General features: G+C 40.0%; 2 protein-coding genes and 1 non-coding gene across 14 annotated transcripts; all 3 read right to left on the bottom strand.

Moving 5' to 3' along the window:
* Positions 1–81432: 81432 nt before the first annotated feature.
* LEPROT lies at positions 81433–94164 on the bottom strand. Of its 3 annotated transcripts, XM_033225182.1 has the most exons (5): positions 91942–93868; positions 89779–89867; positions 89304–89379; positions 84331–84517; positions 81433–82593 (listed from the first exon to the last, which is right to left on the bottom strand). In XM_033225182.1, the coding sequence occupies exons 1-5, from the start codon at positions 92049–92051 to the stop codon at positions 82477–82479; spliced, it is 579 nt and encodes a 192-aa protein (XP_033081073.1). In that variant the 5' UTR covers positions 92052–93868; the 3' UTR covers positions 81433–82476. The 3 variants fall into 3 exon arrangements, with proteins under 3 accessions (XP_033081073.1, XP_033081074.1, XP_033081075.1); XM_033225183.1 differs by lacking the exons at positions 89779–89867; positions 91942–93868 and adding an exon at positions 93937–94137; XM_033225184.1 differs by lacking the exons at positions 81433–82593; positions 84331–84517; positions 89779–89867; positions 91942–93868 and adding exons at positions 86352–86547; positions 86845–86879; positions 93937–94164.
* Positions 94165–98686: 4522 nt separating this feature from the next.
* On the bottom strand, positions 98687–98878 carry LOC117094117. The gene has a single exon (XR_004441433.1). It is a non-coding gene; the product is annotated as a U2 spliceosomal RNA (small nuclear RNA).
* Positions 98879–99402: 524 nt separating this feature from the next.
* On the bottom strand, positions 99403–261762 carry DNAJC6 (DnaJ heat shock protein family (Hsp40) member C6). 10 transcript variants are annotated; one of them, XM_033225177.1, is made up of 20 exons: positions 261537–261661; positions 174191–174303; positions 155289–155439; positions 153828–153877; positions 153566–153714; positions 138777–138899; positions 133990–134123; positions 131764–131958; positions 130737–130854; positions 129250–129329; positions 125893–126086; positions 125716–125796; positions 122463–122897; positions 120609–120743; positions 116424–116492; positions 113435–113554; positions 108864–109127; positions 105882–106024; positions 103257–103433; positions 99403–101753 (listed from the first exon to the last, which is right to left on the bottom strand). In XM_033225177.1, exons 3-20 carry the CDS (start codon positions 155420–155422, stop codon positions 101652–101654), a joined length of 2703 nt encoding a protein of 900 aa, XP_033081068.1. In that variant the 5' UTR covers positions 155423–155439; positions 174191–174303; positions 261537–261661; the 3' UTR covers positions 99403–101651. The 10 variants fall into 10 exon arrangements, with proteins under 10 accessions (XP_033081068.1, XP_033081067.1, XP_033081069.1 ...); XM_033225176.1 differs by lacking the exon at positions 261537–261661 and adding an exon at positions 251198–251436; XM_033225178.1 differs by lacking the exon at positions 261537–261661 and adding an exon at positions 205000–205019.
* Positions 261763–264731: the final 2969 nt, after the last annotated feature.

Raw genomic sequence — 264731 nt, 5'->3', positions numbered from 1 at the left:
TCGCCCAGGCTGGAGTGCACTGGCCAGATCTCAGCTCACTGCAAGCTCCGCCTCCTGGGTTCACGCCATTCTCCTGCCTCAGCCTCCCGAGTAGCTGGGACTACAGGCGCCCGCCACCTCGCCCGGCTAGTTTTTTGTATTTTTTAGTAGAGACGGGGTTTCACCGTGTTAGCCAGGATGGTCTCGATCTCCTGACCTTGTGATCCGCCCGCCTCGGCCTCCCAAAGTGCTGGGATTACAGGCTTGAGCCACCGCGCCCGGCCGGGATAGCTCTCTTAATCTTGAGAGACTGAATTCAATCCTAGTCTGTGCTTTTGAGATTCAAAACACAGTGTGCTGTAACATCTCCTTCTGTGGCAATGCACATAAAAATGCCAATGAGTAGATGAGGGTTACAGGGTAAATAAACGAAAGTACTGGTGGAATCACGTAAGGTAATCAAAGTATTCCTCTGCAGAGGGCACAGGGTCCAGAAAGAAAAGTAGCAAAGGCTACATGAGGGAAGTGTGCTGCAGCAGCACCTAAGTCTTGGCCCTAAGTTCTGAGTCCCTTCTAGAGTGCCTGCTTCTGCCTTGCTAAAGCTCAGTTGATCAACTATTCATTTAATTCTGTGAGTTACCGAAGGATCTCTCCTCAATTCCCTCTTTTTACTTAAGCTAATTGTAGCTACATTTTTGCCACTTGCACCTTACAGAATCCCACCCAAAATAATAGCTTTGCCAAAAAGGAGAATTTTTATTTCCTGGAATCAGAAAAATTTCAACAGTCAAGCAACAGGAATAGGAGACATGTAGATGGTCTTCGGGAACCCTAAAATCACCAGTAATCTTCTCCATCTCTTGTCCCTTCCTCTCCATATAAGTCAGTTTCATTTCCCGTTACTTCCACATAGTGGAAAATATAGTGCTGACCATTCCCAGGTTTTCCATAGAGTGGTTTCCATCACCAGATAAAGGAAGAAATAAATCAGTTTCTATTATTTTGTTTAAGTAGTAGAAATGTAAAGAGAAAGAAAATTATTGGGTTCTCTGATTATTCCATGCCATGTGGACAACAGTTTGTGTTTGGATTGTAATGGTAAAGAAAATCTCCTCTTTATGACCAAGTTATCCAGCCCTTTTAAAACTCCCTTTTAAACTTCCTTTGTATACAAAGGAAAAAAAAATTTGAAAAGATTGCTCTGTGTTTTTCTTAAGCTAAATTCAGAAAACAGAAAGTAATGAGAATAAAAACAAAGCAAGTTTTTAAACAGATAAAAATTTTAAAAACAATCATGCATTAATGCCTTTGCACTCAATATTAAATATAACATAACAAAGAAGAATCTCATATTCCTAACAGAGAAGAATTTTAAAGTCAAGGAGACTAAACTGTGATAACATATGCCCTGTTTCTTGTACCTTGTCCAAGCATAAGATACTGTAAAAATTTTCTTTCAGTTCTAAATTTGATGTACTTGACATTATAAAACACATTCAATTGAAAACATCAATAAACAAAAATGCCCACAGAATGAAGGACAAAAACGTATGATCATCATAAGAGATGCAGAAAAGGCACTGACAGAATTAAACATCCTTTCATAATGAAAATGCTCAACAAATTCAGAGTAGAAAGAATGTTCCTCAACACAATAAAGGCCATACACAGCAAACTCATAGCTAATGTCACAATCAATTGTGAAAGTTGAAGGCTTTTCTCTAAGATCAGAAACAGGGCAAGGATATCCACTCTCACCACTCCTATGCAACATAGTACGGGAAGTCCTAGCCAGAGCAACTAGGCAAGAGAAAGAAGTAAAAGGCATCCAAATTGGAAAGAAGTAAAATTATCTCTTTTTGCTGATGACATGATCTTATAGATGGAAAATCCTAAAGACTTAACCAAAAAAATTGATAAAACTCATAAACTAACTCAGTAAAGTTGCAAGATACAAAATTAACCTACAAAAATCAGTAGAATTCCTACACACAAATCATAAACTAACTGAAAAAGAAACTAGGAAAACAATCCAATTTACATTAGTACCAAAAATAAAATAAAATACTTAGGAGTAATTTAACCAAGGAAGTGGAAGATCTGTATACCAAAAACTATAAAACATTGATGAAATAAATTGAAAATTATACAAATAAATGGAAAGATATTGTGTGTTCATGGAGTGGAATAATTTATATTTTGTAAACATTCATATTACCCAAAGCAATCTACAGAGTCATTGCAATCCCTACCAAAATTCTAATGTCATTCTTCACAGAAATTTTTTAAAATTCTAAAATTTGTATGAAGTCACAAAGACCCCAAATAGCCAAAGCAATCTTGACCAGAAAGAACAAAGTCAAAGCCAGAGGCATCACACTACCAGATTTCAAAATATATTATAAAATTACAGTAATCAAAACAACATGGTACTGGCATACAAACAGACACATAGACCAACAGAATAGGACAGAGAACTCAGGAATAAACCGATACATCTATAGTCAATTGATTTTTGACAAAGATACCAAGCACACACAATGGGGAAAGGACATCTCTTCAATAAATCATAGTGTGAAAACTGGATATCCACATGAAGAAGAATCAAAACGGACCATTACCTTATCCCTTATAGAAGAATCAACTCAAAATGGATTAAAGACTTAAACATAGGACCTGAAACTATAAAACTACTAGAAGAAACCTAGGGAAAATTTCACAACATTGATCTGGGGAATGATTTCTTGGCTATGATCCCAAAAACACAGGCAATAAAAGCAAAAATAGACAGATGGGATTGCATCAAACTGAAAAGCTCTGCACAACAAAAGAAAATCTCAACAGAGTAAAGAAACAACCCACAAACTGGGGAAAAGTATTTGTAAATCATACATTGGATAAGAGGCTAATATCTAAAATATACAAGAAACTCAAACTACTCAATAACAAGAAAACAAATAACCCAGTGAAAAAACTGGCAAAGAATTTCAATAGACATTTCTCAGGAGAAGGCATACGATGGCCAACACATACATTTACTAAAATGCTCAACATTTCTAATTATCAGAGAAATGCATGTTAAAACTACAATTGGATATCACCTCACGCCTGTTAGATCGGCTATTATCAAAAATATGAAAGATAACTATTAGCAAGTATGTGGAGAAGGAACTCTTGTACACTGTTGGTGGTATTACAATTAAGTGCAGCCATTTTGAAAAACAGTATGAAGCTTTAAAAAAATGAAAAATAAAAATAGATTTACCATATGATCTAGCAATTCTACTTCTGGGTATATGCAAAAGAATTGAAATCATATGTTGAAGAGATGTCTGCACTCCCATGCTCATTGCAGCATTATTCACAGTAGCCAAGATGTGGAAACAACCTAAGTGTTCATCAACAAATGAATGGATTTTTTTAAATGTTGTGTATATCTGTGTGTATATATATATATGTTATATATATTTATATATATGCACTCACACAATGGAATACTATTCAGCATTAAAAAAAAAAAATCTGTCATTTGGGACAATATGAATGAACCTAGAGGGCATTATGTTAAGTGAAATAAGCGGTCAGGCATGGTGGCTCACACCTGTAATCCCAGCATTTTGGGAGGCTGAGGCGGACAGATCACTTGACGTCAGGAGTTCGAGACTAGCCTGGCCAAGTTGGTGAAATCCTGTCTCTACTAAAAATACAAAAATTAACCAGGTGTGGTGGCGGGCACCTGTAATCCCAGCTATTTGGGAGGCTGAAGCAGGAACATCGCTTGAACCCAGGAGGCAGAGGTTGCAGTGAGCCGAGATTGCGCCACTGCACTCCAGCCTGAGTGATAGAGCAAGACTCAGTCTCAAAAAAAAAAAAAAAGAAAGAAAGAAACCAGGCATGGCTAGACAAATACCCTACTTTTATGTGGAATCTTAAAAAGTCAAACTCATAGTAAGAGAGAGTAAAAAGGTGGTTACCAAAGGCTAGCAGTGAGTGAGAGTGTGGACAGGGAAAGGAGAGATGTTCAACTGATACGAAGTGTCAGTTAGGAATAAGTTCTAGTGTTCTATTGGACAGCATACTGACTGTAATAATAATATATTGTATATTTCAAAATCTCTAAGAGAGGATTTTAAGTGTTCTCACCACAAAGAAATGATACATATTTGAAACGATTGATAATGCTAATTAGCCTGATTTGATCATTCCACAGAGTATACATGTGTCAGAATATCATATTGTACCCCATAAATTTATACAATTACTATTTGTCAATTAAAAATAAACTAGAATTTGGAGGCAAAAAAAAAAAAAAAAAACACACACACACACAAGTGCCCAGGCTGTGTTGCTTAATGAGCTTTTGTAATTTTTAAGAAAAAAAGACCTAGACTAGTATAAGTGTTAACAGTTCTGGATATGAGAACATGGAAGTTCTAAGTCACAGTCACACTGCATCCATACTTCATTGAAGAGTCCTTTCAACTTCTTGCTAAAACTTTCAGATGCACTCTTTTCCTCTTCTCCATCCCTTCCCCCACCAGCTCTCCAGTGAAATGCAATACTCGTGTGTTTTTGAGACTCAAAACAGTGTGCTGTAAAATCTCCTTCTGTGTCAGTGGATACAAAAATAACCACTTTAATTTTTATCGATCCTCCTATTTTCCCCAGATATTATTTCCCTCTTCACCAGGAGTGGGACAATATGTTATGCAAACAACTGAACCCTGGTAACTTGAGTGTCTGCTGTGACAGCCATTGGCAACTTTCATCAGATTTGTAAGATTCTTGTGGTGAAGTGAATTATAGCTGAATTCCCTTAATGTTTCAAAGTTGAATTCTCACTTAAGTCAATGGTTCCCAGACTCCAGATTTTGAAAATGAAATTTCAAAAATATGTGGGGAACCAGCATGTTTGCCAGCTCTTACTTTTGCCAAGTAAGGACTTAGGGAAAATAACGTTTGCTACTATCAACATTGTTTCACAAAACAAAGAACTTTTTAAGGACAAAAAAAGTAGGCAAGATGTTATCTTGGCTTAAAAAGGGGTGGGGGAGAAAGGGTCATTGTCTCCAGAGAATTGACAATAATAGACTAATTGCATCAGTCAGAAAGTCTATCAGGAAACAGATGACACCCTCAAAAAGTTAAAATATTTCAGTAAAGAGACAATTTACAGAGATATGAGCAACAGCAAGAAACCATTACTCCCTCTTAGTTTGAAGGGGTGAGAAAAGGCAACTGTGTTTCCAGAGCCAAGTATGAGCCAGAAAGGATGGGAGCTGGAGTTGCAAGAAACTCAGCCACTGTCAGAACCACCATGAAGAAGGGAAAGACTTGGGTTAAAACTACGATACCTGTCTCCTCCATCTTGCCTAAACCTAACTGGAAATCAGAGCAAGGAGGTCTGAGGATTACAGTCCATAAAGTCAGCTTCCTGGAGCACAAACCAGGTCAAAAATGGCAGAAACATTGAATCGTGGTGGAATCCACCAAAGCATGTTAATGTGGGATCAGACAGCATAGGGTCAGTCAGAGGAAAGGGTATGCGTGTCATATCCTTTTTTTCTTTTTTTCATTTCAATTGGAGGAAAATTACAAGAGACATTTTAAGATGTAATATTGCTTGTAATTATATGCTTGATACATTTGTCAGTTAGGAGCTCAATATCCAATATTGTAACATCAAGTGGTGCTCAAATGGGCAACATGTTCCAGTACTTTATTTTTATCATGCTCATAATTAAAATGTTGACTTCACATAGGTACAAAATGGAGGCAACACGCAACACTTTCATTTAGCTCAGGACATTTTGTATGAATTAAGGAGTACCAAAATATAACAGCCACCACAGGTCAGGGACTTCTACTGCAGAGGTTTCCAGTGCTGCACATAGACAGCACTTGAGATGTTTAAAAAATACTGATCCCTTCTCACACCTTAGAAATTCTGATTTAATTGGAATGGGGTAAAACTTGGAATGGAATTTTTTAAAATAAACTTTTTATTTATTTTAAAAGATTTAGATGTTCAGAAAAGTGATAAAGATAATAGAATTCCCATATACTTCATACCCAATCTCCCCTATGTAAGTAAGGCGCAGTGGTCATAATCAGTGAACCAATATTGGTACTTAATTTTTAATTGATGTCCATACTTTATTCTTATTTTATTAGTTATTAACCTCACACTGTTTTTCTGTTCCAGTATCCCAACCAGGATGCTGCATTACTTGCAGTCAGCATGTTGCCTTAGACTGCTCTTGGCTATGACAACTTCTCAGACTTTTCTTGTTTTTGATGGCCTTGACAGTTTTAAGAAGTACTAGTATTTTTTGGGAGGCCGAGACGGGCGGATCACGAGGTCAGGAGATCGAGACCATCCTGGCTAACACGGTGAAACCCCGTCTCTACTAAAAATACAAAAAAATTAGCCGGGCGAGGTGGCGGGCGCCTGTAGTCCCAGCTACTCGGGAGGCTGAGGCAGGAGAATGGCGTAAACCCGGGAGGCGGAGCTTGCAGTGAGCTGAGATCCGGCCACTGCACTCCAGTCCGGGCGACAGAGCGAGACTCCGCCTCAAAAAAAAAAAAAAAAAAAAAAAGAAGTACTGGTATTTTGTACAATGCCCCTCAATTGTGATTTGCTTAATGCTTTTCTCAGGATTACAGTGTGGATGTTTGTTACATGCAAAGGAAGACCACAGGAGTGTAATTTCTATTACATCATACAAGACTACATACTATCAACATGACTATTTTAATATTGACCTTGATCACCTGGCTGAGGTAGTGTTTATCAGGTTTCACCCTTTAAAGTTACTCTTTTTTCTGCTTTCCATATGGTACTCTTTGGAAGGAAATCACTACGCACAATCCATGCTTACGGAGTAGGAGTTATGTCCCACCTCCTTGAAGATGGAAGAGCTTCACAAATTAGTTGAAATTCTCCTGCACAGGAGATGTATCTTCTTCCCTATTTGTTTACTTACTCAACCGTTTATTTATGTCAGTGTAGACAGGAATATTTATTGTATATATACCTGAATTATAATCCATTGCTACCTTATTTATCTTATTGCTCAAATAGTTCTAGCTTAAGCCATTACGAACTGCTTATATTGGCTCTAGTCTCCCTTTGATGTGCTCCATCATTGTGGGTAATAAGTACTTCTTTCTTTTAAGAAGCTACAACATGCTCCAGACTCATATTGTATGTTTCCTGAGAATCAGCCATCTCTCCAAGGATCCCTGGTTCCTTTTATTGGAACAAATAGTATTAGAAACAAAGATCTGACTTGTTAGGTGTATCCCTGTATCTTGACCTCTTCAGCAGACAGAGCAAAATGTGTGTATGTGTGTGTATGTGTGTGTGTGTGTGTAGCTAACTCCTGTATATATACCTATCTATAAATATTTCTATATGTAAATGTCTGTACCTATAATAATGTAAGCATGAGTTCATACTGATGTCTCTAACTCTAATCCATAACCATATGAATAATTATTGCCTTCTCCCCATGCTTTCCTGTAAGCTCCCACTTCAACAGTGAGAAACCTGGCTTCTGCTAACCACATTCCATTTACTTAATTCTTCAGTTCCAGATTAGATGTATGATGGTTTCAGAATTGTTAACCTGTTCCCCCATGGGAAACTATCAACTAGATTACCGTGCTTACATACAGTTCTTTTTCCCTTTAGTCTTACAATCTCTGCTCATTTCCAAAGTTATTCAGGCTAGCAACTTTTTCTGCCAGTCCCTTCAGTGAGGTTTTATCATACATTTGTAACATTGTTAATTGTTTAGTCATGTTCTACATTTTACCCTGTGACCCTCTGACCTCAGAAATAATTTTTTTTACAATTTTCATACATTAAGGTTCACTCTGTACTGTGAAGTTCTATGGGTTTTGATAAATGCATGGCGTTGAGTACCCACCATTATGGTATCATGCGGAACGGTTTTATCACTTACAAAGAATATCCTTTGTGCTTCGCCTGTTCAACCTTCCTCTCTCCCCAAACCCAGTAATGTCTGATTTATTTGTTGCCTCCATAGTTTTGCCTTTCCAGAATGTCCTATAAATAGTGAAATCATACAGTGTGTAGCCTTTTCAGACTGGCTTCTTTCTCTCTGTCTCTCTCTCTTTCTCTCTCCCTCCTTCATCCACACCCTCCCCCATTTTGCCTGCTCACCCTTCTCTTTGTATTAACTTCACTCTGGGGACTGGCTTTCTCTACAAGTTAGTCCCCAGTAGCTCCATAGCTCCTCCACTCCATTCTCTCTGACATGTTACTCTCCCCTCAGGCTCTATAAATTTCAGCCCCACTGGCTTTTTGATGTCTCTTGAACATGTCAGGCACAATCCCAAATCAGAATCTTTGAACTTGCTACTTCCTTAACCTGGGATCCTCTGCCTCTCCTCATCTTATTCAGATGTTTGCTAAAATTTCAGCCTCACAATGAAGCCTTCATAACTATAAAATTGCAACTTTCTATATGATTTCTCTGACTTTTTTTCTCTGTAGCACTTAGTCTGATCTGACATATATTTTACTTATTTATTGTTATTCCCTTTCTCCATCCCCTAGAACATCAGCTCCACAGGGAACCTATATCCTCAGCACCCAGAATAGCATCTGGACCACACTACTCACTAAATCAGTAACTAAAAATTGCTGTATTCATTTTCTAAACTGCCATAAAAAATGCCACAGTCTGAGTGGCTTAGACAGCAGAAATGTATTTTTTCACAGTTCTGGAGGCTGAAAGTCCAAGATCAAGGTGCCAGCAGGTTTGGTTCCTCCTAAAACCTCTCCCCTTGGTTTACAGATGGTCATTTTCTCAAATGGTCTTTGCTCTGGGTGCACACATACCTGGAGTCTCTTGGTATGTCCAAATTTCCCTGTCTTATGATGATATCATAAGACATATTGCATTAGGGTTCACCTTAATAGCCGAATTTCAATTTAATTGTCTCTTTCAAGGCCCTACCTCCAAATACAGCTACATTCTGATGTACTAGGGGTTGGGGTTTCAACACAGAAATTTTGGGAATGTACAATTCAGCCCACAAAAATTACCCTTCCAGTGGGCAATCATTTCCTCTTGTTTTCTGTAAGACGGAAACAAAGATGAGGACCACTGATTATCTCATATAACGTTCACATTGCTAATGTTACCTTATTAAATACTCTTACTCTCTTCTTCAAAAGTAACATTTGTTAAATATTTTTGAAGGCTCCACCACCTCTAGTATGGTTCTAAAGGAAAAGCTAAGGGAATATAGTCACATTCAAGGAGAATACATCAGACCGTATCTCGAATATCCTCCTTGGACTCTTGTATTACCCCTGTTTTATGATTCACATATTTGACACTGCCAAATTTTAGTTTTCCTCATTATTTAAATAATTGCTGAGAGAAGGGAGCCTGAAGAAACCTAATATTTAAGGGAGAGGCAAGAAATGGGAATGCTACTGTTTTGGGTTGGATTGTATCCCCCCAAAAGACGTGTTCAAGTCCTAACCCCTAGTACCTGTGAATGTGACCTTATTTGAAAATAGGCTCTATGCAGATGTAATCAAATTAGGATGAGTGATCATTGTTGATTAGGATGAGACCTAGTCCAATATGACCAGTGTCCTTATAAGGTTTTCCTCCTTGTGTCTGTTTCTCTTCTTGTAAGGACACCAGTGACAGAGGGAAGACAGCCACGTGAAAATGGAGGCAGAGATTAGAGTTATGCTGCCACAGAACAAGGAATGCCTAAGGCTACCAAAAGCTAAAAGAGGCAAGGGATATTCTCCCCTAAAGGCTTCAGAGGGAGTATGGCCCTCCCAACACCTTGATTTTTAACTTCTAGCCTCCAGAATTCTGAGATAATAAATTCTTGTTTTTTTTGTGTTTTTTTTTTTAATAGTAAAAACCCATTTATTTATAGCTTACTGATAATGAGTATTTTTTTCTTTTTTTTTCTTTTTTTATTATACTTTAAGTTCTAGGGTACATGTGCATAACGTGCAGGTTTGTTACATATGTATACTCGTGCCATGTTGGTGTGCTGCACCCGTTAACTCATCAGCACCCATCAATTCGTCATTTATATCAGGTATAACTCCCAATGCAATCCTTCCCCCCTCCCCCCTCCCCATGATAGGCCCCAATGTGTGATGTTCCCCTTCCCGAGTCCAAGTGATCTCATTGTTCAGTTCCCACCTATGAGTGAGAACATGTGGTGTTTGGTTTTCTGTTCTTGTGATAGTTTGCTAAGAATGATGGTTTCCAGCTGCATCCATGTCCCTACAAAGGACTCAAACTCATCCTTTTTTATGGCCACATAATATTCCATGGTGTATATGTGCCACATTTTCTTAATCCAGTCTGTCACAGATGGACATTTGGGTTGATTCCAAGTCTTTGCTATTGTGGATAGTGCCGCAATAAACATACGTGTGCATGTGTCTTTATAGCAGCATGATTTATAATCCTTTGGGTATATACCCAGTAGTGGGATGGCTGGGTCATATGGTACATCTAGTTCTAGATCCTTGAAGAATCGCCATACTGTTTTCCATAATGGTTGAACTAGTTTACAATCCCACCAACAGTGTAAAAGTGTTCCTATTTCTCCACATCCTCTCCAGCACCTGTCGTTTCCTGACTTTTTAATGATTGCCATTCTAACTGGTGTGAGATGGTATCTCATTGTGGTTTTGATTTGCATTTCTCTGATGGCGAGTGATGATGAGCATTTTTTCATGTGTCTGTTGGCTGTATGAATGTCTTCTTTTGAGAAATGTCTGTTCATATCCTTTGCCCACTTTTTGATGGGGTTGTTTGTTTTTTCTTGTAAATTTGTTTGAGTTCTTTGTAGATTCTGGATATTAGCCCTTTGTCAGATGAGTAGATTGCAAAAATTTTCTCCCATTCTGTAGGTTGCCTGTTCACTCTAATGGTAGTTTCTTTTGCTGTGCAGAAGCTCTTTAGTTTAATTAGAACCCATTTGTCAATTTTGGCTTTTGCTGCCGTTGCTTTTGGTGTTTTAGACATGAAGTCCTTGCCCATGCCTATGTCCTGAATGGTATTACCTAGGTTTTCTTCTAGGGTTCTTATGGTATTAGGTCTAACATTTAAGTCTCTAATCCCTCTTGAATTAATTTTCGCATAAGGAGTAAGGAAAGGATCCAGTTTCAGCTTTCTACTTATGGCTAGCCAATTTTCCCAGCACCATTTATTAAATAGGGAATCTTTTCCCTATTTCTTGTTTCTCTCAGGTTTGTCAAAGATCAGATGGCTGTAGATGTGTGGTATTATTTCTGAGGAATCTGTTCTGTTCCATTGGTCTATGTCTCTGTTTTGGTACCAGTACCATGCTGTTTTGGTTACTGGAGCCTTGTAGTATAGTTTGAAGTCAGGTAGCGTGATGCCTCCAGCTTTGTTCTTTTGACTTAGGATTGTCTTGGTAATGTGGGCTCTTTTTTGGTTCCATATGAACTTTAAAGCAGTTTTTTCCAATTCTGTGAAGAAACTCATTGGTAGCTTGATGGGGATGGCATTGAATCTATAAATAACCTTGGGCAGTATGGCCATTTTCACGATATTGATTCTTCCTATCCATGAGCATGGTATGTTCTTCCATTTGTTTGTGTCCTCTTTTATTTCACTGAGCAGTGATTCCTTGTTGTTTTAAGTCACCCAGTTTGTAGTATGTTTTAAAGGCAGCCCTAGGAAATGAATACATTCACTGAGAAGACTGAGAAAGAGAAGCCATATAGGTAGTACGCAAACCAGAATGTTTCAGAAGTCAGAGGAGGAAAATGGATGGAAAGTTGCTTGTATTATCAGCTATTCTATGTGGGTTAAATAATACCTAAATCAGGAAGTGTCCACTGATTTGAGCATTATACAAATGTACAGAAGTTTATTATTAATATTATAAAGAATTATTAGGCAATTCCAGAAGAAGAGAAATCACTTCTGTCTGAAGAATTCAGGAAGACTTCATAGAGGGCATGACATTGATGCTGGAATTTAAAGAATAACATGTCAAAGTGCAGAAATGGAAGGTATAGTTGAACAACATGGGGGTTGGGGTGACACCTCATGCAGTAGAAAATTGTATATAACTTTCGACTCCCCAAGCACTTAATTACTAATTACCTACTGTTAACCAAAAGCCTTACTAATGATGTAGTCAATTAACATGTATTTTGTATGCTATATTTATTATATACTATATTCTTACAATAAGTTAAACCAGAGAAAAGAAAATGTTATTCAGAAAATCATAAATTAGAGAAAATATACTTACTATTCATTAAGTGGAAATGGATCATCATAAAGGTCTTATCCTTGTTGTCTTCATGTTGAGTAGGCTGAGGGGGAAGAGGAAAAGGTAGGGTTAATCTTATCCTCTCCGGATGACAGAAGCAGAGGAAAATCTGTGTATAAGTGAAACTGGACTGTTCAAACCCATGTTGTTTAAGGGTCGACTGTATTATAGTTAGAGGGGAAAAGTGAATGAAATTATGGAAGAAAAATACTTCAGAACATATTGAGGAAATGGCCAGTAAAAAGGAGATGTTATTTGGAGCAGTCTGTATTAGTCTGTTTTCACACTGCTATAAAGAACTACCTGAGACTGGGTTATTTATAAAGAAAAGAGGTTTAATTGACTCACAGTTCCACATGGCTGAGGAGGCCTCAGGAAACTTACAATCATGGCAGAAGGTGAAGGGGAAGCAAGGCGTGTCTCACATGGCAGCAGAAAAGGGAGAGCAATGGGGGAAGTGCCATACTTTTAAGCCATCAGATCTCTTGAGAACTCACTCACTATTATGAGAACAGCATGCAGGAAATCCACCCCCATGATCCAGTCCCCTCCCGCAAGCTCCCTCCCCTGACGTGTGGGGATTACAATTTAACATGAGAGTTGGGTGGGGACACAGAGTCAAACTATGTCAGGGTCAGATCATGGATGTCCTTAAATTCTATGATAAGGAATCTGAACTCTTCTAGAAAATCAGAAATGGCACCGTCTTAAATGTAAGTTAGGAAAGTTGTGTATAAAATTTTATACAAATACTGGGGGTAAACAAACATTGATGAGCTGTAGACAAGGAAGACTGGGAGGTATTAACTGCCTAAAGAAGATGTCTGCAGATTTGATCCCACGTGACAGTGGGAATGGAAATGTGGTTCCTCTTTTTGAAGCCCTAACACATGCCAGGCCCACTACTGATTGCATTATATATGTTATTATACTAAACCTGACAACATTTTTCCGTAGTGGAATTTATCCTCCTAATTGTATACTTGTGAAGGCTGGGACTCAAAGATATTAAGTATCTTACCTGATTTCACATATCTAATAATGGTGGGGCTGATATTTATATACAGAAATTTGGTATAATTTTAGGCTCCAGCCTCATCAATTTGCCCTAACCCAACCCAACCTATAGCTCATGTTGAAAATTTTGGGTTATTCAGAAAATGTATTAAATGAGGCTTTACATATTTTTCCATTTTATGCCACCCACCCCCACACCCCTAAAAAGAAAGAATATTTTGAAAACTCAGGAATTCTCTTTGGGAAACCTGCTGTATTCTTGACTTACAATTAGTTTGCCATCTATTTCCCCCCATCTTTCCTATTTCCTAAAATACAGTGTCTCACTATTATAAGCATTTAATAGCTTTCCTTTTCCTACTGGCACCAGAGAACATAAAGGGCATTTTGACATAGTAAAGTGCCCTTTGAACTCTCCGTAAAGTGAGTGCTGCTACTCAAGTGTACATTGGCTTTCCTTTTAAAGTAGGATCACTTAGTATTTCTCTGTCAGAGACTCACTGATGGCCACTTACACTTGAGACATACATGAATGAACCAGGCAATGTTCTAATGATACTGAATTGGAAAGAAAACTGTGCCTTGATTCCTGCTTGTAAGGTTATTGACTCAAGATAAAGATGCAAACTTTTAAAAAGAGCATTCTTCTGTGTTTGATAAAAGAGGAATCAAGCTATTCTTCAATCAGCTTTTAAAGAAAACATTCATTTATTTATTTTTAAACAGTAAAATATTATAGAGTCAAGCATATACCTGGGGTATTTAAATAAATGATCAATGTCATTGCAAGGTAACTGGCTTCCAGCTTTTGAGAATTTAAACTAAACTAAAAACAGGAGAAACTGAGAATTAGGAGGGAAAAGGAACAAGGACCAAATAAATGCCTTTCCTTCTTCTCTTTATATAATAAATGCACTTATTGTTGCCATGGCAAAAGAGCTAGTCTATTTTTTCCATTCCTCTGTCTCTACCCATTATAATATCCAACACCAGAAAATGTCATATTTTGCCATCGTCATTCTTGGGTCATTATGCTTATCCATCTACTCTGCATTTACCACTCTCCTTTACAGTTTTTTTCATAATAGTATTTACAGAAAAAAAAAAGTGATTTCAGGTGAGGGAAGTGGCTTCCAATGCAGTTAGAGAAAGAAGGAAGCAAAGAATGATGGAAAGAAAAGGGGGAAAGCCCTCAGCAGTTATTTAGCCAGCGGGAAACCTTCCTAATCTTGTAAAGCTCTTCAGCTCCTCAAGAAAAATCTCAAAAATGCCATTTAAAGCAAATTCTACCTTACTGATAAGTTAAGTCAACGTTGTAGGGGTCCATTTTGGCCTTCTAAACACAGACAGGCATAATGATGGGGGTCATATACTCCTTCATCTTTATTGGGCTGAACTCATCGAAAAGTAAATTCTAAATCAGGGAAATTAATAATACAACTATCCTACAATATGCATACACCATATGGAGTATTCTGCTCAATTCATGATGCCACATTTTATCAGGGACAGTAACATACTAACATGTTTTCAAAAGATGGTAAGCAAGGTCTTACAATCACATTGCCCCATTCATTAATTCATCTGTGTATTCACAAAACATTTCTTAAGAACATATGATGTGCTAAGCACTGATTTAACTTGAATTTTTTATAGTAAGACTTTATCCCTACTCTCAAAAATTTCACATTCCAGTCCTGCCATGCAAAAGGCAGTTGAATAAACAGGTTAGTTTTTGTTCAGAAAAGAGAAGACTAAGTTTAATGAGCTGTCCCTGAGAGAAGAGCAAATGCAGGAAAATGCCACAATCTGTAGAAAACAGTCAGTAAGGGTGAGATAAGTGGTTTCATCCTGTTTATATGTCCTGAGGCTTTAGTGCATAAACAACCCACTCATAATGTTCTTTCTCTCTCATTCTGATTCCCATTCCACCTACGATTAGGGCAAAGGGATGAGGCAGCCTGCCTTCCCTTTCATAAATCCTTCAGTTGCAGACCCTGACATTCATGTAAAAGCAATCCTGCAGGACAAAGTTACTGTTGGACAGCTCAGGACAGGAAGGGTGTCTAGCCTTGAACAATCTAGGAAGAATCCAGCCAAGTAAAAACTTGGATTCTGCCTTCGATTATCTGAACAGCTGTCATGTGGAATAAGAAACAGACTAGATGGACACAAAGTTAAAAGAAAACAAGTTGAGACCAAAGAATGGATATTATAAAGAATAAGCTTTTTCCTGAATATGCTTTTCTTGCAGGGTCAGCTCTTCAAATTTAGTCCTCTCTTTTCTGAACAAAAATTACCCTATTCATTCAACTACCTTTTGCATGACAGGATTGGTATGTGAAAATTTTTAGCGTAGGGATAAATTTTTCTTAAAAAATATCAAGTTAAATCACATAATGTGCTCTTAATAAATGTTTTGTGAATACATAGCTGAATTAATGAATGGGGCAATGTGATTGCAAGGCCTTGGTTGCCAACTTTTGGGGAAAAAAGAAAATTATATATATATATATATATATATATGTATATACTATATATATAAACTCTAGAGCAATACTTTTCAAATTTGGATGTGCACGTGAATCACCTGGAGATCCTGCCGAATGTAGATTCTGATTCAGGTCTGAAATGAGGTCTGAGACTCTTCACTTCTAAGCAGCTCCCAGGCTGTGTGGATGATGCTGCTGGTCCTAGGACTACATCTCAAGTCACACTACTCTAGAGTTATCTGGCAATGGGGCTCATTAAGACATACTGGGTTGCCATTTAAGCAGATGTTACTATTTCTCAGGAATGTGATAGAAAGGGTATAGATTGTTAATAATAGAGAAAACTGAGTGTACAGTACACATGAACTTTCTTGTAATCTTTGCAATTTTTCTTTAGATCTAAAACAATTCTAAAGTAAACGTGTTTTTTGTTTTTGTTTTCTGAGAGAGGGTCTCACTCTTGCCAAGGCTAGAATGCAGTGGTGTGATCTCAGCTCACTGCAGCCTCAACCTCCCGAGCTCAAGACATCCTCCCACCTCAGCCTCCCAACTAGCAGGGACTACAGGCACGTGCCACCACACCTGGCTATTGTTTCTGGTTTTCTTTTGTAAAAACAGGGTTTCGCCAACTTGCCCAGGCTGGTCTCAAACTCCTCAGTTCAAACCATCCCACTGCTTTGGCCTCCCAAAGTCCTGGGATTATAAGCATGTGCCACTATACCTGGCCCTAAAATAAAAGTTTTTATTAAAACAAGTTTTCTCTTAAGCATATAATTATCTTTGGGGGAAAGTATTTATTGTGGCTTTTTTAAAAAATTGATTGACACATAATGATTGTATATATTTATGAGACACATCTGATATTTTGATACATGTATATACAACGTGTAATGATCATATCAGGGTAATTATGATATCCATCATCTCATTTATCATTTCTTTATATTTGGAACATTCAAAATTCTCTGTTCTAGCTGTTTTGAAATACACGATAAATTGTTGTTAACTATAGTCTTCATACTGTGCTATAGAACACTTGAACTTATTCTTCCTAATTAACCATAATTCTGTACTTGTTAACCAATGTCTCCCTATCCTCCACTCCCCTACCCATCCCAGGCTCTGATAACCACTATTCTACTCTCTAATTCTATGAGATCAACTTTTTTAGCTACCACATATGAGTGAGATCTTGTAGTGTGTGTCGTTCTGTGCTTGGCTTATTCCACTTAACATATATCCTCCAAGCTCATTCATGTTGCCACAAATGACATGATTTCTTTCTTTTTTATGGTTGAATAATAGTCCATCATATATACATACACCACATTTTCTTTATCAATTCATCTGTTGATGGACACTTAGGTTGATTCCATATCTTATCTATTGTGAGTAGCACTGCAATAAACATGGGAGTGCAGATATATTTTCAACATACTAATTTCCTTTCCTTTGGATAAATACCCAGTAGTGAGATCGCTGGATCATATAGTAGTTCCACTTTTAATATTTTAAGACACCTCCATACTGTTTTCTATAATGGCTGCACTAATTTAAATTCCTGCCAACAGTGTGTTAAGGGTTCTCTTTTCTTCACATAGTCACCAAACTTTGTTGCCTTTTGTCTTTTTGACAATAGTCATTCTAACAGGAGTGAGGTAATAAGTTATTGTGGTTTTGATTTGCATTTCCCTGATGATTAGAGATATTAGCATTTTTCTTCCATCTGTTTGCCATCTGTACATCTTCTTTTGAGAAATGTCTATTTAGGTCTTTTGGGTTATTGGCTTTTTTTGCTATTGAGTTGTTTCAGCTCCTTGTATATTTTGGATATTGACCCCTTATCAGATGTATAGGTTGCAAACATCTTCTCCCATTCTGTAGATTGTCTCTTCACTGTGTGGATCATTTCCTTTGCTGTACAGAAGCTTTTTCACTTGATACAATCCTCCAATTTGTATGTTTTTCCTTTTATTACTTGTGTTTTTAAGGTCTTACTCATAAAATCTTTGCCCAGACCAACATCCTAAAGCATTTCCCTTGTGTTTTCTTCTCATAGCTTCATAGTTTCAGATCTTACATTTAAGTCTTCGAATCATTTTGAGATAATTATCTTTTTAGTGAAAAAAATGCCATGAGGATTATGGAATCATAGCCCCAAGTCATGATAGATAGAGACTAGAGAAAGATTAAGTTTGGAAAGATTGTGATATTTCCAGAACAACCTAGCAGGAGATTAGGAGCCAAAGATGAGCAATAAGGGAATGGAAAGAAATCAGTGATTGGCAGGAGACCCTAGAAATTGAAGAGAGAAGTCAGTCTCTGAAATATTTCCAGTGGCTAAGAAAGTTTAAGAACTCATGCCTAAGTCCAATTTAAGTTTTTCTGTAGCATTATGATATAAAGTAAACCTTTGTGATAGCCTTTTCTCCATTGAATATCTTATACAGACAACTGTCTTAAGTGATAATTTGAGAAACCAAGGAAAATTTGATGCTTTGGGGTACATACTAGTGGAGGACAGAGAACAGCCAAAAGAAGCAAAATGCAGGTGAGGAAAATAACTTTGAGAAGCCAGAAGTCAGAACAAGAGGTGACTATGAGACATAAGCCCTTAGAGAACATTTGGAGATTATAGAAGGAGGGGAGATAACGAATTTCCCGTAATGCTCTAAGGCTATGATGTAAAGGGACACATTACTAGTAGTGTGTAAGTATATAGGCCTATTTTTAAATAGCAATTGTGAAAGTATTTGCCATGTGCAATTTTATGAGTGTACAAGATTAAACTCTAGTTCATATTGACCACTTCAAAAAAAAGGAAGTTGCAAATTATTTATTGCCATCTTTGTTGAAAAAATAATATGCCAGTACAGAAATTTCCTTTCAATTATGTGTTCCTGGCTTGCTGCCTTCTTAAAATAAACAAAGCAGCACTGTCCCACCTCCCAGAACAAAAACAATAGCACCATGTAACAGTTAAGTCAAAAAGCAAAACCTCCAAAGCGGATGAAATCAACTCCTTGTGCCAATTTCTTACTCTGTTGACTTTCATCTTTCTGTTTACGTAAGTGGAAATGTTTTCAAGATGTGCACTATTTCATTGATATCAGAATCCAGGTCTGTTGACAGAATAGGGTTCCTGTGGCATGCACATTAGATTAGAACCATCAGGGAATCCAGGGTCAATTCAAATTCATGAAACAATTATTAATTGATTATGTCAGGTAGTTTTATTAAAAGATACAAAAGTCAGTAACACAGCCTTGTCCTCAAGAAACTTTTGGTCTGATATACAAGAGAAAACAAGTAAATAAATGACTGCCTAAAAATGTAAAGAAAGATCGCAAGATGAAAAAAGTTCTGGAGATTGGTTGTACAACAATGTGAATATACTTAACACTATTGAACTATATGGTTAAGATGGTAGGCTTTATGTTATGGATCTTTAGCCACAATTAAGAATTTTTTAATTTTAATGAAAAAAATCAATAAAGATAATTGACTGACCACCCCATCCCCTTGGGAGAAAAAAGAGGGAAAGGCTGGCATGGGTTTGGCCCCAGGCAAGATTGGATTCTGGAGTATGGAGCAAAAGCAAGACCTTACCCTATAATAACTACTTTAGAAAAAAGCTGGCCGGGCGCGGTGGCTCACGCCTGTACTCCCAGCACTTTGGGAGGCCGAGACGGGTGGATCATGAGGTCAGGAGATCGAGACCATCCTGGCTAACACGGTGAAACCCCGTCTCTACTAAAAATACAAAAATTAGCCAGACGCGGTGGTGAGCGCCTGTAGTCCCAGCTACTCGGGAGGCTGAGGCAGGAGAATGGCGTGAACCCGGGAGGCGGAGCCTGCAGTGAGCCGAGATGGTGCCACTGCACTCCAGCCTGGGCGACAGAGAGAGACTCTGTCTCAAAAAAAAAAGAAAAGAAAAAAGCTGAGAAGTTATTTCAAAATCTGTTGTGGAGAATCAGTTATGAAATGCTAAGAGAACAGGTAGGAAAACCAAAGAAGCAAAGAAAATAGAATAGAGATGGGCAAAAAACTGGCAGGATCCGTGAAGAATTGACAAAATACACAAACGTGCCCGAAATAAGAGAAAAAGCAAGGAGCAATGGCCAGCAGCAATCTCTAGCTCCCTCTCTAAGTTGTTGGAAAGCAATTCAAAAAGTGTAGGGACAAAGTAGGGATAGCTAGACACTAGGTGTGATGCTGCAGAACAAACTGCAAGGATCTGCCAGGATGGAAGGAGGAGGAAGATCAGGAAAAGCTTCATGGAAAAGTAGCAGTTAAAGTGAGCTTTAAAAGTTGGACGATTAATACTTAGCTGATGGGTTGATAGGTGCATCAATCCATCATGGCACACATTTACCTATATAACAAAACTGCACGTCCTGCACATGTATCCCAGAACTTAAAATAAAACTAAATTTAAAATAAATAAATAAATATTCACTCTTTTGAAAAAAAAGATGGATGAATTTTAACATATGAGATGGAGAGAAAAGCATTTCCATATGACAAGAACAACATAACTACTGAAGCTATAGGAAAGGCCAGGAATCATGGTAATGTATACCTAGCACATGCATTTATCTAAAATGAAGGAAAATTAAGAAAATAATACGAAGTAACCCTAGAAAGAAGACTATGGCCATACTATTAGGATATCTCAGGCCATACTGAAGGATTAAATAAAAATAGTTTTGCAATTATGTTTTTCATGTTTTGGAGTAGAGAGAGAAAATACATAAAGGGCCTATTTAAAGGTTTTTCAGTGACTTGGGTAAGAAGATTGTAGCCAACATAAGGTTTTGTCTTGATTATTGCTGGTATTCCCACCTATTAATACCTAGTACCTAGTAGGTGAATAATAAAGGCTTGTTGAATTAGTAACTTAATGCATAATAAGGGAAAGGTTAATTAATGAAAAAAGAGAGCCTAAGCTAAGATAATGACAATGGTAATGAAAAATAAAAAACAGACAGAAAAAATATTGTTGAGACAAAAATCAGTATGATTTAACATTAGATTGGAAGTGGAGAAAGAATATATGATTTTGGAGTTTGGAGCCTGGGTGCATTGGGGGTAAAGTAGGGAAGATGAGTCTTTTACCCCCACTTGTGCATAGAAAAGATTTTCTATTGTTGATCTTTCTCATATGAGGTATAAGCTATGGTTGAACTTAATAAATACCCGCAGCACAGAAAGGAGCACAAGAAATTGATTATAATTAACATGAAATTGAATTTACAAATTATCTAGCTATACTTTTTGGAATGCGTAGAAGCAGTATTCTTAGCTACCTTCTAAAAGGATTCTAAGCAACTTGGATGCTGCAGTGAACAGATAGCTTAGGTCCTACTCAGCTTTTCTCAACAGAAGCACAAAATAAAAAAAGCTAATTAAGTAGAAAAGCTGCCCTATAGCTCATCTCACAATTTTAGAAACAATCCATTTTACTTTAAGTACTCCTAACAGATACCTTCTAAAAGGCAAGGATACTGGTAAAAATGAAACTCAATGTTCCCAGCTCACGATGTTTCCATCTCTGCCCTGATGGTTGGTAAAATAATCAACATGATCTACATACTCCCCACTGTAATATCTGGCTATTTGCTAAAACAGATGTTTGGCTTTTATACCATAGATACCTTGAGGTTCCCCTAGGCGGAAAATCAGAGGAAAAAGTGTTCTCCCTTAAAAGACAAAATCTTCAACAGTGAACACGTTGATAAATCTGACCACACCTCTATTTGAAATTTTAAACTAAAGCATAGGTAAAGGATGATATTTGGCTACCTTAATAGTCACTTAGCAATAGTGGGTATTACTAGGAAATCTCATTTCTTGTTCAGGGTAACATAAGTGCATTAGATTTTCCTGAAGTTTTACAATCTAAACCCAAATAGACTCAGACCTGTTAGCTGGAAATGGGGCCTCTGGTTAGAGTTTTTTTGATCTTCCTGATACATTCTGTGTACGTAGGAAAATAACTGCCTGTGTCATTTATCATAAAGAGATTTTAAGTATATGGCAAACATTAATCACTTCCCATCTGAACTAGCAGAAGCAGATTCTTAAGGCCAGGTTGATCTCCCTGCCAGCAACAAAGACTTCGTGAGGGTGTAGTAAGGAAATGGAAGCACATTATACAACCACATATATAATTGAATATTGTTCAGCCCACAGTTTTTATTTTAGAGTTGGAGTCTTGTGTTCAAGATCCAATCCAAGATCCATTCAATCCTCTGATTTCCAAATAGCATTCTCTCCCGTTATAAAAATCCATGAGCATTCAGATTCCTCAGCATCCCCTGTGAGAGTTATCCAGTGTTCCACAAACATTGTAAGCTGTTTACACTTCTGAAATCATCTATACAGTCACAGTTCTTTCTCCTTTCTCAGTTGAAATCCAGGGAAACGCAATCAGGAAGGAGCTTGGAAGATACTTCCGCGAGTCATCCAAGAGGGTGGAGACCAAAATACAAGCACTGCAGCTTCAAAGGCCTAGCTGCTGGCTGACAAGAACTTGTTTTTAGGCCCAAGGATAAAAATACTCAAGATGGGCCATTTTCTGTAAAATGCTTAAGAAGAAATGAAAAATTATAACAGAATTATTTGGAATCTTAAGGCATCTTTTTCATCTGGAAGACCTGCCATTTCTAATATCCCTTTCCTCTAAAAGCCATTCTTACAACAGCCCAGATTGAAACCACTAGGATTGAAAGGGGAAAAGTTCAGAAAACCCACAGTGAATTAGGGAAAACAGACTCTATACCAAGAAAATAGAAATTTAAGAAGTGCAAGGGAATTTGCTCTCACAGGAAAAGAAGCCTGGTATGTATAATCCTCCTAGGAAAATTCTTATTATCCCCAAGACAAGGCTCTAAATAAACTGTGTTACCACTGTCGAATTTTTAAGATTTTTTAAACTAACATTGGGACTACCAGAAAATGTAATGTGCTCTTACACATTACAATGCTTCTCTTCATTCTCTTACTTTGCAAGCTGTTTTTTACAGTTCTCTTTGGGTACATGGACAGCAGCATCCCTCAGTAATAAAAACAACACTGGAAGCGATGACCTGTTGGGTATTTACTAGGTGCCAGGGACTGTGCTGAGTATTTTATAGTCATTAAGTCTTTTAGCCCTCACAGTAATCACTATAATCTGGTAGTATTAATTATTTTTTAGAAACAAGAAACTGAGGCTTAAAGAAATGAAGAGAATTTCTGAAAGATTGCATACCTGAAAGGTAGCAGAGCCAGGGTTCAAATCCCTGACCTTAGTAGTACTATACTGTTTCCGTTGCTTATGAAAATGGAGGATGCATTAAGTATAAACTTGGCTTATTGCCCTGGCATTTGGGTATGAAAAAAAAAAATGTGCCTTCTTCATCATGTCCCCTCTCACCCGTAAAACTGAACTCACAAGTGATGGGGCCAGGGAAATCCCAACAAATCGGAATTACAGAAAAGCAGCTTGAAAATGAGTGTTTAAATATCGGTTGTTAGGCTGGAGTAAAGAGTGGGATGGAGGAGATTAACGAAAAGCCCAATGAATATGGGGAAATTCTCCATTACATTGGTCTTGGCAACTGTTTCTTGGGTAATACCTCAAAAGATCAGGCAACCAAAGCAAAAACGGAAACTAAAAAATTCCGTTCAAGCTAAAAATTCACATCAAGCTAAAAAATTCTGTGTGGCAAGGGAAACAGCAAAGTGACGCGACAACCCACAGAATGGGAGAAAATATTTGCAAACTATCCATCTGACAAAGGATTAATACGTGAATATATAAGGAACTCAAACAACTCTACAGGAGAAAAATCAAATAATTCCATTTAAAAATGGGTAAAACATCTGTAATAGACACTTCCCAAATGAAGACATACAAATGGCCAATAGGTATGTAAAAAATATTCAACAACATTAATCATCAGAGTAATACAAATCAAAACTGCAATTAGATACCATTCCATTGTAGTTAAAAAGGTTTTTATCCAAAAGACAGACAATAACAAACGCTGGTGAGGATGTGGCGAAAGGGGAGTCCCTACACACTGTTGATGGGAATGTAAATTAGTACAGCCACTATGGCAAACAATATGAAAGTTCTTTGGAAAACTATATAACTACCACATGATCTAGCATTCCTACTGCTGAGTAAATATCCAAAAGAAAGGAAATCAGTGTATCGAGGAGATATCCGCACCCACATGCTTATTGGAGCACTATTCATAGTAGCCAAGATTTGGTATCAATCTAAGTGTCTATGAACAGATGAATGAATAAGGAAAAGGTGGTACATATACACAATGAAGTATTCAGCAATAAAAAGGAACAAAATACTGTCATTTGCAACAACATAGTTGGAACTGGAAGACATTATATTCAGTGAAATAAGCCAGGCACAGAAAGACAAACTTCTCATGTTCTCACTCACATGTGGGAGCTAAAAGTTAAAGCAATTGAACCCATTGAGATAGAGAGTAGAAGGATAATTAGCAGAGGCTGGGAAGGGTAGCAGGGTGGGAGTGGTGGGGGCGGGGAAATGAGTAATAGGTACAAAAATAAACTTAGATAGAATGAGTAAGATCTAGCATTTGGTAGCACAACAGGTGACTATAGTCAACAATGATTAATTGTATATTTTTTAATAACTAGGCTGGGCATGATAGCTCACACCTGTAATCCTAGCACTTTGAGAGGCTGAAGCAAGCAGATTGCTTGAGCTCAGGAGTTTGAGACCAACCTGGGCAACATAAGAAAACCCTGTCTCAAAAAATACAAAAATTACCCTGGCATAGTGGTGTGCACCTGTAGTCCCAGCTGCTTGGGAGGCTGAGATGGGAGGATTGCTCCAGCCAAGGGGGTTGATTCAATGCTGTAGTGAGCCATAATCATGCCACTGTACTCCAGCCTGGGTGATGGAGTGAGATCCTGTCAAAACAAAAAAAAAAGAAGAAGAAAGAAAAGATAAAGAAAGAGACGAAGGAAGGAAGAAGAAGGAAGAAGAGAAGGAAGGAAGGAAGAAGAAGGAAGAAGAGAAGGAAGGAAGGAAGGAAGAAGAAGGAAGAAGAGAAGGAAGAAGAGAAGGAAGGAAGGAGGAAAGAAAGAAGGAAAGAAAGAAAAGAAGAAAGAAGAAGGAAAGAAAGAAAAGAAAGAAAGGAAGGAGAAAGAAGAAAAGAAAGAAAGAAGAAGAAAGAGAAAGAAGAAAGAGAAAGAAAGAAAGAAAAGAAAGAAAGAAAGAAAGAAAGAAAGAAAGAAAGAAAGAAAGAAGAAGGAAAAACTACAAGAGTGGAATTGGAATATTTCTGACACAAAGAAATAATAAATGCTTGAAGTGATGGATACCCCAATTACCCTTATGTGATTATACTTTGTAGCCTGTATCAAAACATCACCAGTGCCCATAAATATATATACCTATTATATACCTAAGATAATTTTTAAGATATTTTTTAGTTTAAAGCCCAATGAAGGGACAAGTTTAACCTTCAGTTTTATTCAAGATACACGGAGGTGACAGTCCCAAGTACATCTGCTGGTCTGTAAATGTAATCTCATTTATTTATTTAAATATGGTCAACTTTTCTTTACTCTGGTAAAACCTTACTTTGTTTTCTCCTAGCTATGTTTATATATTTAGATTTAAATTTATATAAGATATATGCATATATATGTATATATGAACCCACACATAACAATTCAAGTATCCAATATTTATTTACTACTATACCTACAACAACCCAGAATCTAAGAGAGAAACAGACAGTAGGCAAAATGTTCTTTCCACACTCAAAATAGATATGATAAACATCACGTACTTACAGCACAGCATCATCCTCTCTGGTGCCCACATTCAGAGCTTACAAGCTTTTATTTTACTCATCATTACTCAATTCCACTGCTAATAAGTAAATAGAAAGAAAAGATTGTTAGAGACAACATCCTTGGCAGCAGCAAAAAGTGACAACTGACAGACAAATAGTAAAACTATTAAAAAGTCCATTCATATACAGTAGTTGCTTAATATATTGTTGTTGAATGAATGGGTGAATGAGCAAACTTTCCAAAAAGTCTATTATACAATTGGTCAAACTGCAGTTTGTGTGAAAAGTTTTAGTTATCTGTGTGCAGAATATGAGTCAAGAATTAGTGTTATATTAGATTGAATAAACTGTTTTAGAGAGTGGTAGGAACAGAACTAACATAGGCAACCTTCAATAAAGGCAGATGTGTGTGTTTTTCTGTTTGTCTGTCAGGGTGGGACAGTGATTGTTGTAAGGATTCAGAGATCTCAAAGAAGTGAAGAACAGCTGACCCTCATGGAAACTGGAGCCATGGGCTGGGAAACCATCAGGTATCTGGACAGCCATATGGCCCACCTCATGTTCTCCCTGGGGTCATGTGTCTCTCATCTGTGTTACTCTTGGTTCTCCTAGAAACTTTAATATCCATGAGGCTTTAACTAGTCCTCACTTTCAGCCTCAGTGTTGGAACTTTCAGCTCATCTACCCAGAGATAGGTCTTAATTCCAAATACCCAGGAGAGGAATTTGATTGGCCCAGATTAAATCAGATATTTACCTTTTCTCCAACAAGTCATGGCCAAGTGTGGCAAGGTAAAACATTACAACCACTACTAGAGCAGCATTCAGGATTTATTCACTCAATCATGAATTTACCTCCTTACATATAATATGTGGTCCTTCACCACATGGAACTCACATTTGAGAAGAGTTAATGGTCACATTTTATGCTTCACATGTCAAAGAAACATAATACTTTGTTTCAGTCACTCTAGTGGAGAAAAGAGAAAACTCATTTAGTCATTCATTAAAGAAATTTAATGAGTACCAACTATATTTCCTACACGGTGCTAGGTGCTGTGGTTCTAATGGAGCACAAAATGAAACCCAGTCCCTGCCTCATGAGTGAAATTTGACTGTTACCATCAAATTTTAAAGTTTTTCATGTATAAAACACATATCTATTCTGTCCTGCTTTCAAAGGCAGAAGTCACATCAGAGAATGAAAGTTACATAAAGGAAAACAGCTGAATGAACTATCTCACTGTTAATAGATTCCAGAAATAAAGTTAAAATTCCCAGAAGACTATGCTTCCCTCTCCAACTACAACAAGTGGAGATAACTATGAAGAATATTATCAAAGTAATTCAGCATGAGAGAAAAGGTTTACGGCGTTTGCTAAAGTGCCTTTAAAGCTAAGTTTCCAAAATGGAGCTTCGGGGAATGGTGTTCAGAAGCATAGTAACTCCATCTGACACTCCAGTTCACCTTAGAGAGAGGGCTTCCCAACAGGCTTAATTACGTCATTCCCCATCCTCATTCTTCTTGGATGTACTGTCTGTACAGACAACATTGCAGAAACGTTCAAAGAGACCCACAATGGCTCCAAAAGAACATTTTTATAAGCAATATTGTAGACTGACTGTACAAACTGGTAATGGAAGCACTATAGGATCTATTGTGACTGATCTGTTTTTAGAACAATACTGAAAATGGCACAACTTGTAGCAGACAGGAAAATAGGCTGACCTCTCAGAGAGAGAGAGAGTGTGTGTGTCTGCATGTGACAACAAGAAAGGATTTATGTAAGCAACCTTGAAGATCATCTGAACCCCACCTCCTGTATGAAATGTGATGGTGATGCTCTCTATGGCAACAGAAAGATACAAGAAAGCCAAGAATTTCAAATGCAGACTTTTGGACCCACCACAGGGCAGAGGGTTTGAGTCCTGACTCCCTCATCTCCGCCTTTTATTTCATTTGTAAAAAGGATATAATCACAACACCTACTGCACATAACGAATAAAAAAGAAAAAAATATACATGAGGCACTTAGCCCAGTCAGTGCCTGGCCCATGGTGAGCATTCAAGATACGTTAGTTGTAAATTAACATAATTATGAACGTGTGCTGACTGCTTTATCTGAATTTTCTCATTACTCTTCCCTGTTTTACAGATGAAGAAATGCTTTATGGATGAAGAGATTGAGACTTAGAAGAGTTAGCTAAATTGATCAATGTCAAACAGTGAGTGGCATGGATGGAATTTGAATCCAAGTAGATTTCAACCAATAGTTTAAACCCAAGTAGTTTTCAACTACTTCAGGTGTATTCTCTGCCTGGCATCTTTACTACCTGACTTCTGTCTGCATTTCTGGTCACATGAAACGAACATGAATTTAGTTGTCTGAAAGACAGTTCCTCTCACTGACCAGATAGCAGATTTCTTTATAAACATATACAATATTGTGATGAATTTCAGAACAAAAATCATAGCAGTATCTTGACCATCCTTTTCTTCAAAAGAAGCATGCAATTTTCAGATTCTAGTAAACCATACTGAAGGATGCGTCTGATAACCTAATGTTTGCTCTGAAATTGACCTAAACAAATCTTGATCTCGCTGGTTTGTTACAAAATATGATCTATTTGGGTGTGGAAGAACCTTCCTTCCCCATGAGTTATTATTGAAGCCAGAGGCTTTTCTGTTGCACGGAATGCTCAAGATTCTGATCTAATGGCACTATGCCTCATCCAGAGTCCTCCTGTACCTTCGGTGTTCTTTATCATCGTTCTTTCCTAGTTCATACTGACAAGTCTCAGTGTTAAAAGAACCACTGATGACGCTCTCTTTGTACAGTCCACAATAGAATAAATATTGACCAGAATGTAGGAAAACCTTGGACGTGTGACAACACTGACTTGAAAGCAAATCGTTAGTTTAAAAAACAAGTGTGTGATAAGCAAATTCTTAAAAAAAAAAAAGTGTGGGAGACAGGTATATGTAACAAAACTCCCAAATGATGTTAGTAAATTAGATTTTAAAATCTAGAAGTAAAATATTCTATCAATTATATCAAATAAGAGTTTATAAGGAATTTCATGTCCCTTGATTACACAAATATTAAGCTCCTACTATGGGCCAAGTAATCTAGGAATGAGGGGTATCGCAATAGTAGTCTAGTGGAGGGATACAAAACATACAATAAAAAAGTTTAAAGGCCAGGCACAGTGACTGGTACCTTTAATCCCAGCACTTTGGAAGGCCGAGGCAAGAGGATCTCTTGAAGGTAGGGATTTGAGACCAGCCTGGGCAATGTAGCAAGACCCTACCTCTACAAAAAATTTAAAATTACCCTGTAGTGATCTATGACTGTGCCACTGCACTCCAGCCTAGATGACAGAGCAAGACTTTACCTCAAAAAAAAAAAAAAAAGGAGAGAGAGAGAGGAAAAATTTAAAATGTAAAATGTAAAGTCGTGATGAAGGTTCTAAAGAAAAATAAAACAAGGAAGAAGATAGACAGGTAGGATGGGTGGTCACTTTTCCGATAAAATTATCAGAGAAATCATCTTAAAAAGTTGACAGTTAAGCAGGCACTAGAATGAACGGAGAGACAGAGCCATGTGGATATCTGGAGAATGGATATTCCAGTAAGAGGGAATGGCAAATATAAAGGAATAATTGAGAAATACTTCAAAGGACTGAGGATGGCAAGAGCGACAGGAAATTAGAAAGAGGTGAGGTTAGAAAGGGAAGGGAGACCCAGATCATACATACATACCAGGTCCTGGTAGGGCATTTTAAGGACTTTGATTTTATAGCAGGTGGCCTTGATAGAAGTTAATATTCACAGGCTGATGTCACACAAGCGTAAGGTTGTTGTGATATCATAACTCCCTCAAAAACTTAGGAGACAGGCCTTATTCCTTTAGGTAATTCCATGTTGAATCTATCATTGTATAAGGGTTCTCATTGTCCTACAACATCACCAGTTTTTTGTAATATCAGGTTGTATTTTTCCAATCTGAAAGGTAGGAAATTGTGGTACATTGTGATTTTAATTTTCATTTCCAAGATTACTAATGAGTTTGAGAAGATTTCCATGGTATTATTTGTCTTTTTCTTATTGATTTGTAGAAAAATCAATATTGATTTGTATATCCTGAATACTAATTATTTGTTAGATACACACGCACGCATGCACACACACACACACACACACACACACACACACAACGTTCACCAAGTCTGCTTTCTGCTGTCCTTACAGTGTCTCCTGATGAACAGAAGTTCTTAATGTACTCAAACTTACCAATCTTTTTCTTTATGGTTTGTGCTCTTTGTGTTTTGTTTAAGCAATATTCCCTCCCCCAAGTCACAGATACTCCCTTTGTAGACTTTTACCTTCCACATTTACTTTTTTTTTTCTTTTGAGACAGAGTCTCACTTTGTCACCCAGGCTGGAGTGCAGTGGCAAAATCTCGGCTCACTGCAACCTCCACCTCCCGGGTTCAAGTAATTCTCATGCCTCAGCCTCCCAAGTAGCTGGGATTACAGGTGTGCACCACCACATCTGGCTAATTTTTTTGTATCTTTAGTAGAGACAGGGTTTCATCATATTGGCCGAGCTTGTCTCGAACTGCTGACCTTGTGATCCACCCGCCTTGGCGTCCCAAAGTGCTGGGATTACAGGCTTGAGCCATCGTGCCTGGCCTCACATTTACATTTTTAATAGACATGGAATTGATACCTGTGTTCGTGGTAAAGTGAACATCCAGTTCCACTTTTTCCATGTAAGTAATCAATTATTTCAACCCCATATGTTGACCAGTTCCCTCATTTCACTGGTTTTCAGCAATGCCATCTCTGTCACGTACCAAATTTGTTATATTCCATTCCTCCCTTGGTCCCTTAGTCCTCATACCAGTCACTCACTTCTTATTTAATAAGCTTGATAATAAAATTTGCTTCATCTTTTTCAGGACAATTTGGGTCATTCTTGGACCCTCAAGTCATCTATATAAATTTTAGAACCAGCTTTAAAGCTTTGTCATTTCAAGCTTTTAAGTACAACACAGATTGCCTTCAGATACATATTTTAATCCCATTGAATTTATTGTTCCATTTGAGTAGATACAGCATCTCAAGATATTTTGTCTACAAATTCATATATATGGTATATCTTCTATTAATTCTGGTATTTTTAATATCTTTTAATAAATTTAATAATTGTCTCCATTAAGGTCTTTATTTTTTCAGATCATTCCCTGGAGCGCGTGTGTGTGTGTGTGTGTGTGTGTGTGTGTGTGTAAAACTGCTATTGTAAATTAAATTGTAAGTTTTAATTTCAGCTCTTTTTGAGCTTTGTTGCTCTTGTATAGAAATACAATGTATTTGTATATTGATTTTTATCCAACAACTTATCTAAACTTTTTAATCAATTTTAGTAATGTATCTGTAGCTTGTTGTAGGCATTCCATATTAAATCATCATATAAAATTTTTAATAATGCTAATTTCCTCTTTTTTCTTCTAATTCTTACACTCTTCTTTTTCTTGTTTTTGTTTAGGGTTTTATTTAACTTTTCTTCTGGGGTGGTTTTTTTTTTAGTAACATTAGCAAATTACCTGAAAGATAATGTGCCTGAAGTTGTACCAAACTTGCACCAAAGTTGAAGTATATTTACATATCTGAAATAAATTGAACTTGATAATGATGTATTAATTCCTATACACATTGCTGGAATTACTTTTAAATAATGTAAAGTATGGGATTTTTGTACCTATGTCTTAAACATTGGTCTATAATTTACTTTTACTTATTATACCTATTCAATTCACTTTTAGAATGAAATGAGTTGGGCAACTTTTTCTTATCTTTTATTTTCTGATACAACTAAAGTAATATAGGGATTTTCTGTTCCTTGGAAATTGTATTTGGACTCACTAGTAAGGAATATGGTAGTAAAAGGAAAGGATTGATAATTATATTATATTATTGATGTATTTAATTTTCTATTTCACATTTATGCTGGGAGGTTGTGGGGGCTTTTTTCCCCGAAATCCACTTTTCTAGACTGTTACGGGCTGAATCATGTTCCTAGAAAATTCGTATAAAGTCTTAATCCACGATTCCTCCAACTGTGACTGTATTTAGAGATAGGGCCTTCAGAGAGGTGATTATGTTAAAATGAGACTGTTAGGGTGGGCCCAAATCTAACCTGCCTATTGTTGTTATAAGTAGATACATGTGACAGCAGGCATGCCTGCACACAGAAGAAAGACCACGTGAGGATACAGTGAGAAGGCAGTCAGTCATCTGCAAGCCAAGGAGAGAGGCCTCAGGGGAAACCAAACCTGCCAACACCTTGCTCTTAGACTTCCAGCCTCCAAAGCTGTGAGAAAATGAATTTCTGTTGCTTAAGCCGCTCAGTCTATGGTATTTTGTTATAATAGCTCTAGCAAACTAATATATACATATCTATTGGAGTGTAAGCTAGTTGTTCAAAACATTTTTTTCCTTCTCTTTTTATCCTGTATTTTGCTTATTCATATCTTTTCTTTTTTTCTTAGCCTTGCTGGAGATTTTTCTGTCTTATTAATAGTGAACCAGACCTCCTGGTTCAGATCCTGGCTCTGCTGTTATTAGTAGTGTGAACTTTGACAAGCTACTCAGCTTCTCTTAGCTTCTTTTCCCTCTGTTGTAAAATGGGGATAAATATCCTCATGTATATATCTTTAACAAATAAATAAATAAATAGGAAAAAAAGAAAATCTGCTCAAACCTATAAATTTCCTCTGCCTTAGCGACTTCCAGTAAATTTTGATATGAGAAGCTTTTGTTATCATTCACCTGTAGGTATTTTGTATTTTCCTTTTAAATTATCATTTACTGCAAGGGTTAACTGGCACCCGTATTCCATTTTATTCTGTTTCCAGAGATAGGAGGTGTTTTGTCTCCCTTCCATTGCATTTTAGCTTCACTCTAGTCCTTCCTGGATACATCTGTCTCCATGCAGTTCCTGGTTCATAGACACCATATCTTCTTGTACTTTTATGAGGATGCCAAAGTATTTCTTAAATATTTTTCTGGATCCCAGACTAGCTGGTTTTCACATGTGTATTCTTCCTCGGAAACCATCTTGATACGGTTTCTTTCCTTTGTTGCACAGTATCTTTTATTTTCTACCATATGAACTTTTTTATTTTTCTTCTCTACTTCTTGAACAAAGCAAGACCTATTAAAGCTCCAGGTTTTCAATAGGTAGGGTGGATGGAGTTTCTGTTGGTCCTGCTCATTGTCCATTGGTATGGTGGTTGACTGCTTTTCTCAAATCTAGAACTGAAGGGTAGATTGAAAGGCACTGCTCTCATTCTAAACCCTAGATTCTAGCTGGCTTCCTTCTAGCCTGCTTCTATTTTTCATGGGTTAACACGTTCCTTCCACCTAACGGAGCTTTTTTTTTTTTTTTTTAATGAGCTAAACTGATTAAATACCTACTGAGATCAGGTTTCTTTTTCAACTTAAACCTTCAGGACTGTATTGCTGGGAATTGCCTTCTTAGAAAGCAGTGAATGCTGTTGATTGTCTTCTACTTTCTGCCCAGGTGTTTTGGGGGATTTGTTGTTTAGTATCTACCTGACATTAAGAAGATGACAGTTGAGTTTGATGATGGATATACAGAAGATCAGGAAATATGTACTCTGTCTTAGAAAGCACTTTTAAAAAGGCATAGAGGGCTTCCTCAAAACCCATTTTCTTTATTTGTCTGAACAAGTGAAGAAGTGTAAACTACTGCTCTACCTCTGGTCAGGTAGATGTCTCTGGAAGTGAAGTTGGTATATGCCAGATACACTTTGGAAATTGCTTCATGATATGCCCTATCTCTATAATTTTCTTACACATAACTCTGGGGACAAGTTTATTAACCTCTCTGCCTCTCTCAGTTTCCTCACCTATACAAAGGGGAAATGTACCTCTATGAGGCATAAAAGGCATAATCCATATAGAATGCTTAGAACTATGCCTGGATATCATAAATATTCCATTATCATTATTTAATAATGATGCTGCTGCTATTGTAAAAAAAAAAAAAAATGTCCTGTACTAAGAGCTATGAGACTTAGGTGCATTTCTATCCCCTCCAACTGAATAATCCTGAGCTTTATTTTCTTCCCTGTGCCTTTTTCCATTTGTAAAATTATAGTGTTGGGATATATAATCTCCAAAATACTGCCTGCTCTGACATACACGCCATGGAAGCTGTAGCATCATTTTGCTTCATGAATCCTCTGGGATTGGAAATTCTTTATAAGACTGTATTAAACAAACACAACTCTTTCTGAATCCTGCAAAACAAAACTGGATCTGGCACAAGTACTTTAACACTTTAAGTTCCACTTGTCCTCAACCCGGTTTGGCCCTGACCAAATGTAGGGTGTGATTTTTTCTTCTCCACTCCTTCTTACACAAGGCAAAACCTACTCAAACTCCAGGTTTTCAATAGGTGGGGTGAGTACAGTACTGGTCCTCCTTGTTTTCCATTGGTATGGTGGTTGACTACTTTTTTCAAATCTGGAACTGAAGGGCAGATTCACTGGTGCTGACCTAATTCCAAAACCCACCTTCTAGCTTCCTTCTTTCTTGTCTACCCCTACTTTTTGTGGTTAACATGCTCCTTCCATACAACTGAGTTGTTTTTGTTTATGTTTTTAGTGAGCTGAACAGATTAAGCACCCACTAAGATCAAGTTTCTTCCTTTCAACTTAAACTTCAAGACTCAACTCTAACTGAACTGCAGACAAGCAAGCATGGGAATGTGTATGGAATATGAGCCACTTAGATACTGAAGTTGGCATGCAGCAAAATCTGACTAAATACATCTCCCTGAAGCAGAGGTCCACACAAAACAATTTGGGAAAATGAGCTCTAAAAGCCTTCAAAAGACCTCTTTCTACCAACCTACCATAATTCCCCAGTGTTTAAGAAAACATAGCAGCCTTTTAGATTTAATATAATTTTACAGTTTTCATTGTGATTCTCATATTTATATTCCACACAATAGAGTGAGTTACGATGGACGGCCCCATTCCCCAACCAAAGGGGGACTTGGAGAGCCAGTAATTGGCAGAGATGTCAGTGGGACCTAGGTCTCCCGAATCCTAGCCTGGGGGCTTTTCCACTAAACTTGGTCTTCCTCTTAGTTTTTATAAGAAGTCCTTCAAGCTCTTGCACATATTTAGGTCAAAATTACTACTTTCAGACCTATTGTCTGATTTGGAAGGAAATCTTGTAATTACAGGATGACTTCAAAACAACATTCAATTGAATAATAGGAGTGTGGGTTGCATGTTTTGAGCATTGATAATACCAAGAAACCTTCCATTTATTTGGTTGAACAAAAATAGTAATCCAATGTCCACTACCCAAAATGGCCCAAGTAACTTTAAAAGCTACTCTAAAGGGATGAAGAGCTGTGGGAAATGACTAAATGGCACTGAAAGCAGTACTCTGCTCTTTAAAAGTTCAAAAATTAGGCAATCTGGGTGAGAGAAAGATGTGATCTAAAGGAACCAGAACACAGCCCTGAACAAATTGCAGAACTTGTAATGTGGTCAAGTTATGCAATCAAGTGCTAAAACCAATTTTGGGGCATTGCTTTAAAAAGCATTCCTGTTGAACCCATTTGAGGGCAGGTGGCCTCTTCAGTATGGCCTTGCACTTGTGTGTGGCACCTGCCCTTGGCCCCAGGCACTGTGTACACTCCTTTGGTGTTGCAAGGATCTGACTCCCAGTGTCTGCCACAGAGATCCCAGGCAGCATTCAAGTGATGACTCGAGGTTCCACCCATTAAAAATATGCCTCTCGCCCGACGCGGTGGCTCATGCCTGTAATCCCAGCACTTTGGGAGGCCGAGGCGAGCGGATCACAAGGTCAGGAGATCGAGACCACGGTGAAACCCCGTCTCTACTAAAAATACAAAAAATTAGCCGGGCATGGTGGCGGACACCTGTAGTCCCAGCTACTCAGGAGGCTGAGGCAGGAGAATGCCGTGAACCCGGGAGATGGAGCTTGCAGTGAGCCGAGATCCGGCCACTGCACTCCAGCCTAGGGGACAGAGTGAGACTCCGTCTCAAAAAAAAAAAAAAAAAAATATGCCTCTCACATGGCACTGCCTTACCCTACTTGTAGAAGTGGAAATAGTACAGCATTTCTGAAGGGCACTTTGACAGTTGTATTCATTCAACTATCCATCATTGGACAAAGAGGTACTAAGCTACCTTTCCATGCCAGGCACTCTGTTAAGGACTGTAGATACCGAAGCGAGCAAAGGAGACAAAAATCTCTGCCCTTATGGAGCTGACATTCTAGTGTGTATGCGGGAGTGGGGCCATAGGGAGGTCGGGAGATAAGTTACTCTGAGGAAGCAAAATAAGTTCAAAGGTAATTAATAAATAGAACGTGAGAAATTCTATGGAGAAAACTTAAACAGTAATGGGGACGGGGAATGGAGGTGGGTTATAATTTTAAATAAGGTGGTAAGGAAAAATCTCATTGATAAGGTGATATTTATCCTAAAATTATGTTTAAAAGATTATAGCTACAAAAAAAGAAGAAAAACTAAATGGAAACACATAAAGTGCAATTTGTGGTTATCTTTAGAAGATACTTGCGGTAATTTTCTGTGGACTACGTTCTGCATACGTGTGCTTGTGTGTGTTTAATTAGTTGGAAATTTTGACAATGTACTCTGGCATCTTTATTTCTTAAAAGACCTCACCAAGCAATTCTGAGGCACAATAAAATATAAAATTGTTTTCTTCGCACCTTATATTTTAAGTTCTACTCTCAAAAAGATTCTAGTAGCTCTAGGCATGCTGAGTTCAATATTTTAAGTTATACGTATTTTTTAATTGTCCTGAAATTCCCCTCAATTGGGTTACTAAAGAGTTATATGTAAATACCTCATAGTGCATTGTGAGAAATGAGTGATGTAATCCATGTAAAGAGGTTAGCATCATGCTCAATAAATGTTTAGCTGCCATCAATGTTATTATTGTGAGAGGCTTAGTGGAGAACTTGCTGTTTGATCTGGACCTTGAAAATGAAATGGGTAAAGGATGTGGATAAAGGTCAGATGGTGGATTATCTAGGCAGGAGAAATACATTGGCAAAACATGAGGAATGAGCTCATCATGAGCAAAGGCAAGTCTCCCTTTCATTCAGTAGACATTTACTGAGCTATTGGACCACAAGTTCCAGGAGCTCTGAGGCTATGTCCACCCCATTCACTGTTTTTTTGTTTTTGTTTTTGTTTTTGTTTTTTTTTAAGACGGAGTCTCGCTCTGTCGCCCAGGCTGGAGTGCAGTGGCCGGATCTCAGCTCACTGCAAGCTCCGCCTCCCAGGTTTACGCCATTCTCCTGCCTCAGCCTCCGGAGTAGCTGGGACTACAGGTGCCCGCCACCTCGCCCGGCTAGTTTTTTGTATTTTTTAGTAGAGACGGGGTTTCACCGTGTTAGTCAGGATGGTCTCGATCTCCTGACCTCGTGATCCGCCCGTCTCGGCCTCCCAAAGTGCTGGGATTACAGGCTTGAGCCACCGCGCCCGGCCCCATTCACTGCTTTATCCTAGCACTTAGTACAGTACTTTACACAAAAAGAGCTGTAAATATTTGTTGACTGTTCAAAGTATTTTAACCACCACTAAAAGCTTGTTCATTTTAGATGTGTCCTCAGGCAGCTTGTGTGACATCAGTTGTCATTTTAATAAGGAGCTAACCAGAGCCACCCTAAGAAAATGAGTTCACCAAGATATAATCAAGCTACAAAAATAAAATGTAATAATTTTTGGATTTGTATGCAATAACAACTCATTCATCTAGTATGGTTAGGAAATTAGTAACTTATTTAGAATGGAAATATCCATTTAATGCTAAAGGTTTTCAATTCTATTTTAACCAAGTTGGATGGAAATATTTTTAATTTTGCGGGGAGGGTTTTGTTTTGTTTGTTTGTTTTGACACAGGGTCTCATTCCATCACCCAAGCTGGAGTGCAGTGGAGTGATCATGGCTCACTGCAGACTCAACCTCCTGGGCTCAGGCAATCCTCCCACCTCAAGCCTCCCGAGCAGCAGGACTACAGGCACGCGCCACCATGCCCAGCTAAATGTTTGTATTTTTGTATAGATGGGGTTTCACCGTGTTGCCTAGCCTGGTTTTGTACTCCTGGGCTCAAGTGATCCTCCTGCCTCTGCCTCCCAAAGTGTTGGGATTACAGGTGTGAGCCACCATGCCTCGCCTATTTTTTAATTTTTATTACAAATATCTATGGCTTTTGAACACTGCATATAGAACAAAACTGAACCTTTAATGAATCTGTGTAATGAACACAAGTTATGAGCAACCAAAAACCACTTTTGACTAACATATTTTATTAGAATGTTTTAAAGTAGTCTTCCAAATGAAAAGAAAATTGGACAACCAGTCTTGAAAAGGTCAGGGACCATGCAGCTCCAGGGTTCTATGTGGAAGGAAAGAATTCAGGGTACCACCATAAGGATGAGTCAGCCCAATTGCTTTGTGTTCCTCTGCTCAACATTCAAATTCCTGCAAGAAGGTGACTGACTTGTCTTGGACCATAAGCTCAGCCTTGTCCAGGACATGGGAGAGCTCCTTACATGATGGTTCCTTTGGAACAGAATACAATTGGGAAGGGTAATTTTCTGAAGAAAAATCATAGTGCTGCCTCCAGAAGAGAGCAGAATGAAGGCTGAGCATGTGAAAACACAGAAGTCCAACACAAGAATGAATGATCATTTTGAACACCAATTATAGTATTAACTTGTAATTCAGTAATGTTCTTGAAAACTGATGTTTAAGGTTACTTTTCTCCTTTAATTAGTGGTCTCAGGCCTCTTTACTTTTTGAGTTTCTAATTTTTATAATTCCTTTGTCTTTTTTTTTTTTTTCATCTTTCAAAGTGATTATTTTCTTGCTACTTTTTTTTTTTTTTTTTTTGAGATGGAATCTCTCACTGTCGCCCAGACTGGAGTACAATGGTGTGATCTTGGCTCATTTCAACCTCCGCCTCCCAGGTTCAAGCAATTCTGCCTCAACCTCCCAAGTAGCTGGGATTACAGGTGCCGGCCACCACACCTGTCTAATTTTTTGTGTTTTTAGTAGAGACAGGGTTTCACTATGTTAGCCAGGCTGGTCTCAAACTCCTGACCTCATGATCTGCCCACCTTGGCCTCCCAAAGTGCTGGGATTACAGGTGTGAGCCACCGTGCCTGGCCTTTTCTTGCTGCTTTCAATTTACCCACTTTAGGTAGTCTCCATCCATTTTCTTCCTCTATTTCACTGTGGACTAGGAAATGAAATAAACAAGCTTGTTAGATGTGTGTATGTAATGAGACTGTGAATCACTGTGGGTCTATGAGTAAAGCATATGATAAATGCATAGACTTGGTGTCATTTACATGACTGCTCAGAGACTTCTCTTGCTAATGGTTAGTTGTTTAGCTACTTAGATAGTGACCAGATGAGGAATTTCTCTGTAAATGACAGGTTACCAATTATAAGAACACCATGTCCTTTTTATAATTACTTTAAATTCATTTTCACCATATCATTGAAAGGAAGGAGAGGGCAAATATTTGCTCAGTTTTAAAAGTATGAAAAATGGAGCCACAGAGGGCTTAAGTACACTGGGGAAAGGCTAGTGCTGAGCCCCAGGTGCCCTGGTTTCCATTTTAGCAGTTAGTTAATAGATTCAGTTATGTCAATATCAGGAGATGTACAGAATCATAGGTCAAAGACAGCTTAAAACTTCAGGGATCACTAGGGGATACAACAAGTGTATGATGTAGACAGAAAAGCACAGGGAAAATTACATATGTGGCTGTAAAACACACATATGAAGCTGTTAACTGCACCCACAAATGGGAACAAACATTGATTTCCCTGTTCCACCACTTTTAGCAACAACTTGGATGAAGATACTAAAAATATGTTTAACAATTTGCAGGTGACACAAAATTGAAAAGGATTGCCGGTATATTTAATGAGAGTACCAAGATCCTGGCTGAAACTATTGGCTAAAATGTAAGTGTGATTAGACAATATGAATTTTTCAATTTCTTATATTTATAGCTAACATTCTAATTTACAAACATGGTGTAGGGGAAGTCTTACTTGACAACAGTCATACAGGTTTTGGTTTGCTGCAAATAAAGAAATAGTAATACCATTTATTGAATATAGTGCTAGTATCGTACTAAGTGCTTTATGTGTACTATGTCAGTTCTCACAACTCTAAGACATAGGCATCATCATTATTCCCACACTGTAAGTGAGAAACTGATAATCTGAGAAGTTAGACAAAATGCCCCAAATCTGACAGCTAATGAATGTTGAAACCAGGTGTCAAATCTACCTAAATCCATGTCTTAACCAATATGCTGCTGTTATTATGTAAAAATAAATGCCATTATTAAAAGATTCAAGAAAGTCTCTTTGTAACACTCATTTTAATTGAAGTACTGTGATTGTCATTTTCTAGGGGTCAATAAATTTTGTATTGATTTATATTTTTATAGAGATACTGTTATAGCATATTCTGAAAGCATTGGAAAGCATGCCGTATGAGATATCAGTGGGAAAACAGAAGAGTCTAAAAGGTGCCTTCAAATATAGAAATATGAAACAGGAATTATTCATGGTGTCAAGAAATTGGCCTAGGCATTGGATTTAGCCAGACTAGATCCGTCTCTCTTAGCTGTGTGACCTTGCACCAGTTCCCTCACCTGTAAAATGTGCAGGATGATCCTTGCCTGGCACTAATGTTGCAAGTGTTACAAACAATGCATATGAAGCTCCTTGGCACAGACCCTGGCACAGGGCAAGTGATCAAGAGTATTATCATTGCTTTTTGTGGAAGCTAAAGAACAATAGACTTTACCTCAATATTAGGAAGAATGGCACCTGTCAGAAAGTTAATTGGCTGCCTCGTCAGATAGTAAACTTCCATCCCTGGGGGCACTTGGCCAGCATTTATATATGTACTTTAGAGGAATGCTGCACTGCATTAGATGAGTTTTTGAATTAGATGCTATCTGAGGTCGCTTTTAAAGATGAGACTCTATATAAGAACAGATGTGCTTTGCTTCATCTACAAAAATGCACTAACCAACCAGCAGTGGGACATCCTCATCTTATCCATTCCCCATTGAGCAAAGGGCACATCCTTTCCAAAAGCCTGACAAGGTAGAGAACTATTTGCAACCCCAGGTTGGTGCACACTCTTCATGTAGTTAAGCAACTCTGAAGGGAAAGTGACTTTGGCATCAATTACACTCTTTTAAAAAAGAAATATATATGTGTGTGTGTGTATGTGTGTATACTTATATAATTATTTATTCTGAGAGCATTGATATTTCATGTTTGATGAAATATCAATGCTGTGTGCTATGCACACAGGTCAATCATCTACTTCATTCACCATTTAGCTATGGCTATAAGTAAAAAGTATATTATATATATTATATATATACACACACACACGTGTGTGTGTGTGTGTGTGTGTGTGTGTGTATGTTTTAGCCACAGCTAAATGACCCAGAGGAGTAAGGTTAGAAGAAATGGAGGGGAAAGATTGCAAGTTAATTTCTTCATCCACTCCACCTCTTTTCCCAAATGACAGCCCTGTTTATGAATTACAGCATCTGGTCTGAGTTGCCTCATTTTACTACCTCACTCTAGCATGACATTAGTGAATTGATTTTATGCCTTGTGCTTTTTTAAAAAAACGGATGTTTAGTAATACCTTCTAGATACATGATGTTTTTAAGACCTCAGTTGCTCTCTGCTTTATGAACCAAATTTCATAGTATTTATTCACAAAGGCCAAAAAAAAAAGTTTACTCTGTTACTAAAGTTTGGAAATTCTTCTGAAGTGATGAAAAGAATAATTACAAACTGACTTTAAGCCTTAGGGAAGTGTTTTGGGCATTTTGTTTACAGTCCAGAGAGATGAAATCTGCCTCTTTGAAGTCTTCCTCTTGACACATTTCTGGCCAGGCTAAGGTAAAGTAATGAGATTTTCTAATATCACGGGATGTTATGTTTCTATTTTGAACTTTGGAAATTTTTTACCATTTGAAATTTATTAAAGTCAAATGATTCTCTATTCCACATGCTACTCCTGCCTGTAAATCTCTTCCCCTAGCTCATGACCAGACTGTTTTCTACTCATCCTTCAGATCTTTGCCAGAAGAGTTCATCACTTCATAGAGCCTTCCCTGACTACACTGTAGAACTTTGCAAGTAGATCCTTCTTGAAAACATGATTCTCTGTTTGTCCATCAAAGATTTGGTCAAAGGTCTTTTGGAAAAACAGGTCAACCAGGTCATTTTTTGACTGGCCACATGGGCAAAAGCAATCGTGTACAAAAGTCATGAGCAACACAAACATTGTAGAGGCACAAGACCTGCCAAAGTTTCATTACTACATTCCCTAACACTTTCTGGGACTATAATGTTATCAAGATAATGCTGTGGGAAAGTACAAATTATCTCAATATGTGGGCGTATTCATCCAATAGCAGTAGCTTCCAATCAGTGTGTCTTAAAGATTTGCCTTTTGTTTTTTCCATGCCCTGACCCCACAACCCCTTATCATAAATGTATGAGGGCAGGGACAAAGTCCACAGTGCTCCTCATCTTACTCTTACTGCCCGGCACAGAGAAGGTACTCAATAAGCAATCATTCAGTAAATGAGTGGATCCTACCTTAAGTCTGGTTCTCCTTGCATGGAGACAAATTAGGAATGATCAAATCAAGAATACATAAAAACTTGGGGAGGGATAGCATTAGGAGATATGCCTAATGTAAATGACGAGTTAATGGGTGCAGCACACCAACATGGCACATTGGCACATGTATACATATGTAACAAACCTGCATGCTGTGCACATGTACCCTAGAACTTAAAGTATAATTAAAAAATTAAAAGTTAATGAAAAAAAAGAATACATAAAAACTTTATATAAGCAAGGGAAGTTTGATTATCAAATAAGTAACTATTTAATCCAGCATTACTTGGTTACCAGTCATCAGGAGTATTGTCTTTCTTTACTGCCACATACAAGAACACTTTTGGAGCTCTTCCGGGGGAACTGCCTTCAGAAGCTGTTTTTTGAACCACGCGAAGAAGGCTGTCTCATTAATTTTTATTCTTACCCACTTTACTGCCCCCACATGACTATCAATCATCCACTTCACTCACCACACTTAACTTCAGATAATTCCTTATATGTTTTTAGAATTATCTAGTTATTACAAAATATTTTGCACATTTTTGAAATAAGGTTAGGACTTTCCCGTACACTGATTAACTTGGATAAAGAAAGCACTCATTTGGATATCGAGAATGTTCGTTGTTTAACTTGTTGCATCAAGTTTCATTCCTGTTACGTACAGATAAAAGAGTTTTCATTATAAATCTTAATGATGAAGTCATAAGCAATGTTGGGTTATCAGTACCCCCTAAAATTAGAAATTTCTCTGTTTGCTTATTTAGGAAGAAGAGCAAGGGATTGGGAGGGGCCCCACTAGGGATTTACATTATTCATTCACAACTTTATCAAGGTTGCCAATAGTTTCTACTAATTAATAAGTGTTTTTTCACATAATGAAAATGAGATTAGAGCTACTCACCAGGCAGAACTAGAACCAATGTTAAGTTACAAAATATCAACTTCAACATTGTTAGGAAAGACCAGCCAACAATTACCAAAATCCTATTTAAAATACGTAGCTGCCAATTTCCTGGCCTCTGATTTTTGTGCTTTCACCGTGAAGGGCTTATCATAAATCCTAGACATGATATTTGATCTTGTTGGTGATGATGGTGAGGTAGAAGTAGTTATTTCAGCCCCTCTTAGGCTATTAAAATGTCAACATTGGCACAATAAGTGTTTAAAATATAATGATATTGTTTAGGGAGGAATGTGGTCAGCTAGCAGCCCAGTGGAATTTGAGAGTTTCAAATGAAAATAATGGACTAAAATTTAGGGGAAAGGACGCCTAAGGGAAGATAAGGAAAGCAAGCCAGGCAGAGAGGGAAACATTTCCCCCCAGAATAAAGCCTTTTCATTTTGTTGGCTGTATGCCGTGCTTTAGAAGGCTTCCCGGCTGGCTCTAACCTAATCTCACATCAAATATCAATGCTGTGTGCTGTGCGCACAGGTCAGGCATGGCTTTCTCCATTTTAGCAGTTCTGGATCAGTGCAATAATCCTTGGAGGGTCAAGAGGCACTGAGAAAGAAATGAGAATGAGGATGAATACAGCATGTGCTCATCGGTGTTAAAGCTCAGTGTCCACAGCAACTGACTGGGCCCAGATAGGCCAGCCCAGGCCAGCTGGAAAGTGTGTGTACTATCAAATAACTGCACACAGGCGTATGCATATACACTGTTTTGCTAAATGTTCAGAATGACCACTCACACCTTAACCCAATCATTCTAACTAGACTCGGTGCATTAATTGACTCTACCTTGCTCTTTTTGGATGGAAAGTTCTGGTAGAAATGTCAAATTTCTCATTATAACTTCTGATTTCTGCCCTGTGCTCCTTCAAGAGAACCTGAGTATTTAGTCATCTGTTGCCAACAGTATATATTCCAAATGCTCAGGCCCATCCTAATCTGGCTCCAGCCTAACTTTCTAGACTGATAACTACTTCTGCTCTTCATGAGTCTTTACTCAAATCATATAGTCTCCAAAACACACCTTGTGATGTTCTAGTTCCGGAACTTTGCCTGTGCTCTTAGCTCTTTCTTCTCCACATTGTCCTCAACTTCCAAGTACAAGCTCAGTTATTTACTCTCACAGAATGATCTCATCACAGCTCAGGACACAGACTAACTCCACACTCTACACCACACAGACACAACCCTGCCTCATCTGTATTAGCCCATTGGACAGCATAGCTCAGGTTTACAGAAGTAATTACAACCTGAGGTGTGGACCATGTGCAGTCCACAGACACATTTCCTTCGACACAGATTGGGCATACATGATGATTAATAAAAACTTTCTGAACTAGTTGCCAACATTTAAAAACTAGAATTTTTGACATTAAAAAAATGAATCTAGATTTTCAGCTTCTTTTGAAATACCAGAAAATGCATCTCAGTTCACCTTCCTGCATGGCAAAAATCACCCAGCACTGAACAGAGCAGCAGCTACTCTTTCATTTGAGGCTCGTGTCTCCTATTAGGTATAGCTCCCAGCACTTTCTTATTTCTTATACCCAACTTGCTTTACTCATTTAGACTTCCTGGCTGGATGCTATGGGGATTTGAGTTTGCATGTACACAACACACACGCATGTACACATACACCCACGTCACACCAACGAACTGTTGAACCTCACTCTCCAATTCATACGGTTCCATAGAGCTATAGCTCTTCCCAGGAAGGGCGCCATGACAGCAGAACAGAAACAAACTGAACACCATAACTTGGCTCCAGCCTTCTCCGAACCAAATGTCATCTGCTTCCTCCCACACCAGGTAGGAATACAGGTTCTAGTCCTCTGTGGATTTTGCCTCAACTCTGTTTTTTCCAAGGTTACAAAACAAAAATATTTACTCCTGCTCTGCCATCAATTTTTTAAGGAAGCTTTTTATTTTAGAATGGTTTTAGAATCACAGAAGTGTCGCTAAGAGAGTACAGATTGTTCTCATGTAACTATACCCCATACCCAGTGTCCTCTGTAATTTGTAACCACTGTAAACCAATTCTAAAACATGAATATTAACTAACATCCACACTTTACTCAGATTTCTTTAGTTGTTCAGAGTTTCCTTACCAAATATCCTCTTTCCCTTCCTAAGATACATCCAGGACACCACATTACATTGAGTCAGCATGTCTCCTTAGTCTCCTCTTGGCCATAAGAGTCTCTAAGACGGGCAATCACTTCCAAGATGGCCGAACAGGAACAGCTCTGGTCTGTAGCTCCAGCGAGATCAATGCAGAAGACAGGGTGATTTCTGCATTTCCAACTGAGGTACCTGGTTCATCTCACTGGAACTGGTTGGACAGTGGGTGCAGCCCACAGAGGGTGAACTGAAGCAGGGCAGGGCATCGCCTCACCCAGGAAGTGCGAGGAGTAGGGGGATTTTCCTTTCCTAGCCAAGGGAAACCATGACAGACTGTACCTGAAGAAATGATACACTCCTGACCAAATACTGTGCTTTTCCCACAGTCTTAGCAATTGGCAGACCAGGAGATACCCTCCTGTGTCTGTCTCCGTGGGTCCCACGCCCACAGAGCCTTGCTCACTGCTAGTGCAGCAGTCTGAGATCGACCTGTGACACTGCAGTTTGATGGGGGGAGGGGCATCTGCCATTGCTGAGGCTTGAGTAGTTCACAGAGTAAACAAAGGAGCCGAGAAGCATGAAATGGGTGGAGCCCACCGCAGCACAGCAAGGCCTACTGCCTCTATAGATTCCACCTCTGGGGCAGGGCATAGTAGAACAAAAGGCAGCAGACAGCTTCTGCAGACTTAAACGTCCAGCTTGGACAGCCCTGAAGAGAGCAGTGGTTCTCTCAGTATGGTGTTCAAGCTCCGAAAATAGACAGACTCCTCCTCAAGCAGGTCCCTGACCCCCGTGTATCCTGACTGGGAAACACCTTCCAGTAGGGACCAGCAGACACCTCATACAGGCAGGTGCCCCTCTGGGAGGAAGCTTCCAGAGGAAGGATCAGGCAACAATATTTGCTGTCCTGCAGCCTCCACTGGTGATATCCAGGCAAAAAGGGTCTGGAGTGGACCTCCAGCAAACTCCAACAGACCTGCAGCTGAGGGGTCTGGCTGTCAGAAGCAAAACTAACAAACAGAAAGGAATAGCATCAACATCAACTAAAAGAACATCCACACCAAAACTCCATCTGTAGGTCAACAACATCAAAGACCAAAGGTAGATAAAACCACAAAGATGGGGAGAAATGAGAGCAGAAAAGCTGAAAATTCCAAAAAACAGAGTGCATCTTCTCCTCCAAAGGAATACAACTCCTCGCCAGCAAGGGAACAAAACTGGACGGAGAATGAGTTTGACCAGTTGACAGAAGTAGGCTTCAGAAGGTAGGTAATAACAAACTTCCCCGAGCTAGAGGACCATGTTCTAACTCATCACAAGGAAGCTAAAAACCTTGAAAAAAGGTTAGACAAATGAATGGCTAACTAGAATAAACAGTGTAGAGAAGACCTTAAATGACCTGATGGAGCTGAAAACCATGGCACAAGAATTTCATGACGCATGCACAAGCTTCAGTAGCCAATTCAATCAAGTGGAAGAAAGGATATCAGTGATTGAAGATCAAATTAATGAAATAAAGCAAGAAGACAAGATTAGAGAAAAATGAGTAAAAAGAAATGAACAAAGCCTCCAAGAAATATGGGACCATGTGAAAAGGCCAAATCTACATCTGATTGGTGTACCAGAAAGTGATGGGGAGAATGGAACCAAGTTGGAAAACACTCTTCAGGATATTATCCAGGAGAACTCCCCCAACCTACCAAGGCAGGCCAATATTCAAATGCAGCAAACACAGAGAACACCACAAAGAAACTCCTCGAGAAGAGCAACCCCAAGACACATAATTGTCAGATTCACCAAGGCTGAAATGAAGGAAAAAATGTTAAAGGCAGCCAGAGAGAAAGGTCGGGCTACCCACAAAGGGAAGCCCATCAGACTAACAGAAGAGCTCTTGACAGAAACCCTACAAGCCAGAAGAGAGTGGGGGCCAATATTCAACATTCTTAAAGAAAAGAATTTTCATCCCAGAATCTCATATCCAGCCAAACTAAGCTTCATAAGTGAAGGAGAAATAAAATCCTTTACAGACAAGAAAATGCTTAGAGATTTTGTCATGCCAGGCCTGCCTTACAAGAGCTCCTGAAAGAAGCACTAAACATGGAAAGGAACAACGGGTACCAGCCACTACAAAAACATGCCAAATGGTAAAGACCAAGGACACTATGAAGAAACTGCATCAATTAATGGGCAAAATATCCAGCTAACATCACAATGATAGGATCGAATTCAAACATAACAATATTAACCTTAAATGTAAATGGGCTAAATGCCCCAAATAAAAGACACAGGCTGGCAAATTGGATAAAGAGTCAAGACCCATCAGTGTGCTGTATTGATGAGACACATCTCATGTGCAAAGACACACATAGGCTCAAAATAAAGGGATTGAGGAAGATCTACCAAGCAAATGGAAAGAAAAAAAAAGCAGGGGTTGCAATCCTAGTCTCTGATAAAACAGACTTTAAACTAACAAAGAACAGAAGAGACAAAGAAGGCCACTACATAATGGTAAAGGGATCAATGCAACAAGAAGAGCTAACTATCTTAAATATATATGCACCCAATACAGGAGCACCCAGATTCATAAAGCAAGTCCTTAGAGACCTACAAAGAGACTTAGACTCCCACACAATAATAATGGAAGACTTTAACACCCCACTATCAATATGAGACAGATCAATGAGAAAGGTTACCAAGGATAACCAGGACTTGAACTCAGCTCTGGACCAAGTGGACCTAATAGACATCTACAGAACTCTCCACCCCAAATCAACAGAATATACATTCTTCACAGCACCACATCACACTTATTCTAAAATTGATCACATAATTGGTAGTAGAACACTCCTTAGCAAATGTAAAAGAACAGGAATCACAACAAACTGTCTCTCAGACCACAGTGCAATCAAATTAGAACTCAGGATTAAGAAACTCACTCAAAACTGCACAACTACATGGAAACTGAACAACTAGCTCCTGAATGACTACAGGGTAAATTACAAAATAAAAGCAGAAATAAAGATGTTCTTTGAAACCAATGAGAACAAAGACACAACGTACCAGAATCTCTGGACATTTTTAAAGCAGTGTGTAGAGGGAAATTTATAGCACTAAATGCCCACAAGAGAAAGCAGGAAAGATCTAAAATCGACACCCTATCATCACAATTAAAAGAACTAGAGAAGCAAGAGCAAACACATTCAAAAGCAAGCAGAAGGCAAGAAATAACTAAGATCAGGGGAGAACTGAAGGAGATAGAGACATAAAAAACCCTCCAAAAAATCAATGAATCCAGGAGCTGCATTTTTGAAGAGATCAACAAAATATATAGACCACTAGCAAGACTAATAAAGAAGAAAAGAGAGAATAATCAAATAGACACAATAAAAAATGATAAAGGGGATATCACCACCGATTCCACAGAAATACAAACTACCATCAGCGAATACTATAAATACCTCTACCCAAATAAACTAGAAAACTAGAAGAAATGGATTAATTCCTGGACACATACACCCTCCCAAGACTAAGCCAGGGGAAAAAGTTGAATCTCTGAATAGACCAATAACAGGTTCTGAAATTGAGGCAATAATTAATAGCCTACCAACCAAAAAAAGTCCAGAACCAAACGGTTCACAGCTGAATTCTACCAGAGGTACAAAAAGGAGCTGGTACCATTCCTTCTGAAACTATCTCAATCAACAGAAAAAGAGAATATCCTCCCTAACTCATTTGATGAGGCTAGCATCCTGATACCAAAACCTGGTAGAGACACAACAAAAAAAAGGGAATTTTAGGCCAATATCCCTGATGAACATAAATGCAAAAATCCTCAATAAAATACTGGCAAACAAAATCGAGCAGCACATCAAAAAGCTTATTGACCACAATCAAGTTGGCTTCATCCCTGCAATGCAAGGCTGGTTCAACATATGCAAATCAATAAACATAATCCGTCACATAAACAGAACCAAAGACAAAAACCACATGATTATCTCAATAGATGCAGAAAAGGCCTTTGACAAAATTCATCCGCCCTTCAGGCTAAAAACTCTCAATAAACTAGGTATTGATGGAATGTATCTCAAAATAATAAGAGCTATTTATGACAAACCCATAGCCAATATCATACTGAATGGGCAAAAACTGGAAGCATTCCCTTTGAAAACCGGCACAAGACAAGGATGCCCTCTCTCACCACTCCTGTTCAACATAGTGTTGGAAATTCTGGCTAGGGCAATCAGGCAAGAGAAAGAAATAAAAGGTATTCGATTAGGAAAACAGGAAGTCAAACTGTCTCTGTTTGCAGATGACATGATTGTACATTTAGAAAACCCCATCATCTCAGCCCAATATCTCCTTAAGCTGATAAGCAAGTTCAATGAAGTCTCAGGATACAAAATCAATGTGCAAAAAATCACAAGCATTCCTATACACCAATAATAGACAGAGAGCCAAATCATGGGTGAACTCCCATTCACAATTAATACAAAGAGAATGAAATACCTAGGAATCTAACTTACAAGGGATGTGAAGAACTTCTTCAAGGAGAACTACAAATGACTGCTCAACAAAATAAAAGAGGACACAAACAAATGGAAGAACATTCCATGCTGATGGATAAGAAGAATCAATATCGTGAAAATGGCTATACTGCCTAAGGTAATTTATGGATTCCTTGCTATCCCCATCAAGCTACCACTAACTTTCTTCACAGAATTAGAAAAAACTACTGTAAAGTTCATATGGAACCAGAAAAGAGCCCACACAGCCAAGACAATCCTAAGCAAAAAGAACAAAGCTGGAGGGATCATGCTACTTGACTTCAAACTATACTACCAGGCTACAGTAACTGAAACAGCATGATACTAGTACCAAAACAGATATATAGATCAATGGAACAGAACAGAGCCCTCAGAAATAACACTACACATCTACAACCATCTGATCTTTGACAAACCTGATAAAAACAAGAAATGGGGAAAGAATTTCCTGTTTAATAAATGGTGCTGGGAAAACTGGCTAGCCATATGTAGAAAGCTGAAACTGGATCCCTTCCTTACACCTTACACAAAATTTAATTCAAGATGGATTAAAGACTTAAATGTTAGATCTAAAATCACAAAAACCCTAGAAGAAAACCTAGGCAATACCATTCAGGCCATAGGCATGGGCAAGGACTTCATGACTAAAACACCAAAAGCAGTGGCAACAAAAGCCAAAATTGACAAATGGTATCTAATTAAACTAAAGAGCTTCTGCACAGCAAAAGAAACTATCATCAGAGTGATCAGGCAACCTACAGAATGGGAGAAAATCTGCACTCTACCCATCTGACAAAGGGCCAACATACAGAATCTACAAAGAACTTAAACAAATTTACAAGAAAAAAACAACCCCATCAAAAAATGGGCAAAGGATATGAACAGACACTTCTCAAAAGAAGACATTTATGCAGCCAACAGACATATGAAAAAATGCTCATCATCACTGGTCATCAGAGAATGAGAATCAAAGCCACAATGAGATACCATCTCACGCCAGTTAGAATGGTGATTATTAAAAAGTCAGGAAACAACAGAGGCTGGAGAGGATATGAAGAAATAGCAATGTTTTTACACTGTTGGTGGGAGTGTAAATTAGTTCAACCATTGTGGAAGTCAGTGTGGCAATTCCTCAACGATCTAGAACTAGAAATACCATTTGACCCAACAATCCCATTACTGGGTATATACCCAAAGGATTATAAATCATGCTGCTATAAAGACACACGCACATGTATGTTTATTGCAGCACTATTCACAATAGCAAAGACTTGGAACCAACCCAAATGTCCATCAATGATAGACCAGTTTAAGAAAATATAGCACATATACACATCATAGAATACTATGCAGCCATAAAAAGGATGAGTTCGTGTCCTTTGCAGGGACATGGATGAAGCTGGAAATCATCATTTTAAGCAAACTATCACAAGGACAGAAAACCAAACATCGCATGTTCTCACTCATAGGTGGAAGCTGAACAACAAGAACACATGGACACAGGGCAGGGAACATCACACATCAGGGTCTGTTGCAGGGTGGAGGGCTGGGGGAGGAATACCATTAGGAGAAATGCCGAATGTAAATGACGAGTTGATGGGTGCAGCAAACCAACATGGCACATGTATACCTATGTAACAAACCTGCACGTTGTGCACATGTACCCTAGAACTTAATGTATAATAATAATAAAAAAAGAATTTCTAAGATGTTAACAGATTTGGGGAGTATTGGCCAGGTATTTTATAGAAGGCGCTTCAACTGGGAGATGCTTGATGATTTTTTCATGATTAGGCTGAGGTTTGGGGTTTGGTGAGGAAGACTACAGAAATAATATGCCATTCTTATCAATCATATCAAAAATATATGCCATTGATGCTGACCTTGATCCCCTGGCTGAGGTGGGGTTTGTCAGATTTCTCCACTGTGAAGTTAGTTTTTCCCCTCTCCATAACTGTACTCTTTTGAAGGAAGTCAGTACGTGCAACTCACACTTGAATGCAGAATTACGCTCTACCTCCTTGACTACAAAGTATCTACATAAATTATTTGGGATTCTTCTGTAGGGGAGATCCGCCTATTCTCCAGTAGTTGTTTATTTATTCAATCATTTATTTGTATCAGTATGGAGAGACTCGTGGATATTTATTTATACTTTAAAATCCAATACTATTTTGTTGATTTTGTTGCTCAAATTTTTCTATCTTCTGTCATTAGGAACTCTTTTCCCTTGCTACAGTTCCTTTTAACATATCCCCATCGTTGTGTGATTTTTTTGAGTTTTCTGAGCACTTCCTTATGCCCTGGTACATTAGGCCTATGTTTGTATTTACTGCCCCAGTGCTAGAATTGACTGCTTCTCCTAAGAGCCCTGGTTTATTTTACTGAAGAATTGTATTAGAAAACTGGATCTGGGGCCAGGCGTGGTGGCTCACGCCTGTAATCCCACCACTTTGGGAGGCCAAGGCAGGTGAATATCTTGAGGCCAAGAGTTCAAGATTGGCCTGGCCAACATGGTAAAAACCCATCTCTACTAAAAATACAAAATTAGCCAGGCGTGGTGGCGGGCACTGTAATCCCAGTTACTTGGGAGGCTTAGACAGGAGAATTACTTGAACCCAGGAGCCAGAGGTTTGCAGTGAGCCAAGATCGCACCATTGCAGTCTGGCCTGGGCAACAGAGTTAGACTCCATCAAAAAAAAAAGAAAAGAAAAGAAAGAAAGGCCGGGCGCGGTGGCTCAAGCCTGTAATCCCAGCACTTTGGGAGGCCGAGACGGGCGGATCACGAGGTCAGGAGATCGAGACCATCCTGGCTAACACGGTGAAACCCCGTCTCTACTAAAAAATACAAAAAACTAGCCCGGCGAGGTGGCGGGCGCCTGTAGTCCCAGCTACTCAGGAGGCTGAGGCAGGAGAATGGCGTAAACCCAGGAGGCGGAGCTTGCAGTGAGCTGAGATCTGGCCACTGCACTCCAGTCCGGGCGACAGAGCGAGACTCCGCCTCAAAAAAAAAAAAAAGAAAGAAAGAAAATGGGATCTAGGTGCCTGTCTTCCATTTTATATACTTTTATTTTTCTCAATACCCAATTTCTAATTTTATAAAGTATTTCAAAGGTTTTTTTGGGGTTTTGTTTTGTTTTGTTTTGTTTTGTTTTGAGACAGAGTCTCACTCTGTTGCCCAAACCAGAGTGCAGTGGTGTAGTCTTGGCTCAGGTTCCCTCAGTGGACTGAGGACTGCAACCTCAGTTTCCCAGGTGGAAGCGATTCTCCTGCCTCAGCCTCCTGAGTAGTTTGGACTACAGGTGCCCACCACCAAACCCTGCTAATTTTTGTATTTTTAGTAGAGACAGGGTTTCACTATGTTGGCCAGGCTGGTCTTGATCGGCCTCCCAAACTGCCAGGATTACAAGCATGAGCCATCGTGCATGGCCACTCTCAAAGGTCATCTTTTTGGTGAAGAGTTCCATGACTTTGTCTAATAATTCTTTCTTTGAAAGGTATTTAACACATTATTATTCTGAGGAGGGGGCGGGCACACATAGATCTGTACCTATGCACACACAGTAGAGAGCCAGATCCATAGAAAGAAAAAAATGGGTAAAGAGATAACAAAAGGTCAATTATTTTAGAAACTCCACTGTAACATGTACCTCAGATACACTCTTTCCAGCATTCAGGGAGGTGGTGGTGCAGAGCAATGACAATCAGAGCAGAGTGATCAGGAGGACCTGAGGTGACTCCTGACTCTGGCACTTGCTAGCTGTGTCCTTTGGGAAAGTCACTTTATCTGAGCCTCAGTCCTCAGCTATAAAATGGAGATCATTCATTCATTCGACAACTATATAGTGTTTTTTATGAGCACTTACTACATGCCAGGTACTCTTCTCGTTGCTGATATGTAATATAGATTATAATCTGGCTCTTACTTGGCTTATTATTATGTGGATAAGAACATAGTAAAACAACAAGGATAATTTAGTGATAAGTACTATGAAGAAAACTAACCGGCAAAACAACAGAAGGTATTATACGCACGTGGGCTCGTTGTAGATTATGTGGTAAGGGAAATTCAAATGAGGTCACATTTAACAAAGACCTAAATATTAATAGAGAGCTAGTTATATAAAGATATAGGGGAAACTTCTCCCAAGCATGGGGTAAAGCAAGGGCAAAGGTTCTGAGGTAAGATGAGCTTGGAGTGTGGAAATAACAGAGAGAATGGCTAAAATGGTGGAAAGTAGGCAGGGTAGCCCTCCAATAATATTGAAGAAATAGGTAGAGAGTAAATCATTATAGGTGCTGGCAAAAAATTGAAATATATCCTATGTGTAATGGGCAAGTCTGCCAGTTATTGATTTATTACATTTGAGTTCTAAATTCATACTTCTTTGTCCTGGGTTGGGATGGCAGAGCTGGATCCTGTGAACATTTCCCTTTGTTAGTTGGATAATGAATGGCAAGCCTTGTCAGTAGAGGGCATTAGAAAGACGCTGAAGGAAGAAGGAGCTCCACTTCCTGATTTGAGTGCTTTTTTGGTTTGTTCTTGCCACACATAGCTGCCAGTGGCATGTGAGATAGGTTGAAGGTGCCTCCCCAGTGAACTTTGCTGGCACTCCAAAGGGTGGCTTTCTAGTGAGTTTGGCCAGCATACCATAGGGCAGCTTCCAAGTGAGTTTCAGGAATGTCCTCACAGGTGTCTTCCCAGCCAGTCTTTCCAGCACCCTGAAGGGCAACTCTCAGAGGTCAGTTCCCCAGAGAATTCAGTAGCACCCCAGCTGGCTTCTCGGTCAGTACCATTGGCAACACCATGGGTGATTCTCTGCCTGCCAACATCTTAGCCAACTTCATCATCCAGGGGTACTGAGTTACATACTGCAGACGATCTGTTGCCCTGAGAGAAAATGAACAACAAAAAAAAATCTCTCTACACTTGGGGAGACAGACAGGAATATATGCAGAGCTCTTAGCCAGATAAGCATAAAATCCCACACAAAAGGTGTATATATATATATATATATATTTTTTTTTTTTTTTTTTTTTTTTGAGACGGAGTCTCGCTCTGTTGCCCAGGCTGGAGTGCAGTGGCCGGATCTCAGCTCACTGCAATCTCCGCCTCGCGGTTTCATGCCATTCTCCTGCCTCAGCCTCCCAAGCAGCTGGAACTACAGGCGCCCGCCACCTCGCCCGGCTAGTTTTTTGTATTTTTTAGTAGAGACGGGGTTTCACCGTGTTAGCCAGGATGATCTCGATCTCCTGACCTTGTGATCCACACGTCTCGGCCTCCCAAAGTGCTGGGATTACAGGCTTTAGCCACCACGCCCGGCCTAAAGGTATATTTACATCAGTTCCTTTCACCTATAGATTATGTCTGTCTGACAGAAATGAAGCGTGCCTTTGATGGACTCAGCAATAGACTGGACATGGCTGAGATAAGAATTGTTGAGTTTGCAAATATATTAATAGAAACTTCCTAAATTTAAAAGCAAAGAGAAGAAAGACTGAAAAAAAATGGTGCAAATATCCAAGAACTGTGGAACACTTACAGAAGGATAATAAAGGCATAATGGGACTAACAAGAGGAGAAGAAAAAAGGAACAGAAAAAATATGTAAAGAAACATTGGGTGAGAATTTTCCAAAATTAATAACAGATATCAAAGATTCAGGAAGCTCACACAACGCCAAGCAGGAAAAATACCAAGAAATATCTACACCCAGGAATATCATACCTAAACTGCAGAAAATGAAAGAAAAAAGAAAATCCTTAAAGAAGCTATAGGAGGGGAAAAAAAAAACAAAAAACAAACAAAACAAAATAAAAACCCCTTATCTACTGGAGGAACAAGGGTAAGAATTACATTGGAATTCTCTTCAAAAACGACTCAAACAAGAATAAGGTGGAGTAAAATAAAGTGTTGAAAGAAAGAAATCGCCAATTTAGAATTCTGTATCCAGCAAAATTTTCATTCAAAAGGGAAACATAAGATTTTCTTGAATGAAAATTGAGGGACTTCGTTGTCAGTACATATGCCTCAAAAGAAATGTCAAGAATTCTTCAGAAAGACGGAAAATAATATAGGCCTGAAACTCAGATCTAAATAAAGATGGGAAGAATATTTGAGAAGGAATAAATGAAGGTACCCCTATGGTGACTCTAGGAGGTGAAAGAGCTAAAGGAGCCTCCTGTATCTCACATAAAAAGACTTTCCCTCCGCTATTACCATAATTTGTCCCTCAGTATGAATTAAATTCTAAACTATTTTCATCTAAATTTGAGGTTTGTGGATTTCCTACTGTAGTCAAAGCTGTTCTCAGCACTATGGTAGCTCCAGTATCACATTGCTGGCACATTTCGAATTGCTTGCCGTATAAGTTTCATAGGCCTCAACTCTATAAGTATTCAGGTATCATAGGCTAATTCAAGTGTACTCGAGATGCATAGAAGGGAAAGAAAGCTACTGGCCTTTGAGAACTCAAAACTCATTCAGGTGAATCACTCAGAATGGGTACAAATATACTATCAACTTCAGCTTTGAAATTACATGAGCAGTTTGCTTTATCTATGGATTTGGATTCTGTTGTAGCCTGTCTCGAAATTTAAAAAGAAAAGAAACATGAGAACACTGTAAACACTGTAAGTGGATGCTGAGAAAAAAGGTGGGCACATGGAGTTAAAGAGTAGAATTATAGACAATGAAGACTCAGAAAGCGGCAGAGGTGAGAGGGCAGGTGAGGAGAAATTACTTCATAGGTACAGTGTGTGTTATTCTGGTGATAAATACCCTAACAGCCCTGACTTGACCAGTATGCATGTAACAAAATTGCACCTGTACTCCATACATTTATATGAACGATTTTTTAAAACCATGTAATAGACATGAAGAATGGCTTGATGACTTATTAGTAGACTGAACGTGGCTGAGGAAAGAATTTCTGAGACTGGGTATCTTTCAGTAGAAACCTCCAAAACTGAAAAGCAAAGAGAACAAAGACTGGAAAAAACAGGACAGCATATTCAAGAACTGTGAAACAACTACAAAATATAAACATATGCATGATATGAATATAGAAGGAGAAGAAAGTGAAGGAAAAATTTAAAACTTCTACTTTTCTTGTTCTTAACTGATCTAAGAGGTAACAGTTTAAAAATAACAATAGCAATAATGTATTAGGTTATATACGCTTATGTATATAGCTTATGTGTATCTATATGGTTATGTATGCTTAAATATAAGTAAAATGAATAATAACATTGATACAAGGGATAGGAGGAAAGAATTGGGTTATTTTGTTATTAAAAACACTACCCATGAAGCAGTATGTTATTTAAAGGATTGGATTCTTGTAAATGTATACTGCATATTTTAGGACGACCACTAAATATGTTTAAATAAACAGATACAATAGATATGGAAAAAAGTATAACAGAGAAAACGAAACCACGTAAAGTATTTAATTAACAATACAAAAGGCAGAAAAAGAGTGGAAGACAAAAACAGGGTCAAAGAACAAGGACAAGAAATAAAAATCTAACAAATAGAGTGGATATTAATCCTACTATATCAATAATCACTTTGCATGTCAATGGTCTAATGCACCAATCAAAGACAGAGACCGCTGGAGTGGATGAAGAAACCAGACCCAAGTATATGTTGTCTACAATAAACCAGCTTTAAAAATAGACATGTATAGATTAAAAACAAATGGATAAAGATATACCATACTAACACTAATCAAAAGAAAACAGGAGTAGCTATATTAATTTCAGTAAGAGCAGACTTCAAAGCAAAAATAGTTATCAGGGACAAAGAGGGGCATTACATAGCAATAAAGAGGTCAGTTCTCTAAGAAGATATACAATCCTTAGTATGTATGTGCCTAACCACATACATTAAAATATGAGAGGTAAAACCATCAGAACTGCAAAGAGAGATAGATTAATCCATGATTGTAGTTGGAGACCTGAATATTCCTCTGTCAGAAATGGACAGATCCAGCAGGCATAAAACCAGTAAGGACATAGTTGAACTCAACAACACCATCAATTAAGTGGATATAATTAACATCTATAGACCACTTCATCCAACATTTGCAGAAAACGTTTTCTTCTCCAGTTCACATGGAACATTTACCAAAATAGACCACATTCTGGCCCATAAAACACACCTTAGCAAATTTAAAACAACATCTGCTCTCAAACCACAATAGAATTAAACTAAAAATGTAATAACAGAAAGACAACTGGACAATTCCAAAATACATGGAGATTAAACAACACACTTCAAAACAACACATGGGTCAAAAAAGAAATCTCAGAGAAATTTAAAATCATTTTTAACTAAATGAAAATAAAAGCATGACTTTTCAAAATTTGTGGGATACAGTAAAAACAGTGCTTAGATGAACATTTATGCCATTAAATGTATATATTAGAAAGGAAGAAAGATATAAAATCAATCATCTAGGCTTTCACCTTAAAAAACTAGAAAAAAAGAGAAACAAATTAATTCTAAAGTTAGAAGAAGACATAATAAAAATGAGAGCAGAAATCAATGAAATTGAAAACAGAAAATCAATAGAAAAAAAAAATCAATGAAACTAAAAGCTATTTTAAGAAAAATAAAAGATAAATAGGCCCTGGACATGGAGATTGCCACTTACAGGAAGCTGCTGGAGGACGAGGAGAGTCAGCTGGAGTCTGAGATGCAGAACATGTATATCCATATGAAGACCACCAGTGGCTATGCAGGTGGGCTGAGCTCAGCCTATGGGGGCCTCACAAGCCCTGGCCTCAGCTGTGGCCTGGGCTCCAGCTTTGGCTCTGGCACAGGTTTCAGCTCCTTCAGCTGCAGCAGCTCCACCAGAAGCGAAGTTGTGAAGAGAATCAAGACCCGTGATGGGAGGCTGGTGTCTGAGTCCTCTGATGTCCTGCCCAAGTGAACAGCCATGGCAGCCCCTCCCAGCCGACCCTTCCTGCAGCTGCCCCAGAGCCCGAGAGGGAGGTGGCTGTGCAGGGGAGCACAGGCAAAGGAGACCTACCTGAGCCCTCGCCCTCAGCCCACCCCTGAGGGGAGTTCACTGCCTGAGGCACCCTCCTTGCCAATGCCTCCAGCTACAAAACAATTCCATTGCTCTCTTTTTCCAAAATAAAACCTCAGCAAAACAATAAAAAAGATAAATAAAACCAATAAGCCTCTAGCTAGGATAACCAAGAAGAAAAACAGAAAGATGACACAAGTTATTAATATCAGAAATGAGGCTGGGTGCAGTGGCTCACACCTTTGGGAGGCCAAGGTAGGTGGATAACTTGAGGTTAGGAGTTTGAGACCAGCCTGACCAACATGGTGAAACCCTCCCTCTACTAAAAATACAAAAATTAACTGGGCTTCGTGGTGGGCACATGTAATCCCTGGAATGTGGGAGGTTGAGGCAGGAGAATTGTTTGAACACGGGAGGTGGAGGTTGCAGTGAACCAAGATAGCACCACTGCACTCCAGCCTGGGTGACAGAGCAAGACTCCATCTCAAAAACAACAACAACAACAAAGCCAGAAATGATAGCGGGAACATCATTACAGATCCCTTGGACACTAATAGGATAAAAATGGACAACTATGAACAACTCTATGACTACAAATTTAATTTGATAACCTAGATGAAATGGACCAATTTTTTGAAAGACATAATCTGCCAAAACTCACACAAGAATCGATAAATAATCTGAATAGGCCAATATTTATTAAGAAATTGAATTAATAATTAATAACCTTCCAAAACAGAAAGTACCAGGCCTAGATAGTTTCACTGGTAATAATATCTACCAAACATTTAAGGAAGAAATTATACCAATTCTCTACAATCCCTTTTAGAAGACAGAAGCAGAGCAAATACTTCCTCACACATTCTATGAGGCCAGCATTACCTTATTACCAAAACTAGACAAAGACATTACATAAAAAGACTACAGACCCAGTATCTTTCATGAACACGGATGCAAAATCCTCAACAAGATATTAGCAAACTGAATCTAACAATGTATAAAACAAATTATACACCATGAGCAAGTGGAATTTATCCCAGATATGTAAAGTTGGTTTAACATTCAAAAATCAATTAATGTAAAATTCACTACATCAACAGGCTAAAAGGGAAGAAAATCACATAATCATATTAACATATGCAGAAAAAGCATTTGACAAACTCCAACACACATTCATGATAAAAGCTGTCAGTAAACTAGGAATGGAGTGGATCTTCCTCAACTTGATAAAGAATGTCTACAAAAAACCTGCAGCTAACATCATACTTAATGATAAGAAGCATGAAGCTTTCTCACCAAGATCAAGACCAAGATAAGGATGTTCCCTCTCACCACTCCTTTTCAACATCATATTGGAAATCCTAGATAATACTGGGACAAGAAAATGAAATGAAAAGTACACAGATCTGGAAGGAATATATATTACTGTCTTTGTTCACAGAAGACATAATTGTTCATGTAGAATATCCAAAAGAATAAGCACCAGACTCCTGGAACTAATAAGCAACTAGAGCAAGATTAATATACAAAAGTCAGTCACTTTCCTATGTATGAGCAATGAACAAGTGGAATTTGAAATTAGAAACACAATACAGCATTTTAGGAGGCTGAGGTGAATGAAATCACTTGGGCCCAGGAGCTTGAGACCAGCCTGGGCAACATGGCAAAAACCCATATCTACAAAACAAAAATACAAAAAATTAGCCAGATGCGGTGGTGCACACCTGTAGTCCCAGCTACTCAAGGGGCTGAGTGGGAAGATTACCTGAGCCCAGGAGGTCAAAGCTAAAAGTGAGCCAAGATTGTACTATTGCACTCCAGCCTGAGTGACAGGGTGAGACCCTATACCAAAAAAAAAACAACAAAATATCACAATACCATTTATACCAGCACCCCCAAAACCAAACTACTTCGGTATAAATCCAACAAAATATGTACAAAATCTATATGAGGAAACCTGTAGAACTCTAATGAAAGAAATCAAATAAAAACTAAATAAATGGAGAGACAGTCCCTGTTCATGAATAGGAAGATTCAACAGATGGTGCTGGAATAATTGGATTTCAATACACAAGGAAGGGAGAAAGGAAGGAAGGAAAGGAGGGAGGGAGGGCCTTGATTGATCACTCATACCCTTTACAAAAAAAAACTCAAATGGATTACAGACCTAAATCTAAAATTTTAAACTCTAAAACTTTGAATAAAACATAGGAGAAAATCATCATGACCTTAGGCAAAGATTTCTAAGATGCCAAAAGTATGATCCATCCAAGAAAAAGAAAAAAAATGATAAATTTAATCCTAGCACTTTAGGAGGCTGAGGCAGGTGGATCACATGAGCCCAGGAGTTTAAGATCAGCCTGGGCAACATGGCAAAATCCTGTCTCTACACACAATACAAAAATTAGCCAGGCATGATGGTGGGCACCTGTAGTCCCAGCTACTCAGGAGGCTGAGGTGGGAGGAACACCTGAACCCTGAAGGTTGAGACTGCAGTGAGCCATGATTGTGCCACTGCACTCCAGCCTGGGTGACAGAGGGAGATCCTGTCTCAAAAAAGATAAATTAGATTTTATCAAAATTTTAAACTTCTGCTCTTCCAAAGACGCTAAGGATATGAAAAGACTCCCACATCATCTAGTAGTTAGGAAAAACAAAAAGAAAATTAAAAGACCAGTCATGGACTGGATAAATATTGGCAAATGAAATATACAATAAAGCCTTGTGTTCAGAATATATAAAGATCTTTCAAAACTCAGTATTAAGAAATCACACAGTTTTTCTTGGGGCGGAGCAAGATGGCCGAATAGGAACAGCTGCTCCAGTCTCCAACTCCCAGTGCAAGTGACACAGAAGACCGGTGATTTCTGCATTTTCAACTAAGGTACTGGGGTCATCTCACTAGGGAGTGCTGGACAATCGGTGCTGGTCAGCTGCTGCAGCCTGACCAGCAAGAGCTGAAGCAGGGCGAGGCATCGCCTCACCTGGGAAGTGCAAGGGGGAAGGGAATCCCTTTTCCTAGCCAGGGGAACTGAGACACACAACACCTGGAAAATCGGATAACTCCCACCCCAATACTGCGCTTTAAGCAAACAGGTACACTAGGAGATTATACCCACACCTGGCCGGGAGGGTCCCACGGCCACGGAGCCTCCCTCATTGCTAGCACAGCAGTCTGCGATCTAACCGCAAGGCAGCAGCGAGGTTGGGGGAGGGGCGCCCGCCATTGCTGAGGCTTAAGTAGGTAAACAAAGCCGTTGGGAAGCTCAAACTGGGCAGAGCTCACAGCAGCTCAAGGAAACCTGCCTGTCTCTGTAGACTCCACCTCTGGGGACAGGGCACAGCTAAAAAACAGCAGGGGAAGCAGCAGAGGCGTGTGCAGACCCGAACAACTCTGTCTGACAGCTTTGAAGAGAGCAGTGGATCTCGCAACACAGAGGTTGAGATCTGAGAAGGGACAGACTGCCTGCTCAAGTGGGTCCCTGACCCCTGAGTAGCCTAACTGGGAGACATCTCCCACTAGGGGCAGTCTGACACCCCACACCTCACAGGGTGGAGTACACCCCTGAGAGGAAGCTTCCAAAGTAAGAATCAGACAGGTACACTCGCTGTTCAGCAATATTCTATCTTCTGCAACCTCTGTGCTGATACCCAGGCAAACAGGGTCTGGAGTGGACCTCAAGGAATCTCCAACAGACCTACAGCTGAGGGTCCTGACTATTAGAAGGAAAACTACCAAACAGGAAGAACACCTATACCAAAACCCCATCAGTACGTCACCATCATCAAAGACCAGAGGCAGATAAAACCACAAAGATGGGGAAGAAGCAGGGCAGAAAAGCTGGAAATTCAAAAAATAAGAGCGCATCTCCCCCTGCAAAGGAGCGCAGCTCATCGCCAGCAATGGATCAAAGCTGGTCAGAGAATGACTTTGACGAGATGAGAGAAGAAGGCTTCAGTCCATCAAACTTCTCAGAGCTAAAGGAGGAATTACGTACCCAGCGCAAAGAAACTAAAAATCTTGAAAAAAGAGTGAAAGAATTGATACCTAGAATAATTAATGCAGAGAAGGTCATAAACGAAATGACAGAGGTGAAAACCATGACACGAGAAATACATGACAAATGCACAAGCTTCAGTAACCGACTCGATCAACTGGAAGAAAGAGTATCAGCGATTGAGGATCAAATGAATGAAATGAAGCAAGAAGAGAAACCAAAGGAAAAAAGAAGAAAAAGAAATGAACAAAGCCTGCAAGAAGTATGGGATTATGTAAAAAGACCAAATCTACGTCTGATTGGGGTGCCTGAAAGTGAGGGGGAAAATGGAACCAAGTTGGAAAACACTCTTCAGGATATCATCCAGGAGAACTTCCCCAACCTAGTAGGGCAGGCCAACATTCAAATTCAGGAAATACAGAGAACGCCACAAAGATACTCCTCCAGAAGAGCAACTCCAAGACACATAATTGCAGATTCACCAAAGTTGAAATGAAGGAAAAAATCTTAAGGGCAGCCAGAGAGAAAGGTCGGGTTACCCACAAAGGGAAGCCCATCAGACTAACAGCAGACCTCTCGGCAGAAACTCTACAAGCCAGAAGAGAGTGGGGGCCAATATTCAACATTCTTAAAGAAAAGATTTTTAAACCCAGAATTTCATATCCAGCCAAACTAAGTTTCATAACTGAAGGAGAAATAAAATCCTTTACAGATAAGCAAATGCTTAGAGATTTTGTCACCACCAGGCCTGCCTTACAAGAGACCCTGAAGGAAGCCCTAAACATGGAAAGGAACAACCGGTACCAGCCATTGCAAAAACATGCCAAAATGTAAAGACCATCGAGGCTAGGAAGAAACTGCATCAACTAATGAGCAAAATAACCAGTTAATATCATAATGGCAGGATCAAGTTCACACATAACATTATTAACCTTAAATGTAAATGGACTAAATGCTCCAATTAAAAGACACAGACTGGCAAACTGGATAAAGAGTCAAGACCCATCAGTCTGCTGTATTCAGGAGACCCATCTCACATGCAGAGACATACATAGGCTCAAAATAAAGGGATGGAGGAAGATCTACCAAGCAAATGGAGAACAAAAAAAAGCAGGGGTTGCAATCCTAGTCTCTGATAAAATAGTCTTTAAACCATCAAAGATCAAAAGAGACAAAGAAGGCTATTACTTAATGGTAAAGGGATCAATTCAACAGGAAGAGCTAACTATCCTAAATATATATGCACCCAATACAGGAGCACCCAGATTCATAAAGCAAGTCCTTAGAGACTTACAAAGAGACTTAGACTCCCATACAATTATAAGGGGAGACTTCAACACTCCACTGTCAACATTAGACAGATCAACGAGACAGAAAGTTAACAAGGATATCCAGGAATTGAACTCATCTCTGCACCAAGCGGACCTAATACACATCTATAGAACTCTTCACCCAAAATCAACAGAATATACATTCTTCTCAGCACCACATCGCACTTATTCCAAAATTGGCCACATAATTGGAAGTAAAGCACTCCTTAGCAAATGTAAAAGAACAGAAATTATAACAAACTGTCTCTCAGACCACAGTGCAATCAAACTAGAACTCAGGACTAAGAAACTCAATCAAAACCGCTCAACTACATGGAAACTGAACAACCTGCTCCTGAATGACTACTGGGTACATAACGAAATGAAGGCAGAAATAAAAATGTTCTTTGAAACCAATGAGAACAAAGATACAACATACCAGAATCTCTGGGACACATTTAAAGCAGTGTGTAGAGGGAAATTTATAGCACTAAATGCCCACAAGAGAAAGCTGGAAAGATCTAAAATTGACACTCTAACATCACAATTAAAAGAACTGGAGAAGCAAGAGCAAACACATTCAAAAGCTAGCAGAAGGCAAGAAATAACTAAGATCAGAGCAGAACTGAAGGAGATAGAGACACAAAAAACCCTCCAAAAAATCAATGAATCCAGGAGTTGGTTTTTTGAAAAGATCAACAAAATTGACAGACCGCTAGCAAGACTAATAAAGAAGAGAGAAGAATCAAATAGACGCAATAAAAAATGATAAAGGGGATATCACCACCGACCCCACAGAAATACAAACTACCATCAGAGAATACTATAAACACCTCTACGCAAATCAACTAGAAAATCTAGAAGAAATGGATAATTTCCTGGATGCTTACACTCTTCCAAGACTAAACCAGGAAGAAGTTGAATCCCTGAATAGACCAATAGCAGGCTCTGAAATTGAGGTAATAATTAATAGCCTACCAACCAAAAAAAGTCCAGGACCAGATGGATTCACAGCTGAATTCTACCAGAGGTACAAGGAGGAGCTGGTACCATTCCTTCTCAAACTATTCCAATCAATTGAAAAAGAGGGAATCCTCCCTAACTCATTTTATGAGGCCAACATCATCCTGATACCAAAGCCTGGCAGAGACACAACAAAAAAAGAAAATTTTAGACCAATATCCCTGATGAACATCGATGCAAAAATCCTCAATAAAATACTGGCAAACCGGATTCAGCAGCACATCAAAAAGCTTATCCACCATGATCAAGTGGGCTTCATCCCTGGGATGCAAGGCTGGTTCAACATTCGCAAATCAATAAACGTAATCCAGCATATAAACAGAACCAAAGACAAGAACCACATGATTATCTCAATAGATGCAGAAAAGGCTTTTGACAAAATTCAACAGCCCTTCATGCTAAAAACGCTCAATAAATTCGGTATTGATGGAACGTACCTCAAAATAATAAGAGCTATTTATGACAAACCCACAGCCAATATCATACTGAATGGGCAAAAACTGGAAAAATTCCCTTTGAAAACTGGCACAAGACAGGGATGCCCTCTCTCACCCCTCCTATTCAACATAGTGTTGGAAGTTCTGGCTAGGGCAATCAGGCAAGAGAAAGAAATCAAGGGTATCCAGTTAGGAAAAGAAGAAGTCAAATTGTCCCTGTTTGCAGATGACATGATTGTATATTTAGAAAACCCCATTGTCTCAGCCCAAAATCTCCTTAAGCTGATAAGCAACTTCAGCAAAGTCTCAGGATACAAAATTAATGTGCAAAAATCACAAGCATTCTTATACACCAGTAACAGACAAACAGAGAGCCAAATCATGAATGAACTTCCATTCACAATTGCTTCAAAGAGAATAAAATACCTAGGAATCCAACTTACAAGGGATGTAAAGGACCTCTTCAAGGAGAACTACAACTACTGCTCAGTGAAATAAAAGAGGACACAAACAAATGGAAGAACATATCATGCTCATGGATAGGAAGAATCAATATTGTGAAAATGGCCATACTGCCAAGGTTATTTATAGATTCAATGCCATCCCCATTAAGCTACCAATGAGTTTCTTCACAGAATTGGAAAAAACTGCTTTAAAGTTCATATGGAACCAAAAAAGAGCCCGCATTGCCAAGACAATCCTAAGTCAAAAGGACAAAGCTGGAGGCATCACGCTACCTGACTTCAAACTATACTACAAGGCTACAGTAACCAAAACAGCATGGTACTGGTACCAAAACAGAGATATAGACCAATGGAACAGAACAGAGTCCTCAGAAATAATACCACACATCTACAGCCATCTGATCTTTGACAACCTGAGAGAAACAAGAAATGGGGAAAGGATTCCCTATTTAATAAATGGTGCTGGGAAAATTGGCTAGCCATAAGTAGAAAGCTGAAACTGGATCCTTTCCTTACTTCTTATACGAAAATTAATTCAAGATGGATTAGAGACTTAAATGTTAGACCTAATACCATAAGAACCCTAGAAGAAAACCTAGGTAGTGCCATTCAGGATATAGGCATGGGCAAGGACTTCATGTCTAAAACACCAAAAGCAACGGCAGCAAAAGCCAAAATTGACAAATGGGATATGATTAAACTAAAGAGCTTCTGCACAGCAAAAGAAACTACCATTAGAGTGAACAGGCAACCTACAGAATGGGAGAACATTTTTGCAATCTACTCATCTGACAAAGGGCTGATATCCAGAACCTACAAAGAAACAAATTTACAAGAAAAAACAAACAACCCCATCAAAAAGTGGGCAAAGGATATGAACAGACATTTCTCAAAAGAAGACATTCATACAGCCAGCAGACACATGAAAAAATGCTCATCATCACTCGCCATCAGAGAAATGCAAATCAAAACCACAATGAGATACCATCTCACACCAGTTAGAATGGCAATCATTAAAAAGTCAGGAAACGACAGGTGCTGGAGAGGATGTGGAGAAATAGGAACACTTTTACACTGTTGGTGGGATTGTAAACTAGTTCAACCATTATGGAAAACAGTATGGCGATTCCTCAAGGATCTAGAACTAGATGTACCATATGACCCAGCCATCCCACTACTGGGTATATACCCAAAGGATTATAAATCATGCTGCTATAAAGACACATGCACACGTATGTTTATTGTGGCACTATTCACAATAGCAAAGACTTGGAATCAACCCAAATGTCCATCTGTGACAGGCTGGATTAAGAAAATGTGGCACATATACACCATGGAATATTATGCAGCCATAAAAAAGGATGAGTTTGAGTCCTTTGTAGGGACATGGATGCAACTGAAAACCATCATTCTTAGCAAACTATCACAAGAACAGAAAACCAAACACCGCATGTTCTCACTCATAGGTGGGAACTGAACAATGAGATCACTTGGACTCAGGAAGGGGAACATCACACATTGGGGCCTATCATGGGGAGGGGGGAGGGGGGAGGGATTGCATTGGGAGTTATACCTGATATAAATGACGAATTGATGGGTGCTGACGAGTTGATGGGTGCAGCACACCAACATGGCACAAGTATACATATGTAACAAACCTGCACGTTATGCACATGTACCTTAGAACTTAATAAATAAAAAATAAAAATAATAATAATAAAAAAAGAAATCACACAACTCAATAAAGAAATGGACCAATAATTTGTATAGACATTTACTGAAGATATAAAGAGTATAAATAAGTACGTTACAAGATTCTTAACATCGTTAGTCAGAAGGGACCTCACTGATAAAACAGGTTGTAGTAAAGAAGCTGGCCAAAACCCACCCAAACCCAAATGGCAATGAAAGTGACCTCTGGTCGATATCATTGCTCATTATACACTAATTGTAATGCATTAGCATGCTAAAAGACACTCCCACTAGCGCCATGACAGTTTACAGATGCCATGGCAATGTCAGGAAGTTACCCTATATGGTCTAAAAAGGGTAGGAACTATTAGAATGGCTAAAATTTAACAACTGACAATTCCATTTACTGATGAGGATGCAGAACTGGGACTCTCATACATTGCTGGGTGAAATGCAAAATTGCACAGACACTTTGGAAAACAAAATCCCAGTTTAGTACAAAGTTAAAAACAGACTTACCATTCAACTCAGAAATCCAGCTCCTTCATATTTACCCAAGTGAAAAGACTCATTGTTATCTCAGATAAAAATACAGTCAGCACCTCAACTAGTAATATCTCTGGTCGTTATGCAATCTCATTTGACTTAGTGGTATCTCACAAAATAGGATGACAATATTTTTCTTAGTTGGAAAATAATTTTATCCTAAAAAAGATTTAAAATTAAGCATAGAAATATTGAAGAGAATCAACCCCGTAATATTAACGGTTTTGTGTTAAATCTGCATATTTGATACTTTATGTCCTTAAAATGTTAAGAGAGTTTCACCTGTTCCTGTTAGCAGGTAAATTTACAACATATAATTGTCTAAGTTCAGTATGAACTTAGTTAGAAATTCTTACTTAAAATTGCTAATATATTGAAAGATTTGCTGTTTAGGAAAAAACAAACAAACAAACTCTATTCAGTTAACGTAATCACCAAAAGCTCCATAGTAAAACAAGTATTGGCTGATCCTGGTAGTGAGTTTCACACAGATCTGCTCATTATCTTCATGTTATAAAGACCTTAAGAAGGAAGATAAAATTACAGCTAGCACCCAATGATATCTTACACCATCCTGGATGTGTGAACAAGATGTGTCATTTGGGATTCAAAGAACAGAGGGAAGAATGATACTTACCAGCAACTTTGCCCCACATGCAGTATATTATATTAACCTCTCTAAGTAAGTGATGTTCCTTTTACCAAAAAACTAACAAATCTACCTTAATTCATAGTTGACCTTTATTTATTTATTATTGACTTTGTCCAAAAATACATTGAACACAGCCAGGAGCAGCATGTACAATCTGTGTAGCTTGGTAAAGGGCTTTTTGACTTGTGCTGCCCATAAGAAGAATTAATTTAAACCCAGTTTTCTGCCATAGATAAGGTAAACCATACCTTGGATGTACCCGAGATGGTCCCAATCTACACTTGTTGTCCCAACATAATGGATAACACCTACTTCTGCTCTCAAAAGTGTCCCAGTTAGGATGGCAATCCATAGCCTACACATCTAGCTTGTAGCCCACTTAGATTGGCATTTGTAGGGCACAAAGTCGCTACCCTTGAAGTCAAAATCTTGGGTCTGAGTAACAGTCAGGTTATTTGTCATCTAAGGCAAGCCCCTTAACTTTGGAGAGAAGATTTTCCAGTGATGCTGCTGCTTTTTCAGTGTTATGTGGACCACATGAAAGTATATAATTGACACAGTTTTGTAAACTCTAAATGACTATATGAGCACACATTATTACAACAATAAAGCAAGAGGATGTTAGCAAAAGTAAAAATTGTAATAAAATATAAAGAATTCAAAATATTTAATAAGTTTTAACCCAGTGCCGCTTTTCTCATTTAAATAGTTATTCATCCCTTCCTCCTTTCGTCTCCTTTGTTTTCTTCCCTTCAATATTTTTTGAGTCCCTACGACATGCCATAGAAGTAAAGGGATTTGCCTTCCTCCCCACCCTCCCCATCCCCAGCCTGCCAGCCTCCACCCTTCTGAAAGCTTGTTAATCTGAGTCTATAAAACAAACGGATAATAGACAGATTCACGGGAGACAAAGTATACATATTTATCACATGCACATGTGCATAGGAGCCACACAAACTACGAGATTCAAAGAATCAAAGAAGGGCCAGATAGTTGAAGCTTCAATAGAATTTTGAGCTACAGGAAGAAATAGGGTCCTAAAGGCTCCTGCAGGGAGGTAGCAACACTTATGAGAGGGTGTGGGGAGGAAAGACATGGCGAGCAAAGCCGTCTTGTGATGCAGATGAAGTCTCTTAGGGAGCAGCCCTCAGGTGGAATAGGTGCAGCAAAAGTTTCACTGTCCAAACTTTAAAAGTATCAGGTCTTTATTCTCCTTTTCGTGAGTCCCTTTTTCCTGATCCAGATAAGTGGACCTCAGAGAAAGTCTCTGTGTCTGTTCTTTACCTTACCAGTGCAGATTTCCTCTACAGAGCAAATCTCCCCCCAAAAGAACAGCTTTTCAGAACTATTCCTGTCTGCTACTTCTCTGAATAACCAACGGAAAATATGCCAAAGAAGTATATTTTGAGGTGACATATTTTGGTTTCCCACAGTGTCATGCACTATTCTAGGTACTATATGAAGAAAGGATTCCAAAAGAAGACTAAGATGTGGCTCTTTTCAATATGAACTCATCCAATCATTTTTCCAGTATTCATTGAATGCTTACTACTTTATCCCTTAGTATTTAAATATAGTATATCTTTTTATATATTTAGAGCTTATATACCCTGCAACAAATTTTTGAAATTTTTCTCCAAGTATTGCACTTCTTTGTGAGATTTAACCATCAGATATAGATGTATATATATATAATTATATATATTATAATCATATTATTTATGTAATTGTTCCTATTGAAAATTTGGAAAATTGCATTTTCAGAGACAGGGTCTTGCTCTGTTGCTCAGGCAGGTCTTGAAACCCTGGGCTCAAGTGATCTTCCCACCTCAGCATCCCAAAGTGCTGGGATTATTGGCTGGAGCCACGGTGCCCAGTGCATTTTCTAATTAGTTAGTACTGGTGTTTAGGAAAGCAATTGATTTTTTTTGATTCTGATCTGTTATCTAGTAAGTTTTATAAGTATAATTTTTTTCTAATAGTGTATAGATTCTCCTGGACTTTCTAAGTAAATGAGAGTATACAATGCAAATAAAAATCTGTTTATTCCTTTTCAGTCTTTCTGCCACTTACATCTCTAGCACAATGTTAAAAAGTGGCCACTCTTGTTGTATCAGTTGCCAGAATCAGACTGTTGCTATTAATTTTTGCTTGTCTATTCCTGCCTTATAAGGTCCTCAAGATAAGGGCCGGTACCTGTTCCCTCTAAGTCAGTGATTCAGGATCCTCAGGCTCCTGAATATGGTCTCTGTGTGCAGTCTCCCTTGTAGAGTAACCCTCCACGATGTATGCTGAACTGAGTCAAATGTCACATCTGTGCAGATTTTCTAAGCTTCTGCAGGCACTGTTACTTGATCTTTGTATTCCCAGGTTGGTTTTGGTTTTGGAGGCAGGGAAAGTATTGCTTTATTTTTATTGAGGTATATTATATTTTATTGAGTGTGTATATTGAGTGTATATATACAACCAAATAAACTTGCACAAACTTAAAACTGCTGTGTAACCACCATTAGATCAAGAAACAAATATTCCGGCTGTTGATGAAAAGAGTCAGACTCTATAAAATATTTAAAGAGGTTTATTTTGAGCCAAATATAAATGACCAAGGCCCAAGGTATAGTCTCAAGAGATCCTGAGAACATGTGCCCAAGGTGTTTGGGTTATAGCTTGGTTTTTATACATTTTAGAAAGACAAAAGATATTAATCAATTGGTGTGGGATATATACTAGTTTAGTCTGAAAAGGCGGAACAAACTCAAATCAGCAGGGTGGAGTAGGGGAGGGGTGATAGGTTATAGGTGGATTCAAAGATTTTCTGATTGGCAATTGGTTGAAAGAATGAAGTAATTGTCTAAGGACCTGGAATCAATAGAAAGAGTGTCTGGTTCAAGATAAAGAGTTGTGAAACCAGGGACTTATGTAGATGAAGCCTTATAAGGCACCAGCCTCTTGGGAATCACCTTTTCATTTTATTTTATTTTTTTAAAAAGGGCTTAAGCCTCAACCCACATATAGCAGAGTCCTCCCAACAAATATTTCTGAGGCATTTGGGGTAACTCATTCTCCTACTCACCTCTTGGTCCATTTTACTCTGAATACTTTCTTTGCCCTGTGTCTCATGCCTCTTTGCTGTCCTCTTCTCTCTCAGCCCACATTAACCCCACATGTAACCATTCTCCTTTTCTTCACTCTCCTACCCCCTCAATATACTTGAACACCACAGTGAACAACAGTATGTATCACAGGCTTTGAGTGGGAATCTGGGGCAAGGGAGGGAGAAGCAATGGGAAAGGGGAGAGGGTTTCACCACGGTTCTGCTAATACCCTAGTTCTCAAAAATTATTAGGCTGTCACCCCAAAGGGTCTCCCTGGCGCTGTTTTAGCCTCAGGCTCCAGCCCTTCAGTGGCCAGGATTTCTGTCACCTTTCCCCTGGATTTCTTCTCCACTGGTGTTAGGGTATCACCCCTCCCCCATTTCCCCTTCGTCATTCTGATGCCCTTCCCTGTCATGGGCCATAGCTCTTAACACTCAAATGGCTTATCTAAGATTAAATAAACAAAAAAAGTTTTCTCCTCAGAATTGTGCTACCAGCCATTACAATGATAACTTTCACCCTGGTCCACTATACGAATTAAAGGAATGCAGTCCAAAGGCTAGGACTTAGAAACCACTTCCCTTTTATTGATAGCTTCAACCTAAGGAAGTGTGAGTCCTGACAGCAAATATGCCTAAATGACACCAAAGTCAGCTCCTAGGGTCACCATGAGGGGGAAGTAGCCCCAAAGCACCTGTATGTTTCAGGACTCTCTCCCTTGTCCCCCATCACTCTCCCCACCTCTTTTGCTAAATCAGATGTTAACATCCTCCGTCTGCAGGCCCCAGGGACAGACACCCAAGTGGTCATTGCTAAGGATGTGGCACACCAAGCTCAATGCTATTAGGACATAGTTTCAGTTATTTGGGGTTTACACAGCAATCTTTGCCAACTTCATTGAAAACATGTTTTCATGAGAATTCATCTCATTCTACCTACTGCTGGCTAAATTTATCTCCGCAGAGTTTAACCACACAGAATGATTAATTAGGGACCAAGCTATTTCCTGAGTGCTTTGCACATAACTGTGATTCTGTGACTCTGTGATTCACTCTCGTTGCTTCAGCCATCTGTCCCTGAACAAAATGCATTTATTTATATTTTCTGCGATTTGTTGTTCTCCTCTTTCAAAGACATAAACATGATTGATTTGGAAAAGCAAAATTGTTTTTTCCTCTCTTTATAAAAGTTTTAATTAAAACACAGCTAGAGCAATCCCAATAAAACATAATCATGCCACTCCTGTTCATATCTCTAGTGGTGTCTCATCTCTAAATGAATGCCGATGCCTTACGATGACCTGCTAGGCCCCATAGGATCCACCTACCCCTACACACACATTATCTGATCTCCCTCCACTCTCCCTGAAGGCTTCACGCCAGCTCACAGCTGCGCTCCAGCTCAGGGCCTCTGCACTTGCTGATCCCTCTTTTTGGACCATCTTGCCCATTGCCACCTCCATAACTGCCTCCACTTCCTTCAAAAGTACCAAGAAAGGTAAGCCTTTCCTGGGCACTGTATGTGAAACAGAAGCCACTGTCACCCGTTCACACCCACGTGCACACTCACACATATTCTATATCCCTTTCTTCCTTCCTTTTTTTGCCTTAGCATTTCCACTAACATACCATCGGTTTGACCTATTTGTGAAGTTTATTTTTTGCTTCCCTACCAAAAAAAAAAAGTAAGCACCATGAGGGCTGGGGGTTTTGTCTATTTTATTTACTGTTCTACCTCCAGCACCTAGAATAATGTCTGGCATATAATAGGTGCTCAACAAATATTTCTTGAAAGAATAAATGAATATTAAAAAGAATTGAAAGAGTAGACCTAAAAATAGGTCCCATCGTGTTCATCCTTCTCATTATTCATAGCTCTGTTCAACCACCAATCATCTCTATCCACCCTATTTAAATAGCACCACTACAAGTCATTTTCTATGCCTTTATCCTGATTTATTTCTTCATAGCATTCACTACTGTCAATTTTCTTTTTTCTTATTCCTTTTTTTGAGACAGAATCTCTCTTCCTCGCCCCAGTTGGAGTGCAGTGTTGTGATCTCGGCTCACTGCAACCTCCACCTCCAGGTTCAAGTTAGTCTCCTCCCTCAGCCTCCTGAGTAGCTGGGAGCTGGGATTACAGGCTCATGCCACTGCACCCAGCTTTTTTTTTTTTTTTTGAGATGGAGTTTCGCTCTTGTTGCCCAGGTTGGAGTGCAATGGCGTGATCTCGGCTCACTGCAACCTCTGCCTTCAAGTGATTCCTGGGTTCGAGTGACTCTCCTGCCTCAGCCTCCCAAGTTGCGGGGATTACAGGCACCCACCACCACACCCAGCTAATTTTTTGTATTTTTAGTAGAGACGGGGTTCCACCAGGTTGGCCAGGCTGGTCTTGAACTCCTGACGTCAGGTGATCCATGTGCTTCAGCCTCCCAAAGTGCTGGGATTACGGGTATGAGCTATTGCAACCAGCCCAAATTTCACTACTGAATTATTTTTCACTTTAAAAATTATTTGCCTTACCCATTTGAAGGTAGGCTCCATGAGGGCAAATAATTTGTCCTGTATCTCCTCAGCTTAAAATGTTTTCATTTTTTCCTAATTATCAAAAATCATTTGACCATATATTTTTGGGTCTATTTCTGAATTCTTGATTCTATTCCATTGATTTATATGGGTGTCCTTTCTCCAATACCGCATTGTCTAATGTATAACTTTGTAATAAGTTAGAAATCAGAGAATATGTTAATTTCTCCTAAAAATCTTACCGGGATTTTTACTGGGATTGCTTTCAATCTATAAATCACGTTGCAGAAAATTGATGTCTTAACAATACTGAGTCGAATCCATTGGAGGGATGTACATCTGAAGATCCCATAAGCAATGGGAACTCATGTCCTATTGCCCAGCAGTACCCTGAAATAGTGACAAGAACTGAATGGGGAAGTAGCTTTATGATTTTAAGCTCATCAGAGATGGCTTTGCACCAATATTTTAACCTAATTAAAATATCTCTCAATCCAAATAAAGAAATCCAAACCAGAATCAATTTCACATAACATAGAAAATTAAACTCTTTTAATTGCTAATACTGCCCAGAAGTACATAAGGTTTAGCAGTTCTCTAAAAGCTTTTGAGCACCTGAGTAATCACTTGGGTTATCTAAAATACAATGGGGTTTGTAATCTGACTGATTTGGCTTAGAATAAAAGAGCTCCTAAGATTTGAGCAGTTTCCAACCTGCATGAGGATAAATTCAGATAACGAAGAAACACAGAGTAAAAAAAAAGGAAAAAGAAAGAAAATTTTCCTGACATTGCCTTAATTAGTCCTCATAGTTAACAGTAGCAACAGTTCAGCTACTGCCACTTCATGAATCTATACCCATTGTATTAGGGGCCATTTTATTTACTCTCTAGCTCAACCGTGTCTCTTTTTTTTTTTTTTTTTTTTTTTTTTGGTGCTCTGTCGCTAGGTTGGAGTGCAGTGGCGCAACCTCGGCTCACTGCAACCTCTGCCTACCAGGTTCAAGCAATTCTCCTGCCTCAGTCTCCTGAGTAGCTGGGACTACAGGCGAGACCCACCATGCCAAGTTAATTTTTGTATTTTTAGTAGAGACGGGGTTTCACCATGTTGGTCAGGATGGTCTTAATCTCTTGACATCATGATCCGCTCACCTTGGCCTCCCAAAGTGCTGGGATTACAGGTGTGAGCCACCACACCCGGCTAGTCTCTTCTTTATCATGACCATAACCTGGCCAGTGTTCCAGCTAGCACACAATTTCTTTTCCTAAATCAAGCTATTTTATTTATATTATTTATTTCTCAAGCAATAAATGCCAAAGCTTAGTTGGAATATTTTTTGAAAACAAAAAAACAAAAAAAATGAAGGCTAGGAGCCGTGGCCCATATCAGTAATCTCAGCATTTTGGAAGGCTAAGGTAGGCAGGAAGATCTCTTGAGGCCAGGGTTGAACAGCAGCCTGGTCAATGTAGGGAAACTTCATCTCTACAAAAAAATAAGTAACTTAGCCAGGTGCGGTGGTCCATGCCTATAGTACCAGCTACTCAGGAGGTAGAAGTGGGAGGAACCCTTGAGCCCAGGTTAAGGTTGCAGTGAGCCATATCTTGCCACTGCACTCTAGCCTGGACAACAGGAGACCCCGAAATCCACATAGCTCTTCTTTGCCTCTTTTGGGTGAGGCTTTCATGGCCACCCTATCTAAAACCACAATGCCCCAAATACTACTTATCCTCCTTCCCCACTATATTTTTTCCAGTAGTGCCTACCATATCAGATACTTTATTTACCTAGTTTTTTTCTTCTTACACTGAAATATAAACTTTTTTTGGAGATGGGGTCTCCCTCTGTCACCTAGGCTAGAGGGCAGTGGTGCGATCTCAGCTCACTGCAACCTCTGCCTTCCAGGTTCAAGCAATTCTCCTGCCTCAGCCTTTTGTGACCTTTTATGGCCTTTTGTGATTGGCTCTTTTCACTTCACATAATGTCTTCAAGACTCATACACGCTGTAGCAATGTTTCAGTACTTCATTCCTTTTTATGTCTGAAAAAACATTCCATTGCATGGATATATCTCATTATCCATTCATCATCTGCATGTTTCCAGCAGAAGTACTAGCTACTTAGGAGGTTGAGGCAGAAGGGTAGCTTGAGCCCAGGGAGTTTGAGACCAGCCTGGGCAACATATTGAGATGCCATTGCAAAAAAAAAAAAAAAAAGAAAGAAAACAAAATTTTATTTACATATATATATATTCCAGTGATTTTATTAAAGAGCTGAGCAACTATCAGTTCCACACCATGGAATCTTGAATAAATCAAGCCTAAGACTCACTGCAAATACTAAACTGGTATCTTGAATAAATCAGGAATCCGATTAAAACCTGTGTTTAGAGCTCATGTAACTCATTTCCATCAGTGGTAAAGTGGATTTTAGCAGAAGCACTGTCGAGGAACCACAAATGGCAAGGCTGCAGCAGTGATGGCTTGAAGTACTGGAGAATTCTGGGTTTGTCAGATCAACAAGCATACAATTTTGAGGAGAAGGCTGTAAGAATCACAAAACTTTACAGAGTGTGGTGATATCATTTGTTTCTCAACCACAGAGGAAGTGAAAGTGTTAAGGCAGAGGCCTGGGGGCATTTACGCTTTAAATTAATAAGTGAAATGATTAGCCAGCTCAGGTCAAACTGATGGTTTTATTATTTAATCATTCTGAGGGGAAAAATGAATGAATGAATGCACACACTTAATATCTATTCATTCATTCGGAAGTGTGTAAACAGTTATAATCATTCCATTTTGACAGATCTACTCAAAAGTGAAGAGAGTGTGCAGTCTCCAAGTGTGCTCTTCTCCAAATGAGCAATCTTAGGATTAAGACCACTTCCCCTATGTGCCTAGTATTGACCACAAATAACTGTTTCAAAATGGTCATCTATTAATTTTCCTTGGGAACTGATTTTTCTTTATGGCCATTTTACAGTTATGTTGGTATTATCACATTTTTATTTCTACTTCTATTAAAAGTTTAACTTTACACTTGGCTTGGCAACACAAAGAACAACTAGCTTGATTTCTTTACAATCTGGCTGCCTAAATCCACTAGCAAAAATCAGATCTTTCCCAAATATTTTGTGCAAAGACTATTTTCTATTAGTGCGTTCTTTTCTTTAGTGTGCAAAAAGACTCTTCAAAATATGTAGAGCACTTTTCTTAAGGTGTCAGGTTTTTTCCTCTTTTCCAATACAGCTTTTCCAGTCTTCCACATCCACCACGGGGAGCATCAGCCACAGAAATTAGGGCCTGGATTCCTTCCAGTCAGCACAACATTCCTGGACTGCTTCTCTTCAACTTCAGCAAGTACAGGTTTCACTGGTCAGATTCACATTAAGATTATGCAGACAAAAACACTGGGAAAATTAACTTACTGATCTCCTTTCCAAACGTAACATACCTCAAAGGAAAATATAAACTTTTTCATTTAATAATGTACATAAAAGCCTTTGTTAAAATGTCAATAACTTTTATTTACAAAGTAATTGTCCTATCACATTACATTTGGGGTTACATGTATCACTGTTGTATGCTGGTAGCATGGCTATTTGAAAGATTATAATTTATGAGGTATTACTCAGTGGGATTTTTGCAATAAGGTATTTCATGAGACAAAATGGAGAAAGGAGAATTAAATTAAAATGCACAACTAATATTTATCTACTACAGAAATAATACTTCTCAGTTGTGAACTAATCACTATGCTTGGAAAATGCTAGCATCCTCATAAATATTTTGGTTCTATCGGGATACAAAATCTGATTTTGCAAACTTTGAAAAGGCACATTTTGTGACACCACCTAAGCATTTCCCTGAGAACATAAAGAAGGTTATTAACATAATGAACCATTTCAGCCTTGAAAACAGCATTCGTTGAGGAGATACCTCAGAGGTAAGGACTTCCTCAGGACTGTAAGAAAAATCTATGGGTTCTTAAATGGAAGAAAAGAAACAACTATGAAAAGCAAGACCAGCTCAGAACTCCTCCTTAGGAAGAGATGAGATATGATAGGATTGTCCCTGTCCCAAAATATTGCTATCCTTCTATAAGCTGCTGGAATGTTTCTTCATTCTGTTCTCCCATTCTCTGTGAATAAGAATCAGTGGGTTATGAGGTATTCTCTAAAAATGCAGGTGCAGCAGTCATGGGAATGGCAGTCGGCCCAATGCAGGTGTCAGGAGTTTCAGGTGTGGAGAAGATAATCACAAGGCATTCATTGTTTCTGTGATGAAGTGTGATCTGCTTTCTTCTCAGCACCACATGACATCAGCTGTACTTAGAGAACTAATGAGAGGAGAAGGGTGGGTGACTCTGGAATATGAAGAACCTCAGGAGGGAGGATGGAGGCCAGTGGGAAGGCTCTCAGTTAGCAGAGGTGAGCAAAATTCCCAGGAGTGCACCCGGATCTCAAGGGCATTAGGAGGTGAAAATGAGTGGAAAAATTAAAAGGAGAAAGACTTTGTTCTTAGGAAAAGGGGTGGAAAGTTGCACTGTCCTTCCTCCGAACTGCTCACACTACCCTGTCTCAGAGACCCAAAACTCAGGCAGGCACCTTCAGTATCACAGGTCAGGTATATTAGAGCTGAACCTGTTGAGGGAGGCTTGGCCTGGGAACTCAATCACCAATTCATGGTATTGTTTCTGTGGAAAAGTGTCTCAAAGTCTGCTTATAAGCCACTTGTTTGAAACATGATAAAGAATCCCTTCATAAGATTGTTTACTTGTGGGCAATTTTGGAAGTGCAATCTCAGTTTTAGACTACAGTCACTATGCTCTGAATCTCCAAATACATTGTACAATTAAAAAAAAAAAAAAAAGCCTTTTGGCCTGGCGCAGTGGCTCACACCTGTAATCCCAGCACTTTGGGAGGCTGAGGTGGGCGGATCATAAGGTCAGGAAATCAAGACCATCCTGGCTAACACGGTGAAACCACATCTCTACTAAAAACACACACAAAAAATTAGCCAGGCATGTTGGTGGGCGCCTGTGGTCCCAGCTACTTGGGAGGCTGAGGCAGGAGAATAGCATGAACCCAGAAGGCGGAGCTTGCAGTGAGCCGAGATGTCGCACTCCAGCCTGGGCGACAGAGCAAGATTCTGTCTCAAAAAAAAAAAAAAAAAAGAGCCTTTTGTAAGGAAAAAAATGCCCAACATTTGTGTCACCATGATCAAACTTTTGTATTATATATTCAGATACAGCAATATTTCCTACTGATATTTACTATTTAAATGATATTTAGGCACTGCAGAATAAATAGCTCTCCTTTCAGACACAGAGCAAATCTAATAATCTATCACTTCAAATACTCTATATACAAGTACTTTATATCACTCTAAAGATACAATCAAGAGGTAATGCTTTAAGGCTACATACGAAGGCTATCTTGGTTATTGAAAATGTGTATAAGCAACAAAAACACTTTTGTGAAATGTAGTAGAAACAAATCATTATTGCCATCTTAGAAAGAAAAGCTATCACACACCAACTAGACATTCAAAATGGTATCCTAAAACTTATTGCTATTGTTCTATTAGGACAGATTATTGCTCAAAACTGCCCATTTTAAAACATCAAGAAATTATCTCGTTTTTGTGATCTTTTCAGGCAAGGCAACATCACAATAAAAACTTTTAAAGTTAAACTTTTAAAGTTAAAAGTGAAATTTATTGCAATACAATAAATGCAAGTGTCATTATTAAAAATGCTGGTTAAAATTATAAAGTGTCTAAATAATTTTTCTAATATAAATATTGGAAATAACAACTTTAACAATTCTATATGTACACAGGATATTGAAAACATAAAATCATGCACAAGTCCAAAAAATAACGTTGCACATTAATCCTTTAGTTATTACTTTCTATTTTCTGGTCCCAGCATCATATCTGCTAATTACTCAGACCACAAGCCTCAAGGATTAAGTGTTTTGAATGTATTTCAGTTTCATACTTTAAAAATGCTTAAAGACTATTGGTTGTATTCTGATCAAATGGTTCTCCTTCCCATATTTCCCTTTCGCAACAGATCTTAGAAAAAGATGAGCTGGGAAAACTGTGATTACAGGATCCAACATGACATGTATACCCAATGATTCATTTAAGGGTGGCAGAAAATTATATAGAACATATACCCAATGATTCATTTAAGGGTGGCAGAAAATTATATAGAAAAGATCTACAGGACAGAAGACAATACGTTCATCAACATGTAGTGAAATTAAGCAGTTTATCCACTGCGCGCTTACATTGCTCCTGTATCACTTCAGGAAGAAGCAGAGTCATAGAGAAGTCAGGGCAAACCAGAACTGTTGAGTAGTGGTGGGGGGCAGAGGGAAGGAGCTGGGGAGAAGCGCCAGATCATAAAGGAAATGTAAAAGAGTCACATATCTATTCTTCCCCTCCTGCTAATGCACAGGCTGGCTCCAGCCCAGCATCCCAGCCCACATCTCAGTGGAGCTCTTCCCCCAGCATTGCCTTTCAGATGAGAAGATATATCTGTTCCCCACTGACAATTTTTTGGGGGGAGAGGGGTTTTTTTTGTTTTTTAACTTATTTTGATTATATATTTACAAATTATTGTATATATTTATAGGGTACAATATGGTGTTATCAGTTTTGAATCTAAGGTGGAATGATTACACTAATTAACATATGACCTCAAATATTTAACTTTTTAATGAAAACATTAGAAATTTACTCTCTTAGCAATACTGAAATATACATTCAATTATTCCTATATTTAGCATGCTGTGCAAGTGATCTTAAAAAAAAAAAAAATCACACTTATTGCTCCTGAGGCTTTGTACCCTTTGACTATCTCCCAATTCTGAGAACACTTTTCACAAATTTGAGGAAAGCCTAAATATTATAGCCTTGAACATCTGAACTTGTCCTCAGCATGAGGGCAGGTGAGACTTTTTTTTTGTTTTCAAACAAATGAGCAGGTAACACCCAGAGAGGTTAAGTGGTTTAGCCACTGGGAAGATAAGGAAGTTGGGTGTGATGTTTACTTCTCTATGACGATGCTTCTCGAACTTTCATGTGCATACAACTCCTGTGTATCTCATCAAAATGCCCTGGGTCCAGAGTGGGGCTTCAGATTCTGCATTTCTAATAAGGTCCTAGGAAAGGTTGAGGCTCTTGGTCTGTGGGCCACACTTTGAAAAGCATGGACTACAATACAAAGAGGGAACCACCCCTGCCTTCCTGGTCCATGTGAGACCTGCTTCAGTGTTACCTGCCTCTCCAAGCACATCCCCAAGCAAAAGGTTTAGATGCACTGCGTAAGGGGGCAGCTGTCTACAAGACTGGGCTAACATATTGTCTGACAGCACCATGACTACATGAACAGCCAAACGAGTAACAAAATTTGAGTAACATAATCTAAATGTGACAGCTCTGTTTGCTGAGAATAAAACTCATCTTTTACTTACGAAGTCTTCCTTAAAGTGAACGTGATATAAAGGTATTAAAAAACCCAGCATATTAAATTTCATAGTAAAATGCCGCATGTGCACAAGTATACAGATAGTATGAGTTCTAAGAAATTCAATGCATTGTAATCAGAATAAAGTGCTACCACTGCTCCCAGCTAAAATCATCTCCTCTTCCAAATATAAGGAAAAACCCTTGAATTGTAAGGAAAATGACTGCATTGCCTGCCAACACAAGGCCACAGGCTCCCCATTTGATCTGAAAGACAAGAAAAGAAGGATTAAATCCTTACTTCCTTCATATTGTACTCTTTGCAATCTCTATTATTTTCTGCATTAGAAACATCCAAAGAAATATTACACAAAGCTGCTAGAAGGCTTAATAATGTAACAGACAGGAGACAATGAACTGTTCAGTAATGAGTCTAATTACTTCTGTGATACTTGTTAATTAAGTCTGGTATCATCCTTAACATTTTCCCAATTAGACATATTTCTCTACTTGTTTTTAATTGACAATGATTGCCTTAAGTAAAACTCAAGTGGTAAGATTATAAATAGGGCAATTACAATATTGGGTACTGAAAGTTCTGCACACATCAACTTCTTTCATGGAAAATAAAAATTGGAGAGTTATGAATTTGTTTGTTTCTTTTCTAGGCAAGAAAAGACTTTAAATAATAGACTTAATACAACTGAAAACTGCTTTCCAGCTTGGTAGATGATTTGTAGATGGTTTTACAGAAGCACATTTGGGGGTGAGAGTACCCTCTAGTGGGCATTTTTTGTTTTACTTTAATCAATAGAAACGTCAATGAAAGTTTCTTCACAAAACATGACGGCAGTATTGAAAGGAAAAAATATAAATATTTACTGCAGCGCTTAAGAAGTGCTGGTCTAAAGCACAAGAAGAATAAAGTCATGACAATCTTGTTGTATTAAAAAACCTTCAATCCTTCTCCATTATCTAGACAAAGTTCAAGACCCTTGTTAGTCAGGTTTCACAACCTTTCCAGCCTTAATCTCAACAACTTTCTTTTAGCTCTACCACACTGGACTCTTCTTTATTCCATACACTGCATTCTTACACTTGAATGTCATTCCATATAACAGCCATCCTACTTTAACACAAATGCTATTTATCCTTAGAGGCCCCTATCAAATGCCAGTTGGAATTTCTCTCTTCTTGGTGCCCCTATGGCATTCTGATCATGCTTCAACCATCTAACATAGTACACTTACAGTATACTTAGCCAGCAAGCTGGTTTCTATGTTCCTTAGGAGCAGAGACAGTACCTATTTCTTATTTCTGGTGTTTTACAGTAGCAGTTGTTCCAAAGATATTTATTGAATAAATAAACAAGACTTGCGCTCATCTGATATTTAATGCCTCAAATAAGAGTTTCATAAAATTAAAACAGAATATAATTGGAGGGAATAAAATCAAACGGGGGAAAGATAGTGAACATTAAATAATTGAATAAATTATACCTACAATGTGTACTTTGAAGACAAAGTTTTTGTCTTGGAAGTGAAGATGTCATCTTATTCACTGCATTTTCTGGAAGCTACATAGTTGTCCCTCAACATATACCTATTCTACTGCATTGAGAGTTGAGTCCATGATCCCATTTGCAGGAGAAGAATTTGAAATATCTTCATCTTGCAACTGGAAAAGTACTGCTAGCATAGTATCTGTGGATTACTGTAAGACTTAAGAGGCAGGAACTTAAGAACAATTCCAGAGAATAACTTAAAGTAGAAAAAGTAAGAAATCATCTAGTCTGGCTAAAAGTTGTAAGAGAAATAAAGAAAGAACTCTGAAAGCATGGTCGAGCTACTGATAGGCAGGTCTAAAGTAGAGGAACAGAGACACTAAAAATACATGGCCCTGAGTATAAAGCCTAAGTAATGAACATGAAATGGAGGTCCCAGACACAGGCCTCTGAAGTAAACTCAGCAACAGTTGAGCAAAACAATAGAAAATAAAACTTACCACAGCCACACGAGCAAGAATAACAGGAAATCCAAAGGCAGAAACAACAATTCCAGTAGTGAAGAAATATGCCAGTTCCCGACAGGCACTACTGGTTGCGTCTGAGTCATAGGTGACTCTTTTGGCAATGAAATGGGGGATGGGGGAGATGGCGTGGAAAATCAGGACGAATAAGGGCCAGTAAACGCTGTCAGTTGGACCCAGGCAAAATCCAAAAAGAAAAGTAACAGTTACATTTTAAATGAAAGACATACTACTATTTCAAAATCATTGCTATTTTAAATGTTTAGGTCAAAAAATTAATTAATTGTGAATATAAGAACATAAGATGATTTCTACCAGATAAGTAGTGATAATTTTAAAATTACTATGTAGGTAGCTTATATTGTGTTAAGAAACCACTGTATAATATAATCTCTAGAAACTACTGTTTTCTGTACCACTGAGCCACAATTTCTTTAGAGACAGAATTTTAACTTGGTCATTTCTGCTTTCTCTGTAGAACATAGTAGAGTGTCTTGCAAAAGCTAATTCGGTAAAGATCTTTTGAGTGCATGCATGCTTGAAACCTTTGAAGGGCTTGAAACCCAAATTCCTTGTCCTTGCCTACAAAGCCTTACATGGTCTGGTATTATCTACTTCTTCCATTCATTTTGTACTCCTTTCCCTTCATTTGCTTAATCTGTAGCCACACCAGCCTTCTTTCTGTTCCTTGAACACTCTGAGCTCATAACTGTTATCCTGGGGCCTTTGCACTAGCTGTGCTGCCTACTTGCAATGTTCTTCTCATTGGCTGACTCCTTCGTACCATGTGATCTAAACTGACAGATTCCTTTCTAAAAGCGGAACTTTCCCTGGCCATCTATTCTAAAGTACCCCAGGTCACCCTCGAACATACCACCATCTTTTAACTTTCTGCACAACACTTATTCCCATCTGATAGATTAGTCTTGGTCAAATGCCATTTATCTCCAGGGCCTAGAATGATGTACTCCATTTATACTTGTTAAGTGAATAAAATAACAAATAAATTTTAAGTACAGAAAGCATGAAAATAAATATGCTCACTAGTGAAAACCTTAGATGTACTCTAAGCTTCATTATAAGAGCTCAAAATTAATAGTGTAATGTAAAAACAAAACAAAACTGTTTTCCTTCCAAATTTCAATGTTTTGCAATTATAAAAAAAAAAAATTGCTATCTGGTTTCCAACGGTATTTTCTCTATAAATACTTCAAAAATAATCTTTTTTTCTCCATCAGACATTTGTTATGCTTCATTTCTTAAGAAAAAAAAAAGTCTCTGCTCATTTTCATCTATACACCACAGTAATTCATATCGCCACAATCCTGTGATCACACAGATACACCCAGATGGCACCTACAAGCAGGAGTGAGGATGAAGCCACACTAATGAAAGCCTCCCATTCCAGCCACAGATCTGGGTAACCAAAAGGCAAGAAGGGAATGTATCCTTCAAGAGGACTCAGGATGGAAACAGTGGATTTGGACTCCTGATTTTAAAGTAGAGGGATGTTAGCATGTTTCAAGAATCACCAAACAATATTGTGGGAAGGAGCCCTTAGACATTCTCTACTTCACAGCCCTTCTTTGAACAGTGAGAAAGGAGACACAGAGAAGGGAAGGGGTTTGGAAGAGAAACAGCTGTCACCTGACATACCCACAGCCAAGAACTCTTCCTTTTTCCTGGAATATACTGACAGTTTTGTGAACAACAACCTGACTCTATGTTTCCATTCACAGTAAGCCACCAAAGTCCAACTAAGAGAAATGTTCATATACAAGAAACCTTGTTTATCTATAAAATGTAAATATTAAGTATATACAATTCAGTCAACATGTAGGCCAGGGGTTGGCAAACTTTTTCTGTAAAGGGCCAAAGAGTAAATAATGAGGTTCTGCAAACCATAAAGACTATCTCAACTACTCAACTCTGCCAAAGATAATTGGCAGAGCAATGCAAAAGCAGCCAAAGATAATTAATAAACAAATGAGCATGGCTGTATTTCAATAAAACCTTTATTACAAAAACAGGTAGCAGGTTATATGTGGCAGTTTGCTGACTTCCAATACAGATGACAATCCTGGTTCACTATCATTAAGACACAGCTTTGGGAGGCCAAGGCGAGAGGATGACTTCAGGGCAGGAGTTCAAGACCAGCCTGAGCAACACAGAGAGACTCCGTCTCTACAAAAACTTTTTTTTTTTTTTTTTTTTTTTTTGAGACAGAGTCTTGCTCTGCCGCCCAGGCTGGAGTGCAGTGGCCGGATATCAGCTCACTGCAAGCTCCGCCTCCCGGGTTTACGCCATTCTCCTGCCTCAGCCTCCCGAGTAGCTGGGACTACAGGCGCCCGCCACCTCGCCCGGCTAGTTTTTTGTATTTTTTTTTAGTAGAGACGGGGTTTCACCGTGTTAGCCAGGATGGTCTCGATCTCCTGACCTCGTGATCCACCCGTCTCGGCCTCCCAAAGTGCTGGGATTACAGTACAAAAACTTTTTTTAAAAATCATCTGGGTGTTGTGGCATCTCTAAAAAACAAAAAATTAAAATAAAGATAGAAAATAAACTTCTTTGTAGTAGCAGTAATGAGTCATTTTCTTACCTTACAAAGACCCAGTGTATCACAGAGAATTAAAACTCCTAGATTTACAGTTGGTTGTGGAATAATGGAAAAATGTTTGGTCAAGTGCATAAGAACATGAGCTCCATTTCCATGTCTGCCATTTTAATTTTTTTTTTTTTTTTTTTACTTTTTTATTTAAGAGACGGAGTCTCACTCTGTTGCCCAGGCTGGACTGCACTGGTGCAATCACAGCCCACTGCAGCCTCCAACCCCTAGGCTCAACCAATCTTCCCATCTCAGCCTCCCAACCCTGCTACAGGCACCATGCCTGGCTAATTTTATTTTAGTTTTTTGTAGAATGGGGTCTCACTTTGTTGCCCAGACTGGTCTCAAATTCCTGGCTTCAAGCAATCCTCCTACTGCTGCCTCCCAAAGTGCTGGGATTATAGGCATGAGTGACCATGCCCGGCCTCTGTCACTTATTGCTGTGCAATCTGGGTAAGTCTTTAACTACTCTGGGCTTTGGTTTCCCAGCAAGAAATGAGGATAATAACACCTTATTACATTCCTAAATCTAGAATAAAGTAATTGCTGTGAAGGTTCTAAACAAATATAAGTGACTGCTTATATTTGGATCCCTCTTGGGTTTAAACAATTTCCATAATAGTTGGCCAGGACTGTGGTGATGGATTTAAATTCATCACTGTCATAACAACTCACTTCAGTTGGTCTCACTTAATCACATCATCATCTTCATCTTCTTTATTTTTTATTTTTTTATTTTTTGGAGACAGTCTTGCTCTGTTGTCAGGCTGGAGTGCAGTGGCACGATCTCAGCTCACTACAACCTCCGCCTCCTGGGTTCAAGTGATTCTCCTGCCTCAGCCTCCTAAGTAGCTGGGACCACAGGCGTGCGCCCCCACGGCCAGCTAATTTTCAGTAGAGATGGGGTTTCACCCTGTTGCCTAGGATGGTCTTGATCTCTTGACCTCATGATCCACCCGCCTCAGCCTCCCAAAGTGCTGGGATTATAGGCGTGAGCCACGGTGCCCAGCCTAATCACATCATCTTCTATCTGGTTGTTCAAGCCAATCACCTGGGAGACATCTAAGAACTCTCTCTCCTTGTTGAATCTTGACATCAAATAACAAAACCTGTTGGTTGGTTTGGTTTCCTAACTCACTCTCCTTTTCTTTCCATTCCTGCTACCCCAGCCCTCAATTTTGCTTGATTTATGACAGTAGACCCTTACTATTCTCCCTGACTGCAGTCTCAGCTCTTTCCTATCTGGTCTCACGTTATGGCCAGAATGACATTTTAATATAACCCCCTCCTCCAAACCCATTCTCAAGATATTTTCCCAGCTCCTATTGTCTGATGTATAAAATGGAACCTCCTCTTCATGGCAGGCATGTAGAGCCCTAAGTGCTGAATTTTGCACTCTTGACTAACCCTTCTTTTGCCACTCCAACTACAATTTATGCTGTACCATAATGTACCACGTGTGGTTTCCTGAAAAGGCTATATATGCTTTCATGTCTCTAGGCCTTAGCATACAGCTTTCCTGGTGCCTAAAGCACTTTTTCCCTAGAGATCTGTATGACCTGCTTCATGATTTTCTTGACATTTCTTCTCACTTTTTACCTCCTCTGAGAGGCCCTCCCGGACCACTGTCTTCCCACCTTCTATGCTCTTCATCTTTTGTACCACTTCTACCTCTGGCAGTATGCACACTTTTGTTATTTACTGTCTGTCTCCCCCACTGAAACACAAACTCTGACAGAGCAGGACCTTTGTTTTCTTATGTCTTAATCCCTAGTTCCCATCACAGTGGCTGGCACATGGGAAGCATTCAACCAACAATGGTTGAATAAAAAAATGTGTAGAATATTCCCTCTGCCTGGAATGTCCTCCCCTGACTCATTAGCCTGAGAAACTCTTATTTATCCACCAAGTCTTGGCTCAGATACAACCTTTGCCATGCAGCCTTCCCTGACTGTCCCACTGAAACTCAGGAGCACTTTATCTGAGCTCCAGCATACTTGGCCGGCATCTCCACTGCAGCTGCCATCTTACTGATCAGACTGTTTGCCTGTCTCTCATTCCCAAGTAGAACTGTACCTCTTTGAGGACAGGACTGTGTCTCTTCATTTGTGTGTCCCCAGCTAGTCCAGAGTAGGTGTCACGGAATGAATACATCAATTTTTAACAGAGCCTTTTTTTTTCTGCAAAAGTACACCTGACCCACAAAGGGACGGTGTTCATAATCTGGGCTCCACTAACTCATTGGTTAGAACTTGGTGCTAAATTGACCAAACTCTCTAACACCCATACTAATAGTGACAAAGACACAGAAAGAGGAATGGTTCTTTTTGAAATGATAACTTACCCATAATCCTCTAAGGCACATCCCAGCATAAGAAAAGTCAGCCCAATAGCACCACTGAAGGATAATGCCACAAGAGCTGTGAAAAATAAAGCCAAGAGTTAAAGTTCCCAGAGTAGAGGTTGTCAGGGGCTAGAGGGTTTGGGGAAATGGGGAGTGACTTCTAAATAGGTCCAGAGTTTCTTTGGGAGATGATGAAATTTTCTGGAATTAGATAGTAGTGATGACTGCACAACTTTCTGAATATACTAAAAACCATGAAATCTTATAGTTTAAAAATGTTAATTTTATGGTATGTGAATCATTTATCAATAAAAATGTTTACAAAAAAAAAGAAAGAAAGAAAGGTCCCAAATTCAAGCAAAAGTAGCAATTTACTCATTTCACTGAGGTTACACTTGACCCCTGTTACAGACTGCATTGTGTGTGTCCCTTTCAAATTCATCTGTTGAAATCTTCCCGGCTCCACCCCTCTCACTGTGAGATGCCATTAGGAGGTGGGTCTTTGGGAGATAACTGGCTTCAGATGAGGTCATGAGGGTGGGTCTCCACGATGGGATGAGTGTCCTTGTAAAAAGAGAGAAAGTAGAGCACATGCTCTTCTCTTTCTCTCCCTCTGTTCTCCAATGTGAAAGCAGAAAGCAGGCCTGCAAACCAGGAAGCAGGCTCTCACCAGATACCAGATCTGACTGCACCAAAATTTTGGACTTCCCAGTCTTCAGAACTGTGGAAACTAAATGTTGGTTGTTTAAGCCACCCAGTCTATAATATATTTCTTATAGTAGCCCAAACTGATTAAGACAATGACCCACGTCTGCCACCTTAAAATCATAAGGTCTACAAAGGTCTCAAGTAATTCCAATACCTAACCCCTATCCAATGTATGAATTCCCTCTATATTTGCCACCAGAGGGCAGTCAGTCGGTCCACACAACTCCAGTGAAGGAAAACTCACTACCACCCAAGACAGGTTTAATTTAATTCCAACAGTTTCTAAATGTTGAAAGCCCTCCTTCTTTAAATTATATCCAGAACTGCCTCCCTGTAATATATACCTTTGATCATTTTGCCTCCCCTAACCACAGTAATTCAAGTATTTGAAGATTGTTTTCATGTCTTTGTAGGAAACAATTCCCAACTAGTGTCCACTGAATAAAATATTTATTCCCTGTATCTACTGGACACTAGTCTCTGCAGGAGTAGGAATGTATTTGCCCTTGTTGTGCTGCTGAGTGAGAAACAGTATCAAGGTTGTTAAAAAATTTTGAGCTCTGAGTCACAAATATGAGTCAAATCTTAACTCTGCCACCATCTGGTCTTATGACCTTGGGTAGAAGCTAAACCTCTGAACCTGATTTCTCACCTGTAAAATGGAAATAATGGTGCCACCTTACTGAGCTTATGGGAATTAAATGAGATAATCTATGTAAAAAGTGCTTGGCAAAAGGAGGTAGTCAAATAAATGCTGACTGACTCAAGTATCTACTCATTTTAGCAATGTTCTTTGATAAAAGTAGAAATCAAAAGCATAGGAGACTATCTTATCCAAATTTTCTTCCCAAAAAAGTCCATAATACTCATAATTAGAATTTAATTAAGCTAATGAACATTTTTGATTGCTTCCTTTTACTTGAGAGAAGATTTAGAGAAACTCTTTAATAGGAAGGTGCCAAAGTGCTTTTTAAAAAACATCTGAAAGTATACAGATGCTAGAGGACAAAGAAAAACTGTCAATTTTAACATATCTTTTTACATTTCCACTCTTTAATGGAAAATGCCCATGTGTGGATGGAAAGCAAATACCACATATTATTTCATTACAGATGATCTTTTCCTGGTGGGCTTTGCTCCCCTCCTCTGTGCCTGACCATCTGCAGTAACCCCTACTCCATGAGGCCTGTCAAAGCTAGGAACTGCAGACCTCTTCCTTCTGTTCTGATACCAGTTTCTCAAGGTTCACAACCATCTTTCTGTTTGATTCTTTTTGGTCTTTTTTTTTTTTTCCTCTTTTTTCAGGAATCACATCCTCTGCATCTCTTAAAGTTGGAGCTGACCAAAAATCCAATCCCATCTCTCTTTTCACTCCACACACTCCAGCTGAAAACTTACGTTCAACCCAAAGCTCCCAGTACCACAAGGGCCCGGCCACAACTGATGCTCCAGCCCAGAGTAGGTCCTATAGAACTAGGCCTGTACTTCCACCTCCAATCTGGACTTCTCTGCCTTGACAGTCAACAAGAACCTCAAATTCAACATGTGTAACGTGTAAAACCGAACCACTATCCCCACCCTTTAAAGGTCCTATCTTAGAGGGCTGACACCATAATTGCATTCCACCTTCCAGCGAATCAGTAAGTCAAGGTGACTCAATCTCCCAGACTTCTTAAACTCTCTGCTACAGCCCTGGTGCAGGCCCTTATCCTCTCATTCCTGCCTCTGTGACTCTTCCAGTCCATCCTCTACACAGCAGACAGTGATCTTTCAACTATATATATCACTGCTGCTATCCCTTTGCAGTTGCTTCCACAGCCTACAAGTTGTTCTGGCATGGAGGCTCCCCATGGCCTGACTCATTCCTAACTGCCTGTCCAGCTTCAACCCTCACCACTAAGTTCCAGTCTTACTAATGAAGCTTAAGTACCTGAAGAAAAGAAGGCGTGTTATTTCACGTGCCCTGCACCATGTCACGTGCTGTCCTCCCCCCTTGGGATACACTCCACCTTCACTCCATGCCTTGCCAAGCGAAGCCATATTGATCCCTTCAGATTCAGTTCAAGCATCGCCTCTTCTGTGAAAACAGTCCTCTCTGTGAAGCACGGGAAATTGATCCCACCTGGATCAGTTTCCTAGGGCTGCAGTTACAAAGTACCACAAACTGGATGGCTGAGAACAACAGAAATTTATCTTCTGACAGTTCTGGAGGCTGGACTTCTGAAACCAAGGTGTCAGCAGCGACACTACACTCCCTCTGAAGGCTGCAGGGAAGCACCCTTCCTTGCCTCTTCCTAACACTCAGTAGTTGCCAACACGGTTGCCAACAATCTTTGGTGCTCCTGGCTTTGTAGCTGCATCACTCCAATTTCTGTCTCCATTTTCATACGGTATTCTCCCTGTATGTCTCCATGTCTAAATTCCCCTCTTCTTATAAGGACACCAGTCATTGGATTAGGGTCCACCTTAAACCAGTATCATTTTAACTTTCTTATATCTGCAAAGACACTACTTCCAAGTAAGATCACATTCACGGGTACTAGGGAATTAGAGCCTGAATATATCTTTTTGGAGGACAAACATCCAACCTACCATCTCTGTTCTCCCACCGCATCTGAGCACACCATAAACACTCACATAGTAATATAATTATTTCCAGCTCTGTCATCCACCAATAACTTCTCATCTATCTTTGTATCCTAAGTCTCTGGCATACAGTAGTTCCTCAATAAAAGTTGAAGAATCTGTAAAATGCTTCCTTCCCTTAGTCCTTTTCCATTTCGGACTTCCTTTTTCTTTCACCACATCACAATTTTCTAACACATTTACACATGGAACATGATCATGATTTGGTAGTTTCTGATCATGTGTTGTACTGAGACACTACTTTTCATGTTTTCAGCATTGGCTTCAAAAGGATGTATAACACAGTCGATACTCTCCAAGTAAACCATGTTTACTAAACTGACATTGAGTATAAAAGTCAGTCAGAAATAATGATAAAATATGTCTGCCGCTAACATCTCACACACTCGGATAAATTCATAGTGAACAGAGGCGTACTCGTGTATACACATGTTTATAGCAGATATTAACTGGGGATATCTTTGGGTGCAAATTTCAAGGATGATACAAGCCCCAATATAAAAACAAGTCATGCTACTCTATTCGACAGATTAGAAATGGAATGGTTTCCTACCAAAATACAGGAAGCCTTGCAAAAAACCTTTTCCGTCTCACATTGCTCTAAAGCCATACAGATAAGGTACGCGGTGTTTTTATCAACTGCCCCATGCAAAAAACACATACTACACAAACACTACTTTCTTCTCTTTGCATAGACGAACAGAGAAAACAACGAAGAAAGCAGTGTTAAAATTACACGTAATCTACTCTCCACGACTGCGAGAAACACCGTCTTTCTGGGTGCTTTCCATTGACATCCGCCCGCGGTCAACTCTGCCCAGTTGGAAAAATCATTAGGAAAAAGAGGATTAAGTTTCCCAATGCTAAGAACGCTGGAGACAAAGCGTCCTTTGTAGCAAACAGGAAACTGCGGTGGGGCAGAAAACCGGAGGAAAGGCGTTAGGGTGGACACGTCAAGAAGTGGAAACCCTGTTTAAAAACTCGGGAGGGGTGGAGGGCGCCGCTCTCGCCGAGGGCTCCGCCTGGGCAGGGGTCTGGTGCCGCCACTGGAGGGCAGGAAGGCTAGCGGCCTCGCAAAAACGGCCGAGGCTCCCCCGAAACGCCGCTCCACCCGCACCCCAAGGGAAGAAGGGAGCGGGCGATCGCCTCCCCACCCGGAGAGGCGGGAAGAGTGGTGAGGCCGTTCCCCAGCGGCGCGCGGAAGGCGCAGCCCCAGGCTTGACTGGAACGGAGGTGGCAACCCCACCACACGACGAGCTGGCCGGGGACCGCGATGTACCTTTAACGCCCGCCATGTCTCCCGAGCTGGGGCCGCGGCTGCTTCCGGCTTCCTGCCACGGCCCGGGCAGCCTGCCCAAGCCAGACCGGGAGTCGCCCCGTGGATCCCGAGCCCGCCCCGGCCACGCAGAGCCCCGCCCCCGCCGGTGCAGAACCCCGACCGTAGCTCGCAAACGCCGCGCCTGCTGGTCCAGACCCCTTCCCGACCACTCAGAGTCCCGCCCCCGCCGGTGCAGAACCCCGCCCCCAGCTCGCAGAGGCCGCGCCTGCTAGTTCAGACCCCGCCTCGCTACTCAGAGCCCCTCCCCTGACGGTACAGAGCTCCTCCCCCAGCTCGCAGAGGCAGCGCCTGCTGCTCCAGACCCCGCTACAGCTACTCAGAGCCCCGCCTCTGATAGTGCAGAGCTCCTCCCCTAGCTCGCGGAGGCCGCCCCTGCTGGTCCCGCCCTATCCCTCACCGGCCCAGAATTCCGCCCCCAACTGTCAGAGGCCGCCCCTTGTTGGTCCCGACCCCGCCCCCACCACTCAGAACTCCGTTCCTGCCAGTCTAGAACTCTGCCCCCAGCTCCCAGAGTCCAGTTCCAGCCCTAAGACCCCACCTGGCCCCACAAAGCTTTCCCAGAGTAACCCCAACCCAGTGCCCTGGACCCTATTCCTAGATCCTGAGCCCTTCAGGTAATCCTCAAGCCCGTTCCATTTGTGGGCTGGGACCTTGGCTCCGCCCGGACCTCGGGCCCAGAGTCTCTCCAGGGCAGCTCAGAGCGCAGTGCACGCAGCGGGGGATCCTCCCTGAGCCTTCCTGAGAACGGAGATGTAGAAAGTGGAGAGAGGGAGGAGAGAGGAGTGGAAAAGTTGCAGTCGATGGGAGAGGGACACCGACTCACTAACCAGTGTTATGTTCCCTGAGCTCCCAAGTGCGTGCTTGTGTGCCAGTGTGTGCCTGTCTGCCTTCACATGATTGTGGAAGGGGAGGGGCGGGGTACCAGAGGACAGGCCCCTTAGGAAACACATCTCGTTAAGAACTTGATATTTGCATAGGTTTGCTTTGCTTAATAGCAATGCTTTACTGAAACCAGCGGGGTTTTTCTTTACTCCCTGGTTTATTTGTAGAGACGAAGACCATATGAGCTTTTGTGTCCGAAGCTTTCATGAACCTTAAAAAAACAAAAAAACTATTATTTTTGTGCCTTGGGGCCTCAAAGTTTGCAGTTTTTAGATCTCTGAGAGCCATTGTGTACTTATCTTACAGGAATGGAGAATTCCGTTTTGGCAAGAGCAATCTAGAAGATCATTGAAACAGTCTGGTCCAAATGCTTCATCTTACATTTAAGGAAAGAGGTGCAGAAAGGGTAGGACTTGCCTGTCACACAGCTCTTAGGAGGAGGTTGGATTCTGGGCCACTTCCCCTCATTCTAGCTGAGATCCACTCTACCTGATGGTGCGGTCCCTCTTCTCTTGCTTTTTCTGTTTTCAAAAGGATTGAAAGACAAAGGAATCCGTAGAAACCTAGCTTCCCCTGGCTACCTGAGAAGTATAAATTCTCACCACGATCACGTTTCAGGATCCTTGCTCAGTTTACTTTTTCAAAATTGCACATAGAGCATGTTATTGTTTCAAGAAATGTCTATTTGTTGATTCAGTGGAGTATCTTTCTGTCTGTCAGTTTATTTTTCTAGCTCCTCTCATTTCTCCTCATAGACGGATGGCACACTCTCTGAAAACAGCATTGTAATACCTGACTCACTGAAGATGTTTGGAGATCCCGTACTACACGCCACTTTTACTTTGGAGCCTTCAATCTACTCAAGAGCATTGGCAGTGTATGCCACTTTGGTTTAAGGATTATTTTGAGCTAAAGGCAATTAGGAAGAAGCAAATAGGTACAAGGTACTAGAAAAGCACTCTGCCCTCCCTCTATTTGCCAAAAAGCAGGATGTAAGTTTACAAAGGTGTACCTCCTGCCTGCTCTACCAGGAAGGACAAAGATTAATCACCAGAGACATTTGTAGACCCCTGTCAGCCTGGAAACAACATAAGAAAAATCTACATGATTAACTTTAGTATTTAGCCTTTATCTGCAACTAGTCTCCCATATATTTGTCTTCCCACAATTTGCTGCCCCTAGAGACTCAAGGTCCTTTATCTTGTCATTTCTTTAAAAATTTATTGTTCCTTGGCTAGGATGCTATATAAGCCCAAGTTCTAACCAAACCTTTGAGTTGCTCATCTCTGAGTATTCCCATTTTACCTATATGAACAATGCACCTGTTGATAAACTTGCTTTGCTTTTGTTCGTTCATCTGTCTTTGGCCGGTCTAATGCACAAAGACCCAACTGAAGAACCTAAGATAGGTAGAGGAAAAGATTCTCCCTCCTCTACAAGAGCTTGGTTCCCTATCGTATTATTTCTAATACCTGTTAGAGCACTCAAGGGAACCTGTGTATCAGACAAGCCCTGGAAGTCTGTGGTTTTTAGTTCTCTTCGTGTAGTGCTAAGCTACTCTCATGGGGAAGATATTCTATGGGGTTAAATTTCCCTCATTCCCCCTTCCATTTCTAACCACCCACTCTGTCTCCAGAGAGCCTAAATAGGGTTTGCGGGAGCCTTCCATGTGAGCCTGACTCCAGTCCCACAGAAGATAAGTGGTTTTAGAGAAAACTGACAACACGGCAGAGGCAGGGTTTGGTTTGCGCACCCTAGGCTCAGGAGTAAGATCCTGGAAGGTGGTATGAAAGAAAAAGTTGAGATGCTTGCCCCAGGGTAATGTCTGGAATTTTTAAAATGCTGGGACGGTGTTTGTCTTGAACAAGTTTTCTGCCCATGCCAGCTGTCCTTTCCAGGTTACCAAACACCTTAAAGAGAAAGTTAGCTATTTTGCCATAGGCTTTAACCATCTGAAAAAAATCTGCTTTTCTTTTGCCTGATGTTGCACTGAAAAAACCGTTCTTCTGCTTACTCCTTCCACATTTTCTCAAGAATAAAAGAGTCACCAAAAACAGAAAGTAAAACCCTAAAAACCGAATCCTTATCCCCAACTTGCCATTGATATGTTACTTGGATGTATAAGATCTGTAACCTCTGTTATGTTGCCTAGGACTACAGTGGACTTACTGGGATGAATTTTAATATTCTCTCCTTGCATTCAATAATCTCACATGATGACCTAGGTTTTATTGTCTCTATCTTACAGATACGAAAACAAGCTCCCAGTAACCAGTGAATAGGGAAGCTGAGATCAAGTCCCAAACTGTTCAACTCTAAAGTCAGATGGTCAGCACTTGTACTGTTCCCCGCAGTAGATTTTATGCACCAAGAAGCAAGAATTCTTGTAGTAATTAGAAATAACAGTAACCTCCTATGCTTCACAGGGCATCAAATCCATTCACTGACTTAATTTTCTCCAACATATCTATTAGCATCTTGCATACAGTATACACAAAATGTTGGCTGAATTAACAAATATTAATAAGTTTACCACAGTATCATCTCTCCCTATCCTCAGAAAAAAAAAAAAATGTAGCCTCAAGCTTCAGCTCTGGGTAAATTTCTCCATGCTTTAGCTTCCTGAGGTAGGATTTACAAAACCCTGTCCCTCAGAATCGTTGGGGGAATTAAATGAGAAAAAAAATATAAAAAACATATATATATATATAATGACACCTAGGGCAGTGCACACAAGATAAATGCCAGGATGTTATATCTACACTGGGACAGGCTTGCCAGTCAGTGCATTAGTTAAATGCAAGAATGATGCAACACTAATTGAAATCCGTAAATGTTGGTTTTCCTTCCTAATGCTCAGTCACTACTTTTTTTACATAGCTGTTCCCTTTACAGAAACTACAATGCAAACCTCTTTGCCATTTTAGGTAGACAGATCTCTGTAAACCCAAGGAGATAAGGAATAAGGACCAGGGTAAAAGTTACTTTGGGTTGCCTTTTCCTACTTGTTTTTATCCACTCCTTGGAATATGAAGTTTCCATGTAATTCCAGCTCCAATACCCACTTACAATGATATACTTTGTCTTATTTACTATCAGTAACAATAACAATAATTACTATTTAGTGAGTACCTACTTACCCACTTGTTCAGAGTTTATATACACAGTTCTTAATTCCTCCATTGCAGGGTTGTTAGAATTCTGTTTTACAGTTGATAAAATTAAGACCCAGAGAGTTCAAGAAACGTGTCCAAGGTAAGAGTCTGTAAGGCTCAGCACAGTGGCTTATGCCTGTAATCCCAGCACTGTGGGAGGCTGAGGCTGGAGGATCACTTGAGGCCAGGAGTTCAAGATCATCCTGGGTGACACAGCAAGACCCCATCTGAAAAACAAACAAACAAACCAAAAAAAAAAAACAGGCATGGTGGCTCTTACCTGCAGTCCTAGCTACTCAAGAGGGCTGAGGCGAGAGGATCACTTGAGCTCAGGAGTTAGAGGTTGCAGAGAGCTATGACAGACCCACTGCATTTCAGCCTAGGTGACAGAGCAAGACTCTCTTGTAAAAAAACAAACAAACAAACAAAAATCTATAAATGGAAAAACTGGGATTTAAACCCAGTCTTTTAATCTCAAACCAACATGTATCACTATTCCCAAAAACCATGATTTATCTTTAGAATAATCAAAATCTGCTACTTGAGCTAGCTTCCCTGATAGGTGTTTCCAGCAAGGAGACTGACTTGTTGCTGCAATAGCTATTTCTGGAATTCATCTTTTTTCTTTTGTTGTTGTTATTGTTTTAGTGAGGCGGAGGTGAACCATTCCTGCAGTTACTGCATTACCAGGCTGATGTGTGGAATGGGTGGGGGAAACTTCTATTCCATCTCCCTGCTCCAAAAAAATCCATTTAAAATATTGTTCATGGATAGAAGACATATCAGATGTTAAACTGATAAAATTAGATGCTACATTTATTTTAGCCAAAAGGCCAAAAAGCAATGGGAATTCAACTTTTGTGCTCATTCCCTACACAGATTGTGTTTCATTCACGGCATTAGGATTCAACTTGAACATTCTTCCTCAGGTAGACAGTACAGTGATGGGTCAAATGCTTTTGAATGACAGCATTTGTTTCCAAAGAACTAAAATATCTGAGACTTTGTTTCTATGATAAAGTCCCAGACTTCCAGGTTCAATCCTTTTGCCTCAACATATAGATTAATTTTTTTGAAAATCCTTTAATTTTCTGGCTAGGAGACCAGGATTTCTATGCTATTTCTTTTTGAAACATATATCGTGTAGCATAATCAAAATCGTGTGTGTATGTGTGTGTGTGTGTGTGTGTGTGTGCTGGGGCAGGAGGGATTAAGTATAAATCCAGAAATCCTGTCAGATGACATTTTCGTGCATGCTTTTCGTATTCTCTCCTCATAACTTTCCTTAAAAGTAAATCAGGTCAGAAGGTGGTATTCAAGCTCATCATTGTATTCCTACAAGTACCCAAATAACTTGGATTTCCACAAATATTTTTGAACCTTTTAATATACATTACAAATATTTTAGACCAATCACATTTTGTTGTAACATATTTACAAACAAAAAATATATTACAATAAATATGATGAAACAGTGAATCTGATCAACAACAAGCTTTGTCACAACCAGCTATTTAAAAGGAATGCAAAAACCTGTTGGTCTGCATATATTAAGAGTTTTGAGATAAATAGGGTTCCAGAATTATAATGTATCCAGAAAAGAGATGTGGGGGGAAATCCCCAAATTTAAGTTAAGTAAGATTCTTTCTCATTGCTAATTACATAATGTTTAATGATGTTTTAAACTGTGAACATTGATGAATTATCCAAACATGATACAAAGCTAATGTAGTTCTATCATTTCAAAATATGTGACATCCACAGAATATCCTTTTAATTGTTATTATGTACTGTAGTTCACACAATATCTACAAATGCGAATGAGGAAAAAAAAACAGGTCACAGCAACATGTCTCACATTCCAATTTTAAATAAAACAAGCACATACTGGATCAAACATTATTTTATAATACGTTAATAAATAACATCTAGTTTGTTATGGTTACCTTGAACAGTTTATGACTGTATATTTAAAAAGAGAACATTTTCTTTGAGTTTCACATTGTCAGTAAAAGGTAAAATAAATAATGAACTTTAACAAACAAACAAACAAAAAAAAAAGAGAGAGAGAAAGAGATCTATGCAGAACCTAAAGTATTTTTGACATGCCACTTTTCCGGTATAGCTTGCCACGAGAAAATTAAAACAAAAACAAAAAATGATTGTCTTTTCAAAACAACTTTTAAAAGCTTTTCACAACATTGAGCATGAACCTTTGAAGATTAGCATGAAAATCTTTTTGCCCATCTGCTTTGCGCATATATATATGTATGTATAATGCACATTGTATATGTGCATACAAAAGAGATCTACTAAAGTCACAGAACAGCAAACTGCTTACCCCTTAAAATGAGAACCAGCCAACACACTGATCTACTCCAGCCAGTCTAAGATCTGGAAAGCTTTCATTCTTGCTTTGCTTTCACAAATGTCCCTGTATGAATGTTGTTCCTGTGGATCCCCAACTACTTTTAAAACAATAAAGTCCACCGTAATAATCCAATGGGTCTAGATTTGCCTTGTGGGGAGGTGGGACCTGGTTCCTCAGAGCAGATACTGACAAGCCATCTGACTGGGTCTGCAGGTGAGTGCAGCTCTCTCACTGTGATCGTGCCATTCTCATAACTCCTATTCAGTGTTGCCTTCTATTCTCTTACCACAACCGCTCACAAACCTAGAGAACACTGAGTCCATACTAGATATTGGCCCTGATAAATTATGAATAGGCCAAACTACTTTACCACCTGTTTCCAGCTAAGAATGTTTTCTCGGCTAAACAAAAGAAGAGCATTAAGCCTTACAGCAAAACTAGATGTTTCATTTAAACCAGGTTTAGAGTTGTTATAGTAGTAAGACTTATTTAATTAATCACAGTTTTCTAAAGGGAAAGAAGGGTAGCAGCCCACTTTCCTAACCAGGAATAAAGATGTCGGCATCTTCAGAGTCCCTATTTTCTTTAGCCAGCATTTTCATTCATTTTTAGCTTAGTCAGAAAGTTGGTGGTAATCACTGGACTGTAGTTTAATCACTGGACTATTATCATTCCCCACAATTCAAGTTCCTTTATATTTGTTAGTCCTCTTGACCAAAAGACATTTACAGTATTATGCTAAAGGCCTTAGTAAATTTTTACTTAAAAAAAAAATACTTGGTCTTGTTCTTTGAGTCTGCATAAAGCCACTGCTCAAATTATATCTTTCCAAGAAAAATCTAGGAACCATTAAACCATCATATAACTCTATTATCATAACTGTTGCGCATTAATCCTATTCTCAGACAATGTGATGGGTGTTATGCCTTCATGGGTGGTGGCCTCTGTTTTCCATTTCCCCAGGTAGAATGCTGAGTGGGCTCCCCACAGGGCAGGGAGGAATGCAGTGGTTCCGCAAGGTCATCTGACTAGAAGTTCCTCTCATGCTTTGGATCTTTTATGGTGGGAACTTTGAGAAACCAAACATCCACATTCCTTATCGATGAGAAATTAATTCATGAGTAACTTAACGGTTTAGTACTGAAAACATGTTACTGGAGTTTTTGGTTCATCTGCGAAAACCTCAGAATTGTGACACACACTAAGCATTAGCACAGGTCTGCAGCAGGGATGGAAAAGCTCCTGAATTAATATAAGGGCTTTTGGCCTTGGTTTTCAAATTCAGACCAGGCATCATTGAGCTCCATGAAAATCATCTTTGCGTATTGCTCATAGGGTTGCCCAGTAGCCTGCAGAGAAAACAAAAACACACATTAGATACCACAGACCAAAATGTTATTGATATTGAATTTTTCACTGCCAATATATGGACTCTAAGTAATTGAAATGTTTTTCTATTTTGCCATTTCTACTTTTCAGCCTAATCTACTATATCTGACCCAAATTACTATAACCTCCCCATAATGCCCTCCCCCTAGAAATGCACAAGGGTAGTAGTAATCTGTCAAGAAGCAGACAACAGAGAGCTTATCGGGCAGCAAAAGATGTATCTCTGTTCTCCAGAAGTATCTGCCAAATGACAAAGGTTCTTGACAGCCCATCTCCACTGACTGTTTTTAACTCCTATTTTCCCGTTTCTAAAACGTTCTTTGAGAGTCATAATGGGGCATACAGTTTGTGGATTTTTCTGGGCTCTTGTTTCTCCTTCTCTTTTGATTCATCAAAATTCAAGCACTACCATTGCTTCTCATTAATTCTTCTTTCCAGACTAGTGCAAAAAAAATGTAGAGAGATGAAAATCAAACGCATCAAATTCAAGCCTGTGTTCCCAAGTGGCACTTCGATCATAGCTTCATGTCATATGACCGGTATAGTCTATGTGACAGCAAGATGACTCACTTCTTTCTGAATGTTTCTACGTATTATACCATGATTTCATTTGGCCATGAGTTAGTTGAAGTTTCTGACAAGGTAGAGCCTTAGATATATATATACTTCAATGAAGACATAAACGGACATAATCAATATAGTGATAATCAAGACAGTGGCAAATTTAATTCCATTTTGAATATTTTATTGATTCTCACAAATTTTACCAACTACATTCTAAAGCTTTTCCACTACTATCCTAGCTAACCATACTGTTTTATCTCTAAAGGAAAGAAGTTTTCGTCTGTCCAGCTCTTAGTCTGTCCTTACTATTGTAAGTCAGGACACAATTTACTTTTTCTTTTCTTTTCTTTTTTTGGAGACAGAGTATCACTCTGTTGCCCAGGCTGGAGTACAGTGGAGTGATCTCAGCTCACTGCAGCCTTGATCACCCAGGCTCAAGTGATCCTCCTACCTCAGCTTCCTGAGTGGCTGAGACTACAGGCTCATGCCACCACATCAGCTAATTTTTGTATTTTTTTTTGTAGGGACGGGTTTTTTTCATGTTGCCCAGGCTGGTCTCAAACTTGAGGCCTCAAGCAATTTGCCTACCCCGGCCTCCCAAAGTGCTGGGATTACAGGCATACGCCACTGTACTCAGCCACAATTTACTTCTGAGCCCTAAAAATTAATCCCTGGGTAAATCTTACTCTCTCTAAATAAGCCCCTGTAATATATAGTTTGATATCTTCTTTCTCATTTCGTAAAATATAACTATTTGTTTAAATATCTGATTCTAGCCCATAGACTTAGTTTTATTAAAAATAGGTCATATCAACCAGCACATTTAAAGTAAAACACATACTCATAAGATAATGAAGCAAGGACCTGACAAGTTACACAACAGGGCAGGTTATACCCACTTTATCTGGGTGCACCACCAGGACAGCCTTCCTGTACACCTTCTTCACCTGCTCTGGTGTTACCAGGTCTGCCATGCCAACTGGTTTCCACTTGGTCTCCCCAGCCCACAGCACAGTATGCATCGTGGAGAGAAGGGCTCTGATATTTCTTTCTTTACCTTCAATCCATTCCAGAATCTGTAAACACGAAAGGAATTAAGAAATTCAAATGCTTAATTACTACTTCAGAAGGTTTCCACTAGGACTCTAGAAACCCCTTCTGTTCCAGCAACATCAAGACACTTAGGACAACCTGTATAACCCAGGCTGTTTCCTCCACCTGAAATGCTTCTCCTCCTTAACCTCCTACCTTGTCTTCCTGGTTAACTCTATCATCCTTCAAAAGCCTGCTGAGGAATTTCACACTGTTAGACTTTGCAAGTTTGATTTCCTTTCTCTCCCATCCCTACCCTCAGAGTTACACTCAACATAAACTCCATGAGGGTAGATACTGCACTAAATAAGTAACCGTTAAAAAAGGGCCAAACTTCTCTGGGCTACTCTACCTTAAACATGTTTTTACCATAATATGTGCCACACTTTATTGTAACTGTGTGTTTGTCTTTCCCTTCCATTAGGCAGAACTGTTTGAGGAAAAGTATTATTTCTTATATATCACTGTATCTCAGAACCAAATAATAAACCTGGTGCAGAAGAGCTCAAAAAGGCCTCTTACATTAATTGATCCATTTAGTCATTTATTTGAACTATGAACATTCACAGTTTGAACAAATGAGGTGATTAAGTCAGAGGGATCATAAAACTGTATCAGCATTGAGTACCTAACAGGAGTTCGGCTAAGTGAGTGTTGCTGGATGAATGGTTCAGTCACGTTAATGACAGCTACTCTCCCAAACAATTACATACCCTGTACCAATTAAATAATCAAACATGGCTTAAGTGAAATAAACAGCTTTCTTTTATAGGATACTGTTTGCCTAATGAACAAAGGTTTTTGAGATGAAGCACAAAGTTTTTGGAAGAAATATTAAGCTTCTGTGACATTGGGTGGAGTGAAAAACATGCAAATGAAAGATCCTACATTGTACTAAAAAATGTATCAAAAAATCTAAGTTATATTAGATGTATATTATATACATCTGCAACAAATCTGTCAGGAAATTATACAGAACAGTGGTATATGTTTTCAGAATGTGTTAAGATTGACTTGCCGTTCCAGTACTGGTTTTGCAGATGCCTTAATACAAAGACAGATTACATCCTCCTCTTTCAGTTTGTTATAGTGTCAGCATATTTAGTATTTTGTCACATAGGAACTCAACCTCTCCATCTGTGAAGAACATTCCAATTCTCTTGATCTTTACAAACTCTTCCAGACTTCATACCACTCATCAACATAACCACCCTCTATTTCCCAGCTAATCTGCATCCACCTGTCCATACAACATCTTCATCTGTGAAGTTATGTGATTTTTCTTCAGCTGTGAAACAAAGGGGTTAGATTTGCTGATTTGCAAACTTAAAAAAAAATGCTGAAACATACTAAAACAGTATGTTGATTTGAGGAAAAAAGTGTGTTGATTTGATTTAAGGAAAATCCTCAAATCTAATTTTACCTAGACCTCCAGAATCAAAAAGAGATAAAAGTAGAACTGCTTGGGTTAAAAGTAGAGGGAGACAATGGGGAAGACGGGAGCCACACTTCCTTCAGCCTTTCTCTCCTCTACCTTCCAAACCTCCAGGTCTAATGTTGCAGGAATTGGTAAGTCTCAGATACGTAAATATTTCTCTATCAGTAGAGAAAAGATCCTGGGGGCTTCAGTCAATCTGGTTTAATAAAAAAGCTCTCAAGGCAGAAACAGAAAACATAAATAATGCATTCTTCTTACCAGCAAATTCTAATGACTCATCTTTAGAATGTGAATGCCATCTGAATAACAAAATCACCTCTTAAAAAGTGCCAACTGCTCATCTGAACAGGCAAACAAAAGAAATCTATATTGCCATACCATGGAATAACATTTATTTTATTAAAGAAATTAAACAGTGTGTGCAACCTCCTCAAAGCTACTTTGCTATTAAAGGGAACAGCTGTACTCAAATCACAACTGCAAAGACCAAATAGAGTGGCCACCAGAAATCTAATACCACGCCTTCTATAGGTGATATGGTCCGAATATATGTGTCCCCCCAAAATTCCTATACTGAAATTCTAATTCCTGAGGTGATGATATTAGGAGGTTAGGGCTTCCTATTGGGAGGTGATTAGTTCATGAGACACATTTCTTATAAATGGGATTAGTGCCCTTATGAAAGAGGCCTGAGCAAGACCTCTTTCTTCTGCCTATGAGGACACAGAGAAAAGACCACCATCCATGAACAAGGAAGATGGCCCTCACCAGACACCAAAATGGCTGGCACCTTGATCTTAGACTTCCAGCCTTCATAACTATGAGAAAGAAAAATCCTGTTGTTTATAAGCCACCCCATTTATCGTATTTTGTTATAGCAGCCTGAATGGACTAAGACAATAGGTTAGTCCCGCGCTGATAGCTCCATACACATGACTTTATCACATGACTTTGTCATACAGGATAATCAAGCTGTGTCAGGGGCCTCACTCACCTTTAATTTCTCAGGATCCATTTCCTTAGCCATTTCCTCCTTTCTCATCTCAGCTATTGTCCGAGGCCCCTTTTTGTCTTTGTGAGCATTGAAACCTTGACCAGAGAGTAGGTCTTCAAAATCAGCTGCTTTTTGTTTCCCTTCTGCAATATAATGTTTGAAAATCATTATAATTTTCATTCTTAAACATAACGCTGTATCATTATCTCACAGCATCTGGGGTCTTCAAGGTGTTTTTAATATGCATTCAGTCCCTTAACCCTCATGCTTGCTTACCCTGTGAGTGGGGTAAGAGACTCTTGCATCCATTTTACAGATGATGAAAATGAATCTGTCCAGAATCATATAACATATATGTGGCAAGGTTAAAACTGGAGGTTGATTCATGAAGCCAAATCAAATTCCATCTCCACTGTACCTTCTCTTTAAATAAGGAGACTCATTATCCCTCCAGATTATAACTAACTCATATCAGTGTTGGCACTGGGATCTGGGTTTTGGTAGTTGAAATCCACGCATGCTACCACTTTCCTGCCCCTATTCTGTTGATATTTTAGTCAGTCACTTTGCTCTTTCTCTCCAAGTCTGTTGTAGCCTCATAATCTTTCTCAATTTGATTGGACAGGCAGCCAAGCATGGTGGCTAGGAACAAAGAATTTGGACCCCAACTCCCCAGGTTTGAATTCTAACTCTGCCACTTAATAGTGATGTGAGGCCAGGCGCAGTGGCTCAAGCCTGTAATCCCAGCACTTTGGGAGGCCAAGACGGGCGGATCACGAGGTCAAGAGATCGAGACCATCCTGGCTAACACGTTGAAACCCGTCTCTACTAAAAATGTAAAAAAATTAGCCGGGCGTGGCGGCGAACGCTTGTAGTCCCAGCTACTTGGGAGGCTGAGGCAGGAGAATGGCGTGAACCCGGGAGGCGGAGCTTGCAGTGAGCCGAGATCGCGCCACTGCACTCCAGCCTGGGCGACTGAGCGAGACTCCGTCTCAAAAAAAAAAAAAAAAAAAAAAAAATAGTGATGTGACTCAGGCAAGTTACTTACTATCTCTATTCCTCAATTTCCTCATCCATAAAATGAGGATGGTGTTAGGAATATTACTTACCTTATGGAGTTGTTGTGAAAATGAATTAGTTAACATTTAAAATGCTTAGAACAGTGTCTGGCTATCTAAATGCGTGTTAAAACAAAATAGAACCAAAACATCAGTCCATACAGTCAATTCAAATCAACCAAAATCAGTTGGTTGAGTTGAAAACCATCTGCTATCTCTATACTGTAAGACATACACACACCTGCACTTGCACACACTGAAATGTAAGTGCTCTGAAACTAGGGATTTTGTTTCTTGTTTACTGCTGCATCCTCAATGTTTTCTACACTGAAGATGCTCCATAAGTATTTGCTGATTCAAATCACTCACCCCACATCTATCTACTCAAAAATGGAGGGGAATTGACATGACTCTGTGGAACTGTCCAGGAAATATCCCTGGTAGTCAAGAACAAACATGATGTTACATACCTCCAACAACTGAATTCCTAACGTGTTGGTGTTGTGAGAAGCACTTGTGTTCTAGCCAGTAGAATTTAGCAATAAAGGGCAGGGGTTCTGGAGCCAAACTGCCAGGGTTCAAATCCTGACTCTGTCACTTATAAGCTGTATCAACTTAGGAAATTACTTCATCGATCTGTGTCACAGGTTCCCCACCTATGATATGTGGTTGGTTTTGAAGATTATAAGAAATAATATGGGAGTCCCCCGACTTATTCACAGGGGGTATGTTCCAAGGCCCACAGTGGACACCTAAAACCACAGATAGTACCGGACCCTATATACACAGTATTTTCTTTGATCTGATAACCGAGATGGCTACTAAGTGACTAATGGGTGGGTGGAGAACACAACATAGATGTGCTGGACAGAGGGATGCTTCACATCCTAGACAAGATGGAGTAAGATGGTGTGAGGTTTCATCACACTACTCATAAAAGTGCACAATTTAAAATGAATGAATTGCTTACTCCTGGAATTTTTCATTTAATATTTTCAGACTGCAGTTGACCTCAGGTAACTGAAACTGCAAAGGATAAAACCACAAATAAAGGGGGATGACTGTACATGAAAAATGCTTAGGATAGCACCTGCCATACAGTAAGGACTCAATAAATGTTAGCTATAGCTACTAGGAAGAGCAGAAGAATTGCCTTTCCATGTTCCATAGAGAGAAAGTCCTGTTCCCTCACCATGTTCCTATGTACTTCATTGCAGAGTCTGACAAAATCAACTGAAATATAAAATGTACCAAAATAGGCTTTTAATACACTCAAATCTAACCATCCCTCCTATGCAAAAATATTACTTTTCACTCATTGTCAAGATCCTATCCAAGGTATCCTCCAGCCTCAGGTGTTGGCACCATTATAGGTACCCCACTGATCTCAGGAATCCACCAAACAGAGCATAAGAAAGACCAAGTGTTCCAAGACACATACAGTCCTCTAATTGGGACCAAAGAGCAAGTATAACCAATGTGCTTGAAAAATTCCCCAACTTTTTCTTCTGCCTCCTCTTCCAAAGGAATAACAGCTTTAAGATCCATCCACCTCTCCACTCACATCCCTTCAACATTCATTTAGTGCCTACCCTATGCCAAGCATTATGCTAGGTGCTAATGATACCATGGTAACTAAGACACAGTCCCTGCCCTCCATGTGGTTTCAGTGTGGAGAGAAATGGACAAGTGAGCCCACAGTCACAAAATGGTATAAAAGTTAGAAGCATAGTCAACCCAGGAGGCTCCAGGTACAGCACTGGGGTTAGGGATCATGTTGTGTCTCTACAACTATAAGATTTCCTCAGAAACTACTGAATTGAAACTACCCAGAAACTACTGTCACCATCAGACATACACATTCAGGCAGTGTGACAACACAGACAGGCTGCCCTATAGCTAGGCCCCATACCATCATCCTTACCCAAATTACTTGATCCTTTCCCACGTTCGTTCTGGCCCCCCGGCATGGCCGAGAAGCTCACATTGTAGTTGGGTCGGTTCTGGGGAGAGGAGTGGGGCATGCTGGGCTGAGGCTTAGGCTGTGGCTGCTGCCAGTTGTAGGCACCTCCCTGCTGCCACCCGCCACCCATAGGCTGGGGAGATGCCTTCTGTGGTGAGCTGAGAGGTGGGAATCCTCCACCCAATCCAGTTGGTGTGGTGGGTTTGCTGGCAAATGAAGAACTACCTAAAGAAAAAGAGATAAAGAAGGTAAAACTATATTGAGTGGCCTCTAACTCTTGTGTCTTCAGATATTGTTTGCAGTGGCTTTAGTAGCCATTCCCTTGACTTAAGTAATCTTCCTAATATAGATAAAGGAATTGCAGGCATACATATTATTTCCTTAATCCCCACGACACTTTTAGGTATGTTTTAATGGCCTCATTTTTCCTTCAGATGAACAAACTGCAGGTCAGAGCAGTTAAGTGATTTTCTCAGAGGCACACAGCAAGTGGCTAAGCTGACACTTGATTCTGGATCTTTGCCTCCAAGTCAAAAGAACCCTGGCTCTTCCCACTGTGCCATCCTTCCCCACCCTTCCATCTTCTAAGCAGATTCTACTTTTTCACTAGAATGAAATGTTTTTAAAAACTACTAAATGACAAGAATGGGGAATAAAACAGAGTAAGTCCACTCATTAAGGTGCTACTTAAACTTCAATTATTAGGATTAATCACTTTTTGTTATAAAGCATGGTTAGTGCCCAAGAGTAAATAAAGATGTTTTGAAATTTCACAAGTAGGTTTTAATTTCATACTACTTGCATTTCATTCAAGGAAAGCAAAAACAGTCAACATTCTGATAACTTTAAACAGGACAAAGGATCTTATTCAAGCTTTAAAAATGATGTTATTTTGTGCCAGGAATTTAAGTAGAATCGTGATTGCATAATCTCCAAACTTTTAAGCACTCACTGCATAAAAGCTGGGTTATGTCCAAAATATGAAAACCAGCTGTGACTTGCATTTAAAGAGGTAAAATGAGAAACTGAAATGTGATGATCCCTAAAGACCCTTTCATGTAATAGTCTAAAGGAACAACAATAAAATAACTAATATTTATATAGCTCTTTAGAGTTAACAAAATGTGTTTATGTACATTACTGCTCAGATCTACACAACACTCTCAGGAGGTAAGTAGTATCACTGGCCCCACTTTAAAGATAAGGAAATTGGCCGGGCGCGGTGGCTCAAGCCTGTAATCCCAGCACTTTGGGAGGCCGAGACGGGCGGATCACGAGGTCAGGAGATCGAGACCATCCTGGCTAACACGGTGAAACCCCGTCTCTACTAAAAAATACAAAAAAAAAATTAGCCGGGCGAGGTGGCGGGCGCCTGTAGTCCCAGCTACTCGGGAGGCTGAGGCAGGAGAATGGCGTGAACCCGGGAGGCGGAGCTTGCAGTGAGCTGAGATCCGGCCACTGCACTCCAGCCTGGGCGGCAGAGCCAGACTCCGTCTCAAAAAAAAAAAAAAAAAAAAAAAAAAAAAAAATAAAGATAAGGAAATTAAGGCTCAGAGAGGTTTCCTGATATGCTCATGATCACACGGCTAATTAATGGAGCTGGGATCAGACTATGTACATCCTACCTCCAATGTCATGTTCATTTACTGCACTCAGTAATCCTTAATTGCTCTCCTAATTGCTGAGCCTTTCACTATAACTCATCCCTTACTATCTCTTCTTTCTATAGATACTTTCCCTATTCTGATCCTGGGACTCCACTTTCCTTCCCTACTGGAAATGTATCATGATCACTGGACTTACCGTCAATCTGAGTTTGAGTCTCAGCTCTATCATTCATTCTTGCATTTGTTCTTCATTCATTCATACATATATACACTAATTCACCCCTATTTGGTGAGCATTACCAAGTGTCATGTACTATGCTGGGCACTAAGAATATAGCTGAAAACAGGACACAGAGAATCTTTCTATATCTCTCTTCTAAAGCTGGGTAAAAAAATCGCACCCCTTTGAGCCTCAGTTTCTTCATCTGTTTAATCAAAACTATGTCTATATCACAGGTATACTGTAAAGACACAACTATATGAAAGTATTCCACAATTAAGCAAACAAAGAGATGTTATATATTATAAAATAATGTAAGCTCATATGCTAATAAGCCCATGCCTAGTACATCTTTAGGGCTCAATAAACACTTGGTGATAGGAAAATGTAATGACAGGGCTTGTCTTCAAAGTTGGCATTGCCCTACTCATTCCATAACTAGGAGTATGAAGTCCCTCTTCCTATGTCCCAGAGCCTTCCTGCCAAGAGCACCGGAACATACACTTAAGATTTGGTATTCATTCTATACTGGGGTTTCATTTTATATTTAAGGAAGCTTACTTTGTTCTGAACATATATGTTTTTTATTTTAAAATTTGGTAAATATGGAAAAGCCTAAAGAACTAAGAAAACCTTGCCATATGCCTACCATACTGTCAGTTATTCATTCATTTAGGAAACACTATTGAGCATCCTCTAGATGCCAGGCTGCAGATACGTGGTGAAAAAGCAGATGCTGACCCCGCACTCATGGGGCTCATCAACATTGCAGGACTCTCTGATGTCTACCCTTCTAGAATATTTTCTCCCTATGCTCAGCAAGTCTAATTGTTAATGCAATTGAAGCAGATAACTGACAAAACAAAGTGGTAGCTAAATCCAGAGACCACTGCAATCCTCATTAAAAGCTACAGCAGTGGTTCTCAACCTTGATTGTGCATTAGAATTACCTGGGGAGCTTTTTAAAAAATGCTCCATCTTGTGTAGCCCCTAGAGTAGTGGATATTTTACATTCAATTAAAGTTTCTTCCTCCCACCGTAGTGTAAGTTTCAAAGAACAGGAATGTCATCTGCCTTGATTCTTTATTACATCCTGAATGCCTACCACGTAGTAAGTACTCAAAAATACTTGTGAAATGAGGGAATTAATGTTCAAGGGTAGAAAATCATTGACTGGATGAACTGAACTGATACCCCTTCCCACACTCAGCTACATCAACCTCTAAACCTTTTATGAGTGCAAGCTCCAGAGCTAGACTTCTTGGTGTTGAAAGCTTGTGATTTGTGCATGTTACTTAATCTGTTGTGTCCCTGTTTCCTCGTCTGTAAAATGAGGATTATAACAGTCACTACTTCAAAAGATTATGAAGATTAAATGAAATAATATATGTGAAGCACTTCAAGTAGTGTCTGGCACATAGTAAGGCCCCAATAACTATTAACTGTTATTTTTATCGTTTTCATTATTTGACATTATATTATATATTTGTTAACTTATGATTTGATTCCCCTTCTGTAATGTAAGTTTTATTAAGGCAGGAGTTTTGTCTTTTTTTTTGCTATTTTTTTTTACCAAAACAGTCCTAGCACCTAGAAGGCACTTTCATAAATATTTGTTGGATGAATAAATGCATTAAAAATCAATAATAAATGAGATTTTATTAAAGTAAAATTTCATCTGATGTAGTAATATTACTTTAAAATTTGAAATTTTCTGTAAGATACAAAGAAAGGTGGAGAAGAAAATATCTGCATAAAAGAATTTTGAGAGTTCTTAGAAGGGAAAAACACCTAAATAGTACAGAATGGAAGATAAAGATGCTGACACAAGTTACAGACAACAATGGTAGCCAGGCTCACATTCCCTCCATCTGGCTCTAAATGCCTCAGGAGGGCTTCCTGAGATCAGGGACTATCAATATGGCCAAGATAAACCTTTGTGTCAGGGCTACCCCATCCTTATTTAACAAATCTGCACTGCCCCAGAGGAGGAAGGAAAAAGGAGGAAGAAAATGTTTCAGAACACAGTACTCCAATGAACCCCTCCTTGAAAACAGGTTCCTTGATGAAATCAGTTTGAGAACTCTGGACACTGTGACCCTCTTAGTGGTAATCAAAATCCGCTGAAACCAGTGTTTCCCAATCTCACTTGCTCTCAAAACACTTACCCTGTGACATCTATTAACATATGGTGAAAATATTCTAGAAATACAATACTTGAGTCTATTTTCTGTATAGAATTTTACAAATTGACCAGAGAGCACCACAGTTAATGGAGAGAAGGGGAATGGTGTGAAGATCTCACAGGTAACACCACAACATCACAGTAAGTGTTCTGCAAGGTTGGCATCATGTGGCACAAATCCATCTGACCAGCCCTATCTCATACCATTTCCCTACACATTACTTTTGCGCAGCCAAACTCTGCTGCCATGAGCCCCTGAAAGCTCTAACTTTATTCATACTACACATCCAGAATTAGGCACTGGAGAAATGAATCAATAAAGATGATTTTGAATCCCATATCTGATTCTCACTTTCTTTTTTTAAAAAGCCTATCTCAGGTTTCAGAGGATAGATTAAGAATACACGCTATTTGAGGTTCCAGGTGACAATACCAGCTTGCTATAACACCAAAGACTGAGATTTGAGGCTTTGTAGCCATAAATAAATGTTATTTGTAGCTCGATCTTCTGAGTTTGTACCTAGCGTCCCAAGGTCGGCAAAAGGATCCAGAGTCTGGGGTTTGTTTTGATGCGTGGGAGTACCATGCGAGGATCCGGTTGGGCTGGTGGCAGCTGACTTGCTTCCCATTCCAAAGCCTCCTGAAAAGGAAATAAGGTCACTGAAAATGAGTTAGTTGTTTGAGGCTGAATTCTGAAATTCAGAATTCCAGAGTTACTGTTCATTTGTCTCCTAGGCAAATTAGGACAGGGTTTGAAAATGTCTAAGAAGTTGCTAGACCCTGTTTCCCTGACCTGGGTGAATGGTGACCTTGAACAAGGACAGAACACAGAAAAGACAAATGCTGTTTCCAAACCACAAGTGTGAACTATTATATCCACTGTTTGTTTTATTTCCAGGTCCTCATGTCACCTGACTTCACTCTTTCCTGTAGGATTTGAAGTTAGGTCTGGATCTGGATTCCAGCTTTGCCAATTCCTGAGTGACCTTGGGAATCTTGCTTAACATTTTTGAGCTTCACCATTTTACCATTAGTTTTAAAAAAGAGAAATAATATGAAACCAACAGCACAGGCAACAAAAGAAAAACAAATGGGATAACTATCAAGCTAAAAACTTCTGTGCAGGGAAAGTAACAATCAACAGAATAAGAAGGCAACAGGGTAAAAAGACTTATTTTTCACCATATACAAAAATCAGCTCAAATTCCATTAAACATTTAAATACAAGACCCAAAACTATGAAATTACCAGACGAAAACATAAAGATGAAAACCAGAAGAAAACCAACAGATGTATAAAACCAACAGATGTATAAAAAATACTAACATCACCAATCATCATATAAATGCACATCAAAACCAAAATGACATATCACCTCACTCCTGTAAGAATTGCTCTTATACAAAAACAAAAAACTTGTTGGCAAGGATGTAGAGAAAAAAGAACACAGTTAGTGGGAATGTAAATTAGTACAGCCATTATGGGAAACAATTTGGAGGTTCCTTAAAATATTAAAAATAGAACTACCATATGACTTATCAATCCTGCTACTGGGTATATATCCGAAGGAAATCAAATCAGTATGTCAAAGAGATATCTGCACTCCCATGCTTATTGTAGCACTATTCACAACAGCCAAGATATGGAATCAACCTAAGTACCCGTTAATGGATGAATGGATAAATAAAATGTGGTATACACACAATAGAAAACTATTGAGCCACAAAAAGGAGAAATTCCTGTCATTTGAGACGACATGGATAAACCTAGACAGCATTATGTTACATGAAATAAGCCAGGCACAGAAAGACAAATACTGTATGTTCTCATTCATATACGGACGCTAAAAAAGTTGGTCTCATAGAAATAAAGAGTAGAATGGTGGTTAGCAGGTGCTGGGGTGGTTGGACGTAGGGCAGGGATGAGAAGGCATTGGTTAAAGGATATATTATTATAGCTAGATAGAAGGAATAAGTCAAGAGATCCATTGTACAGCATAGTGACTCCAGTTAATGATAATCTACCACATTCCTGAAAAATTCAAAGAGAATGGATATTAAATGTTCTCACCACAAAAATGATAACCACATAAGGGTAATGCTTTTGTTAATTAGCTACATTAAACCACATCACAGTGTATGTGTACTTCAAAACATCATATTGTATACGTCAAATATATACAATTTTATCTGTCAATGTGAAGAAAAATCTTTTTTTGAGACAGGGTTCTCACTCTGTCACCCAGGCTGGAGTGCAGTGGTGTGATCTCGGCTCACTGCAGCCTCAACCGCCTGGGCTCAAGTAATTCTCCCATCTTAGCCTCCCAAGTAGCTGGGACTACAGGCACACACCACCACACCTGACTATTTTTGTATTTTTGTAGAGATGGGGTTTTGCCATGTTGCCCAGACTGGTCATGAACTCCTGGCCTTAAGGGATCCTCCCATCTCAGCCTCCCAAAGTGCTGGGATTATGCCCCAGCCAAAAACTTTTTAAAAATTAAAAACAGAAGCAAATCCTGTCACATGCTACAATACAGATGAACCTTGAGGATATTATACTAAGTGAAATAAGCCAGCCACAAAAGTCAAATGCTGTATGATTCTACTTATAGGAGGTATCTAAAGTAGTCAAACTCATGTAGAAGGGTGGTTGCCAGGGGCTGGCGGAGGCAGAGATAGGGAGTTATTTAGTGAGTGTAGAGTTTCAGTTATGCGAGAGGGTCAGTGGTGAGGTGGGTTCGTTCTGGGGATCTGTTGCACAACAAAGTGCATGTAGCTGATAATACTGCATTGTACACTTGGAAATTATTGGCAGAGTAAATGTTATGTTGTGGGGAGGGGGTTGCTACGATTAAAAAAAAAAAAAGGGAAGCAGCAACTGCTTCAGAAAGTTGTTGTGATAAGCCCATTGTGTATATGTTTATATGTGCACGCGTGCACTTAACTTGTTCAATGTCAGAAGCAGTCACGTGAGACAGCTCCATAAATGCCATAGTGGTCATGAGGAGGAGACCTTATTGATCACAGAAAAATCCTGCCCTGAAATAAGTACTTTGTAAAGAAAGTAGAATATTCATGTTTGTCAGCATCTACACTATACCAGAAATTCTTATACAAGTTTTTTTCATTTAAACTTACACGACTGTGTGGGACCAAAATTATTATCCCCATTGTTCAGATAAGAAAACTGAAGCTCAGACTTGCCAAAAAATCCAAGAGTTTCTAAGTGATAGAGTTTGATATATATTTATATCTGTCTGATTCTATTGTCAAGACAGACATCCAGCAAATGAAACTTAGAAAAGTTAAATGGTGTATGATAAGTAGCACTATCACGTCATCAAGTGCACTGGGAAAAGCTCTTCCAGAATAAGAATCTTTAGGAAAAAGTGACACAAATTACACAGGTAGGCCACAATACTCTCTGAGTACTCACTTCATCTTGGGTAAGGATTATGCTTTTGCAATTATATAAATGTGTACAGAAAATAACCTGCTGACCTTTACCTGGTTTAGCATGCCAGTCCCAACCTCCAGAAACATCTGGCTGAATATTCACAGCAGGCGTACTAGAAGCTACAAATGGGGAGAAGAAAAAGAATGAGAACAACAGAGCTCAGAACCCACTTTTCTGAGTTCACATAGGATAATGCCGATCCATCCCTGAAGCCTGCATGGCCCCAGCAAGATCCCAAGAAATCCACTTGTGCTTCCGAGTTCTTGCCACACTCTGCAACACTCGATATGTTCTACCTTCACCTATGGTTGTTCACATGAGGCTTGACGGAAACTACATATTATTTGTCTCTGCTCCTTCTTTGTCTCACTTTGGTTTTACCTCCATATCCAAACACCTTGAGTTATAGCTGAGCATGTGTCTGTCTCCATTTGATTGTGAGTCCCTCGAAGGCAAGAAAGAACTATCTTATGTGTGTGTGTCCCACCTGTAAACTTAACACAGAGTCAGTGTGCAATAAGAGCAGAGGGGGAAAACACCTTAAACTCAGTTTACCTTTGCTAAGCACTAACAAGTATAGAGGCATAATCCACTTAAAACTGACATTTTGTTTTTTCCTCTGCTGTGACATGAATTGAGAATCATGAGTCATGCAGAACATGTATTGGGCACTGGCCATACACCATCACTATGCTGGTTGTCAGGGATGTGTCTATGGTACTCAAAATAAACTCATTACAGCTTCAAAATAAATCATTCTGACCCCCCTCAAAGTTCCAAACATATAATTTAAAAGAAATATTTGGCTAAAATGAATCAGGTGTAATAGAGGAATACATGTGCGTAGTAAGTTTTTTATACATCTATAAAATCTATATAGGAAACAGGATGCCATGATGAAGAATTTCTTTCTGAGGCACCTCTAGGTTTTTCCCACACAAATTAAGGATTAAAATGCAAATACTAAACTGACATTGCAACTGGGATTTAAAACACACACACACACACACACACACACCATCACCACCAGAAGGCATCAAGATTAGCATTCCAAATCTTTGATGTCCTTGTTTTGTTTACTTAGTACCAACCAAGACATCTAGTACCTTCCCATCATTAAGTTAAAAAGGATATGCCATTATCAGCAATAATAATTCTTTCTTTTATATTTCTCCCTTCTCTTTTTACACAATAACCCATTCCACTGAGGTGGAAGTTAGACGGTTTTGCTAATACGTTCTATCTGATTTCCTTTAAGCTCTGATCTTAGTCTTACATCCAATTCAGATGTAGAAGTAGGTATCAGAACTTATTGCTAATCAAACCCACAAACCCTTATGACTACCTACCACATGCAAGGCACCACACCAGGGGACAGAGAATAAAAGACGCATTATCTATCCTCAAGAAACTTAAGGTCTGTTAGAGAGACAGGAATATATTTTTTAAAAAAGGTAATTACCTAATATTTTAGTCTCTATTTTGCCTTTTATTATGATTATTTATTTGTTCTTCCAACACCATGTCCCAAGTGATTATTCTCTTCAGAATAGGAAAAAATTCAATAAATATTTGTTGAGCCCAAAGGTAGTATTTTTTTTTTTTAATTTTCACAAGAGATTTGCAATGCCTTGTAGAAACCCGAGGGAAGTACCCTGAGGATTTGGAGGTGGGCAATCTGACCTCCCAAAGCAGACATCTGAGTGTCACCTATATTCTATCTTATATGAAGATGGTGAATTGATTCAGTAACAGTGAAATGATCATTGCTTTCCCAACAAGGAGAGGAGAAAATTCTTTCCACTCGCTAGCACAATACAGGCCAAAATGAGAAATGTAACCACAAAACAAAGGAGTGCTAACTGGCCTAAACTGGGTGATAAACATCATGTTCTAATGAGCTCATCAGAAACAGAAAACTAGATCCAAAACTGCCAAGCTGCCAAGTGTGAACACCCACGTTCACGGGACACAAAGGGTAGTACTCTTATTAAAACAATAATTTCAAAGTATTAAAATCAGGAAAATGTATAGCCTTATAGACACTATCACTGTGCATCAAAGAAACTTGGATGAGAAAAGATGAGTTAATTTATTTTATATTTAATATTGGAAAGATAGCACCTACCATGTGCCAGTACTTCTTTTTTCTTTTTACTTTTTTTTTTTTTTGAGATGGAGTCTTACTCTGTCGCCCAGGCTGGAGTGCAGTGGCGTGATCTTGGCTCATTGCAAGCTCCGCCTCCCGGGTTCATGCCATTCTCCTGCCGCAGCCTCCCGAGTAGCTGGGACTACAGGCGCCCGCCACCACACCCGGCTAATTTTTTGTATTTTTAGTAGAGACAGGGTTTCACCGTGTTAGCCAGGATGGTTTCTATCTCCTGACCTCGTGATTTGCCCGCCTTGGCCTCCCAAAGTGCTGGGATTACAGGCGTGAGCCGCGGCGCCCGGCCGCCAGTACTTCTTTTAGGCACTACGGATGTATTAGGGAACAAAACAAAATTCCCTGCCTTTGTGGAATTCATGTTCTAACGGAGACAGATAGATGACCAAAAAAAAAAAAAAAAGTCACACATAAGTTAATTACTGTGTATACTGGAAGTTACTAGGTAAAACAGAAAGGGGAATGTAGAGTAGGGTCGGGAGATGAGTTGTGATTTGAAATGGAAGAATCAGAATAGACTCCATTGAGAAGGGGACATTTGAGCAAAGACTCGAAGGAAGTGAAGGACTTAGCCACGCAGATGCCTGGGGAAGAGTATGAGGCAGAGGAAACAGCCAGTGCAACAGCAAAGAGGCCAGTAGAGCTAGAATGCAGAGAGCAAAGTGGGGGAGAATAGGAAATGAGGTCACAGGCACTGGGATGCTAGAGCATGCAGAGCCTACACAGGCCATTTCAAGGACTTTGGTTTTCATGCTGAGTGAAATGGGGAGGCATTTTGAGCAGAGCAATGACATGACAACATTTTAAATGAGTGAGCAAAACCAACTCTACTCTACATTCCTGCATCTTTTCTCCTACAGGTAGTCAACATCCAATCAGGAGACTCTCTCAAGTGAGCATGACTCATAGGTGAGAGGGGAATTCCTTGTATATCATCCTGTGGACACACTTCAAATAGTTTGAGATTCAAGACTAGTTGGAAATGAACCCTAAAAGTTGCTCCTGGACTCTTTTTTAGTCAAGTTCAGTTTCACCAGTGTTGCAAAAGTCATCTTCCTTTTGTATTGGCATGGTTTCCCGAAGTCAACTGATAACTGGACTGCATTCTCCAAGCAAGCTCAGGAGGCCTTCAACGACACATCACTTTCTAGGTTGTGGCCAATAATGTTCACTAGACTTCAACATCAGGAATGAGCTACAGCTCTCTGGCTCAAAGCTATTTATCCCTCACTGCAAAGCTCCGGTTTCAATCAATGTTACCTAAGTGACCCACATTTATAAATGGATGTGATTATTTTTCTTTCTATACAACCTAAGTCTCTAACATAGAAATATAATTTGGGCCACATATGTAATTTTATATTTCCTAGCAGTCACGTTTTAAAAAGTAAAAAGACACTATTGAAATTATTTTTAACAATATAGTTTAACCCAGTATGTTCAAAATATTATGTTAATAAATGATCAATATAAAAATATTGATGAGATGTTTCACATGCCTTTTTTGTACTAAGTTTTGAAATCTGGTATATATTTTATACTTGGAGTGCATCTCAAATCAGATCACCCACATTTCGAGTCATCAACAGCCACACGTAACTAGTGGCTATCATATCCCAAACTTTGTTCTTTGGAATACCAATTTTGTGGACTACTAACATATTTTATTGATTTAGGACATATTTTTCCACATTTCAAAGATTTCTCTAACCAAGAAGTATCTTCCAGTCATTTCACAGTGGCAGTGTTTTCTTTCTTATTGGTACATAAAATAATTACATGTCCTACAATCAAGGGTCATTTATGATTCTACCCATGTAGCTCTAATGCAAAAAAAGGATACCATAGTCAAACAGGAAAGCAGAGCTAAACAAACTTAAGCAGGTTTCTGTCCTGTAAGACAGCCCAGAGCTTTTGATATGTTAAGGTGAGTTGTTAATTTCAAAAACAGAGATGTGTGAGGAAGCTTTTACCAAAAAAAGCACCCACAGGGTGCTTTTATATATGAGCATTTACTGACATCTTGCAGAAAACTATGTTCCACTGAATACAATATAAAATATTTCCTTACCATGTACTGTGGGTGAAGGACTTCTCGTGGGCTGGAGGAACGGGTCACTGGAAGCGCTGGATGTGTTCAGAAAAGAACCCAGCAAATCCTGACCTGATGGTTTGGAAGGTGCTCCAAATGGGTCAAAGGTGGCACCTAGAAAACAATGGGAAAATATATTTATTTGTCCCATGAGTTCATTCACTAAATGTTAAAGAATTGTCACTTCATGCAGGGCTAACAGTGGACTCCAAGAATTTCCTATCTTTGTGGACAAAGGAGTAGTCTGGACTTATCTGCTGGATGAACCACAGTTGATACCATTGCTGCTACACAAGGCTAATCTGCTGCCCAGCAGATGTTAGGAGAGCATTATGCCAATGAAGTCTTAGCTGAAAACGTATTAAGCCATATATCCTACCTCGGTTTTAAGAGCAGGATTTATTTGTTAACTAGCCTCATCCCTTCTTACCATACTTAGTACATTTAAAATATCAATTTATGTTAAACTAGGGGCACTCTCCAACAGCTAAAACTGCCCAACACCACAAGACAAGAGCTCAAAATTTAGTCTTTGCAACACTGCTAATATGTAAGTATTATCCCCATTTTACAACTGAGAAGATTTTCTAATAATGTTACACAGATAGTTAAGTGTTAGTCCTGGGATTCAAATCCAGGTCTTTAACTCTAGATTTGGTGTTCTTTCTACTTCCTCTTGGGGGGATAGAATATTTGCATTCTAGACCTGGGTATGCCACTAATCCAGTGGGTATCCTCGGACAGGTCAATCAATACATCTAGCCTCGGTTTCATTGTCTATAACATGAGGCACAGAATTAACTGATGTCTAAGGCCCCTTCTGGCACTGGAATGCCACTAGCTGCCTGAAACTATGATGAATGAAATCGTGAGAGTCACACCAGGTACACAGTCTTAAAATGCAATCATCGAGTACTGTGCTATCTTGGATCTTGGAAACTGTTTTCCTGACAGAGCTTTTTTTCACTTTGGCAAGTTAAAACTGTAGGGAAGGAAGTGAAGTACAGAGGAAATAGCCTTGGCATAGGATTCAGGGCACCTGAGTTCACATCCTGGCTCCACCAATAACTAACATCGGAGCTTGAGCCTCAGAACTCTGTAATTCTGAGACCCACACTCATGAAGGATGCCTCCAGTTGAACCATCACAAGTCAAGACCAGCCCACAGCCTTCTGGGAAGGACATGCTTGGGGAAAAAATGTTCCTATAGGATACTATAGGCCTGAAGAGTTGAGACATTTCTCTTTACCCTTCCTAATGTGAAGTCATCTTGGTTATTGGTGACAGGACCAAGGGGTAGCTGATTTGAGTTGGTTCTTCAGGAGCTGTACTTATCAATTATTAGTCATATAAACCTATGCTACTGATTTAATTCTATGCTTCCATTTCCTCAACTATAAAATGAGGATAAAAATAGCACTTGCTTATTGGGTTTCTATGAGAATTAAATCATGTTTAGTATTAAATTCCATGTATGGCAAATAGTAAATACCTCATAAATATTACCTATTTTTATCAACAATAATTCATCAATCAATATGTTTAAGCAGACATAACTAATGCAGCTCAGGGGTTGAAGTGCTAAACAAAGAAAATTAGAAGTAAGAGTGTGAAGCTCAAACGTCCACTCTTACACTACCTTAGTGTGCTACCCAAATGGACAATATTTCTATTTTCTCTTATGCTCTCTATTTAAATAAAGATACAGACATCTAAAGGACTTTCAGTGAAATCAAAAAAGTCTAGCTTGTTAGGAAAGTTCATTTCCACCTCTTTGGCCAAAGGTTAGAATTCAAATCTGAGAGGCACAGTGCAAAACATAGAAAAAATTACCTTCTCCCACTCTTAGGGTTGGAGACGCGGAGGTGGAGGTGGCAGAGCGGCGTGGTGTTGACTGGGTAGACGCAGGTCCACTAGGATGAAACACATCTTCCACTCCTGACTGTCCGGCCTGGGTGGGACCAGCTGCACCTCCACCCCCAAACAGGTCACTCAGTAGTTCAGAATTGGTGGGAGGAGCCGCTGGTGGAGAGAAGCTGTTACTCACTGCAGACCCTTCCAGGCCCAAAAGGTCCACATCCTCAGGGGGTGGAGGGGCTGCTGGCTCCTGCTGCTTTTTGCTGGGCTTCTTGACTCCATGAGGCTTGTCACCATTGGCATTGCCATGTGGACTGGAAAGTGTCAGAAGTTCATCGTCTGACTGCTCACTTTCCTGGTTCACTAGGGCAGCGTGGTCCTCCTCACAGAATGACTTCTCTGATTTCTGATCTGAGGAAGGCCAGTATACCGTAAGAGGTTAGTTGTTGACCACAGCATTGTTGATTTTTGTTATATGTATATAATTCCAGAAAGACAGAGGATTCAGCCCTGAGCAAACAGTGCTTTCAGACCCCAACTAGTGGAACACTTGATGTATTTCATGTTATATTCAAATACCACTTGTTGAGCATCTGAGAGGAAGTAGAGTGTAAGGATAAGCAGCAGGAACTCTGGAGCCAGCCTAGGACTGAATCTCAGTTCCACTACTCACTGGCTCTATGACACTGGGCAATTTACTTTACTTCTCTGTGCCTTGATTTCCTCCTCAGCAAAGTGGGGATAACAAATTGTACCTAACAGCCGGGCATGGTGGCTCACACCTATAATCCCAGCACTTTAGGAGGTTGAGATAGGATCACTTGAGGTAAGGAGTTTGAAACCAGCTTGGCCAACATGGTGAAATCCCATCTCTACTAATAATACAAAAATTAGCTGTACATCATGGCATGTGCCTGTAATCCCAGCTACTCGGGAGGCTGAGGCATGAGAATCGCTTGAACCCGGGAGGCAGAGGTTGCAATGAGCCAAGATCATGCCATTGTACTCCAGGCTGGGCTATAGAGTGAAACTGTGTCTAAATAAACAGTACCTAACTCACAGGCTACTGTAAGAAATACATGAGGTAATATTATAAATCACTCCAATCAACAGTAAGTAGTACCTAAGTGTTGATTTTTTTTTCAGGCACTACGTTAGGTGCTTTAGTGGGGGAGGTGGTGGCAGGGATACAAACCATTATCTGCTAGTCCTTTGTTGACACTTCTTACTGTCTTTACTTCTCATGCGTCCTGTAGCCAAAAGCAAATCCTTTTTCCAACAGTCTGGAGCAGAAGTGAACCACACATTTAAAAAGTGAAAAGAAGGGCTCTGCTGTGAAAGGTCCTTATACCAGCTTGAAAGGGGTACTTTCAGCACAAAATGAGCAGCAGGAAACAGGCCTCCTCTGGGGAAGGAGTGACTTTCCAAGCCCTCCCTGAGACAGATCTTCCCACAAAAATTTGGTATTTAATGCCAGATAGACCCACATTCCAAATCAAGTATGGATCCACATCCTTTATTCCAAATTCTAAAATGTAATAAGCTATGAAAAGGGAAAGGCTTTTCTAAGTTTGGCATGAATTCAGTTGGTGGAAAACTGAAAGGAATGAATATGAAGATACTTAAGCCTTCATTTATCTCACTTAGGGCTATTATTTATATGTTCCACTGCAGAAATATTAATATGTTTGATTATAGGTTATTGTCTGAGATATCATGTGGGATGTCGAGTTATATCAGTTTATGTACCATATCACCCTTCTAAAATCCAAAAAATTCTGCATTCCTAAACATACCTGGCTCTGAGAGGTTCAGACAAGAGACTGTGCATCTATGCTAAAGCCTATTTCAGAGACTACAGGAATTATCTCTAAATTATTTACTAAAATGACAGTGGAGAGGTTAAGAGTGAAGCTGCATTAAAAGCCCTCACTGTGAAGAAAATAAGAGGTAAGAAAAGTCCACAGGGGATGAGAAATCTACCTACTGTCCAGATACCACTGGGTTCTCCAAATTTGAGGATTTGCTAGTTCCATTTCTCAAAAGAAAATTCTGAAAGTAAGTCTTCCAATTCAAAGGAATTTTATGAACAACTTTTTCATCAAACTGAAACCTGCAGGCAATGGGAATACTGTCTTACATTCACACATCAGAGGAAGGTCAATCAGGAGAATTTCAGATAGACCATCACCACAGCCAGTTTCCCATCCCTTTCGTACCCAAACCCTGACTACCCACGTCTACACTGAATCTCACAGTTAATCTCAGCCAGCTCTAAAGCAAGGACAGCCAATGGGTATTGGTTAGGATGCCAATGTCAGGCTACTGCTGGCAACAGTTGGAAGTTTTATATTGAGAAAAATTCTGAAAATATCCCAGGTTTGAGAGAAAAGAACACAGTAATCAAGTCTCTATTTTTGGTATGGTTGTTAAAGCAAGAGCAGAGATATATAGGCCAAGTGTTTGCTTTCTGTGCAGCAGGGTAAGCTCAGTTCTGCCCTGCTAGTGGTTAAGGCTCCCGGGGGGAAATGCTGATTTTATATTTTTGTAATATTTAGTTGAGAGCAGAAGATAGAATCCTGTGTTAATCTCATTACAGAGGCAGCAATCTAAAGGGAGACGATTAAAAAATCACACTTATTTGTCAGTCCAGGAAAGATGTGACCAAAAACACAGCATAGATAGAGAAGGGAGAATTCAGTTTAAAATGACCTTTTGCATCAGTCTAAGAGCATCTATTGAGTTGAAAGTAGGGAAGTTGCCTGATTTGAAAAGGAAATGAATTGGAAGGATGTAAACTTGAATGATGTCTTTTAAAAATTTTTTTAATTAAAAAAATTTTTTTAGAGATGGAGTCTTGCTCTGTCACCTAGAATACAGTGCAGTGGTGCAATCATAGCTCACTGCAACTTGAACTCCTGGACTCAAGCAGTCTTCCTACCTCAGCCTCTGACATAGCTAGGACTACAGACATTTGCCACCACTCCCATTTAATTTTTTAAATTTTTTGTAGATATAGGGTCTTGCTATATTGCCTGGGCTGGTCTTGAACTCCTGGTCTTCCTGTCCTGGCTTTTCAAAGTGCTGGGCTTACAGGTGGGAGTCCATGTGCCTTGCTTAAATAACCTCTAAGTGCTGATTTACTTTAGTCTGCTTCTAGGGCCAACATCTTTACAGAAGAAATACATAATCATCAAACCATGTGACTTAAAGAAACACTTGTAAATACCTTGCCAACAGAGAGACGCAAAGAAACCACTTTGTCCGTAATGCCTGGGGTTGTCTGGCGGGATATCTATTGGAGCCTGCCCTGCAAGACAAAAAGACCATGTAGCATCAATGAGACACAGGAAATAAATAACAGAGATGTTCATCCTGAAAAACAAAACCATCAGGTGACTCATACCTCCTAAGGCCAGCGTATCTTGATGTTCCTGGTGAGAAGAGAAGAGGATGCTGGGATTGACATCTTTTGTGCAGTAATGTTCCCATGGAGGAGTTAAGTCTATTACTTTGTCATGGGGCTGTAGTTCTACATCCAGTGTCACCTGAAATAGCTGAGGATATTTTTCTGGTACATCACATGCATCTAACTCAGGCCTAAATAGGGATTTAAAAAAGATAAGTTCAGTGAAAAACAATGGAACTGGTATGATGTTTGGCACAGAAGTTGTCTTAGGTTGACTCTTAGGTTAAATCTAAGACTCATTTCTAAAAAAGACTGGATCATAACCAGATAAGTTACTTTACTTTTCTGACCTTCAGTTTCCTAATCTAGAGAAAAGAGGAGAATAATGCCTGCTCAACAAATTTGGATGCTATTGCATGTAAAAGCATTCTAGAAAGCAGGGCTGATGTGACTGGCATGGCAAAATCCATTATTAAAATAGTGCAATAGGCCCACAGCCACTGTCCTGAGCCCTTGAACATCTACTCTTATCCTGGCCCCAGCAACTCCACCCAGCTTTAGCCACCCCCACACCTGAGTTCACCTAGACCACACTATGAGATAGGTTAATGTCGTTGCAGAAAGGTCCTCCAGAAGCCTGCTTCAGTGCTATGGCAGGGCATCTATTCTGATGCATCATTGCTGATATCATACCACTGATTAAACTGCCATCCCCACTGGAAAACACAAGGGGATACACAGATGCAAAGGATCAAAAGTAGTGATACTTTGTCCCGCTTTGTTTACCCTTATTCCCTCACATAGAATTTATCCCTGGGATGCAAGGCTGGTTCAACATTCGCAAATCAATAAACGTAATCCAGCATATAAACAGAACCAAAGACAAGAACCACATGATTATCTCAATAGATGCAGAAAAGGCTTTTGACAAAATTCAACAGCCCTTTATGCTAAAAACGCTCAATAAATTGGTATTGATGGAACGTACCTCAAAATAATAAGAGCTATTTATGACAAACCCACAGCTAATATCATACTGAATGGGCAAAAACTGGAAAAATTCCCTTTGAAAACTGGCACAAGACAGGGATGCCCTCTCTCACCACTCCTATTCAACATAGTGTTGGAAGTTCTGGCTAGGGCAATCAGGCAAGAGAAAGAAATCAAGGGTATCCAGTTAGGAAAAGAAGAAGTCAAATTGTCCCTGTTTGCAGATGACATGATTGTATATTTAGAAAACCCCATTGTCTCAGCCCAAAATCTGCTTAAGCTGATAAGCAACTTCAGCAAAGTCTCAGGATACAAAATTAATGTGCAAAAATCACAAGCATTCTTATACACCAGTAACAGACAAGCAGAGAGCCAAATCAGGAATCAACTTCCATTCACAATTGCTTCAAAGAGAATCAAATACCTAGGAATCCAGCTTACAAGGATGTAAAGGACCTCTTCAAGGAGAACTACAAACCACTGCTCAGTGAAATCAAAGAGGACACAAACAAATGGAAGAACATACCATGCTCATGGATAGGAAGAATCAATATCGTGAAAATGGCCATACTGCCCAAGGTGATTTATAGATTCAATGCCATCCCCATCAAGCTACCAATGACTTTCTTCACAGAATTGGAAAAAACGGCTTTAAAGTTCATATGGAACCAAAAAAGAGCCCGCATTGCCAAGACAATCCTAAGTCAAAAGGACAAAGCTGGAGGCGTCACGCTACCTGACTTCAAACTATACTACAAGGCTACAGTAACCAAAACAGCATGGTACTGGTACCACAACAGAGATATAGACCAATGGAACAGAACAGAGTCCTCAGAAATAATACCACACATCTATAGCCATCTGATCTTTGACAAACCTGAGAGAAACAAGAAATGGGGAAAGGATTCCCTATTTAATAAATGGTGCTGGGAAAATTGGCTAGCCATAAGTAGAAAGCTGAAACTGGATCCTTTCCTTACCCCTTATACGAAAATTAATTCAAGATGGATTAGAGACTTAAATGTTAGACCTAATACCATAAAAACCCTAGAAGAAAATCTAGGTAGTACCATTCAGGACATAGGCATGGGCAAGGACTTCATGTCTAAAACACCAAAAGCAACAGCAGCAAAAGCAAAAATTGACACATGGGATCTAATTAAACTAAAGAGCTTTTGCACAGCCAAAGAAACTACTATCAGAGTGAACAGGCAACCTACAGAATGGGAAAAAATTTTTGCAACCTACTCATCTGACAAAGGGCTAATATCCAGAATCTACCAAGAACTCAAACAAATATACAAGAAAAAAGCAAACAACCCCATCAAAAAGTGGGGAAAGGATATGAACAGACATTTCTCAAAAGAAGACATCCATACAGCCAACAGACACATGAAAAAATGCTCATCATCACTGGCCATCAGAGAAATGCAAATCAAAACCACAATGAGATACCATCTCACACCAGTTAGAATGGCAATCATTAAGAAGTCAGGAAACAACAGGTGTTGGAGAGGATGTGGAGAAATAGGAACACTTTTACACTGTTGGTGGGATTGTAAACTAGTTCAACCATTATGGAAAACAGTATGGCGATTCCTCAAGGATCTAGAACTAGATGTACCATATGACCCAGCCATCCCACTACTGGGTATATACCCAAAGGATTATAAATTACTCTACTACAAAGACACATGCACACGTTGTTTATTGCGGCACTATTCACAATAGCAAAGACTTGGAATCAACCCAAATGTCCATCTGTGACAGACTGGATTAAGAAAATGTGGCACATATACACCATGGAATACTATGCAGCCATCAAAAAGGATGAGTTTGCGTCCTTTGTAGGGACATGGATGCAGCTGGAAACCATCATTCTTAGCAAACTATCACAAGAAGAGAAAAACAAACACCGCATGTTCTCACTCATAGGTGGGAACTGAACAATGAGATCACTTGGACTCGGGAAGGGGAACATCACACACTGGGGCCTATCATGGGGAGGGGGGAGGAGGGAGGGATTGCATTGGGGAGTTATACATGATATAAACGTCATGCACATGTACCCTAGAACTTAAAGTATAATAAAAAAAAAAAAAAAAAAAAAAAAAAAAAGAATGACAAAAAAAAAAAAGAATTTTAGACCTTTCTATTTGAAGTCTTTGGTCCCTTTGTACTTCTGAAGAGAAATCATATCCAACTGAAAGCTTTGGAATGCCCACAGCCTCTCTGTGCTACTGAGCGACACTCAGTAGTCTAGCAGCACAGGATTCCAGGGAATGCTACAGCTTAGTGCTATGGAGCCTCAGCACTTCACAGCTACTTTGATTCAAACAGAATTTTGGCCCGACCAGTACTTACTTGGTGAACTTTAAAACTGTTGTGTCCAGTGGTATGAATCCAGTGTGAAACTGAAGCTGGAATATCTGCGTGTTGGTCACCTAAAAATACATGAGAGAAGCACATTACAATCAGCGAAAAGGGAATCTGATCAAAAGATTAGATTTTTGGGAGCCATGTACTTTCAACTGTTTCAATATCTGAATTTGTGTTTACTATGGATATTAAATGACTGCCCCAGTTAGAATAGGCTCAGCTTCATTTCCAGCCTCTCCTCTCCTTGAACTCTGCCTCAGCAAACCATTTTCTCATCTGCTAAGTACTATGTTCTTGCACACGGGCGTATTTTGACTCATTGCATTCCTTCTACCCAGGATGCCCTGTTCCAACCCAATGAACTCATCCTTTAAGGCATGTCTTGAAAGTTCATATTCTCTCTGTAGCCTTTCTAGGCCACTGCTGGCTAAAACAAACTGATCCCATTATAACACCTCATCCTCCCTCTAATATGGTATCATGCGTATTCCTACTTGTATGGATTTCCCTTGTGAAAGTCAGTCTCTTAAAGGCAGAGACATAATCTCACTCTTGTCAATCCTAAAAACCTTAACAATGGCTGGCACAAGGCACTCACTTAACCAATATGTGATGAATCAAAACACAGTTACTTGTCACATTATTCCTATTAGCAAAAAAAATGGCAATATCCCAAATGTTCACCAACTGATGATTATTAACTGAGATTGTCAACTGAGATTAATAAATTGTGACATTACAATGGAATATTTGGCCATATAAAATAATGAAGTACTGACACATGCTATAACATGATCAGCTTCAAAACCATTATGCTAAGTGAGAGAAGGAAGCCTCAAAAGGCCACGTACTATATGATTCCATTATATAAAATGTCCCAAATAGACAAACCCATAGAGACAGAAAGTAGATCAGTGGTTGCCAGGAGATGGAGGAGAGGGAATAGGAAGTGACTGCTAGTAGGTACAGGGTATCCTTTGTGGGTGATGAAAATGTTCTGGAATTAGATAGTGGTGATGTTTGCACAGCCTTTTGAATATACTAAGAACAACTGCATTGTACACTTTAAAAGGGTGACTTCTATGTTATGTGGTTTTATCTCAATTTCTAAAACTGAAAAAATACAATCCCTAATTCCACATCCTCAGTAGAAATGCCTTCCCTTACACTGATCCAAATGGAACACTATAAGAAAAGCACAGGCTTCTAAAGAGCATGATTTGCTAAGAGTTCCGGGGCTGCCACCCTCTGGCACAGACATCATGCCAAGGACTTTGAGCAAGTCATAACCTCTCTAAGTCTCAGTTCCTCCCCTGTAAGATGAAGGAGATGAGCTAAGCAATCTTTAAAGACTCTTTCTCATTCTAAAACTATAAGTCACTCGAGCCCAAAGTGATGGGGAGAAAAGATTCAGAAATACTCCTATTGAAGACTCAGATGAGCTTATGCCATGATTCTTCCTAAAACCATACCTTAGCCTGTAGCCGGCTCCCAATGGTTGACCTCAAGTGATACATGGAAATGACCACATCTCCCTGCACAGTGATGTTCAAGGGAATGAAGATTTTTCCATCTTGGACACGATATTCTCTGTAAACACAGACCAAAATATACATTGAAAGAGAGTTCAATCAGGTACAATCACACAGACACAAGTATAGTCCTCTGTGGCTCTGGCCCAGAGGCCTGCTTGCCCAGGCCTGGACTCAGAAACTATTTACTATCTTGAGCAAAAAACAGGAGTGCAGCCAGTGCCAAGTGGTTGTGCAGTGGGATGGTGCTGGTCTAATGCCAGGCCCCCTCTCTGCATCCCATCTGGACTGCAATTGCCCATGCCTGCTTTGCAGATTTCATTTTCCTCAAATGCATCTAGCCCCCATGTATTTGCCTTTTCTTAACTTTAAATTAACAGTAAAAGCAGAGATAAAGGGAACAAAAAATCCACTGGAGATCAGGATACAAACAGAAATGTCATGCTCTGTGAAAGTCTTGGATGCCAATCCTCAAATTCAATCTATTCCAAACTAATTTCATTTTACGTTACCACCCATTCCCTTCCCTCCACATCCCCTATGACCATCCACTGGCACCTGCTCTCTATTATGGATTCTATAACTCCTTTAATTACATCACCATCTACCTAGTTGCTCACTTAGAAACCTCATTCATCAGTAATTCTTCCATTACCCTCACCTAATCCCATCAAGGCCATCGCCTCCTTCAATGACCAGGTGTCCTGTGTTCCCTTCCACTGTCTTAATCCTCTATATAGCTTATGCTAGTCCATTAGCCTATATCACCATTTGATCTGAAAAGGGGTCATGACATCCCCTGATTTATTTGTACTTTTCTAGGATTATCACTGATGTTGAACATTTTTTATATATCAGCTATTTCACAATGATATAGTCTTTCAAGAAGAATATGATTCAACTCATTCCTGCTCATTTACACAAGAATTGAGAAGTACACAGGAAGAAGTAAAGTATCATGACTTACTTCATTCGTTCAAAATCTGTACAAGTCGAATATATTTTGGTTTCTCCAATGAGTACATCACAGTAAGGGCGACATCCATTCCTCTGTTTGTTGAAAAAGGGTATTGGACTGACAGTGATCGACTTAATTGTGAGAGGCTTGAAGTGAGGGCAGTAGGGCTTGTCTGCGAGTAGGTCACACATATAGCCCAGGTATCTGAAACAGAAGATTGGCTCTGTTGGGGCCCATCGCATCAGGAGAAGCAAGCAATCAATATTTGCTATGAAGATTCTTCTTGCAAATTATTGTTATAATAAAAATTTATTCTATTAATTTCTTTTTTTTTTTTTTTTTTTTTTTTTTGAGAGGAGTCTCGCTCTGTGGCCCAGGCTGGAGTGCAATGGCCGGATCTCAGCTCACTGCAAGCTCCGCCACCCGGGTTTACGCCGTTCTCCTGCCTCAGCCTCCCGAGCAGCTGGGACTACAGGCGCCCGCCACCTCGCCTGGCTAGTTTTTTTTGTATTTTTTAGTAGAGACGGGGTTTCACCGTATTAGCCAGGATGGTCTCGATCTCCTGACCTCGTGATCCGCCCGTCTCGGCCTCCCAAAGTGCTGGGATTACAGGCTTGAGCCACCGCGCCCGGCCTATTCTATTAATTTCTTTTTTTTTTTTTTTTTTTTTTTTGAGGTGGAGTCTTGCTCTGTCACCCTGGCTGGAGTGCATTGGCATGATCTCAGCTCACTGCAAGCTTCGCCTCCTGGGTTCACACCATTCTCCTGCCTCAGCCTCTCCAGTAGCTGGGACCACAGGTACCCGCCACCACACCCAACTAATTTTTGTATTTTTAGTAGAGAGGGGGTTTTGCCGTGTTAGCCAGGATGGTCTCAATCTCCTGACCTCGTGATCCATCCGCCTTGGCCTCCCAAAGTGTTGGGATTACAGGCATGAGCCACTGTACCCGGCCCATTCTATTAATTTATTAAACATTAACTAGCAAAAGATAATGCGACCAATAATTTAGGAAAGATTTTGTCTACTGAGATTGCTGTACTTCCTCAATGAACTGATAATAGGGTATTTATTAAATTAAAAAGCTTATGGGAGTTTTATAGTACCTCAATATTTGAACATCTATTCCTATTTTATCTAGCAGATCTAATTTATCAGCTAAAATTTGGCTTTGGATAAATTTTAGAATTTTATCATCAGAAGCACTTTTAATCCAAAAAGTTAAGGAGATGCAATTTTTTAAAAAATGAATATATTGTGATTAAAGGAAAGAAAAATGAATGTTATCTAAAAACAGTTTTCTTTTTTATTCCATTTTTCAGATTATCTTTTGTCATCTATTTTATTTCTATATCAGAGTTACAAGAAAAAGTGAATTTTAAAATGCTTTATTCTCTATGTATTTTTGCATTTCCCTTTGTTAATCATGTTCCCCACAGGAGGATCACCAGTGATAAGTATAACCAGCTACTGCTGTTTTTCAATAAAGACCTGTATAATAAAACAAAAAGGGACTGGTCTTAGAGCTTGGGATGAGGAATGTTGTTCTGGCTATGTTCATTGGGCATTAGACCTGAGGCAAATCACAACATGTCTTGAGACACAGTTTCCTCACCTGTAAAATGAGGGAAGTTGGACATAAGTACTCTTTAAAGTTTGCTTCTAATTTTAACATGATAAATTTTCATATGGGGGCTTACAAACTGAATGACAATCCAATATCCTAATCCAATTCCGTTTTTCCATAGTTCAGGATAATGCCAGATTGATGTGGTTTGACTGTGTCCCCATCCAAATCTCATCTTGAATTGTAGCTCCCATAATCCCCACGTGTTGTGGGAGGGATCCGGTGGGAGGTAATTGAATCCTGGGGGAAGGTTTTCCCATGCTATTCTCATGACAGTGAATAAGTCTCACGAGATCTGATGGTTTTATAAAGGGCAGTTCCCCTGCACACACTCTCTTGCCTGCTGCCATGTAAGATGTGCCTTTGTTCCTCCTTTGTCTTCTGCCATGATTGTGAAGCCTCCCCAGCCATGTGGAACTGTGAATCCATTAAACCTCTTTTTCTTTATAAATTACCCAGTCTCAAGTAGTTCTTCATAGCAATATGAAAATGGACTAACACAAAGATAAAGTAAAAGAAACTTATGAAAGGATTTATAAGGCAGATTTAAAACAGTACATGACACCAATTAGACCACATCTGTGCCTACCCAGCATCTAGCTTACTTTACCTCCTATGGGATGGTGAAAGTCCAATTCCTGGTCGCTTTGCATATAGCAATCGAATGGCTGGGCCAGGAGTAGAGTAGAGGTTACAGAAAATGAACATAGCACCAACCAGAATTGATGATGCCGCCCGTCCATCCTGTCAAAGAAAATGCATAAATTCATTATGAACCTGATCAAATCAGCCATTCTCCAATGAGAATGGCAGAATTTGCAATTAAGAGAGAGATAGAGGAGAAATCCTCTTAACTTTGGGTGCTTTTCATTTAAAAATTATTTACTTGAAAACCAAAATTTGTTTCAGCTTTTTAAATCACAGCAGCAAGGAAAGACTTATCCTTAGAATAAAATTGACTCTAATCTGAGAAGCCCAGCAAAATACATTTGATTTGTATATATTTACTGAAAAATAACATAAACTTCAAAGTAACTTTGGACTTGTTAGCATCATAATTAATAGCTGAAGTCTCTTGGTTTAGGACTGGAAGCAAAGAGCTCCCAGGTTAGGTAAATGCTGCTTGTTGGGATATGGCATATATGTATCTCATGCAAAGTATGTTCCTAGATTCATATAAAATAAAGAACCTTCACCAGATTCAACTTCATTCAATGTAGAAATAAATCTGGTATGGACTAAATGTCTGTATGCCCCAGAATTCATATGCTGAAATCCTAACCCCAATGTGATGGTATTAGGAAGTGGGACTTTGGGGAGGTAATTAGGTAGGGAGAGTGGAGCTCTCATAAATGGGAAATGTGCCCTTATAAGAAGGGACAAAAGAGCTTGCTGTCATCTCCCTCTGCTTTTGGCCATGTGAAGATACAAGAAGACAGCCATCTGCCACCCCAGAAGCAGGCCCTCACCAGACATTAGAAGTGCAGGCACTTTGGGCACAGTGGCTCATGTCTGTAATCCCAGCACTTTGGGAGGCCAAGGCAGGCAGATTGCCTGAGCTCAGGAGGTCGAGACCAACCTAGGCAACGTGGTGAAACCCCATCTCTTAGAAAAAAAGAAAGAAAAGAACTGCAAGATCCTTGATCTTGGACTTCCCAACCTCTAGAACTACATTTCTGTTGTTTAAGCCACCTGGCCTATGGTATATTTGTTATGGCAGCTCAAGCTAATTAAGACAAAATTCAGTAACATCCCTGACAGATGGTGACCTAGTCTCTTCTAGAACACTTTAAGTGACAGGGAGATTACTTCTACTTGAAGTAGCCCATTCCAGTTTACAGAGCTCTTCCTTATATTGAATATGTTGAGTTGAATTCCATTCCTCCATAGCTTCCACTCAGTGACCCTCATCCTTTTGTGAGACCAAAAAATAAACCTATTCCTTTCTCCCTATAGTAGTCCTTCACATATCTGAAATACCCTCCCTTTCCATCAATGCTTCTATTTCCCTTTTAAAACGAACTCAATCCCTTCTATTCTTCCTCATTTGATATTCCATTTTAAGAGATGTCATCATTTAGCACATTTCTTCTAAACAAATTCAAGTTTTAAAATGACAACCTTAAATGTGCTGCCCAGATGTGAAATGCAAGATATGAGATATATTCTGACCAAACTAGAGGAGAAATATCATCTTCTTTACTCTGGACACTATGCTTGTATTAACATAACCCCAGGCCAAACTAATATAAATGCAGGCTAAGCAACAACATAAGCTTTTATTATTCTCTCAATCCACTAAAAACCCCTAGATTTTTTCCAGATGATCTGTTAAGGTAATATGCAAATATGTTTAATCTTTTAAAACCAGAATTCAGGACTTTACATTTATCTTGTACTTAATTTTAGGTTGTTAGTTTTTGTTAAGTGACCAACCTACAAGAACTTTTAAAATCCAAATTCATTATGTGACCCTTATAGTTCTAAGAAAATTGATAAGCTGAATTTCCATATTTTCATCAAAGGTGTTGATTAAAATGAATAACTAAATAAAACTTTCTCCCAGGAGAAAGGTGATCCATTAATCACCTACCTTTGGAAGCAGATATTCAACCTCAACTCAACTAAATATATAACAACCTAGCCAAATTTCTCCATCTTGACTATAACAAAATAAGAAATATCTTGTGGGACTCCAATAAACTATCTCAACTAGTCTATTAGTCATGTGAAGTGTTCAGTTGGTTTTATATGTGCTCATAACAAACCAATGAATACTCCCCTTTTGCTAAGAGTTTAAAATCATCTGTGCAAAACTTTCTCAGAATTGTGCCTTGAATTACCATCAGGTTCACAAGCCTATAACTTTCCAGGATCAACCTCCTTCCATATTTTGGGAAAAAAATCTCCTCTCTTCATTTGCCTGGCACCTCTCCTTCCTGTTTCTTCATATTACAAATGAAATCCATAATTGCTTCTCCAAGTGCTTTTGGCATTGTGTCACATAATTTAAGCCTTGAGAGTGAATTAATTTGAAGGATTGTGAGGCTCTTGTACTATCTTGCTACCTATCAGCTTTGTCTTAAGTATCATTGTTACGTCCTTCCTAGTTTGACATTTTTTCCCTCTGATAAAGAAAACAGAATAAAGGAGTTAAGATTATACCACGTGCCTCAAGAATCTGTTGTTGTCCTTATTCCAAACACAGTTTTAAACAAAGGATATTTTTCTTAATCTGATTTATTTTCAGAATTTAGCCTTCCTGATACTCTTTTCACAGATCCATGACTCTTGGATATGTAGCCTCTCTTTTTCCCTGTGATGCAGGTCTTTTAAAAAGTTTTTGTTTTTACTAAAAGACTATATTATTATTATTATTATTATTATTATTATTATTATTATTATTTTGAGAGGGAATCCTACTCTGTTGCCCAGACTGGAGTGCAGTGACACTATCTCGGTCCACTGCAACCTCCACCTGCCAGGTTCAAGCGATTCTCCTGCCTCAGCCTCCCGAGTAGCTGGGATTACAGGCACATAGCACCATACCTGGCTGGTAGAGACGGGGTTTCACCATGTTGGCCAGGCTGGTCTCAAACTCCTGACCTCAAGTGATCCACCCACTTCTGTCTCCCAAAGTGCTAGAATTACGGGCATGAGCCACTATGCTCAGCTATGCTTATTATTTTTAATAAAACAACCAGTAGTATATTAAGATAAAAATAAGAAGTTGGGTGCGGTGGCTCACTCCTGTAATCCCAGCACTTTGGGAGGCCAAGGCAGGTGGATCACGAGGTCAAGAGATCGAGACCATCCTGGCCAACATGGTGAAAACTGTCTCTACTAAAAATACAAAAATTAGATGGGCGTGGTGACGCATGCCTGTAGTCCCAGCTACTTGGGAGTCTGAGTCAGGAGAATCACTTGAACTCGGGAGGTGGAGGTTGCAGTGAGCCGAGATTGTGCTACTGCACTCCAGCCTGGCGATAGAGCAAGACTCCGTTTAAAAAAAAAAAAAGAAAAGAAAAGAAAAAAAAAGTTCCCTCCCCCAGCTTCAATTCCATTTCCCAAAGACATGGTATTGATTTCAACATATGCATATCCTTTTCTAGCGAGTTTACTGAGCACCCCTGTAGAACCATAATCTTTTGTTTGCCTCTTCTTTTTTCTTCTTCATTGGGTTTTTATTCTTTATGAAGAATCACTGAAACTGGGAGTTTCTGGTCTCTGTTGAGTCATCTTTCCTCCATCAAGATGTCAGATGTAGGCTCTCTGAACTTAGAGAAAATTCTTGAGTGAAGAGAAAATCACCAAGGTGCTTAAGGCTGGTTAGTCCCTAAAAGTAATCTGTTCTGTTGCACCATCTGCTGTGCCTTGGAAAGGAAAATCCTTTGGTCTTCAACATTAAATTCTTACAAACACTAAGTGTTTTTCCTTTATTGCCAAGAGTTTGGAGATTTGAAGCAAAAAGAAAGAAAAAATGTTCTTCAACTTTCTTTCCTGTTTCTTTCCTGTTTTAGCCAACTGGCTCTCAAGAAAGGACGGGGGTGGGGAATCATCAAGTAATACTATAGCAAAAACATACACACTAAAGTTTATAGAAGCAATGAAATTTCCAGCATTAATGCTCAGATTACATTTGTGTATTCAGTCACTTACTGAAGCCTTTTATGCCTGGAGTACAAAAGTTTAAAAAAAGGCATGGTTCCTTCCTGCAAGATTACAATAGTCTAGTGCGAAAATATGTAGGAGAAGAGCTTATTATGACATAGGGTATTAAAAGTCATAGAAGACATTTAGATATAATGGGAATGTCTGTATTGTGAAAATACTGAAGAGTCAGAAGGATTTTACTGAAAGTTGAATTGTAAAGGACAGGCAAGAGTTCTGAGAAGAGTTAGGGAAAGGAACTCTAGGAAGCCGATGGTCAGAAAAATCATTAGTCCCAGTGGGAATGCTCTCAAATACAGTCAATCTATGTGACTTCTTACAAGGACATAGGTATCTTTTTTCTTTTATTTTCATTCAAACACAAACAGGAAGAAAAAATAAATATGCCAATATGTTAATGTTAACTTTATTCACACAAAAGTCAATGGCATTTTTAGCTGCACACACATCACTCCTGTTTCTACCTCTTTTATAATATTTAGCACATTCTAGAGACCCTACACTATGTGAGTTGTGTATACATCTGCCTTTCCCACTGGTAGTCAAGCTTTAAGTCAGGAATAATAAATCCCTTCCTTATTTTTACAACTCTCACATTATCGAATTCCTAAATATGGGCTCAATAAATCCTACTGAACTCAAATGTTACCTGTCTACCATTGTGTACAGGCTCATCCATATTTAACCAAACCAAACCATCACCACCAACAACAAAAGGTTACTCACCAAGCAGTGGACAACACAGACATTTTTGGGATTCTGCAGTAGCCAGTTATACATATTCCGACACACAGCAAAAAGGTTGTGCAGACTGGGAGCCTGCCTAATGGGCCAACTGCATTCTGAGACCTAAGGGAACACAGCAAAAGGAAATTAATTCCTCCAGCAACTTCCTCTTCATAAGCAGGTATCACACCAAACAACATCTTCTGGAAGTGATACCACATCCTCTCTTACTAGAGGCAGGAACAGTGGGAACAGGGTCCAAATACATGAAGAAGAGGGTGTTTAACACAGCAATTTTTTAAATTAAAGAATTCTGTTTCAGTAAAGGTATGAAAACACATTTTGAAACACATTTTAAATTAAACTAGACCATTTCAAGCACAGACTTGGATTTTTTCTATTCTGTGAGGTTACAAAGAATTTCATTTCTGTTAAGCATAAAATGTTTTGACCTTCCCACAAATGTTTAATTATAGGGTTATAAGTCCTGCACCATCTCTGATTTATCCCAGCTCTCATGATAACATGAAAAGTGCTACAGAGTGAGCCAAAGGCAGGCTTGTGCATGGATCTATTTTTTTTTTCTCTTTTAATCAAACGACATAACTTACAGGGGAAACCCTTGGCATTTTCATTCACTTAACATGCATATTTTTTCACACATTATGGATCATCAACTAAGTTACAGGAACACTGCTTGGCTCTGATCCATGCAACAATCATCTAAGACAGGTATTAATATAATCCCCATTTTGCAGATGAGAAAACTGACTCTCAGAGGTTACCCAGAGTCAGTGCTGCTCAGTGCAGCCCAGATCTTCTGAATAGAAATCATCATGTTACAACAGCACACTGGTTGACATTATCATTTGCCTCAAAATACTGTTAAGGCATGATCCCCAGTTGATTACATATTTACTAATTTAGCTAAGAAACAACAAGGAGAAGCTTACAGTTGGACAAACTTCATAACCTCTTTAAGCCTTTCTTTCTTCATAAAATGTGGTGAACATTACCTCTTACATAACTCACACAGCTGTGGATACTACATGAACATGTACTTTAAGAGCTTAGCTCAGTATCTGACACACCCAGAGTGATAATAAATGTTGGCAATTATTATTATTTTATCAGGTAACTGCCAATGCAAAGCGCTGCAGTCAGGACAGGCCATATTTGAAGAAAAATGAAGTCCTCCATGGTGAGAGTATAGACTGAAGGGTCAGATCATACAATCTTTTTAAGGAGCTGGGAGAATATTTAAGGAGACCAACTCTCAGATCTACATTTCCAAAGATCTTTCAGGCTCCAGTATGGAGAATAGAAATGGATAACAAGAGCTTAAAGGTAGGGAGCCCAGTCAGGAGGTTGGTGAGGAGTATCAATAAGGGATGATGGTGGCTAAGGCTAGCTGAGTGGCAGTGGGGTACACACATACTTGAGGGACTCAGGAGATAGAGAGGTGGTGGGACACCTGGACATAAGACAGGTGATACGTGGTGGCAGTGTGTGCATGTGGAGAGGTGTACTGAAGAGTGTGTCGGGGAGGGAGAGGAAAGAGTCAAGCCTGAACTCCAGATTTCCAGCTTGAATGGCTGGATAGAAGGACACAAGAAGTGCTATTTCCTGAGATAAAGAATTCTGGAGAAAGAAGAGGCTTCATACAGATGACGTCAGAATGTGCTCTGCAATCCCAAATGTCTCAAATTCCTTCTATGTGACCATGGGAAAGGGAGGCAGGAGGAATGTGTTTGATTAGCCCTTTTCTGGTAACCAGATAATAAATAATCAAAATATGACTGGGAAGCTATCTGCGCTCTTGGTAGAGCTGACATCTCAAAACAAACACATTGAGTTTCTCTCTCTGGGGCTGCCAAGAAAGCCCATTCTTTTTGGTTAATGTGTAACTTTTTTCTACAAGATGACTGTGGGGCAATGGCAGGAGACCTCCAGGTTACCCACTTTCATATACCTTTGGGAGGGACAAGTATGGTTTATTAAACAAAGTATTTGAAATGTTTGGCATAGCTCCCAAACAGTTCAGGGTGATCTAGTACTGGCCTCTGTCAATTTAAACTTTATAATGGCTTGCCCCTTTTACCCAACATGATTCAGGGCTGTTTCTGGTCTAATCTTTACCCACATATATATTCCCCATTGATGTGTCTATTTTCAAGGAATGGAAATTACTTACTGATTAAAAATACAGAATAACTGGGAAGATACATTTTGCTGTCAGAGGAATCATAAAATGTGTATTTGTACAAGCTCCTTTCTGTCTGCAATGTATTTTCTTCCCTTGGTAAACTCCAATTCATCTTTTAAAACCCACGTTCAAGATCCAATACGCCTTATTGACATTTACTGAATATTTCACCCAACTGCTGCAGAATTTATATTCTTTTCATTAGCAAATGGAACATTTTCTAGAATAGACCATAGTCCACAAAACGAGTCTGCACAAATTCAAAAACATAGAAATTGGCCGGGTACGGTGGCTCATGCCTGTAATCCCAACACTTTGGGAGGCCAAGGCAGGCAGATCACCAGGTCAGGAGTTCAAGAACAGCCTGGCCAACATAGTGAAACTCCATCTCTACTAAAAATACAAAAAATTAGCTGGGCGTGGTGACAGGCATCTGTAATCCCAGCTACTCAGGAAGCTGAGGCAGGAGAATCACTTGAACTTGGGAGGGGGAGGTTGCAGTGAGCTGAGATCACGCCATTGCACTCTAGCCTGGGCAACAGTGCGAGACTTCATCTCAAAAATAAATAAATAAATAAAATAGAAATCATACCAAACATCTTCTCTGACCACAATGGAATAAAACTTTACACCTAAATAACAAAAGGAACCTTGGAAAATACATAAACATATGGAAATTAAACAACACGCTGCTGAAGAACCAATGAGTCAATGAAGAAATTGGGAAGGAAATTTAAAAATTTATTGAAACAAATTAAAATGGAAATATACAAAAACATATGGGATACAGCAAAAGAAGTACTAAGAGGAAATTTTATAGCAATAAACACTGATATCAAAATAGTAGAAAGACTTCAAATTAACAACCTAACAATACATCTCAAGGAACTAGAAAAGCAAGAACAAACTAAAGCCAAAATTAATAGAAGGAAAGAAATAATAAAGAACAGAGCAAAAATTAAGAAAATTAAAACTAAAAAGAAAAAAGATAGACAACATAAAAAGTTGTTTTTTTGAAACAACACACAAAATCAATAAACCTCTAGGTAAGCTAAGAAAAAGAGAGAGAAGACCCAAATAAATAAAACCAGGAATGAAGAAGGAGACATAACAACTGAGACCTCAGAAATACAAAGACTCATAAGAGATGGCAACTATGAACAACTATATACCAACAAATCAGAAAACTTAGAAGAAATGGATAAATGGCTGGACACATACAACCTACCAAGATTGAACCATGAAGAAATAGAAAACCTCAACAAACCAGTAACAAGTAATGAGATTGAGGCTGTAATAAAAATTCTCCTATCAAAGAAAGGCCCAGGGCCTGATGGATTCACTGCTGAATTCTACCAAATATTTTTAAAATAACTAATATTAATCCTCCTCAAACTATTTTTTTAAAAACTGGAAGAAGAAATACTTTTGAACTCATTCTACAAGGCCAGCATTGCCTGACACTAAAACTAGAGAAGGATACAACAAAAAAAAGAAAACTACAGGCCAGTATCACTGAAGAACACAGATACAAAAATCCTCAACCAAATACTTGCAAACCAAATGCAACAACACATTAAATAGATTGTTCACCATTATCAATAAAGATTCACTTCATGGCAGAGCGTGGTGGCTCACGCCTGTAATCCCAGCACTTTGGGAGGCTGAGGCGGGCGGATTACGAGGTCAGGAGGTCAAGACCATCCTGGCTAACATGGTGAAAGCCTGTCTCTACTAAAAATACAAAAAAATTAGCCGGGCATGGTGGCAGGCACCTGTAGTCCCAGTTACTCGGGAGGCTGAGGCAGGAGAATGGCATAAACCTGGGAGGTGGAGCCTGCAGTGAGCCGAGACTGCATGACTGCACTCCAGCCTAGGTGACAGAGCAAGACCGGGTCTTCAAAAAAAAAAAAACAAGTTTCACTTCATGGGTAAAAGGATGGCTCAATATATGCAAATCAATAAATGTTATATACCACATTAATATAATCAAGAACAAAAAATATATGATTATTTCAATAGATGCTGAAAAAGTATATGATAAAATTCAACATCCCTTTATGATAAAAATCCTCATGAGGCCAGGCGTGGCAGCTCACGCCTATAATACTAGCACTTTGGGAGGTGAGACAGGCAGATTACTTGAAGTCATGAGTTTGAGACCAGCCTGGCCAACACAGTGAAACCCCCGTCTCTACCAAAAATACAAAAATTAGCCAGGCATGGTGGCAGGTGCCTGTAATCCCAGCTACTTGGGAGGCTGAGGCAGGAGAACTGCTTGAATCCGGGAGGCGGAGGTTGCAGTGAGCCAAGATCGCGCCACTGCACTCCAGCCTGGGTGACAGAGCAAAACTCCGTCTCAAAAAAAAAAAAAAATCCTCATGAAAATAGATATAGAAGGAACACGCCTCAAAATAATAATGGCCATCTATGACAAATCCATGGCTAACATCATACTGAATGGAGGAAAATTGAAGGCCTTTCCTCTAAAGAATGGAGCACAACAAGGATACCCACTTTCACCACTATTATTCAACATAATACTGAAAGTCCTGGTCAGAGCAATTAGGCAAAAAAAGAAATAAAGGACATCTAAATTGGAAAGGAAGAAGTCAGATTACCCTTGTTCGAACTCAACATGATCTTATGGCTAGAAAAACCTAAACACTCCACCAAAAAAACTGTTAGAACTGGCAAATGAGGCCGGGCGCGGTGGCTCAAGCCTGTAATCCCAGCACTTTGGGAGGCCGAGGCAGGCGGATCACGAGGTCAGGAGATCGAGACCATCCTGGCTAACACCGTGAAACCCCGTCTCTACTAAAAAATGCAAAAAACTAGCCGGGCGAGGTGGCGGGCGCCTGTAGTCCCAGCTACTCGGGAGGCTGAGGCAGGAGAATGGCGTGAACCCGGGAGGCGGAGCTTGCCGTGAGCTGAGATCCGGCCACTGCACTCCAGCCCGGGCCACAGAGCGAGACTCCGTCTCAAAAAAAAAAAAAAGAACTGGCAAATGAATTCAGTAAAGTTGCAGAATACAAAACCAACATGCATAAATCAAGAGCATGCATATGTGCTAACAGCCAACAATCTGAAAAAGAAATCAAGAAACCAATGCCATTTTCAATAGCTACAAAAAAATATAAAATACCTGAGAATCAATCTAACCAAAAAAGTGAAAGATCTACACAAGAAGAACTATAAAACTCTGATGGAAGAAATAGAAGAGGACACACAAAAAAGAAAAGGTATTCCATGCTCATGGATTAGAAGAAATAATATTGTTAAAATGGCAATACTACCCAAGCAATGTACAGATCCAATGCAATCTCTATCAAAATACCGATGACATCCTTCACAAAATTAAAAAAAAAAAAAAAAACCTAAAACGTATATGGAACCACAAAAGACTCCAAAGAGCCAAAGCCACCCTGAGCAAAAAGAACAAAGTGAGAGGCATCACATTATCTGACTTCAAAGTTTATTATAAAGCTACTGTAACCAAGACAGCATGGTACTAGCATAAAAACAGGCACATGGACTAATGGAACAAAATAGAGAACCCAGATATAAATCCACACATTTACTACCAATTCATCTTTGACAAAGATGCCAAGAACTTGCAGTGGGGAGAGGACAGTCTTTTCCATAGATGGTGCTGGGAAAAATGGGTAACTATATGCAGAAAAATGAAAATAGACCTATATCTCTCACTATATACAAAAATCAAATCAAAATGTATTAAAAAACTTGAATCCAAAACCTGAAAACATAAAACGACTAGAGGAAAACATTAGAGAAATGTTCCAGGACATTGATCTGGACAAAAATTTCTTGTGGAAGACCTCAAAAGCACAGGCAAACAAAACAAAAATACACAATTGGGACTATATGAAGCTAAAAAGCTTCTGCAAAGCAAAGAAAACAATCAATGAAGTGAAAAGACAACCCACTGAATGGCAGGAAATACTTGTGAACTATTCATTTGACAAGAAATTAATAACCAGAATATATAAGGAGCTCAAACAATTCAATAGTAAAAAAAAAAAAAAAAAAAAATTAAAAACTAGGCAAAAGAGTTGAACAGAATTAACAGATCTTCAAAAGAAGACATAGAGATGGCACACAGTTATATGAAAAAATGTCCAACATCACCAGTCAGAGAAATGCAAATCAAAATCACAATATAGTGTCATCTCACTTCAGTTAAAATAGTTTGTATTGGCCGGGCGCGGTGGCTCAAGCCTGTAATCCCAGCACTTTGGGAGGCCGAGACCGGCGGATCACGAGGTCAGGAGATCGAGACCATCCTGGCTGACACGGTGAAACCTCGTCTCTACTAAAAAAAATACAAAAAAACTAGCCCGGCGAGGTGGCGGGCGCCTGTAGTCCCAGCTACTCGGGAGGCTGAGGCAGGAGAATGGCGTAAACCCGGGAGGCGGAGCTTGCAGTGAGCTGAGATCCGGCCACTGCACTCCAGCCCGGGCGACAGAGCGAGACTCCGCCTCAAAAAAAAAAAAAACACACACACAAAAACTAGCCAGGCGAGGTGGCGGGCGCCTGTAGTCCCAGCTACTCCGGAGGCTGAGGCAGGAGAATGGCGTAAACCCGGGAGGCGGAGCTTGCAGTGAGCTGAGATCCGGCCACTGCACTCCAGCCCGGGCGACAGAGCCAGACTCCGTCTCAAAAAAAAAAAAAAAAAAAAAATAGTTTGTATCAAAAAGGCAGGTAATACCAGATACTGGTGAAAATGTGGAGGAAAGGGAACTCTTATACACTTGGTGGGAATGTAAATTAGTACAATCACTCTGGAGAACAGTATGAAGGTTCCATATGACCCAGCAATTCCACTACTGAGTACATATCTAAAAGAAAGGAAATCAATATATCGAAGAAAAAGCTGCACTCCCATGTTTACTGCAGCACTATTCACAATAGCCGAAATATGGAATCAACCTAAGTGCCTACCAATGGATGAATGGATAAATAAAATGTGGTATACGTACACAATGAAATATTATTCACATAAAAAAGAATGAAATCCCGTCATTTGCAGCAACAGGGATGGAACTGGAGGCCATTATAAGTGAAATAACCCAAGCACAGAAAGAGAAATACTGCATGTTTTTTACTCATATGCAGAAACTAAAAATGTGGATCTCATGAAGATCAACAGTAGATTAGTAGTTAACAGAGGCCAGGAAGGGGAGTGGGATGGGGTTTGAAGGAGGAAAAAATAATATAAATGTAATTAAACTGTACACTTAAAATGGTACATTATATATGCATCTTTAACTCAAATGTTTAAAAAAAAAAAGTTCAAGTGCCCTCTTGTGTCTGATCATTTCTCTAATACTCACAGAAATGCTTAGTCATCTTTATACTCAAGCCCCTGTTTATTTTCATCTATTACAGCTTTTTTCAGTAGAGCAACATGGTTAAGTCCACAGGCTGGATATTCACTCTGGATTTACCATTTACTACTTGATTAACCTTTTTTTTTTTTTTTTTGAGACGGAGTCTCGCTCTGTCACCCAGGCTGGAGTGCTGTGGCCGGATCTCAGCTCACTGCAAGCTCCGCCTCCCGGGTTCACGCCATTCTCCTGCCTCAGCCTCCCGAGTAGCTGGGACTACAGGCGCCGCCACCTCGCCTGGCTAGTTTTTTGTAGTTTTTTTAGTAGAGACGGGGTTTCACCGTGTTAGCCAGGATGGTCTCGATCTCCTGACCTCGTGATCCGCCCGTCTCGGCCTCCCAAAGTGCTGGGATTACAGGCTTGAGCCACCGCGCCCGGCCTACTTGATTAACCTTAAGCAACTTACTAACCTCTCCAGGCCTCGATTATCTAGTGTGTAAAGTGTAAATGAGCATTGTAGGATTGTTGTCAGAATTAAGTAGCACAACATAAACACAGTAAATGCCAGCTTGTGGTCAAGCAGTACTGAATAAACTGCTTGTATCTGTTTCCCCTTCTAGACACCGAGCTCCATGAGAAGAGAGACCATAACTTACTCATTTTTGTAACCCCAGTGTCCACTGTGCATGTGTTGCTCATATGGTAGATGCTCAGCAGGTATTTGCTGAGTGAATGAATGAGTGAAAGAATAAAGGAATGAACCCCATTTGGCAATCTATTTTTATAATAAGATTTGTCCACATGTACCATATCTTGAGGAGGAAACAGGTGAACCCATTTTATTGGGTTTTTAGACTGTAACAGAATGAAAGTATAGAAAATTTATTGCCCCAGCAATATTTTTGAAGGTTTTAAAAACTGGCTACTACACACACACACACACACACACACACACACACCCCAAATGTCAATATCTGTAATGAGTCTCAGCTAAAAGTTGGCTAAATTATTCTTAGCACAATAGGCAAATAGCTCCAGAATCATTAACTCAATCAAGTAAATAATATTAATTTAAAGTACTCCATAATTATATATTTACTTGATATATAATTATACACCATTAAGCAAACATACAATTAGAATTTTTTAAAAGCATGTGCTCTGTCTAAAAGGGGAAACCACTAAGGCATAAACAAAACCAACAAAATAGAAAAGGAATTCAATCACTGCAAGCTATTTTTGTAGCTCTCTGGAGTTCATAGCTTCATGCAGTAACTGACATTTCGCAATGCTGTCTCCAGTTTTCCTGAACACCTTGAACACCTCCTGGGTTTGCTTAGCATCAGAGGACACCATACAGATTACAGGGCTGCCATGATACCACCCAGTGGGAAAAAGAGGCCAAATCATCACCAGCGCTGAATACCATTCAATTTTCAAGTCTCCATCATCCCTAGCCCAAGACAGGATGGGCAGAAGCAGCCACTCACTAAGCATAGGAATGAAAGCTTCTACAGAGAGTATGACTTAATTGCCATATCTAGTGTTTTATGAATCACGCATCATTTTTGGAGGATGCGGATAATTCAGTCAATCATTTATTGTGGCATTTTATTATTACCAATATTAATCACAGCTACTACTAACTGAATGATGACTCTAAGCAAGACACTGCTATCAAATTTATTCCTTACAACAAACCTACAAAAAAAAAAATTTAGGAATGCTTATGAGATAGGCGCTCTCTTATTGGCATATCCATTTTACACAAGAGAAAAAACGAGTCCAAAGAGAGGTAAAAGTGACTTGCCCAGGAAGAAGAACAGCTGAGATGTGAAGCCAGGATAATTTTTAAAGTCTAAAGTTTGTATACACTATACAGCTTCATCTCAGTTTAAAAAAATAAAATTTGTGCACTCTCCATTATACTACATTGTCTGATGACTGATAACAATAACTCCACCTTGCATTTGTAGAGTGTTTACAGCTTCAAGTGATGGCTGTATTTTACCAGGGTTAAGACATTCAATTCATGGAAGGCTTCATAACTAGAAGGTGGGAGTCTCTGGTCCTCTGGCCCCCAGGCCAGGGATTGTTTTTTTCACTACAGTTATTTCCTGTCGTGACACTGAGGCATGGTGGCAGAGTGAGAGATGAAGTATGAGCTATAAAGTTCCTCCACTCCAGCCAATCTCCCACCAACCTCCCACCAATGCAGAAGCAACTGGGAGCTGTGGTGACCTCTTCGGTGTGCTCTGGAAGAAAAAGGAGTAAAAACATTGACCTTCAATCATGAGTCCTTTAAGACATCACGTTGATAATACATTTTTCCAAAAATCAAATTGTTCCCAAAGGGAAAGAAATCCTACAAGATTATGTCATTCAGAAATAGTTGGCCGGGCGCAGTGGCTCAAGCCTATAATCCCAGCACTTTGGGAGGCCAAGACGGACAGATCACGAGGTCAGGAGATCGAGACCATCCCGGCTAACACGGTGAAACCCCATCTCTACTAAAAAAAATACAAAAAAACTAGCCAGGCGAGGTGGCAGGCGCCTGTAGTCCCAGCTGCTCGGGAGGCTGAGGCAGGAGAATGGCGTAAACCCGGGTGGCGGAGCTTGCAGTGAGCTGAGATCCGGCCACTGCACTCCAGCCTGGGCAACAGAGCGAGACTCCGTCTCAAAAAAAAAAAAAAAAAAAGAAATAGTTAAGAGGGTAGAGTCTAAAAGAACCAGCTGGGCTGCAGATTTCTTTGCTCCTAGAAGGACTCCATCACCATACTGTCCTTCCTGGGTGGACAGTGGAAGGAGGAGAGACAAAGTGGCCCTAGAATAAATAGCATTAATCAGAACTTAAGAACTTTGGAGCCAGGTTAGACTTGTTGTCCACTCATCCAGCTTTCCATTTATTGCCAACAGTAATGCCAAGAAATGTGTAAAGGTTCCTGATATTCTGGGGCACAGCTATAAATCTTCTATGCAGAAACCAAACCAGTATATACACGCATACACACACATAGGCATGGAGTGGATGGGAACAGTGTTTATGTTGGGATGATGAGAAAGGTTTAAGTATAGATAGTCGTGTTGGTTATACAACATTTGGGGATGTAATTAATGCCACTGAAATTGTATGCTACAAATGGTTACAATTATAAGTTTATGTTATGTATATTTTACCACAGTAACTTTTTTAAAGGACGGAAAACAGATGGTTAAGCTCTCTGAAGCCCTCCTATAGATCTACATACACCGAGGAGTCATTATGAACATCTGGTTTGACTGATGCATCTTGTTGGTCTCCAGGACTTCACTGTCAGCATCAGTACTCTTATTTCCTCAAGGTGGATATTGGCTATAAAGAGTAAAAAAAAATTTTTTTAAATAAAAACACCTGAGGTTCAATACCTCCTTTGCAGTCCTGAACAGGTATTCTAGTACTTTGCTTTTGAATGCTGGGCTATGTGCTATGCATTCTTTTGAGTTGTAGCCTCTGCTAAACTGAGATTAAACAAAGTCCTATTTTAACATCCTGTGACATATGCAAATACATAATAGAAAAATGAGGAAAATAGTATTGATTATTTCCTACCATTCCTGTCAACCAATGTGGCTTCTAAGCATAAAAGTGAATCAAAATACAGAATGACAACTCTCAGCAAAGTAAAATCTTTCTGGAAACAGCATGTCTTTGCCAACATCACTACCTACATCCTCAAATGCAGGTTTGAACACATACAAACAATCATATAATCATCATGTAAAGTGACTGAATTCAGGTTTCAACACACAGAGGTATATGATGTGGGCAGATCCAGACTCCTACGAGTTTATAAATAAAAAATTCCTATGAGTTTATACACCCTTATGAATCTATAAATAAAACCAGTTCCATGTTCGGTATTTATGGTAGACTCTACCATCAACACTTATTAAAATAAGGTTTCATTTCAGACCTAGCACTCCACAGAACTGGAAGGAGTAAGAAATGGTTCTAGTCCTCATGAATTGAAAGGTAAAAACAAAGAAAACTTTTCTAAGTCATGCAACAATGAGATGCAAATCCATTAACAGTGTTAGTGCTGGGGAAAGAAAGGTCTAGGAGTTTGAAAAGAGATGTAGGCAAATCAAAAACAAAGGTAAGATGAAATACTATGGTTTTGGGACTGCCTCCCTGAGATGCAACTAACGGTAAAGGAGACAGGTCAGAGGATCCACTTCCATTCTGCCGAATTCTAGGACTATCTAGGAAGAGCTAAAGATGTAGTGCAATCCTGTGTTTTAGGAGAAATAATTGGAAAAGCCTCATGGCATGTGGAAATCTTCTCCTTAGCAAAACTAGGCTAATAAAGAAGAAGATGGGCTGGGGGTGGTGGCTCACACCTATAATCCCAGCAGTTTTGGAGGCTGAGGCAGGTGGATCACTTAAGGCCAGGAGTTCGAGACCAGCCTGGCCAACATGGCAAAATCATCTCCACTAAATATACAAAAATTAGCTGGACATAGTGGCACACATCTGTAATCCCAGCTACTTGGGTGACTGAGGTACACGAATCACTTGAACCCAGGAGGTGGAGGTTGCAGTGAGCCAAGATCATGCCATTGCACTCCAGCCTGGGCAACTGAGTGAGGCTCTTTTGGAAGGGAAATGGAGGGGAGGGGAGGAAAGTGGGGGGAGGAGGAGGAGGAGGAAGAAGAAGAAGAAGAAGAAGGAGAAGGAGAGAGAGGGTGGAGGAGGATGGGGAGGGAGAGGGAGGGGGAGGAAGGAGGAAGGGAGAAGGAGGAGGAGAAGGAGGAGGACGAGGAGGAGGAGGAGAAGAAGAAGAAGAGGAGGAGGAGGAGGAGGAAGGACGAGAAGAGAGAGAAAGAAAGAAAAAGAAAGAAAGGAAGAGAGAAAGAGAGAGAGAAAGACAGAAAGACAGAAAAAGAAAGAAAGAAAGCGAGAGAGAGAGAGAAAGAAAGAAAGAAGAAGAAAGAAAGAAAGAAAAGAAAGAAAGAAAGAAAGAAACAAAGAAAGAAAGAGGAGCGGAGGGGAGGGGAGAGATGAAGGATGTGTGACATGGGTGGCTTTTAAGGGAGAAGGAGTAGCTCATGCAAGGAGATTGTGTGTGTCTGTGTGCACATGAGCACATGCATATCCCTGGTTGGAGCATATGGTTTTGGGTCAATGAAGAACGGTAAAAGATGAAGTTAGAGAAGCAGATAGAGGCTAGATCATCAAAAGCCTCACAAGATATTTTATCATTTGTATAGGCAAGAAATACCCCACTCCTCTGACCTATATAAGCCTTTCTCCTGCTCTAAGGTCCAGCTGTCACTGGTGTCTCCCTTTACTAATCTCCCTTGGCAGGTATTGTAAATATTATTTGTACTTATCTTTAGACTGTCCTGGGTTCTCTCGCCAACTAGGCTTAGGTGTCTCGCGAACACAAACCAAGTATTTATTTTATATCTATAGTGTTTAACAATTCTTTGTACATTCATGCTTTTAAAAAACATTGACTATCTATGTCAGGCATTGTTCTAGGTATCAAAAAAAAATGCTCCCTCCTCTTCTAGGGCAAGTAAGAGCAGCCCAGGGTAGAGGTTTAATATGTAATCTCTGATTCCTTTGGTAAACCATTAAGTCCGGTCACAAAATTTTTAGTTACACTGATGGATGCCTTTCATTAAAAACATCTTTATAGAGAGTGTCTTTTATAGATATTATACAAAGTGACATATTTATATATATAAATGCTTCTATGATGATATTATATCTTTATTTACTTTCAGAGGGAAAATGCTCCAGATTATCACAGATCTTTCAAGGTCAAATAAAATTTCTATGAAATATTGCATAGGATGTTCCACAGTCCTTAAATTATGAAAATAATGGCACTGACTTAACCTCTAAACAAGAAAAATAATTCAAAAGATTTGCCTTACATCAAGAACAAAATATCTATCCACATTTTTGTTTGATGTTAATTCACTTGTTCTGAATTAGCTAATAGATGGAGTAAGAGTTGGAAGGTTATTTTATTACAGAAGATTTTAAAGAGATGCATTTAAAATCTTCATTATAGAATGGCAATTTAGATCAAACCACTTCAGAATGGCATTATCAGTGCTTTATCAAAGAGTGGTCCCCACAGCAACATCAGGAACAGCCCCCAGGAAGCTGTTAGAAATGCAGATTCTTATGCCTCCCTTGTCCTTCTGAATCAGAAGTCTGTGTTTAACAAGCCCTCCAAGTGATTCTGATGCACACCAAAATTTGAGACTGTTCTCAGAACACGCTGAAAAAGAGGTCCTTAAAACTCTCCCATATCTTATTGAATATTAGGGCAAGAAGGAGCCTTACAAAGCATGTATACCAATTTTCTTGTGTGTTTTACAGATCTGGAAACTAAGGCCCAGAGATTACCAATGGTAACTGGAATTTGGAACAAAGTGTGTGTTCCAGCATCAAAGCTGAGATCCTAGATACACAGCATTGTCACCCAGCTATTGTTTTTCATACTTGATATCAAGTTTCACTTTTAAAGGATCCATGCATAGAAAGTCCATTCTATTTATTAATAGACCCAAATGAAGTTGCAGAACCAATCATATGTAAAGGCTAAGTCAAAAATATTTAGAGATGTTCTTGAGAGGGGGGGGAAATGCCTTTTTTCAGTGAGTAAGTCAGAATTCAGTGGCCAGAAATATCAGGCTCAATATCAGATTCAACCTAAGCTAATTCTCAGTTCCTTAACCAGGCTGAAACTAGGAATGTTTACCTGCCTAGTTCAAAAAACTTCTTAAAATATATTAATAGAAAGACGTTCCCATTAATACTTGTTGGTACTGTTCTATCCACACTGCCTCATCTTGATACCAAGTAGCAATAAAGAAGAGTCAAAGGCATAAGTAGTGTAACAGCATGAAGGCAACCAACTGCACTAGCGGCAGTTCAATCTCCAACTTAAGCCTCATGAACAACATGCCATGGAACAACCAGGCACCAACAGACTTGAGACCCCAGCTTCGATGGTATTTCATTGACAGATACACTTTCCTGTAAGTATCCTCACCCAAGGAAAATTTTTAGGCTATCTCATAGCAGTCTAATAAATATTTTGTGGACAAAAGTGTCCAGAGTGTATGGTTTTTCAGCTTCAGATGCCTAAGGGCATATGCTTTAAGGGTATCTCTGAGGACGAAAAACACTATCACGTCTTCAACAGTATGATCTCAGGGCTAAAAATCCTTACCCGGCTGTGAAACTTGGCAGTTCGATAAGACTTAGGTGACAGATTGTATACTGTGTAGTGGTCAAGATGTCTGGAATCCAAAAAGCTTCGAATGTCATCAACCTGATTCCTGAATCCTATGTCAACATTGTCCAGAGGAAAGGACATCACTAGGAGAGAGATCACACAGAAAGAAAACAGGTTACATGTTTAGGTCTGCTGTAATGATGGGCAGCAACTGGAAGCTGAGCCAAAGCACTGTTAATAAACATGAGAAACTTACCAATAATTCTGGAGGTAACATAAGTGAAGTCTAAATCTCCCTTTGTGTAGCTAAAAGCAAGACAAAAATGGGCACTCATTAAAATGATCCAAATATGCCAAGATTTCTCTCTCTCAATCACTTGCGCATATGAACTGGGACACTGCTGTCTAGGGGGCATGTTTTGACTCCCCTCCAGCCCTTCTCTCTAACAAGGAAGAATCACTGAGAAAAGACAGCCTATGACCTCAGGGGTATAAATAAGCCACTCCAACTGGTGCATTCTAATGCCCTTGTAGATGCCACTTCATGATCTGAATCAATCTCAGAATAGAAAACTCTGCTTATTTATCAACACCAATTGTTCTAGCCTCTTTGCCTACATGGAAATGTCTTCCATAATTGTAAGTGGCTAAGGGGTAGGGGAAGAAGTGGTTGAGAAAAAATAAATGACACAATTTTTCTGCCTACCAGACCCTGGTTGAGAATTAGAAGTAAGAGTAGTTTTTTAACAAAGATTAAAACTGTGATTAATACATTGGACTTGACATTTGAATTTCTGATTTAGAACTGCATATTATAACTCGAAGTGACCCTAGAATTTTCTAATACTTAATAATAAAAAATAACTCCTATGACCTGCTTATAAGAATTTTCATACACTGGAAGCATAGAAAACTTCTCTCACTGAACAAATGTTAAAGGGCTAGTAGGATACAAAAACAAAGTTCTGATTTGATTATAATCCATAGGTAACACTTATTCAGATTGTATGTATATTTTAATCTCATTTAATCCCTAAACAACCCAAAGACACAAATCCTGTCAGGGTATTTTTAAAAAGCTCAAAAAAAGCTCAGAGAGATTAATTAATTTGCCTGAGGGCTCTTAGTTAACAAGGGCAGATATTGCATTAGAACCCAAGATGTGGCCGGGCGCGGTGGCTCAAGCCTGTAAACCCAGCACTTTGGGAGGCCGAGACGGGCGGATCACGAGGTCAGGAGATCGAGACCATCCTGGCTAACACAGTGAAACCCCGTCTCTACTAAAAAAAATACAAAAAACTAGCCGGGCGAGGTGGCAGGCGCCTGTAGTCCCAGCTACTCGGGAGGCTGAGGCAGGAGAATGGCGTGAACCCGGGAGGCGGAGCTTGCAGTGAGCTGAGATCCGGCCACTGCACTCCAGCCTGGGCGACAGAGCCAGACTCTGTCTCAAAAAAAAAGAACCCAAGATGTTTGATTCTAAAGACAGGGAGGGCAACTGTTATGCTCTAATGTGGCAATGAACTGAGTCCTCCCAGCCTGTGATTATAGCTTCTAAAGGACTTAACTTTATGCCTTCAATGACATTTCTCAGTTGATCAGATCCCATAAAATTACATCCCAAAATTGACACTCTTTGAGCCAGACAAGCAGACAGCAGGTAACCAGATCCTTTGAAAGCATGGGGATCCACTAAATTAACCGGGAAGAATGTGCGTACCTGGTCACAGATTGTATCACTCTAGAAGATGTGTCTTTGAGGGTGTCTTTCAAGTTGTCCTTTAGGTTACTAAAGAGCCTCCCTGCACCTCCTTTTACCATGTCAAAGAGACCTCCCCCATGGCTGGGCTCCATGTCTGGAGATGAAGCACCTGCCAAACACAAAACAAAACAAAACAAAAAATGGTGATGGCAGAGAATCCATGGAAAACCAATTCCTCTTCATTCTTAAAACATACACAGACTGTCTTTAAGAGTCTGGGACAGATATTCCTGGAAATTGTGTCCCGTTCTCAGAACTTATAGACTCTTGAGTTATAGCATTGCTACTGGTTCTCAGGGGAGACCTAGGTCAGTCCTTCACTGAGTCCCAGGAACAGAAACCTCCAATATTGCTGCCACTGGCAATGTGTGACAATTGAGCACCTGAAATATGGCTAGTCTCAACTGAAATGTGCAGTAAATATAAAACACACAACATATTTCAAAGACTTGGTGCAAAAAAAAAAAGATTATAAAGTATCTCAATATTTTTATACTGATTACATGTTGAAATAATAATTTAGATATATTGAATTAAATAAATTATACCTTTAAAATCAATTTCACCTGCTCCTTTTTACCTGTTTAGTGTGGATACTGGAAATTTTTAAACTACATATGTGCCCTTTATTGTACAACATTTGGACAGTGCTGCTCCAGAGAGACTGCTGAGGAAAGCAGTAGTCAACTTCAGTGAGTTGAGGGCACTCCTCTGCCCTTTGATGAAGCTGACGATATTAGAAACCCCATTCCATGACTGTCCCTTAAAGCACTGGTTCACTTCTATCATGAAAAATGCCTTCTGAAGGGGCTTTAGTACAGTTTTTAGGCCTTAGGATGCATGGCGGCCATTAGTGCTATCTGTCAAATATTTCAGGTTCTCTTCCCTTATAGCTTCTTAAAATTGTGCTTTTTGGCCCCTTGTGCTTAGCTCCATTCCAGGGTTTCTCAATCTCAGCACTAATGACATTTTAGGCCAAATACTTCTTTTTTGTGTGTGTGTTGAGAGGGCTGTCCCTGTGCACTGGAGGGTGTTGAGTAGCATTCTTGGCCTCTATTCATTAGATGCCAGTAGCACCTGCCCCAACCCCCACTCCACCTCTGAGTTGTGACAATAAAAAATGTCTCCAGAGACTGGCAAATATCCCTTAGTGGGGGCAAAATTATCCCTGGTTGAAAACCACTGCTCCAGCCTATGATGTGTGAGGGGAAGTGCTGTGTATCACAGTGTATGCTGTGCAAAATGTGATATTCTCCGTAGTTTCTCTCTCTCTCTCTTTCTCTCTCTCCTCTCTCTCTCTCTCTCTCTCTCTCTCTCTCTCTCTGTATCTCTTTATCTCTGTATCTCTCTCCCTTTGCCATAGCAACTGGCAAGGTTGGAGACTGTGGCTGCTGGACTTCTGGGTCCCAGAGACAGGAGCTATGTGGCAGATGATCTTTGATGACCCAGGTGACCTTTGATGAATATTTGGCATGAGTAAGTAATATGGTTTGGTTCTGTGTCCCCACTCAAATCTCATTCAAGTTATAATCTCCACGTGTCAGGGGAGGGACCTGGTGGGAAGTGATTGGATCATGGAGGCGGATTTTCCCCATGCTGTTCTCGTGACAGTGAGAGATCTGATGGTTTTAAAATGTGGCACTTCCCCCTTTGCTCACTTTCTCTCTCCTGCCATCATGTAAGATGTGACTTGCTTCCTCTTTACCCTCTGTCATGGTTGTAAGTTTCCTGAGGCCTCTCCAGTCATGCGGAATTGTGAGTCAATTAAACTTCTTTTCTTTATAAATTACTGAGTCTCAGGTAGTTCTTTAAAGCAGCGTGAAAACAGATGAATACAGTAAGAAACACCTGTTTGTTAATAGAGGCCACCGATCTTTTGGGAATGTTCATAACCAAAGCACAACCTAACCTACGCAGGCTGATACAGGAAGGAAGCAGGAATCTGTGTCAAGGAGGTGGCTAATGTGAACAGTGGCCAGGTAGGGCCTAGCAGTCAAGAGCATGAGTCATTCTCACCTGGGTTCCTGCCCAGCTTTGCTACGCCTAGCTGTGTGACCCTGGAAGTCAGTCTTTATAATCTCTTTCTTTCCATCTGTAAAATAGGGATAAAAATTGTGCCTACTCCATAGGGAAAGATTAAGTAAGTGCATATAAAGCTGTTGGCATGGTACCTAATAAATCTAGGGGTCAAGAGAACGTAACTAAACTCTATTATGCCACATCCTGAAATTCCTGTATTGCTGGTATTTTTAATCTTTGTTCACTTTCCAACTATATGATGACAAAGACAAAAATGGCATCTATTCTTTTTTAAAATTGCAATATATAAGACTTTCAAAATAAATATCAACAAAAATACTCATGTAATAGGCACTATAATTGCTAACATATATAAAACTTACTATCTGGTAGGTATTTTTCTAAGCATTTTATCTATATTCACTCATTTAATCCTCATAGCATCCCTATGAAACAGATAATATTATTATTCCTATGTTATAGATCAGAAAACTGAGGCACAGAGGTTAGGAAACTTGTCTAAGGGCATGTAAGCTAGTGAATATTTACTAGCAGAGTTGAGATTGAGCTCCAAGCAACCCTTCCAATCGCATCTCTCTTTCTTCTCCTAATATCAGCCTGAATTTTATATTTATCATTCCAATTAATTTCTTCAAACTTGTATTACATATGTTTGTATCCACAAAAAATATATTAATATTATTTTCCAAGATTTCAAGCTGTACATAAATGGTTTTCTATTTGAATAATTTTACAACTTTATTTTTTTCACTTACTTTTGTTTAAAATTCATCTATGCTGGTACCAAATGCAGCTTTAGCTCAATGAATGTGTGTATCAATTACCCCACTGATGGACATGTAGGCTATTTGTTAGAATAAGCAACACAGTGAAGAACACATCACTTTGATAACATATACAAGACTCTCTCTAGATTATACCTACAAGCAGAATTTGCCAGTAAATAAGGTATGTGCATGTTCATATATCTAGATATTGACAAATCATTCTCCAAAGCAGTCACAGCAGTTTAAATTCCTACAACTAGTACATATGTGTTCCTTCACTCTATATTCTCCTTAACACTCAGTATTGTCAGACTTCTACATTTTTACCACTTTGTCAAGTATAAATAAGTATCTTACTTTGGTCCTATTTTGGTAATTTCCCTGATTACTAGTGAGGTGAAGTATCTTTTATTGTGTTTACTAACCAGGTGACTGTTCTTGCAATCGTATTTCAGGTGCCTACTACACTCCTACATGCCATTTAATTATATATTATATTCATACATATATATATAAATATAAATATATTATATTCATACATATATATATATAAATACATGTTCACTGTCATGTTCTTGCATCCTGATCTTAAGAGCTATTGATACCTAACAGATGTCTAAGTCACCATCAGACATCTATTAGAAAATGAGGCTCTGTGAGAAATTGCAAAGAACATTGAGTTCTGGTAAACAAAAAAATGAATGGGCATATGAACAAACATTAATCATTTCTACCACTAACTGAGCTCTCCAGTGCAACAGGAACTGTGCTCAGACCTTTATGATAGTACAGTTTCATACAGCAGGAGAGTGGAAGTGGTTATTATCCCCAGTTTAAAGATGAAGCAATAGAAACTCAAAGAAGGAAAGTAACTCACCAAAGAGTCCAGTTAACAAGTGGAAGAGTCAGCAATTCAAACCCAGATCTGTGCAATTCCAAAGCCTTGCTAATCTACCATTTCACACTATTCTACAGCTCCACTAATCTCAGGATTCCAACAACTATAATCAAGATGAGCCTTACCTGCCTATACACAACTGCCTCTCTCCTATTCCCTGCTCTCCTCCACCTCCCACCCACACACCTTTCATCTGGCTGCTTTCAGCGGCAGATGTCCCCACAATAAGCACCCTCATAAATCACTGCATGCCAGGCAAACCAAGTCAATGTCATTACGCAGGCAGCCGAGCCTCTGTCTCCCCTACTGCTTCACAGCCCTGAATAAAAGGCCGGGAACAGGTCTAATGGGCAGCTCCACAGACTAGGGCTAGTGTTACAAATCTGAGAACGCTCTCTTGTGTCCTGTTTCATACGAAATAGAGCACATTATTTCCCTGTAAACACACCCCCCCATGTAAAAATCTGTATCGTGTTTTTGTTTTAAATATAGTGAGGACAGAGCAGCATAAAATGTTTATAATTCTCCCATTTCCATCCCTGTAACATTTTCATGTGCTCAGTCTGAACACCCCTTTGATATGTAACTATTTAAGAGGTAACACCAAATAGATTGGATGTCTCTTCAGCTCTCAATTTTATGCTGGAACAGAACTACAAGGCATAATAAATATCCTTGATTATCTAAAAATCAGACTCTCATCATCCCTCAGGCTGCATGCTCTGCTCATTACAGCTTTGGAATGCTGCAGAAATCAGAACAACTTGCCAGAGTCCATCTGTAACCTTCATATATTCAAACTGTATGTTGAACTGGCCAGGACACACAAAAAAGAAGAGGGGCATTATTTGACGTTGCTCTACTGGTTCTTTTAGGTAGATATTCTGGCTTTCCCTGATGAGCCACATAAGTGCCAAAAGTGCAGATTCTGCAAATATTTTAGCCTAAGCTAGTTGAAAGAAAGGGCAGAGAGGTTTCAAAACATGGCACAACGAAGAATAAAATGGTGCAATGAGAAAGAAATGCAGAAGAAAAACAATGACCACGGTAGATCAAGGGGTAACAAACTGGATCCCATGGGCCAGATCCAGTCCATGGCCTGTTTTTGTACAGTTTGTGAAATAACAATGGCTTTTACACTTTAAATGATTGAAAAAAAGTCAAAAGAGGAATGATGCTTCATAACGTGAAACTGATAAGAGGGTCAAATTTCAATGTCCAGAAGTAAAGTACTTGTGTTTACATCTTGCCTATGGCTGCTTTCATGCTACAATGCAGTTAAATAGTTGTGACACAGATCTTATGGCCCACAAAGTCCAAAGCATATACTCTCTGGCCCTTTAGAGAAAAAGTTTTCCAACCCTTGCATCAGATGGTTAACAACACTTGTGTTCTTAGGAATGCAGAGCTTGCTACCTCCAACACCTTTCTAAATGCTTTGGCTAAAATGGCACCCAGTGGAAAGAACACTCTGTGCTCACTAAGGTTCCCTTACAGGGTGTAAGGGAGTGGAGGTTAGGACATTAGAGTTGAGAGGGCACGTGAGTGTCATCCAAAGAGAAAGGTCCAGGTCTGCCTCTAAGGTTCCAGGTAGATTCTTGCTTCATGATGTCTTGTGGTGTGAAAATCTAAGCCCACCAAAGACAAACATCAGAGAATTGCACTTTTACCTCTGAGTCACTTTACCAGTGTAAGAAACAAGTTTTCTTTGGGATTCCTAATGTTTGGGAAACTAGAAGCAGTATCCTATTCCTTCCAAATTGTAGGAACCTGACCAATTCTTGCTCTCAAGAGTGATACAAAATTTGTTTCCTGGGAGAGAATTTCTGTCTCCCACTAGATTGTTAGTTAGCTGTTATCATTTGTTTGTATCGAGCTTCATTCCAAAAGAGATTTGAGATGATTCAATAGCTATTTAGAAATTATATAAAGAGGGTAAGCACAAATGCTAGGGTTAGTCTTAACTGCCTTAATGTAACTAAAAATATAAAAAAGTAAGTGTGGCTGCTTTTCATAGACGTTTTATTGATTTCTTAGCCATGGACAAAACACTGTGAGAAGTGGTATGGAAGGAGGAGTGTCCATAATGCATAGTGATCATCCCCTGATATGCTTATTCAGTATATGCCTGTGGCACCCTGGGCTGTGGATAATTCCATCTGGTCCCCTAGGAAGAAATGTTCCCCCATAAATTACTGTTGTCAAAAGAACGATGGTATGCAAGCACTTACCAAAAAGAGACGTTCATCAAGATACTGTTTACCATGGCAAGAGGCTATAAGTGACGTATTTTTTTCAATAGTAAGGGAATTGGTTAAATATCTCTAATAATGCCATATGGTTAGCTACTAAAATCACTTTGTAGAAGAGTACAGATGGGCATGGCAAAGGCTAAATGAAAAATAAGCCGGCTACAACACATAATCCACAGTATAATCTTACTTCTGTAGAAGAAAACTATCTGAGTTTAGGGAAAGAATTCAGAGGATACAATAAACATAAAATAATAACAACTCAAACCTACTGAATGCCTACCACGTACTAGGCCACTGATCTAAATTCTTTATATGTAGTAACACATTTAATCTTCACAACAACCCCATGAAGTCAATACCATTACTATCTTCATCTTATACACAAGAAAATTGAAGCAAAGACACATCAGTGATTCACCCCAGGTCCTACAGTTAGTAAGCCAGGATTTGTACCCATACAGGCTATTCTAGAGTCCAGGCTTTTATCCACCACATTTTCAAAACAGTTATAGTAATTATATTTAATTACATCTGGGAGAATGATGAGTGATTTTTGTTTGTATGATTATATTTTCTAAATTTTCTGCAAGATACATTCATTAGTATGTTTTTTTTTTGAGACCAAGTCTCACTCTATCGCCCAGGCCAGCATGTAGTGGCACAATCTCAGCTCATTGCAACCTCTGCCTCCCAGGTTCAAGTGATTCTCCTGTGTCGGCCTCCTGAAAAGCTGGGATTACAGGTGCCTGCCACCATGCCCAGCTAATTTCTGTATTTTTAGTAGAGATGGGGCTTCGCCATGTTGGCCAGGCTAGTCTCAAACTCCTGACCTCAAGTGACCCGCCGGCCTCGGCCTCCCAATGTGCTGGGATTACAGGCATGAGCCACCATGCCCAGCCACATTCATTAGTTTTACAATTAAAAACATGTTATATAAAACAAAGAGCCAAGTGCTATGCTATTCAAGTTTTATATGACCTTCCTCAACAGCTGTAGAGACCTCCCTCCTCTTGCATGATTCATCACAGTTTAGAGTCACACAAGTTTCTCAGTTGGCCTGGGAGAGAGAGGCAGGCAAAGGCTGCCAACAGCCTTCCAAGAGCCTGTGTGCCCCCCTCACTCCAAGCAGGCTAGGGGTTTGCTAGGAAGGAACATCCTTCTACACTTGACTCATTCTAAGACTTCAGACCCGGCTTCCTCATAGTGGTAACTGTCTCAGCTCCAGCCTCAATACTCAAGATGATCTAATATGCTGAGGACAGGGAGGAGATGAGCAGCAACTTGGCACCAACTGCAGTTCTTGCTCTCAAGAACTCAACCAACGCTTGGCACCAACTGCAGTTCTTGGGACATCAGCCTTCTTCAGTGAGTCCTCTGGGACTCCACAAAGATGCTTCCACGGGACATTACTTTTCCTCTTTCCAGAACGTTTTCATCATCCATTTCTAGTAAAGTGAGTTAGTATCCCATAGTGTTCAGGATCAGCCTTTTGGAGAGATGACTGATAAAGTGAACTTGGCATTAGAATGTCATATTCGTATTCCCATTCACCAGTGGGCATTTTTCTCAGTGGTTAAGAGTTACAATGTTAAAAATGTTTTGTCCTGGCTTCTATAAAATTGACAACTGTGGTACAGAAATCCCTGAAACTAAAGTGACTCTGTAGAGATGCCCCATTAGCCCCTGCTCTAGGGAAAGCCCATTCCTTCACAGTGCTTGGCAAAGGGCAAGGAAGGAACTAGTGTCATTATCACAAAGGGCTTCGTCATCCTTCTTTATAACAGATTTTTCAGCTCTTGGCTCCCAGCAGTTAGAGAAATGGATCATATGGGCATAACAAGCAGATATACCATGGAAAAAGTCACTGCCTTGGCTTCTAAGGCAGCTTACATCTCATTGCCCATTCATCTCTCCAGGGAAGCTTTGAGGAAAAGTAATGGACTCTGAGAAAAGAGGTCTCAGACTTGAGACTTGGTTTTTCTGCTTAAAAGCTGTGTGACCTTGAGCGTGTCATTTTATTCCTCTAGGCTTCCTTCCCCCCACCAACTCCCCACCCTATAAACTGGAACTAATTAAGAACAAAAACTTTTCTACATGCCTCAGGTCATCAACAGGATCAAATAAGACCATGCATGACATTGTGATTTTTATGTAATGAGATCTTCTAAAATGACCAGAAATTTTTATTTTTTTTAATTTATTTTATTTTATTTATTTATTTTTGAGACTGAGTATCATTCTGTTGTCTAGGCTGCAGTGCAGTGATGCAGTCTCGGCTCACTGCAACCTCCACCTCCTGGGCTCAAGTGAGTCTCCCACCTCAGCCTCCCGAGTAGCTGGGATTACAGGCACACGCCACCACACCCAGCTAATTTTTGTATATATTGTGTAGAGACAGGGTTTCACCATGTTCCCCAGGCTGGTCTCGAACTCCTAACCTCAGGTGATTGGCTGGCCTTAGCCTCCCAAAGTGCTGGGATTACAGTCATGAGCCACCATGCCTGGCAGAGTCTTTATTTTTAATTCTTAGAAATTCAGCACTCATGGTAAATGATTCCAAGGAATGCCTCCCACAAATGGCTGGGAATCCAACTAGAAATTAAAAATTCAGAGAAAAAAAGGTAACATTTAGCAAAATAATAAATCAACACTCCCTATGCCAAACAAGAGGTTAGGCATTACACAAGGCAACCCGTGTTAAAATACAGGCTTTATGTCAGCTTTAGTTCAGCCAGAACTGATTTGGATCCCACTTCTGCTATTAGCTGGATATATAATCCAGAGAAGTCTTGATTTCCTTATCTGTAGAATAGAAATATTAATAGAATGGCATATAGAAGATAAAGTCACAAAAAATGCTGCCTCTAGCAAAGTCACACAGGCTTGGTCAAAAAAAAAAAAAAAAAAAAAGGCCATGTTATTCCATTTCAGGGTTAACAAAGCCAGACTGGAGATGTGTCTAGCAAGCCTCCCTAGGGTAAGACTCTCCTATTGGTGCATCCATGCTATGGTCCATGGAAACTCTTCACTTTTGATAGTAGAGAAGAACAAATGTTTAACAGAAAGGTGAACCTCTTTATCACTCTGAAGCTTCTGCTTCTCATCTTGACGTGACCTGGTGCCTGGTGGGAGGACTTACTATGAGTTATTTGCAGGACTAATATTCAGGTTCACTCAGATTCAGTGGTACTGGTTTTTGAAATATTGCAATACTTCTGTACTAGGTGGCACGTGGTACAAGCTACAGCTGTGGCCCTGGACACAGCTGCTCAACAGACCAAGAGGGCAGAAGAAGCAGGGGCATGTGTAGCATCCATGGAAGGCTCCAGGGGAGCTAAGCACTGGCAGGCAGAGGCCACAGAGCAGGTGGTGCCAATGAGTCAGGCTTTCTGGATTCAGGCCACATAGGAAGCACAGGCATCCAAGAAGATCACAGCTCTTTACAAGTCAATAGCACACCCAGCACTCTTTGTACTGCAATAAAGTGCCAGGGCCCTTGGGATTTTTTTTTTTTTTTTTTTTGAGACAGGGTACGGCTCTGTTACCCAGGCTGGAGTACAGTGGCCCAATCCTGGCTCACTGCAACCTCCGCCTCCCAGGCTCAAGCGATTCTCCCAACTACACCTCCTGAGTAGCTGGGACTACAAGGGTGCACCCATGTCTGGCTAATTTTTGTATTTTCTGCAGCAACGGGGTTTGACTATGTTTTCAAACTCCTGAGCTCAAGTGATCTGCCTGCCTTGGCCACCCAAAGTGCTGGGATTACATGTGTCAGCCACTACGCCCAACCAGAATAATCAATTTAATGGGGAAATTGCTGGAAGGTTTGGCTGGCATTCCTCATGTCAAACCACGGCCCAGAAATGGAGATCATTCAGTTAGTAACAATAATACTGAACAGAATGTCCAAAAATCAATTAAAAAATTGGAAATTAAACTGGTAATTTGTGCTATAAACAGTGATAATATACATGTGCATGTGTATATTTATTTACAGAAAAGGTTATATTTTACATGGATATATATTGATTTCTATATTATGCTAGTGTGTCAGTTATTAAAGTTTTTGTCATCACTACAGACACCATGAAATCTGTATGCGCACTATTTCCACACTCACTTTTCAGGACCTTAATGGGAAAAGTACTAGACTATGATGGTTCAGCTCTTTCCCAAGCTATGGGAGAATCACAAACTCAGGGTCTCAAAGAATATAAACATAGGAGAATGAATTAAGTGATTTCCTAAGTCCCCTCCACTTCTAAAATTCTTTAACATTATCATCCTCATACAAAGGCTGTCTACTAAACATGTACTCTAGGCTAGACACTCAACTAAGCAGTTTCCATAAACAACTAAATTGGACCCTTGCACTAAGCACAGTGGCAGGTGGGAGTCCCACGGAGGAAACTGAGGTTTTGGTGAAGTTTAGTAACAGTCACAACAGAATGAGATGAAGCTGGGTTTGGCTGGACCAAGAGCCTCTGCTCTTATTCACCTCCCCATCCTGCCTCTTTCAAGAGGTACTTTTTGTCTCTCATGCCTCCATTCTCCCACCTCATTCTGTCCCTCCATCCTAGGACTCAGAGCAGTCAGCTTGCATTATAATTACTTGTGAATGAGTCTACCTCCCCTCAACTCAATTACTTGCCATTGAGTCTTCAACAGCAAGAAGCATGTTTCATGCCTCTTCACAGCCCCCTAAGTACAATATATGGCACACAGTAAGCACTCAATAAAAGTATGTGAAACTGAGCTGCTATGGAATGCAATAATCAAAGAGAAGATGGCAGAGATGGCAAGGAAGACCAAACAGATCAACTTTGGCAGTGACCTAGTCTTTGCTTAACTGTAGGTAGCAAATATGACCAGACGCTTTCACTGTTTCACTGTCTCCTCAAGCTTTTCAGAATGTCTGATTGCAACACTGCACCCACTGAGAAAGCCTGTCTAAAAGATGGAGATTTCATGAAATAGAACATGAGTTTTATTGTAAAGAAGGCTAATATTTGATGGGAAATGTTTATCTTCAAAGAGATAAGAGGAGCTAATTAAGAAACCAATACTAGCTCCTCTTTCCCAAAAGGATCAACAACATGAAAAAAGATTGATAAGAGTAGAAAAAATGAGAAATACAAAGTAATGACTACATTAAAACCAAAATGGACTCTGCGTATAATAAAGATAGGGCACAGTGTTCATAACCAGGCTGTTGGTGCTAGGGGAATTCTAGCCAAATGGATGTAACACATTTTGTTCCTTCAAGGATCAAGGAAATCAGGCTACAGATGCCAATCCAAATTCTAGTCAATAAACTCTCATATAAAACTTTACATGGATATTGCTAATAATTTGATTCAACAGACAAAGTAAGTACTTATGATGTGCCAGAGAAAAGGGGACTAAATAAGGAATCTTTACTCTTCAACACATGGACCAAATAAAAGGTTCAGCATTATGAAATAATAATAACCAAATCTGTTCAATAAGATCAGAATCCCCAATAGGAATCTGAAGAAACAGAAAGGGTTCTGCGCACCACATGGAACCTCAACTCCAGAAAGTGAGGGGCCATCGTTTTTTTCCTCCCTTCTCTAATCAAAAGATCAGGGCTTAAATTGCGTAAAATGGACTATGACATTTCCCTCTTACTTACCACCCTGGAACAGAGAAAATGTCCTTGCCATTATCTGACCTTGTCTATGATAGAGAACAGAGATAGCAGAGGACTGATGGCCTGCTTTAAAAAAACTGCAAAGAGAAAAATAAGGCAAAAATTTTCTGTTCAACATTTCAGTTCCATTTAAGAGAGACAGGGGAGACCATATAGACACCAAAGGGCGACTGAGAGAACTCTATCAGTCTTCCCAAATAACCCCCATATACAGGTAGAATTTTAGAAGACCAGTATGCTTGTTATGCATATGCAGTTCTAAGAAGTGTTTCTCAAACTCCTCCCCTTCCAGCAAGATTGTCTTTTTTTAGCTCCAAGACAGAAATTCTGGAGCTGCCATTGCAAGCCAACTTCTGAGAGAAAGATCAAATTATTGTTCTCCAGAAAAGTAGCAGCAGTGGTTGTGGATGGATATTGTTTGTTGTTTACAAGATCAAGGTAAGTGTATATATGCTATGTGCTACACATATACTAAAGTGGTCTTCCTACATGTTAGGCACCATGCTAGGAATATACAGTATCCCACACATTAAAACTGAAATACATTTTTGCTCTTATTTTTCAGATAAGGAAACTCTGTCTCAAAGAGGTCAATTCAGGCAAGCAGGCAGGCTCTGTGGCACAATGGATAGTGTATTGGACTTCTAGCCTAAATTAAGAGAGTCAAAGAGGTTAATTCATTCACCAGGTTACTTAGTTAGGATATATCCAAATGTCGATGTGAAGACAAGATTTTCATTTCATCAGGCACAATCAGGAACATAACAGTCAGAGAGCTGGAAGTCCCCCTTGGACAATGAGAGGAAACAACCCAGACTCATAACACTTTAATACTCAATGGGATATTAGCAATGTATCCCTATGCCTCAAATGGATGCACCAGGAAAATAAAATGACTTCCCCAAATCATTGCCATGACTTAACTTATTGAAAAAACAGCCTTATTGACACATGAAATTTACATATAAAACTACATATTGAAAATGTAAACATTTTATAAGTTTTAACATGTAACTGTGAGGCCGGGTGCAGTGGCCCATGCCTGTAATCCCAGCACTTTGGGAGGATGAGGTGGGTAGATCACCTGAAGTCAGGAGTTTGAGACCAGCCTGGCCAACATGGTGAAAGCCTATCTCTACTAAAAATACAAAAAATTGCTGGGTGTGGTGGTGGACACCTGTAATCTCAGCTACTTGGAGGTTGAGGCAGGAGAACTGCTTGAACCCGGAAGGCCGAGGTTGCAGTGAGCCGAGATCATGCCACTGCACTCCAGCCTGAGCAACAAGAGCGGAACTCCATCTTAAGAAAAAAAAACAAAAACATATAACTGTGTGTGTATACACACATGTATGGATGATTCATTCTTGCAGTATATTTGATCAAATTATTCTGCTGTGGTGTGGTATTCTATTGTGCATTGTCTATACACAAGATGGTGAAAACACAGAGTACAACTCAGCACTGTAGCAAATATACGCATACACATACACCACACTCAAAGGGATCTCACACCAAGAAACATGTCAGATAAAAGTCCTATCCTTTGCTAAATATAAAATACCTAGACCTCCTGGAGAGTAGAGATCCTCTGACAATTCCTCGGAAAGCCGGGGCTACTTTGAACACTTTATAACTACTTTAAATAATTTACATCAGCAGTTCTAAAATATGATCCCACAACCATCAGTTTCAGAATTTACTGAAACTGGGGTCTTTACTGAAAATGCATATTCCCGATTTCTACTTCCCACCAGGATAATGGTATTGGACTTGAGCTCCTGTGATAAGTAGGTAAGTTACATGAAACATCTGTTTTTAGGCGTTAAACAACAGTCTAAAAAGGACTGAGATCTCTGAAAGAAAGAAAACACACAAGATGAGCCTCACAGTTGCTCCAGCTTTTTGCCTGAAGGACTTTCCTATTACCATAAAATGACCTAGAGCCCAAGTAGAATAGTGGTCCTGCTGAACTGTGAAGGCAGGGATCAAAATACAAAAACTGCTAAGAAGCTGGAATATGTGGGACAATATAAAAGAAAATAGGGAGAGGCACAGTGTGGACATAGGGGGTGGGGGTGCTGGAGGGATGGGAGGGAAAACACTGCATGGAAATTCACCCTGAGACCTTGGCTGAGGTCTAGGCTGTGAATACGGAGAGTAAGACTTCACAAGGCCCAGCAGAGACTGCCTGATGCAGGTTTGAGAACTAAACCAGCACTATATACCAGAGGTTATAAATGCTGACATATGTTGGAGCTCTAGCATAGCCCAAATGGAAAGCTCTTGCTAAGCACCTCAGGCATTTAGTTGAATATTCCGTATTTCTGTATCAGAAAGGCCACATCCACGCTAGGAATAAGGACTACATCCTAGAGTAAAGGCTGCATTCCTAGGACTAAGTTGAAAACCACAGTAGACCCATTTTAACAAAGAATAAAATCAAGCCTAATCACCAGAAGGATATGTCAGTAATTAAACTATCTTCCAGAATAAAATTTAACATGTTTTCAAGGAAAATGGTAATCCAGACTTCCAAAAAAGTATCATCACAATGTTTATCATACAATAAAAATAAAACTATACATGTAAAGGAGCAGTAAAAATTGAACAATAAAAGAGCAGTAAATAGAAATAGAACCTGAAATGCTCCAGATGTTGGAATTAGTAGAAAAGAACTTTAAGCTTATTAATATATGTTCAAAGGCTTAAACAAAGAGGTAGTCTTAATGAGCTAACAGCAAATAATATTTTTAAAAAGAAGAAGAAAACTGCAGAATTGAAAAGTATAATATCTGAAATGAAAATTTTGCTAAATGAGCTTAATAGAAGATCAGAAACTGCAAAACAAAATGTTATGAACTTGAAGGCAGTTCGACACAAATTAAAAACAGAGTCTCAGTGACCTGTGAGAAAACATCGTGCAAGCAGTTTGCCATCATGTAAGCAGAGTCTAAGAAGGGATGGAGGAAGAAAATACAGCGGAAAAAAACTATTTTATTTACAACATTTGGTGAAAAAAATTCAACTCAAAATCAGAATGTCTCAACCTTGGCACTTGGCACTACTGACATTGTAAACTGGATAATTCTTTGTTGTGGGGGGCTGTCGTGGACATTGTAGAACGTTTAGCAGCATCCCTATCCTCTATTAACTAATTTCAAGTAATATCCTCTCCTACCTGAACTCTAAGCAAAGACAACCAAAAATACCTCCAAACATTGCCAAATGTTTCCTAGAGAACCAACATTGTCCCTGGTTAAGAACTATAGCTGCAGATCCAAGTAACTCAGCAAACCCAAAACAGGATAAATATACAAAAAATCACCTTAGACACATCAGAATAAGACTGCCAATGACAAAAAGAAAGAGAAAATCTTAGTAGCTGATAGAGAAAAAGATACATTACATACAGAGGAACAACAATGTCAATAATGGCTAACATTCATCAGAAACAATGGAGGTCAGAAAACAATGAAATGAATTTTTTTTAGAATGCTGATAGAAAAAAACTATCAACCAAGAACTTTATAGACAGCAAAAAATCCTTTCAAAACAAAATTTTATATTAAAAACACAGGAAAATGTGTGGCTAATTGACCTGCATTACAAGAAATGCTAAAGGGAGTTCTTCAGTCTTAAGGGCAATGTTACCAGATGAAAACTCAGATCTATAGGAAAGGATGAAGTATACCAGAAATGGCAAATGTCTGGGTGAATATAATGCACCTGAAAGATAACTGTTACAAGCAAAAATAACAACATTGTATTGTGGTGTTATTACACAGATGAAAAATATATGACAAAATAGCACAAAAGATGGGTGGAAGGTAAGTGAAATTGCACTGCTATAACATTCTCTTATTTTATTTTAAGTACACAGTGATAAGTGAAGAATAAATATTGCAATCTCTGGAGAAACCACATACCAAATATATATATAAATATATAAACATATATATAAATATATGTATATTTATATATATACACACATACACACAAATATATGTACCACATATATATATACCCAAAAAGTCAGAAGAATTAAAATTTCATATTAAAAATATATGATTAATCCTAACAAAGCTGAAAAGAATAGAGAAACTAAAAACAGAAGCAATAGTTAGAAACAAATAACAAGAGAGTAGACTTAATCCCAATTATATTAATAATTATAATAAATCTAAATAGACCAGATACTATCATTAAAAGACAGAGATTATCAGACTAAATTAAAAAAACACAAATTATATGCTGTCTACAAGAGATGTACTTTAATTACAAAGTTACAGATAGGTTAATAGTAAAGGATGAGAAAATACTAATCATACAGTAAGCCAAAGAAAGCAGGTAGGCCTATATTAACATGATACAAATTAATTTCAAGACAGAATATTACAGAGTTAAGAAGTAATGTTTCATAATAATAAAGGGTCAATTATTCCCTAAGATATCATTCTAAATATATGCACCTAATAACACAGCTTCTAAGCATATGAAGCAAAAATGAACAGAAAAGTAGAAATAAAGGGACAAACCCACAATGACAAAAGCAGACTTTTTAAGAACAAGTAGACAAAATATTGGTATGGGAAGAAAACATTTGAACAACAATACTGCATTGCCCTAACTGACATTTATAGAATACTGCAACCAACAACTGAAGAACATACCTTCTTATCAAGTGTTTACATATGCTGGGGCATAAAATAAGTATCAACAAATTTCAAAAGGTTAAAAAATGCATTATTTTTGGGTGTCAATTAAGATTCATTGAAATGCCTGAAAGCATAATGATGAAATTAAGGCTCAAGTCACTTAGCTTGCTAGTAGCTGGCAGGGCAAGGAAACAAATATTGCTCTCACTGCAAATGGTATGTCCCTTTTGCCATATGCTTGAATAGGGCCTAGACTGGGAAAGATAAGGCAAACATATGAATCACCAGAAAATGCCATCCTTAGTCCAATAAGGCTGTCTGCATTGCCATTGGTCATTCTCTGTTCAGACTCTGCTGTACTATGCTAAAAGCTAGGAGGAGCTCAATTACTTGAGAAAAGTCATGTTAAAAACTTCATACAAAACCACATATCAGAGAGCTCAAGGGACGGAATCAACTAATATATGCAACAAGGAATCCTGAGATTTTGGAACTGGAAGTACAACTGGTCAAGAAAATCTTCACTGTGTGTGCGTGTGTTTGTGCGTGTGTGCGCACATGTATGCGTGTGTGATTGCAGGGTTGAGGGGAGGGGAGAAAAGGGGGAAAAGAGGTAAAAAGCAGAGACATGAATTCCAGTTTCTACTTTATGAAAAAAGGCTTCATTCAGATATAAATATAAACATTACCTATATTTTGATATTTTTATACATTAAAATAGGTTGCTTTACACAATAATATCATATATATCTATAATATAGAAGACATTCATAATCAATGTGGAAAATTTGGGCACACTTAAGGACATATATAAAGAGCACTAGAAAGAAACCAAATGACTGGGTGAGGAGGATAGAATTGAGGCTGACGAAGTGAAAAAAAGAAAATCTAGAATAAAACCAGACGGGGCCTTGTGCTGTATAAAGACTGCAAAGCAGTATGATTAACTCACTTCTCTGCCCCGAGGTCTACTGAAACCAAAGAAGATGGAATTAAGACAGAGAATAAAATAAACAAGGGTACCACTGTTAACATTTTGGAGACTATATATCCTTACATTCTTAGTTCTGTTTTTGTGTATACGCACACATACACATTTTGTGTTGTGTGTCCACATACATAGAAATAAAGATGATACTGTGTATAGATTTGGACCTGCCATATTTCCACTTAGCAATGAAATGTAGTCTTCTGAGTCATTAATATTTTTTCTCTCATATCTCTCATAGTGCTGCATTATAATTATTAGTTGATTTTCTACTGTTTAGACACACCAAGTATTATTATAAAGGTGCATATAAAGTAGATAAGCATTCTGAGGAGCTTATTTCCAGCCTGTGTGTGTCTGTGTGTGTGTGGCAGGCAGGGGTGGTGGAGTGGGGGCAGTGTTGAAGGTTGTCGGAAATAGGAAAGAGGATGGCTTACGGCAGAGGTGATGTCTGAATTGCAGTTTGGATGGAAATGGGCTGAAGGGCATTTTAGCCCATTATTTAGTACAAAATAATGTTGGAGAGCAAGCAAAGGTTGAGACCATCACGTCAAGGACAGACATAAAAGTGAAAGGATCATAACTGAGCTCTGATTATAAGCGTACTAGGGAACATGCTAGGCTCACCCAACACTGAAAGATGAGTATTACAGTCTCCCCAAGCAGATGAGGAAGGGTAGGGTGGGGTCTCTGAAACAGAACATAATTTGCCTAAGGCACCAACTATAATAGATACTGGAACCAGGATATCATGCTGTTTTCTCAGGGAACTTGAGGGTGTATTACCAGAGAGGGGTGGAAGATGAGACTGGGAAGGTGAGTGCTCCTCAGACCTCAAAAGGTCAAGCTAAAAAGTAAGAACTTTTACCAAATTCTGTTACTCTCTCACACTGACATATTGAATGACAAAAAAAAAAAAGGATTATCAGCAAATTTCCAAGAAGCTGTTCACAAAGCAGATTAATATTTCCTGAGACAAGTGCATTTCCCCAGGGATAGCACACTCTTTAGGGCATATTTCAAAAGCAAGTATTCCATCCCAAGCCAGCCGTAGAAAATTTCAAGGCAGTCCTTCAGTATCTAATTATCAGATAATTGTATTAGTAGGAACCTCCAATAGGTAGACTCTAGTAAGCCATGCCAGGCATAAAAATATTCAATGAGGCTAAGCAAACTCAGTGAGGACACTTCTAAATGCTAACTACACAGGGAAGGCAGACACAGTCTGAAGTGAATTCTAGGAGAAAACCAAAAACTCCACAGCAAGCATTTGGAGGAAAATCTGCTACCTAAGTGCAAAGAGAACCCACTACTCCTCTGTTTCACTGGTCTCAAGGGCAAAGAAAGCTACTGCTAGCTGTGGGCTCAGTTTCTGGTGTGAACTTGGCTTTGGAGACCTTCTCATAAACATCTGGCCACTACACTCTCTTGTGGAAAAACCAAACGCTGAGCAAAAGTAAAGTCAATGGGAGGGGTTGATTTCTGTGCTTGGTTGGCGAGACAGGGTGGCCTACCTGGATCTCTCTGCACTCTACATACAGAAGACATGGGCTAAATCCCAAAGGCCAAAAGCACACCCTTACCTGGTGGGTAGTAGGAGGTTGGTTCCTACCCTCTCTTCAGACTCCTTCCACTCAAAAAATGACTCTCCACGTGTTACTTTTCCCAAAAATTCTCGACTCAATAATAACCACTCCTGGAGAACCAGGAAAAGAAAAAAAGCATTTATTTAGTACTAGCTTGTTGTGATTAAAAGAACCTAGGATTTGCAAACAAGCATACCCGCATTCACAACACTGACTCTCCTTCCTTGCTATCTGTGTAACAGCAGGCAAACTAGTAAATCTCTCTAAGCCTCAGTTTTCTCAACTGTAAAATGGAGGCAGATAATATCCTCCTCCCATGTATGTGATGATTAAATGAGATAATGATGGATAAGCATTTGTCACCTAGAAGGCAATCATAAACAATATTTGCCTATGCATGCCTGCCTTCTTATTTCTATATGGCAAAGTGGAGGAGATCCTAATGGACAAAATACACACACACACACACACACACGAAAGGGAGAGAAGCACAAAAATGGTCTGCAGCTAGGAACTGCCACATCCTTCCATCAGTTCAGTGGAAAGGCCACTTACTTGCTGTATAACCTTATACCGAGAGAAGGCCTACGATATCTTCCTCATAGAATCATCACAACTATTTAATCCATCATCTGTAAAAGCCCACTCACTGTCTGTTACATTTACAACTTAGTAAATGGCAACTTGAGGTGGAGGTGGATGTGGTAGCATTGAATTAATAACATAACTCACAAGGGCTTACCAACTGGGACTCAGAAATATTTTCTTTGGAGACTGGATGGGGATTTGAAATGTATAGAGATCAGGCATCTGGGAAACAGTCCTTAGATGGAAATCCTCATATGTAGACCCATCCTGCCTGAGGCAGGCTTACCAAGCAAAGGTATGAGGTCCCTCCCTGGCTCCCACGTTAACTAACTGTTCTGCCTGTCTTTCTGGTTTAATTATGCCCCAATAATCCTGACAATATTGGCTGGATTTCGCTGTAAATCATGACAGTAGAAATCCTAAAATAAAAGTAAGATTAATGCTATGACCTCAATCTTGGCATGAGGGCTCATTAATTGCAAATCATGGAGTTAATTGAATTCTAGTCATAGCACTGCTAGCTGGATTAAATTTCCTGAGACCTATTTCTTTACCAACATGAAGATAACTGAAATGCACCAATGACAACTAAGCCAAATATTGGGGGTTGCTAAGGAGGGAGATAATTATTTCCTTGGCACAGTAGTTGCCCAACCATCAGAAGAGTCTGATGTCACGCTTTGGAGGACTGTCACTATTATTACAGCCACCCTCCCTATCTTCTTCATGCTTAAGGGTGTGATGCAACCTCTCTGAACCTCAGTTTTGCAATAATACTTGTTAAGAATGAAATACACACATGCACATATATCTACAAGAAGTGCTCAATAAAAAATAGCCATTACCATCATCCTATCTTCGACTCTTTGCCATCATTCATTATTATAAGGACCCCTGGAGGGAGGAAAGAGCTGTGTGGCTTTTCTTCTGCAGGCTGCACCCTGGTGAGCTACAGAAATGGCTCCACAAATGGCATAGAAAAATCACTGTACACCCAGGGCCTCCCTAAGTTCAAGGCAGCTTCTGTTTCTACTTAGCATCTGGCCAGTGCAGATGCTAGTACTGTAGTCCCCTCTTATCCATAGAGGATACACTCCAAGAGCTGCAGTGGATGTCTGAAACCACAGATAATACTGAACCCAACTGCCATCAATTGGAACACGTTTCTGTTCATGTCTTCCATTCACAAATTGAAGCCTTTTCCATCTTAATAAAGCACTTACACATTGTGGCCATAACATTTGCCATCTGAGATGTAACGGCAAAACTAGCATGAATTCCTTTTTTCCTTCTTCACAATTTCACAGATAAAAGATTTATTCTTACCATAGATCTATACAACCTCGGAATACCATTTTTTTTCCTTTTTTTATTAAGTCAGGAACTTTCACCTTTTCACTTAAAGGAAGCACTCTACAGCTTTTCTTTGGCATATCCAAGTTGCTGGCATCACTACTCTTGTGATTTGGGGCCATTATGAAGTAAAATAAGGATCACTTGAACACAAGCACTGCAATAACTGAGATAGTCAATCTTATCACTTACACAGCTACTAAGTGACTAATAGGCAGTAACATAGACGCTGGACAAAGAGATGATGCATATCCCAGGGAGGACCAAGCAAGATGGTGCAAGATTTCGTCACGCTACTCAGAATGGCACACAATTTAAAACTTAATGGATTATTTCTGGAATTTTCATAATACTTTCAGACCGCAGTTGGCAGCGGATAACTGAAACCTTGGAAAGTGAAACCACAGGTAAGGTAATCTACTGTTTGTCTCTTCTCTTTCCTGCAGTCTGGTCTGTGTGGTTCCATCTGCTCTTCGGACAAAAAAATTACATGCAAAAATCCTCATCCAACACTGACAGATGAGTATTGCAGTCTCCACTACACAGGAGGAAGGAGGAAGACTCTGAAATTGAGAGGAATGTGTATCAGGCAGTGGCGATGGTACATACTAGAGCCAAGGTATTATGGTGTTTCCTCACAGAACTGGGTGGACACAGAGGGTATATTAGAGAGGGGTGAGAGGTGAGACCGCAACGGTGAATGATGCTCAGATCTCAAAAGCCTTGAAAGTCAAACTAACCTTCAAAGGAGTAGATAAAGAAATTTAGAATCACTGGAAAGGGTGAGGAGATGTTTTTTTTGAAAGCTGCAACACAAAATTAATTGAGAATACACAAGAAGAGCTTAGCGAGAAGACGGTGCTTAATTTCTACCTGTAGCAAGTACTCAGCATAACACTTACCAGGGTAAGCCATCTAAAAAAGGACACTTAATTGAACTGAATTGAATCTGTCAAGAAACCAACAGTTTCTATTCACTTTTAAACCAATTTCAATTGCACTGAAGTGCAGCAAGATGATAACAGCAGTAGCCATCACTTATTAAACACCCTCTGATCCCTGGGAACTAGACTACAAGCTTTATGTCCATTATCTTACTTAATCTTCACAATTATATTGCCAGGTAAGTTTGATTATTCCCCTTTTACAGAGCAGCAAACTGAGAACTTGTCTTAGACCATTTGGGCTGCTATAACAAGATGCTATAAATTGAGTGGCTTATTAACAACAGAAATATATTCCTCACAGTTCTGGAAGCCGGAATGTCCAAGATCAAGGTGGCTGCAGATTTGGTACCTAGTGAGGTCCCACTTCTTTATTCATGGAAGGCTGTCTTCTCCCTGTATCTTCCCATGGTGAAAGAGACAAGCAAGTTCTCTGGGGCCCTCTTTTATAGAGGCACTAATCCCATTCATGATGACTCTGCCATCATAACCTAATCACCTCCCAAAGGCCCTACCTCCAAATATTACCGATTAAGGATTAGGTTTCAGCATATGAATCTGGGAAAGAGGGGGACACAAATATTCAGCCCACAGCAGGACCAAACACAAACATTTAGGTCATACAGCCAGGCTCTTCCCTATGTCTGTCTTACTCCAAAGCCTGTGTTCCACTGACAACATTTTGCTGCCTCCTATTATATTTGTTAAAAGCTTAAAAAATAAAAGGAAACAGTCAAACCCAAAAGCACTGCTGGAGAACAAAAAAGCCAGACCTTGGCCTGATGTCTGCTCTGCATTAATCTAAGGTTATTTTCAAGAACAGACACCCGGGAGTGGAAAACCGCTGCGCATTCACTGCGTAGCAAAGAAATTAATGAAAACTAGTTTCTAAGGCTTGAACAGGCAGGAGTAGAAAACCGCAGTCCAGTTATGATCGTGGTCCCTCACAAAAGGATGATGACAGTGTCTCAAGATGCTCTTTCCTAATTCAGCCTCTCCTTGCTGCCCAATCCCACCCACCCCACAGGCACACGCAGCCTTTAGGGTCAATAGCTGCTGTCTTTGACTCTCATGTTCAACAGCCACATGCACCAGCATTCCAGGGGTAGTGGCAGTAGAGCACAGGAGGTGGGGAAAGAGCATGAGCCCGGAGAACCAAACTGTAAATATGCTTTCCATCTTCCCCAAAGGACCACTCTACAGACTTGGAAACCTGCCCATTGTCAAGTCCCTTTGCAGTGTGAAAGGGACATCAGTGCTGACAAACCCAGGGTCACATCCTTTTTCCTTTGAGAAGACTATGGCCAAAAGAGCTGATAAATCATTAGCAGCATCTGGTCTCCTCTGCTGCCTTTTAGATCCCAGGTAACACAATCAGAGCTCACAGGCGGACCATAAAAAGGGTCTCCAAAAAATGCAGGTGACAGGCAAGCAGGTGGCTTTCCATCATGAACAATATGCCCTCTGTAAAATCCATAGAATGGTAAGAATGATACATTGAAAGGGTTTGGTTTCCAAAGAAGGAACTAGGACCACGGCTAGCTTATAGATTGGAAGAGGGCAATGCAGCCCTTTGGTGTCTGGTATCAGTCTTCACTCAAACCCTGGAACAAGCCCATTTCTGTATAGCGTAACTGTACAAGCAAACACCGTTGTTCTGGGGGAATCCAGTCTTCACCAGGCTCCCACTGTGTGCTAGGTTCATGCAAGATGCTTCACACACACTGTTTCATTTCACCCTGAAAAGGACCTTAATAAAAAGGCTATCAGTCCCAGTTAATGGGTGCAGAAATGAGGCTCAGAGAGGTTGCACAACCTGCCCAAGCTAAGAGGTCTGGCAAAGCGGTGCAAGAGGTTCCCAAGGTTAAGTATCAGCCTAGGTACCAGGCTACGCATCAAAATAGCCTGGGGTGCCTGTTTTAAAAAATGCAGATTTTCAGATTTCTTTCAAATCAGAATCTCTGAGAGTAGAGCCTAAAGTCTACATCTTTCAACATCCCTCAGTAGCTTCTGATAAATAGAAAGTGCAATAACACAGCCACAGCCCTATGCCACACTGTGTGACAGAGGAGAGACAGCCCTAAATGAAGGTCAGGTAGGGTCGGGGAGAGAGGCAGAGGAGCTACCATTCACTGGACACTTTTTATCTGCCAAATGCTTGATATAGATCATCACACTTAATCATTACAACAACCTGCTGAGGTGGATATTATTATGCCCATTTTATGGAGGAGAAAACTGAGGCTCAGTGAAGTCAAATGACTGGATAAAGGTCACATCTCTAAGAAACACTGGGGTCAGAACACAAACCAGATCTGTGTGGCTCTAAATCTCATGCCCTTTCACTATCACATTCTTCCTTACCTCTTTTTGACAGAGAGTAGAGGTCTCAGGGCAATCACCAATAGCACGTAGATGGCTGTAGCTACGGAAGGGCCCAAAGAAGACCTTGCCCAATATAAATCAGGAAGCAGAAATGGCTACATCCTGAGGGAGGCCAACTCTTCCTCCAGCAGCTACCATTGCTGTTCTTCTGAGAAGAGCAGGAGCCTGGACTCACCAAATACAATGAGGGCAGCACAACAGTGGAGCCATCATCCTTCCTCTCAGCATCCTTGCATATTGAGAGTCTACTCCCTCCTAGGCAAGGGTCCAGGCATTTGGGAATCTGCATGATCTGACCCATAAGGTTAACCTGAACAAAGTTCAAGTTCCAAATACCAGTGTGCCCTTAAGTATATGGCTTTCCTTCTCTGGACAAAGTCTCTATCTATAAAATGTGGAGGTGGAATTTGCTGCTCTCCAAGGTCCCATGAACTCTGGGTGACTCCATGACTCACAGAGTCTATCCAATGTGAGTGTTAAATTGTGATTTGTGTGATTTATTAATACTACAAGGCAAGGTCTGTTAGGAGCCCCACCAAACTGGACATGGAGTTTAAGTGTTTGGCTGCCACTAATGGCAGCATTGGTAGAACAGAAGCATTCAAATCTCTACCATGGCTTCCGTTTTTCATTTTGGCCCCAGAAGCCCAGGGGTGAGGGACTATTATCTAACAAGCTGGCCACCTGCAAGTGCCTTCTTTCCTCTTTCCCTGCATTTGGCACTAATCTCAAGTGACTGCCTCTTGACTGACCACTCCCCAGCTTCCCTTCTCGAAATCTTTAAGCATATGCACATTGCCTGCAAACTCCTAGAAGGCAAGATGGGGTGAGTCAAAGAAGACTACATACACAGTGCCAAGCACAGGGCTTTGTACGTAGTGGTAGTAGTAGTATTCTAATATTCCGCTACTAAAAATAACAAATCGTACCTAAAATCATCTAAGATTTGAGTCCCTACTATGTACCAGGCATTATCCTAAATGCTTTACAGCCCTATAATGTATGTGCCATTGCACTCCAGCTTGGCGACAGAATGAGACTCTGTCTAAAGAAAAAAAAAGGACAGACATAGTTGATTTATCTGGCTCAATACATATTGTTAATTCTGACCTCAGATTCTGAACTATAAATTGGTCAGCAATACTGCACAGGGCATTTAACAAAGGGTGGTAGGATAGGCAAGAAGCGTATTATGGAATGCTTGTATGCCTCTTTAAGACTTGAATTTTAGGCCGGGCGCGGTGGCTCAAGCCTGTAATCCCAGCACTTTGGGAGGCCGAGACGGGCGGATCACGAGGTCAGGAGATCGAGACCATCCTGGCTAACAAGCTGAAACCCCGTCTCTACTAAAAAAATACAAAAAACTAGCCGGGCGAGGTGGCGGGCGCCTGTAGTCCCAGCTACTCGGGAGACTGAGGCAGGAGAATGGCGTAAACCCGGGATGCGGAGCTTGCAGTGAGCCGAGATCCGGCCACTGCACTCTAGCCTGGGCGGCAGAGTGAGACTCCGTCTCAAAAAAAAAAAAAAAAAAAAGACTTGAATTTTATCTTGTAGGTGATGAGAAGTTTCACGCCTATAATATAATAGGCCTTCAAATTTTATAGTCATTGTTACACTACCATCATTTTACAGCATGGGAGGTTATGGAGTAAGAATGGGTAGATACAAAGAAATCTGAGAATTACCTTGTTTCCTCCCACTGTTCCTATAGGCAAAACCCAAATCCAACCCACCTTTCTACACACCAACTACTCCTTACTTAGTATCTTACTCGGTTCAGGCCATTTCCATCTCTAGCCTCCTAACAGCTTTGGATCCCTCCAATCCTCTCCAGAGAGATGAGGCACGTTGTTAAAATACAAATTTTATCTTATCACTCCCGTTCATAGAAACTTTTAGGGCCACAGGGTTACATGGTTTACAAAGCCTTGAATGACCTGGAAACTGCTTTCCTTCCCATTCTCACCTCCTGCATTCCTCCTTCACCCATCTTTGCCCCAGTCCCAGGGAAACTCTTTGCAGTTCTCCCAATAGCCCATGCTCTCACTTTCTTCTGGATCACTGCACGTATTTTCCTCGGTAGCCTGCACTGTCTCAAGAGTATTTTTGCTGTCTCCAGCAACAATTCTGAAAGTTGCATGCATTACATTCTGTGCTTTATCTCAAGAAAGTCATTTTAAAAGACCTCACATTATTTACCACCTTGCCAGAGGCTGTCAAGCTTAAGGATTTTGTAACCCATGTTCTCCTACTTCTCCTGTCAAACATGCTTACATGTTATACTTGCAGTTTGTGTATCTGCCTACAAAATTTTCCAAGTATAATCTCATCTGGGCATCTTTTTCTTTTGACAGTTTTGTTATCACCCTCTCCAAAGAAGGGATAGTTATATTAACCTAACAATAAATTTGCCATCTTTTTCTCAATTATGTTATCTAAGTCAAAATATATCTTCAGTAGAACTTCTTATAGTGAATAAATTATATACAGACATGGCTGAAGCCTTATGGTTACTTTGCAAAATAATTTTATTTATTTCTATTCATATCTATCCTTTTTACTTTAAAAAGTCATGCAAACAATCTACAAATCCTTAATAATGATTCTCCAGGCTCTGCCTTTGACGTGATATAATTGAACAGAAGGCAATATTAAAGACTGAAGCTTCAGGAAAAAAAAATCAAATAGTCACAAGAAATTCTGGGCTGAGGGACATTGTAGAGAACATTATTGGGGTTAGGAAGAAACAAAATTTGCAGTTATTTCCTCAAACATTTAAAGCAGTATCCATGGAGGAAAAAAAATCCTAAGTCATTGTTCTAAAGATGGCACTGATGCTTTTCAAAGTTTTAAAGCTACTATGTTTTCAGGAGTTACGACAATTTATATAATAACATATGGGTTGGAATCCTGATTCTGTCACCTGCGTGCTATGCTGTGACCTTGGGCAAGTCACTTAACCACTCTGAGCCTCAGACTCCTCAGCTGTAAAATGAAGACAATTATACCGTTTATAAGGCAGTTGTAAAGCTGAAGTAAACTGATATCCATAGAAGTACTTTATAAAGTAAAAATAAAGCAGTGATGGTTTTTATTCATGGTCAACGCCAAAGAGCAATGCAATCAGAAGATAAAACTCCTCTCAGAACTTTGGTTCTCCACCTATGAGTCCATTTATTTCACCAAGCTGTTATTTTTACTGTTGTTGGAAGCATATCCAAAGATCTCTACTGAGCTCAGATGAGTAATAAGGCCAAAATGTACTATTCAATTCCCACTATTAATTTGGGGGAGAGTGTTGTTTTTGTTTGTTTTTTTAAAAAAACACTTCTTGGTATGTTAAAATTCTTAATATGAGCAGGTGAATTAACATTAGATTGAGAACCCAAATGCCCAAACTGGAACAATGTTCAAATCTGCTAGTGATGGATGGATTGTGGCCAGTGTGAGCACATCTGTGAGTCTGTAACCACTGTAAATAAAAGAATCTGCCATTGTTCTCAGGGCAACTCAACTCTTCTGCCAATAGAACATCCTTTGAGCACCCTCCAATTTTCTATAAATCCCAGGTTTGAAATTCTGATATAATCTTCTAATATCTAGCCCTCTAAGTATTTGTATGGATGTTAAGAGGAAAGAGTGACTTAAATATTTTTATAAACCACTGCTAATATCAAAAGCAGCACTGTATCTTATGTTCAAAGCCTCTGGGAGACATGAAGAGAATTCTGAAAAACAAACAAACAAACGAACAAAACACTGTCAATTTAACCACTTCCTAAGGTGAGTTTAACGAAGCAAAAGAGAGTAACACTTCACCAAGGACACTGATCATTTTTCCAAACATACCTAAGCAAAGTAGATTTGACAAGCATAAGGCACTTACTCCTAGCATTATTAAGGTCTGTCCAAAAATTGCCATTGATTCAGGGGAGGGGAGTCATTGCTGATAGTGAGCTTCTGTCTCCCCTTCCGTAACCAATAAATTCCAAAATATGTAAGGCTCAAACACGATATTTGTTTATTTCTTGCCTCTTTTTCATTTCTGCACTTAAGGCATTTGCTTTTGCTATCTTCCTGCTAAGAACCTCTACGTGGTTCTTTGCATAGTTTATTCTTTCTCATCTTCCAGAAAGGTGCCCCACCACCCAATTCACTGAACATTTGTTATTCTTAAATATCAAGGTTTCCATTGCCCCTTCCTGTGGTCTACATATCCTGATTCGGAGTTGGAAAAGAGAGTTAACCACAGAGACATCCTTTCCTCATTGAGTGCCCCAATGTTAACATTTGTATTCATAATCCATCTGCCATATTTATAGGAGAAAATAAAAACAAAACAAAATTTAAAAAGCAAAGCTACAAGCAAAACAGAGTCCAGAAAAGCCTGTGATCTCTAACCTGTCATCTCTAACCAGACACAGCAAGGCTGGCAAACTCAGGCCTGGAACCAGGTCCCAGGTCCCAGGACATGTTGAGAGACTCCAGGACATGAGGAAATAGAAGTCCAGCCCCCCGCCCCCCCCAGATTAATGAACATGAGGCAGCAGCAGAATTAATATTGGCATCAGACCAATGTGGAGCAAATCCCAACATTACTATGTGTAATAAATCCTGTGATATCTCTGTGCCTCAGCTTCCTCATGGAAAAGAAAATAAACCAAGAGCACTGCTGACAGCAAAATGAAATACAGGAACAACAGTCTTTGCCAATTTGGTCACCCAATATTTTGTCAGACCTGAGCTCATACTCAGCAAACACAGTATAAAAGCCATCCCTTCAACTTGGGGCTCACAAGCTATCTTAAACAACACTTGCTGCTCAAGTTATAATTAGAAATGTCTGGTTATTATGAGGAACATGAGAGGGCTTTATGAGGTGTTAATGAGCAACTCTGGTCTGTCTGGCATCAAAGTGAGTGGGCAATGACCTCAGGCTCCAGTGCACTAAGATAAATAGGTGGCAGCTTCACCCTATAATCGCTGTACAACCTTGGGAAGTTATTTCATCTCTTTGGAAAACTTGGTTTGTAAATTGGGAATTAATAATCATACCTGCCCCCTAGGATTCATCTGAAAATTAAATAAGAGAATGCATGTTAACATATGCCTAGCAAACAAATAGTAAGCCCCAAATAAATGACAGGTATTTTTATCATTGTGACCTCCACACCAAAGATTCTGATTTTCAGTCTTTCACAGAATCCTGAGAATTTCTGGGAGATCCTGCTTTGCCACCTTCCCTAGAAATGGAACTTCATAAACCTGGGAAGCCAATGGCTATAGAGAACCAACCAGGACTTGTTTTCCTGGAGCTGAAACAGAAGAAGGGGTATGGTAGAGACTGCTATTTGCCAACCAAAATCCATTCTCCCCTCCTTGTTGTTCTTAAGAATACTTTTAGCTGGTTACTTGGACTACTAGAATAAAAGACTACATTTCTCAGGCTTCCCTTCAGCCAGGTACGACCATGTGATTAAGTTCTGACCAATGGGATGAGAGTGGAAGTGAGACTGCAACTTACAGGCTGTTTCTTAGAGAGAAAAGGTAAGCCCTTCCTTGGCCTTCACATTGGCTAGAAAATGAATAGTTGGTTGGCCATCTTAGATGACGAGGAAGAGAGTAATATCCTAAGGATCAAAAAGCAGCATGATAGAAGCAGCTTGGCACCCTAGCTACTTTATACAGCATCCATTCCAGATCAGATTTTTATGTGAGCAAGAAATAGGCTTTCATCTGCTTAAGCCACTGTTATGATGGCCTTTGTGACATATACAACCAAACTTCTAGCCTCATAAATATTATAGACAATGTGCACAAGGAAAAAGGAAGGCAGAATATGGTAGAGGATTGCAACACATCCCTGGTACATAGTGACATGTCATCATTGTTTGCAGAATTAAACATCCTCTGTTGAACTCCATGCAATCAACCCAAATTTTGGACTATTGAGGTCAGCTTCAAAAACAGGAGGCACACAGGCCAGCTGGAGGGTGTCCATAAGGAGAATGACTAGGGTAATGAAAAATAAAGAAAACCCATCTCATGAGGAAAGACTGGAAGAGCTAGAAAGAGAAAGGTAAGCCAGAAAGGCAAGATTAGGTTTCAGGTAACTCAAGGGCAGTAAGTTAAACAGGGCTTCTCTCTTTGGACTCAAGTTTCTTCATCTGTAAAATAAATAGGTAAACCCAGAAAAATCCCCTTTAGGTACAGCATGAGGGACCTATAAATTCAAAAGAATTTATGTGGCACCAAGGGACAGAACTACAAACCACCTAGATACAGAACTGAAAGAGTGAAGGGCAGATTTCCACTGAACATCAATAAACATCCAAGCAATGTTTCTTGTCCAGCAATAGAATGGCTGGACAAGCAATGTTTCTTGTCCAGGAATAGAATAGCTGCCTTCCAAAGTCCAGAGCTACCTAACTAGAAGGGTTCAATCAGGAACTAGACTTGGATACAGGTCCCTAGTGGACGTTCTAAGTCTTGGAAGAATCAGAACAGCTCCCTAGAGATGCAGTTCCTTCCTGCAGACAGAGCAAAAAAGGTGAACTTTGTAACAGACAGTTTTGGATTTGAATCTATTTCTGCCACTAATCTGGCTATATAATCCTGAACAACTTATTAACCTTTTTTGAGCCTTGGTTTCCTCAGTTTTTAAATGAGGATAGCAAAACATAACTTGAAGTATATTCTATTAAAATATGTATAGGAATATTTTTAATATTTTATTAAATATAATAAATATAGAATTTTTTATTTTTTAGACAGAGTCTTGCTCTGTTGCCCAAGCTGGAGTGCAGAGGCACAGTCTTGGCTGACCACAACCTCTGCCTCTAGGGTTCAAGCAATTCTCCTACCTCAGCCTCCCAAATAAATATAAATATTTCAATAAAATATACTTCAAGTTATGTTTTACTATCCCCATTTTATCCCCAGATGGTCTCCGGGTCAGCTGTAGCCATTTCCTCTTTTGAACAGAGCTGAAGCTATTATAATATATATCAACCACATAGCACAATATAGGCTCGTAGCTACTTAAAGTAGTCATCTTAATCATCTTATTGCCTGTATAAATGGAGGAAAAGAAAAATGTGATGAGATCAGAAAATGAAGTTAGTCATCCTGGTGGAAGCATCAGAAGGTAGAAGGCTGGAATTGGGCACAATCAACATAAACAAGGGTTTGCCACATAAATGCTGTGGTTGAAGTACAGGCAGGACCAAAAGCCACTCACAAGGTGGGAAAGGAAGGAGAAGCGGCCATTGCAGGATCATCAGACATTGGGAAAGGACTCTCATTCAGACCTCCACCTACCCATTCACTATTTATTTATTATCTATGAGCAATTATAAAATGAGAAAAGTGCCACAAAGAGGAAAATACAGAACATAATCAGGACACAAAGAAGAAGCACCCGACCCAGACTTAGAAGGTCAGGCAAGGGTTTTCAGTGGACATGATATCTAACTTGAGACCTGCACTACCAAGGTGTTTGGGGGCAAAGGATGGGGAGACAGCTCAAGCTGATGATGTGTTGGAGGAGGGTAGAGAATCATAAAATGTCTCCCACTCCTCCTCTAAAATTCCTACATTCTGAGGAACCAAGAAGACTGCTAAGTCCTTCCCAATGCTAAGGTTCCACCATTATGGCCTCAGATGCAAAAGCAAAATAAAATAAATGTCTTACCCTTTGGGGTCAAGTCCTTTTTTTTTTTTTTTTTTTTTTTTGAGACAGAGTCTCGCCTTGTCGCCCAGGCTGGAGTGCAGTGGCACGATCTTAGTTCACTGCAAGCTCCACCTCCTGGGTTCATGCCATTCTCCTGCCTCAGCCTCCCAAGTAGCTGGGACCACAGGTGCCCACCACTATGCCCAGTTAATTTTTTTGTATTTCTATAGTGGCAGGTGTGGATGGCAACATGGAGGTTCCTTATGGTGTTGGAATTGTTTGGTACCTCGACTGTGATTCAGGAACCCACACAGTTGAGAAAATAGTATAGAACTTAACATACATACATGAGTGCACATGCAAACAAATACAAGAAACTAGAGGAATCTGAGGTGGAATGAATCAATGTCAATATTCTGGCTGTGATATTACACTAAAGTTTTGCAAAATATAGCACTGGGAGAAATGGGCAAAATTTACAGGTATCTCTCTATACTATTTCTCACAGCTGAATGTGAATCTATAATTATTTCAATAAACATTTCAGTAACAAAAGTAGATGCAGATAAAGAACATAGTTACATAAAATTGTTATGAAATATAAATTCATCGCTGAAATTTTAGCAAAATGCATTTAAAATTTGTTAATTACTGATATCTACTACCCAAATATTGTTTTATAATATTTTGATAGTTCCTTCATTTTTAGACTAATATATATTTTTACAATAATTTTCCTATGTAAATACAAATATATGTGTGTACATGTTTATGTAGTTTAATTCAATGTATAAAGACTATTTCTTGTTTATACTCATTTTATATTTTGAAGATCTTCCCATCATATTAAAAATTTCTTGAGCTGGGCATGGTGGCTCACGCCTGTAATCCCAACACTTTGGGAGGCTGAGGTGGGAGAATTGCTTGTGCCCAGGAGTTCAAAACCAGACTGGGTAACATGGTGAGATACCATCTCTACTATAAACAAAACAAAACAAAACAAAAAAAAAACTTTTTTGAGTTGGATACTATATAGGTATATCTTAGTTTTCTATTTGGTAATACTACATAGGCATATCTTAATATTCTATTTGGTAATACTATATAGGCATATCATAATTTTCTAAACCAATCCTCTATTTTGGGACATTTTAGGCAGTTTCAAGTTTTTTCTATTATAAATAATTCTGTAATAAATTAAATCAAACTGGTTGCCAACATTACCCAGACACGAAATGTTGAGTTAGAATGGATGGTAGAAATCACCTGACCAAACAATTCCCCTAAAACAAACATACACCCACACATAAATCATCTTATAGTTATGGAAATTATGGCCTATTCTCACTTTAGGATGTAAGGACAATGCAGAATTTCAAAAGTTCTATATTTAAAACAGGAAAAAAAAAAAAAAGCATGACCTGCCAACCTTGCTCTAAGTCACTTTTGACCTTGTAGAATCAAGCAGAAAAAGTATAAATGGAGGAAACTCTAGAAAAAACAATTAAGAGTTTGAAACATGATAGACATGGTTCATATTCATATTCTCTATGACCTTGGGGAAGCAGTTTAACTATTTTGTTTCTTTATCCATAAGTATATCCTCCTCCTTACTAGGTCCTCAGTAAATATTTCCTGTCTAAATGAATGAATGAAGTACTGGCATATGCAGGTACTCAATTGCTCACTGTTACTCAAACATGCAAAGTTCTTCCAAGCTTCTAGTTTGGAATGTCCTCCCCCATCTCCCTCTCCACCAAGAAATCTTGCCTACACTGCAAAGCCAGCACTAATGTGCCCATTCAAGAAGGCTTCATCAACCTACTTACTTTTCGCCTGTACTGTCTATTTCATACTTTTAATTATATAGACCCTTCTTTCTACAGCTGGTAAAAGAGCGACTTGAGGGCCAGTTTTCCTCCTTTTTCATCTTTGAGTAGGGCTTTGCCATCCATCTCAACATGAGACAGGTTCCTCACATGCCCCAGTCTGTCTAAAGCTCTGGATGAGAGGCACACAAATAATACCTATATGTGTAATTGGATTCTTTCCTCCTGGAAATTGGGATTCAGAGACAGATGATCATTGAGAACTGGTTGCTTCAAGCAGTGGCATAGAAACTCAGACCTTTGAGGAAGCCATGTACACAGAGAAGACAATAAAGCTGGTCTTCAGAGAGAGTGAAGGGCAGAGCAAACGCACAGGAAGGGAAACAAGAACTTCGGGGCACTGGAGAGGGGGCTTCCAGGAGGTAATCACTTCTGGGGTACCAGGTGCATATGGGCTGGCTCCACTGCCCCTGGGCCCCAGGAATTACTCTGTGACTTTATGACAACTCCCTTCCTTTGGTTTTTAAGTAATATGTTTTTAATCGACTAAGAAATTGATAAAGACTTGGTGGGTCCATAGATGCATACTTCACCAGTCTCACTATCTTCAACTCACATCCAATATATTCCCTATATCAGGGTTTCTCTACCTTGGCACTATTGACATTTTGGGCAGGAAAGTTCTTTGTTTTGAGGAGCTCTTTTGTACACTGTAGCATGTTTGGCAACACCCTGGCCTCTACACACTAAAGGTAAGTAACAATTCCCCCGACTATCATGACAATTAAAAATGTCTCCAGACATTACCAAATGTCCCAGGAGAAGGGCATGAAACAGCCCCTCATTGACAACCACTGCACTAGCTTTTATACAAACACTGGGAAAACAATAAAGAAAAAGAGGCTGGGCACAGTGGCTCATGCCTGTAATCCCAGCACTTTGGGAGGCTAAGGTGGGCAGATTGCTTGAGCTCAGCAGTTTGAGACTAGCCTGGGCAATATGGCAAAACTTCATCTCTACAAAAAACACAAAACTTAGCTAGGCACAGTGGTGGTGTGTACCTGTAGTCCCAGCTATGAGGGAGGCTAAGACAGGAGGATCGCTTGACCTTGGGATGTAGAGGCTGCAGTGAGCTGAGATCGTGCTACTTGAACTCCAGCCTGGGTGATAGAGCGAGACCCTGTCTCAAAAAAAATAAAAATAAAATAAAGAAAGAGAAAAAAACTTATGAACAAACCCAGAATGAATATAACAAAGACAAGGCTCAGTGTCTTATAAACTGAAGAGAGAAAATTATCCACCTTGAAGAAACCTCAGGATAATAAAATATTCTCAACACTGCCTTTCTTCACTTAAACTTCAGCACAGCCAACACTTATCAAGTTATCTACCATATGGCAGGAGATACAGTGAGCAGTTTTCTATACCTTATTCCATTTGCTCCTCCTAACAATCTGATAAGAAAGACATTATCAGCCAAGCATGGTGGCTCACTGTGCCCAACCAATGTTTGTAATCCCAGCACTTTGGGAGGCCAAGGGAGGAGGCTTATTTGAGCCCAGGAGGTCGAGACCAACCTGGGTATGCTCAGTAGAACCTCATCTCTACAATTTAATAATTAGCTGGGCATGGTGGCATAGGCCTGAAATCCCAGCTACTTGGAGGCTGAGGTGGGAAGATTGCTTGAGCCCAGAAAGTGGAGGTTGCAGTGAGCTGTGATCACGTCACTGCACTCCAGCCTGGGTGACAGGGTAAGACCCTGTCAAAAAAAAGAGAGAGAAAGAAAGAAAGAAAGAAAGAAAGAAAGAAAGAAAGAAAGAAAGAAAGAAAGAAAGAAAGAAAGAAATTAGTCTGTTTTCACATTGCTATAAAGAACTATCTGAGCCTGGGTAATTTATGAAGAAAAGAAGTTTAGTTGACTCACAGTTCCACAGGCTTAACAGGAAGCATGACTAGGAGGCCTCAGGAAACTTACAATCACGGCAAAAGGTGAAGGGGAAGCAAGACACATCTTACATGGTGGCAGGAGAAAGTGAGAAAGAAAGTGCCACATTTTAAAACCATCAGTTCTCACTCACTATCACGAGAACAGCAAGGGAGAAAGCTGACCCCATGATCCAGTCATTTCCCACCAGGCCCCTCCTCCGACAAATGGGGATTACAATTCGAGATGAGATTTGAGTGAGGACACAAAGCCAAACAATATTAAGAGGCATTATCTGTTTTACAAAGGTGGAAACTGAGGATCAGAGAATTTAAATTATTTGCCCAAGGTGACAAAGCTAGACAGCCATGTTAAAAATTTGAACCTAGAACAACCACTGGCTCCAATTCCAATTCTCCACTCCTGTACTGCAGTATTCTACAAGAAAACTAGTAGCTATAATCAATGAAAAGCCAAAACGGTAATAAAATTTTATCATTCACACTTTATCCATGAGACAAACAGGTATATCCTAAATGTTAACAATGGTTACTCATGGAAAAAAAGTTTATCAGTTATTTTTATTTTGTGTGTGTGTGTTTTCTGCATTTTCCAAATTGTTTTGCCTTGAATATGTATTGCCTACCTAATAAAAAGTTATTCAAATTAATTTCTGAAAACAAAAATTATTCACAGAAATATCAATCTTTAATGTCAGTTTCAAGTAAACCATTATCACTTCTCACATTATGAGTCTACCAAAGATTAAGAAGTTTGTCAGTACTCAGCTTTGACAAGAATGTGGGAAAACAGGTAGTCTCATATACTGTTAGAAACTTAAACAGCCGGGCACAGTGGTTCATGCCTGTAATCCCAGTAGTTTGGGAGGCCAAGGCGGGCAGATCACCTGAGGTCGGGAGTTCGAGATCATCCTGGCCAACATGGTGAAACCTCATCTCTACTAAAAATACAAAAATTAGCTGGGCGTGGTGGCGCATGTCTGTAGTCCCAGCTACTTGGGAGACTGAGGCAGGAGAATCGCTTGAACCCAGGAGGCAGAGATTGCAGTGATCCCAGACCACGCCATGCCATTGCACTCCAGCCTGGGCAACAAGAACGAAACCCCATCTCAAAAAAAAAGAAAAAAGAAACTTAAGTTAGTGCAAGGTTCTTAGAAACAATGCAGGATTTATCATAATGTGAAATGCATAAGTTCTTTCTCTCAGTAATTCCACTTCTAGGAATTTTTCCTACAGGTATACCACATATACAATATACAAAAATACATGCTCAAAGATATTTACTCCCTATTAATAGAGGAATTGGGACAGTGGAATTCAAAACAATCATTAGAGAAAATAAGGTACATCTTTAGGTACTAGTATAGAAAGTTATCTATAACAATGTTAAATAATATATCACATTATATAATAGCATGTATAGATGGATTCTAGGATAGCCAAGTGTGTCATTCTATATATGATTGGATGTATGTAGGATGTGAGTATGTAGGAATCCATGTCTGTGTGAGAACCTAGAGAGAAAAAAATGGATTTTTATTTTCATTTTTATACTACTCTCTGAATTGTTTTAAATATTCTTTTTGTTAACACATATCACTGCTATAAACTAAAATAGGTTTGGGGGGTTTCGTTTTTATAAGCCAAGAGGTCTGCCTTTCATGCAATGGCTTGAAAACAAAGCAAGACATAAAAGAGAGCTGTCTTCTGTTATAACTGCAAATGCTCACAAAACGAGGCAGTGTGTGAAAGTTTCCCAGCCTCTGTGTGCCAATGAGAGGCATAATGGAGACAGTTCTCTCCTGGCACATTCAGAGACAAAGCCAGGCTCCTATCTCTGTTAGGAGATTTGAATGGCTGAATTTTAAGACCAATAATACAGTAAAATCCTGCTATACTTTCAAGGCAATCTAAACCAATTTCCCTAGCAATTAAAACACAACTTTTCCTGTCCTATCCCTCCAACTTGTCTCTTCCTAAAGTAGCTGATATATCTTGGCTACAGGGTGCCCAAGATGTCAATTCCTCTTTTGAAAATCTCTCTCTCATGCCCCAATATGGCAGAAGACCTGAGTTTTGCTGCTAGTTTCACTGTGTATAAGCTCATTGAACCAACTGAACCTTCTCTCAGAACATTTTGTTAATACCACATACTTTGCTGGATCACTGTAAGATCTGCATCTGATAGAGCATAACAAAGCATGTTGCTGGTAGGGGATGTTGATAATGGGAGAGGCGATACATGTGTAGAGGCAGGGATATATGGGAAATCTTTGTACCTTCCTCTCAATTTTGCTGTGAACCTAAAACTGCTCTTTAAAAAAAAAAAAAAAAAAACAGTCTTTAAAAAAATTAAATTTAGGCTGAGTGTAGTGGCTCACACCTGTAATCCCTATATTTGGGGAGGCCAAAGCAGGAGGATTGCTTGAGACCAAGAGTTGAAAACCAACCTGGGCAACATAGCAAGACCCTGAGTCCATAAAAAAAACTTTAAAAATTAGCCATGCATGGTGGTGTATGCCTGTAGTCCTAGCTACTTGGAAGGCTGAGGCAGGAGACTTGTTTGAGCTCAGGAATTCGAGGAAGCAGTGAGCTATGATTGCACCACTGCATTCCAGCCAGCTTGGGCAACAGAGCAAGACCCTGTCTTAAATAAATAAATAAATGTTTAAAAGGCTGACCCTTAGTGTTGAACAGTAGAATTGCTGACCTCGGCTATGATGTAGAAATCCTGCCTACCATGTGGAATGCCTAGGAAGCCACCTCAAACTCTCTCTATGCAAGCAGCCAAATGGTCTCTTAAAAACTCAAACCCTATTTGTGGCCATTCCCTCCTAGTTCACTAAGGGCCAATTATATCAGGTACACACTCCTTTCTACAAAGCTATCCCCCTTCTCCAGGTTTTTGCATTTGCTGTGCCTGGAACTTGAAATGCTCTACACTCCACTCTTTCTTTTTCCTGCTTGTTTCTGTTTCTTCAGGTGTCAGCTCAAACATTATCTCCTCAGAAGGGCCTTTCTTGACCACCCCCTGGAAGATAGTTCTCCCCATCCTACTACCATCCTGAGCTATTCACTGCTTGCTCTAGCCCTCCATAGCATTTAGCATACCATAGAACCATTCATCTTTGTTCACTGGTCATGCACTATAATCTAAACTCGTAAGTGCCAAGGTCTTATCTATCTTATCCTCTACTGTATCCCCCATGACTAGAACAGTGGCAGCACAGAGTAGGCAGCCAAGAGACATTTATGCAATGAATGAATGAAGAGTATCAACTGCAAATGCATTCATTTATATTCTCACATTTCACTGTGCCTATGTAAAAAGCAGGGTCAGTATGATTTTTCTCATTTGAATGACTTGCCCAAGGTCACAGCTTGTAAATGACAAAGTCAGAGCTTACATGTAGAGTTCCTGACTCATAATTCCCTAATACTCCCACTGCTCAACAGCCTCCACTAATTTAGACATGGAAGGGTTGAAAATAGAGCAATATATCTAGGCTTCAGCAATAGGGAAGGAGAGGAGAAAGATCTGCTTTCCTGCAGAAGTAAAGTAAGAGAGACAGAGGGGAAGAAATGGTGAGCTATTATCTTATACTCTCGGGCTATGAATTAGTAAAATTCATTCCTTCATCTGAATGAAATGCAGCTACCTCTGGTACTGCAACTCATGAAACCTCTCATCGCCAAGTCACAGTATGGAAGGAACACTTTGCTGATCGAAGCAGCAAGTGAAATTTTAGGTAAGCCAGATGCAATTGCCTAAATTGGAAAGTGACACCAATCTTCATGCCTTTTGAGCCACATGCCACAGACTGAGAGCTAAGTCACACGCATACACATACCCCAAAACTACAGTCATCCACACATGGCATGGGGCTCCACGTCTCCCAAGAATGCTGACTCACTGACGAGACAGAAGGGGAGGAGAAAAGAGAAGAGGGGAGCAGAAGAGTAGAAGAGGTAAAGGAGAAGAGAGAGGGATAAGGAAGTTGAAGATGGGTGGGAAAGAGAAAGAGAAGGACAAAAGAAGAGAAGAAAGACTGCAAGAGGAAGAAACTAAAATAAGAATAAGGGTCAGGGAAAAATGAAGACTATTAGCTGTTAAGATTTTTGCTCTAATGCCCAAGTGGCCAAATGCTAATACAAGACAGTCCTTGAGAATTTCTGAGGTCAGGGTTTTGTTTTGTTTTGTTTTGTTTTTTTCAGAGAATTCTGAAAAGAAAATTCTGGTTTCAATAATCATCTTCCAAGTTTCTCTGGTTTTTGATTATTCTTGCTGTGCCTCCATCACCAAGCAAGGAACCAGAGCCTAGGGCTCTCCCAGTGAGAAGGGGCCACCCGACACGACACCGACACCGTTCTGGCCTCAGGCCTCAGGTCTGGACTCAGCCCAGAGCCACAGAGCTTCAGCTCTAGCATTTCTGCCCATTAGCTTACTCTTCCTCCAGGCAAACACAAGGCCTGCTCCTGCCTCTCACCCCTCCACAACACTCCCCTGGGCATCTGCACAGCCTAATGGGCAGTCTACCAAAAAGCTGAAAGCCTGGTGAAAGCTTGTGCCAAGCTAACAGTATCCTCAGTCCTTCCACAAGTATGTTCATGGTGAGCTTGCAGCAGAGAAAAACAGTTGGTCACATTTTCCACATCTGGCTGAGACTGGAAATACTACCTTCTCTCCTGCTGCCATCCAGGCATCTCCTGTACCTCACATCACACCACTGGTTGGTTGTCAGTCTGTCATTCACCTGTGCAATGCTTCCCCAGGCTGCCTTTTTTCCCAGTGTCACTGACACTGCCCTGGCTAGGGCCTTCGTTGTTTCTCAGGTCATCAGCTAAACCGCCATTTGATTGTTCTCCTGGTCCCCCATTGGCATGCTGTGTCTTCCAGCACACCCCTCCCCTTCCTCCTAAATCAAACATGCTTGGGGTCCAGGAATCTGTGTTTTCTTTTCCTTTTTTCCCTTCAACTTTTATTTTAAGTTCTGGGGAACATGTGCAGGATGTGCAGGTTTGTTCCACAGATAAACATTTGCCATGATGGTTTGCTGCACAGATCAACCCATCACCTAGGTATTCAGCCCAGTATCCATTAGCTATTCTTCCTGATGCTCTCCTTCCCCCCGCCCCACCCCAGGCCCCGACAAGCCCCAGTGTGTGTTGTTCCCTGCCATGTGTCCATGTGTTCTCATCTGCAGCTCCCGCTTATAAGTGAGAACATGCAGTGCTTGGTTTTCTGTTCCTGCATTAGCTTGCTGAGTATAACAGCTTCCAGCTCCATCCATGTCCCTGCAAAGGACATGATTGCGTTCCTTTTTATGTCAGCATAGTAGGGAATCTGTTTACTCAGGTAAATCTGATGCAGTCAGAGCACAGTTGGGAATCACCGGGGTGGGGGGGGATTCATCCTTCACACAGCTGTAAATTATCTCCAGGATTCACATTTTGCTCTCTTTTTCCCTGGGGCTGCAGTATGACTTTTGTAGGCCCTAGGCATTTTTACCTTCATGGACCTATTCCTCTATAACAGGAAAAATATATATATAATATATATATATTTTTTTAATGACTGCATTTGAATAAAGGTGAATTCATTATTGGTTTTTTTTTTTTTTTTTTTTTTTTTGAGGCGGAGTCTCGCTCTGTCACCCGGACTGGAGTGCAGTGGCCGGATCTCAGCTCACTGCAAGCTCCGCCTCCTGGGTTTACGCCATTCTCCTGCCTCAACCTCCCTAGTAGCTGGGACTACAGGCGCCCGCCACCTCGCCCGGCTAGTTTTTTGTATTTTTTAGTAGAGACGGGGTTTCACCGTGTTAGCCAGGATGGTCTCGATCTCCTGACCTCATGATCCGCCCGTCTCGGCCTCCCAAAGTGCTGGGATTACAGGCTTGAGCCACCGCGCCCGGCCCATTATTGTTATACTCATTTATTTTATTCTGATTTTTAAAGGCAATTAAAATGTAAACATTTTTGTGGACCCTAAAATTATTGTGGTTCCTAGACACTGTGCCTACCAGGTAAGTCAGCCCTACCTCACCCCTGTCCACAAATCTTCAGTGGCCTCCCAATGCCTGCAGAATGAAGTCCAACCTCCTCAAGCAGACTCACCCTAACCTGGGTCTTATCTTCCCAGCACCATCTGCTATAGCACCTCCCACCCATCTGGGCTCCAGCTTCAAGCCTAAATGCAATTCTCTCAACATACCATGCACTATGATGCCACTGTGCATTAGCCCAAAGCCGAAAACAAGTTTTCTTTCCTTCTTTCCCTACAGATTTCTGGCTCAAATATCAGCTTCCACCATGGCCTTCCTTAGTCTTCTGGGTTAAAATTATGGCTCCTTCTTCTGTGCCCCTATTGTACTTTATATAGCTATTATTATACTATTTATTCACCCTGCCTTTTGTCAAATATCTCCAATTCTAATTGCACTTTTTTCACAGCATAACACTTCTAAAATCAGGAAGTGGCTTACAATGTATGCCAAACACACGTGCCAGCTACCAGGTAGAGTACTACACCACAATACACCAACAGTTAATTTTCTGCACATGCAAACTAAACACTGCACAGGAGGCACTGGCTCATCCAGTTGCTTCCTTGGTGGTGATATTTGCACTGTTAATACCACATTTCAATTTTAATTTAAAGTTTCTATCTCTAGCACTTTTAAAACTATGTTCTGGTGTATTATTGAAATAAAAAGATATTTTTTGCATCTAGACTATGGCCCATGACATCTCAGATAAAGTAACTAAAGGTAGTAGAAATTGCCAGATCCCTTTGCACATGTTATGGAACTTCCTAATTCTTAGACCGTGAAGAACTTCTCCTCAGATACTGAGCTACTCTGTCAAAGCTTCCAAGTAAATTTCAGGAATAGCTGTTTAATATAAAAGAACTGTAATTTAGTTTTTTCAGAGTTACATATTTCGCAACAAGGAAATGCACAATCTAAACTCCAGGATTCTTCATCCATCTCAAACATAGCTTTTTTCCAAAAGGAGTTCACGATGGTGAGCATAGATTTAAAAAAGCAGTAAGTTAGCACTAAGCTTATATACAACTGCAGATGGCCAAAGATGATACAAAGAACTTTTAATATTAAACCTGAAAATGGCTAATATTAAAACAATGATATCGATTAAGAAATAGACAGATCTATAGATAAAAGTCATCTATTGTCAGTTCATTAAAAGAATCGTATACATTTTGAGTTCCCTTTTTTGGCTAAAAAAGTTACCTTTATGATGAATCATATGGTAGATTGTATTTGTTGGTCGAAAAAGCACAATCTTTTGGCAAGCTAATTCTTTCTTGACATGTCTATATTAGAAAACTGTTAAGGGTCTAGGCTATACGTTAACCATCTTTCTTTCACTTCCAGTGTCTTTACATATGAAAAATGCTCATTACTGAATTGGTCTAGCTTTTGACCAATAGTTACATTTCTCTCAAACCTGGCCTCACTTCTGTTAAAACCTAGCTGTACGCTTATTTTTAGACTTGGATGGGCATATTTCATTATAAATGCCCTTTTAAAAATTCAAAATCCGTTCATGCTTTTGTGCATTCAACAAGTATTTATCAGACTCCTAATAAATGCCAAGCAATGACAAGACTACAAAGGCAAATAAGACCCAGCCTTGCGCTGAACTTTACTTACAGACTAGAGGGACAGACAGGCCAGGCAGCATATCACAACTCAATGTGATGAGAGCTGTGATAGGGAAGTAAAGGCTGCTGAGGAGCATGGAGAATGACCATTGCATGCAGCTTGGGATTAAGGAATACTTAAGCTAAACCCTGAACAATGAATAGGAGATAATCTGGAAAAGTGGGCATCTAGGGGTCTATGGGATAAGTTGGCCTCAGTTGAGGGAACAGTGTATGCAAAAACATAAAGATGGAGGTGCAGACTGGGGAGGGGATCTACCAGTGGAGAGACAACAAGTTTTGTTGGGCCAGCTTTCAGAGGTGCCACAAACAGCTTCTGATGTCCTGTTAAGAATACCCTGGACTTTATCCTAAGAGCAGTGGGGATCCATTTTCATTTGCAAGCTATTTTTCCAAAAACACATAATGCTTCATCAATTATATTGTTCTGTCAGTGCTGTGTCAAGTCTTAATCAGTTTTATTCAATGCTGTTTTTGCTCTGTCTTCATTTCTAGTGTTTTTAAATTATTTATATTTAAGTGAAGAAAACATATTTGTACTTTCACGGGATTAAAAAACAACTGAACTCGTTTTGGTTCTCTCAATCACTCCTATTTTTCCTTGCCTCAGAGAAAGAAGCAAATAAAAAAAAATTCCCTACTAAATTCTTCATTTGCAATTATATGGGCCTTTCTCTATGGCATTTTACTCAATATAGACTAAGTAGAGCCTGTGTAACCTCACGCAACTTGCTTAACCTCTCTGTGCCTTAGTTAACTATAAGACGACAGTTACTATCACCTACCTTATAGGATTCTTATGAGGGTTAAATATGATACCATATGCACAGTGTTTAGCATAATCTCTGAATTATAATAATTAAATTGTAGCTATTTTTGTCACTAAGCATTATTGAACAATGCACATATATGTACATGGTTAAACTTTGAATTTGTATTTTATTATAATTCTAATGGCATACATATACATATATGTATAAAGCATATATATTTACACACACTTATGTTGTATGTTGAAAGTCTTTCCAGAAACTTTTAGTAGGAGTTATCTCTGAGGCAAGGACCTAAAGGATCAGGGAGGGGAGAGAGCACTTTATTTTTCTCATTTTATTCCTTTCTATAATCTCTAATTCTTTTTTAACCTTTTATAATAAAATTTGGTGAAAACCCCTGTTGTGCAAAATCAAAAAAAAAAAAAAATTATTCTCAAAGCTTAGGATAATTATATGGAAATCATTTTATATAAAGAAAAAAGGGTATAGAACTTAGGCTTGCTTGGTCTAGAAAAGAGGAAAATTAAGACTAAGGGAGAATTAGTATCTGTTCTCAAAAATCTGTTGTCTGAGGGCTACCATGTGAAAGAAGGATTGGATATAATTTGTATCTAGGGAACAGAAAGGCTGATTTTGCCCAAATAGAAAGAACTCTGCACTGATGAGAACAGTTCAAAGATACTGCCCCAGTGGCAAAAGCTCCATCACAGAAAGTGTCCACCATTGGCTACCTGGCCAACTTTCTGAGATTTGGTTCCAGGGATTCCCCTTCCAAATCTGTGAAATCTGGCAGTCTCCAAGCATTTGAAATTTGAAACTTAGATTGACGTATCTTGTTCTGTTATCCAGTAACTGGTGCATTTTTAAATGATTATCCAGAAACATCCAAACTATACCCACACATTAAATAAGTTACATAAATTGGCTGGGCATGGTGGTTCACGCCTGTAATCCCAGCAGTTTGGGAGGCCGAGGCAAGCGGATCACCTGAGGTCAGGAGTTCAAGACCAACCTGGCCAACATGGCAAAACTCCGTCTCTACTAAAAATACAAAAATTAGCCTGGCTGGTGGTGGGTGCCTGTAATTCCAGTTATTCAGGAGGCTCAGGCAGGGGAATTGCTTGAACTAGGAGGCGGAGGTTGCAGTGAGCCGAGATCATGCCACTGCACCCTAGCTTGGGCAACAGAGTAAGACTCTGTCTTAAAAAATAAATAAATAAATAAAAAATAAGTTATATAAATCAATTTTGCCTCCAACCTACAAGACCTTTCAATGGGCAGGTATTCTTAAGAAAGGATTATTAGTACTTATAAGTTTATTATACTTCCATGAAGCACACAGTCATACAAACACATATCTCATAATGTTGAAACCTGGTTCAAAATGTGGATGCTGTGTTTAAACACTAACTAAAATAAAATTTGTTAAAGGCAATTTTTGTTTCCAACCAGATGCACACTACATGGTATTTTAGCATTGTTCATTATCCTTATTCTTTAAAAAGTATTAATATCTGTTTCTAGATTTTTACTGGACTACTCTTTTTCAGCTTGTCATTATGAACTTGGTAAATTAAGCCCAATATTGGAACACATTAGCAGCTCAATATTGAAAGTTCTGCTTTTGTGTTTCTACTTGCCCTGAAAAGTGGGAAGAGAAATAGGGGGTTTTCAGCTAATGAATTGGGGTAGTGCAGTGCCTTTGAGATATGACAGGATGACCTTTAAATGATGGCCTTTTCTAGAGAATAATTTGAATGAAGAGAAAGTGAGCCAGGGAAGGCAGAGAGCTCTGGAAGTCACAACTGGCTAGGAGACTGCTCTGGTATCTACCACTTGAGAGGCTGCTGACTTAGAAAGCCATTACATTCCTCTGAACATCTGACCCTCTTTTACCTAAAAACGGGGGAAATCAAAGTAGATAAAATTGTTTCCATTTCAAAATCAGTTGATATTGTGCCTACCCAAAAGCTTATTTCAATGGGGAAAACCTCAAACCTTCGAGCCAGAAGAAGACCTAAGTCTGGTTGTCATTATCTATTCTACCTTTGACAGATCTCCTACCACCTCTGAGAATAAGTTTCTTCATATGATAAATTGAAAGGGCAAGATACAAAGTAAAGAAAAACTGCAAATGTATTTCTATATTGTTTTCAGCCTCAACTAATGATCTGTGGTAAGAATAGTTATTATGATTCCACTTTTATAAATGGGAACAGGCCAGGCATGGTGGTTCATGCCTGTAATCCCAGCACTTTGGGAGGGAGGCCGAGGGGAGTGGATTGCTTGAGCCCAGGAGTTTGAGACCAGCCTGGGCAACATGGCAAAAATCCCACCTCTACAAAGAAAAAAAAAATTAGCCAGGCATAGTGGTTCATGCCTGTAGTCCCAGCTACTCAGGAGGCTGAGGCAGGAGGGTCGTTTGAGCCCAGGAGGTCCAGACTGCAGTGAGCCATGATCACACCACTGCACTCCAGCCTGGGCCAATGGAGCAAGACCCTGTAATCACAGCACTTTGGGAGGCTTAGGGAGGCAGATCACTTGAGACCAGGAGTTCAAGATCAGCCTGGCCAACATGGTGAGAGCCCATCTCTACTAAAAATACAAAAATTAGCTGGGTAGGGTGGTGCACGCCTGTAATCCCAGCTACTTGAGAGGCTGAAACACAAGAATTGTCTGAACCGGGGAGGTGGAGGCTGCAGTAAGCTGAGATCGCACCACTGCACTCCAGCCTGGGTGACAGAGCTATCTGTCTAGAAAAGAAAAGAAAAGGATTACTAGGTTTTTCAATGAGTAACAATAATGCAGAGGTTTGATGCCAAGTCTCCAAGCACAGACACATGCTGCTTCCCTAACCTATTTAATAAAATTCTGGGGAAATGAAGTAAGAGAATTATCTAAGTGTTCTATTATAAACAGTCTTACAAGTTTAAGGTATTATTAAGATTAAGCTTTAAATTATCTAGAGAGATATCAACATATTTTTTTCCACTCATTAACATTTTTATCAGAGCATAAGTCCCATAAACCACTGATCCTATTCAGCATGTCACAGTACAATCAGTTGAATAATTGGCAGATTACTGCCGCTTTCGAAATGAGACATGAGCTTAATTAGATATACTAAACAACTGAATACATTTACACTGCACAGGCCACACTTTGAGGATCTCAGAAGAAAGAACTATAATTAGGCAAGACAGATATAGTTGTACTAGTAAAAGAATCCTACTCTTAGAGTCCAATCCTTCATTCAAACCAAACAAATCACTCTCAGTTGAAAATATGCATCGAAATCATCGTAAGATACCCTGTACTTCTACAACAAAGCCACAACATCCCCCTAACAAAATATAGGAGTGAACGGTGGATAAGGGGAGGAGAAAAGGAATCCCTGCAGCCTCTTCACACAATGCCTCTTTGATCAAGTTTAAGAATCAATTCCTGGCAATAGCACTTTAGAGACAACAATATTCTCAATGAAACACTTTCCCACCACAACAGGTTATTAAAGCAATCCAATATTCTTCTCTCCACCTATTAAAAAACTCTGATTTAGTGAAAAAGACAATCCTCAAAAATCCAGGACTTACCACAGGCTGCTCTGTGTTACAGTTACTTGCCCCCACTGACAGTCCCCTAGAGGCCAGAAGGATCTCATTCACTACTGTGTCCCTCACAGTGCTTGGCAAATAGCTGTGCTCAGAAAATGGATCTTGAATTTATTCTACAATGTAACATATTTCAAAAACCAATTTCAACTCTTAAAAAAATAATCTCTATGAAAAAAGGAAAACACATGAATTTCATATTTCTTTCATTTTCTTGAAGTGAGGCTCTTTCACACTCATTTGGAATGTGTTTGCTTTCATTGCAATTGTTTACATGCTCACTACATGTAAACATTATTATGGTGGCATCATTCAGAGAACATGAACCTTTTTAAGATTTAAAGGAGATTACATCCAGTCAAAAGATGGATTACACTTTGATATATCACAGATATGAAAAAACATAAATTGAATAACCACATACAACATCAATAAAAAAAAGTCCTGCCTGGGTGCAGTGGCTCATGCCTGTAATCCTAGCACTTTGGGAGGCTGAGGCGGACAGATCACCTGAGGTTAGGAGTGCAAGACCAGCCTGGCCTACATGGCGAAACCCCATCTCTACTAAAAGTACAAAAATTAACTGGGCATGGTGGCGGGTGCCTGTAATCCCAGCTACTCAGGAAGCTGATGCAGGAGAATCGCTTGAACCCAGGAAACAGAGTTTGCAGTGTACAGAGTTCACACCCCTGCACTCCAGCCTGGGCAACAGAGCAAGACTCCATCTCAAAAAAAAAAAAAAAGTCCTGAAACCATCAATCCCTTGGGGATCATTTCAGTTTTATTTAAAATGGTCTAAGAGAATGTCCCATCAATATCGTGGTTAACTTCAATAAGAGCCTGAATGAGTATAATTTGCTTTCAGTCCAGGACATTTGAGCATCTGTGGACAATATTTCATCCCACTTTGGGACAAGGAAAATAGAAAATGATAGCCCAAGGAGAGCCATTACACAATTAAAATAAACAAGCATTTGTTTGCAAAGCAGCACATTTAAATTCAGCCTGATTTCATTACTGTTCAAATGACCCCATATGAATCTTTCCTCTGGAATCCTCAGTTGTCCAGTATTAAAGTTACCAATGTAGAAGCAACCACTGAGGACTTCAATTATAAATATCCCTGTAAACAATTCTCCGAACCTGATTCCCTGCAGAGGTAAGCGAATAGCTATAATAATACTCCTAGTCCAACATGGATATATTAAATGACTGTTTTGCTATTAAAATCGCAAATGCCAACAGCAGTTTGAAGAGAGGACTCTAACTTGCCAAAACGTTTTATAAAAGACAGTTGCAAGCCCAGATACAAAGTTTAGAGGAATTTCCATTGTCCCTACATGTAAAGGTTTATGAAATCTGTACACTCAATGCAAAAGGATAAACAAGATCAAAGCCAACACACGAAATAAATTTAATTGTGCAAACAGCAAAAGCTGTTTTAGTAAAAGAGCTCTAGATCCCAGGTTAAAAACTGCAGGAAAAAGGTAACATTAACCCTAGCAGACGGCTGAGTTAAGATGTGGCAGAGCTTTACAGAATTGCAAATAGCATCGGCATTGCAAGAATAACAATTGGAATAAATACCGTCTGCATGCTGCAAAAACAATCAACGCACTTGCTCCTTCACCTCTCCCCCTCATCCAGCTGGGCAGTGAAAGCAGCTGCCTCTCCCAGCCCTCCTCCCAAGCTGTTCTTCGCCCCACCCGCTCCCTTCTCTTCTCCACCCCTCCCCTCCTCCTTCCCTCCCCCTCCCCGCCCCCAGTTGCCGTATTCAGCAGTCTAGAGAGATTAGGAGGCGCTCGCTACAGTCTCTGGGCCTCAGGACTGATCTAACGTTTTCTAGCTCCCTGGATGAGAGAAATTAGAGACTCGACACCCAGGTGGGATTAGAAGCCTTCGCCTCCAGCCCGGCTCTCTGGCAAACCGGGACTGGGGGCCTCGGGGGGCCTCGGGCCGGGCGACTGGGAGGCTCTGGAGGCCGCGCCGGGCTCAGCGTTGCGCTCCCCGCGGGCAGCGCTACCTGAGCTGTCCATGGTGCTGGCGCGGTCCGGAGGCTGCCGGGCGGGACTCCGCGCCGCTGCCCCGGCGTTCACTCTCTGCTTGCCGCCAACCCCGCCGCTTCCCGCACTTAAGTCCCCGTTACTGTCCACCAGCTGCAAAGATTCATAACCATCGTTGCTGGTCTTTTTCCGGTAGCTCCCGAGGAGGCTCATGGGCAAGCCCGAAGAAGAGAGAAAATAATCAACCTGGGAAACGAAGGGGGAGATGGAAGGTGGAAAGGGCTGAAGAAGAAATTTAAAAAAAAAAAAAAAAAATCAAGTGCCCGACATAACGCAAAGAGGAGGGAAAAGAAGGAGCGGCCACCGGAGAGGAGCTTCGCCGGGCGAGGCGAAGCCGCCGCCCTGAGCAGAGCTCGGCTTGGGGCGCCGGCAGAAGGGAGGGAGGGAAGGAGACGCGGGCGGGCGGGGGCGCGCGTCCTCGGGGCCAACGCCGCGGAGCCGCCCGGCCCCGCCGAGCTCCGGGCCCCAAGCCAGCACCTCCTGGCTGAGGAGTGCCCGGAAGCGATCCTATAGGTGTCGCCGCGTCGCCCCGCCGCGCAGCAGGGCAGCGCCAAAGCCGCTGGCCCGCGGGGAGGGAAGGAAAGGGAGGTAGGAGGGGAGGGGAGGTTCGTGAGGAGGGGGGTTGAAGGCGGGAAACGGGGCGGGGTGGTCGGGGGAGGGGACTACTACGACGAGGGTTGGGAGGGTGTGTTCGCACGCGTGTGGCAGAGAAGAAAGGGGCGAGGTATCTCGGCCTGCGAAGCTTTGAGGACCGGGGGTCTTGTGGTAAAATCCAGATACACCCATTTCATGCAACTTAGCCTGTTTTCACCGGAAGATTCCGCCAAAGCCACCAGGACGGTAACCATCCTAGAGAATTGACTTGTAACTCAATTCAACAGAAAAAGAAAGGATGTTAAGTGCCAGAATATATCTATGCTAGGATATAAAGGAAGAGCAATATTTTGCACATTCTCCAGAATAGGGATGATCCCTACGGGAGATAACAAAGAGTTGGATATTCTAATACTAGGAGGCAGCGTCCATTGTGCCTAGTGAGCAGATGGGACTGTTTAGAACTCTTTGTTGAGCGAATAAACTGAGGAGAAGGCAAGGTTAAGTCCGATGCAATTTCAGATCTGCCACCATTTACCTTAGGACCTGGAGAAAAGACTATTATCAGTTAGCTAGCTTGAAGGCCTGCTTGGGAAGCAAGATAGACGAGGATTTTTTTTCCCATCCTCTAGCCTCACCCCTTATTTTTCTTTCATAATTCTGGCCAAAGAAAGCAGTCACTCATAATCAGAAGAGAATTTATCATGAAGTTAATTAAGCTGTGTACCTAATTTTATATTTGTCATTGTGTATTCTTAAAAGAAGATTCCAACATTGTATAAGTTCTGGACCTTAACAAAACCTGGATAAACTCTGGTAAGTCTTAAAATGTAATTATCAGATGTTTATTTTCACCTAAAATAATAAGATTTTGAGGATTGCTCATTCTCATCAACTTAGGTCAAGATCAAGTAAAAATCTTGGTTAAAAATTATCATTTTCTCTACTAAAACTTGGAGGGACTAAGTGAGGAGCCTGTCAAAAGTCATTTGACAGAATTTCCTCACCAAAACAAGAAAAAAGTACATGCATGTAAAATGTTACTTGAGCCCATACACAAAGCCAGCTGTGCTTTCTTCTCATCTTACATGGTTTTCTCTTGCTGTCCTTATTTCAATCACCTAAGGACACAAAATCAAACAATAGCATCTAAGAGACTTCAGTCCAGATCATTTGGGTCTCAGAAGGTTTCCTGGAAGCTCTAGCTCTACACAGGTCTACATAAAATAAATTGGACTAAGAGACATTCTCCTGTACAAGGATCACCTAAACACAGATTCTTGTAGGAAGAGCATGAATCAGAAGAAGTCCAAAGAAATGTTTTCTAAATCCTTCCAGTCCTTCTGGAGAAACCTAAACTTCCTGGCCAGCTGCTTTCCCAACTGCATTCTTTGATGAAGGTATGTTGTGACCTGAACTGCAAATCAGAGTTAATGCTCATTTATAACAAAATCAAACAACCTAAATGGTGGCAGGAAAAACTGCAATAAAAATTTTAAAACAAATTTTTATACTTTCAATTTTCCAAATCTGTCAGATTGAACTATTTTAGTTACTTGATTAAATAATTCTGTAAAGTCTAGTAAATCTTTTCCCATAACATCTTAAATAATCTTCCTCTGTACTTTTTCTTTTAATTCATTACTGACACACAGGGAGAGTAAATACCTAGTGTTCATCATATGCCCTGACAAATGCTGGACTATAATCATTGGATTAATAGAATTTAGAACCAGCCTGAGTGACAGATTGAGACCCTGTCTCAAAAATAAATAAATAAAGAGAGGATCATTTTTGAAAAGTGAAAATTATTATTTTCAAAAAGAGCACTTTCAGTTATTTTTGCTCAATTTCAACTTGCAGACATATTGCTGAAATAAATTACAGATGAGACATATATGCCTTTGTGTTTTTCAATATCTATCTCTGGAGTTTGCAAGTGTAAAGAAAAATATGAATGGGCTATAAGAATTTTATTTTTATCTTTATACTTAATATAAATAAAGTCAATCAGGATAACTATTAATAATCCTACAAAATTGAAGATACAAGGAGCATATTAAGGCAGGAAAATACAATAACTAGGAATAACTAGGTTAATTTACAACAGCCTAAAAACTAGGGCTTGGGCCTAAATTTGGATATGCACCAATTTCAACATTAAAATTTTCTTTACTGTGCTAAAGATCAAATTCATATACTTATCAATGAATATCTCACTGTTCTACTCCATAAAGCAAGCATGAGTAATTATATAGAATTAGATTAGTACCTAACATATATATATGTGTGTGTGTACCTAACATAGTTAGGTATGTTATATGTTAGGTATATACATGTTAGTACCTAACATATATATATGTGTGTGTGTGTATATATATATAGAGAGAGAGAGAGAGATGCCACATCACTTTTGGGGTAGGCTAAGTACTTAACAATTGTTCTCTATTACTATTATTGGTCTGTCTTGGGTGCAGCTCTATGCTCAGTGCCTGGCAGTCTTAGTTTTTCCCATGGGAAGAGCTCAATAAAGGCTAAGTATTATTTTTTCCAGGGATATCCTAATGGAAAATTGTCTTTGTAATTTTGAATAAGAATTTGGGCTTAAGGGAGGTGGCACTGGTCAAACCCAAGGTGAACATTTGGAGCCTAACTCTTGGTTTTCCAAACTCAAGATTACTTCATAATTTATCTCAAAAATACTACATCATACATGAGACAACGGCAAAGGATAAGATGCCCTCTTTTGGGGACAGCAATCATTCCCTTTGTCTTTTCTCTTGCTGCCTTCAGATGCTTTATTAATTTGATGAAGATTAGTCACACTGAGGAATATTGAGGAACCAGGCTCTATTCCACCCTATACACACCTCATTTCAAATGCTGTCCTGTCAAAGCGAATGCCACATCACTTTTGGGGTAGGCTAAGAGATCAAGGTATGTATGCCATGACCTATGTAGGATTTTGATCTGTGATTTTTATTTCCAGGGAATATAAAACATTGATTAAGATTAAAGTTGCTGGCTAGGCACCGTGGCTCACACCTGTGGTCCTGGCACTTTGGGAGGCCAAGGTGGGCAGATCACAAGGTCAGGAGATTGAGACCATCCTGGCTAACACGGTGAAACCCTGTATCTACTAAAAATACAAAAAATTAGCTGGGTGTGGTGGCAGGCGCCTGTAGTCCCAGCTACTCGGGAGGCTGAGGCAAAAGAATCGCTTGAACCCAGGAGGTGGAGCTTGCAGTGAGCCGACAAAGCAAGACTCTGTCTCAAAAAAATAAAAAGAAGTTGCCTATGATTGATTCTTAGTTCCAATGACTCTTGGCTCTGTGACTTTGGGCAAGTTACTTAACCTCTCTGCCTCACTTTTCTCCTCTGTAAAGTGAGGATTACAGTAATGCCATCATAATAATGTAATAGTGAGAAGTAAATTAGTTCCTAACATATAATAAGTGCTTAACATATGCTATCTATTATTACTATCATTCCACTTCTTTTTAAAATGTCACTTTTTCAAAAATGCAACTTCCTATCTGTAAAATTAAGCTAAAATCTGCCCAACTTACCTAAGAGATTTGTTATCATTATGACATATGATAACATAAAAGCACTTTGTATAATGTGAACTTATTGTTCTGCCTTGAGTTACTAAATATTCACATGTATGTATTTCCTATTGGATTTGGACTCTTTGAGGGCAAAAATCCGTATTTTGTTCATATTTTTGTCCCCCATGACACTCCAAAGAGCACCTCACTTTCATTCGATATTGAGTAAATATCTACTGAATTAATGAGCAAACAAAAATGTCATGGCATTACCTAGTCCAGTGATTTAAACTATATGCTGTAGCTGATGAGTAAATTATAAAGTATTTTCATAAAAATGAAATAGGTTGGAAAACATCAGAGTTTGGAACACAGTAAGAAATTGTTTCTTAAAATATTGTTTTGGGTTTGTGTGATATGTATGAGTGTGTGTATGTTTCTGCTCAGGAATGATATAAATGTATTTCTCACTGTGTGTCCTGATAATAAATGTTTGAATGTCTATGTTATGGGACAATCTCTGGTACTAAGAGGTTCTAGTGTTCCCAATTATGAACGTCCTATACACTGTGACATCTGAATTCATTTGGCTTGGACCACAAAGAGTTTTGGCTAAGCAGACAGTAAATGAAGCCAGAGCTTCTACTCTGTTTTCTCTGTTACAAATATATTATGATCAGGTTTCTAAAATGCATCTCTTCAATTTTCTGTTTTAACAAACATAAATCAATACACAGTATTGAAACTTACTTTTGCAATGTGCCTGAGGGCCCTAATCCAGATTATCTCCTTATTGAACAAGGCCTATAGATATACACAGTGCAAGGCACTCAAACTGGGTAACATCAAGCTATTTCTGACTCCCAGACATGTTTTGTTGTCCTGTACTTCTTAAAATGAAAAACATTTTAGTTTAGATACCTTTACAGAGGGTATATAGGCTCCAGTCTGAGGGTCATAGTTCACTACTACTTCCCAAGGTAGAATACTCAGCCTCCTCCACTCATTCCTACTACCAATTAGCCCTTGCAGGCATTTGAGTTTGAGACCTGCAGTGCAGTGGCAAAAGCTTAAGGAGAAGTACCACCAAGAAAGATGCCAAAAGACACATCTTTAGGCCACAGTCCAGAAGAAAGTGGAACAGACTGAGAATCCTCTCCTGACTCTGCTGTTAATCAGCAGGGTGGCCTTGATCCATTCTCCTTCTCTCAGCAGTAAAATCGAAGATGTTGAATTGCATGGTTTTCTTTAGTTCTCAAAACTTTAGTTGTCATTTCCTTCTCTCCTCCAAATGATGTCCACAGGGGAAAACCATAGGCATTTAAATGCTACAGTTTGCTGTGTCCCAATTAATCAAGGTTTTGCTGTAGAAATGCATGCATAAATAGTAGCAGCTGTCAAGAGCGACATATAAAGCAACACACAAGAGAGAAGAGGAGGTATGCTGGAAAAAATCGGCTGAGCTGATGGATGACATTTAACCGAAGAAAATCTGAACTATTCCTATAATGTTTCTTAGGAGTGGGGATATCTGTTCTTGGTGCCTGATGGGGTTCTGAGTCTTATTAGAAAACAGGACAAATTTCCCAAGTAGGGCATTTTTTTAAAAAAAGATAATTCAATATCATGAAACCTGTGTTTCCTTGAAGCTCTAATAGTAATAAAAATAACTGCCATTGATTATTTATCATTTGCCAAGTGCCTTACCTACCTTAAATCTACAGATTCTATTCTTATTTTGAGGCAGACACGGAGAGGTTAAGTAACTGGCCCAGGGTTTCACAACCATCAGAATTCAAACTTCCACCTTTCTGATCATGCTTTGGCCACTGCGGCAGCCTAAAGAGGCAATTCCACTAATCAAAGTGAAAGCTGAAGGACATTTAGGTCATTCCTTAGATCTGACCTGCCTTACTAAGTGTGGTCAGTGGACAATGGTTTGGGCAACTTATGAAAATTGCCCTTGCTTTACCTCCCACATGGCAGGTTCTGCTCAGTGAAACCTGAAAGTTTTCAATTAATGTAGCCTCCCAATAAGCAATCTTGTTTTGTAAACATTGCTTAAAAGACTTTTTATGTTGTACTCCTAAAAAAATGGAACTTTGCTATTCTTGGAAATTTAAAATCACTAGAAGGGGAAACAAATTCTCATTAAAAGCAAGCTCCTAACTAAAAAAAAAAAAAAGTTTGACCTCTATTGTGTTTGCACATGTAGATGTGTATAAATAGGTGCGTCTGTAGATTAAAGAGACATCAAGGTATGGCAGAAAAACTACTAGCTTTTGGAGGAAAATTCCAACTGTGTTTGCTTGTAAACGTGGATGTGTATAAATATGTGTGTGTGGAGATTAAACAGACATCAAGGCATGGCAGAAAAACTACTAGCTTTTGGAGGAAAATTACAACTATGTTTGAGTCCTAGACCTATTATATGCAGTTTCCTATAATCTGCTTAACCACTCAGCCACATTCCCTTTCTACGCAGTGGAGGAAACTACCTGTCCTTCCACACACAAAGAATCAAATGAGGCTGGGCGCAGTGGCTCACGCATGTAATCCCAGCACTTTGGGAGGCTTAGGCAGGCAGATCACCTGAGGTTGGGAGTTTGAGACAAGCCTGGCCAACATGGTGAAACCCCGTCTCTACTAAAAAAAAAATAAAATAAAATAAAATAAAAAATAGCCAGGCGTGGTGGCATAAGTCTGTAGCTCCAGCTATTTGGGAGGCTGAGGCAGGAGAATCACTTGAACCCGGGAGGCAGAGGTTGCAGTGAGCCGAGATCATGCCACTGCACTCCAGCCTGGGTAACAGAGGGAGACTCGGTCTCAAAAAAAAAGAAAAGAATCAAATGAGGCACATGAAAGCACATAATAAACACTAAAGCCCTATTTAAATACTGCATTTTATCAAATCTAAGAAACTATCCATTTTAAGTCACAACATAAGAAAAATATGCTACTAAAGAAAGTATGACATACTATCAATCTTAAGATACCTCAAGATTTCTTAAATGTTAGTATGTTAAAAAAACTTTTATAATTATGTAACAAATGTTATTATTTGACTGTATATTAGTCTGAGAATATATTTGTCAATTTATAATTCATGTGTTTTGAGCAACTCTGGCAGGTGAAGACAATACCCATCATGTTTTACCAGGTCTAGCACAGTGCCTGCCAAGTAACAGGTGCTCAGTAAGTATCTGCTAATTGAATGAAAATACCAAAAAAGTTTATTTTGGAAGCCATCTTTAGTTTACAGGAAAAATTGCTCTGGTTTCTTTAATGAGCTCACTTAAAAAACACATTTCCATTTGCTAACATTTAACTTATCCTTGACTTTTCAAGGACATGCTCATAGTATAATGTTTGCCTTAGTTCATTTTGTGCTGCTATAATAGAATACAGGAGACTGGGTAATTTACAAAGAGCAGAGATTTATTTCTTACAGTTTCTGGGGCCAGGAAGTCCAAGATCAAGGAGCCTACATCTGGTGAGGGCCTTCGTGCTGCATCATCCCATGATAGAAGACAGGAGGGCAAGAGAGGATGAGCAAGCAAGAGAGAGCAAGGGGGTTGAGGGGGAGGCAAACTCACTTTTATCAAGAGTGCACTCCCATAGTAATGGCATTAACCCATTCATGAGGGTGGAGCCCTCATGGCCTAATCACCTGTTAATGGTACCACCTCTTATTACTGTCAGAATGGCAATTAAATTTCAATATGAGTTGTGGAGGGGATATTCAAACCATAGCAATGTTATACTGTGATATATATATTTTATATATATGTATATAAAATCCACAGTTCCTGGCTCATAACTCCCATAACCCTTGACAAAGTAAACAAAATCTCTCTCTCTCTCTTTTTTTTCTCTCTCTCTCTTTCTCTCTCTCTTTTCTCTCTCTCTCTCTTTCTGATGTTCTCCCTCCCTACTTTCACCTGTCCAAGGCAGGACTCTTATCTGATTGTGGGTCATAAGACCTTTATCCCAGAGGGTGTCCTGCCCCATCCCTGAGGGAAGAAATGCTGCACAGAGAAGGCAAATAGAGTCTAAAAAGGCCTTAACGGGTTTAGATCATATACTTTTTGTCCCTGAATCACATTTTAACACAGTTGTTCAAGCTTCAATCATGCCTACCCAATGAAGTCTTCATACAAGGCCCAAGAGGACAAGGTTTGGGGACCTTCCAGATAGCTAAGTGGAGGTTCCTGGAGGATGGTGCACCCAGAGAAGGCATGGCAGCTCGGCATCCCTTTCCCTGTATCTTTGTAATGTGTATTATAACCCAATAAACGTGTTTCCCTGAGTTTTTGAGTGGAGCCACTCCAGCAAATTAATCAACCCAAAGAGGGGATCACAGGAACCCAAACTTGAAGCTGGTTGATCAGAAGTTTTAGAGGCCCAGACTTGCAACTGGTGTCTGAAAGTGGAGGTGGTAGGTTGGGGGAGCAGTTATGGGGACCGTGTCAGTGGTACCTGACGCTATCTCCTGGTAGATAGTTTCAGAATTGGAGGACACGCAGCTGGTGTCCACTGCAGAACTGATTGTTTGTTTGTGGAGGAAAAAGTACCCATTTGGTCACAGAAGCCTTTAATCTGTTTTGTTGTTGTGAGAAAATAAGAAAAAGCACTTTGTGTTTTTCCACACAGAGATATACCTACATTACTGTTTCAAGAGTAACTCATGGAAACATCAGTCCTTTTCATATGTCATTTTACAAGTAGGAAAACGTCAGCTTCTCAAGTGAGCTGAAGACTATGATGGGCTGGTTCTGTGATCAACTGCTCTCAGTCTTGAAGAAAACACTGAAAATTTTTGTGTAGTAAGTAGTTCCCCGAAGTCAGCTGCAAACCAACACTGAAGTAAAAGTTTTCCTAAATCCTGGATAGTCCCATGTTTGGCCCTGAGCCCATTATGTGTGATTTTATGTTCAAGATCCTTAAAATCTGGATGCTTCTTTTTGTAACTCCATTGTGCCTAACAGGATACTGGGCCACAGGGCATGTAGAACTTGGGGCAAATCCTCTATGATGGTGATGCAGAAGGCAGTCACTACCCCAGACACAGGTGGAACAAATTCTTGGGATGCTGAGTCTCCAGAGCACCAAATCACTGCTGCTCACTTGACCACATCTAATTAGAGGGAAGGAACTAGCATTTTCTGAACAGTAAACTAAGTGCATTGGTTTTTTATGTATTTATCCATTCGAATGTGAAAGGTTTCATGAGGATTACCACACCCAAAGAGATTAAAACTCTAGAATGCAGCTGAGTGTGGGCTAAGCCGTGATTGCTAGTGATCCTCAATATTGCTCTCCATCTTCTATGATTCCATGCCCTTCAGCTGGGCATGTGGCCACATAGTATAAATATTTTTCAGTCTCTTTCATGTCTTGGACCTGCCACATGCAAGTTTTCTATAATCCAGTAGGTGCATACATAGGACTAAGTTGTAGCCATTGTAATTATAAGCAAAAATATGTGCAATTTCTGGTATGGATCCTTAAAAGGGAGGGTAGGTGGTATGTCCTTCCAATCCTTTTCTCTTTCTTCTAGTTGGAATATGGAGCTCCAGCAGGTACTTGGACCATGAGTTAACCTTGAGGGTAGAAGACATTCACAATGAAGCAGTAAAACAGAAAAACTCCGAGCTCCAGAGAGCCCTAGCAACCCTAGACTGATTATCTCTAGATTACTTAGAGGTGAGAGGAAAACAAGGTACTTAGTTATTATTTTGCCACTGTTATTTTGCTTTTTTCTGTTATGTGCATCCAAACTAACTGAGGTACAAACTGCCACCATTAACCACTGGATTTCAGATTTTTTTTCTTTTTGCTTTCTTTTTTTTTTTTTTAGACAGAGTTTTCACACTCTTGTTGCCCAGGCTGGAGCACAGTGGCACAATCTCGGCTCACCTCCCGGGTTCAAGCAGTTCTACTGCCTCAGCCTCCCAAGTGACTGGGATTACAAGCACACACCATCATGCCCAGCTCATTCTTTTGTGTTTTTAGTAGAGACGGGGTTTCACCATGTTGGCCAGGCTGGTCTCAAACTCCCAACCTCAGGTGATCCACCTGCCTCGGCCTCCCAAAGTGCTGGGATTACAGGCATGAGCCCCTGTGCCCGGACACTTTCAGATATTGATTTACAACAATATTTACTAGGAATTACATGTTCATGTGGTCATGGACAAATTTGGTAACTTCTCTAAGCCTCTGTTTTCTCATCCATAAAATACTAATAAAAACAGAGTAGTTATTAAAACTGCATAACATAAAGCACATAAAGAGCTTAGCATAATGCCTGGCATATAGTGAGGGTTCAATGAATGCTATCTATTGTGTTATTTGTTGTCATTGTCCTTCAACATAGCTGAGTCTATTGTGTCTGACTCCAAAGCCAGTGATCACTCCATCTCATCCTGCTATCCAAGGGCTGCCTTTCAGGACAGATCCAGCCCAGAGATGTGGACCCCTGACTCTGCTATCAGTGAATTCCCTAGTACAGCTATCCCTTCCTTTGGGTGTAATTCTCTTTCTTTGATCTACCTGCATGATCTCAATACAGTCTAGAATATTTTAAGCCATCAAAGGTGATACAGAGCTTAAAGCAAAATGTCAGTGTTATGACACAGTGGTTCTAAGACTATTAGCTTCAATATGGCCAAATGAGAGTCTGAATCATTTTCTATTTGTGCTAAAAGTAAACTTAGGTAATAAGTGGGGGCATTTTTATTTTATTATTCTATCTTTTTACTTTCTATTAGGGAAATTTTCAAACATATTCAAAAGTAGGGAAAATCATATGATGGAATCTGTATGTATCACTCAGCATCAACACTTACCAAGTTGGTCCACTTCTCCATCACCCGGGAAAGACACTGGTGTTGATGCTGACATCCCTATCAAGGACAATAACTATCATGGCTCTCAGTGCCTTGATATAACCTGGGATGTGTGGCCTTCTGGCCAAGCATCTGTGATTTCATATTGTTGGAGCATTCATTATATCCCTGGGGGTTGCAGCTCTCTGTAAGTTTGCTATGGCCTGACCAAGAAAGAAGGCATATGCAGATTTCTACAGAAATGATAATTGCAGATTTCTACAGAAATTACAATTCCAGTAAAGAATTTGAGATGAGGAAGGCTAATATCTCTCAAAGTACAAAGTGATTTTGGAACATAAAGTATTTCTTTGGGTTGAATTACGTAGAAGTTTGTCACTGTACCTGTGTTCCTGAACTACTTGTGAAACATGAATATGTGGGCTAAGAAATTGTTTATCATAATAAATAATTAACAAACACTTCGAACGGTAAAAAAAAAAAAAAAAGTCATGGTCAGTCTTTTTTCACATGTATAGACCCCTAACTACTACTGTTAAGCAAATTCCAGACTTCATAATTTGGGGCGAGTAACGATCAGATTTCATCTGTACTAGAATCGTGGCAAAGTACCATTCCACCTGCTTGCTGAGAAGCCAAAGCTGTTCCCTAACCAGTTTCTCTTCAGGAGACTGTCAAAGGAAAATGCATGCCTTCCCATTTCCTTTTTTTCCAGTAAAAACAACGTATCATTCATTCAGCTTCTTGTCCTCACCACACCTCCCACCTTCACCCACCCTAGACCCACAAAACGTGCCTCATTTTCAAGTACTAGTTGTAATCTTAGGCCTTGCTGCCCAACAGATCTCAAAATCAGCAATGGAAGTAATGTAACCATCCAACTAGTTCACCTTGCCCGCTGCCCAGATAAGAGCTGATTTATCAAGACAGGGAATTGCAATAGAGAAAGAGTGTAATTCACGCAGAGCCAGCTGAACGGGAGATCAGAGTTTTATTACTCGAATCAGTCTCCCTGGAAAATTCAGACACTAGGGTTTTTTAAAGGATGATTTGGCATGTAGAGGTCCAGGGAGTGGGGAGTGCTGATTGATCGGGTCAGAGATGGAATCACAGGGGGTCAAAGTGGGTTCTTCTTGCTGTCTTCTGTTCCTGGGAGGGATTGCAGAACTGGTTGCACCAGATTACCAGTCTGGGTGGCGCCAGCTGGTGCCTCAGAATGCAAGGTCTGAAAAACATCTCAGACCAATCTTTGGTTTTACAATAATGTTACCCTAAGGAGCAACCGGGGAGGTTCAGAACTTGAAGCCGCTAACTACAGGACTCCTAAACCTACATTTCTAATCTTGCAGCTAATATGTTAGTCCTACATGGGCAGTCTGGTTCCAGGCAAGAAGGGCTGTTATCATCTTTGTTTCAAGGTTAAACTAAGTTCCTCCCAGACTTAGTTCAGCCTGTGCCCAACAATGAACGAGAGCAGCTTGAAGGTTAGAAGCAAAAATGGAATCATTAAGTCAGATCTGTCACTGTCATAATTTTCTCACTGTTATAATTTTTACAAAGGCAGTTTCATTAAGTTTTGCCAAAATAGAAGAAATGTATGGACTACTAAAGCTGGAGGGAGTTATGAATTTCTTACCTTTCAATTTAAAGATAAGAAAATTGAGACAGAAAAATGGAAAAATTGATTCACATTTTAGCTTTCTAAAATGCAGATCTAATTATGTGACTCAGTTGCTTAAAACTATTCAAGGGTTTCCTATCACCCTCAGTCAAAGGTAGTCAGCATAATGGACTCTGCATTCTAGGTCCAGCTAATTTCCCTAAAGACTCAGCCCCCAGCCTTCACCCCTTTCCCCTTCCCAACCTCTTTCTAAGTCCAGACAAAGAGCTTTGTTGTGATCCCCCACCTGGCCAATCCCAGCCTGCCCTTCAGATCCCTAAGTGGATAGCACTTCCCAGGAAATCATCCAATTTCTCAAAACCACATTTGATATCATTTTATGAGGTCCCATAGAACATTCTACATCGTCTAACATAGCACTTACAACATGCCACACTGAAATTGCCTGTTTAAATGTATGACTTCCCACACCAGACTGTAAGCTCCATGATGGCAGGGCCATATTTGGTACCTAACTCCATGCCTGACACAGGGTAGATGCCTGATAAAGATGTGCTGAATGAGGCTGGGTGCGGTGGCTCACTCCTGTAATCCCAGCACTTTGGGAAGCCGAGGTGGGTGGATCACAAGGTCAGGAGTTCAAGACCAGCCTGGCCAACAGAGTGAAACCCCATCTCTAATAAAAATACAAATAATTAGCCGGGCATGGTGGTGGGTGCCTGTAACCCCAGCTACTCGGGAGGCTGAGTCAGAGAATTGCTTGAACCCAGGAGACGGAGGTTGTGGTGAGCCGAGATCACACCACTGCACTCCAGCCTGGGTGACAGAGCTAGACTCCGTCTCAAAAAAAAAAAAAAAAAGATGTGTCAAATGAATAAATAACTACTGCTACTGGGCAGAGTCAGTCAACAACCTATGAAAAGGTGTTCTACGCTGTTTAGGACCCAAGGAAGGTTAGCCTTTGCACTTATTACTGATTAAGGTCACAGAGCTACATATAGGAGACTGGTTTTCTGACCAGTCCGAGTCAGAGTTCTCAGCATTCCATTACACTGCTTAATACGAATTTGGCCAATAAAGTTGTCACTTGTTGCTACTTTCCATTTCTACTGTATTAAAGTAGACAAACAGATCTGTAGCCTATTGAAATTATTTTAGTTGAAAACTTTGACTTTATTTTTGATCCGAGTAGGAGACTGACAAACTCCAGACCATTTTTCTTAAAGACTTATAGATCATCATTTTTTAAAATTCCCTTTGGGCCATATATTATTTATGAATAACAGAGTATGACTCTTTCATCTTTGCCTCTGAAATCTCTATGCCCATGTGATACAGACTATAGGGAACCATGTTGGTGAAAAATAAGAAGTTTTCAAAAGAAGGCAGAAGATTGCAAATTATAAAAAGGAAATGTCCAAGTAGTGGTAAGTATGTCTTAAGTTCATGGTACAAAGATAATGACAGCAGTGCTTTTCTAATGCCTTTATAGCTTTGGTCACCAGATTGGAGAGCATAGTGGTGTTGGTTTTCAATTCCATAAGGATTTACCGAGTATTACCATGGGGCCAGTTCCCTTGTCCCCAGTCTATCTTAAGTTTCAATGGGAAGCAATGATAGGAGGAAAAAAATAGCAAAGACCTATTAAATAATTCAGTAAAACTTAAGTCAACACAAACCCCATTTACTAGAACTTTCTCAGTGTGGTAGTTAAGAACATGGGCTTTGGACGTGGACAGACCTGGAATTCCAGCCTGGATATTTGAACTTGAGCAAAATATGTAACTTTTCTGAGTCTCAGTTTCTCATTCGTTCATTGAGGTACAACCCTACTGATTGGCCTTACATATTAAATTAGCTAGAGTAGCTATAATGTACATTTATTCTTTTGTCAACCAAGAAGAGTGGTCCCTTTTTCTGGGAAATTATCTTCTGTGGTTGGTTTAGAGCTGCCATAGCCCAGGGATGGGTACCTGTAACCAAGCTAGGTCAGCCATGGTTTTTTCCCAGGACTTTTCCAGGACTTTTCCCAGGACTTTTCTAGAATCCTTCCCTAAAGCAAAGATGACACACAGAGGTTGTAGGAGCCATTTTTTCTGACATGTGGAGATAAGTGATCTGAGAGAACAATGTTGCTGAGGAGGGAGAAGTAAACTTGAGAGAGGAAGACAGGGAAATAGGAAAAACAGTGTTTATATTCTAGAAATTCAGGAGACCCAGATGCACTGCCACCCTTTCTATAATTACAAGATCCCCCTTTTTCAATTTAGTTAATTCACATTGCATCTCTGTCACTTGTAATCAAAGGAATCCTGCCTAATACAGTATTTCACACACTGCCTGTATCACTGTAGCTCAATATACTGAAATTATTGTGATTTCCTCACATAATTGGATTAGCACTTCCATCCCTACTTCTCTATAACACATAAAAAGAAAAACTTAAGATGCCTAAATAAAAGCTTACATTATAAATGTAGCAAAAATAATATGCATCATGCTACCACTTAGAATCCTTACATATTCAATTAAACCTCCTATACTATTTTCTAGCTATAACTAACATTTATGCTGTACTCTATATTGTACAGAGAACATTTTTTAAGCAAAACATTGTCCAGGAGAAATATACTGTGAGCCATATATGTAATTTTTTAATTTCCAGCAGCCAAAATAGATTTTTACAAGTAAATTTAAAAAATACACAAGTGAATTAATTGTAATAACTTTATTTAACTCAATGGGTACAATATATTGCCATTTCAACATGTAACAAATAAGATATTTTATATATTTTTCCATCTAAGTGTTCAAAATCTACTGTGTATCTTACAGCACATCTCAGTTGGACTAGCCACATTTCAAATGCTCAATAGCCACTTATAGCCAGTGGCTACTACATCAGACAGTGCAGATATAAATGCTGTAGTCAATCTTCACAACAATTTTAAGAAGATTGAAGCTTTTGTAATTGCAGGTAAAACTGAACTCAAAAAAATTAAGTGATTTTTTTCATAGTCAACAACTAATCAGTGCCAAGCCCAGGCTCAAACCTTGGCCTTTGCCCTCTACATTTTCTGCTTATTTATGCTACCCGTACAATAAGAACTGATGTTCACCATGATCCTGAAATACAGCCAAATCAAACAAATACATAAATAATGACATGACTTCACCTATAAAATGAAAAGACTGGATAGGTGGGCAATAGGTACAAGGATTTATCTTCCATATTTTCTGTTACATGTTGTTTACGCTATCCAGTTCACAAGTCAGGTTTCAAGAGAAAAACGGGTATTGCTGATATGTCTTAACCATTATCATTTTCTCTGACCTTTTCACAAAGTCCTTTCATGGCTTTTTCTTTGTAGCAACAAATGAATTCCTTGTTTTGATGCAAATTAACCCTGCCAATTAACAAGAAACTTGTTTTTTAGTTAAGGTAACTGAGTGAAAGTGCTTAGCACAATGCCTGGAACATAGCAATTTATGTTGATTTCCTTTGCGTCATAGGGTAAACATGTTTTCAAGGAAAATTTAATACCTGGGAAAATACACTAATAGAACTTAAGTTTGATTCTAAATGAAAATTACATTCTTAAAAAAATCTGCCTCTGGCCAGGTGCGGTGGCTCAAGCCTGTAATCCCAGCACTTTGGGAGGCCGAGACGGGCGGATCACGAGGTCAGGAAATTGAGACCATCCTGGCTAACACGGTGAAACCCCGTCTCTACTAAAGAATACAAAAAACTAGCCGGGCGAGGTGGCGGGCGCCTGTAGTCCCAGCTACTCGGGAGGCTGAGGCAGGAGAATGGCGTAAACCTGGGAGGCGGAGCTTGCAGTGAGCTGAGATCTGGCCACTGCACTCCAGTCCGGGCGACAGAGCGAGACTCCGCCTCAAAAAAAAAAAAAAAAAAAAAAATCTGCCTCTGTATGTGCACAGACAAAACAATGCCTCTGTATGTGCATTTCTGCCCCTATATGTGCATAGACCAACATATTAACAATAATTAGCTCTTGATAATCGTATTAGAAATGACTTAAAGTAGATGTTTATTTTTGTATGTTATGAAAAAATGTTTGCAAAAATGGCTGCATTCATCCCACTCACCCTCACTTGCTGCCATCCATACCACAATGCAGTATTATTTTATATTTCTTCTCACCAAGAGGTAGAGTATACTTTTCACTCCTTGAATCTGGGCTGGCCTTATGACTTGCTTTGTGTAATAGAGGGTGTTGGGGATTGAGTGTCTGTGTCACTCCAAAATTCCAATGTTGAAGGCCTAACTCCCAATGTGGTAGTATTTGGAGATGGGGGCCTTTGGAAGATGATTATGTTTAAATGAGGTTATGTGGGTAGGGCCCCCATCATGGGATTAGTGTCCTTATAAGGAAAAGAAAAAACACCAGAGCATATGCTCACTGTCTCTCTTGCTCTCTCTCTCTCACACCCCATCCACCCCCATGTGAGGACTCAATGAGAAGGCAGCCAGCAGCCTTCTGCAAGCCAGGATAAGGGTCCTCGCTAGCAACTGAATCTGCCAGCACCTTTATCTTGACTTTCCCAGCCACCAGAACAGTGAGATATAAGTGTGTGTTGCTTACGCTATCTAGTCTATGATGTTCTGTTACAGCAGCCTGAGCTGACTGAGGCAGAGGGGAAGTGCTGTTGTACCAGTTCCAGACATAAGCCCAAGAGCACTGCGGACTTCTGCTTGCTCTCTTGGCTCCTCTTCTCCTTCTCCAGGAGAACAAGCCCAAGCTAGTCTGCTGTAGGATGGGAGACCACATGGAGGAGCTGATCCTGACATCCCAGCTGATGCCTCATACATTTGAGTGAGCCCCAATGACAACAGCTGAGGTTGGCCAAGACTGGAAGAACTGCCCTCTGAGCCCATTTAAATTACTGCCAGCAGAATTGTGACCCGAATGTATGCGTCTTAAGCCACTAATTTTTGGGGTGGTTATCTCAACACAGTGTAAGATAATAAAAAATAAAAATAAAAAAACTGGCTGGGTCTAATGGCTCACACCTATATTCCCAGTACTTTGGGAAGCCAAGGCAGGAGGATCACTTGAGCCCAGGAGTTTGCGACCAGCCTAAGCAACATGGTGAGACCCCATCTCTACAAAAAAATTAAAGAAAATAGCCGGGCATGATGGTGTCCCCCTGTGGTCCCAGCCACTCAGGAAACTGAGGCAGGAAGATTACTTGAGCCCAGGAAGTCAAAGCTGTAATGAGCCACGTTTATGCCACTGCACCCCAGCCTAGGCAATACACCAAGACCCTGTCTCAGAAAAAAAAAAAAGAAAAAAAAAGTTTGGGTGGTTTATTATGTAGCAAAACCTAAATTAACACGTATGTGTTTTCCAGAGTTTCTACAATGAAAAGCATAACATTCATTAAAAAAAAAAAAAACCAGCCAGGTGCAGTGGCTCATGCTGGCAATCCCAGCACTTTGGGAGGCCAAAGTGGGTGGATCATCTGAGGTCAAGAGTTCGAGACCAGGCTGGCCAACGTGGTGACACCCTGTCTCTACTAAAAATACAAATAATTATCCAGGCATGGTGGCGGGCACCTGTAATCCCAGCTACTCAGGGGGCTGAGGCAGGAGAATTCCTTGAACCTGGGAGGCAGAAGTTGCAGTGAGTTGAGACTGTGCCATTGTACTCCAGCCTGGGCAACAAGAGCAAAACTCCATCTCAAAAAATAAAAAGTAAATAAAAAATAAAAATCTTTGTAAAGAAGTCAGAAAGACAGGAAGAACGAAGGAAAGGGAATGAAGGAGGGAAAAAAGGGACAATGGTGGGAGGGAGAGAGGAAAGTAGGTACGAAAGAAGAAACGCAAAAACACATATCTGGGTGCAAAAACACAGATCTGGGTACAAATCCTCACTCCACCATCCACTAGTTGTGTTAGTCAAGTTATCCAAAGCTTTTCTATCAAATTTTTCATATCAAACTTTTCTAATATTGCTTACCTCGTAGAATTGCTTTACGAATGCAAGGTGGTATTTACAGCACCTAACAGAGTATCTGACACTTAATAGGCACTCAGTACATCTCTTACCCTTTCCTCACCTTCTCCTTTTTTCTACACCCAGCAAAACCTGGATTTTTATGGCTCAGCTTTATACCACTCAAGTATGCAGGGATATAGTCCACATTTTATTCTAAATTCATTTTCATCTCCTTTCCCAGGCAGAACAGGCCAAGTGACTCAAAACTCATTTAATTAGGTCCTTCGGCACCTTTAGCTTTGGAGAAAATGTTAAATAATAGGAATGCTATAGATTCATTATTAACTTTTCCTTGAATATTTTATTATGAAAATTTCAAACATACCAAAAAAGCTGAAAGAATTTCACATGATGAATATCTACACATCTAATGCATAAATTCAATAATTTGGCTAGACACGGTGGTTCGCACCTGTAATCCCAGCACTTTGGGAGGCCAAGGTGGGTGAATCACTTGAGGTCAGGAGTTCAAGACCAGCCTGGTCAACATAGTGAAACCCCATCTCTAATAAAAATACAAAAATTAGCCAGGTGTGGTGGTGTATGCCTGTAATTCCAGCTACTCGTGAGGATGAGGCAACAGAATTGCTTGAACCCAGGAGGCGGAGGTTGCAGTGAGCCAAGATAGTGCCCTGCACTCCAGCCTGGGTGACAAAGTAAGACTCCAGCTCAAAAAAATAAAAAAAAAAATTCAATAATTTGAAACATTTTGTAAGTTTGCTTTATCTAGATATTTGGGATTTTATTCTTTTTGCTGAACTTTTAAAGAATGAATTGAGACATGTTACTTCACCTCTAATTTTTCATGATGCATTTCCTAATAGGGACATTTTCCTACACAACACAAAATGAATAATTCCTTACTGTCATCTAATATCTAATCTATATCTAAGTATCTCCAATTGTCTCTGAAAATGTCTTTGCTAATAGCTGACTTTTTAATAATAGCTAACATTTAGATAGTCATGATGCTTACAAGGATACTCTATGGTGGATATTATTATCATCCTATAGTTAAAGAAATTAAATTCAAATGCTAACTGCCCTTCAGCAACATAGGAAAGGTAATAATTTAAAAATAAACAACAACAATAAAAAATGCTAACTGCATTGCCAAAGATCACATAGATAGAGAGTTTGTGGAAAAGTTATTATTTAAGTTTATTTAAGTGTTTAAGTGTTTTTCAATAGATCAGGCTGACATGTGAACAAATGCATCTAAATTTTTAAAAAATCAATACACTCTAAAACAATAAAGCTTTCAGAAGAAAACATACATAAAGTAATATAATCATGATACTGACGCAAACAGAATTCTTAACCAGTACCCAAAAAGTAGGAACCGTGAAGCAAATCAATCAAGTAGATTGCATTAAAGAATTTCGGTTCATCCAAAGACATCACTAAGAAACTGAAAATATAAACCGCATTCACAGAAGATTTTTGCAATATGTACATTCAAAGGACTCAATATAAATCTATAAGAAAATCTACAGATCAGTACAAAAAAGGCAGACAACCCAACTGAAAATTTGGCAATCTGCCAGCACCTTCATCTTGACTTTCCCAGCCAACAGAACTGTAAGATATAGATGTGTGTTGTTTCAACACACAATGCTCAGATAGACGCAGTGGCTCACGCCAGTAATCCCAGCACTTTGGGAGGCCGAGACGGGTGGATCACTTGAGGTCAGGAGTTCAAGACCAGCGTAGTCAACACGGCGAAACCCCCATCTCTACTAAAACTACAAAAATTAGGTGGGTGTGGCAGTGGGCACCTATAATCCCAGCTACTCAGGAGCCTGAGGCAGGAGATTTGCCTGAACCCAAAAGGTGAGGTTAGAGTGAGCCCAGATCATGCCACTGCACCTCAGCCGGGGCAACAGAGTGAAACTCTGTCTCAAAAAAAAAAAAAACAACAACGACGACACAATGTTCTTGTGCCTATGTTTGGTACTGGTACAATAGCACTTCCCCTCTGCCGTAGTCAGCTCAGGCTGCTGTAACAAAATAGCATAGACTGGATAACTTAAACAATATATATTTGTATCTTATGGTTCTGGTGTCTGGGAAAGTCAAGATAAAGGTGCTGGTCATAATCAGGCATTTCACAAAAGACTATATACAAATACCCAATAAACTTATGACTAGGTGCTTAAAACCTCATAGTCATCATGAAAATTCAAATGCAAACCACAGTGACAGATATACTAATTAGAATGGCTGAAATTCAAATGACTGGCCTGATGCAGTGGCTCATGCCTGTAATCTCAGCACTTTGGGAGGTAGAGGTGGGCAGATCAGAGGTCAAGAGATCAAGACCAGCCTGGCCAACATGGTGAAACCCCGTCTCTACTAAAAATACAAAAAATTAACCGGGCATGGTGGCATGCACCTGTAGTCCCAGCTACTTGGGAGGCTGAGATAGGAGAATTGCTTGCACCTGGGAGGTGGAGGGTGCAGTGAGCCAAGATCATGCCACTGCACTCCAGCCTGGGTGACAAAGCAAGAATCCATCTCAGGGAAAAAAAAAAAAAATTTAAATGACTGACAGTATCAAATGTTGGTAAAAATGTGGAATAGCTAGAAATCTCACACTCTGCTGAGATGAGTAAAACTTGGTACACAACCACTTTGTAAAACTGTTTGGCAGTATCTGTTAAAGCTCAATATGCACATACCATGTGACCCAGTAATTTTCAACATATATAATCAACAGAAATATGTATATAACCAACAGAAATATGTTCGCATGGGTACCAAAAGACATATGAGAATATTCATAGTAGTACTTTTCATAGCAGACCCAAACTGGAAATGTCTGTCAAAATGAAAAAACTAAATTAGTATATTCACTCAATGGAATACTATATAGGAATGAGAAAGAATGAACTACAACTACCACACAATGGGTCTCACAAACATAAATTTGGGCAAAATAAGTGAGAGCAAAAGATCTTACACTAAATGATTCCATTTATACAAAATTCAAAAACGAACAAAACGAATCTACGTGTAAAACATTGGGTCATTAGTTATTCTTAGTAGAGGTTGGAGAGTTGGCAGGAACTAGAAAGGGGCTTCTGGGTTGCTAGTAACCTCCTGCTACTTGATTTGGATGCTAGTTACACAGTGTATTCACTTTATAAATGCTGTGTGCTTAACTTAAAATTTTGCCTCCAAATTCAATGTTCTTTGGGCATACACATACTGACAAATCATTATGTAGGATTCTGAAGCTGATGTTTAGCAGTTCATCTCCTAAGCATTCTGACTAAATATGCCCATTTGTGCAATGTTCTTACTTTCATATGCTGCCAATCTTGCTTTTTCCCAATGTTGCCATTAGTTACAAATTTTTCATGTTAGAGTTAAGCTTCTCTGTATTGCTTTTCTTTCAAACCTTTTAAAACTTTCTTATGAATTCCGAGAAAACAGCAATAAATTTCAGAACATAAAAACAGAATGAATTAAGCTAAATCCTAACCTGGCAAGCTGAGTTACATCGTGGAATCCCCTAAGGACTCAGGATTTAATGGCAATGTAGGCAGGTGAAGGCAATACTAAGACCCCCAGATCCCCTTCCTTGGAGCATGCAGATGGGCAGTTGCCATTTCCCAACCCCAACAGAAAACTAGAGATTTATTCTCTGGAGAGGGTAACAAGAGGTTCAATGGACAAGGGAACATCAGGCAGAGTATAAGGTTGAGTATTGCACTGAAAACAGAATTCAAATAAGCATTTACATTCCCAATGCTAAGACCCCCAGTGTTCTTCCCAGCACTTCATGTAATGGTACCCTTTTAAAAGAAATTAGGCCAGGCATAGTGGCTCATGCCTGCAATCCCAACACTTTGGGAGGCCGAGGCAAGCAGACTGTTGGAGCCCAGGAGTTCAAGACCAACCTGGGAAACATGGTGAAACCCTGTCTCTACAAAAATATACAAAAATCAGCCAGGTATGGTAGCATGCACCTGTGGTCCCAGCTACTTGGGAAGAGGCAGGAGGATCACTGGAGCCCAGGAGGTCACAGCTGCAGTGAGCCATTGTACTCCATTCTGGGCAACAGGCTAAGACTCTGCCTCAAAAAATAAATAAATAAAAGAGATTAAATGGCAAAGTAAATGGAGGCAGGTAAATGGGGGAGTGATTGTTCTTCATTCAATCTCTTAAAGCTTAATAAAATGGACCTAGTCTCCAAAGTCTAAAAAGATAAAATAAATGAAAGGAAATATATTGCAATAGGAATAAATAATCACTATTCAAAAGGCACTGAGAAAGGACTTTTAAAGGAGGTAATGAAATGAGGCCAAAATGAACTACAAAAGCATCTTATTACTCCACTGACTGATGAACTTTTAAGTATCTGTTTTTTAAAATCTTGTATATAAGCTCGTTATCCCCTCAATGTTTTTACATGGCCACTGCTTCATTTGTTTGCATTTTAAATGGACTTTCAATCTTTTTAAGATAATTTTCCCACAAATATACCACCATAAATATCTGATTTTCAGGGTATTAGAATATCTGGCAGACTAATACATATGCTACTTCCAATCTACCCTATTCTTTCATCCACTTTTCCTTTCAGTCATTCATTCCTTCACTCACTCACTGACTTAGGCATTTTCATATGGGCCAGTAAAAGTTTAATAACTTTCAAAATATACACTTTAGGTAAGCATTAACTCTTACCATGTGAGAGTTTCTGCTTTTATCTAGAGAGGCAAAACAGCATAGAAAACATGGGTTGTGGGATCAAAGAAACCTATATGGGAATCCTGGATACACTATCTATTAGCTGTCTGATTTTAGCAGGTTATTTCACAATTCTGATCCTCAAGGTCTTCATCAATAAAATGAACATGCTTCTCAGGATTAGTGCTAGGTTTAAATGAGCTAATATATGCTAAGCACTTAGCACAATTCTAGTACATGGTAAAAGATAAATAAGCAGCACCTCCATTGTTTCTCTAGTGTATTAATAACCTATTTTGTATACTTAAGATTTTAAATTTACGTTCATCACCTCACCAGAGTTACATCAAAACCAACACACTCCTCCCATCTTTTCTGTTGTAGTTTTCTGTGCATGGGCTTTTCAACCCTAAAAAGTGATCTGTAGGTGAACAGAAAACAAACAAATAAAAAAGGATAACTGGCCAGGTGCGGTGGCTCATACCTGTAGTTCCAACACTTCGGGAGGCCAAGGCAGGAGGACTTCTTGAGCCCAGGAGTTCAAGACCAACCTGGGCAACAAAGTGAGACCCTGTCTCTACTAAAAATTAGCCAGGTGTAGTAGCGCATGCCTGTAGTCCCAGCTACTCGGGAGGCTGAGGTGGGAGGATTGATTGAGCCACAGTGGTGGAGGGTGCAGTGAGTCATGATCACACCACTTTACTTCAGCCTGGGTGACAGAGCAAAACCCTATCTCAAAAAGAAAAAAAAAGGATAACTACTGTTCTATATAACTTAGAATTCTGCTATTAAAATTGCTAATGCAGAATCCTAATTAGCAAAAGTTAGGTTTTGGTTATATGAGAGAAGAATATACACACAGTAAGAGTGGAGTTAATTCAGCACATGTTCATTGGTCTTTCAAGTTGCTGGGGCAGGGAGGTAGAGGGATATGTTAAATTATGCATTAAATTATGCCATGAACATATCCTGTACATCAACTTTTGTGGTAGGCAGAGTGCTGGGCCCTGGGTTTGACAAATTATTTCCTCTCAAAAACCTAAAATAAAGTGGGGCATGGTGGCTTATGCCTTTAATCCCAGCACTTTGAGAGGCCGAGGTGGGCAAATCACTCGAGGCCAGAAGTTGAAGATCAGCCTGACCAACATGGTGAAACCCCACCTCTACTAAAAATACAAAAATTAGCTGGTGTGGTGGTACATGCCTGTAATTGCAGCTACACGGGAGGCTGAGGCATGAGAATCACTTGAATCCAGAAGGCAGAGGCTACACTGAACAGAGATCACACCACTGCACTCCAGCCTGGGTGATGGAATGAGACTCTCAAAAAACAAAACAAAACAAAAAACCTAAAATACTGCTGAAAATGCAAAAAAAAAAAAAAAATCATAGTGTGGGGAGAGAAAGCTGTGGGAGATTAGAGAAGGCAAAAATGGTTGGGAACACCTGTTGGGGCCGGGGTGCAAGGATCATTTCCCAGTCACCTTATATGACCATGACTCAGAACAGTGCTTGGCATCATGTGCGATATATATTGTTAGAACTGAACATCTAGTTCAGGCAACAATTCATGAAAAGTTGCAGGGAATAAACTGTTGGAAAAGGGTCTTTGACAAAGAATAAATTTCAGTTGACCAAAGACTGAATTGGGAGGTGTACTTCTAAGGCAGGGGCAATAAGATAAGGCCAAATAACAAAATTCAAAAAGAACATGGTCTAAGCAATTGTACACCAGCCATTTTAGGGGCCACATAAATCACATATAGGAGATTTGTGAAAACCTAGGCTGGGAAACCAGATGGTGGTCATATTGAGAACACTCCTACCTCTGTGCAAGGAAAGAAGAGCAATTGCTGTAGTTTATGCAAGAAAGTTAGAGCATCAGAGGTTGTAAAGATGAAACTGATGACACTGCAAAGCAGGCGCCAATAAGACTACAAAACCAAAGCAACCTGATAATTACAATTATTATTATAAATTTAAAGGAGCTGGGCAGAAATGCAGAAACCAGATGGAAAACAGCAGAATTATACCCAGTGAGTCGGCCAGGCGCAGTGGCTCACGCCTGTAATCCCAGCACTTTGGGAGGCCAAGGTGGGCGGATCACCTGAGGTCAGGAGTTCGAGACCAGCCTGGCCAACATGGTGAAACTCCATCTCTACTGAAAATACAAAATTAGCCAGCCATGGTGGGGGTGCCTGTAATCCCAGCTACTTGGGAGGCTGAGGCAGGAGAATCGCTTGAACCTGGGAGACAGAGGGTGCAGTGAGCCAAGATCGCACCATGGCACTCCAGCCTGGGCAAAAAAAGTGAAACTCCATCTCAAAAAAAAAAACAGTGAGTCCAGAACAAAATAATTTGGTTCTCCAAAGTTAGGGGAAAACACTACTGAGGGGTAGTGTGAAGAAGAGGGGCCCAGAGAGCCCCTGAGGCAGCCATCTCTGAATCTGACTCCCCATTGGAGGCCTTGAGGAGACTGAAAAAACACAGAGACCCTCCGCCCTGCAAACCTTCAGAGATCCTGATTCAACAGACGCAGTACTAGAGGAGAGGTGTGGGTATTCCATTAAGGACACTCTGAGGAAAAGGAGAACACATGAAGGGAAGTCTGAAAATAGATTCCTCTGATAAATCCCTACCCTGGGGAGCTGGAGGTTCTCTGGGAACACAAGCACACATGAGGAGTTGGCTTTCGTAAGAAACAGAAAGGCAGATGCTGAGGAGTTTCAGGCTGGGACAGTCTCATTCTTGTTGAGAGGTGGTAAGGTCCTCTCTGGGAGAAGACCTCACTGTATAGAGCAGTGCTGTCAGAAATGGGAGGGTGACATCACTGAGGTAAAGGAGAGGACTGCCCAGGAGCTATAACATCAGAGGCCTGGCAGCAGTGGAGAGCACTTTTGTGACTTTCTCCAGGCACTGGGAAGATGGCAGGATTGAGATAAAGGGATTCTGCGGTAAAAAGGGGACCCTGTGACCCAGCCTGGGGAGACAGGAAAGATAAGTCAGGTCAAGGTCATGGAGGTAGGAGGAGGTCAGAAGTATAGAGGCCTGTGGAAATCACAGACCAGGCCACTGAGAGTTGGGAAGCTGAGTTCAAAACGTAACATGTCTGTTAGTAGGAGGAGGGGCAAAAAGTCAATGTATCACTACACACTCATCATAAATGCTAAAAAGAAAAATTGTGACTATACCAATTGCTGGCAAGGATATGGAGAAACTGGATCACTCATACAATAATGGCTGGAATTTAAAAATGAACTTACCATACAGGCCGGGCGCGGTGGCTCAAGCCTGTAATCCTAGCACTTTGGGAGGCCGAGACGGGCGGATCACGAGGTCAGGAGATCGAGACCATCCTGGCTAACACGGTGAAACCCGTCTCTACTAAAAAATACAAAAACTAGCCGGAAGGTGGCGGGCGCCTGTAGTCCCAGCTACTCGGGAGGCTGAGGCAGGAGAATGGCAGGAACCCGGGAGGCGGAGCTTGCAGTGAGCTGAGATCCGGCCACTGCACTCCAGCCTGGGTGACAGAGCGAGACTCCGTCTCAAAAAAAAAAAAAAAAAAAAAAAAAAAAAAAAAAAAAAATGAACTTACCATACAATCCAGCAATCGCACTCTTGGGCATTTATCCCTAAGAAATGAAGACTCATTTTCACACAGGAACTTGTACACAGATGTTCACAGCAGCTCTATTCCTAGTAGCTAAGAATTGGAAACCACCCAAATGTCTTTCAATGGATAAATATTTTAAGAAATTATGCTATATCCATTTTAGGGAATACTACTCAGCAGTAAAAAGGAATGCACTGTTGGTACATGTTGTACATCCAACAACTTGGATGCAACTCAGGGAAATTATGCTGAGTGAAAAAAGGCAATCTTCGGGATACCTTCATGGTTTCATTTCTGGAAAAAATCATGAAATAACGTAATTATAAAGATGGAGAACAGACTAAGTTTCCAAGGGTTAAGGACTGGGAAATGGAGGTGGCCATAAAGGGGTAACACAAGAAGAGTGTGTGGTAATATTTGAGCATCTTGATCACCATGGTCATTAGTTAAGGTTACATATATTCACATAGTACATAGCATAGAACTACAAACATAAACACAAACACATAAACTAGTGCATGTGTGACTGGTGAAACCTTAAGTTCTATGGATTGTGCAAACGTCAATGTCTTGCTTTGATATTGAACTACAGTAGTATAAGATGTGAACATTCAGGGAGGCTAGAGGATGAAGGATACACAGGATATCATTGAACATTTCTTTGGAATCTCTGACAAATCTATGATTATTTCAAAATAAAAAGTTTTCTTAAGTCAACAAGGCAACAAACCAAGTAATCTCACAAATATTCATTGAATGACTCATGTATGCCAGGTTCCATATCAAACACTGGAGGTATAATTGTGACAAGACACAGTCTCTGACTTCAAGGAGTTTATAATTTGGATAGGGACTCTGACATTGTTCTTCCTTTCAATCTCTTATTAACTAGAGAACACAGCTCATGCATGAGTAAATAGCTCATTCCCTACAAACTGCAGGTGACTTCCTTATATTTTCTTAGGAACACCAGGAGACACATAAGAGGAAAGGATTTTGCACCAATAGTGCAGCAGATAAAGTCCATCCCAGTTATGTACACCTGGCATCTGTTGTTTTAACCCACCCACCATCCATCCCTCCTCCTTCTAGTGACATGTTAATATCTTGATCTTTCCTCTGAAAAGGGCCTAATCCCAGCCTCAACTACCTTCATCCAATGAAAGGCTGGTCCTAATCCCCTCCCCTAACCCAGAGGAGGAAAACAAGACTGGCAATCAGTGTATTAGTCTCTTAGCTTTAAGGGGGAAGGGGAGAGCTTTAAAAGTTTTCATATGTACTAAATAGAGCCTTTTATTTAAAAGTCTGAAATACTGAAATTGTTTTTGCATCTCAACAAACTCTGTAGATAAAGCATTATACTACTACGGGAATTCTAACAGTCGGACAAAGCTTTTTTTTTTTTCCCCAAACTTGAAAAATTTTTTTCTAAAATGCTGAAAAAAGGGAATGGTGCCAGGTGTGATGGCTCATGCTTGTAATCCCAGCACTTTGCGGGGCCAACACAGGAGAATCACTTGAGCCCAAGAGTTCACTTGAGCCTGGGCAAAAGTGAGACTTTGTCTCTAAAAAAAAATGAAGAAATTAGCCAGGCATGGTGGCATGCACCTGTGGTCCCAGCTTCACAGGTGGCTGAAGCAGAAGGACAGCTTGAGCCCAGAAGGTCAAGGTTGCAGTGAGCCACGTTCATGCTACTGCACTCCAGCCTTGGCAATTGGGCCAGACTCTGTCTCAAAATAAATAAGTAAAATAAAAAATTTAAAAGGGGCTGGGCGCAGTGGCTCACGCCTGTGGTCCCAGCACTTTGGGAGGCCAAGGTGGGTGGATCATGAGGTCAGGAGATGGAGACCATCCTGGCTAACATAGTGAAACCCTGTCTCTACTAAAAATATAAAAAATTAGCCAGGCGTGGTGGCAGGCACCTGTAGTACCAGCTACTCGGGAGGCTGAGGTAGGAGAATGGTGTGAACCCAGGAGGCGGAGCTTGCAGTGAGCAGAGACTGCGCCACTGCACTCCAGCCTGGGCGACAGAGCGCGACTCCACCTCAAAAAAAAAAAGAAAAATTAAAAGAAATGGAAAAAGAGAAACGAAGTAATTAGGGTACAACTACTTAGGTGCATCAACTTTATAACCATTACGCTAAGTGAAGGCAGCCAGACCACATACTATAACTCCATTTACATGAAATGTCCAGAATAGGCAAATCCACAGGGACAAATAGAGTAGTGGTTGCCAGGGGCTAGGCGGAGGAGGAAAAGGGGAGCGACTATTAATGGGTTCCATGAAAGCGTTAAGGAATTAGATAGTAGTGATGACTGTACAACCTTATGAATATACTAAAAACCACTGAGTTGTACCCTTCTAAAAGGTGAATTTTATGGTATGTGAATTATATCTCAGTTTTAAAAAGGAAAAAGTACACTGAGATTTCATTTAAAATTTGAAACTTGAGCCAGGTACAGTGGCTAAGGCTTATAATCCCATCACTTTGGGAGGCCAAGGTGGACAGATCACTTGAGGTCAGGAGTTCGAGACCAGCCTGGCCAACATAGTGAAACTCCATCTCCACTAAAAATACAAAAATTAGCCAGTGTAGTGGTGAGCACCGGTAGTACCACCTACCCAGGAGGCTGAGACACAAGAATTGCTTGAACCCAGGAGGCAGAGGTTGCAGTGAACCAAGATTACACCACTGCACTCCAGCCTGGGTGACAGAGCATGACCCTGTCTAAAAAATAAAATACAATTTGAAACTTGAAACTTAATTTTTTTTTTAGCCATGTAATTTTCCCTTGAGAGGAAATCTACCTAATATGAAAAAACATCTCCACAGAACTCTAACACTCACTCAGAAAAGCCCAATCTGAAAATCTCTCTAATAAAACCCACTTCTCCCATGTTTACAAATGAAAAAAATTAGACCAAAAAATGAAATGACTGCCTCAAAGTGAGTCAGTGACTGGACTGTAAGGAGGAAAATTTCTGGCCTCCAAACTTCCAGGCCAATGGATTTCTTCATTTCACCTAATTGCCTCATTACTTTAAAAATCAAAATAACCCTCCTGTCCATGGAAGTAAGCAAGAAAGGTTGAGAGAGAGAGAGAGGAAGGAATGGAGGGAGGAGTCCATTTGTATCTTTCCACTACATCGTTTGTTTACCCAGGAATATGAATTATCCTCCTAAACACATAAACATATTGTCCTGGCAAAAGTAGAGTCTGAATGGATGAAGTGTCAGTTTCTAAATCTTCTTTTAATAACTGAAGGCCCAGCTATTATTACAAAATATAATACGGAAGTATTTTACAGACTCTAAAAATGTGGAGCGTGTTTGGGCCACCATATTAAGTGAAAAAAAAGAAAATATGAATAATCTGAACTAAGTAAAGTACATTATATAGATATACAAAGATATGCACAGAAAAAGAATCCACTCAATTTAACAGCAAGTATCTCTGAGACAGGATAATGAATGTTTTTACAGGCTTTCTCTGTGCTTTTCTGAATTTTCATAATTTCCTTTTGAGAGTATACATACATTTTAAATTATGTTACACTGAGTACCTACTATGTGTTAGACATGCTAGGTGCCTTTAATATATTATTTCTAATCTCGCAACAACCTTATGAGTTAGGTATTACTATTTTCACTTTGAAAGTGAGGAAACTGAGGCTCGGAAAAGTTAAGGACCCTGTCTACCTTGCTAAGTTTAAGAGGAGCGATCCAAGGGTAGCTTTCTTTTATCTTCCCTGTCTCCTTGCCTTCTCATCTTTCCTCTATGTATTAAGGACATATGCCGTGCCCAAACTTCATCTAATAATTAAAAATACGGGAAGTGACACAAAAGGGAAAACACAGGATGCTCTGGAAACCTGTTACAGGCAGGGAGTGGGAAGGAGACCTAGAGTCAGAGCAAGCTACTACTAGAAAGAGTAGAACTGAGCCAGGCAAATAGGAGAGAAAATGTATTCCAGGCAGAAGAAACAGCACACTGGAAACCCAACATCTAGCCTTTGAGGATGTAAAATGAAGCCAGGATGACACTATCAATTCCAAGCTGTGTGTGTGCACGCATATGCATGTATGTGTGTATATATCAGATGTATATTTTGACATTCTGACATTATTAACATATTAATATTTATTTATTGAAATATTTAATGTGTATTTTAATATTAAATTCTGGATTTCCAAACCAAATCAAAAATAGTCTTCACTCTGTTTTCAGTAGGTCAGATCCCACAGGGCAGGAGGGGGAAGAGACAGCTCCCACTGTTTCTTGGCCCTATCCCCACCCCCATTCCAATTAAGGCAAGTCCCCTTCCCTGCAGCTACCTCTCTAAAGAGCCCTCTCCTTTTAACACTGGTTCCCAGATTTTCCCATTTATCGCACAGCAGCAGGAGTCACAGCTGGGTTCAATCTCTGCACTCCACCATCACCGCCCCTCCCCCAAAGTTGTAAAAATGTTATTCTAAATTTAAACCACACAGCACCAAACTAAAAATGGCTTTAAAAGAGGATCAAACATACCTTGTGCTGGGCTCTTGTTAGATTTCACAGGCACGAATTTCCCTTTTTTCTCAGCATATGTAGTCAAATGATTCTTAGGTGATGAAACAAGCATCTCTAGGTTTGCAGGAGATAAAAGTGTCTGTTTTTAAACTGCCATGGGGAAGGGGATGGAGGAGGGCAGAAAGAGTAGGGAGTGAAGTGTTGATTTGCAGGATGCACCTGGGATTCTGAGAATGTCGCCCAGCTCCAATGTTAGCGCATGCTAGATTCTTCCTCACCCCTTTCCTGATCAACAAGTTAGGAAACGTCAGATGAACTAGGAGTCAGAAGGCCTGAGTACCAGTCCTGGTTATGAGACATTCCCCCAATCCCCAGGTAATTTTTCCTTCCCAAGCTTCAATTCCCTTGTCCATAACATGAAGAGGCTGAACATGATCAGAGGTTCTCAAGCTCTCTCTTTGGCACTTTTTTGTTAATCTATCAGTAAAAAGCTCATTTTGTTTATTAAAGTATAACAGACATACTGAAACGTGAACAAACCATGTGCTGAGCTCCAGGAATTTTCACACACTGGTTTAAAAACCAGCAGCCAGATTAAGTAACAGACTATTTCTGGCACCCAAAGCCCTCTTACTTAGTACATTTTCAAGTACTAGAGTTGGAGTGGGGGAACATATCTGAAAAGACTGAAAAATAAGTGAGTGTGTTTGTCTGATTTTAAAAGAAAATTTGGAGAAATGTAAAAAACATTTCCACAATTCCACCAATCACTTTGTTGCCTTTCAGAGCTATGTCACACGAATTGACCTATTTAATTTCCCTGATCGTTTCCTAGAATTGCCATAATATTGATTTGAAAAAGAAGGAGACCTGAGCACATAAGTGATCAAAAACATACGAGATGAATGAGTAAATGAACGGAGCTTGAATTTGAGAGACTGAACACACTGGCAGTGACATGAAGCACATGAGAATGACAGCACTAAATGCAGCACGCAACCTGGGAAAGAGGCTGAAAAAAATACCTACTCAGCCACGGTAAAGGGTTTAGACTGTTACCAAGTAGCCGCCTTTTTCTAAGAGAAAGAATTACTTTTTTAAAAAAAACTTTTTACTTCTTTTCTGTTTCCTCCTTTTCCCTTTTTCCCTACTTCCTACTTAGCTCTTTAGAAATGCAATGATGGCCGGGCGCGGTGGCTCAAGCCTGTAATCCCAGCACTTTGGGAGGCCGAGACGGGCGGATCACGAGGTCAGGAGATCGAGACCATCCTGGCTAACACGGTGAAACCCCGTCTCTACTAAAAAAAAAATACAAAAAAAAAAAAAAAAAAAAAAAAACTAGCCGGGCGAGATGGCAGGCGCCTGTAGTCCCAGCTACTCGGGAGGCTGAGGCAGGAGAATGGCGTAAACCCGGGAGGCGGAGCTTGCAGTGAGCTGAGATCCGGCCACTGCACTCCAGTCCGGGCAACAGAGCGAGACTCCGCCTCAAAAAAAAAAAAAAAAAAAAGAAATGCAATGATAACCTTTACCTTCCCTTCACCAGACACCTCCCTATAGGGCAAGCTTATCTGTGTGCTCACTTAGAAGCTCCAGAGCCAGACGGCTCTTCGACCAGGAGACTGCCTCAAGAGATAACAAATCATAACCTAAAGTATGCCCATGACGAAATTCACTCCCACTTCGAGAGCATCTCAAGACTCTGGCCACCTTACAACCTAGTTCTGCCTGCGAAGGCACCAGCTCAACCACCTGGTAGATAAAGCACCAAAGCAAGTCACTGAGATCCCCAGTGGCTCACTCCCTCCCCTGCATGCCGTTCATATCAAGTCCCCCTTCGAAAACCCTTGCTTTTTTGCCCCAAAAGTAAAGCAATACCCTTAAAGGCAGAAGCCTGTACTTCTCCCCACCTCAACTAAGCTTTGGAATAAAAGTTACAAGATCAAGTTTTCTTTTTTTTTTTTTTTTTTTTTTTTTTTCTGAGACGGAGTCTTGCTCTGTCGCCCAGGCTGGAGTGCAGTGGCGCGATCCCCGCTCACTGCAAGCTCCGCCTCCCGGGTTTACGCCATTCTCCTGCCTCAGCCTCCGAGTAGCTGGGACTACAGGCGCCCGCCACCTCGCCCGGCTAGTTTTTTGTATTTTTTAGTAGAGACGGGGTTTCACTGTGTTAGCCAGGATGGTCTCGATCTCCTGACCTCGTGATCCACCCGTCTCGGCCTCCCAAAGTGCTGGGATTACAGGCTTGAGCCACCGCGCCCGACCCAAGATCAAGTTTTCTAAACTTTTTGAAGCTCAATCATTCAAATTATTTTGTAAATTTTAGGATCATGTTGAATTGGGAGGTAAGAGTTGACAATTAAAAATCATAAAATCACAAAAGTATTAAACATTTGAATGGAGAACCAGACTCAGAAAAATTATAAAGTCTTTTAGTACACATGTTGTCTGGAACAAAGCAACATATATTTGTAAGAATTTCAGAGTACATATGAAAAAAGGTACTGACAAGCTTTTAATAAGCAAGAAAGAGTAACTAAAAATGAACATATATCCTTTATTAAATTTATATGTTTAAAATGACATTGTTACCTTGGTTTTTGGCCTGCGATTTTTATTTTTTAACATAGTCCATTTAAAAAAACACACACACACACACAGACATGTTTAACTTCCAGCTTTAATAGAGTAGGTTGTAGCAGACTGGTTCTGATGTGGGAAATTAGAAAAGCCAGATAAAATTTTTAAACATCTATGTGAAGCAATAGGAAAGCTACTAATCAGCCAGGATTTGAGGAGCCAGATCTTGGACAGAGGGGAGGCTCACTGAGGTGAGCCTGACTTTCTGCAAGCCTATTTTCCCATTTAGGGTATTTGCCAGTTCTTAGCATGGGGTAAGAAGCTGAACAGCCAGGCGAGGGGCAGCTGTTAAGACACAGAGAAGCCTGCAGAATTTTAGACAGTTTCCAGGGCTGCAGAGAGAAAAAGTGGAGTTTAGGACTGAAAAGGCACATCCTAGAGTAACTCACAGCCTGCCAGGAGTTTTCTCCTTCAGATATTCCTGACTCAGCTGCCCAGAGCAGAAGCTGAGAAGCCAAAGAGAAAGCAAATGAAAAGCACAATGAACATTTTGCTGAGTAGAGTTTTCAGCAAGTTCACAGTATTAGGGAGACAAAAATTAGAGTTTAGGGTCTGTCAAGGGGAAAGGGTGGTGAGAAACATCTCAAGACTCTCAATCAGTTCCCCTAGGGGCCTGGGATTAGGAGAACCAGAAGTAGACTAAACCTTAAAAGTCTGCAAAACAGACTTAATTGGACTGAGTGCCTGATTGGATTGAAGTGATCTCTGTTCTACTTCTGACAAAGAATAGGACAAATACTCTCAACAGGTAGATGACATCATCCAGAGCATCTTCATACACAAAACTGGACATACAATAAAAAATTGCCAGGCATACGAAGAAAGACAACCAAGAAGAAAAAAAGAAGGGATAAAAAGACTCACAAGTGGCCCATACATTGAAGTTACTGAGCAAAGTTTTTGAAGATGACTGTGATGTATGTATTTGAGAAAACAGATGACAAGGTGAATAATCTATTTTGGAAAAGAATCTAATAGAGGCTGGGCGTGGTGGCTCACGCTTATAATCCCAGCACTTTGGTAGGCCAAGGTGAGCGGATCACTTCAGGTCAGGAGTTCAAGACCAGCCTGGCCAACATGGCGAAACCCTGTCTCTACTAAAAACACAAAAATTAGCCAGGCATGGTGGTACATGCCTGTAATCCCAGCTACTCAGAAGGCTGAGGATCGCTTGAACCCAGGAAGTGAAAGTTGCAGTGAGCCGGGATCGCATTCCAGCCTGGGCAACAGAGGGAGACTCTGTCTCAAAAAAAAAAAAAAAAAAAAAAAAAAATTCTAATAGTAACTCTAGAACTGAAAAATATAAAACAAAATTAAGATATTAATGATTCTGTAACAACAAGTTAGACACAGCAGAGAGAGCCAGTAAGCTCTAAGATTGGCCAACAAAAAAATAACAAAACTTTCTGAAAAAGAAAGAAAAGGGCTAAGTATACAGAAAATGAAGGAATATATGGGACAGGGTAAAAAGTTCTAACATAAAGGTACCTGGAGTCCCAGAAAGAGAGGAACAAAACACTGTTTGGAGAGATAATTGCAGAGAATTATGATAATTACAAAAAACCTCAAGCCGCACAGATTCAAGGACTGAAAACCCCAAGCAGGATAAATACAAGGAAAACCACACCTGGGACAAGTGTTGAAAACCAAATCAAGGCCGGGCGCGGTGGCTCAAGCCTGTAATCCCAGCACTTTGGGAGGCCGAGACGGGCGGATCACGAGGTCAAGCGATCGAGACCATCCTGGCTAACACGGTGAAACCCCGTCTCTACTAAAAAAAATACAAAAAACTAGCCGGGCGAGATGGCGGGCGCCTGTAGTCCCAGCTACTCCGGAGGCTGAGGCAGGACAATGGCTTAAACCCGGGAGGCGGAGCTTGCAGTGAGCTGAGATCCGGCCACTGCACTCCAGCCTGGGCGAGGGAGCAAGGCTCCAGTCGCAAAAAAAAAAAAAAGAAAAAAAGAAAAAAAAAAAGAAAACCAAATCAATTGAGGAAAGTCTTAACAGCAGCCAAAGAAAAAAGATGCAACACCAAATAACAACAGAAGACTGACTGACAGCTTACTTATCCAAGAAAGGATGAAAACCAGAAGACAACGGGATAACATGTTTTAAAGTGCTGGGGGAACATCTGCTTCCCCAGAATTCTATACACCTAGTAAAATTAACCTTCAAAAGTAAAGACAAAATCAACTCATTTCCAGATCATAAAAACTGAGAATATTTGTTTCTAGCATATATGCACTACAAGAAATCCTACAAGGAGTTTTTTTCATGCAAAAGGAAAAGATCCCAGAGGGAAAACACAAAAAATCAGAAAGAAATGAAAAGCAATGAATAGGGTAAACATGTGGGTAAATTTAAATGAATATTCCATAAAACAATCATTTTAGTGTCCTATGGGGCTTTAATAAATGTATAATTAAAACAAAATACTATAATAACACAAAAGGCAGAAAGTGAGGTGAGGGAGGCGATAGGGTAAATGGAGTTAAAGTCTTCTAAGAGCATAACATTGTCTGAAACATGATTAAGTATAAGTAGCACTGGAGTAATCACTTGCACACGTGCGCAGGCACACACACACACACACATACACACAAAAAAAGTAAAATGAAAACAAATGTGAAACGAATATGTGAGAAAGTTAAAAATAATGCTTGATCAATCCAAAAGACAGTGGTATATAAAACAGATGGGACACGAATAAGAAACAAGGAGTAACACAGTAGCTATAGCACTTAACATATCAGTAATTATATTAAATGGTTTCAATATTCAAACTAAAGACCATATTGTCAGACTAGATTTTTAAAAATTCACTTATGGCTGCTTATAAAAGATATAGATTACATATCTGGGCATAGAAAAAAGTAAAGTATAGGCTGGGCATGGTAGCTCATACCTGTAATCCCAGCACTTTGGGAGGCCAAGGTGAGCGGATTACCTGAGGTCAGCAGTTCGAGACCAGCCTGGCCAACATGGCAAAACCCCGTCTCTACTAAAAATACAAAAATTAGCTGGTTGTGGTAGCACACACCTGTAGTCCCAGCTACTTGGGAGGCTGAGGCAGGAGAATCGCTTGAACCCGGGAGGCGGAGGATGCAGTGAGCCAAGATCATACCACTGCACTCCAGCCTGGGTGACAGAGTGAGACTCCTTCTCAAAAAAATATATAATAATAAAAAAAAGAAAAAGTATACAAATTGGAAAAGATCTACCATGTGTCTATTAACCCAGTTGGTATAGCTACATTAATATCAAAAAGGTAGATTATAAGGGAGTATTGCTCAAGATAAGGAAAGACATTTCATAATGAAGACATAACAACTATAACTGTAGATGGTATGCACCTAATAACAGAGCCACAGAATTAAGTAAAGCAAAAATTGGCAAATATAAAAGGAAAAATAGGCAAATCTAAAATTATAATGGAAGAGTTTGCCCTCTCTTGGGAACCAACAGAATGAGAAAAAAATCAGTGAGGACATAGAAGATTCGCACCTCAAGATTAACAAACTGAAATAATTAACATATGTAGAACACAGAACCAAACTATCATAGTATGCACATTCTTTTAAGTACAACATATAAATATAAAAATTGATCATACGAAGGGTCACAAAGCAAGTCTAAAACATTTCCAAGTCATCCAAAATATATTCTCTGACTACAGTCAGAGCAAGCTAGAAATCAATGGCAAAAAGAGAACTAGAAACTCCCCAACTGTTTAAAAATTAACAAGCATGTTGTTACATTACCTTACGGGTCAAAAAAATCAAAAAGAAAAGTATAAAATATTTTAAACTAAATAATGCATATGACATAGCAATACTTGCAGGTGGACACAAAAGCTATGCTTAAAGGCTGTTAAACATATAGCTTAAAGGGTTTGTTTTTTCATTGAGACAGAGTCTTGCTGTGTTACCCAGGCTGGAGTACAGTGGCATGATCTCAGCTCACTGCAACCTCCGCCTCCCAGGTTCAAGTAATTCTCCTGTCTCAGCCTCCCAAGTAGCTGGGATTACAGGCACACGCCACCATGCCCAACTAATTCTTGTAATTTTTCAGTACAGACAGGGTTTCACCACACTGGCCAAGCTGGTCTCGAACTCCTGAACTTGTGATCCGCCTGCTTTGGACTCTCAAAGTGCTGGGATTACAGGCATGAGCCACCATGCCTGGCCAGCTTAAAGGATATTAATGTGTAGCCTTAAATGAAAACAGTTTAAAAAAGAAAAGCTGAAAATCAAAGATACAAACTTCCATCTCAAAAAACTAAAAAAGAAGTCAAAAGTTATAGCCAAAGAGTGTAAGAGGAAATAATAAAGACAAAAGCAGGAACTCATGAGATGAAAAATAAATGTATAATACAAAAAATTAACCAAGTAAAAGATTACAGAGACTACTCAAATTTATAAGACCTTGACAATATTGCATCAAAATAAGTGAGAATTACCAGGACAATAAATAGAAATGCCCCTATCAGAAATAAAAAACAGAGACAAGAGCACACCACCTAAAAACTTTTTAAAGATCATAAGAGAATATAAAGAAAACCTTTTGTGAAAATTCAGATGAAATGGACAAATTCCTAAAAAAACACAATTTATTAAAACACACACAAAAATAGGAAATCTGAACAGCATACTATTAAACATACTATTAAAACAACTGAAGCCAGGCAGAGTGGCTCATGCCTGTAAGCCCAACACTTTGGGAGGCCGAGGCGGACAGGAGTTCAAGATCAGCCTGGGCAACATAGTGAGACCTCATCTTTACAAAAGTAAAAAAAACAAACAAACAAACATATTTTAAAACCTTCCAAGAACAAAATTTCCAGGCCCAAATGGCTTCACCAGTGAATTTTTCCGGACATTTAAAGAATAACTCTGATCTCACAAAAATCTTCCAGGGAATAGAGAAATAGGAAATACTTCAATTCATTTTACAAGGCCAACATATCTTTGATGCCAAAATATGGCAAGGGCACCACAACAAAAGGAAATCACAGGTTAATCTCTCTCGTGGACAAAGATAATCCTCAACAAAATATTAGCAAGTCAAATCCAGCAATATATAAAAAGGTATCACAACCAAGTTGTTTGTTCCAAAAATGCAAAGTTGGTTTAACATTCAAGAATCACTGAAATTCACCATACTGACAGAATAAAATAATCATATGATCCACATAATACAGAAAAATATTTGTTAAAACTCAGAACTGATTCATGATAAAAACTTGGCACAGTAGGAATAGAAGGTAACTTCCTTAATCTAATTTTTTAAGTGTCCATATAAATCCCACATCAAATGTTGTACTTAATGGTGAAAATGTGATAGCTTTTCCCCTAAGATCAATAACAAGATAAGAATACTCACCATCAGTGCTTCTATTCAACATTATAAGAGAGATCCTAGCTAGTACAATGAGACAAAGGGGAAAAAGTATAACGATTGGAAAGAAGAAATAAAACTGTCATTACTTACAGAAAAATAAACAGTATACACAGTAAGCCCCCTAAAATCTAAAAACTATTGAAATTAATAAGTGAATTTAGCAAGGTCACTGAAATAAGGTCAATATATAAAATCAATGATATTTCTTTTTTTTTTTTTTTTGAGATGGAGTCTTGCTCTGTTGCCCAGGCTGGAGTATGCAGTGGTGTGTTCTTGGCTCACTGCAATCTCCGCCTCCTGGTTCAAGCCATCCTCCCACCCAGCCTCCTGAGTAGCTAGGAATACAGGCACACACCACCACACCCAGCTAAGTTTTTTTGTACTTTTAGTAGAGACAGGGTTTCACCATGTTGCCCAGGCTGGCCTCCACCTCCGAAAGTGCTAGGATTACAGGCATGAGCCACTACACCTGGCCTAATCAACTCTATTTCTACATCCCAGGAATAAACAATTAGAAAATGAAATTCTAAAGTGCCACAGAGAGTCAAATACCATATGATCTCACTTGTATGTGGAATCTAAAAAAGCCAAACTTAACAGAATTAGAGAATCAAAAGGTGGTTACCAGATGCTGGGAGGTGGGGGCATGGGCAGGGAAAGGGGCAATGCTGATCAGTAGGCAGACAGAAGAATAAGTTTTGGTGTCCTATTGCACAGCACTGTGACTACAGTTAATAATAATGTGTTGTATATTTCAAAATTACTAAAAGAGGATTTTAAATGTTCTTATCACAAAGAAATGATAAATATTTGAGGTGATAAATATGCTAATCAGCCTGATTTGATCATTCCAAAATATAGATCTCTGTATCAAAACATCACATTGTACCCCATAAATACATAGTTACTGTCAAGTCAAAAATAAAAATGAAAAAATAATAATTTTTTTTTTTTTTTTTTTTTGAGACGGAGTCTTGCTCTGTCGCCCAGGCTGGAGTGCGGTGGCCGGATCTCAGCTCACTGCAAGCTCCGCCTCCCGGGTTTACGCCATTCTCCTGCCTCAGCCTCCGGAGTAGCTGGGACTACAGGCGCCCGCCACCTCGCCCGGCTAGTTTTTTGTATTTTTAGTAGAGACGGGGTTTCACCGTGTAAGCCAGGATAGTCTCGATCTCCTGACCTCGTGATCCGCCCGTCTCGGCCTCCCAAAGTGCTGGGATTACAGGCTTGAGCCACCGCGCCCGGCCCAATAATAATTTTTTTAAGTTGATTAAAAAAAAAAAAAAACAAGGTCAAAACTTGAGACTGGTGGTGCCCTCAACAGTTATGCTAGGAAGATTGTCCTGATGAGAGAATATAAATAAAACGTTTTTAAAAAATTTGCCAGGTGAGGTGGCTCACACCTGTCATCCCAGCACTTTGGGATGCCAAAGGTGGCAGATCACTTGAGGTCAGGAGTTGGTGACCAGCCTGGCCAACATGGTGAAACCCTGTTTCTACTAAAAATACAAACATTAGCTGGGTGTGGTGGTGTGCACCTGTAATCCCAGCTACTAGGGAGGCTGAGGCAGGAGAATTGCTTAAACCTGGAAGGTGGACATTGCAGTGAGCCAAGATCACCACTGCACTCCTGCCTGAGTGACAGAGCAAGACTCCGTCTCAATAATAATAATAATAAAATAAAAAATAAAAATGTTAGTGGAAGTAACAATAGCATAAAAATAATCAATGACCAGTGACATCACTTTTAGAAGATTTATAACCCTTTTAACCCAGTATATCTGCCCTTTAAAGAGGGTAGTTTACGCTCAGCTCAATCTCATTGTTGCAGACTGCTCTAATCTTTATTAAAGAAGCCATAAATACCTTATCGAACCTATAGTCTCCAAAAGTTTTAATGTTGGTTCAAATTATTTTAAAACGTTCAGGGGTAAAAATCAAATCATTTTGTAAACTCTGAGTAACACAAATACATATAAATATAAAAATATTTTGTATTTTCTTGTTTAGTATCTCAAAATGAAATTTAAAGGTGAAATAACCAACCTAACACAAAATTAAACTATACGTATGTATACATACATCTATGTTTCAACAGTAATGTAAAAGACAAGCCAAATAAGTTATTTACAATAAAGCAACATGTATTTCAATATGCAAATGCTCAGACAAGACTATATTGGAAAACATAATTAAGTAGGTAGCTACTTGCATCTGTATATAGATTTTATGATTCAGGTGTGTTATATTGGTGTCTAAAACACAAGTGGCATTGCTTTGGGTAAGTGATTTCCTGAACAAAATTCAGTATAATCTTCCTTAGATTTACACAGCATTTTTAATCCTGGAAGTTTCAGTGTATAGTGAAACCAATTTATGATCTAAGCCCAAAAAAGTATAGAAGGTTTTCACCCACATCTTCGGCAAAACGTTTGAAAATTGCACAGGACATGAGCTAATTCATCATTGAATGGAACAATCCAGAACACTGGAAGGCACTATCATTTCTAGTTTCTGCCAATGAATGCTACTAGTGCCCCTCAATCATATGACCATCAAATAACACACCTGCAGATTTCCAGTGTGTTCCCCAAAAAGCAATACCACACCCATTCATTACCACTGGCATAGACCAGTCTCTAATCCCAGCTTAACCACATGCTACCCCTGAAGCTCTGAGAAGTCACTTGGTCATTTACAGATCACCCCAGCTAAAGTATCATTTCACCAACTCACCCAGTTACAAGCAACAGTGACAAAAATCCTTGAATTTGAGTTTTCTCTAAAAGTATCAAAGTAGTCATGATTTAAGAAAAATCACTTCTTAAAAATTTATTTATACATATTTTGAATTACAGATTGGAGGATGAACACCACACTATTTTTTAATATTTAGATCCTAAAAATCTGAATCTGACTCTGCTCAAACCCAATTAGATTTTGTAATAACTTCCAGTGAAAAGCTCTCAGGAACCATTGGCATAGACAACTTTTTTTTTTTTTTTTTTGATACAGGGTCTCACTCTGTTGCCCAGACTAGAGTGCAGTCTTGCTAGCTCAGCTCACTGCGACCTCTGCCTCCCAGGTTCAAGCAAGTCTCTTGCCTCAGCCTGCTGAATAGCTGGGATTACAGGCACCTGCCACCAGACGTGGCTCATTTTTGTATTTTTAGTAGAGACGGGGTTTCACCATGTTGGTCAGGCTGGTCTTGAACTCCTGACCTCAAGTGATCTGCCACCTCAGCCTCCCAAAGTGCTGGGATTACAGGCGTGAGCCACTGCGTCCAGCCATGACAACTTTTAAATCCTACTATTAAAATGTTATGTGTAACTTTGTTTGCTAAACAAATGCTATGTTTGCCATTTTTAAATAAAATCTAGAAAAATAACAGAAAAATTGGAATGAGAACTATTTTCTTTGACCTCTTATAGACCAAAAAAAAAATTTCACCCAAATTTTCAGTCTTCATTCTTATTATTTTGTACCTCCGTCTCTAAGACCTTGCTGCATAACATACTCTAAGAACTCAGTAAAAAGAAAATTTGGAGCTGAATTTGAAGAGTTAAAATATCTGTTTTCCAAATAAAAACAACCTAAAACATTAGTCAAAAGCCATCATTTATTCTAGAGTTCACATCTCCCTTTTTATATAGGTAAGTTAATTCTAAAAATGTTGAGAATTTTATTAAAAACTGTAATTTTACAGAGTACAGGGCTACTTATTTTCAAGTACTTGCCTACCATGTGAATGGTTTTGGAGATTAAAAAAAGACCTGGTTTTGAATCATGGCTCTGCCATTAACTAGCTATGTATCCCTGTACAAAATTCTTAATCCATTTCTTCAAAATAAAATACCACCTACCTTGCAGTGTTGTGACAATATGTAAAGCACCTCCCTGAGAGCTTTTCACATAACAGTTGTTCATTAAATAGGAGCTATAGTTGTTATTATTATAATTAGCTGTCATGTTTGCCAATATCTACTTATTAACTCACTCAACTATTTTCTTTTCAGTTGCCTTATACTTAATTTCTTTCTCCTGGCTTGCAAAACATTTTGAGATATGCTGGATCAATGTTACACAATGTCTTTTGTATTAAAAACCTCATTGAATTGTCCTAAGATGAACTAAAAAGATAGAAAGGGCAGGCAGGTAGTTCTTAAGCCACAAGTCAACATTTACTGAACCACTCATGTGATGGTAGCTCTCCATTTTAGAGATAAAGAAACTGAGACCCAAAGAAATAAAGAGTCCTGTCCTAGGTCACAAATGAATTATAACTGAACAAGCCAGAGCCTACCAATCTTGACTCCAAACCCGAGGCTCTTCCCAGTACAAAGTAAAATAAAAATTTTAAATACTGGTCAGACACGGTGGCTCACGCCTGTAATTCCAGCACTTTGGGAAGCCGAGGCAGATGGATCGCCTGAGGTCTGGAGTTCGAGACCAGACTGGCCAACATGGTGAAACCCCGTCTCTGCTAAAAATACAAAAATTAACCGGGCATGGTGGCATGCGCCTGTAATCCCAGCTACTTGGGAGGCTGAGGCGGGAGAATCGCTTGTACCTGGGAGGCAGAGATTGCAGTGAGCGGAGATCGCACCATTGCACTCCCACCTGGGCAACAGGGCATGACTCAGTCTCAAAAAAAATTCTAAATACCAATTCTCCTTTAAAAAAAAAAAGTCCGGGGATCTGAGCTTAAAACACACTGATACACTGAGAAACCAAGAGTGTTTCCATTTCAAACAATGTTGAATATTAACCTTAACCTGAGCCTCCAATTCAGGCAGCTTTAATTTTTTTTCTAAATTATGTCCATGGCCTAGCATGACTTGGCAAATAAGCAATTTTTTTTTCTCTTCAGAAACCCTTTCTCCAACCACTGAAAACAACACAGGAAAAACCAACATTCTTCCTAGAGTTAATTTTAAAATACTTTGATTTCACACACAGGTAATACCTACTCGTAAATGCTGGCTTAGAAACAGGAGTGAACAGGTCCTCTTCCCGCTTACTAGGCCCATGCATAGCTGTTTTCTTCCTCACTAAGGCTGCTTCATTAAAATGTAAACGTCAAAACCACATAGATCAATACGTGGATGTGAATGATCCAGAGCCTATGAGATGTTAATACAAACACCACTACCTGGCCCTTTTTAAAGCCTCAATTATGGAAAGTGGGATTGTTTAAGAGCCTTCATTACAGTTTCATAGATTAAAATACCATTCTCTCCATTTGCATTAGGTTGTGAGTGCGCTTTTTTTTTTTTTTTCCTTCTTTTTCTAACGTTGAATATGTATACATCATTGCCCACCACCAGGAGAGGATTCCTATAACAAGCCAGAGAGGGTGGCAGACTCCCGAGGACTGGAGAAGGCCAAGACCGGCGGCGCTGCGCGCAGAGAGCTTTGGGGCCTCCGTTGTTGCACGGCTCACCCAAAGAACTTAGCTCGGGTGCCGGGAGGGTCGCTGCGCGAAACCTGCCCGCGGGGCTGCGTGCCAGCCCCCACCTGCGCACCCAAGCCCCCAAGCCCCCAAGCCCAAGGGGAAAGCGCCGGGGCCTCCTTAAAACCCAGCGCACTCTAAGCGCAGTCTGCTGCGCAGCAGCTCGCACCGAAACCGGGTAAAAATAAAGGGGGGCCGGCGAACCCTAAAATTAGCGTTCCGGAAGCAGCGGCCCGGCACCGCCGCGCGGAGACAGCGTCCTCCGCCCCGGCGACCGCGCGAGCGCTCTCCCCCGGGCGCGCGGCCCCTCTGCGCCCTTCCTGGGCACGCGGGCCAGGAGCACGACCAGCGCAATAGGAAGGAAGGGCTCCCCCCGGAAACGGGATCGGGGAACACGTGTAGCCTCCGGAGACCTAAGGGTCCATCGCTCCTCCCCCAAATGCGGCAGAACATTTAAGGAGCCTCCGAATTTAAAACCCCAGAATCCTCCAGAATGCTTGTTGTTGAACTTAAAATTTGGTTGGCTCATTTTTCAGTGAGCCCTTTCCTTTTTTGAGTTTTTATTTAAATCGGTTTCTCTCTTCCCCCATCCCCCCACCAACAGAATTAGAGTGTTGGGAGGTGAGGGGGAGGTAAGGAGTGGAGGCTGATGGAGTGGGGGTAGTTTACATCCCAACATTTCTCTGCAAGATAAACAGTTCTGAAGGTCAGCGACGGCTCCCCATGGAGCGCTCCTAAAAAGATTAATGTTCATTAAAGGATTCTCCGTCAGCGTTTACCTTGAGAACCCAAACTGTTTTAAGTCCCAAGTATTTCAGATATTCCTATTCTAATAATGCATTGAAAACCTGTATATTCATTATTGACTATTGTGAACACTCCCAAAATAAAATTATCAAAAATCTGGGAGCTAGTCTAAGGAAATCTGTGAAAGCTGTGCTACTCAGCCAAGATTAAATGAAGAATGCAAAAATAGAGTTATATTTAGTACTACAAAAATGGAAAGCTGAATGACACAATATTTGGAAACTAGAAGCTAGTCATTTTTTAAAGTCATCATATTTATTATATAACTAGAATGTTAATACAGGCACGGTAATTTTAAACTAGTCATTAATACAAACTAAATATGTCTGTGGAGTGACATCGCATCCCTAGGATCTTTTAGCCTTTAGCCCTCTCTTAGCCATCCTTCTGCAGTCCGCCCCTTACCTTTATTTTCAGAATCTTTCATTCTCTGCTTCCTCCCTCTGCTGCAAATGAGCAGGAAAGTCCGTCTGATTCTGCAACCCTGACTTTTGATTTGTCATTCACAGTCAGCGGTCTCGGGGGCGAAGTCTCTCAACGGAGGAGCACTCGGGCTATGATAATTGCATGCAAGTCGGTGTGCGGGGTTATAATTTTGCTTATACTGGAGCGGAAAGGATGGGGATGAAGGCAGACGTAAACACAAATTCCAAAACATGGCATGGAACCGGATCTGGAGCCGAGGCTTGCCTTTCCTTCCCTCAGGATAGGGAACTAACTGTTTAGCGCCTCCTCATCTCTGAAGGGGATGTCTGTGTCATGCACCAGGTTTATTTTCAGATGGTAAGTCAGCTTTGGAGGAGGATTAGGAGCCCTGTACTTTCATTCATTCATTCAACATTTATTTTACCTCTCTGTGGACCAGGCTGTATGCTAAGTACTGGGGATACAACAATGCACAGGACCAGCCCTCGGTCCTCAAGCTGCTCACAGGCGTTACAGTACAGAGGCATACAGTGCAATATAATGGCCTGTGTCTGCTGCATGGACACAGGTTATTGAACCCATTTCACTCAGGCCTAAGTTGATTCTCAAGGAGGCTTTAGTGACTGGTTGTAAGCCACTGAGTGGCAGACTAGGAATAGGTAAGAGGATGCCAAACCATAAGACCCCTCTGTTGGAAAGTAAGGAGGATTCAAGTAAATCTTTCAGTCATTCAGTTCACTTACTCTAAATCATTCCACAGCTCAGATTCATTCATTCATTCCTTCAATCATTTATTCAACACGTGGTTATTTGTGCCAGGCACTATTCCACCTGTTAGGGTTTCAGGTCCCTGCTTTCTTGGCTATTGCACCCTGGTGGAAGGATTCAGACAGGTAATGTAGACATATAATAAATGGCAATAAATGTTGTGAAGAAAAATGAAACATGGTAATGAGGTAACAGGGGTGCCATTTTAGGCAGGGGGGCCAAGGGAGGTGCCATTTTACTTGTTTTATGGACAATGGGTAAGAGTCATCACAGTCTCTTCCAAACGGCTTCACTCAGAAACTGTTTTTTAAGTTCTGAACCCTCCCAATCTCCTCTGCTTCATGCATACTCACTGATGGATGGTGTTTATTCCCCATGATACAGATTAGTAAACTGGTATCCAGAAGGACTAACTGACTCAAATACATAACCTAACCAAATTGGAAGAAGAGCAACAGAAAGGAATACATCTTCCTGTTACTCTCATCCTCAGAAATTACTGAGTTAAATGCAATATTGACATTAAAAATTTGCTGGACTAGGCATTAAAAGGGTTAAAGACCTATCTTCTACCATCTCTACCTTTTATTAACTGAGTAGTGTAGGGCAAGTGACAGAACCTCTCTGGCATGAGTTTTCTCATCTGTAAAGTGGGAATAATCATAGCTGTCCTATATATGTACTGGGTTGTTCATATCATTAAAAGGGAGAACAGAATTTTGTAAACAAAACACCAAATAAATGTAGGGTATAATTACCAACTGCTTGGGCACATTTAAGAGGATTAATTGCCAGTGTTCACCTGTTCATTACTGCAACCCAAGAGTCAAATATAGCTATAATGTGAGAGCTTTCATGGCTATTAGGGGGCCTTGCATTGACTTCTCGTTGCCACAACTGGAAGACTCCCTGAAAGCTTTGGGAACTTTAAGTATTTGTTTTTGGTTCCCATCTTTCCGTGGCAATGGATAATATCTTTCTGCTGTCTTTGACAACTTAAGACCAATAAGGAAAAGCTGCCTTCATTACAACTCCTTACCGGCCACCAAATGAGACATTGGCTAAACCACATCAGAGAAACTGGCATCTTTATCTCCAAGGACCAAGTCCAGGATAGCCAAAATGTGCCCAAGAGGAGCACTTTGGGGGACTGAGAAGGTGAGGGAGTAGGTGGTGAGAAGCCATCATTCATGCACTCTTTTATTCAATAATATTCATGGTACCAGGCACTGCTGTGAACACTAGGAATGACACAGTGCTGAACAAAACATTCTCTGTCCTCAGGAGCCTGTGGTCTCAGGTCAAGAGGCTTCCACTAGATATGCCAATTTACCAAAGTAGGCAAAAAAAAAACGCCAAGGCGTGGGTTTGAATAGTAGGGCAAGAGCTCCAAAGCAAAAGAGGACTGGGAGAGGCGGCCGATGCCTGTAATCCCAGCACTTTAGGAGGCCAAGGTGGTAGGATTGCTTGAGGTCAGGAGTTCAAAACCAGCCTGGTCAACATAGTGAGACCCTGTCTCTATGAAAAAAATTTTTTAGTTTGCTGGGCATGATGGCATGAGCCTGTGGTCCAGCTACTTGGGAGGCTGAGATGGGAGGATGCTTGAGTCTGGGAGGTCAAGGCTGCAGTGAGCCATGGGCAACAGAGCAAGAAAGACCCTGGGTGACAGAACAGACTGTGTCTCAAAAACTAAATAAAATAAAGTGTAAGAGAATGGATTCAAACATGGGCCCTGCCATGTACCAGCCCCTGGAATATAAGCTGAGACAAGTTGCTGCACCTCTCTTAAGTTTCCATTTCCTGATCTGCAGGATGGAAGTGATAATGGTACCCATCTTCCACAGCTGGGTGAGGCTCAAACAAGTTAATACGTTTAAGGTTCATAGCACAAAGCCTGACACATAAGGGCTCCATAAATCCTGTAAGATGAGTAGTAACTTGTAACTGGGTCAAGTTTTCTCCCCTAAGCTTCAGTTTCCTCATAAAATATGGAAAATAATAACTAGTTTGTAGGATTATTGTGAGAATTACATATGAAGAAGAATATGAAGTCCTTGGCATAAAGGAATAACCAATCACCAACCACCCTCACTCCAGGCCCTTTTAAGAAATTTTTTTATTTTTAATTTGTGTGGGTACATAGTAGGTGTATGTATTTATGAGGTACATGAGAAATTTTGATACCAGCATGCCACGTGTAATAATCACATCATGGAATATGGAGTATCCATCCCCTCAAGCATTTATCCTTTGTGTTACAAACAATCCAATTATACTCTTTCAGTTATTTTAACAAGTACAATTAAATCATTATTGACTCTAGTCACCTTGTTGTGCTATCAAATACTAGGTCTTATTCATTCTTTCTAACTATTCCAGGCCCTTTTTAATAAAGAAGGCTCCCCAAACCAAAATTTTTAAAAGACCAACGCTAGGAGTAGAAAGGAAGTGGAAGAAGGGAAGGAAGACACCCATTTATATTACAAAAGGAAGTAATAATGTTTTCAAAAGTGTAATCATTTCTAGGGGTATTTGCATTGTACCCAACATTGTATTTTGAAAAGTTTCAAACACACCAAAAAGTTGAAAGAAAATTCAGTGGGCCCCATATCCAAGTACATTTGGGTATATTTGCTTCATCACATGTGTCTGTTTCTCTATCCAACTTTAATTAATCTTTTTTCTCCTTAAGTTGAAAGAGGTTTGAAGGCCTCATCAAATATAAAGAGCCTTTATTTTCCCTCCTGATGCAGTATTTCCAGAAGCACAGGCCTCCTGATTCTGTGGCTATTCCAAGCAGAGCTGGGTGAACTCTCAGAAGTCTTGTCATGTCACACAGTAAATCTCAAGGCCACACCCAGTTAAGGACAAGGATGGAGTCTAGAGCTTTCCACAACAAGGCAATGTCTCTATCAGACCCCAAGCTTCAGATAAACTGGTACTGAGGATGATTAGAAACAGCCGCTAATGGACAAGATGCTCTATCCCAAAAACTGGGTTTAGGAAAAGCATCAGGCAGGCTCCACTGGCCACTAGGTCCCTTGACAACCCTGCACATCCTTGTCTTGTTAGATGCCACTCTGAGTCAGTAAACCAGTGACTCATGCTCAGCAACTGAGGCCATCTTGAGAGCTAAACTGAAGGGAATTTTCAAGAACAACGAGTGAAACTCTGAATTGAAAGGGAATAAGGCTTTTTATTGTCCGAGCAAAACAAAAATGAAAGGAAAAACAACACTGCTATCATACTGTGGATTAAACTTTCCCAGCTGCAAATTTTACTCTGAGGAAACACTGGGCACCAAAAAAAATAAGTAAATTTAAAAAAAAAAAAAAAAAAAAGCTTTTACATGCCCTTGGAATTTTTGAGGCATTTTTATTCTTGATTAGTTGATAGGTAAGCAGAGACCCAGAACATATGTCCCAAATTAGGCAGATGAAACGATCTTTCAGTGACTTGTCTAGAGCTTCTGCTTGCTTAGTCATTCATTCCCAAAGAGTGGCTTTACCTGCAACCCCACACTCAGTCTTCCTGCACCCAGCCAAGCCTCTGTCTGGCTTGCTCAGAGCACCCAAATGGCCAGAAAAGAGGTGAGAAGGAAAAAGAAAATGTGCTTACTGTGGGGAGGGGGTAGATGTTTAGGATTAGGGCTAGTCACAGAGAAGGGGCAGCATGGGTTATACGGAGTACCTACTATATGCCAAGCTGTTTTCTTATCATCATCATCATACATTTGTTGAGAACTTATTATTTGGCAAGCATTGTCTTTAATGCAAGGACTCAGAGCAGACCTCCAGGGTTTGAATCCCAGCTTACTAGTTGTATAACTTTGGAAATGTTACTGAACTTCTCTCTGCTTCAGTTTTTCTTATGTGTAAAACGAAAGCTGTAAAACAGGGTTATTATAAGAATAAACTAAAATCATACACTCTTTAAGATGGTGGCTGGCACATAGTGTGACAAAAGCAATGCACATGTTAACTCTTGCCATTCGTTTTATTAGATGAGACAAACGAGGCAGAGAGGCAAGGAGACTTGCCAAAGGAGACACATAGCTAAACACAGCAGAGTCCAGAATCGTCATGTCATTTATTTCTCACACAGTCCTGTGAGGGAAATGGGAAGGAAAGGAGAGTGGCTTCACCTGCAACACCACACTCGGTCTTCCTTTTATTGGTAAGAGTTTGGAAACCCAAGACGGTCTAGTAATTTACACGTCACAAGTTGGCAAGTAGGAGAGTTGAGATTTAAACCCACATTTGCTGACTGTAAAACCCTTGTTCATCCTACTAGGTCAGTGGTTCTCAACCTTTAGCATGTGTCAGAATTACTGCAGAGTTTATTTAAACACATTTCCAGGTCCCAGCCTCCTATCCCTCCCCATCCTTCCATCCTCCCACCCCTCAGTTTGTGATTTGGTAGCTCTGAGAGGGGGCCTAGAATTTGCATTTCTAACAAGATCCTGAGTGATGTTGATGCTGCTGGTCTCATGCTGCTGGTCTGGAGACCAAGCTTGGAGAACCACGGCTCTCTACAATCGTGCACCTGTATGCAGAACAGGTGGTAGGAGGAGAGCCAGAGCCACAGACCCAAAGATTGTGGGTCAGTAAGGTTTCCCCACTCTGATAAAGTGTTGGTTACTTCCCATAGCCTGGCTAATAAACCTTGTATTTACACAGCCCTTTCATTTTTATGGTCTCGTTTGATCTCTCTAATATCCTTAGGAATAGGCTAGGTAGGGATCACGACCTCCATTCAATGTGGCTTGTTTTTAGGGACATATGGCTAGACAATGGCAGTGAGAGAATAAACCACTGATCAACGTGACAGAAATTCTGTCCTTTTCTCCAAGTAAATTGTTCTGGAAAATACTATCTACTGATGGACAATGACTCTAGTTCCAACCTGTGTCTTCCCAGATAATACCACAGCTCAGGAAAGGGCTCCTCACCCGGCACAGGGTTTAGAGGAAGGAATTTCTGGTGGCAGGAACTCAAGGCCGGTTATCTACCATCATTTCAAGGGCTAAAGAAGTCTACTGCTCATAAAATGCTTTCCTCATTTGCTCCCTTTTCTGTAACCTACAAACTTTGATATTTGAGTAAAATATGGTTTTCCACAATGGATGGAAGCATTTGGAGGGTTAATTTCAACTCAGCACAGCTTGTTCATTTAGAACTACTGGCATGATTAAGTATATTTTTAAAAGTTGTTTAGACCTGTAAACCAACAAATAATTCATATCCAGAATATTTAAAGAATTCTTAAAATGGATAAGAAAAAAAAAAACCACCAAGTTAAAGAAATGAGAAAGGCATCAATAGGCCTTTCATAAAGGTTCACACAAGAATGGCCAATATTCTTGTGAAAAGATACTCAGCTTCATTATTTGTCAAGAAAATTCAGTATAAAACAACATGGAATACCATTTCATATCCATCAAATTATCAAGCATTTAAAAGTCTGACCATATTCAGTAAGGAATCAGGGAGCTTACACGCGGTTGGCAGAAACTGAATTAGCACAAATATACAAAGGTCAACTTGGCAATATCTCTCAAAATCAAAAATATATATATACAGTTTGATGCAGTAATTGTCCCTTTAGACAGTTATGCTAAACTTTTAGTGACAAATGTTCAGAGTGTAAATTTCAGAGTCATTCTCTTTGGAAATATATAAATGGAAGGAATCTTTCATTCCAGACATATTTATTGAATGTCTGCTATGTTCAGGACACAGTGTTAGGATGCAAAGATGACAGGAATCCTTAGAAGCTATGTTCCTTCTCCCCTGCGGCCTCCTGATGAAAAAGAAGGTGGCAGAAAGAAGGATGCTGCTGCAGAAGACCTTCTGGTTGACCCAAAAGGGTTAACCGCCCCAAAAAAGCCTCCAGCTGTGGTTGCTTCCCAGAGTGCACTGAACTTTTAACCGTATTTTGAGTGTGATCATATGGTTGACAATCTAGACTAAGCATTAATCTAGACTAACAGTAGTCTGGACTATTATGAAACTCTACACTATTATTAGTCTATACTAACAATAGTATACTAATAGTAGTCTAGATTTTCAGCCATATTAATATTATGGTTTTCTAATAAGTTCTAGACTTTTCTAGGTTTTCTAGACTATTTTCTAAGAATAGTCTACATTTTCAACCATATTAATATTAGGTTTTGTTTTATTAATATGAATACATATAATAGTAAACCTAATATTAATAAAAGTAACCAGCCCTTTGTGAACCTCTGTGTACCAGAAATGCATTTAATCATCAGAGTTACATGACATAGGAATTGTCATCCTCATTTTTCAGATAATATATAACTCCATTTTTGAAAGACTAAGGACACTGTCTAATATCACACAGCTTATTAATGTGCCATTTATGAGTGGCAGATTGAAATAATAGCCTGTCTGACATCAAAGCGTATGACTCTAGATGCCCAAAATGATGTTAACATCATCATAAGAAATTCAGGTTAACTTTAAAAAATCAAATAAAGTTGAGATATAAATTTCTTTTATTGCATAGTATTTATTCATTTTACTTCCCTCTTCCATGAGTATAGCTATTGAAACATGTTTTTTCATGTGTGGAGGGAGACGTGGCAGAAAGGATGTTGTATAGACAGACAGGCCTGAATCTGCCACTCACCAGTCACATGACCTCCAGCATATCACTTAGTGTCTCTTGCTTCACCTTCCCTTATATATAAAATGGGGGAAATACATAACATCTGCCCTCTCTCCTTCCAGGGGTATTGTCAAGATCTAAACAAAAGCCTGTAGTTGAACTATTCTTTAAGATGTCAAGTATCATACAACATTAGACATTAGAATGGCTTTATACCCAGGGCTTATGGGGAAAGGGGAAGATAGATAGTAGAGGAATGCAGTGAGCAGCCAAGATCCTATCTAAGAAAAGAGAGGTGTGGGATGGCAGTGAGCCCTGGGAAGCTGTGAGTAAACGCTAGGTCAGGAACACAGAAGCAGAGATGGTTTTTTAGGCACTATAGATCTGGTTTTAAAAATTATAAAACTAATGCAGGAACAGAAAACCAAACACCAGTTGTTCTCACTTATAAGTGGGAGCTGAACAATGAGAACACATGGACACAGGGAGGGGACCAACACACACTGGGGCCCGTGGTGAAGAGGGCAGGGGAGGGAGAGCATCAGGAAGAATAGCTAATGCATGCTGGGCTTAATACCTAAGTGAAGGGTTGATAGGTGCAGCAAACCACCTTGGCACACCTTTACCTATGTAACAAACCTGAACATCCTGCATGTGTATCCCAGAACAAATATTTTAAAAATTAAAATAAAAATTATAAGACTAGAACACTTATTCTAACCCAAGTTACTACAGTGGCAATATTCATTTATTCCTCTTTTGTAAACATTCACACAATATCTGGAATAACACTACGCATGTAATTATCACTCAAGGGATACCTGTTGCAATCATCGATCTCATTTAAGCTCATGATAAGAAGTGGTCAGCCTTTGGCCCTATTTAGTTTCAGCAATAGTTCTTTTTGTTTGTTTGTTTGAGACAGAATCTCACTCTGTGACCCAGGCTGGAGTGCAGTGGTGCAATCTCAGCTCACTGCAGCCTCTGCCTCCTGGGTTTAAGCGATTTTCCTGCCTCATCCTCCCAGGTAGCTGGGACTACACGTGTATGCCACCACACCCAGCTAATTTTTGTATTTTTAGTAGAGACGGGGTTTCACCACCGTGGCCAGGCTGGTCTCGAACTCCTGACCTTAAGTGATCTGTCCACCTCGCCTCCCAAAGTACTGGGATTACAAGATTGAGCCACCGCACCCGGCCTCAGCAATAGTTCTTGCTGACAGTACGGAATGAATTTTATTGGTGCACTGACTTAAAAAAAGTAGGAACACATACTTGGAAGCCGGCAAGATGACAATGACAAGCTGCAGAGTCTCCCTAACAACCACCAATAGAAAAGCTTGTTTTTAATGCAATAAATAAATATTTGAAAGATAATTATTGCTGGTCATTTTCAAATTTATTTTTATAATGCTTACTAGGTACTAACACTTTGTAACTACTAACTCGTTTAATTCATTAATTTATTTAATCCTCAAAACACCGGGAGTGGGTGAGGGAACTATATCTATGGCAGGGTCCTGGTGCAATCTGGCTCTGCCCTGCATCTGGTCGGCCATTTTAGAAATAAGGCATGTCAGCCCCTCAGAGGAAGATCCTCAGACGATGGAAACAGACAAAAAGGACAAGACAAGACACATTCATAAGCAGTATCTACACAGTACCAAGCCCTGCACTTAGCCTGGTGGGGGATGCAAAGATGAAATGGATGAGAATGAGGAATCTTTAATACCAGATGAACAGTGACAAATGCTCTACAGGTGACGAAATGCTAAAGGAGGGGTTACAGGTGGCAGGAACCCCAGAGATTTCAGGGAAGAGACTGCATTTGTGCTAGTCTTGGCAGGAGGGTAGGAATCCGGCAGGCTGAGATGCGGGCATGGACACTGCAAACAGAGAAAAGCCGGGAACCAGCAGATCAGGTCACTTCTCTGCTTAGCACACTTAAGTGTTTTTTCCCAGCTCACGTAGAATAAAATCTGAACTCCTCCTCATGTTCCGCCCAGACCTCATCCCGGCCCTGCATCCCTCACTTTCCCCTTGCTCAGTTCAGGCACTCTGGGAACCTTTTCACTTGCTATTCTCTATTACTCGGCTCCACGCTGGAGTAACTCCTCGTCAGTCCTCGGGTCTCCACTAACTTGCAATGCCTCGGAGAGGCCTTCCCAGTCCGCCTGCCACGGAAGCTCGGGCCCCCTGCCTTTTTTTCTCTCTCAGCAGACTATCTGATTCCCTCCAAGCACACATAGCAATGTGTACCGGGCTTTCTCTGTTTTGCGTGTGTAATGTCTGTCTTCCTCTCTAGAAGCAGTTCCACAAGCCGGGTTTTGCCCATCGTGTTCTCCTCCGATCAAGGCAGATGGAGGGGCTCGATAAAAATTGTGGAATGAATGAATGGAGTGAGTCAGTGATTGGCTGTGAGTTGAGGCCCTGGCGAGGACAGGACTGAGTGTGCTAGGAAATAGTTTATCGTGGCGAGAGCTTCGAGATCACCGCAGGCAGGTAGAAAGGCGGTGGGTACAGGGCGGGAGGACCTTAAAGGGACGCTCGGGTTCGGATTCATTCCCCCAAAGGGCACTGCATTGCAGGCGCCAGGCCAGGTGTGGGGCGGGGACAAGCTAACCTCAGTGAGGCTGTGTCGCCGCGCCACCGTGGCTTCCCTGTGTCCAGAGCCAAAGCAACGAGTAGGGGCTAGGGGAAAGGAGACTGTGCCGAGACAAAACGCTGCGCTTCCCCAGCGGTGCGCTTCCCCAGCGGTCCCCGTCCCCGCGGCCAAGGGTCGGGTTCAGGGGTCGCCTAGGCATCCAGGCTCCTGGGGCCGGGAACGCGGCCAGAGAGACCGCCGGGGACGGCCCCGCCGCCGCGGCGCCCCTGCCTCAGGGTAACAGGTCCCGACCGGCCGCGCCCACACTCACCCTGCCCCGCCTGGCGAGCTGAGCGCTGCCTCCACAGCCGGCGGGTCGCCTTCCAGGGCCGCCGCAAGGAAAACAGCTTCCGGCTCTTCTGGCCTCCCTTCTCAGTGGCGCCCATCGGTGCGCCGCGCCCTCCCCCGCCGCCGCCGCCCGAGCCGAGCGCCACCGCTCGCCGCCGCCGCCGCGCGTCTGCCAGGTGACGGGCCGCTGCCTGGAGACGCGCGCCGGGGGCGGAGCTTAGGGCCTGGAGCCGTGGCTGGCGCGGACCGGGGAGGCTTCCCGGCCCGGCCCACACGGCGGCGCCTGGCGCCTGAGGGGTGGGGATGAGCGCGGGCCCGCGCCCCTCACTTGGGAGTCACAATTAGCACCCTTAATTAATACAGGAGTCATGGGGGGCGCTCACCCATTTTATCTCCCAGTTACAAACCATACACTCCACGCTCCGAGAGGGTAAGGCATCTGCCCACAATCACACAGCGCTAAAGAAATTCCAGAGCCCTAGGCTCTGACGATGTTTACTCACACCGTGCTACCGCCTCAGAATGAAACAACATCACGTTAGAAAGTGGTTTTAATTCTGACAGATATTCCTGTTTTCCTAATACAAGGGATTACTAGTCACCCATGATTTTTTGAGAACCTGTTCCATGTCCAGCTACTTTTACACACATTTCATGAAACCTCATAGCAACCCCATGGTGTGGGAGGCGTTTCCCATTTTCCAGATGAGGAAACTGAAATGGTAGAACTGAAGCTCCTTCACCCCATCCCCATGCCACCACTGGTCTCTGTTGAGATTTTGCTTGGAATTGCGAGAGACTGAGAGGAAGATCAAAACCAACGCCCTTGAACACGACCTGGCTGCAATAATAATAGCTAATATTTATAGAACGTTTTTTATGTGGCAGATTTTACATACTGCCCGGGCTGGAGTGCAATGGCGTCATCTCAGCTCACCACAACCTCTGCCTCCCGGTTTCAAATGATTCTCCTGCCTCAGCCTCCCGAATAATACTCGGGGGGCGGAAACAATCTCCAAACTCAACAGATGGGGAAGCTGAGCATCAGAGAGTACAGGTTAGATATCTAAAACTTCAATCAAGGTTTTATGTTAGGTCAAATTATGAAATTGCCATTTTTGTAGGCCCAAACAATATCAGACAAGAGCTTCTATAGGTGACCAAAATTAAAGTCACCAGTGGAGATCGGGCACGGTGGCTCACACCTGTAATCCCAGCACTTCGGGCAGCCAAGGCAGTCAGATCACTTGAGTCCAGGAGTTCAAGAGCAGCCTTCGCAGCAAAGCAAAAACCTGTCTCTACCAAAAATGCATACACACACACACACACACACCAATTAGCCAGGCATGGTGGCACACACCTGCAGTCCCAGCTACTCAGGAGGCTGAGGTGGGAGAATCACCTGTGCCCAGCGAGGCAGAGGCTGCAGTGAGCCGAGATGGTGCCACTATACTCCAGCCTGGCTGACAGTCACATTCTGTAAAAAAAAAAAAAAATCACCAGTGGAGACAGGTGAAAATCGAATGCCTGCTGATGTGATATGCTGAGAAAGACACATCACCTATGGAGTATTCTGGCCAAATATGCACAGCGTGAAGCTACTCATGGGGAAACATCAGATAAACCCAAAATGAGGAATCCACTATTAAAAGGGACAGAGAAGTGCTGTATTCCTCAAAAGTATCAATGTCATAAAATAAGAAGAAAAGCTATGGAGAGGTTCTAGATTCGAGGTGACTGGGCTGGGTGCAGTGGTTCACGCCTGTAATCCCAGTACTTGGGGAGGCCAAGGCAGATGAATCACCTGAAGTCAGGGGTTCGAGACCAGCCTGGCCAACATGGCGAAACCCCGTCTCTACTAAAATTACAAAAATTAACTGAGTGCAGTGGCGTGCACCTGTAATCCCAGCTACTCAGGAGGCTGAGGCAGCAGAATCACTTGAACCTGGGAGGCGGAGGTTGCAGTGAGCCAAGATTGCGCCATTGCACTCCAGCCTGGGAGACAGAGCAAAACTCCATCACAAAAAAAAAAAAAAAAAAAAAAAAGGTGACCGAAGAGATATTGCAGCTAAATGCAATACCTGACTCTAGACTGGACCCTATTTTGTAGTTTTTTGTTTTTGTTTTTTAAGGCTCTAAAGCATATTACTGAGTTAATTTTACCAAAAAAAATTAAATATAGGTAGCAGATTAGAGAAAAAATGCTTATCAATAAAAAACTTGCTGACATTGATAACTACACTGTGATTATATAAGAAAATACCCCTATTTTAAGAAAATACACACTGAAGCCCCACACAGTGGCTTCGCCTGTAATCCCAGCACTTTGGGAGGCTGAGGTGGACAGATGGCTTGAGCTCAGGAGTTCAAGACCAGCCTGGACAATGTGGTGAAACCTTTTGTCTCTCTTATTAAAAATTGAAAAATATGAAAAAAAATTAAAAGAAAATGCACATGAAAGCATTTAGGAATAAAGAGCCATGATGCATTTAACATGCCTTCAAGTGATTGGGTGGCGGAGGGGGAGAAAAAGTATTTATGTACATAAAATAAAATGGGAGGAATCACTCCACCCAAATTTGAAGCCTACTATAAAGGTACAGTTTCAAAAACAGTGCAGTGTTGGCAGAAAAATAGACACATACATCAACGGAACAGAATAAAGACCCAGAAACAGAATAGACCCACATAAATCTGTCCAACTAATTTTTGACAAAGGATCAAAAGCAATTCAGTGGAAGAAATGTGCTTTTTCAACAAATGATGCTGGAGCAATTGGACATCCGTAGGGAAAAAAACAAGAGAGAGAAGATCCAGGACCCAAACTTCATACCTTATACAAAAATCAAGTCAAAATGGATTCTAGACTTAAATGTAAAACTATAATACTTAGAAAGAAATAGGAGAAAATTTTCTAGTACCCAGAGCTATGCAGAGAGTTCTTTGGCTTGTTACCAAAAGTACAATAAGTGGAAAAATTGTTAAGTTGGACCTTAGCAAGATTATTTTTGCTCTGTGAAAGACCCTGTTAAGAAGATGAAAAGACATACTACCAACTGGGGAAAATACTTGAAACCACATAGCCAACAAAGGAGTATTTAGAATATGTAAAGAATTCTGAAAACTCAGCATTAAAAAACAAACAAACTGGAGGGTGCAATGGCTCACACTTGTAATC

The sequence above is a fragment of the Trachypithecus francoisi genome, unplaced genomic scaffold (assembly GCF_009764315.1).
Source record: "Trachypithecus francoisi isolate TF-2019V2 unplaced genomic scaffold, Tfra_2.0 Lachesis_group12, whole genome shotgun sequence".
Lineage (NCBI taxonomy): Eukaryota > Metazoa > Chordata > Mammalia > Primates > Cercopithecidae > Trachypithecus > Trachypithecus francoisi.
The sequence above is the reverse complement of the archived record's forward strand: the minus strand, read 5'-3'. Positions and strand labels throughout refer to the sequence as shown.

Coding starts and splice junctions, on each gene's coding strand:
- LEPROT (XM_033225182.1), bottom strand. CDS start 92,051: ATGGCTTCGCTTGGCAAGGCATGGAGTGAAGGTGGAGTGTATCCCAAG. Junction 89,868..91,941: donor ACACGCCTTCTTTTCTTCAG/GTACTTAAGCTT, acceptor TCTTTTTACAAG/GACACTCATCCCATCGTGGA. Junction 82,594..84,330: donor TTCTTGCTCGTGTGGCTGTG/GTAAGTTTTATT, acceptor CTTGTCTTTCAG/ATCAAATGGGGAGCCTGTGG.
- DNAJC6 (XM_033225172.1), bottom strand. CDS start 205,192: ATGAGCCTCCTCGGGAGCTACCGGAAAAAGACCAGCAACGATGGTTAT. Junction 122,898..125,715: donor TGCGTCTCTCTGTTGGCAAG/GTATTTACAAGT, acceptor GGCCTTCCTCAG/ATCAGAAATCAGAGAAGTCA. Junction 120,744..122,462: donor AACCCTAAGAGTGGGAGAAG/GTAATTTTTTCT, acceptor ATTGTTTTCTAG/GTGCCACCTTTGACCCATTT.